The sequence below is a fragment of the Schistocerca piceifrons genome, chromosome X, assembly GCF_021461385.2.
Source record: "Schistocerca piceifrons isolate TAMUIC-IGC-003096 chromosome X, iqSchPice1.1, whole genome shotgun sequence".
In the NCBI taxonomy this organism is placed as follows: Eukaryota; Metazoa; Arthropoda; class Insecta; order Orthoptera; family Acrididae; genus Schistocerca; species Schistocerca piceifrons.
The window spans coordinates 692,841,575-693,129,932 of NC_060149.1; the positions used below are offsets into that span (position 1 = coordinate 692,841,575).

General features: G+C 42.2%; 1 pseudogene; it reads left to right on the forward strand.

Annotated features, from left to right (window-relative positions):
- The first annotated feature begins 162,102 nt into the window (after positions 1 to 162,102).
- Positions 162,103 to 162,220, forward strand: LOC124723363 (annotated as a pseudogene).
- Positions 162,221 to 288,358: the final 126,138 nt, after the last annotated feature.

Consider the following 288,358-nt stretch of genomic DNA (forward strand, 5'->3'; position numbering starts at 1 on the left):
AACACCCCCCCCCCCCCCCCAACAACAAGAGTATTCTTCCGTTATAACTAATACGGCTCCGAGTCAGTCTTATAGGTGTAAACGCAACGAAAAAGATTGACAAAGTAATAGATGTAGGTCACACGTCGGTTTCCAACCTGTCAGTACATGATGTAGTATTTCTGGTCCGTTTTTCAGAGCTCCCAAATCTCAAATCGTATGACAGAGCCTGTAGGAACACTATCAAATAATCAGATCGCCCACAAGTGATAGCAAGATTCACGATACTATGAAAATCAGGCGGCTCTTTAGGACAATCACACTCAATGCGTATAGTCTATGAAAGAATACCTGCTGTTTTCTGGCTGGCTGTTGACGTACGTGGTATGATGAACAACAGGGATACTACTCAAAGACGTTTCAAGGCCATTCAGAAACCAAAATATTACTCAGGGTACAGAATGCTGCGAAACAGGTAAATCATTTAGTTTGCAGTATCAAATTCATGTACACTTGTTCCCGTGTATGCAGTGATTGAACACCCACGATTCTGTTGAAGAATATCCGTCTCCTATGTGTAAGTAATATAAAATCAGAAACTGTTTTTCTGTTCTTAGCTGACGAGTTAAGTGAATTTTTCTCAGCACCATTCAGCTGCTCTCAGTAAAGAACTGTCACCCTCAAGAATCCTTCGACTACGCAACTAATCCCGACACTTTCTGATAAAACTCATTAACATAAACACAAAATTAAAAGCAGTAATGATAATCTCTTCTTAAGGGCCCATTCTCCTCAGCAAACCTGTGATATAAGCTACTTGTACGAGTTTTTTGGAAAACTAATGAAACAATCAACGTACATCTGTTTGAGCGTTATTTATTGATTGTTGGACGTCATTTTATGATTAATTTAAAAGAAATTCAGTCATCATTAATCATCTTATCCGAGGAGTGGAGTTACTATGTCCGAGATGAGGTGCCGATGATGGAAGTCCTGTAGTCCACACATATTATCTAAAATAAAATAACAAACAATTTTCGTAATCTATAGGAAATTAAGCAGGGAGTACTAGCAAAGTTCTCTGGAATTTCAGAAAATAATAAAACAGTGGAACAAAGAACTAGTTTTACCATGTGTTTTAGTCACGTTTTTTGAAATGACTAACTAGCAAACAAAAAAAAAATAGCGTATAACTCTTTGCAGATATGCCTTAGGAGTAATTCAGCCACATTTTAGAAAGATATTTTTATTAGTGTGCTCACAATCCATTGCGTGAGCTTCAGATAGTGTATTTCGAAATAGTTTATATGAAGATCACAAGCGATGTTTTGACCCATGTTGATTAAAAGCCCTGTAACTACAAGGCGCAATACAGTTAGTCACTTTTTTTGAAACCACATCATTTTCCTCCATTGCGCTGCACAAGTTTTAAATTTGGTTTATAGGTGCCCAAAAGATTCCTCCGAAATGATGCAAAAGTGTGGCACCCTGCGACGTCACCCTATGGATCGTTGTCATTTCAGATAACAAAATGTGATAGATATGAAAAAAAGTCCAGAGCTCAGAAGTTTATGTGAGGTACATGTCAGTCAATGATGTCACATTGGCACCAAATTTCACCACAGTTCTGCACAACGCCACCGCCACCGTGCATGTGTCACATGATGGGGAAGTCGTAACCGCCTGCCCCCTTAAGAAAACTTGACTCCTTCTGTTTATGCCTCTACAATGGAGGTCGGAACTCCGGCGACCAGTGTTGAAACCACTTCGTTTTCTATGGGTGGCCGAGGTAGGCATTTCAGTCACACTGCCACTCAAAATCGACACAAAAAGACCTCAGGGCATGGCATAAAGGGCATCAATGAAACCACCCCATCCCTTGCAGCGTTCATTTACACACGTTTAACGGTCGAAGCGATAGATTGAAGTGCTATGTGGAACTGAAAGATATTCTTGACAACATTTGCCACAGGTGTCACCCTCTGGACGATTCAACCCTTCTATGAGGACATCGTGGGTCTGCAACCACACTGAATGTTATCTGAATCGTTTGGAGTGTAGCACAACTGCAGTTTTTAAACTCGTATATGGAGTGGAACGACCGGGGACTGTTCAAAACCATTTGGCTAAATCTCAGCAAGTGGCTTTTATACTTTTTCAGTCCTCCTGTTCTGTGTCCTCTTGTGGCTTAATCATGGAGGGTGGTAGGGGGGGAGGGGTGGATGAGTGCGGTGAGTTCAGCACATGAGTGACTATAACGGAAAAGGGACCCTTTAAGAATCTCCAGTTTGACAACACCCTTAAGTGCCACCCACACACCTCTGTTGAGCACTTTAAAGATGTACCTGTACAGAGACAACCCTGCGAGTAGGCAAGCCCGTAATACACCACTACTCTAGCACCTGCTTGTGGCATGTGGAATCTGAGTGGTGTCATAGGGGTTGCCTGCCCACAGGCGCCTAGGTATCCATCACGTTTTCTCTCTCTACAGCTACACACTTAAAATGCTCACCAGAAGTGTGGATGTGGCGCTAAGGGTGTTGCTGATTTGGGGTTTCTTAGAAGGACCTTTTCCCATTTTATTCACTCAGGTTTCAATGTGCTGTCACCTCCCATGATGATACCACAAGAGGGCGTGAAACAAGATGTCTTAAAAAGCATAAATACCATTTGCTGTATCATGTTCAAATTTCGTTGAATGGTTTGAACCGTCCCTTGTGCTCCCACCCTGTACACCACAGCAAGAAATGTTGTCACACTCTACTCCAAAGCGGAGAGATCACATTTAGTGTCGTTGCAGTCCCACAGTGTCCTCAGAGAAGGATTGGATGATCTGGAGGGTGTCATCAGTGGCAAATGTTGTCAGGAACGTCTTTCTGTTGCACATCACACTACAAACTATCATTTTCGACCACGAAATGCGTGTGAATGAATGGCCCAAGAGACCGGGTGGTTTCATTGACACAGTTAGTAAACAACCTCCAGAGGCCTTTATGCATCAATTCTGAAACGCTTTCCTCGCTCACCCATAAGGAAATCACATGATTTCAATGGTGGGCGTCACAGTTCTGATCGCCATCGCAGAGGCACGAAGAAATGGATGGAGGGTCAGGGGCGACAACCTCCCTTCGCATGACACGTCCCCGGTGGTGCTGGGCAAATTTTTGTCGAAATTTGGTGACAGTGTAACATCATTTACACACCTTACATTTCACTTGACCTTCTGAGTTCTTTTTTTTTTTTTTTTTCGAATGTGTCGACACCACGCTGTTTCAGGTATTGACGATTTCGAGGGTGACGTCGCAGATCGCCACGCTTTGGCACAACTATGGAAGTAGATTATAGGCACTTTTGAGCCAAATTTAAAACTTCTGTGTCGCAGCGAGGGAAAATGAAGGGTATTAAAAAAGTGACCTTTTAATTGTTTTGCACATTGTACTTTCAGAAAAGGCTCCGAAATCCGACAAGTGGACTTGGGAATGTTCACCGCTAACAGTTCAATACACTGCCTCCACCTGGCTACTAGCAACTCGGTTCAGTATTCATCACAACAACAAAACATGACTTCAGTTAAAATTTATTACAGGAAAGTCGCACAGAAACACCACCCTCAAATTTTATGCAATCATATATAATTTACTGACACCCATTAAACCACGCCAAGTACGTTTGATTCACAAAACCCCCACTGGCGAACTAGCTAATGGGTCCTAACTAATTTGAGTTCCCTCCTTCTTGAGCGTCTGGCATTCTCTAAACGACAACACTCACCTAGAGAACCGAAATGGCTTAAACCGAAATTAACGTCCCCTCAAGTGAAAGCGTTTTTAGATTCCCTCTGGTTTTCCTACTACAAGAAACAACTAGGCTGGCCACAAAAGATCATCTTCTTGGGATATCAGAAATACACTATTGAAACACTATTTCCATACCAGAGTGACCACGAGGGCTCCCCACTGACTCAATCCTAGATTTCACGAGTTCCCAAAGCGCTGCACGAAAATATTAAATCTTTATACATTTGAAGCAATCAGAATAAGGAGCAGAATGTGGGTGTTTTCATTCTCTGTTTTCTGCTTTCGCTGATAGAGCTTGTGTAAAGTGCCGCTTTCTGGCAAGAAATTAGAAATTTCTCCACAACAACAGTGGGAAAATAACAGAAATCATGGGAAATCATAAACAATAAGCCAAAACCCATTTTTGAGGACTAGGGGAAGACCACCCTATCTTCTCCAGGCTGGATAATATCTCCTTCCCCTGGATAATGGCTCTCGCAGACACAGTAGCCACCTGCTGAGGTAGTAATCGAAGACGCGCTGACAGCTCCGAACCACCTGCAACCCTTCATGCTTGATATATTCCCCGACGGTGATGTCTTTCAGCAGTAAAACTGTCCGTGTCTCGGAGTCTGACCCGTGCTACTGTGATTTGGGGAGCATTATATCTACTGTAAATCATGTGGAACCCATCTGGGTCGCTATCAGGCGCCATCATCGAATACGCAAATCAGCCTTCCGTTATTTGTGCGAATTACGTGACCTGTGCGTACTCATCTAATGCCACATACCTCCACAAATCAACCAACGGACTGTCAGATCCATGATACACAGAATGAGTGATGTATTTTGTTCCAAAGACGGAAGGACAAGCTATTAAGCAGGTGGTCATAATATTTTGGCTCATCAGTGTACGTCCAGGATCTTCAGTGGATATATAACTCTCTGACAGTCTTAGCTGGACAGCATTCTGTGTTGTCGGCAAAGGAGAAGATACACTCAAGGACAAAAAAAAGGACGCACAACGAAGGATTTATCCAAATAGGGTGGAGATTGGTACATGATGCGATGTACATGTGCAGACAAACAGCAACGTACTGCTGTGCCTTAAGGATGCCTCAGATGACAACCAAAGGTGTCCTAGTATGAAATGAAATAGCACCCCAGACCATCACTCCTCGTCGAACTGTCAGGTTGGTATTCCACCACTCTCTGAGGCGCCTCCAGACACGTCTTCTGTATTCATCAGGGGTCAGTTCGAAGTGGAACTCATTACTGAAGACAATTCTACTCCAATAAATGTTCCAGGCCGAAGATGTGTCTGGAGATGTGATACAAGCCAGACTCCGCCTGCCATTCGGCCTGACAGCCAGATGGCCTGGTAACCCAATTCATTTTAGAGCAGGACCCCTTTGGTTGTCATCCACAACACCCTTACAGCAAAGCGATACGTTCGGTACGTTGGCGATATTCTACGCCCTGAATTGTTGTCCTTCATGACAAAGCATCCTGGGCTTACATTTCCGCAAGATAATCCATAATCCCCGCCTATCTCCCCCCCAACCCCTCCCCACGCACGGCAAGAGATTGTACTGCTTGTCACCAAACCCTACCTTGGTCAGCAAGATTGCCGAATCTCTCCCCAGTGGAGAACTTTGGAAGTATTTTGGGCAGGGCCCTCCAACGATGTTGAGATTTTTATGCTCTAAGGCTCCAAATGGACAGAATTTGGAACGATATCCCCCAGAACGACACCCAAAAACTCTGTCAATCAATGGCAAGTCGAATAACTGCTTGCATTAGAGTCATAGGTGGACCAACGCTTTATTGACTTGCTCAGTTTGTGGAGTTGTTTCCCTTGAACAAATGACCAGTTTTTCTCAATAATTGTACACATTTGCTCGTCTGTACTTGTACATAATATCTACCGATTTTTCTCCCATCCTGAAATTTCGTCCATGTTAGATCTTTTTTGTCTTAGAGTGTATAAATGAGTGTCATAATTATTAGTTGGTCATGGAATTAGATCTTGTACGGCTCAGTAAGCATAAAGCTGTATTTAAGAAAGCTAGCTGATACTGCAATGGTGTCCACTTCTAGCACAGTCCATGTGTTGTAGTCTACACGAGGGTTATCTTTGACAGGTAGTATTGTGTGGTTACAGAAGTTTCTGGGGATGGACATTTGGAAGAAGAGGAAGAAGTATAATTTGTAGATACTCTGACGGTGTTGGGTTCCTGTATCACAGTTGGATCTCAAAGAAAGCAACCCACATCTGGTGGGGTATCCAATAACAACGCAAATATTCTTGTAGAAAATCTTTATTAATTTACGTGTACACTTACACACAGAATATGGAAAACATCTTGATACGAATGAGGAATACAAGATATCTGCGTTCACTGTATATGCTAATGTAAATTGGCCGTACATTGGTGTTCTTACAGAATACTGACATATTCAAGGATTTTTACTACATTATGGAATATACAAAGTACTGTTTATAAACGCCTCTTACCATTTGGATATACTTAAAACAGAGTGGTTATAGTGTAGCAACGTGTGGTGGACTGGCATCGTGCATACTGCTACTCCACAGATATTACGAAAAAAAACCAGTGTATCTAACAGACTACGGCCGATTCCTATTAAAGAAATTAAGCTCTTATGTGCATTTAAAGTGTAAAACTTTTCCAACGAGGCTTACTTCAAAGGGAATATATGGAAAAATATGGATACAAATGAGGATACAAGATACCTGCATCTACTGTAAATGTTAGTGGAGTATGATCACATATCAGTGGTCTTGTGAAAAATGATGGTGTTTACTACTACATTAGGCGATACACGAAAGATCTGTTTATAAGCCTTCAGTTCCATTTGGATCAGCTTAAGAAAATGGTCATATTGTGTCAGAATGTAATGGACTGGATAATGCGCTTCCTGTTATGCCACGGGACTTAACAAGAAACACCATAAACTGCTCCTGTTGCCCACAATATCTGTTATTCCATGTGAAATTAGAAGACTTTCTTGGTTATTCCGAATACTTTATACTGCTTTAGAGTTACACAGTCACACATCCTACATCAGAGTTAGCAAGAAGTACTCTATAATTATATATGCCCAAAGTATATAGCGGGTTTTGATAAAATAATATACAGCACTTGAGCATTCTGTATCGAGACAAATAATACCTAGATAGGTCACCTCTCAATATGACAACTATAATTACATCCTGATCTTAACGTTTTCTTCAGAAACACTGACGAGCATTAAGTAATCATCATTTTAGAGCCAAAATTAGAAATGACAGACTGTGCCACTGTTTGTTGACAAAGGCAGTCTGCTATAGGGTTAAAATAATTTTATTCCCTGCACAGTATTATTGCTAAGAACTGTACTACACAGTTCCATATTATCTGGCAATAAGTGCTCTGCGATGTGGAAACAGCACGTCAGAGGCAGGCTGTACTACTCCAGTAGTGACCGGTGGTTGCAGCAGGGAGTTTGTCATGGACAATAGCCCATTCAGTTACATTACAATAAGTTATAATTCGTTTCCTACATCAAAATATGGGTCTACACCACACATGTCTGTACAATCTGCTAACAAGTGCTTTGAAATGTGAGAATAGAACTCCAGAGGCAACGTGTGCATTCCACTAGGCTGGTAAGGACTTGATACTCTATATTTCGTGGAAAAACATCTGATTCCGTCACTACACAAACCATTCATAATGTATCAGTTATTTTTGGTTTCCTACCCCCTTATGTCATATTACTTTAGTAATATTACATCGATTTTGAAGATGCACTTAGAAAAGGCATTGCACAGTGGACGAAATCTCGATGTGTGGCAAAAGCTGTGAGCACTAAATATATTAGAGACAGATAACATCACACATCTATGCTTTAATAGATGAAGGACGATACATTCCAGAGGCATGATATCAAGACGAAACTATCAGTTCTCTCACATGGCAGCAATTTTGTGGCAGCAAGAGGCATGTTGAAAAAAACTGACAGAGGGAGCATTGGGAACCATTTCGAGGAAATATACTTTTAAGCTGCTGTTTGTAACTATGGAATGGACTGTTTCTGTTTGACCCTGTATATGTTTTAAATGGTAGTGACAGAGGAGTCCTAACATATTTTTTTATCCAGAAAATTTTTCGCTACAATTACGTTTTGAATTTGGATTTTCTCCTACAAGTAATGTTTTCTGTAGGTCTTAAGAAAAAGAACCAATATGTCAAACAGACTTAAACCATTCGCTATTAAAGGTCTCAAGTATAAAACATATGTACGTAGAGTTAGTGTTGTAAGTTAATTGTTTTATAGCATTAGTAAAATACATGTGACTAACATATTGATAATACTGGAGTACTGGGAGTCTACTTGCATACAGTGTTACCACGTCTAATTTGTCTGTATTATTTTTGAAAAAAGAACTCGTCTCATTTGTGTTAAAACCTATATAAATGGAATCCATACATTATAGTGACCACCATGCTACGGTAACTTCCGATATGAATAGCTGACTGGAATTACCTTGTGTTTCACTTCAGTTGTTGTATACAAATGCTGGGTGAAGCGTGGCGTTCACTTGAGAGGGATGTCGCGAATTAAAAAGACACCAAAGTTGATACTCTATGCATTAAATTTCATTCCTAAATATGTGTTTTGGGTTGTAGAGTAACACTATGCATACAAAAGGCATATGAATGTTGTGGCTCTTATCGGTCTTACTAAAGACCCTGATGATCCTCTTCCTAACTAAAGATTATGGATTTAAGCTGTTATTTATAACTCAGTGGTGGCTCTAGACATTGTTTATACTAATAAATAGTATTTTTTTACAGTTTACCCCATCCCATATAAAAATCTATACTTAAATGATCTCTTAAGTGAAGAGAAGAAAAAGTTTTAGGTGAAACACCTTGAAACACTCTCTTAGTTAACCACTGTTATTGACTGGGGGATTATATCCTAACAGTTTAGAATAGTTTGACCGTGTGCAACTTATAACGGGTGAGCAGTTACTATTTTCATGGGAGTTGTTTCATATCAAATCTAACAAAGCTAAATAGGATGTCAGGTAGCAATAATCGGTAGATATTTGTTGTTAGTGTTTTATATCTATTGTCTAGACAGCATGAATGAGGCAGTTACTTCCTTTGTCTGACAATGTAATAATGGTTAGCTCATCACTGGTCGCCTATTAATATTATCATACTCCAATATTCTTCATGTGGCACTAAAAGCACTATCCTCACTGTAATCCAAACCATGGGTGCCCTGCGCGGTCGTCGAGTAATCATGATGCACAAATGAACACTTAAACACATAACAAATCACTCAATTAATGCCATTTACGTATTTGCTGGAGGTCAGGCCCACCACATTGGGTGACACACACAGCCGTAAAACACTTGTAAATGCGGTTGGCCGTCTTGCCGAAATCCGCCCTGTTCGTTTAGCATTCAACATCTTACTTTCGCTGAGTCTCAACACTGACTACTTTCTGGGGCACTCAGCGCTCGACTATCGATAGTACCTACTGCGACCTGTGTGAGGCAAAGATATATCGTACTAATATGTAAGGAGCGGTTGACCCCTTACATCCCCCCCCCCCCCCCAAAAGAACTTCTTTGAAAACGGAGGTGGAAAAGAATGTAGACAGAGTTCACAGTGATAGAAAGAGAATAAACGTATAAATACAAGTAAAATGACATCTTCAAACTGAATGGTAAATCCTCTGACTCTGGTCGTACACTGCCTCTACAAAACAGATTACATCTAAATTGCAAACTATCCTTAACCCAAAATTGTAATTTGTTGAAACAATACTATCGCATATAGATTATAACAAAATTCCTCTCTACCGCAATTGATGAACTATACAACTCTGGATATCTATTGAATCATATTTAAGGAACTAGTTTCATTTTGTTCACCTCAGCGAAGTTTGCCATCCAGAACACAAACAAAATCCTACAATATTAGCACCACACATCACAGAACATAACTGTCTCTAATTAGACTAATACCTACTTAGCCTAATACATCAGTGACCAGAAGTATAGTACATAACAAATAAAAATAAATACAAATGCAGATAATGAGAGTAATTTACTCTCTACACAATAATGCATATATAAATCTACTGTCAGTATGGTCAATACAAGATCAATCTCTACAGAAATGTCTTTCTCATTGGTTATAAATTGTGTTTCCTGCTTTTTAGTGTCTATTATTAACACAATTCACAGAATGGTCCATATGTAGGTCATATATATACAGACACTACAATATTCTAAATGCTAATACTTCTCACACTATAAAGGATAACTGTATGCCAGTTCTTATATGTAATTCATCCCTTAATATGTTTAAGTTTTTTTTCATCATGTAAACCCATAATCCTGAGCAGATACAAATATAGTAACTAAAAGACAACAGTTGACACTTGAACACCAGTTCTCATGATCTTTACTCTCCAAATACACATAATAACCAAAAAACATCCATACACATTTATGTTTATGCCTGGCTAGGCCCTACTTCATCGTCTCGATTACTTCTCTCCTCTGAGTTGCCCAATCTTCACGCGGATAGTATCTCTTTATATTTTCAACATGTTCCTTGTCATGCACACGATTGGTTTGTGCATGTTATAGCTCCACAGTATTGCATTGTTCGATATTGTTAATTCTATATGGTCCTCTGTATACATGGTTAAATTCATGTATTTGAGAATCTATCTTCTTTGACTTAGCATGCACTTTCACCAACACTAGTCTCCTACTCTGTAGGTTATAGGTTTCAGTCTTTCCTGTCTCCTTTTCGCCTTCTCCCTGATGCTCATTTCTACTAGTTCAAGTTTCCTCCCCCAAGTCAGGTTATCTCCTCGCGGATATTCTACCAACTCACAAAAGACACTGTTAGATTCCTGATTAATTAGGATTTCGCATGGTGCAAATTCTGTTGAATCATGTGGTAGGTGGTTCCAAATATGGTCGAATTCTTCTAGGTATCCCTTCTAAGTACCAAGTTTCCTGTGACAACAGGTTCGACACAAACGATTTAATTCCATCATTATCCGTTGGGCCGGGTTCCAGGCCAGTCTGTATCTACAGATGACGATATGTTCTATTTGACGCCTATTCAACTTTTCTTGGGTCGGAATTGGGATCCATCGTCACTTAGGATTCGTTTCGGTTCACATAAATTGCTGAAGTAATCTTTTTCAAACCTATTAAAGATGGATTTGCTGGTCGCTTCCTTTAATGGATAAAACTTCACAAATTTAGATACTAGTTCCTCTTCAACTAGAATTTGGGAGTAAATTCCTTTTGCTGCAGGCAAGGGGCTGAACAGGTTCACTGGCACGAAGTCTCTAATTGATTCGGGCATGACCAGATGCAGGTAACCTTTATACTGAACAGTGGTAGTTTTAGTTTTCTGACAGGTATCACAAGTGCTCAGCGACTTAGGTATATGCCTTCCCATGCTGTTGAAGATGCAGTCCAATTTAAATTTCGCAAGGCATTTCTTAGGTCCATAATGAGTATTGCTATAATATCTATACCAGATTAACTTGTCTATTATATGTTCTGGTAAACATAATCTCCAGTTCTCTTCATCCTCTCTTCTTCTATTGTACAGTATTGCCTGGTGGATATAATAGTACATTCTAATCTTTTCTCTGCCTACACATCTATACTTACTCTTGGTTAATTTCAGTTTTTCGTCCTGGTTCTGCTCTCTACGTATGTTCCTCAAGAACCTCATCACAAAATCTTCCTGCTGTACTCCCTTCTCCTCCGTCTGGTCCACTCACAGTTGTTCCTCAAGAATTGAGTGGCAGCCTTGATAATGCATCACGTATGGTATGTGATTTACCAGGCTTGTATATCACTTAATAGTAATAATCTTGCAACGCCAATGCCCATCTTATCAAGCGGCTGTGTCTCAGTTTACTTGTAATTAAGAATGTTAGAGATTTGTGATCCATGACCACCTTTATATTTTATCTGGGATTTACCAAATTCTGACTTATCCAAGTTTCTGTCACACCAGCTTCCTCAAACGCCTGCAAGACTCCCTCACGTGTCTTTAAATGTTCTTCTCATGTCTCACTTGTAGTTGATATATCATCCACATAATCAGTATCCTCCTTAAGTAATTATTCAGCCAAAATCTCGTCTAATGAATTCCGAGACTGACACGTTAAGCCCAAATGGCAACACTCTAAAATGATAACTTCTGCCAACATACGTGAAGGCAGTATACGTATGTGACTCAGGGACCATAGGTATCTGCCAGCACCTGTCAGTCAGTCAATGCTACTAAGTGTCTTTGCACCCCAAAACCTTTGAATTAATTCCTCTGTCGTTTCTGGCTTCTCTCGCTCTGGTTCAGTGATTTTATTTACCGTACATACATTCAAAACTATTCTCACCTTCCCATCTTTCTTGTCTACCACAAATAATGGACTATTATACTTGCTCTTAATTCTCTCAACAACCCCAAGGTCAACAATTCTTTGTATTTCCTCTTCTATGGCTTGCCTTTTAGCCTGATGGATGGAGTATTGTTTAAAATTGAAAGGCTTGTGTTCCTTAATTTTCAATTTACATTCTACCCCTTTCATGATTCCTGGCTGCTGACATAAGACTTTGCTGTGCTTAGGTAAGATCTCTGCTAGCCTCTTCCGAATCTCTTCACCCAAATGTGTCATATCTTCTAGTTTCTTGCCTATAGCATCTTTACTAGGTTGATCCGCCTGTGCTAATCTCTCATAGAATATCAGTACTTCCTCATCATCCGGTTGTTCTTCTGTAGCCCCCTCCTAATAACACAAATTCACCTGTTGGAACTCTTCTTCGTCTTCTGACTTCTTACTTTCTACCAAGGTCAGTTCTCTCCTTTCTTCCTCATGTCCTTTTACACTCACTGTGCCTTCATCGAAATTCATGATTGCTTCTACTTCGTTCAACCAGTCAATTTCCAAAATAAATGCCATGTTAAGACTTGGCACCACCGAAAATGTTGCTTCATATACTTTTCCCTCTACTTCAAATCCAGTCATTGTTTGTTCCTTAATGGGTTTAATTTTGGCACCTACAGCACTTGCAACTCAGACATCATTCACAGGAAAACTAGGTAAGCTGGCGTTAGTATTCAGTATCTATTCGTATAGCTTTTGAGATATAGCATACGCTTCACTCCCAGTGTCAACTAGGGCATCAACATCAAAACAACACATGGTTTTCCTGACTATAGGTAATCTCGGTTCTTTGGAACTCCGTTCCTTTCCTTCATGAGGGTCTTCTCTCAGATTACCATCATCATGCCTAATCAGATTTATATGGGTCGTCCTTTGTCCCACTCCCAACTGGACCTTGTTAGGAGCATCGTTTAGTTTACTGAATTCCTTTCCTCCTGATCCTGGGCCTCACAATTTCCTTGCCAGCCACCTTGTCTCTCATATTGCCTTGTTCGAGGTGCTATCCAAAATTTTCGGAACTGGTGCTGCCATCTGTTGAAAATCTTAACTTTGGACTAATGGTTACCATCACCCTCAAAGTAACTCCCATCCGCACATACAGACCGGTCCCAGCGCTTCTGCCACTGCTCAAACGTTTTCTGGAAGTCCTGTTCTGTGAGGATGTTTATCACTGCCAGCAGTGCTTCTTGAATCCTCTCTAGAGTATCGAACCGACGATCTTTCAACTTGAATTTCAGTTTTGGGAATAGCTTGAAGTCGCATGGTGCCAAATATGGCGAGTACGATGGGTGGGGTACAACCACCACATTGTTTTTTGCCAAAAAGGTTCTGGTGAGCAAGGTTGTGTGACAGGGTGCGCTGTCGTGATGCAGCAGCCAGTTCCATTGACGCCAAAGTTCGGGCCGTCATCGCTGCATGTTTTCACAGAGCTGTCGCAAAATGTCACAGTAGTGCATGGAATTCACTGTTTGGTACGGTGGGACGAATTCTTTGTGCACAATTCCCTTGGTATCAAAGAAAATGATGATAATGCTCTTCACTTTGCACGTCACCTGTCTCGCTTTTTTGGGTCTTTGAGAGCCTGGGCTCTTGCACTGGGATTGTTGCTTTGTCTCTGGGTCATAACCATAAATCCAGCTTTCGTCGCCGGTGATAACCCATGACAAGAAGGTTGGACCATCAGAAACAGTCTGATGAAGGTCCGTGCACACTTCAACACGCCTTGTCTTCTGATCGGCAGTCAAAATCCTTGGCACAAACTTTGTGGCGACATGGTGCATGCCCAATTCATCAGTTAACATTCGTTGACATATCCCATAACCAATACCCACTTCACCCACAAGGTCTTGAATGGTTCGTCGTCGATCCGCGCAAACCAATGTTGATGTTTGGCAACAATGTCTGGCATAGTGCGGCTAACGGGTCTTCCAGTGTGAGCATCGTCTTCGACGTCTGTACGGCTGGCCCTGAACCGAGCATGCCACTCAAACACACGTGTACGGCTCATGCACTGTCCCCCAAACACTTGTTGAATCATTGCAAGGGTCTCCGTAGCACTTTTCCCGAGATTCGTACAGAATTTGATACACATGTTCTGTTCTGTTTGCGGATCCATTGTAAAATCACAACACACCAAACACAGCGTATTACAGAAATCACTGTGGACATGCAACACGTCCTTCCATCTGAACGCCATTCCACACACTGACTCATCAGTAATGCAGCTCTTGCCACCTATCGGTGCAAAGATTTACTACTCCTACTTTCCAGATGGCACCACCAGTCCCAAAAATTTTGGATTCCACCTCATATTTTCATCTCTTCTAGAATCGTCTGGGAGACGACGTCCATTTCCACAGCCCCTGCCCCCATGATAGTCTCCTCTTCCTCGGTTGAACGATTGATTATTAAAGTGATTCCGTTGGTAATTGTCTTCCCTTTGGCCCTGCTCACCTGCTTGACTATTCTCTTGCCCACGTGTGAACTCCAGTTGCTCCAGTATCTCCACTTGGGCTTCTCAATCTTTAATCAGACTTCCGGACACGGTTTCTTCCATCCTATGACTTAATCTTTTCTTGATTGCAGAAATCATTATCTCATCATTTAGGGTGGCTCTTAAGTTTCATTCAGTTCCCATAAATGCTCAGCAAATTCTCTCAAGGTACCTCTCTAGTTGTTAAGAAACTTGCGATGGAGCAAGTTTTCCAATGTTGCACATTGATGGCTCTTTGACCAGTACTTTAGAAATTCTCCTTCAAACTGCTCATAAATATTAACTTCGTCTTTCTTCTTCACTCCCGATGCAAAAGCATCATCTTCCATTCTATCTATCGCAAACTGAACTTTGTCTTTGTCTCGAAAATGTGTCGGAAAAATGCCTCTCAGCCATTTCATAAAAATCGTCAGGTGCAGTGCTCCCTTTGGCTTATATTTTTGTTCCACATGACCTTGTGGATGCCTACTATCACCACTCATTAATGCTATTACTTTACCTCCCCCTATAGCTAGTGTTACGTTATCAATCTTCCTGTCAATCTCCTCAGTTTTCGTTTCAAATTGTTTAATTTCGCCTTGTAAATGTTGCATATCCTGTGCAGGCTTCCTATTATCTTCTTCCTTCTGCACTGCTATTGCGTTTTGTATATTTCCAGCTAATTCAGTCTGTTTGTTGCTTAGTACTTTAATAGCTACTTAACATTGTTGTTGCATCTGCATTATCTCTCTGATCCTTCCCACTAATTCTTTCTTAACTTCTTGAACCTCCTCATGGGCTTTCTCAGTTAGCTCCCCTCCCCTCTTCTTCGTATCTTCTCGGAGCAGGTTTATGCTCTGCTGGAATCTGCCTTCTCTCTCCTCACAGTCTTTCCTCACCTTTTCCTTATAATTGTATAATTCTCTCTTCAAATTTTCTTGTTCTCGTAATGTCATCTGAAACTTCTCATTGACGGAGTTAAGCTTTTCTTGGGTTATTCTATTGGTTTTCTCGATTTTCTGATTGGTGGCATCAATTTCGGCTTCAATATTTTCTTGGGTTGTTTTATTGTCTTCCTTGATTTCCTGCTTAGTGGCTCTGATTTCCTTATTGATGGCTTCAAGTTTTTTCTAATATCACCAATAACATGTCTTGCTGTCCTCCCTCTACAATGTTTCATCTACTACTCCCAGGTTTAATTGGTGTCCCGAGGTAATTGGTGGAATGTGCTAATGGGCTTTCTATTGACAGTCCACAGTCACTGATTCCTGAATCACCACCTTCCCTCTGTCCTATCTCCTTCTTCTCAACCGGCTCTATCTCCTGCTGTGGCACCTGAGGCAACAACAACCCTGGCTGCTAACTGATTACTTAAATGGGCATTATCAGCTGTTAATTGAGCTAACGTTTCCAATAAAATCCGCACTGTCTCAGCTTACGACACTCCTTGCGTCTCTAACTATACCATTGTGCTGCTTCCACCCTTCCGCATCCCAAATCAGAAACCGCACAACTACAAAAATAAAAACTCTAACGTCTCGTCATGCCACTACTCCTGACACTTATCGCAGTAAACCATCCAAATACAAGGCAGAATAAAGCAGCCTTAATTCCTCCGTCTTAGCACTTCGACTCAAAACACTGATTCGCATTCGACCGAAACAACGACAAATATAAAAAGTGCCGCGTCACAGTACAAGCCGCAGGACGGCTCACAAATTACGCTGGCTACATATTACAGACACCAAAGAATCATGATTCCTACACCCATGAGACTGTGAAACAACAACGGGTTTCTTATACTTGAAATATCACTAAGGTTCACAAGAAAACAATACTCAAATGCTTCTCGGCATCCTTCCTTGGAAATTTGTGGTAAGTCCTATGGGACCCAACTGCTGAGGTAATCGGTCCCTATGCTTAAACACTACTTAATCTAACTTAAACTAACTTAAGCTAAGGACAACAAACACATCCATGGCCGAGGGAGGACTCGAACCTCTGACGGGGGGAGCCGCGCGAACCGTGGCAAAGCGCCCTAGACCGCGCTGCTACCCCGCGCGGTAACACCCTCCTTAACAAACAACACACCACTTAGAAAAAAAATCATGTATGTAACTCTTCATTTCCCATGCTTCCTACTCATACACTTTCCAAAACAAGACTGTTCACTCACCACACCTTTCGACTGCTGTATCCGATGGGCTTTTGAAGATTATGTAGGCTGAGGATCCCAACGCCGTACTGCAGATGAGACCCGCTACTGTGACACCAGATGAAATAGCCAGAGGCATAGGGATGCTGGAGTGGAGACTGTGGGGTGGAGCACAGGGCACCTCACAGCTGCAGAGAGACGCTGTAGCAATCTGCAAATACTTTATTTTCCTTTGCCTCAGGCGGTACAAGTCTCTGTCGCCCCGCTTGCGTCGAATTACGCTCACTCGGTGGTTTGGTTCATCTGCGTAGCTGACGACGCAGCCCCCTTTCCAGTGGTGCAGTTGTGACAGCCACGGCGAGGCACCCTACCTCAGCAGCGAACTCTTCGATGACAGGTGCGCGCCGGCCTCCGGTCACAAGTGGCACTCGCGCCAGGCTGACCCGCTCCTCTCGACGGCGGAAGGCTGATGCTGATGGGTGGATGTTGCCTGCACCAGCCGGGATGCGATTTCCCTGCCTCTGGGTAGGAGTCGACTGTGCTGCTGGAAGGCCTGGTCTGGCCCTTTGCTGGCTGGCTCCGAGACCCTTGCGAGCTCAGAGGGTCGAAGCGTGGTCGCGCCACAGACTGGAATTGTGGTCCTCCGTCGCAAGCTTCAGGTGGCCACGTTTGAAGCACAGCACCGTCGTGCGAGATAACTGTGAGACTAAAGATACTTGACTGTCCCCTATTTATACTCGGCAGTGCGCATATGTTTTGCGAATGCATCTTTTCGAGTCACGTACTGATACTCATTAGATTAGCGGCAGTGCGCTGGTTTCGCTGGCGGTTTGCAGCAATTCGCAATCCCACTGAGGACGCGCCGTTTTGGCAGCTCCTGCACTCATGTCGGCCCGACGTACTTTGCTGCTTCATGGTGTAAAAAGTTACTATCAAGAAGCCCGAGCCTGACATCTCGGTACGGCAGAATTATTTAGCCTATCAGCATACCATAGCTCGCTCATGTTCTATTAATTATTCTTAAATGAAGTACTGTAAGCGCTGGGGCCAGTCAGTCTGGATTTTCTATATCATCGCTGATAACAACAGTGTACTTGCTTGTACACCGTTGTTTCCTGCGCCGCCCCGCGCCTCCACACCTACGGAGTGGCCCTCTACTCAGCCGTGGTTGCCATTCCTCCCATGTGTCTGCCCGGCGGCCGACAGTGTAAGTACAGTGTTTATTCTTGGTTTCTGTTTCGTTCGTCCCACCTGCCCGGACTTTACATTTTTAGGTCAGTTTGATTATTAGACCCTCTACTTTTTCTACTTCCACCAACATGCAGTGATTTGGAGCAGTGATTTGGAACTCTTGCACTGACTGGCTCGACCAGTTGTTATGTGTTACCAAATAAAATAGGTAAGTCGCCTTGTTTTGGTTGTCTGCTCCTTTGGTATTTATAACATATGTTGCATTACATTTCTCCCCTCCTCTCCTTTGTATGTTGTAGTTTTATACGCCTGAATATGAGATTTTAAAATCCCCAAACTGGTTGAGTAGCGCATACTGATAGATCTTACATGTTGTGCAGTTTGAAATAAGTAATTAATGTATAGTATTCAAAACAGCATACGTAGTGATAAATTTTTACCTTACGTGTACGGTTATTCATATAAATAACGCTCTCTTTATGTACTGCACATCATATGTAAAACGCTGCATAATGAATGGCAGTTAAATATTGCAAAGACTGGAGTTAAGTCATTTACAGTTGATTGCAAAATACCAAACAAGGTGAATTTCAAATGATACCTCCTGTATTTACCATCAGATTCAATAAACTGACGTAACGAAAGTCAGCTTCAGTTAGTGTGCTGTAAATGCGATTAAAATGACAACAAAGTTAATTGTTGTGGTAATTATATTAAATCCCTAAATATTTCTAAAACTAATCGTACCGTCTCAAATGAAATAAGAGTCTCCACTTAGGTTCTATATTTTACGATAAGTTTCATAATCATGTCACTGCAACACTTCGTTGTTCTGAATTTCACTGACCTGAACCCATAGGTGTTGCACTCTGCTTCAGGTGCAATTATGTGGGCTTCACTGTACAAATTAATGATTGACGGTCGTATGGCGTTAAGGTCCTGTCACACAGATGTCAAAACTAATGTTTGCCAGTTACTTGTATTGTCTCAAAGGGCACATAAATTGAGACAATGGATTACAGTTACGTCTGACTTTTATTTTGAGACAACTTAAATCCGTTTTGTCTCGAAAAGCAAAAAAAGAACGAGTGGGGTCTGACAGACAACAATACTACATTTCTATCCGCTTCTGCTAAAATGAGGAAATTACACTTCCAGCCATAAGATGACAACGGATGTGCCCCCCCCCCCGCCCCCCCCCCCCCCCCAATTATTACTTGGTAGCAACATGTCTACAGTAATTGGCACGTTAGTGTTTATTTTTCACTGTTTTTTCTCTGTTAGTTCACACTCTATGGACTTTTACAATAGTATATGCTATTTTTCAGATTCATTTCTGTTTGTGGCACACTTCGGAAGCACTAGATCTACACTGTATATCCGTTATTGGAACGAAATACATCACTGATTCTGCGTATCACGGATTTGACAGTTTGTTGGTAGATTTGCAGATGTATGTGGCATTAGATGTCTGCACACAGATCATGTAATTCATATAAATAACGGGCAACTGATTTGCATTCGCAGTGATGGCGTCCGATGGTGACCCAGACGGTTTCCATAGAATTTACATCATGTGGTTCAAAAATGGTTCAAATGGCTCTGAGCACTATGGGACTTGACATATGATGTTATCAGTCCCCTATAACTTAGAACTACTTAAACCTAACTAACCTAAGGACATCACACACATCCATACTCGAGGCAGGATTCGAACCTACTACCGTAGCGGTCGCGCGGTTCCAGACTGAAGCGCCTAGAACCGCTCGGCCACACCAGCCGGTTTACATCATGTGAATTTGGTCCGAGCGACATTAACGTGAGTTCACTATAATGCTCCTCAAACCACTGTAGCACGGTTTTGGCTCCGAGACAAGGACAGTTATACAGCTGAAAGACGTCATCGGCGTCGGGGAAGACGTCAAGAATGAAGGGATGTAGCTGGTTCACAGCTGTCAGCGTGTCTTCGGTTACTATCACAGGGCCCATGCAAGAGCAGGAGAATGTCTCCCATGGCATAATACTGCTTCTACCAACCTGTGTCCATGGTGCGCTGCACATTTCAAGCCGCCATTCACCTCGATGGAGGCGTTTTTGGAAACGACCATCGACCTAGTATTGGAAAAATGTAATTTACCGAAGAGACGACAGATCATCATTAATCGATGGTCGAACCCCGATGCTCCAGTGCCCACTGCAATCGTAACTGACGATGCCGTTGGGTCAAAATGTGAACGTGTTGGGGTGGTCAGCTGTGGAGCTCCATGTTCAACAATTACGATGAATGGTGTGCTCCGAAACACTTGTGCGTACACCACCACTGTAGCTGCCTGAGGTGGCTGAGCGGTTCTAGGCTCTACAGTCTGGAACCGCGCGACCGCTACGGTCACAGGTTCGAATCCTGCCTCGGGCATGGATGTGTGTGATGTCCTTAGGTTAGTTAGGTTTCAGTAGTTCTAAGTTCTAGGGGACTGATGACCTTAGAAGTTAAGTCCCATAGTGCTCAGAGCCATTTGAACCATTTGAACCACCACTGTGCTACTCGACAAATATGCCACAGATCATCATCTATCCTCCTTTACACAGCAGACGAGCCACCGAGCTCCATGTTCTGTGAAGAGTCGTGGTCGTCCAACCATTTAGCGCCTAGTAGTTTGACTGTCCTCCGTCCTTCAATCTCTTTCTGTAGATGCTCACGACAGTACCATGTGAACATTCGACCAGCTCACCGTTTTCGAAATACTCGTTGACAGACTCTGCGTAACAAAGGGACTGATGACCTTGCTGTTTGGTCCCTTCAACCCCAACCAACCAACCAATCTGCGTAACAATAATCTGCCCCTTGTCAAAGTCGCTTATCTCAATGGATTTTCCCATATACAGCCCATATCTTCGCTAGGGTGATCCCCGTCCGCGTCTGCTGCACTTACATACTTTCGTTACCGCGTCACGCGCCCGCAACGCTACCAGGCGGCATCCATCGTCGCGTCGCCGTAATGTTGGCATCTGGTGGTCCAATGGTCCTGCAAGGTTTGGGTAGCTGAACTAGACTGAGAGTTTGGGAGCTGTACAAAAATGTGTTCCTGCTGTGGAAAGGCTGTGACTGAGACTTGGAAACATCGCGGAAAGTGTTTGGCAGTTCTGTGATGGACGACTCACCTTCGGGACTGCGGCTGAATTACTATTCAAAATTCGCTGAATATTTCCTTCTAATTTAGATGAAATATTCTGAACAGTTCTTACATAACAAGTGACAATGACCACGACATGATACTAGATAATTACAATAATATCTTTCATCTTTCACATTATGAGAACCTGCCATTTTTTCTGCCATAGTTACTACTACGGCATTGACGCCTCACAAGCTCTGTGATATAGGGCTCATTTCCTGATGCGAATTTAACGGTTGCCAAAGGGCCGAATACAAATGAAAAGCAATATCTGTTAAGTCAGTAGTTTTTACCCCTTCTCTAATGCAACCGAAAAGGACCAGAATAAAGATCAGTAACGGATTGTTTAGAAAATTTATACGCTTGTACAGCAATTTTTGTGTATCCTGAACAGTCAACTTGCAATAATAATCAGCTGACTCATGAAATGGGTAAAACATAATTAATTATTACTATAGTCAGTCATTACTATTGTCATTTATGCGTTCTTAGAAGCCGTTATGTTGCTTGCTTTTAGTATTTTTAGATGGTGTAGTTAGAAAGATGGAACTACTGGATGTTCACCACACGCAATACCTTCCTCTACCTCTGCTGTTTATCTAATTTCAGACTAAAAACCGAAAAACCTGTCTGATAAGTTGCTAACAGGAAGCTGGTAATGTTGGCATAAATCTACAATCATTCCTAAAGAGTTATCTCAGTATCGACAAAGAAATTCAGTCAGAGAATGTTATCCAAGTATTGAAAGATTAATATGCACTACAACTAACAGAAAGCCTCGAATGTGTGGTTTTGAGTAGCCAAGAATGGTCTTCTGTTGTTTCAACTGTTGGCTCTGCTGAATTAACTGAAAATAACAGAAAATCTTTCATGACACTATGATTCTGATATATTTTTGACGAGGTATTAAAAGGTTGACATATTGAGTATTTTCTACTTTTGCGTCAGAATCTCAGAGTTATCGGTTGATAATGACTCGTGTGGCGTATAACACCGAAAAGAAATTCGTGAGTCCCGTTGCAAACATAATTCGAAAAACTTTCTGAGTAGTCGTAGTTCACTGCTTCAGGAGCACCAAGCTATTGCGTAAAATTTCGTCTATTACCATATAGGAACGAATTGGTAGAGGAGGAATTTTTCTCGTTCAATTTGTTATTCGTAGGTGAAAAGTGATTTGTGTTAGCATCGGGACGAGCTGCAAAAGCATTAGCGAATTTAACGAGCCAGGAGTTGAGAAGATTTAAGCTGGATGTTTCCAATGTGAGGGTTTTCCATGACATCAAGAGAACTATTCCAATATTTAGAGCGAGGAAGTTACTTAAGTTCTGTAGTTTAGTACTTTTATGAGCAAAGGCCGTGGGTGATACATGAAGCCAAATAAAACTGTACCTACAGCGTCGACTGGCGAGAAAATGCAAAGATCATAAATAAATTAAGGAGCTGTTTTGAACACGTTGAATCAAAGAGTCGATGGGTATTCGTCGTCGCAGGTAGAAGGTAGTTTCTAGCGGTCAGAAGGACGCAGGACATGGTAATTATTTTCAGTAGTACGCCAGTTTCATAATAAAGATATTTAGGGTTCACAGGGAACGGCGAAGGTAATTTCGAGTACGGCTTTGTGTAGCATCTTAATTTATGACAAATCCACAATAGAGGTGGGGGATGGGTGGGAGAGGGGAGGGGGTGGGAGTATAAGGTGAATGATGGTGTGATTGTCTGTTACTCTTGTTAATCGCTTCTATGCTAGTCCATCACAGCATTACGTCCTATGCCTACACCTTTCTCTAGACTATTTAATTTCTTCTCAGCAGACAGTCATTATCCAGAAATTAATTTTGGGTTATAATCTGGCTGACAATGCCCACAGTTAAGGAGTAATGTTAGACTGACATAATAAATCAACGTCATATAGATAGTCTCCACTCATTTCAGCACACCTGACCATCTATAGCGCCGCATTCATATCCCCAGATGTTGTTGGGGGTCGCTGTATGTAAACGCCACTCCACATTACTTTCTTAATTTCTTTTTGTTTAAGGACATTCTGTCACTGAGCCCTTCATTAGAATGAACGCAAAGTTATTTTTATACTTACTCTTAACGTAGCAGACTATTCTAACCATCATTCCTCAATAATTCTCATATGAATATTATGATAACGTAGAGATAAAAACGCAAATAAAATAATGGCAGCTATGACGAGGAGGGCTATACAGTTAATTTCTCCTACTCATGTTGTTGTTATTGTGGTCTTCAGTCCTGAGACTGGTTTGATGCAGCTCTCCACGGTACTCTATCCTGTGCAAGCTTCTTCATCTCCCAGTACCTTCTGCAACCTACATCCTTCTGAATCTGCTTGGTGCATTCATCTCTTGGTCTCCCTCTACGATTTTTGCCCTCCACGCTGCCCTCAAATACTAAATTGGTGATCCCTTGATGCCTCAGAACATGTCCTACCAACCGATCCCTTCTTCTAGTCAAGTTGTGCCACAAACTTCTCTTCTCCCCAATCCTATTCAATACCTACTCATTAGTTATGTGATCTACCCATCTAATCTTCAGCATTCTTCTGTAGCACCACATTTCTAAAGCTTCTATTCTCTTCTTGTCTAAACTGTTTATCGTCCATGTTTCACTTCCATACATGGCTACACTCCATACAAATACTTTCAGAAACGACTCCCTGACACTTAAATCTATACTCGATGTTAACAAATTTCTCCTCTTCAGAAAGGCCTTCCTTGCCATTGCCAGTCTAGATTTTATATCCTCTCTACTTCGACCATCATCAGTTATTTGCTCCCCAAATAGCAAAACTCCTTTACTACTTTAAGTGGCTCATTTCCTAATCTAATTCCCTCAGCATCACCCGACTTAATTCGATTACATTCCATTATCCCCGTTTTGCTTTTGTTGATGTTCATCTTATATCCTCCCTTCAAGACACTATCCATTCCGTTCAAGAGCTCTTCCAAGTCCTTTGCTGTCTCTGACAGAATTACAATGTCATCGGCGAACCTCAAAGTTTTTATTTCTTCTCCATAGATTTTAATTCCTACTCCGAATTTTTCTTTTGTTTCCTTCACTGGTTGCTCAATATACAGATTGAATAACATCAGGGAGAGGCTACAACCCTGTCTCACTCCCTTCCCAACCACTGTTTCCCTTTCATGTCCCTCGACTCTTATAACTGGCATATTTCGGTTGAGTTATACACATTTGCTTACATTTCTCGTATTTTAGGCATTTATCAATTTGGCGGCTGTTTCTGCTACGCCTTTGAATTGTAAGATTTATTTCTGAATCGTTAGATCACTCGAGAAACACTTTGACTGTGGAAAAGTACATTACCAACTGCGCGTATGATTGGGACTTATCAACATTTCAGAATACCGTCTCGCAATCCAGTGGCAATCGAGCTACTTCCTGGAGTCATACAAAATTACGCTCCTAAATTATGTTGATATTTTCTAGGCATTTCAACTAAATATTCTGAATGATTTTCACCTATGGTGTCACCTACATATAAGATGTATGCTTTTTTACAGCAGGAATATCGTTCCATGTAGAAATACAACTAATTTCGTCTTTTACATTCCAAATTGCCAGGCCCTTAAGTGTGATTTGTAGGGTATACATGCAGATGTAAATGAAATCCTCTCACTTAGTTACCACTAGGGTAATGAAGGAGCTCTGAACCTCCCAGTTGATCACTAGCTCTGTGGACATGTTATTGTACTCTAAAGCAAAGTTTGCGTCAATCTCGTTCCTATGTTGGGGGAGCCCATAGCGGAACTACAATCAGTCATATTGAAAATCAGTACGGAAATCTTAAGCAAATTTTTCGATCATAAAACTATCTACATCCGGTAAGATCTAAAGGTAAGAATTGCGTGATTTTGCAGAATTCTCATTCAGTTTGGCGTACCACCATTACGAGAAATAAATGATCTAGTGACATGTAGAGTTCAGTGAGATGGTGGATTGACGCTAGGTTAGTACGCTTAGTGGCTTGGAGTCGATCACCACTGGAAATGACCGTTTTTAATAGACATAAAAAGATCTTATTCACTACTGATGACATCAAGTACGGAATGTAGGACTGAATCATGGTTCCGGATTATTATTAAACAATCTGTCCCTTTGCTACCGACTAGAGACTAAATTGAGCCATGACAGATGCGTAAGTTCCGGCAGATAGAAACTCTGTCATCAGTGAGCTTTATTACACCAGTAGTTTTATTTCCGTTAATTAACCAATCGCCATTTAAGATCACTGGGCACTTATTCCATATTTTACTTTAACTTGAAATGTTGAAAATATTGGTAAAGGGTTGAGATTCGAACTTAGATTTTCCTTCTCGCGGGATTTGACACCTTTATGGTGTTGCAGTTCGATCAATAATTTTTTGCTCAAGATTCCAAAATTCTGTAAGGTCGCCAGGTGAAGGGCGTGTCTGGGTCCCACATTTTGAATCTCTAGCGTATGCACACCTTTCTGCTGATTTAAAAATACTTTTGACATTTAACGTCCCTTCGTGTGTTGTCGAAAATAACAATAAGTAACGTTTTCAACTTCCAGTCAGACACGGAACTTTCAGTCACACCATTTCAAGTTCAAAATATGGCACTCCTAGCTACTGGTGAAAAAGAATTTGGCTGTTAACGTCTTATCGTATGTAGTCAACGACGATATGTGCAGGGTTTGATTCACAGTCAGCAGCGAGCTCTCACTACTGGCGGATGAAACATGTTTTTAACATCCATTCGTGGATAGTAGCTGCTGGGGTCGAGCCCTGGGAAGGCAAGAATTATTCTTTCGTCTCTCCATTTCGCTAGGATTGACATCCGAGCTTTGATTGTGCTTAGTCGCCAATCCAGTTACGCTCTGGGTTCCAATCTCTGTCCATCATGAAACTTGACGTGCCGTTATTTCAAGTTAGTTACTAGTCATACATAATTAACGTCTTTTGTGGTTAGTTAATTGGGACATTAGCTGTTGGACAGAAGTCCCAGTGTGGCACAAAATTTTTCGTCATGTAATTTCAAGTTCAAATTTGCTACTAGTACTGGCTGAAATTAGAACTTTCGTGTTTCTTTGTGCCAGGTCAGCAATGATGATCAGAGTCTTGTCGAGCCTCTGTTGGCCACGGAAGCCTTGCTTACTTAGTATTTGCTATAGGTGCTGGGTTTAAATACATATTCAGAACAAAAGAGTTTGTCACGTAATTAAGGTTAAGACACATGCACAACTATCTGCTCATTAATAACTTAGATCTTTAATGCCACATTGTGTTAGATAGAGGTGATAGATGACTTTCGAACTGCACACAGATCTATGTGCCATCATGAGTACAGAAAGTTACAAATGAAATGCTGTTGGTGGTGATGCTTCCTTAGAATCCTTGTCGCTGCTAATCGCGGTTGTTCTTACTGGTTATTTCATTTAACAGTTTTTGTAAAATCACCCATCAAATGAACGGCGGTTAACAGGTGATTGGCAAACCTTTTAAAGAGCAAGAATACTTCGAATTACCATAGAACTTCGGAAGCCCGGATATTCTTGCAAAATATCTTATTCACAAAAAGAAAAGAAATCGTTTTGAGTTAGGATTACGGAAAGACTTATGTGGTAGAATTACGAGCATCGGCTACCACAGATAACAACGTGAGCGGTAACGTTTTAGAAATATCTCTTCTTGTAAAAAAATTGATTTTACTTGCTTTAAGGATTGTCTCATCTCTAATAACATTTTTCCTGATATTTGCAGTGTCGTGGCATTAATTTGCATTTGGACTTATTCCCATACAGAACGGTGTTCTCTAGTGGTCACTTGTAGCAACTATTTCGTGCAGTCAAATGACGGTGTCGAAAAGAGCTAATAGGCCCCGGAAGAAAGTCACGTTATGTGGCTGCACGTAAATTAGGCAGAACACAGTTCAGGTCGCTGGGATACTTTTGAACATGATAGTAGATTTGTATATGCACACAGTGCGTAATGGTGTAAATTTACGAGAATGTGAGACGCATTTGGAATTTGCAAACAGCCGAAATCAGCTGATCATAGTATAAATGACAGTATTTTATAACAACCAGTATAGCTATGGAGGGAAGGCGTGAAGACTGGAGCAAAAGGAATCAGCACAAAGATGAGCCCAAACATCATGCTTTCATGGCGCAAAGAAAAATAATAGCGAGCATCATCCGCAAAACCAAGAGGAACTACAACAGATCTCTAATACTACAGGTAGAAGGAGACTTCAAGAAAATAATTAAAGAGATCTCTACAAGTGACTCAAGAAACAGACTACTTCATACATGGCTCCAACCCTACATCTCAGAGGTCCAGATGGGAAACTCCAAATGAATAACAGGGACTGCATAAAAACCTTTACAGGATATTTCGAGAAACTCCTCAACGCAGAGCAACCGAAACAGAGACTGGCTTTCGCCGTGCCAGCTGTCAGGAACCAGGACTCTATACCACCCAACAGGGAAGAAATAGAGAAGATTGTCAAACACCATAAGAACAACAAGGCCCCAGGCGAAGATGGCATAGCTGCAGAAATGTGGAAGCACGCAGATGACCAGTTCCTGCACAGTATCAGCCAGATCATTCAGGACATTTGAAGGTCAGAGTTCTTGCCAGAGGGATGGACCTCAGCCGTGATCCATCCACTACACAAGAAAGGAAGTAAGACTGACCTCAACAACTACAGAGGCATCGCCTTGTTGCTTATACCCTACAAGATCTTCTCTAAAGCCCTGCAGAACAGTCACCAAACAGCTAGACTCCCAACTAGGTGAATACCAGGCTGGTTTCCGTGCAAGTAGGTCCTGCACAGAACAGATTCAAAACCTCAAGACCATCCTCACATATAGGAGATGAAGGGGACACCCCTAGGTAGTCATTATTGTAGACTTCCAAAAGGTATATGACTCAGTTGATCGAGAGACTCTCTTCTCTACCCCGTGGGAACTAGGCCTAGATGGGAAGACTACCGGACTGGTCCAAGTTACCCTGAAGAAGTTCAGGTGTGAACTCTCGGCCAACTTTCCCATCCAGACAGGAGTCAGGCAGGGGGATGGCCTCTCTTGCATCCTCTTCAACTGTGTTCTGGAGACAATCGTCAGAGAATGGACTTCCACATTGTCACCAGATGCAGGACTGAAGCTTGTGTACAAGAAAGACAAGGTCGATGTACCCTGCCTAGCCTTTGCTGATGATCTCACCCTACTGACCAACAACATGGAGGAGGCTACTCACGAACCACAGATCCTCTACGGTACTGTGGCAAAAACCGGCTTGAGGGTCAACATACAGAGGACTGAGTTCATCACCAATATCAAGCAGGCTTCTTCTACAGTCCCACTAGGAAACAATACTATCTGTAAAGTTCCTGTAGTCAAGTACTTGGGAGAATGGATGTCAGCAAGTGAGAGCGAAACCTTGACCATAGACGCCTGGTGCACCAAGTTAGAGAGGGCCTATCATTCCTATAAGAACATCTATATCTCCAAGTACCTATCCTAGAACATAAAGCTGAAGCACTACAACTCGGTAGTAAAACCCTCTGCACTCTATGCCTCTGAGTGCCTCTTGATGAATCTAAAGGGCCCACTCTGGAAACTAGAACTTAAAGAGAGGAAGATCCTGAGGAGAATACTAGGACCCATAATAGAGGAAAACGGTAGCTACAGAGTCAGGCACAATAACGAGTTCCACGAACATCAGGAAGATGTAGCCACATGTATGAGGAAAATACGACTGACATTCTATGGGCACATGATCCGCCTGAATCACTCCAGGCTCACCAACAGGATCCTCCCAGTGACAAGTAGGAGAAAGGCGTCCAAAGCCAAGTGGATCAACCCTGTTAAGTCAGACTTACAGGAGCCACAAATCCCATTAAAGGCAACCGAGAACTGAACTCAATACCAACAGCCATCCTACAGGGAGTGTTCCCACTGTCTCTCACAAGCAAGAAGTGTACAGACACCACCAGACCTAAGTGGACGGATGAGAGGAAGCAGGCTCACAGCCAGACGATGAAGGCATACTGGGCTAAGAAAAAGCAGAAGACCATAGCTGGGAGTTAAGACGAGCCCGATGGTCCCTAGTAGGGCGAAACGAAAAAGAAAAAAAAAACAGTAGGAAAGTGGAATTCTTCTTATATGACGTCTTCCGAAAGAGAATTAGACATCTGTTGTGTGGAGCCATAGTGCAACCGTATCATCATTTCAGTACGGATATTGCAACGCACCAGTAGTTCAAATGCGTAATTTATATAGTTTAAAAGCACAAAATGGTCTGAAAAATCATGATCTCATTAACGAGTTTTATAAGGAAAACACAAATCATTACTTCGCATTATTTCACATACTGACATCCATGTAATTGAAATCTGCCTGTATTGTCCATGTAATATTATGTGCGATATTTTAAAATTATTATGCCACTAGCCACAGTCAAAAATGGAAAAGCAGCAAATATGCAGTGTCAAAAATATAACAGTCTCCGTTTCAAATATGTAACGTTCGTAATTAATCGTGGTGCTTACCACTCTTACAGAGCTCTGTTCACTGACTAATGAAAGACAGCTGCCAATCACCTATAAAAAATTGTCGTATCTTGTTACGTATACACCAGGGCCACCAACGATGCAGCAATAGTTTCAAAGACATTTGATATCTACATGTCTCTGTCAGATCAAAACCTAAAACCAATCTAAAACCTCAGAACAAATTATTACGAAAGAGATTAGGTTTGTCACTGCGTTTCACAAGAACATCGCTAACGTGGGTCTACAAGTGCCCATTGGACACCTCTGTCTTTTCGTTTAACAGTTAATATGTTCGGCCGGCCGCGGTGGTCTTGCGGTTCTAGGCGCTGCAGTCCGGCACCGCGGGAATGCTACGGTTGCAGGTTCGAATCCTGCCTGGGGCATGGATGTGTGTGATGTCCTTAGGTTAGTTAGGTTTAAGTAGTTCTAGGTTCTAGGGGACTGATGACCTCAGATGTTAAGTCCCATAGTGCTCAGAGCCATTTTTAGTTAATATGTTCATCGCTTAATGCAAAGCCCCCCATGAACCATGGACTTTGCCGTTGGTGGGGAGGCTTGCGTGCCTCAGCGATACAGATAGCCGTGCCGTAGGTCCAACCACAACGGAGGTGTATCTGTTGAGAGGCCAGACAAACGTATGGTTCCTGAAGAGGGGCAGCAGCCTTTTCAGTAGTTGCGGGGGCAGCAGACTGGATGATTGACTGATCTGGCCTTGTAACACTAACTAAAACGGCCTTGCTGTGCTGGTACTGCGAACGGCTAAAAGCAAGGGGAAGCTACAGCCGTAATTTTTCCTGAGGGCATGCAGCTTTACTGTATGGTTACCTCTTGGGTAAAATATTCCGAGGGTACAATAGTCACCCATTCGGATCTCCGGGCGGGGACTATTCAAGAGGACGTTATCAGGAGAAAGAAAACTGGCGTTCTACGGACCGGAGCGTGGAATGTCAGATCATTTAATCGGGCAGGTAGGTTAAAAAACTTAAAAAGGGAAATGGATAGGTTAAAGTTAGATATAGTGAGAATTAGTGAAGTTCGGCGGCAGGAGGAATAAGACTTTTGGCCAGGCGAATACAGGGTTATAAATACAAAATCAAATAGGGGTAATTCAGGAGTAGGTTTAATAATGAATAAAAAAATAGGAGTGCGGGTAAGCTACTACAAACAGCATAGTGAACGCATTATTGTGGCCAAGATAGACACAAAGCCCACGCCTACTACAGTAGTACAAGTTTATATGACAACCAGCTCTGCAGATGACGAAGAAATTGAAGAAATGTATGCTGAAATAAAACAATTTATTCAGATAGTGAAGGGAGACGAAAATTTAAATCACTGGTGACTGGAACTCAATAGTAGGAAAAGGGAGAGAAGGAAACGTAGTAGGTGAATATGGATTGGGGGTAAGAAATGAAAGAGGAAGCCGCCTGGTATAATTTTGCACAGAACACAACTTAATCATAGCTAACACTTGGTTCAAGAATCATAAAAGAAGGTTGTCTACATGGAAGAATCCTGGAGATACTTCAAATTCAAATGGCTCTGAGCACTATGCGACTTAACTTCTGAGGTCATCAGTCGCCTAGAACTTAGAACTAATTAAACCTAAGGACATCACACACATCCATGCCCGAGGCAGGACTCGAACCTGCGACCGTAGCGGTCACGCGGTTCCAGACTGAAGCGCCTTTAACCGCACGGCCACACCGGCCGGCTGGAGATACTGACAGGTTTCATATAGATTATATAATGGTAAGACAGAGATTTAGAAACCAGGTTTTGTAAGACATTTCCAGGGGCAGATGTGGATTCTGACCACAATCTATTGGTTATGAACTGTAGATTAAAACTGCACAAACTGCAAAAAGGTGGGAATTTAAGAAGATGGGACCTGGATAAACTGAAAGAACCAGAGGCTGTACGGAGCTCAGGGAGAGCATAAGGGAACAATTGGTAGGAATGGGGGAAAGAAATACAGTAGAAGAAGAATGGGTAGCTTTGAGGGATGAAGTAGTGAAGGCAGCAGAGGATCAAGTAGGTAAAAAGACGAGGGCTAGTATAAATCCTTGAGTAACAGAAGAAATATTGAATTTAATTGATGGAAGGAGAAAATATAAAAATGCAGTAAATGAAGCAGACAAAAAGGAATACAAACGTCTCAAAAATGAGATCGACAGGAAGTGCAAAATGGCTAAGCAGGGATGGCTAGAGGACAAATGTAAGGATGTAGAGGCTTATCTCACTAGGGGTAAGATAGATACTGCCTACAGGAAAATTAAAGAGACCTTTGGAGAGAAGAGAACCACTTGTATGAATATCAAGAGCTCAGATGGAAACCCAGTTCTAAGCAAAGAAGGGAAAGCAGAAAGGTGGAAGGAGTATATAGAGGGTCTATACAAGGGCGATGTACTTGAGGACAATATTATGGAAATGGAAGAGGATGTAGATGAAGATAAAATAGGAGATATGATACTGCGTGAAGAGTTTGACAGAGCTCTGAAAGATCTAAGTCGAAATAAGGCCCCAGGAGTAGACAACATTCCATTAGAACTACTAACAGCCTCGGGAGAGCCAGTCATGACAAAACTCTACCATCTGGTGAGCAAGATGTATGAGACAGGCGAAATACCCTCAGACTTCAAGAAGAATATAATAATTCCAATCCCAAAGAAAGCAGGTGTTGACAGATGTGAAAAACCGAACTATCAGTTTAATAAGTCACATCTGCAGAATACTAACGCGAATTCTTTACAGACGAATGGAAAAACTGGTAGAAGCCAACGTCGGGGAAGATCGTTTTGGATTCCGTAGAAATATTGGAACACGTGAGGCAATACTGACCCTACGACTTATCTTAGAAACTAGATTAAGGAAAGGCAAACCTACATTTCTAGCATTTGTAGACTTAGTGAAAGCTCTTTCAAATTCTGAAGATGGCAGGGGTAAAATACAGGGAGCGAAAGGCTATTAGTATTTGTACAAACACCAGATGGCAGTTATAAGAGGCGAGGGCATGAAAGGGAAACAGTGGTTGGGAGGGGAGTGAGACAGGGTTATTCAATCTGTATATTGAGCAAGCAGTGAAGGAAACGAAAGAAAAATTCGGAGTAGGTATTAAAATCTATGGAGAAGAAATAAATCTTTGAGGTTCGCCGATGACATTGTATTTCTGTCAGAGACAACAAAGGACTTGGAAGAGCAGTTGAACGGAATGGATAGTGTCTTGAAAGTAGGATATAAGATGAACATCAATAAAAGCAAAACGAGGATAATGGAATGTAGTCGAATTAAGTCGGGTGATGCTGAGGGAATTATATTAGGTAATGAGACACTTAAAGTAGTAAATAACTGATGATGGTCGAAGTAGAGATGATATAAAATGTAGACTGACAATGGCAAGGAAAGCGTTTCTAAAGAAGAGAAATTTGTTAACATCAAGTATAGATTTAAGTGTCAGGAAATTGTTTCTGAAAGTATTTGTATGGAGCGTAGCCATGTATGGAAGTGAAACATGGACGATAAATAGTTTGGACAAGAAGAGAATAGAAGCTTTCGAAATGTGGTGCTACAGAAGAATGCTGAAGATTAGATGGGTAGATCACATAACTAATGAGGAGGTATTGAACAGATTTGGGGAGAAGAGGAGTTTGTGGCACAACTTGACTAGAAGAAGGGTTCGGTTGGTAGGACATGTTCTGAGGTATCAAGGGATCACCAATTTAGTACTGGAGGGCAGCGTGGAGGGTAAAAATCGTAGAGAGAGATGAAGAGATGAATACACCAAGCAGATTCAGACGGATGTAGGCTTCAGTAGGTACTGGGAGATGAAGAAGCTTGCACAGGTTAGAGTAGCATGGAGAGCCGCATCAAACCAGTCTCAGGACTGAAGATCACAACAACAACAACTTAATGCGAAAAATAACATTTTCCCTCTGAATGCTAAATAAAGGATTAAAACTGTCCGTGACGCTTCTTAAAGAGTTCTGCTCATTGTTAAGGTACTTTGCTACCGCTGGTGCACCATTTTCTTTGTTATTATGTTCATTGAACCTTAAAATTCCTTCTCGTACGACCCACATTCTTCAGCTTACAATTTTGATATTTTATTTCGTATACCCCTGCTTTCCATATCCAATTTTCACGTGTGCTAAACTTTTGTTTCATTCCTTTCTCAAATTTGTTATCCGTCTGAAACGCAATTTTAAATTTTTTGTTGTTGAATAACCTCGCCAGTTTATACTCATATGTGATGATTTCCCAAAATCTGATGAACCTGTTCTTAATCTCGTTTTGTTGGTTTCCGTGTCCTACCGTTGCGCTAATCCTGTATAATGATTTGTTTTTCCTCTATTTATAGAACCTGATAACGGGATCAAGTCTTCTGGAAACACGTTGTATTTTTTAACTGAAATAACTCACACTTTGGGCAATTGCTACGTTATAAATTCAGTAGTAGAAGGTGGGGTAAAGTAGCCACCCTAAGTAAAATTAATTTTCACCAAACCATAGTAATCGACAGCATTTTTGCTACTCTCACACTCAGAATCTTCATGTTGTAAAGTATCCCACCAAATAATTTGTCTGAAAAAGAAAATAATATATAAGAACAATATGCATTTTTCTGGCCACATAGTCACCACTTTTCCCTATCTAGGTGGTAATGTGGCAAGAATCATTGCAACAGCATCTTAGGTTTTTCTGTTCTGGTTTCCGGACATATTTTCTGGGCATCTTGATGTTTAAGTATTTGTAACAATACCATATGGCCTGAGCAGACCGTTTTCAAGCAGATTCTGGCCACACATAGCAGAACAGACACGGTTTATAAGGAACTTAATTAATTTATTAAAAACCATCGCAAAGGGATAGAATGGCGGATGGTAGCTTTTCATATAAAAGAATTTCGAAGTCAGTGTGATTTGTAGAATTATACGTGATATATGGAAGTAACTAAATGTTACTGTGGTAAATAGTTTGGCTTCTTTTTCCGACGAGGAGTGTGACCACTTTTCCCAATCGGACGCAATGTCGATATTAGTGCTTCATAGACTGAACTATCAGACCAAAAGAAATTAAAAGCACTGCATTTGTAGGCCAAAATACATCTTTAAACAGTGATATGGTGAAAAAGTATTACTCTGCGTGTAAGTGAGGTATCAAAAATAATGTAAATGACGTTCCTCACATCGGACGACTGAAAATCGGAAAAGATTTTACTAAAAATAACGGAACAAGCTTCCTCCTTCAAACTCACCGACAACAATGATGGTGTATGTTGCAACCAGTCTGGCCACTTCTCGGCAGGCGGCACCACTGTTTAGTGCAAAAATTACGAAATTGGTCCACTTTTCCCGTCCTGGCCACTTTAAACCACCTTCCTCTACTGGTAATCAGATACACTCCTGGAAATGGAAAAAAGAACACATTGACACCGGTGTGTCAGACCCACCATACTTGCTCCGGACACTGCGAGAGGGCTGTACAAGCAATGATCACACGCACGGCACAGCGGACACACCAGGAACCGCGGTGTTGGCCGTCGAATGGCGCTAGCTGCGCAGCATTTGTGCACCGCCGCCGTCAGTGTCAGCCAGTTTGCCGTGGCATACGGAGCTCCATCGCAGTCTTTAACACTGGGAGCATGCCGCGACAGCGTGGACGTGAACCGTATGTGCAGTTGACGGACTTTGAGCGAGGGCGTATAGTGGGCATGCGGGAGGCCGGGTGGACGTACCGCCGAATTGCTCAACACGTGGGGCGTGAGGTCTCCACAGTACATCGATGTTGTCGCCAGTGGTCGGCGGAAGGTGCACGTGCCCGTCGACCTGGGACCGGACCGCAGCGACGCACGGATGCACGCCAAGACCGTAGGATCCTACGCAGTGCCGTAGGGGACCGCACCGCCACTTCCCACCAAATTAGGGACACTGTTGCTCCTGGGGTATCGGCGAGGACCATTCGCAACCGTCTCCATGAAGCTGGGCTACGGTCCCGCACACCGTTAAGCCGTCTTCCGCTCACGCCCCAACATCGTGCAGCCCGCCTCCAGTGGTGTCGCGACAGGCGTGAATGGAGGGACGAATGGAGACGTGTCGTCTTCAGCGATGAGAGTCGCTTCTGCCTTGGTGCCAATGATGGTCGTATGCGTGTTTGGCGCCGTGCAGGTGAACGCCACAATCAGGACTGCATACGACCGAGGCACACAGGGCCAACACCCGGCATCATGGTGTGGGGAGCGATCTCCTACACTGGCCGTACACCACTGGTGATCGTCGAGGGGACACTGAATAGTGCACGGTACATCCAAACCGTCATCGAACCCATCGTTCTACCATTCCTAGACCGGCAAGGGAACTTGCTGTTCCAACAGGACAATGCACGTCCGCATGTATCCCGTGCCACCCAACGTGCTCTAGAAGGTGTAAGTCAACTACCCTGGCCAGCAAGATCTCCGGATCTGTCCCCCATTGAGCATGTTTGGGACTGGATGAAGCGTCGTCTCACGCGGTCTGCACGTCCAGCACGAACGCTGGTCCAACTGAGGCGCCAGGTGGAAATGGCATGGCAAGCCGTTCCACAGGACTACATCCAGCATCTCTACGATCGTCTCCATGGGAGAATAGCAGCCTGCATTGCTGCGAAAGGTGGATATACACTGTACTAGTGCCGACATTGTGCATGCTCTGTTGCCTGTGTCTATGTGCCTGTGGTTCTGTCAGTGTGATCATGTGATGTATCTGACCCCAGGAATGTGTCAATAAAGTTTCCCCTTCCTGGGACAATGAATTCACGGTGTTCTTATTTCAATTTCCAGGAGTGTAGTTTAATCTAAGTACCTCAGCATGGTTGCATCCTCGTCCATAGCAATATGACCTTTTAACCCGCAGTGATCCACTGACGAGTGTATCCATGATCTAAGCTTAGTCGGGGGATAGGGTAAGGGACTAAAGTTTGTTTCGCGGTAAATGAGGAAATAGTTTTGACATTTCACACAAATGGGTTTATCTGCGTCTAGCCAACATCCGCTACAATTTACCTGAAAATGCTGTGCGACGCTTCAACAAATTTCAGACGTCTTGACCACAATTTTTGTTATTTCCAAAATCTCCTTACGTGTTTTGGCATTCCGTCATTTTCTAAGGCTATGAATTAAAATATCAAACTGGTATCAAATGATGCGAAATATGTTAAATTTCTACCACTGAAGAGAGACATAGTATATATTGAGTAGAATATGATTCTTTTAGCTTACCAAATGCTGTGTCATAATGTGAATCACAGAAAATTATTAAATGGATAAATTGTGTCTCGCCAATATTCTTAACCAAGAGGCAAGTGAAAACTGCTATCAAGGAACAAGATTGAAATCAAGTGGACTAAAGCAGTAAGCTGCGCTACCTAAATTGTACACAGTGCATTTGTTTATTGACAACTAAGTTTTTCATCATTGTACCGTACAAACAGTTCCCGTCGGTAAAGAAATCATGAAAATTATCTTTACAAGTACGAAAAACTTAGTTGTGAATAAACAAACACATTGTGTACCACGTATCCAGCGCCGCCTACTGGTTTAGTCCACTTGGTTTCAATCTTGTTCCTTGATAGCAGTTTGCACATGCCTCTTGGTTAAAGAATGTTGACGAGACAGAATGAATTCATTCGACGATTTTCTATTACTTACATTATTATATAGCATTCGGTATGCTAAAAAATAATATTCTATTCACGAGACTAATTCTCTAATCAATGATGAAAGTATAACATATTTCGTATATTTTAATACCAGTTTTATATTATATTTCATAGCCTTCGAAAACGACGGAATGTCGAAACTCGTAAGGTGATTTTGGATAAAACAAAAAGTGCTTTCTTCAAATTGATGCTGAACTGACACGCATGTCCGTGTAACAGAACAATATGCGAGAAACTGCACTTCTTCCGTCCTTGGCTCCATATAATACGAGTGTGTTCGCTCTTTCTCCGCTGATCACGAAATAAGTGTGAGCAGTCGGTGCGTTGGGTTTCCAAGCGTTGAGTGCGAGAGGAGCAAGGCCTGAGGTACCGGCTGTGGCGGCGAATGTGGTGAGGAGCGCCTCATATACTGCCCAAGGTCGCGCGAGGACAACGAGTGGGCAGTATGGAATGCTGCGAGTGATTAACGGACTCCTGCGTTAATGACCGCCGCTCAATATCGTGACCCTATCCGAAAATTTATAACCGCCGTAGTCAATAGCGAGAAAACAAAATGCCCGATGTTATTCAGTTATGCAAATCGAGCAGCACTTTGAATTCCTCGGCTCAGTGTGGCTTCATTGATTACGGTATAAAATGCCTGTGACGTCCCGCATTAGGTAAGGCTTGTGCAGTTACAGATGAATAATTCAATTATCTATTCTTGTCTTGGAATGGTAATGGACAAGGCAACGAAAATCCATTTTATGATGGATTATAATTGTAATACTCTGTTAGACGGTATTATCATTTAAGAAACTGTTACAGTAGTTCCCTCGAAAATAATAACAACAAGAAGATACTGAGTTTCGCTGTAGCATAATATGCACCTGCTGAAACATTTATACGGCTATTGTATTATTCATCGGGAAGCAGTTTTGCTTAAATAGGTGTCTCGCCCTCCAGTGAAAGTTCATGACCGACCTGTGTCCAGTACCACTGTCTAATCGCAATTATGTTTTGTTGGTTCCTTATGCACAAATAAGCCGTTGACGACGACAGTAAATTCTGAGTTATGAGGTACTTTTTTCGTCTATATATGTGTAGTGCCTGCCCTGTCTGACAAGTGAAAAGTGAAAATTTGTGCCTGACCTGGACTCAAACCTGGATTTCCCGCTTTTAGTGAGTGGTCGCCTTAACCGCATCGGCCACCCAGACTTTCTATTCGACCCAAATTCTGAACTTGTCGAAGGCTAGTAGCGCCCAGTGTCCATTAACCCCTTTGCTCACAGCTTTTTCTGTTATGTTAGACATGTCAGATTGACTACTATAAAAATTTTAACTTTTTATTTTGCCAGCCTCGATTGTGTAGGTGTTCGACTGTTATTGCTTCCGGTTGAAGCAGAGCTCGTGAGTTCCAGTCCGAGCTCGGGTGGGACTTTGCCATTACTGGGGTTAGTGTCTATAAGTCTACGCACATCTCGTAAGTTACGGGCTGGTGGTTTGTGGTTATGGGGCTGGCACTCAATAGCATCCGACATGTGTTCCTTAGAATTCAGATCAGGCGAACATGTTTTTCAATACATCAGCGTGAGTTCACCATCATGCTGCTCAAACCACTGTCACACGGGTAGTTATCCTACGGGAATATTTCATCGCCACTGTGGAAGATATCAAGCATGAAAACTGCTCACGTTTCTTCGATTACTACCACAGGTCCAGATCAATGTCCCAAGTAACATAACACTGCTCCAAGCAGCCTGTGTCCGTGGTATAGTGCATGTTTTGTGCAGCCGTTCGTCTGGATGACAGAACTGCACCGAAAAACTTTCAGAGGTTGTTCACTGCTACCTTCTGAGTATTTTGGCATAAAGGACCCATGGTCTACGGTGGCTCGACACAGAGTTATTGCATTTCGTTTGATTTCTTGCCCCAATTACCTTCGTATTCATATTGCACTGAAAACAGTGCATAATAATGCAAATATCGACATTTTGCGCTGCTTGTCTAGTTTAGAAACAAACTTTTTCCATTCATACATGGTACTTGCTGTTCTCAACAGTAATATGCTCAAACGACTCTTCACCCTCAGGCTTGCATTCAACAGTGCTCAGTATTTTTTTTTCCTTTTCTTTTTTTTTGCTGTGTTCGTTGTATGTCAACCATGATTCAGAGCAGTATCGATAGATTTATTAAGTGTTGGCCTATACGCACCTCGCGCGAGGGTTCACCGAATGCAGCGGGAGAGCAGCACAGTAACGCTACTCTGAACTATTCCCGAAGCGACGACAGCCACATCACAGTACTTTTGCATCTTTGTGAGGTTTACTGCATTACTCTGTGTTGCCTTTTGTACGCAGGGCCGATTTAAGGTCCAACCGACACAAACCGCCGCTTGGCACGCCAACCTGAGATTGGGGGCCAAAATGCAAAATTCATGTAAACATGCGTATCGCATTTAGTCTCAAAAACTGACACACGTGAAACAATACGAGGGAAAAGTGGGGAGGGGAGCGGTCGCCAAAAGATAGGTCGCTTGTGTGCAAAGATGTTCTCGAGCTGGTCCTGGTTCTACGTTTTGATTATCGCATATTACTGTGCAGACTACAGGCTTCTTCAGCCACTGTTGTGTAGGTATTTCCACAGATAGAATAGTGATTGCGGCAGTAAACTGAATAAAGCATTATTCCGTTAACTATTTTATCCTTCTTCAGCAACTGTAGTTATACAGCAGTGGAAATCAGCATAAAGGCATGGATATTCACAGGAAAATTAACATTATCGGTTGGAACAGTTGTGCACAACGTATATGCAATAGCATGAAATCCAGTATATCGACAAATGCAGTCAAATGATATCGCATTTGATGTCAGTAGCTCAGTATATAACATGTCATCAACGCTTCAGGTGATATGGGGTGGAGCTTGGTATGAAGGCAGTCGGCTCGATGTGGGGTTCGTGAGTGCGTACGTGCGTTTACTGTTGATAAGACACAGTTCAGTGAACGTTGCGTACATAAACCACGACTGTGATAATGACACGTGGAAGACAAAAATCATTTGATGAAAAAGCAAAAATCAGAACCAACAAGGAAATGGAACTGTCTAATCGTTAAATTGTCAGGAAGATGAACTGTTCAGGTACAGAGACTGATAATTTCGTTGGACTCGGCACACAGTGTTGACAGAACGGAAAGTATGGACAAAGTAGAAAATTATCTGAGTCATAGAAAGGGTTATTTTTGCGCAAAGCTTGAGCCAAAAACTATTATTCTTCTCATCTTGTTGCTGATTTACAGTCGCTAATAACTGCCAGATGTGCACGAAAAATTTTGTCACAAACATGTTGCATTCTACAAATGACTGCAGAAATCCGCAATAACACCCAAACAGAAACAGGCTAGATTGGCATATCGTGGATTTCAGAATGGGATAAAGTGATCTTTAGTGATGAGAAGATGTTTAATTTAGATGTGCAGGATGGATTTCGGTATTAGTGGCCTATTGTGAGAACAGAGCAGCAGGTAAGAATGAAGAGAAGTTTTGGTGCAGGAAGTGTTATGATTTGGACAGCCCTCTGTGCTAAAGATAAATCACGCATTTCTTGGTTGAACACTAGAATGAATTCTAGGTACATTCAGATGCTAGAAACAGAATTGATTAGAATGTATGAGGACCTCGAGGACCAAAATCTAATGTTTCAACAAGATAATGCATCTATGTATGGTTCTGCTAGAACAAAAATGCGGTTTGAAGACAAAGATATCGTGTATTGCCCTGGCCTTCACGTAGCCCGGATATGACTCCGTGGAAAACCTTTGTGGAATACTTCCAAGATGTGTTCATCGCAACGGAAGGCGATTTGTGGCCGTATGTGAGTTGAATAGAGTGATACGAGAAGAGTGGGCAACATTTTCACTCCAAGAACTACAAACCCTAACAAAATCAATGACGCAGAGAATTTCTGAGATAGTTAAAAATGCAGTAACACAACAGGGCAGTGAGTGCCGTTATACCAGTCTCCATCCAGCAAATAAAAACTGCTTATTTGTTACTATTGTTATGTAAGAAACTTTGTAATTCCGTCATGACTGTTTATGTCTTATATGGATCTACTACATTCATAGCAAATTCGATACATGTATGATTCAGATATAGTACTAACACTTTCGTGGGACCCTGTCTTTGTACTTAATTCGACTACAGTATATATCGAAATAATCAGCAACTAGCAGTACAAAAGAAACGTCGTAAAACATATATGTTGCTTCTTGGGGTGTCTTTGTAGCTATTCTGAATCAATTGAAGATTATTTTCTACCTAAACGAGTGGTATAGTCTAATGTAGATGAAGACATCTGACTAATATAGGTGTTCGGGACGACGACTTTCCCTCCTTTGACCTAGTGTGTTAAAAATGGCATATGATCCATTTATGAAACTTCGCAAGTTTGCAGTCAGAGTCGATATATTATCACAGCACTTTATCAAAGTACGATGCTACTTTCAAACGATAGAAAATGTTACTCGCGTTGTGTAAGATATACGCTACTAGAGACACATCAATATGGCAACCCGCTATGCCAGACAGGAACGACACAGAATGTCCTCGGTGAGATATTCCCACTGCATTTTGTGCGACGAACCATATGTACAACCATACCAGGTAAGTGCCTTCGATAACTTCTTGCGCAGTTGAAGGCAGCGGTTGTGTTGAGTTTGAAATGAAAGGAATGTAGTAAATAAAGCCCAGTGACGGTAAATAATTCGCTATCCACGAAAAGAATGAAGAGACACCCAACTACAAGTCACCATCTAATAAACAAATTCCCCTCTTATACTTTTGCGCTACAGAATATTGTACAAAAATCTGAGCTTTCATCCAGGATATTCATATACAGTGTGATTATCAGGAACGGTATGTCGACAAGTGACCTCGCCGTGACTGCTTAAGTTCATTCACCAGCAGTACTGAGACTGGCCACGTCTAAATCTACGTTGCGCAAACTACATCATGGTTTGTGGCCCAAGGTACTTTTGGCTATCGCTCTCACTTCCGCCCTTTCCTGTCACAGTCACGGATAGCGTACAGGAGAATAAAAATGGTGTAAGCCTCCATGTGAACTCGGATCTCCGTAATTTTACCTTTCTCTCATGGTCGTGAGCTATAAATAGCAGGAAGCAATGTATTTATTGACTTGTCTAGGAATGTACATTGTGTGAACTTCAATAGTAAACGATACCGCGATTCACAACGCCTCTCAGGTAGCGTCTGCCACTGAGTTTCGTGAACATCTCAGTAACGGTTACACGGTCACAAAATGAACCTGTGACGAAAAGTGCTGCTCTTCTTTGGATCCTCTCTATTTCCTAAACCAATTCTAACTATCTCAGATAGATAAGCAATATTAAAGTACCCAGCGTACGAGGGATTTGTTAAGTACTGGTTTGGACTCAGGCGTGTCACTAAAATTTAATTCCGTGGCTAGCACAGGATCCGGTATACGACTGTGATCTGTGACTCTCTTCTAAATCTACATCTACATCTACATGGATGCTCTGTAAATCACATTCAGGTGCCTGGCAGAGGGTTCACCGAACCACCTTCACCATTCTCTATTTTCCAATCTCGTATAGCGCGCGGAAAGAATGAACACCTATATCTTTCCGTACGAGCTCTGGTTTCCCTTATTTTATCGTGGTGATCGTTCCTCCCTATGTGGGTCGGTGTCAACAAAATATTTTCGCATTCGGAGGAGAAAGTTGGTGATTGGAAGTTCGTGAGAAGATTCCGTCGCAACGAAAAACGCCTTTCTTTCAATGATTTCCAGCCCAAATCCTGTATCATTTCTGACACTCTCTCCCATATTTCGCGACAATACATACTAGGTACATACTTAAAAAACATTCAAAAGCATTCAAAACAGGTTTATCGTTTGGACAAACCCTAATGTTAAGTAGCCGACCGGAGTGACCGAGCGGTTCTAGGCACTATAGTGTGGAACCGCGCGACCGTTACGGTCGCAAGTTCGAATCCTGCCTCGGGCATGGATGTGTGTGATGTCCTTATGTTAGTTAGGTTTAAGTAGTTCTAAGTTCTAGGGGACTGATGACCTCAGAAGTTAAGTCCCATAGTGCTCAGAACCATTTGAACATAATGTTAAGTAAAATCATGAAAAGTACTCTAAGATATAGCATCCAGTTGACGACGAGGTTATTACAGATGGGTATTAGCTTGATTTGGAGACGTATAGGGGAGGAAATCGTTCATGGTCTTGTAATAGGATCCGTCCTCACAGTCTCCCCATCACATTTAAAGAAAACTTGGATCTGGATGGCCACACGTGGATTTGATCCCAGCTCTTCCCCATTACTCCGTCTTACTCTGTCTGGACACGTACAGGCGTTGTTCTCGCAGTAACGTAAATACTGTAGTTTTTACGCAACAACACTGTTATCTGGACACAAGAATGCTGATTCTTTTGAACATCGCCGTTGAAGAAGAATGTTAATTACTGGAAGCGTGCCAAAAATTTTAAGTTAATGGAAATATTGATGTCACTAGAGAGTCAAATCACAAATTAGCGACTATCATACTGTATTATGGGCAGAAACGGTGGTATGAATTAGAGGAGAGATAAAATTCGTACTATTTTAACGGTCGGAAATGGAAATCTCCCCCCAGCCTAGTTACGCCTTTTATGTGTTTATAATTTATAATTCCATGTAGCTGAATACTAGGCTATAACTGTCTCTACAGATCAGTGACAACTGATTGTCGCCTGGACAATATGAAACCGAATTCCAAGACCCACGATCTTGCGCGACTAGAAGGGACAATCAAATGAAAATGATACAGGGGAAGAAAAAGGAAGTAAACTGTTTATTATTTGAAAAGTAGTCACTACAACTGTTTATACATGTATCCCACTGTGATACAAGACGGTCAATACCTTTATGGAAACATGTTTGCGGTTGCCTACGGAAAGATTGTTGTATACAGGCGTGCACCTCTTCTTCCCAAGTAATTCGACGGCTACAAATGTCTTTCTTTAGGGCTCGAGAAATATGGAACTCGCATGGAGGGAGATCGGGACTCTACGGAGAATGTGTAGGGACGTTCTAGCGAAGCTTCTGCAGCATAGTCGAAACATCCTTGCAAACATGTGGACGGGCAGTATGCTGCAAACGAATGGTGTCGTTCGCCAGCAATCCAGGGAGCTTGGACTCGATGGCGCGCTTCAGTTTTTGCAAAGTGTCCAAGTACCGCTATGCGCTAATTAGGGCTCGGTGTTACAGAAAGTCAATGAAAAGCGGGCTCTTGCAGTCATACGAAAAGGTCAAAACGAATTTTCCAGAGCTGGCGTCCCTGTTGTTTCGACTACGCTGCAGAATTTGTAATATTAGAAGCTTGATGTGAAATACTTTATTTCTTGACCAGTTTCGACAAAAACTAGTTGTCATTTCAGAAATGAGATCATAACCATAAGAACAATTGAATAAAATACTATTATAGTTGAGTTATTGGTTAAAATTACTTAATGTCTTTATAAGAGATTTACAACGCTGCAGGCCCACGACAAATAAAAATATTTTACTATAGAGGAATAGAACTTACAGAGGAAGTACGAATAACTCTGATGTGTTTAATTTTGAGATGGAGTGATTTTAGTTTTTATTTTAAGTTCGAAGTAGTGAAGACAAGAGTGTAATCACTGCCTTGAAGGGGAAGAATAGAGTAAAGGATGCGTTTTGTCTCAGAGCACGGAACAAGCTGAGGCTCAGTTCCTAGGGGCGGCTATAAGCGTCCGAAGAAGCTCTCCAGAGCGACCTTGTCCGTTCCGTAATGTGACAGCGAAGAACGCGGTGTTCCTCTGGCTTTTGATAGCTTTGATGTGTGTCTGAGCGCATGAAAAGCGTCCATTCATCTGCGCAGACGCAGCTTGTATACACAATGCAGGGACCACCCAGGGCCGAGCGTGGCCGCAAATGCTATCAGCGATAGATAAACATCAGCTGTCAGGAGCGTGATGCACCACTCTCATGCTCCACAAAACTTTCCTTCCGACGGTGAGTCCACTGCTGCTGCTTTAGTAACAGAAACCTCATACTACGACAGAGCATCACGTCCATTAAAGCGACCTTACGAGATTTCAACAAAGTGGAGTTAAATTAATAGCAATTTCCCGATATTTGCCGGAATGAGATAGCTCTACCCAAATAAAGAGCCAGATAGACTGGGGGGTCCTATGGTAACGCAAGAAGTAAGCCTGAGAAATGTGGTAATCCTACATCTGCATCTACATGGAGGTTTACCTCATTTGTATAAGAAAGTACACCCATTTACATCTACATATTCCGCAAGCGAACTCACCGTGAGTGGTGGAGAGTAGATTTGGCATCCGTAACACTCTGCCCTTTCCTGGCCCATTTGCAAATAATGCAAAGGAAGAAACTAGCCCTCTTATGAGCCCCATTCTCCGATTTATTCGTCGTGGTTATTTTGCGAGATGTTTCTGGGAGAAAACATGGTGTTTTATAGAACGTATAATATGTTCCTACAGGAGGAAAAAATGGTTCAAATGGTCCTAAGCACTATGGAGCTTAAAATCTGAGGTCATGAGTCCCCTAGGCTTAGAACTAATTAAACCTAACTAACCTAAAGATATCACACACATCCATGCCCGAGGCAGGATTCGAATCTGCGACCGTAGCAGCAGCGCGGTTCCGGACTGAAGCGCCTAGAACCGCTCGGTCACAGCGGCCGGCTACAGGAGGAAATTTGGAAATTTGTGGTAAGGACTATGGGACCAAATTGCTGAGGTCATCGGTACTTAGACTTACGCACTACTTAATCTACCTTAAACTAACTTCCGCTAAGGACAACACACACACCCGTACCCGAGTGAGGTCTCGAACCTCCGACGGGGGAAGCCACGCGAACCGCGACAAGGCGCCTAACACCGCACGGCTACCCCGCGCCCAACAGGAGGTAATATTGGTAGCAACTAGAAGAAAAGTCACGATAATTATACGTTCGGAAACCGACACATGTTGATAAATGAGTTGTTTCAGGTGTGACGAATAGTACTACGTAGTATTCAGTGGTATAGGCCATCGTACTGTTGCAGTTCACTACGCATGTCTTTATAACTGTAATTTGCTGTACACCCATGGTGACCCTGATACCAGTTATAGCAACAATCTGCCACATCAGTCAGTTGAGGCTGTGCAGCCAGAGCAGTACGTTATCGCAACAAGATATGTAATTCCGTTATGGGTAGGTCGAGGAGGTCCGGTAACATTGTCTTCTCCATTCACCGGACCTACATCATTGGACATGGGGACGTTTATAGGCACTGGTGTAATCACAGCCCATCGTCAATGTGCAGACGTTACGTGTGAAGCAATCCGAATGAAGCCAGATGTATTTGAAAGAGTGCGTGATTCACTTCGAAGAGGGACTTAAGGACGTGCTCGGATGTGTGGTAACCATATGCAGCTCTGCCTATAGTGTTTACTTCTACCTAAGAGAAAGAGGGGGCAGAGAGAATAGATTGATCCTTATCTGAGCCGGTATTGGTTTCCAGATATATCATTGTAGGAAATTTTATTATAGCTGTAGGAATATGTGACACTTTTTAAACGCCCTGTGTAGGAGATATTTCACTTACGGCGCAAACGTTATCTCTGGCGTTGCGCGGCAACCAATACCTAGCAGGCAGGCATCGATTGCAACATACGATCGAGCTCATTCCTCTGACTCTGGAGAGTGACGTATTGTCTTTACCCGCACTGAAAGCGTTAAGAACGGCCTTCGAAAGATCTCAGATTAAGCCGTTCCTCCATTTATCAGTTTAGACTGGTGTGTCACTAGCAACGATTCACACCACTTTGATGAAACTTAAACTGAAACTTTACAAAGTAGCGGTGGTGCACCGACTGATCGATGGGATACTGGTGCAAGACGTCAGTACTCCAACTGGACATTGGAAGTAAATAATAGAGAGACTGATCCTGAAATGCTACTTTTTTCTGATGAATCATTTATCGGGTACATGAAATCTAGTAACAATCGACGACTTAGTTCTGCACTATTGTATTATCAAAAAACCTAGTAATATTATCATAGGCACATTGGAGGTATGTGTGCTTAAGATTTACTGCATGAAATGACCGTAGGTCTTTTAAAATAGCAGCCAGTTAGAGACACGTGTGGGTTTTCTTTTCAGACAGGTGATGTACCGAAGTAATAAGATTACTAATGAGAATACACTTCTAGTCCCCATCCTGACAACCGATTTTAAGCTCGTGTAGATTCCTCCACATAAGACCTCTGGATATCAAGATACTTTTACGGCCACTCACTTTTAGATTTCCATTCCATCAACTTATTTTTCCTGGCCTGTATCCCGTATACTTGCGCGGTCGGCTTGTTAATTACTGGATTTGCCAAAATTTTAGTGGTAGAGGGTGGCCGGATGCCCTTTTTTTTTTTTTTTTTTTTTTCGGAAACGGTTCCCCACTTCTGCGGGACGGAATCTGTAGACTCCAACCGTCTGCGACTAGTGTTATCCCACGTGAGAGTGTGCTAACGTTGTCTAATGCACCGGCCGGATTCGATCCGTGGCTATCACATCTCCTCGTATCCCGGAAGCGGAGCATTAACGTGCGCTCCTATCCGGCCGGGTATTTCCTTTTCAACAACAATCCAACTCAGTTGTTTTCTGGGAATGCTCATGCTTAGGCCAGTACAATCACATAGAAAAATATATGTCACTAACTTTTAAAACAATAAGGATAGGTAACATTTCTGAAATAACAATAATTCCATCGCATTTTCAGTGTACCGTTCATAACAAACACCTATAAAATTCAGAAAAAGGCATGCAACTTGAAACGTAGAAAGGTAAACAAGATAAAGGCTAGAGAAATACACTGCATGTCACTGCGCAGGGAACCTAGCCAGTCTAGGGTGTAGTACGATTTTTTACTGTTATTTCAATTTTTTGCACTTAACTTTTCACCTTCAGTGTTTGAGTAAGTGCCGAATAGGATCGTAGTTTCAGGGAACCTAGCCAGTCTAGGGTGTAGTACGATTTTTTACTGTTATTTCAATTTTTTGCACTTAACTTTTCAACTTCAGTGTTTGAGTAAGTGCCGAATAGGAACGTAGTTTCAGCAGAGATTGTTCCCATGAAACGTGCTGAGCGCTTCGAACAACCAGTAGGGAGCGTGCCACAGAAATTATGAGTTGGCTACTGGTCGTTGATGGAAAATGGACGCTCTCCCTGGCACCATTTTCAGCCTAGTATGATGTGAACAATCTTGTCTCTCTCCTTATTTTTCGAAATTTGTGGCGTCCCTCATAGCTAATATCCTTGTGACCACCTCGACTGGCTGACGGCCTCACAGGCGGCTCGGGCGGGCCGAATGTATTTCGTCTAAAAAAATTTAGTGGATTGGTTTCTAATCAACTATTTTAATCAAATAACTCCCTTCAGGTACCCACATATCTATGTAACCTGGCCAGGAGCCACTCTGACGACCAACATAACGTTTCAGGCTAAGTAAGAATAAGTTCGGTAGTAATTACATTCGTCGAATGGTTGCCTTAAGCACCCATCCCTCTGCAACTTCTTGGAAAAGCTGTACAGAGTGGAAACTGGACCAGGAAAATCCCATCGTGGCCGGCCGGTGTGGCCGAGCGGTTCTAGGCGCTTCAGTCTGGAACCGCGCGACCGCTACGGTCGCAGGTTTGAATCCTGCCTCGGGCATGGATGTGTGTGATGTCCTTAGGTTAGTTACGTTTAAGTAGTTCTATGTTCTAGGGGACTGATGACCTCAATGGTTAAGACCCATAGTGCTCAGAGCCATTTGAACCAATCCCATCGTGCTGAATCTCGTTACTGAATGTTGACCATGTTCAGCAGGTATCTGCTTTATTATGGATAGGAGACTAGCACAGGTGAATAAGGACACTAGAAGAATTTTGCTATGGCCTGTTTGGGTGATCACCCATAATTCACTTGAAACGAAATCGCAGTAAGTTGACTCCTCTTCCAGAAATCTATCTTAGATCGCTGGAACAACAGGGTTTTCCATGTTATTGGAAAAAGGTGCAGGTCGTTCCAGTCTTCAAAATGGGTCGAACAGAGATGCGCAGAACTACAGACCTAACATGGTGTTAGTTTATTGCAGATTTAACAAAAGTATTTTGCACTCGCGTTGGATGACTTATTTGGAGACAGAATAACTCCTTTGTAGGAATAAACCCACTCTCCGGAAACAGTGTTCGTTCAACATATAGCTTTCTCTGTTCGTCCACCACATTCAGTAGTCTCAAGGCAGTGGAGCCAAGGTTGTCGTCGCGTTTCTTGACTGTCGGGAATCCGTCAATACAGTTCCGCTCCGTCACCTAGAAAATAAAGTACAGGCTTACGGAGTATTGAAGCGAATATGCAACTGGATTAAGGTTTTCCTAGTGAGCAGAACCCATGCGTCATACTTAAAGGGAAGACTTCGACAGAAGAGGATGTGGTGTACTGTGTACTTCGAGAAAGTGAGATAGTACCGTTACTGCGAAGTTTTAGTACGTCGTGTTCTTCTTCTTCTTTTTCTCAGCGATCACAGGCCCTGTAGACCACGCGCTGCCTCAACGATCTGCATTCATGGCCTTCAATCTCTCGCAGTCTCTCTCCACTCTGCGGAAATTCCTAATGCTGCGATGTCCTTCTCTATATCATCTTTCCGCCTTGTACGAGGTCGGCTCAATGGTCTTGTTACCTGGAGAGTTCCTTCACATGCTTTCTTGGTGATTTTGTTGTTTTCCATTCTAGCCGCATGTCCAACCCATTGCAGTAATCCTACTTTTTAATTTCTGGATGATAGTGGGTTGCTTCATTAACTGATAAATTTCATTGTTCTTTCGAATTCTCCATACGCCATTCTCCAGTACGGGTCCAAAGATTTTTCTCATTACTTTTCTTTCGAAAACATTCTATACCTACTGGCTCACATCAACGTCGAGTTCAGCACCTATAATATGTTTTTGGAAAGACATATTACCACAGTTGCTCTTTATTGTCTATACACTAAAGCGTCAAGCAGAGTGGTATAGGCACGCGTGTTCAAATACAGAGATATGTAAACAGGCAGAATACGGCGCTGCGATCGACAACGCCTATTTAAGACAACACGTGTCTGGCGCAGTTGTCAGATTGGTTATTGCTGCTACAATGGAAGGTTATCAAGATTTACGTGAGTTTGAACGTGATGTTATAGTCGGCGCACAAGCGACGGGACACAGCACCTCCGACGTAACAATGAAGTGGGTATTTTCCCGTACGACCATTTCACGAGTGTACCGTGAATATCAGGATTCCGGCAAAACATCAAATCTGCAACATTGCTGCGGACGGAAAAAGATCCTGCAACAACGGGACCAACGACGACTACCCTTCCGCAAATTGCTGCAGATTTCAATGCAGCGCAATCAAGTGTCAGCGTGCGAACCATTCCACGAGGAATCATCGATATGGGCTTTCGGAGCCGAAGGCCCGCTCGTGTACTCTTGATGACTGTTCGACACATTGCTTTACTCCTCGCCTGGGCCCGTCGACACCGACGTTGGCTGTTGGTGACTAGAAACACGTTGCCTGGTCGGACGAGTCTCGTTTTAAATTGTATCGAGCGGATGTACGTGTACGGGTATAGAGAAAACCTCATGAATCCATTGACCTTTCATATCAGCAGGGGATCTTCAAGCTGGCGGAGGCTCTGTAATGGTGTGGGGCGTGTGCAGTTGGTGCGGTATGAGACCCCTGATGCGTCTAGATATGAATCTGACAGCTGACATGTACGTAAGCATCCTATCTCAACACATGCATCCATTCATGTCCATTGTGTATTCCGACGGACTTGGGCAATTTCAGCAGGACAATGCGACTTCCCAAACGTTCAGAACTGCTACAGAGTGGCTCCAGGAACACTTTTGTGAGTTTAAACACTTCGCTGACCACCAATCTCCGGAGACATGAACATTACTGAGCATATCTGGGACGCCTTGCAACGTGCTGTTCAGAAGAGATTTCCAACACCCTGTGCTCTTACGGATATATGGACAGCCCTGCAGGATTCATGGTGTCAGTTCCCTCCAGCACTACTTTAGACAGTAGTCGAGTCCATGTCACGTCGTGTTGCGGCATGTCTGCGTGCTCGCGGGGGATCTATACGATATTAGGCAGGTGTACTAGTTTCTTTGGGTCCTCAGTGTATATACGGTCACGTTTCGAGCTTGGTCCATATCATACGGCAACCCGAAAAAAAAGACTTCATATACGAATGACAAAATATAAACAGGAAAAGCAAAGCATTATATAAGACCGTGGCTGTTTATGCTATACGTCAGTGACTTAGTGAATTGAACTAGATGCAATATTAAACTTTTCGAAGATTATGCAGTCAATTATGAGGTAATTTGTCCGCTAAAAAACGTAATAATACTCACTTAGATGCCGCCAAAATATCATCTAGCTGTAATGACTAGCAGCTACCTAAAGATGTAAAGAAATCCAAAGAAAAGGAATTCGTGCAAGTTAAAAGCGTCGTAGATTTGAGTTATGGATCAGTAAGCTACAACTACACTGGTGTCTAAAATTAAACCAACAAACCGTTTTTTTCCCGTCCTGTGTCAAATTCACGATATAATCACACAAACTGTCACCAGATGTCGTTACGATCGTGTTCTGCGCGGAAGATGGCATTCCAGGCAAAGGATAAACATGCCGGCAATGACGTCAGGGCATCTATCAAACGGGGTAGTGTTTTCAGGGTCGTCCCACGTCCACAATCGCTGTGTAAACACTCACAGATGTTGCAGTATGCCACAGTGAAGACTCCTACAGATTCTGCCGTGGAGGGCCATAGCAAGAATGGAAGCAGAAGAGTCTCAAACTGATGTGGCCCGCTGGCTTAGTGTGAATCGTTGTGTTGTTTCTCGGATGAAACGACAGTTTATAGAGATGGAAACTGTATCCCAGAGACTAGGGCAGGGCCGCCCACGTGTGACATCAGAAAGAGTGGACCGCTATTTGGCTGTAAGGGCACGACGGTAGCGCCTTACTACTGTACTACAACTGGCTTCTGATCTCGCAGCATCCCCTGGACGTGTCGTATCGAGGCAAACGATGCACGGAAGGCTTCAGCAGAGTAGCATTTACTGTTGGAGACCTGCTGTCTGTTTACCTCTGGCGTGTCTTCTGAGAAGAGAACGTTTAGAGTGGAGCTGCCAACATGCCACCAGCACGGTCGAACGGAGGGCCAATTTTCCTTTCACAAATAAGTCCCGATTTGGTCTGGAGAGTGATTTTCAACGTGTTCGCGTCTGGAGGGTACGTGGAACAGGATTTCGGGACCCAAACATTGTGTAAAGAGACCGATATCGAGAAGGATCCCTAATGGTGCGGGCAGGAATTATGTTGACCACTCGAATACCTTTTCATGAAATTGTGTGGGTGAATCAGCAAGGTTTAACTGCTGTCCGGTACCGTGAGCAGATCTTGGGATCTCATGCGCGATTGTTGCGAGATACTGTGGGCCCAGACTTCGTATTGATGGACGATAATGCTCGACCTTATAGAGCACGAGTGGTTGATTTTTTTTTAACGGAAGATACTGCACGCATGGCGTGGCCTGCTCGCTTTCCCGATTAGAAACCCATTGAGCTTGTCTGAGCTGCACTAGGGAGACGGGTTGCATCGCGTCAGCACCAGCCAGCCACTCTCCAAGGCTTGTGAGCAGCTCTGCAGGAGCAATGGGCGTTATTGCTTCAACATGAGATTGACAATATTATTTACAGCATGCCCTTTCGTTTTTGTCTACCGTTATGCATGTTGCAGTTGATGGCGTTCTGCATTCTTTACAGTCTTTCTACTTTACAGTCACTTGTTTATACCGTTGTGTGACAAATTAAACGCAACTTTGCAAAATTTCACTTTGTTGGTTTAATTTTGGACACCAGTGTAGATTCTATCGTGTTGTGCAGGTGTTTTGGAGTAACAATGTGAGCAAAGCAAACGGCAGTCTCTTGTTCGTTGGCAGTATACAGGGAAACTCGAGTTTTCTACAAAAGAGAAGTAATAAAAAGCATTTGTGCGAGCTGTACTTGAATACAGCTTCAACTATACTAGTTTCTATTGAGAGAGGCCATGGAGCGTATATTTACTTATTCATTCACTTATTATTTGTTTATTACAGCCTATTATCTGAAAATCTGAAATAGGGTATACAAACTACATTTGCTTGGATAGTAATAAATTATGTACTAACTATTTATTCCTGGTAATTAATTTATCAAATACTACAACTACTTCCACTATTACAAAGCTACAATAAAAGCCTTTGCGAGTTACCCAATTGCTAATACTGCTATAAGCAATACAGAATCTGTTCTGTTTGTTCCTTTATTTTGGTGCCTTTAACTTGTAGATGGTTGTTTCCGCCACTGGATCCGGCCATCAAGCATATATAAAGAAGGACGTGCGAGTGGTTATACGTATGTTCGATTGTGAGACGGTTAACAGAAACGTTGAAAAATCTAACCTGGCAGACACCAGACGACAAACAATGTAGATCTCATGCCGACTTCAAGAACCGTCTTTCAGGGAACAAGATACGAATACCGCGCGTACAGGGGCGTACAAGTAGCCATTCTTTGCACTCTCCATCTGTGAATAAAACGGGAAGGAAGTTTGATATGCGCTACAATAAAAATTGTCCTGGGTCATGCAATTCACAGATATTTGCTGAGTATAGATGTTCATATAAACATCGCGAATGATCAAAGCCACTTATACATAAAAGCTAGGTTTATACGTATCTATTTTGAATTACCGGAAATGTAAGTTTTCCCATCGCAGAGACACAGGAGTCTGATAATATCAAATATATCAAATGAACCTCCACGTCACTTAGGTACAGTGTGTAGTTATGTCTACCGCAGTATACGAATGTTGATTAAGGACATGAAATTTTATGTATACGAAACCTTAATACTGGATAGGACCACTCATGGAAAGCATGTGTAGAGCTGTACTGAATAAGTTTATGGTTATTACCAATTGACAGTTTTGCTACAAGGCAAGTGATTTATGATACTGTTTAAAATGGGACATTAGTACCTACATCTGCAAGGTGAACCCGACCTCCAGCGAGAGTAGTTCGATACAATGAAGCAGCGGCCAATTCGCTTGATTTTACCGTATTTATCTTTGTATGCGTATTTGCACTTAAAATATCTTCATAACATTCAAAAGCCAGCGGTGTACGCCTTGCGTCTTGTTTGGAAAGAAACTTGTTGGATTTACTCACGGTACTTGCTGTTGAAAATAGTAATGCACACTTTTGTCTTCACCCTGAAGCTTGCCTCGAGTACTTCTCGTGTTTATTTTTCCGGCAGTATCAGTTGTACGTTACTAGTGATACACAGCAGTATGAATACATGTAGTAATGAAGAGTTGTTCCAAATGTACCTCGTGTATGGGATCACTGAATGCAATGGAAGTGCAGCGCAACGACGCTATGCTGTGCTGTTTCTGCAGCGAAGGCAAGTTCTGCAGTATCTGAGGATTATTCCATTACTTTGTGTTTTGTGTTGTGTGTTTTGGTGATTGCACAACGCAGGATATTTCACTGTTGCGGAGGAATTTTCACAGAGACATAGGTAACTGGGGTGACTAACCGGATAAAGCATAATTTAGTTATAAGGGGCAATCAGAAAGTCTCTGCAGCGTAATTGCAAACCAGCGCGACTTCGATGCGGGTATATAGCACCAGTTTGTAGGCATGGGGTTAGTGTGGCCTTCATCCGGAAAGTGTTTCATCACCCTTATACTATATGAGTCACCAGAGACCATGGGTCACTCATATTGAAATACTAAAATCATATCCCTGAATAACATCCGAAATTTTGTAGGCAGGGATTGGATTCACCCTATATACTCTGAAAACCACAGTGAACTGCATGGCAGAGGTCCTTCCCATTGTAAACATTAGCATTTCTTCCTGTTCCATCCGCGTATGGAGTGCGGGTACCATCATTGCTTAAAAGTCTCTCTGCACTTTGTAATCCGTCTAATATTGTTTTCACGGTCCTTATAGGAGCAATACGTAGGGACTGTAGTGTATTTCTGGTCACCTCGCTTACTACTGGTTCATAAAGCTTCCTAAGTAGGCTTTTACGGAAATACGGCGTCCGTATTCAAGTGTGCACCAGTTGAGGTTCTTCGGTATTTCTGTGGCCCTTTCCCATACATCGAACAAACCTGTGAGCTGTAATGAGATACTTGTCGGGTCTGCAGCTGGACCAGACAATAATGTTGACACAATATTTCAGCAGCCCATCTGTCCGCCATCTTCAGGTGAGGTCGCTGTCCACTAAATCTCGCCGGAACTGGTCGACCCCTTTACGAGGGACGTTCCGATAGTGAGATTCGTCATTGTTTTTCACATAGGAACTTTATTGCCAAAAACAAATACACCATGACATCATGAACTATACATCTTGCATTATTTTTCGACACAGTCGCCACCGACATTGAGACATTTGTCGTAGCGTGCAATCAGTTTGAAGAAACCACTCTGGTAAAACTCGGTGTGCTGCGATGCAAGGAATTGTCACACAGCTTGCTCCACCTCAACATTGGTTTGGAAGTGACGTCCCGAGAGTGGCTTTCAATGCAGGGAACAAGTAAAGATGGGGCAATATTGGGGCCGTAGGCCAGATGGTCCAGTCTCTTCCTTCCGAAGCGGCGCATCTGATTCTTTGTGAGGCTTGCTGCGTGCGATTTTTTGCGTTGTTGTCCGAGAGCACAACACCTTCATTCAAGAGCCCTGGTCTCTTTCGTCGAATGGTGGGCTTGTGTTTGGCGAGGGTGGCGCAGTAGCGTGCCACACTGATTGCACCTTGCTGGAGGAATTCAAGGAGAATCACATCTTTTGCGTCGAACACTGTGACCATAATCTTTTCTGCGGAGGATGACACTTTGAATTTGTTCCTCCATGGTGAACTAGGATACTTCCTCGTCACGGAGGCGGACTTGGATTCTGGGGCAAAGTGGTGCAGCCATATCTCATCGCCTGTGATGGTTCCCTCTCACGCTTACCCCATCACGTGATCGAGGCTGATTCCCTTGATCCGGGGTCAGGTTTCTCGGCACCCATTTTGCAGACGCTCTTCGATAATCCGACACATTATGGGTCATGTGATACGTCTGAGCACAGCTAGTACGCGGTCTGGACGCCACGTCTGACGCCGTTATGCTCTTGTCCGCTAACGCCATGTCCTGTAATCTAGCAGTATTTCTTTCATTTATGGGTGTGGAGGGATACCTACTTCGACATTCACCCTCCACACTTTGTATTCCTTCGCTGGACATGCAACACCAGCGACCAACCATTTGACGAGACATGACCTCTTCGCCATACACGGTCTGTAGGCGTTAACTGATGACGGACACACTAGTCCCACATGCCTATTCATACCGATAACAGCTCGCACTTCCATTGTCAGTAAAGTTTCGTCTGCCATCGTGATGTGTATTCGAATAACCTCGGGTATGCCGGTCTCTTCCTACTCTCACTTCTTTGGCGTTCTGCGAATGCGTCATTTCTCCTCTGCTGACCCCCCCTTCCGTCGTTGAACCTGTAACGGATGTGGTTTCATAAGGCGTTTGTTTGTGTCACCTAGTATACCATCTTTTCTTTCAAAAAGGATGACGAAACTTACTTTTGGAGCGTCCCGGGTATATGCCACGGAGAATTGAAACTGCCTTACCGAGAAATCGTCGCTGCTACCCCATAACACGAAGTGAAGGCACGCCGCCTCAATGGTGAAAGCTGATTATAGTGTCAATAGAACTGTAAGATCCGACTGCAAATCTGACACTAATATTGTCACTTAATACGCCGTGGAAGTTTACGCATCGCTCTTTTACAGCAGCACGAATCTATACTAACTTTTGCCTGTCCTCATTCTCCCGATCTTTCTTGTACCGCGAGTGCAACTGCCTTTGCTTCGTGAGCATTCTCCGAATTGCGCTGTTAAACCACGGTGGGTCTTTTCCGCCCGTAACCCACTTTTTCGGCACATACTTGTCCAATGCGTGATTTACAATGTGTTTTAAATTTGCCCACAATTCTTCCACGTCTTTCGTACCGGAAGTAAATGAAGTCGATTCATTTACTAAGTAGGATGCTAACAACTGCTTAACTGCTCTTTCTAGTAAGAATACTCTCCTAGCCTTCTTGACCGACTTTTTAACTTTCGTAACCATAGTCGTAATGACAACATCATGATCACTAATCCCTGTCTCAACACTGACACCGTCGATGAGGTCTGGTCTGTTCGAGGGTACCAGATCTAAAATATTTCCATTACGCGTTGGCTGTCGATTTAGCTGCTCAAGACAGTTTTCGGATAATGTGTTCAAAAGTAATTCACACGACGGCTTGTCTGTACCACCTGTAATTAATCCATAGACATCCCAGTCTATACTAGGTAGGTTGAAGTCGGCTCCGACTAATATAGCATGATCCGGGTACTTCTGCAATACAGAATGTAGACTCCCTTTGAATGATTCTAGAACTGTCACGGTGGAACCTGCTGGCCGGTAATAACAACCCACAAGTAAATTTATTTCCTCTAGCCCTGTTAAACGTGTCCAGATAACTTCACAATCACACTCTACTTCGACCTCAGTAGACACAATATTTTTGTCAACTGCAATGAAGACACCACCTCCTACGGTGTCTATTCTGTTTTTCCGATACACGTTCCACCCCTCACTAAATATTTCAGAAGTTCCTATCTCAGGGTTCAGCCAGGTCTCAGTCCCGAGAATAATTTGCGCGCCACACGCTTCCTGGAGGGCAGTAAATTCAGGAACTTTATTCCGAACACTCTGAAAATTTACTGCTAATATCTTGATAGCTGAAGTGTCTTTATACTGAGCGCGTCCTGATTTCCCTGCCTGCACGTCGACTGGTGAGTGTTCATCAGGACACCTCGCACTACTGCCTAGCCTAAAAATAGCCATGTGCACGCCACAAGTGCTCTGCTACCCGAGTTGTCGCTTCCTTTGTGTAGTGCACCCCTGACCTATCTAGGGGCGTCCTACAATTCCCCACCCAGTAGCGCAAGTCTAGAAATCTGCAGCCAAGACCGTCACAGAGTCGACGAAGCCTCTGGTTGAAACCCTCCACTCGGAGACCAAAGGACCCCGATCCACTCTGGGAACGATGCTGCAAATAGAGAGCTCTGCTTGCACCCCGAGTGCGAGGCCAGCGGTCTTCACCAAATCCGCCAGCCGCCTGTACGCTATTTGCAGTACGTTTCACTTCCAGCCACTTTTGTTTCGGACTTTTTTTTTCTATAAGTGATTGTAACACTATTAACTGGTACCCTTTTATCGTGGCTTACATTGTATCATCGAGAATTTAGGCCATGATAAAAATTTAGTGTGTTCCACAGCGATCTTTTCACTGACGGTCGTTATTTTCGATAAGCTTAAGTACAGAAGACTTATTGTAATAGCGCGAGATTAGCCGAGCGGTCTCAGGCGCTGCAGTCATGGACTGTGCGGCTGGTCCTGGCGGAGGTTCGAGTCCTCCCTCGGGCATGGGTGTGTGTGTTTGTCCTTAGGATAATTTAGGTTAAGTAGTGTGTAAGCTTAGGGACTGATGACCTTAGCAGCTAAGTCCCATAAGATTTCACACACATTTTTGAACTTATTGTAATAACACGAAATAGTCCTTTGGGGCCGGCCGGAGTGGCCGAGCGATTCTAGGTGCTACAGTCTGGAACCGCGCGACCGCTACGGTCGCAGGTTCGGAGGAGGAGATTAGTGTTTAACGTCCCGTCGACAACGAGGTCATTAGAGACGGAGCGCAAGCTCGGGTGAGGGAAGGATGGGGAAGGAAATCGGCCGTGCCCTTTCAAAGGAACCATCCCGGTATTTGCCTGAAGCGATTTAGCGCAGGTTCGAATCCTGCCTCGGGCATGGATGTCTGTGATGTCCTTAGGTTAGTTAGGTTTAAGTAGTTCTAAGTTCTAGGGGACTGATGACCTCAGAAGTTAAGTTCCATAGTGCTCAGAGCCATTTGAACAATTAATCCTTTGGGACATCACTATTCGATACCAATAAACATATGAATTAGTGGCTTCAGTGGACGTTGTACATTGCTTTCCACTAAATTTACAGCACTTACAAGAATAGAAAAATAACTAAATATTACTTAACGTTTGTATACAGAGCAGTAGAACGAATATAACTAAATATGTAGGTGATTTAGAGGTATAGAGCGTGCGACATCTTGTACACAGAGCTACCACATCTGTCAAGAACAGTGTCTCTAACTAGGCTGGTCACTGAGTAGAAAAAGCTTGTGTAAAAAATACGGGTACGTCATTCCGTATTGCTTCAACTGTGTGACAGAGTCAATCAATTGTAGTTTCTGGTGAGTGGCTTCTTGCCAGTCTCTCGGAAACCCTTGATCAGATGCGTTCAATAGGTGAGAGATCTGGAAAAACTAGATGGTCATGGAAACAATCGAACACCCCTGCGTATCGACGTAGATCGGGACAGAACGGGAAAAATGCGATCTTGCGTTATCTCGCAAAATAACGCCACGGAGACGTCAGAAATACAACGGCTGCTCACCAAATAAGCGACTACGCGAACCAGACGTGTTCGAGCCGTCTACCAAATGGCGTATCATACTACGTTGCTTAGTCACATTGATGTGACCACCTGTCAAAAGCCTTTTGCAGAGTGGGCCGTTGCGAGACTTGCAGGAAGAGATTCACTGAGATGCTGGAAGATACCGACGGGAATGTGAAACTATGCCCACTCTAGTACCGTGGCCAGTTGAGGTAGGTTTCTCAGTTGAAGATTCACGGCACAAACAGTCCGATCGAGAAGGTCCCACGGATTTTCGATTGGGGTTAAATCTGGGGAGTTTGGTGACCAGGGGAGTACGGTTAACGCCTCCTGGTGCTATTGGAATCACGCACGTGGACGGCGAGCTGTGTGACACGTTGCATTGTTCTGCTGGTAAATGCTATCATGCCAAAGAATAGCAGACTGCATGTAGGGATGCACAGGATCTCCAAGGGTAGATGCATACTTGTCTTGACCTATTGACCTTTCCAGAATGACGAGATCACCCAAGGAATGTTCGCTGAACAGTCATTGAGGAGACGCTGTTGGTAGGCCCTTGATTGATCTGGACGGTCAACTGCTCAACAGCTGCACGTCTATTCGCCAGCACTCATATCCACAGCCGTCGTTCATACCTGTCATCTGTGGCCCATCATGCATCACAGTTGCCTCGGCGACGGTTTTGGATAGCGCCATTTGGTCATGCACAGTATGCTTTATCCACGGCGGCACGCGAACAGTTTGTAAATTTAGCCGTTTCGAAAATGTTTCCACCCTTGGCCCGAAAGCCAATGATCATGCCTTTTTGGACGTCAGATAATCACTCCTTTTCCGCATGACGATAACTACTGCTCTGTTTTCTACGTTCCCTCGGCACGCTTTATACACCCTCCACTGCTATAGCTGCCACCTGCCATCTGTGCGTGGTTAATGCAAGTTGACGTCGAACATGGAGGATGATCACATTCATGTGACTGGACCATGTGTTGCGCCAGGTTCGGGGCTCGTATGGCGATGATGACTGGAATCTGGCAACGTTAATTAGCCTATCCTTGGAACCTCCGCACACAGATACGTCGATCGTGGTGCTGTACGCAGAAGCGGGGCTTGTTTGAGGAGACGACGAGGTGCTGTCCAGAGTTGTCATTGGACGAACCGCTGTCGGTGCGTCTTAGTCTTCTGCTGCTGCACCAATGGTCACATCGCTGACAGTCAGTGGTGCTCCAGACGTCGTCGCACTGTCCTTGTGGAAACTTCTCTTGCTGCCTCGAGGTACATGACGAGGCAGTGCGATTCTGAGGGCCGAGCGAACAATGTGTGTGTCCAAAACTGGTTCAAATGGCTCTGAGCACTATGGGACTTAGTATCTGAGGTCATTAGTCCCCTAGACTTAGAACTACTTAAACCTAACTAACCTAAGGACAGCACACACATCAATGCCCGAGGCAGGATTCGAACCTGCGACCGTAGCGGCGGCGCGTTTCCGGACTGAATGGCCTAGAACTGCTTGTCTGTGTGTGTACACTCGAGCGTAAGTCGCTTGGGGCCATAGAGTCTCTGCACGGGATTCAGTATGGTCCTCCTGAACCAATCGATTCCATATTCGCACGGGAGTCGTAAAATCCCGACCAACGTCGACAGCACTACCGTGGGACGGAATGCACTGTCACGATAGGCCACTGCCGAATTCCGACAGGTGCTGGTGGACGTTACGGCTTCTCACACGGGGCAGAACATGATCTTCTTACAATTAACCAAAATTCAAATTCGATGTCTGAATGAGAAATCTGCTGTGTAATCTTTCTTAGACATCAAATGTACACGGCATTATTCCCACCTATTTGTGAAGTTGCGTTGAAATGCTGATCATCTGAATTTCGAAGCCTGCAATGCACTTTATGCCACTTACACCTTTGTTGCCCACCGCCCTCTTGGTGTTACAACTTTAATGGCCAGCAGAGTAGTTTCTCTTAGATGAGTGACTATACTCAGAGTGGCCACGGAAATCGTGTATCTCGCGTCAGCCATTTGGTCGTAGTTTAAATGGCACCTCGGAAATTTCCATAAACGATGCTGTCTGTGCGAGGAGGAGGCTGAGCAGCGAGGCAGCGTCCGGACACCCACGCGGCTGCAGCGCTCAAGGTCAGCGGAGCGCGAGGAATATGGAATCGACCGCTCCGCGAGCAGCCCCACACTCCACACTTAATCACGGTCTCCAGGAAGAGGCGTTAATAGCTCTCGCTCTTGCGGAACGTCTCGTGTCGCTGCGAGTTTATGCCTCACCTTTAGCAATAAATCAGGCCAACACCTCAACATTACCCGTTTTCAGGCACTCCCGTAATTTGTTACTAACACTCGTTTCCTGTTTTCTAAGCACAGTTCAAATACATTGAGAAGCAGTGCACATGCAGATGCGTTACAAAGATCGACGAGCACTAGTGCTACATTACACAAAACCCTTTTACGCAGTTTCTGCAGTCATAAAAACTATTTTGGAGCTCGTACGCTTTTCATCGATACGGTGTGTATAATATTAATATATTAATAGATGACACTAACACGTGTGAAACTGTAATAGACACAAAAATATTGGCTCTGAGCACCATGGGACCTAACTTCTGAGGTCATCAGTCCCCTAGAACTTCAAACTAGTTAAACCTAACTAACCTAAGGACATCACATACATCCATGCCCGAGGCGGGATTCGAACCTGCGACCGTAGCAGTCGCGCGGTTCCAGACTGTAACGCCTAGAACCGCTCGGCCAACTCGGCCGGCGCAAAAATATTCCAATAAACATGGGTCTGCAAGAAAAGTGTTCGCGAGATAGTTGAGAATGTGCTGTTACAGTTTTGCCATAATGTGATTACGCGCTGGCCGCTGTGGCCGAGCGGTTCTAGGCGCTTTAGTCCGGAACCGCGCGCCTACTACGGTCCCAGGTTCGAATCCTGTCTCGGGCATGGATATGTGTGATGTCCTTATGTTAGTTAGGTTGAAATAGTTTCTAAGTCTAGGGGACTGATGACCTCAGATGTTAAGTCGCATAGTGCTTAGAGCCATTTTTTGTGATTTCGCTGTAAACAATGAAATTAACAAAACACGTGTAATTTAAATTAAAAATTATATAGTCTCCTATTATATATGTATTAAGAGCCCCTGATACCATCCTTCCATGAGTATGACATCTTAATGAAAGCGCTCATCTTGTTCTTCAATGACATCAAACACATTTTCAGGCAAAACACCAAGGTGAGTGATGAAACAGTGTATCATGAGGCCTTACAAACAACCTATCTTCTTGAACATCTTCAACAGAAATATACGAGGCGTGCTCAAAAAGCAACGAAAATTTTCTAATTTGGCCCATTGTACGCCATTTGATCAAAAGTATCCGAATACCCCTATACAATGGAGAAATTGAGCACTAGATGTCAGCAGTATGAAAGGAGCCGAGGCAGGTATCATTGTGTTGTAAGTAGAGAGTCAGCGGCAGCAAAACATGTCGGTCAGGAGAGCTCAGTTCAAATCAAATGGCTCTGAGCACTATGGGACTTAACTTCCGAAGTCATCAGTCCCCTAGAACTTAGAACTACCTAAACCTAACTAACCTAAGGACATCACACACATCCATGCCCGAGGCAGGATTCGAACCTGCGAGCGTAGCGGTCGCGCGGTTCCAGACTGTAGCGCCTAGAACCGCTCGGCCACTTCGGCCGGCGGAGAGCTCAGTGATTTCGAACGTGGGCTAGTCATTGGATGTCATCTGAGCAACAAATCTGTGTTGTCACCGCCAGACACCACACTTGCTAGGTGGTAGCCTTTAAATCGGCCGCGGTCCGTTAGTATACGTCGGACCCGCGTGTCGCCACTGTCAGTGATTGCAGACCGAGCGCCGCCACACGGCAGGTCTCGAGAGACTTCCTAGCACTCGCCCCAGTTGTTCAGACGACTTTGCTAGCGATGCTATGCTGACAAACTACGCTCTCATTTGCCGAGACGATAGTTAGCACAGCCTTCAGCTACGTCATTTGCTACGACCTAGCAAGGCGCCATTACCAGTTAATATTGAGATTGTAAAACATGTACCGTCAAGAGTGATGTACACCAATTATGGATTAAAGTTAAGTATTCCAGAAGCTATGTACTATTTTTGGCTACTATAATTCCTTGTCATTTTCCAGACCTCATGCCAGCCTGCGTGAGCTTAAACGCGTGCATTTCGGCTTCCTCCAAACTCCATGAATTGGCTCCTGCCAATTCAGAACATTGGCGACGAGCTAAATCGCGTTTGTACCAATTGATACCCTAATTTACTTGTGTCATGGCTTCGCCGCAATCTCCAGATGTACTGTCCGAATTTTATTACTTACAGAATCAGCAGACGCAGGCCTTATTGGATGCCCTTGGACGGCTCGTCCAGGGTCAACGTGCAATGCAAATGATGTGGCCGCCGCCGCTCCACCGCTACCGCAGCCACAACATGAAGTTGCACCACCTTTTCGTCCTTTTGATGCGGCGCTGGAAAGCTGGACGGAGTGGTCACGCCAATTTGGATTCCATCTCGCCGCCTACAGAATTCAAGGTATTAAGCGGCAGCCTTTTTTGCTTTCTTGTGTAGGAGTGTCCACCTACCGTGTGATAGTGAAATTGTTTCCCCGACGCGACGTAGCAACTCTGTCCTACGACGAAATTTTGTCGGCATTAGATGCCTATTTCAAAGACTCAGTCAATGTAGTTGCAAAAAGGTATACCTTCTTTCATACAAAACGTATGGCTGGTCAGACTAATCGGGAGTGGGTTGCAACCTTGCATGGCCTTACTAGGGATTGTGCTTTTGAGTGTGAATGTGGACTCCCTTATTCAGATACTATGGTACGTGATGCAATTGCACAGAACGTTTCTGATGTTCGTATGAGGGAACAGATTTTGAAACTAGTCAGTCCCTCCCTTCACCAAGTGATAGACATATTGGATCGACAGGACACACTTGACTTTGCTCAGGAATCCTTTGAATCTTCGCCAGCTGTGTGTCACGTTAACCGGCCCGCCGGGCGAGCTGCGCGGTACAGTAAACAGCCCTCGCGCCCGTCCGCGCAGCTGCCGCCAAGATCTCCGCTACGTGTGCCACGCAAGCAAGCAAATGCAGTGCTAAAATCATGCCCGCGGTGTGCTACTAGACATTGCGTGAGAATTGCCCGTCCCGTCAAGCTATTTGCTTTTTCTGTAATAAGAAAGGACATGTTCAAAGTGTTTGCCGGAAAAAGCTCAGAACGGACTCTCACAACCATTCCAGGCCCTTTGCTTCGCGCCGGAATCGGAATCGAACCAAGAATACTCAGGCTCGTGAACCTTCGCCCATGGACATTCATGTAGTTTATTCCACTCCGCCCAGTGCCACTCTCTCTAACAGTGACTATGTTCGTCCCACAAATAGTGTGCGTCGACATCGACGGAAATCCCGTCAAGTCGCAAGTGCTTCTGTACCAGTGTCAGTTCATGTTGCACGAGACAGTCGCTCTTGTCGTCAGCAGGACAATAAACTTTTTGTAGATTTGGACATTCATGGCACCATGATACCATTCCAGCTCGATACGGGAGCTGCAGTTTCATTGATTAATAAGGACACGTACAAACAACTGGGCACAACTCCGTTGCATGCCGCAAATGTTACGTTAAATAGTTATTCAGGACAAGCTATCCCTGTGTTAGGCCAGTGCAGCCTTCTTGCAACATACAAGGGACAAACAAAACTTGTGTTTGTTTACGTCCTTCGTTCTTCTTCTGCAGTGAACTTGTTTGGTTTAGATTTATTTCAGTTGTTTAACTTGTCTATAGTCAATCAGGTCCCATCAGTGAACCAGACTGTGCCTTCAGCCAGTTTTTCTCGTCTATGTGAATAATTTGCGGACATTTTTGCACCGGGCCTTGGTTGCGCTAAGAACTATAAAGCACATTTGGTACTGAAAGTAAACGCGCAACCGAAAGTTTTCAGAGCGCGCAATGTTCCCCACGCATTGCGTGATGAGGTCGCAAGAACATTACACGATTTGGAATCACAAGGTGTAATTGAACGTGTGCAGGCTTCTCTCTGGGCCTTACCCTTAGTAATTTTGCCAAAACCTTCCGTAAAATTGAGACTTTGTGTGGACTTCAAAGCTACAGTGAATCCACAACTAGTGATTGCAACTTTTCCTTTACCCTGCCCAGAAGATCTTTTTGACAAACTGTGCCCGGGTAAATATTTTTCGAAGTTGGACCTAGCAGATGCGTACTTGCAAATACCGGTGGACGAAGAATCCCAGCGCGTTTTGGTGGTTAACATGCATCTTGGTTTGTATCGATTCAAAAGACTGCCATTCGGGTGTGCATCCGCCCCTGCATTGTTTCAGCAATATCTGCAAACTGTTTGTGCCTCGGTCCCTACTGCAGCAAACTATTTGGACGATATTGTGATCTCCGGAAAGACGGTTGAAGAACGTTTAGCTAATCTCAGAACATTATTTCAGGTCTTGCGACAAAATGGTCTTCGTTTGGGGAAGGACAAATGTGTGTTTTTTGCTCGGGACTTACCGTACCTGGGCCATGTACTCAATGCCCAAGACATACATCCGAGTCCAGAGCACCTCCGTGCCATACAGGACTTGCCTTCGCTGCAGAATTTGAAGCAGCTACAGAGTGTGCTGGGAAAAATCAATTACTATAACAGATATGTGCGCCACGACTCTTCCATTTCAGCTCCGCTTCATCGCTTACGCCGTAAAGGTGTTCCGTTCGTCTGGACGACGGAATGCGAACGCGCCTTTCGCCAGTTGAAATCGGCGTTGCTTTCCAATACTTGCCTTACGCCATTCGATCCCCAGAAACCCCTTTTGTTGATGGTAGATGCATCGGATTTCGGGATCGGTGCTGTGCTTGCGCACAAAGATGGATCGCATGATCGCCCTATTGCCTTTGCGTCCAAATTGCTCTCGTCTGCGCATAGAAATTATTCACAGATCGAGCAAGAAGCTTTGGCTCTCGTCTTTGGTGTTACTAAGTTTCATGATTTCTTGTATGGTCGTCACTTTACCATCATCACCGACCACAAACCTTTGACGTCGCTTTTTCATCCGAACAAGCCTGTACCTCCACGTACAGCGCAGAAATTTATTCGCTGGTCTATTTTCCTCTCGCAGTACCGCTACGATATCTTGTATCGGTCCACTGCTAAGCACGGAAACGCCGATGCGTTGTCCCGTTTGCCTGTTGCTGAGGATAGAGCATTCAATTCTTCCGAACTTGCTTGCATGTTCATTGATGCGTAAACCGATGACGTGGTCGAATCGTTTCCGATTGATTTTCGTCGTGTAGCTACAGCCACAGCTGCTGACCCTGTCCTTGCTACCGTTTTGCGTTTTGTTACTACGCAATGGCCCTTGTCAAAGTCACGGATCGAGGATCCGTTGGTTCGCCGATTTTCTGCTCACAAGGAGAGACTTTTTGTACGACGTGGTGTTTTGCTGTTGCGTTCTGATAATGATCAGTCCAGGGTCGTGGTCCCACGTTCGTTACAGTCCTCTGTCTTACGGCTTCTCCACCAAGGACATTGGGGTATAGTGCGCACGAAACAACTTGCTCGTCAGCACTGTACATGGTTCGGAATCGATGCTGCGATTACGAATATGTGCTCTTCTTGCATGGCGTGTGCCGAACAACAATCCGCACCGCCGCGGAAATTCTTTGCATGGCCAAACGCCACTTCCCCTTGGCAACGCTTACACATAGATTTTGCTGGTCCATTCTGGAATGCTCGGTGGTTGGTTGTGGTAAATTCATTCAGTAATTTTCCTTTTGTTGTCCGGATGTCTTCCACGACGTCATCTGCCACCATCCAAGCGTTATCCGCTATCTTTTGTATTGAAGGTCTTCCACAGATTATTGTTTCCGACAATGGCCCACAATTCACGTCCGCAGAATTTCAGTCATTCTGCAAGGCCAATGGTATTCAACATCTGACGTCCGCGCCGTTTTCGCCTCAGTCAAACGGTGCCGCTGAACGATTGGTCCGCACTTTCAAGTCACAGATGTTGAAGCTGAAAGAGTCGCATTCTCGGGAGGACGCGTTATTGCTCTTCTTGTCCTCGTATCGCTCTCAGCCCATAGATGGTCACTCGCCGGCTGAGTTGCTCCACGGTCGTCCTCCTCGAACCTTGATGTCTTTGTTACATCCGCCGCATCAGGTTCCTGTGCAGCGGCAGACGCCTGCTTTTGCTCCAGGCGACGTTGTATACTATCGCAACTATCGAGGTTCACGGCGTTGGCTCGCAGGGCGCATTCTTCGCTGCCTCGGCCGCGCTATCTATCTGGTTTTGGGGGCCTCTGGTGAGGTGCGTCGGCATCTCAATCAGCTGCGCCTCTGTCGTCGCACGGGTTCTGCCGCTCCCCGTCTGCTTTCAGCGACGGTGCCGTCCGGTCAGTGCCCTGGGGACCCATCTACTGGCTCGCCTCATCCCCAGGTGTTACCGACGCTGCCTTCCATTTTGCCCCATGGCGACGCGCTGCCGCCGCCGCCGCCTGTTCTCCCGCCGGTGACGCCCGGAGTAGACGCTTCGCTGCAGCCGCCAAGCGCCTCCCTGGGTCACGCGCCGCCGATCGCTTCCCGTGACCAGCTGTCCTCCGACATGGACCTCTTGCCCGCTCCGGACCAGATGTCGTCTTCGCCCGTCGGGTGCCCCGTTCTGATGGAGGTCGACCCTTCGGCCCCTCCTGTCTCTCTGCGGGCGCATACACCGCATGTTGGCGTGCACCCTGGACTAGGTTTTCAGGCGTTTCCTAGCTCCCCTCGGACCGAATGGCAGGGTGCGGGTGGCACAGCCTCGCCTGTTGTTAGGCTCCCCACCTCGTCGCATACGTCAACATGGGGTCCTCCCCACGGCGGGCGGAAGCCTTATAATTCAACCGTACGCCGATTTGCGGGAGAGGAATGTGGTGTCACCGCCAGACACCACACTTGCTAGGTGGTAGCCTTTAAATCGGCCGCGGTCCGTTAGTATACGTCGGACCCGCGTGTCGCCACTGTCAGTGATTGCAGACCGAGCGCCGCCACACGGCAGGTCTAGAGAGACTTCCTAGCACTCGCCCCAGTTGTACAGACGACTTTGCTAGCGATGCTATACTGACAAACTATGCTCTCATTTGCCGAGACGATAGTTAGCATAGCCTTCAGCTACGTCATTTGCTACGACCTAGCAAGGCGCCATTACCAGTAAATATTGAGATTGTAAAACATGTACCGTCAAGAGCGATGTACACCAATTATGGATTAAAGTTAAGTATTCCAGAAGCTATGTACTACTTTTGGCTTCTATAATTCCTTGTCATTTTCCAGACCTCACGCCAGCCTGCGTGAGCTTAAACGCGTGCATTTCGGCTTCCTCCAAACTCCGTGAATTGACTCCTGCCAATTCACAACAAAATCCATCAGGGGCATTTCAGCTCTCCTAAAGGTGTCCAAGTCGAGTGTTGATGATATGACTGTAATGCGGAATCGTGAAGGAATAACCATAGCTGAACCGTGTCCGGCAGACCTCACGAACTGACGGACATGGACCGTAAAGCGTTGCGGAAGGTGGATGTTAAAAAAATGCTCGAAATCAGCAGAAGGAATCTCTCGTGAGTTCTAAAGTGCTACCAGAAGTCCAGCTACCACAATGACCGTGCGTAGGAAGTTAAAAGTACTCGTAATAGAGTACAACAGTCGAGCACCTCCTTATAAGCCACACGTTCTCGTAGTGAATGCTAAGCGAAGCTTAAGGTTGTGTAAAGAGCTACACCACTGGACGTTGGATGACTGGAAGCGAATGATTTGGGGTGGCGAATAACGTTATATCCTGTGAAGATACGGTGAAAGGGTTTGGGCTTGCCGAATACGTGGAGAATGTTACCTGCCATCATGTATAGTACCAACAGTGAAGTGCAGAGTAGGTGTTCTTAGGGTATGGAGATGTTTTTCGTGGTTAGGTTGTGGTTTTGTTATTACCCGCCAGGTTAGCCGAGAGCGCTAATGCGCTACTTCCTGGACTCGGGTAGGCGCGCCGGCCCCGGTTCGAATCCGCCCGGCGGCTTAACGATGGAGGCTGGTGTGCCGGCCAGCCTGGATGTGGTTTTTAGGCGGTTTTCCACATACCACTAGGTGAATACCGGGCTGGTCCCCGCGTCTCTCTCGCTTCCCGCGCCCGGGTTCCCGGGTTCGACTCCTGGCGGGGTCAGGGATTTACTCTGCCTCGTGATGACTGGGTGTTGTGTGATGTCCTTAGGTTAGTTAGGTTTAAGTAGTTCTAAGTTCTAGGGGACTGATGACCATAGATGTTAAGTCCCATAGTGCTCAGAGCCATTTAAACCATTTCAACCCCACATCTCGCCTCAGTTACACGGCTCGCAGACATCATCTGAACACATTTGCACTATTCCATGGATTACACTAGACACAGACAGTTGGGGTACAGTAATGCCGTCCCGGGGCGGGGGGGGGGGGGGGGGGGGGGGTACGGGGTGGCGGCAGGAAGGGCATCCGGCTACCCCTTAAGTTAACCTTGCCAAATCCGATTAACCATGCCAACCCTGAGTCATAGCGGGAAGAAGGCACAAGTAAAAGAAAAGAAAGCTGTGGTTTCCTTATTCCGCTTAAGATAACGCTAAGCGCGGGAAGATATGAACCATTTTACAGCATAGTGTACTGCGTACAGTAGAGGAACAGTTCAGAGACGCCATAAAACAGCGTACATGAGGCAACGATTTGTGGAAAATAACATTCCTGAAATGGAATGGCCTGCCTGGCGTCCCGTCCTGAACTCAATGGTACGATCTCTGGGCTGAGTTAGAAGGTCAACTTCGCTCCGGACCCCAGTATCCAAAGGCATTGGCATCTCTGGTTTCGGATGTTGGGGGAGAACGGTCTGCCTTTCTTCAACATACTGTGCACATAGGGTCTGCCTGTAACATCATAAAACTTATGGGCAGAAAATATGACTCTGAGATCGTCTATTAATTTTTTCCACAATGTATGAGTGCGTTCTTACTAGTGATCTTCTTAGCAATTAGACCACACAATAATGTAATGTCTTTCATTGAGCCCCAGCCCCTCTCCCCGACCCTAGTGGCGTAGTTTGAGGGGAAGGTGGGGGGGAGAAGGGAGGGAGGAGCGCTCGTGATGCGCCTGAGGAGTGACAAAACTTGCCACTTTCTGTGGCACGAGCTGTAAAAATAACTTTTATTCGTCGGTTCACTTCTGGTATTTATCGGCTAGGGTGAGCAATTAGAGAGCTTATGGACTGTGCCTTACCCTTTCGCATCCTTACGCACATTTTGCCGCTAAAACATGGAGAGAACAAAAATTATTCTCGCACAGTGCTTGAGACAGTGAGATCAATGATCTTAGATTGACGGAGGCATTGTTTAAGCTAGCTTGTCAGTCAATAAACTGTTTTTGCAATTTGGTTATGCTATTAAGGTTTTGGTGTTATTATAATTTTAAGTAGAGGTTTGGAGTTTTAAAATAAAGAAAATCGATCCTTTATTAGGGAAGACACTGAGATCGTAAAAAAATTAAGTATCGTAAAAAAATTAAGCTTATGCATGGCTTAGGGTCTCCTTAATTTAAAAATGTGTTTCTCCGCAAAATGTCTAGCTGAATATATGCACCAATGTAGGTGTATTAAATTATAGTTTTCTTAAACATGACGTTCCATAGCTGGCCCTATGTGTTTACAACAAAGACACAGCTGTTATGTTTGTTAAGCCATGTAACTGCGGTAGCACATTCTTGGATGCGGCACTGTTTACGGACCCGTTTTCAATTATGTAATGCAGATAAATACTCGTGTCGGATCAAAATGACCTGGGAGAATTTCCTTTTCCTTGTCATGAAAGTATCTACTGCAATATATATATATATATATATATATATATATATATATATATATGTCTGGAATAGTGTAATGGCAGTAATTATTGCTGTTATTGTTTAGTGTTAAACTATCATTATTGTCACTCTGCCCCTAAACTAGTGTTGGCATTTTTCTACTATCGCACGTGATCAGACGCAAGTGAGTGTTTTATGCCGCAGGATATACTGTCGTTTACAGAATATCGATTAAATATTTATTCATTTGTATGTAAGTAAATGGAATTATTTACGAATATTTTTGTATATAAATTTTTCTTCCCTTACAAGGAAAGTATTTCCGTTCGAACGAACATGCCCATATGAAATTTTGGTTACAGGACCATTGCATACCTCTTAGTGTGCTCGTAAGTGTCGTTTTTCTGCAAGACTCTGAGAACATGTTTTAGATGTCACTGCAGATATCACTGTAGAAGCAAAACGCAAAGCAAATATCTGAACTATAAATGAAAGTACGGACTTTCAATAAAATGCTGAAAGAAGTATCAATGAGTACAAAACACACAGTGAAGAAAAACAGGTTGATCAAGTGCCTTAGCTGCACATTCTCTATCTGTGATGAACACCACGTCAGTGACACTTTTGAAGTTGTCCCCAGGTTTCTCAGTAACGTAGCCAGCGTTCTTCCACTCGTAAAGAAGCGTTTGTCTATAGTTAGGCACTTCGTCAGATAATTGACTGTAAATGACAGAATGCGTTTTCATGATAAACAATCTGTCATTCCGTTTTGGCTGCATGTTCCTGGGATACAGTTTAAGAAACTCTGTTATTCCATTGGCATATACTTCATACTGTCTGAAAAATACGCTTCGAGAGGGTGTGAATATTTTGTAGTTTAAGGTGGAGTGACTTTTAAAACTACATCTTTTAGTGACGTTGTCGGCAAATGTGAACTGAAAATTGACAGAAAAAAAATCTTCAGATGTTCTGTTGTCTTCTTCCCGCTCACACTTGCACATACGAAAACATTTGGAGGGCACCGTCTTTCTTATTTCCTTTGGAACACGGGGTACAAATTTCACATTTGTTGTTTTAAAGTACGTGTAGAGTTTGCCTGTGTACCTCCTGTCCGTTGATACAGCAACATCAATCGTGTAGCTGTGTGTTGCACTGTTAACTGATTGCAACGTCGAGACAGTGTCTCTCCTCTTTCATGGAGAGCGTTCTTTCGGAAGAAAGTTCATAGTTGAACTGACTCTGATCATGGTCCATACAGAACCTATTAAGATGTTTTCTGTTGTGATATATGCTTTGACTTCAGCAACAAATATTTGAATCCTTTGAATCGTCTCTTCTCCATCGTCCGTATCTTTTCGTGCTTGGAACATAGGTATACGACGTGACGTTACTCTAAATTTCTTTTTCAAATACGTAATAAATCCCAGTGACGCTGCAAAGTTTGTACATCCGAGATTACTGGCTACGTCCGGTTCACATTATTGAAAATGATAATAATGAACGGAAGAACCGTATTCTCACGTTTCATCGAACTTAGCCATTACACACTGCTTCATATTCAACTGCAGCATACAATTTCCTTTGAAAACTGTATCGCCGTCTGTTTTCTTAGCCACATAGTCTAGTACGTTTTTAATATTGCTTTTAGCCTTCAGTTTAGAATGTCTTTTCAGGAGCTTGTCATTTGCGTTGAAACCTCTGACACGATGATCATCGTATATGTCATCTCTAGCATGTTGTCATCGAACACCGTGATGGCATTTTTGACTTTACACTTCTTATCAGGAGAAGGTTGGAATTCAGTTTCACTGCTTCCATTGCCTCTTCTCGAACTTGCCTTGTCACTACCGCTTGCAGTGAAGTGTTCGTCACTATCATCATTTGCATCATACCGAGCGAGCTGGCGCAGTGATTAGTACAATGGACTCTCATTCGGGAGGACGGCGGTTCAAATCCGCGTCCGGTCATCCTGGTTTAAGTTTTCCCCGATTTCCCTAAATCACTCCAGGCAAATGCCGGGACAGTTTCTTTGAAAGCGCACGGTCGATTTCCTTCCCCATCCTTCTCTAATCCGATGTTACCGATGACCTCGCTGTTTAGGCTCCTCCTACAAACCGACAAATCACTACCATCATAATTATATGTTAGTATTACAACAGTATCCGTTTCTAACCGGTGAAAATATTTTTGTACTGCAATGTATACCAGGAACAATGTGAAAGATTCGTCTTCTACACCAGTGCTATTTTCACGAAGAAGAGTTCGTCGCATCTTCATCTCAGTCAATCGCAGTAGATTAGCAGGTTTTATTACCAATCGTCGACCCATCTGACGCCTCAGTACACAAATAACTTCACAGAATGCAACTTAACAGACACACTACACCGTCTCTACTGCTCTCGACTGGCATAACTGCAGACAAAGGTCGAATTCAGCATGGTATACTCAGCGGCCTAGAAAGGACAATTGCAGAGGTTTACCGATAAAGGAATATCTCCAGTGAAATAGGGGAAATGATCCCTCACGGGACTGTGGTGTAAATGTTTGTTCGAGCCCAAATACTTTCCTTGTTAGTCGTAAGGAAGGTGAGAAGGGGTATCTTTTCATGATGCAGAATCCGTGAAAATCTCAGCGGAATTACTTTGCGCCGAAGATGATGATGAATTGGTGAGATATTTCTCTGAGCTCTAATACTATAAGTGTTGTGACTTGGCAAGACAGCCAAGTCACAATGAGAGGAAGCCGGAATGCACGCGTTTAATTACACGCTGACTGGCGCGAGGTCTGGAACAGTTACGGGAATTAATAGTAGCAAATAAAGTACGTAGTTGATATAATACTTAACTTTAATCCACAATTGTAGAACACCTCTCTTGACGGTACATGTTATAACCACAATATAAAATAATATCAAATGCTATGGCGCCTTGCTAGGTCGTAGCAATTGACGTAGCTGAAGGCTATGCTAACTATCGTCTCGGCAAATGAGAGCGTAGTGTCAGTGATCCATCTCTGGCTAAGTCGGCTGTACAACTGGGGCGAGTGCTAGTAAGTCTCTCTTATATCTGCCGTGTGGTGGCGCTCGGTCTGCCATCACTGACAGTGGCGACACGCGGGTCCGACTTGTACTAGCGGACCGCGGCCGATTTAAAGGCTACCACCTAGCAAGTGTGGTGTCTGGCGGTGACACCACAATAAGTTTCAAAAAAGTGAATTCGATACTTAGTCACATATAACTATCATTTGTGATTTTGAAATGATCACTGTAAATAATGGCTACTTTTTCTGATCTGAACCAACGGAAACTAGCAGCTATTTAGCCAAAAGAGCTCTGCTATAAAACACAATATTGCTATCGCTGTCCGCAGCTCGTGGTCGTGTGGTAGCGTTCTCGCTTCCCACGCCCGGGTTCCCGGGTTCGATTCCCGGTGGGGTCAGGGATTTTCTCTGCCTCGTGATGACTGGGTGTTGTGTGATGTCCTTAGGTTAGTTAGGTTTAAGTAGTTCTAAGTTCTAGGGGACTGATGACCATAGATGTTAAGTCCCATAGTGCTCAGAGCCATTTTTTTTTGCTATCACTGTTTACCTCGGGGTATGGTGACAAAATGCTTATATGTGAACAGCAAGACGCAACCGTTAAACTAGTATAACATAAAACCAGAGATATTTTTCGCCGTAGCTGCCATTGTGGTACGTTGCATTTTATAGTGTAGCAACAAGACATTGAAAATTACAAGAAAATACGATTTGGGTAGGTTAGTAAGTGCAACTGTGCGGCCAAAGAGTGGTTTCACTCGGTATTTACGTATTACGAATGTGTTAATGAGATGAAGAAATCGTCCATTGTTTGCTATTCTTGAGTTCTTGACACATGCAAGAGAAAAAATACGCGAAAGCATCTCTCCTTATATATAAAATTCTCGTGTCACAATGTTAGTCGCCATACTCCTCCGAAACGGCTCGATCGATTCTGATGAAATTTTACATGTATATTCGGTTGGTCTGAGAATCGGTCGTAATCTATTTTTCATACCCCTAAGTGATAAGAGTGGTACACCCCAAAACTTTTTTCATATTTTTTTGGACAGAACTTTTTGTTTTTATTTTTTTATGATGTGGGATTACAAAATACACGCAACCTAAATTTTCACCCTTCTACCACCAACCCGTATTTTTTAATACCGATTTTAGTAATTTAATAATTTTCAACCCCGGTCGATAACTGATCAATTATCCCCTCCAGGTGTCTAGCGGTGATAGTCTTTCACTATTCGACAGATAGGTAATTGAAGAAAACGCACCAAAAGCAGCGACTCGAATATCCCTCTTTGACTCGACGTAACTAGACCGAGAAGTTTAACTAGGTAGCACGCGTCATTCGCCAAACCAACATTTAGGCCTAGCGCACACGCATCGATTTTTACCGTAAGGATATATGTCGTACGATCAAATTCTTTTAGTGGAACAAAGAAGTTCCTGTGCTCTCCTTTTTTCCTCTAAAAGAATTTAATAGTACAATATTTTTACATACGATAAAAATCGATGCGTGTGCGTTTCGCCTTATTCATAATGCTGGAGAACACGTTTCGACACGAAATTGCCGCTATGTTTGTATGCTCATGGACGAGCCGTGTATCGGCTGCAATTGTTAAATCCGCGCGATCTACCGTAGAAACGCTAGAAGTAATAGTGGCTGATACTGCCGGACTTCCCCCTAAGCCTTTTATCACTCCCTACACAGTTTTTGGCCATTAGTATTGTTTATGTCACGAGCTCCCGCCAACAACGGCTATTGTGTTACACGTATAAATGGTTCAAATGGCTCTGAACACTATGGGACTTAAATTCTGAGGTTATCAGTCCCCTAGAACTACTTAAACCTAACTAACCTAAGGACATCACACACATCCATGACCGAGTCAGGATTCGAACCTGCGACCGTAGCGGTTGCGCGGTTCCGGACTGAAGCGCCTAGAACCGCTCGGCCACTACGGCCGGCTTACACGTATACATTGTGTTACACGTATACATTATTCTTATAGGCTAGAGATAATTTATATGGAAAAACAACGTTTCCCGGGTCAGCTATAACATATAAAGATTTTCAGAGGCAAAACGAAGTTCGCCGGGTGTAACTAGTCTCTATAGAGTATCTGACGATTAATGGTGTGCAAAACTTAAGGACGACTGTAACTTTGGCAAGATGTCACTGTCAAATAAAATAGCTTAGTGAAACTGGAACTACACATAGAAAGTTCTGCTAAAATACAGCACAGAAGGTAACTGAAAAAATGCGCTACGAGATGAAGAGAAATGACACTTTTATTCAAAAACACAAATTACTCTGGAGTGACAGTGATTCACGATCGTCCCCTGGACATTACTAACGGTGGGACATGGTTCTTAAGAAGGTTTGTCATCCCCACGGAAGGCAATACGTGCTCTGTAACTACTCGCATGCTGACCCCAAGGGTTGTTAAGGATTTCTTGTGGTAGGGCGTTCCATTCCTGCATCAGCAAGGTTGACAACTGCTGAGTGGTCGTTGGTGCATGTGAATGTGATGCAGTACGGCTTCCCAACGCATCCCAAATGTGCTCGGTGGTATTTAGGTGAGTGGAACGGGAAGGCCAGTCCATTCGCCGAAAATCAACTCGTTCCAAGAGCTCCTCCACCTGCATTGTTCGATGCTGGCCCGGACTGTCATCCATAAAAATGAAGTCAGGTCCGAATGCACTCCTGAAAAGATTTGACATGGGGAAGGAGTACAGTGTCACATTAACGTTCACCAGGGGCGTACCGTGTTCAAAAATATGGAGGTCAGTACGCCCATACAACATTATACATTCTCACACCACAACACCTTGATCACCAAAACGATCATATTCGGCAAAGTTCGTGGATGCGTTGCGTGTTGCCACCTACCGTCATATGAGTGTACGTTCAAAATCACAACTCAGACTGAATATGTTTTCATCTGAGAAGAAAACGAGGCCCCACTAATCGTCGGTTCAGTCCCTACACTGTTGTTACCATCGCAAACGGTGCCGCCGATGTGTGGGCGTCAACGGAAGACAACGTACTAGTCGTCAGGCAAAGAGACCACCCCCAAACAATCAACGTGCCACTGTGGAATGTGAGATTGCGTGCCTTTCAGTCCTGTTAAATGTGGTTGCAATTGCAACCGCTGTTGGACATGGGCCCCATCTTGCCTGTTGCACTATGTAGCGGTCATCTGCTGCTGCTGTAGTTGATCGTGATCGACCACTTCGTCTCCTTCGGGCAGTGATGCCTGTGGTTCACAACGCCATTCGTGCACATAAAACATTGCTGTGAGCAACATCAAACTCCAGGGCTACACTCGTCACACTTCGTCCTTCTTCCAGTTTTCCGATGATTCTTCTCCATGTAAAGTCATCCAAATATTGTCTCCAGCCATGTTGTAACGAAGAAACCACCACAGTGCACCGTAACTGCTCTATGACTGACACCCTAGCTTTTCCCATTCCTTCAACTGCCTCGTGTTACCGGGTCACCATCGTTTGACTCTATAGTCACGCTGTCCTCACGCTATGTGACGTCCAGCTTCCTATGCACAACTGGAAGACCTCTGGCAACAAGCTCTCGTACTTTCACTCATTTCCACAGACCTGTTAATATATTATCTTACTTTATCTATCTTGCCCTTATGTTTTACAGATCAGTGTAATTATATTTTTGGGGCCTTGCTCAATGAAGCAGTATTTGCCTAGAAATTTGAAATAAAAAGTGATTGCTGCAGCAGAATATACGAGGGCTATTCGGAAAGTAAGGAACGATAGGTCGCGAAATGGAAACCACAGTGAAAATCAAAACTGTTTTATTTGCAACAGTTAGCTACGCCTTCCAGCTACTTCTTTACACAACGCCGCTCAGACTTAGACATCTGTCATAGCGTTGTACCAACTTCTCAATTCCCTCGTTATAGAAGACAGCCGCCAGTGCTTTTCGACAATTTTGTACTTCGGACTGCAGCTCGTTGTATGTGTCAAAATATTGTCTTCATAGCCAGCGGTTCATTTGAGCAGAGACGAGCCTCAGGGGTAGCCAATTACTGGCTGTACTGTGGGTGATCAAACACTTCCCATCGAAAACGCTGCAGGACCATCTTCAGTGCCCCTGCAGAGTGCGACCGAGAATTGTCGTGTAGAACGAACTGCATGACAGTTATGTTATGTGGATTGCATAGCTTCAGGCGAAATCTTTCGCCAGGCCCTCATACTTGGCGGGAGACGCTAGTTTCTAGCCGTCTTTACGTTCTTACTGTGAGCTCAGAACTGAAAAGAGCGACATGATGCGATCGATGGGCGTACTAGACACAGTGCCCAACGCATCTGTTCAAAGCTTCATCAGATTTTCACTGTATTTTCAATTTCGTGACCGAACGATCCTTACTCTCCGAATAACCCTCGTAGAAATTTCTTTTGTCACACGTTTGATGCGTATGCAGGAATGCAGTCTAACCGTTCGTTCAGGCAGTCTAATCGTATATATATTACATAAAAACAAATGTGAAATTGTTGCTGAACACCTGCCAAATAAACACAGAGGCGTTGAGTTCAAGTTTGCTTTGTATGATGTTTTATGTTTCTGAGGAAGCCTCACTGTTTAGTTCTAATATATACAATGCAAAGTGATGCTAACATCAATGAAGGTAGAGGTGGCTGTAAAAAAAGAAAAAAGTAGCTTTCTACAACTGCACTAAGGGATGACTGGACACATACGAACATCTGTGCAACAAGTATAGTGTTGGTCGCAAAACAAGCACAAGGCTCCTTGCTGTATTCTAATTTTTAAACGTCTACGCGTTAAACTCTGTCATTTACAAAATGAGCACCAATGAAAAGACAAAAAGAAAAGTGTTTCTGAAGAAACTTAAAACTGACATATCTTGGTAAGCATTGTCAAAAAATTGGGAACAACCATACATCCCATATTACCAGAGGGCATGAAGCTGTTTCTAATGCATAGATGAATAGAAGTACAAACTCATCAACAGTGGAAGGAACAACAAAAATAAGAGAAGACACTAGCTGGGCCAACATTGCAGAAAATGAAGAGACATCACATCTGCCTAACCACAATAGTGCAAAATGTTTTCCAAAGCTGCATTGTCGAAATGTTTGGCGAATCGAAGTATGACAACGCTACAAAAAGTGTTTTTAAAAGATTATCGCTGCCTGTGAGGAAACTACCTAATTCTGCGGAACTTAAAGAAAACAAAGAAACTACACAATCTATGTCACCTGCATTTCTCGGTTTTGTGATATTTGTGATTACGGTGTATTCCCTTACAAAAAGGCAGCCACGGCCAAAAGAATTTACTAGTTCTTGTAATCAGCTTCAAAATACGTAATAAAAGATGAGAAGTCTAAAGATCTGTTTAAGAGACGAGAGAAGTTATCTTGTTAACGAAGTATTACCATTTGCGAAGGGCAAATGTGACACGATGGGCGTTCCTGCGGAAAAAGTAGAAGTATCTGATAAAAGAAAATGATACCTGCGGAGAAGACTGCAGACGAGACACTTATTTTGGACTAGGAACTGAGAAAGTCTATGTTGTAGTGTATCGACATTCTTCTACAAGAAATCGATACACGTTGCAAAACCATGAAAGGTATATCAACTCATTGTGCTGTTTTAAAACACATCAGTATGATTAAACTCTCAGAAACCTCCCACGTCTATAAAATGTTTAGCTGACAATTATGGCCGGCCACTGTGTCCGAGCGGTTCTAGGCGCTTCAGTCCGGAACCGCGCTGCTGCTACGGTCACAGGTTCGAATCCTGCCTCTGGCATGGATATGTGTGATGTCTTTAAGTTAGTTAGGTTTAAGTAGTTCTAAGTCTAGGGGACTGATGACCTCAGATGTTAAGTCCCATAGTGCTTAGAGCCATTTGAACCATTTTTGACAATTATGATGTGGTTTCTGAAGAAGGTCTCCTTTCATAAATCCCAAGTCTAAGAAGATCTCTGCAAGCTGCCAGCGTTTCAGAGGAAGAGTTTCTTGATTGGACAACTTTAAGATCCTTACAGTTTTTGGCTGAATATGAATTTTCCGAACCTCTTCTCAACCTCATTTTAAGATTTTACTAAACTTTGTGTGTTTCGGTTCCGCCATATGAGTGGAATTTCTCGAAACACGTACTGGTTGAAATGGCTCTGAGCACTATGGGACTTAACATCTGAGGTCATCAGTCCCCTAGAACTTAGAACTACCTAAACCTAACTAACCTAAGGACGTCACACACATCCATGCCCAAGGCAGGATTCGAACCTGCGACCGTAGCAGTCGCGCGGTTCCAGACTGAAGCGCCTAGAACCGCTCTGCCACACCGGCCGGCGAAACACGTACTCCTTAACAAATACCTTAGCTCCATTACATCTACATTTACATGCATCTACAACTGTATGGCTACCCTGCAAATTACGAGTGCGTTTAAGAGCCTGGCAGAGGACTGATCGAACTATCCTCGCAATAATTCTCTCTTATTCCTCTCTTGAAGAGTGCGCGGAAAAAAACTAACACCTGTATCTTTACGCACGAGCTCTTATTTCCATTATTTTATTATGATAATTGTTCCTCCCTATGTAGGTCTGTGTCAATAAAATGTTTTCGCGTTCTGTGGCCATGACTCTCTAGTTTGTCAGATTTGTCAATCGAAAATAGGGTATCTAAAGGTATTGATTTTAATTACATAACTTCGAAATTTGTAGCAGAAAAGGTTAGAAGAAATGAGATCTAATCTATGTCTTAAAAATAATCAGTTCTGTGTTATTTGTGTTTCTCTTCATAAAAACTGTTTACAAAATAGTTAACATTGTACTTTGCTTACTTAACCCTTTGTATCAAAAAATTATTTCCCAAAATAGTATTATGCGATTTTTTTTTGCGAGGTTGGTGGGAGATGGATGGGGGGGGAGGGAGAAGGAGAAAAATGTTAAAACACCATATCGAGTGGCAAACTTTTATTTACGGCACTGCCACCCCCCGCCCCCACCCACTCCCCTCCCCCCCCTTCCCCATCCGCACGCAAAGAACCACTGGCGTTGCCGCAGTGGGGTGGCTTGCGTGCCTCTATGGTACAGACAGCCATACATTAGACACAACCACATCTGAGTGGTATTTGTGGAGAGGCCAGACAAATACATGATTCGCAAAACAGGAGAAGTAGCTTCTTCAGTAGTTGCTGGGGCACCTGTCAGGATGATTGACTACTCTGACCTTAACCCTGAATTCGGTGTGGGTCGGCGGTGGGGTGAATGGACTGCTGTAGCCTGTTGTGGGATGGTGAACCACTGAGGGCTACGGCGGGGACGAAGCATCTATGTCGTTTCTAGGTCCCCAGTTCAATACAATACAATACTCTGACCTTGCTATGTTGGAAGTGCAAAAGGCTGAAAGTGAGAGAAAACTACAGTCCTTATAATTCCCGAAGAAAGGAATCTCTTCTGTATGGCTTAATGGTGACAGCATCGTCCTGGGTAAAATATTTCGGAGATAAAATATGCCACCATTTGGATGTCTGCGCGAGGACTGTTCAAGAGGATGCTGTCTTCAGCAGCAGAAGTAAATGGTTTATAAGATGAATATCAACAAAAGTAAAACAAAAGGAATGGAATGTAATCTAATTAAATCAGATGATGCCGAAAGAATCAGATTACTAAATGAGCCACTAGGAGTAGTCGATGTGTTACGCTATTTAGGCAGAAAAATAACTCTCATCGGCTAAAGCAGAGAGGACAGAAACTGCAGACCAGCAATAACAGCAAAATCATTTCTGAAATAGAGAAATTTATTAACATTGAAAATAAATTTAAGTGCTAGGAAGTCTTTCCTAAAGGTATTTGTATTTACACTGAGATAACAAAATTCATGGGATACCTCCTAACATCGTATTGGACCTCCTTTTGCCCCGTGTAGTGCAGCAGCTCGAAGTGGTATGGACTCAACAAGTCGTTGGCGGTCGCCTGCAGAAATATTGAGCCATGCTGCCTCTATAGCCGTCCACAATTGTAGAAGTGTTGTCAGTGCAGGATTTTGTGCACGAACTGAGCTATCGATGATGTCCCATAAATATTCGACGGAATTCATGTCGGGTGATCTAGGTGGCCAAATCATTTGCTTGAATTGCCTACAATATTCTTCAAACCGATCAAGAGAAACTATGGCTCGGTGACATGGTGCATTGTCATCCACAAAAATTCCATCGTTGAATGGCTACAAATGGTCTCCAGGTAGCCGAACATAAACATTTACAGTCAGTCATCGGTTCATCTGGACCAAACGACGCAGTACACTCCACGTAAACAAAGACAACACCATTGTGGAACCACCACCAGCTTGCATAGTGCCTTGTTGACAACTTACGTCCGTTGCTTCGTGGGGTCTGCACCACACTCGAACCCTACCATCAGCTCATCTGACCAAGCTACTGTTTTCCACTTTTCTACTGCCACCCGATACAATCACGAGCCCAGGAGAGGCGCTGTAGGCGATTTTGTGCTGTTAGCAAAGGCACTCGCGTCGGTCATCTGTTGCCGTAGCACATAACGCCAAATTTCGCCACACAGTCATAATCGATACTTTAGACGTATGTCCGCGATTGATTTCTACGGTTATTCACGTAGTGTCGCTTGTATGTTATCACTGACAATAGCAAACGCCACTGCTCTCGGTCCTGAAGTGAAGGCCGTCGCTGTTGCGTTGTCCGTGGTGAGAGGTAATGCCTGAAATTTGGTATTTTTTGCGCACTCTTGAGACTGTGGGTTTCAGAATATTGAATTCCCTAACGATTTCTGAAATCGAATGTCCCATGCGTCTAGCTCTCACTACCGTGCGGTCATAATCAAGGCGGAAACCATTTGACATAAATCCCCCTAGTACAAATGACAGAGCAGCCAATGCACTGCTCTTTTATACTTTGTGTACGCGATACTAGCGCCATCTGTGTATGTGCATATTGCCGTCCCATGATTTTTGTCACCTGAGTGTAGTATAGTCTTGTCGGGAAGTCAAGCCGAGAAGACAAGAATTTTGAATGTGGTGCTACAGAAGAATACTGAATATCAGACGAGTAGATCGAATAACTAATGAGTTGGTACCGAACCAAATCGAGGACTGTAGAAATTTATGGCACAATTTGACTAAAAGAAAGAATCAGTAGCTAGGACACATCCTGAGGCACCAACGAATCGTCAGTTATGTAATGGAAAGATTTGTGGAGGACGAAAATAGTTAAGGGAGACAAACACATGAATGTAGTAAGTAAATTCAGATGCATGTAGGTTGAAGTACTTAAGAAGAAATGCAGAAGCTTGCACAGGATACACTAACGTGGAGAGCTACATCAAACCATTCTTCACACTGAAGATCGCAACAACAAATTGTTTGATTTGCACTGTTTCTAAATTAAAAGTCTACTTAGATTAAAAGAAATTCTATAAGCGTTGTTGCTGTCACATACTCTCTTGCAATAATTAAAAAAAATATCTGTGTGGATACTGTGAGTGGCTGGAGATAAAAAGACGTGAATAACCTGACACTATAATGAATCATGCGCGCTCACATTTTCATTGAAGTCTCTGCCAACTTGTCACGGGATATTTAATCGAAACAATAATAAATGAGGATTCTGGATTTTACAGATGAACGCGGAATATAAAACGCAGCAGAGGTGACTGGCTGGTTCGTCGAGGGAAGTTGAAACTTGCCTGCTCGATGATTACTTTCATTTCTTCCCATTATATTTTGTTTATGGTAGATCGCGATATTTATCTCTGCAATACTTTACGCGAGCCCGTTATAATCAGTTTCGATTAGTCGATTCAAGTCCTGTAGCAATCTCTTTACTTGCTTGCTGAAGCTATTTTATGCCCTTGTGCAGTACGTTCATTTTTGACCAGTAGGAGTAAAAAAAAAATGGTTCAAATGGCTCTGAGCACTATGGGATTTAACATCTGAGGTCATCAGTCCCATAGAACTTAGAACTACCTAAACTTAACTAACCTAAGCACATCACACATATCCATGCCCAAGGCAGGATAAGAACCTGCAACCGTAGCGGTCGAGCGGTTCCAGACTGAAGCGCCTAGAACCGCTCGGCCACAGCGGCCGGATCAGTGGGAATCGTTCGCGGGTTGAAGGCCATGAGGTCCTTTTCCTTTGAAAGCGAATTCGTCAGTAAGTGATGCTTCAAATCTAGTTCACGTGTTGTTCCATGTTCGGTTGGATGATTGTTGGTGGAGCTGTGTTTGGAGAGAAGACTGCCTTTGCCTCGTGAAGTTCCCTGCCGTTATGGAGATTTACTGATGATTGAAGAATTTGGTGAGACAATTTTAATCTGTTACTATGGTGGATCTTAGTTATTGAGACGCGATTAATTGGTATTGCTTAATTTCGAACACTCCGTGGGTAGGCATCGGGCCGTGTAATTGCACATAGTAAAATGGAAGCTCCTAAAGTTGCATATACTTAGAGGAATGTAAGATGGTTACATCGCCTAAGCAACCTGGCCGCCGCAGAGACTTAGTCCGAGCCACTCACTTCAGGCACCAATAAAACCGGTTGCCTCTCTGAATTCTAAGTCCGGCCATTTGGACGATCTCGCGATAATGTAAGCTGCAGACGTTTCTGAAGGAAAATGTTGTCTGCCACTCGAACTGTACGTGCTCGTGGATTAGTGGTAAACGTTGCTAAATGGAGACACAAAGTGGCGAGTTCGAATCCAGTCAGCGCTTTCCTTTTTTTTTAAGCCGCCTTTCGGCTGTTTGCTAATAGACAGATGGAATCTCAAAGAGAACTTGCTGCACTTTCTCACCTACTAGTAATAATAAAAACTTCCAGAACATTTCCAAGAAATAAATCGTGACTGCATCAAGATTTTTTCCGTTTATGTTTGGGAATTTCCCCGCCCTTCAACAGCCATCGGCCACCTGACGCAAGCGTTGTCCGACCATGTCATTGCGTCACGTCACCCTTCTCGCACTTTTCTGCTCTCACATTAGTAAGCACAAAATTGTTTATTACTATAGTCCGATTTCCCTCATGAAATACCTTCGATAAACCGAATAAATACCGAGCAGTAACAACACGTGTAGGTTTTTGTGAGAGTATTTATCAATCTTCATTTTCTTATTTGAAGGTCTAGCCGCGCGGGATTAGCCGAGCGGTCTCGGGCACTGTAGTCATGGACTGTGCGGCTGGTCCCGGCGGAGGTTCGAGTCCTCCCTCGGGCATGGGTGTGTGTGTGTTTGTCCTTAGAATAATTTAAGTTAAGTAGTGTGTAAGCTTAGGGACTGATGACCTTAGCAGTTAAGTCCCATAAGATTTCACACACATTCGAACATTTGAAGGTATAGTATCTGTCTTGCAGTTGCGTATTGAATTTGAAACCTATGAATGTTGTTTACGCATTATAAATATTTCATGAAAATAACTGCTTCCAGTGAATGTTTTGAAATCGTGTAATCATGGAATAATGGATCTTTCTATGTATGCGAAATAGGTTATACACTGAAGCGCCAAAGATACTGGTATAGCTACGGTCGCAGGTTCGAATCCTGCCTCGGGCATGGATGTGTGTGATGTCCTTAGGTTAGTTCGGTTTAAGTAGTTCTAAGTTCTAGGAGACAGATGACCTTAGAAGTTAAGTCCCATAGTGCTCAGAGCCATTTGAACCATTTGATACTGGTATAGGCATGCGTATTCAAATACAGAGATATGTAAACAGGCAGAATACGGCGCTACGGTCGGCAACGCCTATATAAGACAAGTGTCTGGCGCAGTTGTTAGTTCGGTTACTGCTGCAACAATGGCAGGTTATGAAGAATTAAGTCAGTTTGAACGTGGTGTTACAATCGGCGCAGTAGTGATGGGACACACCATCTCCGAGGTAGCGATGAAGTAGGGATTTTTCCGTACGACCATGTCACGAGTGTATCGTGGGTATCAGTAATCCGGTGAAACAACATATCTTCTCCATCGCTGCGGCCGGAAAAAGATTCTGCAAGAACGGGACCAGCGACGACTGAAGAGAATCATTCAACGTGGCAGAAGTGCAACCCTTCTACAAATTGCTGCAGGTTTCAGTACTGGGCCATCAAAAAGTGTCAGCGTGCGAATCATTCAATGAAACATCATTGAATGGGCTTTCGGAGCCAAAGGCCCACTCGTCTACCCTTGAAGAGTGCATGACACAAAGCTTTACGCCTCGCCTGGGTCCGTCAACACCGACATTGGTCTGTTGCCGACTAGTAACATGTCGCCTGGTCGGACGAGTATCATTTCAAATTGTATCGAGCGGATGGACGTGTACGGGTATGAATCAATGGGCCCTGGATGTTAGCAGGGGACTTTTCAAGCTGGTGTAGGTGCTGTAATGGTGTGGGGCGTGTGCAGTTGGAGTGATATGGGATCCCTGATACTTCTAGATGCGACTTTGACAGGTGACACGTACGTAAGTACCCTGTCTGACCACCTGCATCCATTCATGTCCATTGTGCATTCCAACGGACTTGGGAAATTACAGTAGGATAATGCAACACCCCATACGTCCAGAATTGCTACAGAGTGGCTCCAGGAACACTCTTCCAACACTTCCGATGGCAACCAAACTCTCCAGATATGAACATCATTGAACGTATCTGGGATGCCTTGCAAAGTGCTACTAGAAGAGATCTCCACCCCTTCGTACTCTTACGAATTTATGGACAGCCCTGCAGGATTCATGGTGTCAATTCCGTCCAGTACTACTTCAGACAATAGTCGAGTCCATACTACGTCGTGTTGCCACACTTCTGAGTGCTCGCGGTGGCCCTACACGATATTACGCAGGTGTACCAGTTTCTTTGGCTATTCAGTGTATTTGTTTACTCGTTTATTGAGGGTCAATTTTCATACCCTGAATCGAGTGTCTTTCTTCCTGCATTTCGCTACAATTTCCTAGCGTTGCGGCTTATGTGTGCCAACAGCATCATGCGCTGAAAACCTCACGGAATCTCCGACGTTATCTAATAGGATATATATTGTGAAAAGTAATGGTCCTGTAACACTCACCTGGGGCCCGTTCGAAGTTACTTTTTCGTCTGAAGACTTCTCTTCGTTCAGAATTACGTACATTGCTCTGTTTCCTAGAAATTCTTCTATCCAATGACACAGTTGCTCCGATATTCCTTACTTTCGTATTTTGTTGATTAGGTGGCAGTAGGGAACAGTGTCGAATACCCTCCGGAAGTCAAGGACCATGGCATCTACGTGGGCGCCTGTACTCGCCTCTACTGCTCTCTAGTTCCCGTGGCCGAACACAGCGAGCTTGATTTCACAGGATAGTTGTTTTCGGAGTCTATGTCGGCTCCTACAGAGGAAGTTTTTGGTCTTCAGAAATGTTATAATACGCGAGCATGAAAAATGCCCCAAATTCTTCAACAGACAGACGTCAGAGCTATGGGTCTGAGTTTTGTGTGCCTATAAGACGACCCTTTTTCAAAAAGCTAATGACACATGCTTTTCTCCAATCATTGGGCACGCTTGGCTTCTGCAGAGACCAACGGTACATTGCTGCTATAAGTGGGGCAACTCCTTTAGCGTAATCTATGTATAATCTAATTCATATAAACGAATTGTTAACCCCTGAGGTCCAGTGGCCTTTTCTCTAAGGAGCGATTTTAGTTGCTTTTCTCTCCCTTGGTCTCCTATTACGGTGTCTGTCATTTTGTCGATCGTGCAGTGACTTATAGGGGGAAATTACATTGTGATCGTCCTCTGTGAAACAGTTTTGGAAAAAGACATTTGGTATTTCGGTCTTTTCTGTCCCATCCCCCGTTTCAATACCTCTGTGGTTACAGTGTCTGGACAGTTAGCTTGGCTCTGTTTACTAATCCTGTCTAAACTACTATATAAAGACAAATGGTTATTTTACGTTGTTACCAAGAATCTCTAAAAGTTCTTAACCGATTTACTTCAAATTTTTACACGTAACTGACATTCAGATGCAGTTGCTCAGGAGGAATGTCAAATAATTTTTAAGGTGCTTCTGCATGTGAAAATAAACCGAAAGAGTCCTTCTGAGTATGTGTCCAATTTTCGATCGTTAAAGAACTGTAGCAGGTTGAAGACTACACACAAACATGAATGACTATAAAGACGATAGCGAATATTACTTACCAAAATGCTGTTAGGTGCTGTGATGGACGGAATAATGGTGGGACAGCTGACTGATCCATATTACAAGAAGTGTGGTGGATCTCCAACAGATGGCAGCACTACGACGTCGTACTGAGGCAACAGCTGCAAGTGTACCCAAGCGTGCAGTCGTGAGTTGGATCAGTGAGCAGTCGTGAGGCCATGAGCGTGTCGTGCCTGAATGTTGTTTAATTGAGCAAGTCCATCGTGTTTGTGAATATCAGTATGCTGAATAAGTTCACCTGTGCAGAATACACGAACATGTTGTTTGTGTACAGGTACTATAATGGCAGCGCCTTTGTGGCTGTGACAGAATACCAGAGAGGTTTCGCTGATCGACGAACCCCTTGTTCCAGGTTGGCTCCTAGGGCGTTTCAAACATTACGTGAATCTACAACACTACCCAGTGTACATGTAACATCAGACTGGGAGGCCGTCCAGTCAACTAAGGAAAGTGAAGACATTATTGCAATATTACAACGGTGACTCCAAACCATTACAGGGCGCATTAGGTTTCAGCTCAATATTCCACAAATGCGAGTGTGGCATACGTTACACTCCATAGACTTGTTCTCATTCCATGTGCAGCGTCTACAACATCTACATCCAGGTGACTCAGTAATAAGACAATAATTTTGTGAATGGTACACACAGACGTCATGCAATACACTTTATTTACAGATGAGGCTATATTTACAAACAATGATATCATGAACTCCAGTAATTGTCATACAAGAGCGATGGAGAACCCATATGACACTAAGGAAACAAGTTAGGCTCTCAGTGAACTTCTGGCGCGGTATGAATGATAAACTGGTCATAGGGCATGCGTGAATGTCAAATTGCATGACAGCCATAGTATCCGCACATTTCGTGAAAGAAGTCCTACCTACACTTCTGGAAGACATGATATTAGGTCAAATATGGCAAATGTTCCCGCAACATTATGGATCACTGATTAGCTGTACCGAAAAAGTATCTCAGTATCTGAATAACACATATCCTGAACGATGGACTGGCCATGACGGCCCCATTAACTGGCCTGTCGGATCACCAGACCTCTAACCCCATTAGACTTCTGCTTATGAGGCTGGTTAAAGGCTGGACACAGGTGACAAACTTGTCGCTCGCATCACCGACGTTATTGCCGCATTATAGCCTGCTGAGATGATGTTCGATGTGCGACGTGACACAACACATCCCCCAACGCATTGACAAGTGAACTGAGATGGGTGGGGAACTTTTTTATACCTCTTGTAGGATGGATCAGTCATCTGTCACCCCATTATTCTGTCCACCACAGCGCTTACGCGGCATTTCGGTAAGTAATATTCACTCTTGTCTTCGTAATTGTTCACGGGTATGTATATTCGTCAACCCGCTCCAGTTCCGTAACGATCGAGAACTTGACACATGTTCTTAGGAATTTGTCGTTTTATTTTCACATGTACAATAATCTCACAAATTATGTGACATTCCTCTTGAATCTCTCTGTATAAACGGGAAATGCTGTTACCAAGAATCTTAAAATCTTCTTGATCGATTTACTTGAATTAACTGCTACACGTTACTTTAATAAAACTTCGAACAGACATAGCTATATATTTTTATTGTGAATGATATAAGAAAACTTTGTCTGCAAAAATCTCAAAAACTTCTTGACCAATTTACTTCAAATTTACACGAAGATTTAATAAACGCTCAGACGAACGTAAGCCATATGTTTTTAAAACAACAATGTACATGTTTTCTTTTAAAACCAAATCCGAGAAAGAAAATGTTGTGCTGTGCTCTACTGTGAAAATTTGCGATTTTGTTTTCTTTCTAATAGTCAGTATCAATACAATAGCAAGACATTTAAACCATTAGAGAAACTGTTCCTTCCATATATACTCCTTACCATTACATACGTTTTTAAACTAAAATTGAATACACAGCTATGAGCAGTTTTGTTTTATTCTCCACAGTCGGTTTTCGTAGAAAACTGGCAAGTTATATTTATGGCTTATCACATTATGATTAGAATACTATCACAGAATCTCAATTTGCAATAACAATAAACAAGGTTCAAGGTGAGAGAGAGTGGAGGAAGAGAAGATGGCCAGAGATGAGGGGCAGGGAAAGAAATGGACATACAGGCGGGGAAAGAGGAGATGAACAGAGAACGGAGGAAGGAAATTTTTGGAAATTTGTGGTAAATTCTTATTGGACCAAATTGCTGAGGTCATCGGTCCCTAGGCTTACACCCTATCTAATCTAACTTAAACTAATTTATGCTAAGGACAGCACACACACCCATGTCCGAGGGAGGACTCGGACCTCCGACGGGGGGGAGCCGCATGGACCGTGACGACCGCGCGGCTACCCCGCGTGGCCGGAGGGAGGAGGTGATGGACCGAGAGAAGGGAGAGGAGGAGGTGGTGGACAAAGACAGGGAGAGGAGGTGATGGACAGAGAGAGATGGGAGAAGGAGATTAGGACTTACATCCAATTTCCATACATTTTAGCAATTGCGAAGAACTGATACGTTGGCTGATATAAGACAAACTTCTTAGAATTTTCTGTCTTGTTGGTAAATAAAATTGTAGTTTCTAATTAGTTGAACATTTAACGCATGGCACTCCTGATGTTAATTTTGTCTTAGTTTGGTTATCGTTTGTCTGTGAGTCGTTGGCTATGTTTAAATTTGCTGTGAAACTCTCTAACTTACATAGCGGTTCTCCAGCACTGTTGTCTAACCAAGGCGGGTCTTTTCCATCCCTCAGAACTCTTCTCGGCACATACCAGTCTCAAGCGGATTGTACAGTGCTCTTGCACTTTCTCCATTGATACTCAATGTTGTTACTGCTGGAGAGGAAATGTTCATGCTGACAGGTCAGGTAATCTGAAATCTGTTTCTTGTGGCTCTTGCTAAGCAGGAAGAACTTCCTAACGTCCCTTGTATTGCTAGTTACAGCCCTGTTCAGTGATGCTATAACGGCATTATGATCACTGATTCTCTTTTCTACGCTACGTTGAAACGTTCGGGGCTGTTTGTCACCAGCAGATCTATTATGTTACCTTCATGGGTCGATTCTCTGATTAACTGCTCAAGGTAATTTTCGAATAAGGCATTTAAAAAAATGTCTCGTAATACCCGGCTGTACTACCCGCCCTAATCACTCGAGCCCCCAGTCTACAGGTTGTAATTTGAAATATTCACCTAAAGCTATAATATGACCAGGAAATTATCGTGTATTATTGTACAGTTTCCTCTCAAATGTTCTGCCATCACTCCTGCTGAGGTAGGAGGTCCATAAAAGCATCCGATGACAATGTTTGATGCACCCTTAACACTTATCTTTAACCAACTTATTTAGAATTCTGGACCTGTATTAATCTCATTAGATACTATCGCATGTTTTTTGTCTATAAACACGACTCGAGCACCAGCTTTCAGTCTATCTGTGCACTATATATTCCAGTGGGAGTTCAGAATTTCGTTTTCATTGTCATTTGTTTACAGCCTGCTTTCTGTCTTCAGTACTAAAAAATGGTTCAAATGGCTCTTAGCACTATTGGACTTAACATCTGACGTCATCAGTCCCCTATAACTTAGAACTACTTAAACCTAACTAACCTAAGGACATAACACACATCCATGCCCGAGGTAGGATTCGAACCTGCGGCCGTAGCGGTCGGGCGGTTCCGGACTGAAGCGCCTAGAACCGTTCGCCCACAACGGCCGGCTCTTCAGCACTATACGGACATTGTTACCATATATAAGCGAGACTAGCTCTAGGACCTTTCCAAAGATGCTCCTGCAATTAAGTAACCCGATCTACTGTGACACGCGCTAGCCTGTCTGGAAACAGAAGACATATTATCGGGAACGTGGAGGGATTTCTGTATCCTAAAAAACCAACATGTAGACGGCACATGTTCTCCATTTCCATAGTAGCCACTTTCTGAGTGTAGCTCACATATTACTTAACGAAAAGGTCCTGTATTTCTCCACCTGCTAGCCTAGGTCTCCAAATCCGCATCCAAAATTGTCACAAATCGTCTGAGCCTTTGAGTTAAGCCTTCCACTCGGCTCCAAACCAGAGTACTGAAAGAGGTTCTGGGAAGATGTAACAAAACGTGTGTGTGTGTGTTTATGGTAGCTCTGCTTCCATCTCACTGGTCGAGTCTGCCTGTCTGAATCAAATTAGCCAGCCATTTGCAGGAACCAAGCATAGCCTCTGAACACAGGCAGTAGACGTCATTCGTGCTGACGTGAACCGCAGTTTGCAGCCGAATGCACCATGGGTGCTGAATTACTACCGGCAGAGCTTCCTCTACACCTATGAAGAGAGCCCCGGGAGGCTTGGACACTGGCCTTCTTGCCCGACCTGCTCGCTATCTCCCTGAGGGGTTCCATCACCCATCTAACTTTGGAGCTCCGAACAACAAGCATCCTCATGCTTTTCCCGACCCCTCAGGCAGATTGGCCACTGTCTCAGCAGCTGTGGCAACCCATGATGACGCAGGCTTTCGGCAGTGGGCAATACTTCGGCAGTGGGCAATACCTCAAACCCAATTTTAAATAGTAAGAGGACAGTAGTTCTGCTGATAAGCACTTTTACCTTCCACCCACAGGTTCGCCATCATGCCATTTTTTGCCAATTACCGTCAGGTAAGTGTCCACTGACTGGGTCGTGCGAATCGGAAGGCGCATCAGAATCACGGATTCCGAACGACGCTATTGGCACCAGTGGTACCAGAGCACTTGTATCAGTTGTTCCAACGATACTGTAGCACAGGGCACCACTCTGAAGCCTTTCAACCGTGGTCAAAAGAGCTTCCAGCAGTTTACGGACAGTAGCCAGTTCCTCCTGCACCCATACACAGCCTGCATAGTCCCTAACAACCTTTGATGAATTTTTGTCTGTGCCACAAGTAATGTAACATCAACCCAAGAAGTCGCTGGGTGTAATCTAAGTTCTGTTGCTACGCTACTTCTAGTTTATACTACACTCCAAGTCTGCTTTCATAAAGATAATGCACTAAAAATTCACACAAAAAGTGAGTAAATTAGTAACAATAAAACACAAAGCAACAACAAAACACACAGGTACAATTCATTTCTTCCCAACAGTATGTGAAAACAGACTAAACTAAATTACTGTGCTTGGAACAGAAACTGCTACAGCTTCAGGCGCATAGGATCGGCTCCGCGACAGCAATGCGATTGTCCTGACGTGAACGATTTTTCATGTTCAGGAAGTCTCGATAATTACTGACGTATGTGATGAACTGCGGTCATTTAACCTTAATGCGACATTACGCTCAATGGGCAAGGTTCAGAAATCGGGTGTAAGACTACTACATGCTCTAGTTCAAAGTAACAAAAATCGAGGAGATGACTATTACTGCATTTTTGCTTGAACGTCTGAGTTTGCTCATTGACTATTCCTCTCCAGTATTGTTACTCGTGACGAGGTATAGCGACTTTATTGGAACTTCTTAAGAAGAAATTAATGGCTGAGCCCTAACACATGAAATGTACTACAGCAAAGTGCACTATGAACATAATATTTTACATATGGGGGCAAAAAATGGTTTTGTGCGCTACTATCTCCTTCCCAGGGCTTTCCCCAACGCAGGTGGTATGTGTTGCCAACAACTGAGACAACTTACGGTCACAGGTAAGAAAAATAACCAACAAATAGCATCTTGTGTTCTCATCCGAATGCGTAAATATTTTGTTGGCACCCACCTACGTAGGGAGAAATGATCATCATAATAAAATAAGAGGTATTAGAGCTCGAACTGAAACATTTAGGTGTTCCTTTTTCCCACGCGCAATTCGAGAGTGGAATGGTAGAGAAGCAGTATGAAAATGGTTCGATGAACCCTCTGCCAGGCACTTAAGTGTGAATTGCAGAGTAACCATGTAGATGTAGATGTCCTACATAATAACACACTCTGCTGATTTCACAAACAGAACTATTCAGGAGTCTGTTTGGGAAGTCAACCTTCACGCACTTATTATTATGATCACGCACTCTCAGTTGTGTACCTTTCCCTCTCCTAAACTACTTTAAAGAAAATTCCTTCCTGGGCGAAAATGCACATCAGACCTGATTGGTCGACATCCTTTACTCAGAACCAGTAAGTTTGTATAACTGTGGAATCGGAGGACTGACTGAGTAGTGTGAGACTATTTACACAATGTGAAGAGAAGACGTAGTTGATGATTAATTTTATTAACATAATGTGAAGAGAATATGTAGTTGATGGTTAAGTTCTCTTATGTTTATTGTTGTGTTCAATGAACTAATGGAAAAATGCTATGAAAATATGCACTATGCTAATACAAATGAATTACAACCCACAACAATAACCTTGCAACAAAAGTTCATTTTAATAAAACAAATACACGAATATGTCTTGAATCAGCACAATTTAGTAAGATATTACGCACTTGGACTTCGGAACAGTCTGCGTTTATTTGCTGTCCTGTGTCATGTTCAAGTAGTACGGCAATGTGGCATTTCATAAATAAAATTGTATATTCAGATAAATCAAAATTATGTTGGCAGCAGTAGAAGAAAAGTCGGTACTAACTGTGCAATGTCATAAGTTTTTCACCCTTACTCTATGGGGTGTTGGAAGTCGGGAGAAGACTTATGATAGAGAAGTTGTCACAAGAATTTCTGATTAATTTTCGATCCGGTTGCTGGTAGCTATGTCACAGAACAAGTAAAAATATGGCGTCCAGCGAGTCTGGAACTGAGAAGCTTCATGCCCGTCTGTGTGTACGGTGCGACCAGAGGTGATGGCAATCGCGGGGGGGGGGGGGGGAGGGGGAGGCAAAGGGGAGAGGGGAGGAGGGCAATCAGAGCTATAGCTGCCACCCCCCCCCCCCCCCAATGGAGTATCATATTACACTGGATAAAATGGCTTCAGAAATAAGCGAATATATTACTTCAACAGATTCAGAAGGAGAGCTCAAATTGCGGAAGAAAAAGTGGTTGATGAAAGTAAAAGATCTGAAACAGCAACTGAAGATTTAAAGAACTGTGACAAACAGTTTTTCCCAAATGTATATGTTCTACTTCAAATAATTGGGACTATTCCTGTCACCGAAAGCACTCCTGAACGAAGCTTCTCAACTATGAGACGAATATAGACTTATTTGCGTAACAAAATGGGGAAGGCGAGACTAAATGGATTGTCTCTTGAAAATCTCCATAAAGAAAGAGGTAAGGACATTGAAAATATCATTGACATATTCAGTAAAAAGAAACAGAGACGAATGAACATGACAAATTGGGGAGAAGACGGAAATAACCAATGAATTTTGTTACAGATTTTTTTTTATGTTCAAGTCAAGTTCAAGTTTTTATATTCATGTCATCTTCTGTATCCAGAAAGTTAATGAAAACGTATTTGTTGTAAGTTGATCCTTTTTATGGTTTATGTAGTTTATAAAATCTCCCACGTTAAAATAAGTTTTTTTTTAACCTGAACTCCAAAACAGTTACCAAAAACTACTGTAAGCAACACCAAATTTTACCAATTTGTCTGTGAAGGACTCTCCTTTTGTTAAGCGATATTTCATTCCCCGAAACCCCCTCCTCCCATTAGCCCCCCCCCCCTCTTGACCGACTTGTAGAATCGCCTCTGGGTACGAGCCCTTTACCTCAGAGCTAGCAAAGAACTGCGACATTAATCTCATCCCTATTACTCCAGTGATCGCTAGGACAGATAAATCGCAACATGAAAGACTAGATTAATTGACATTTCCTTGTGGAATGACCTCCCTGGACCTAAAACTACAAACTAATAACCTCATGTCACACCTTAAGTGATCGTCTCTGAAATTGTTATATGGAAATGACGAGAAAATATCAAGTAAATTTAGCAGGTTAATTCCGTGCCATACTGGAAGAAATTTGGCGATCACAGAGTTGCCATACATATTCTGAATTTTTGCCAGTTTTCAGTTATACGAGTACTACCTGCAGGAAGAATGTTTCTACAGCCAATATGTTTCACGAGCGGGTTCGGAAATGAGTAACAGATCGCATCAAAACGACATGACTGCTAAGGGAAAGAATAGCAAAGTATAATCCAATGAGTTTTATTCTTATTTCTGCAACTATTTTTAGGGACTAGACCGTAGTTCCTAACTGTGGTCAGATATACCAGCTGTAAACTAAACTACATCAGTCAATAACTGACACTGTTATTTTTGTTTCTCTCTCTTAAGCGCACTGGAAATTTAAAACCTCATTCACCAGATGTGATTAACATTTTTGGAGCAACTGCAATGGTTGTACTGTAAATATTATGAGTAGGCAACACGTATGTTGATAATTAGAGACAATTATAGACTTAAAAAAAGTTTTTCTGAAGATCGCTGCCATTGGCAGTATCCATAAAACAGTGGACCACAAATCAAAACTGAGCACAGCACTGAATGCTAAATGTGGACATTCACAGAGTAACTTTGTAAGCTACACATCACATGAATTTCCAAACCAAGAAACCGTACTGTGCAAGGGAAACCATAGAACGTGGAACAAAGCACACAAAATGTAGACAGTAATGTCTAGAATTAGTCATCCCCAAGCAAAACTATCACTCAGTCTATAAATACTGAAAGAGTGACAAGTATCAACTACTCAAAATTACTACAATACAATCATTCCTGGTGATTTGTCAGTAAAGAGGAAATGATTTCAACGAGCTGGTTATTTAACCAACTGTAATATAAAGACCGTATGTAGTGACTGTCATGCCAGTTGCGTAGTAGACTGTAATATTTTTCAAGGAAGGTCGTTCCACAAGGAAGCTGCAAATAATTTATTGTTTTTATGAGGGTGAGAGGAATACCACAGCTCTTTGTTAGCTCTGAGGTTAAGGGGCCGTACTGTACAGTGAAGTCTGTGAAGGTTCTCGGTTCCAGACTCGCTGGATGCTACATTTTTACTTGTCATGTGACATAACTACAAGGAACCAGATCAAAAATTAATAAGGAATTCTTAAGAGAACTTCTTCATCACAAGTCTTCTCACTACTTTCAGAACCCCACAGTGTAAGGGCGAAAAGATTATGACAATGTTCACTGTACACTGTGGCTTTTTATGCCACTGCTGGCATAATTTTTGATTTTTATGAATACACAAGCCAGGTTTGACTGAATTTTCGTCCAGAACGCACACACACACACACACATAAACGAAGAGAGAGTAAGAGAGAGAGAGAGAGAGAGAGAGAGAGAATTTATTCTACATGAAGTAACTTTTTATTTGATCTTTAAAATCAGTATCATCATTTTAGCAAAAGCATATTTTATAATGCCCATGAAGTGTACGCAGTGTCTGTAACCGAATTTCTTTGCTACTCTAACTTTTTTGGAAATAATGTTTTTCTTTTCGCTACGGATGTGAAACTGAGTAACGTCTTGTGAATGTTGATCATAGCGTGTATTGTCATAAAATTTAAAATGTTGCTTGCAGACCGAATATTAGTATACTTTGCAGTACTAACAGAGTGCACACGCACAACAGTATCATTTAGAAAGGTAAAATAGAAATATTCGGCGAATGCATCAGTCAGGAACATACATCACGAATTTTCACCACGTTATATATTAACCAAGTTTAAGAGCATTTCACACACTATACTTCAAACTAAAAATGTTTTACATATTTCTACTGAATTTTAAACAAGAAAGTTTTTGTTTTTTTCTGAGAGCAACAAACAACTGACTCGCACAATGCGAGGCTTCAGTGTCAATTCTTTTAAGAGTCATCTGATGTTGGCTTTAAAAAAATTTGAAATGCGAATAAATTTTTTATACCATACATGTTGCTGGTTGTAGTGTTCAGCTTATAAGCTTTATAAATGTCATTCCTGTCGTCTTTTCTGATCGTGACCCAAGAACTGAGGAATTTCTGGGTCCCGTACTGTCACATTGCCCTTCTAGGAGAACCACTGAAGGAGCGTGTAATCAGTACTGCAAAATGTTTGAAAATGAGGAACTGTCACATATTGAACAATCATGCTCATTTCATTGGTATAATGCAAGCGAAACGCATATGTTATGAAAGGCCAATACTGTGTAAACATGTTGCAAATTTTGTACTACTTATTCGTTTTACCTTTGATTGGAGAAAGTAAACTGTACATTAGCTTTTGTTTTTCAAAGCTATAAATGCAATTACGTGAGAATATGAGGTGAAGTAGCTCGGTTATTATCTGTCGTTTTGGCTTCCACACGCGAGGAACTAACAAGGTCCGTTCACAGGTGTCACCTTTCACACTTACATCAAAATTGGTAGACGAACGTTTCCAGAGCCTAAGGACAGTACATCATCCGCAATAAGGCCTTCAAACCGACCGATAAGTATCGATACCAAATACACTTTTAAGCGGCTGATGATTTGTAGACACAGAAGCTGCGACAGGAGAACAAAATGGTTTCCCTTCTGAATGCACACCTCAGGCCAGCCCACTGCTTCAGCCAACGGCGGTCGAGGCGGATACTTCAATTATCGCACTCCAAACAAAAGCTGGGAGCTGTTACGTCTGCTTGATCTTCAAACAGATTTCAAGATGTTAAGTGTGAGAGATCAGCACGCAGATGAAATTTATTCACATCAGAGCTTATATGGAAATGACGCTTCACCTTTCTGATGTGAAAATAACTGTGATTACTGGCTTGCCGCTGTCCGGACTACAGAGATTAATCATGCTGTCACACAATATCCCTGGGTCTCGGAATTCTTCTACGGTACGAGGGCTGTGCGCTACTTGGTGCCGCTCTGTTATGCCTGTGAACACGAAATCTTGATTTACTTAAAAACAGAAATATACATGCGACAGACTGTTGCGAAGTGACGTCAGAACTCTCGCCACATTTCCATGAAAATAAATGGAGAAACACCATCTGGATCATAGTACCTTCAATTAATGACTACCGGTTTCTATCTGCCCTTCAGATCATATTCAGGTCTTGGTAGGAAAAGGAAAAAGACGTGATTACAGAACTGTAGTATTACAAACAATACCATCAAAGGTACAACAAATAACATCAAAACAACATGAAACCACACATACCTGGCGCAGAAAGTTCCAGTTTGTCAACAGTGGTATGAATGACTTAAAACTAAAGTAAAAAGACAAAAGATGCATCGAGAAAAAATTATACAGTCAGCCACGTGACATATGCACAAGTACACTGACATAGCGTAAAATAACGTCTTCCGCCATTAAATAAAAATAATTAATAAGATTGACAATTAAAAAAACACGTTAAACGATACAGTTAAGCATATATGATGTGTTATAAAGTAAAAGATAAAATACAAATGTAGGAAACAACCACACAATAAATTGTAGAGCGTAAATTTTGTTCATGTTTGCACATTTTGGTAAGAGGGTGGATTTGAGTCTTTAATTTTTTAAAACCATTTTAAGAATTTTCATTCATTTAATAAATACAAATAAAAATACTAAGGACTCTTATCTTTAAGAAACGGGAAAAGTGATGTGGTTACGAAAATAACTATAGCTTTTAACAAACAAATTACTTCATAATAAAATCCGCGTTGTGTGATACACGTGTGGTGAAATGAAGTGGGCGCCAAAGAGCACCACCTACCATAGCAGTCGAGTGACGAGCGATACATTAGTGTGTCTATGCATATCACAGGTCGCAGTCTGCGCCAGTCACCTTCCATCTATGGCCAACTAACGTAATAGACACATTCATGTTAACTAAACGAGGGAGAACATTAGGCATTGTAATCTCCTGGAGAGCGTCATTATAAACATTAAAATTATACACGAAAGGAAACAATTAGAATGGGACGTGCATCTTGAATGTACTTTGAAAATAATTTTAAGCTGGAACAGTGCCAGTTAGGAATATTTATCTGTCACATGTCCTTTCATTGGTTCTCTATTTTTCTCTGTCCTGTGCCTGTACCTTAAGGTGATGATAGCTTCATCCAATAATGGAGTCATCCAGGGTTCCAAGCCTTTCTTTCCCTCTCCCTACTGTAGCTCTTCGTTCCCAAATCGAGTGCGAGATACTGCAGCTGCCGTCTTCTCTTTACTTAGACATATCGTAGACAGGTAGGTTGTACGGTACTGCTAATTGGCAGAATGAATGGGTGGCATATAAAAAACCCATTCATGGTATATAATATTCTAAAAATGACTTATCATTATAGTACCAATCTTTAATTGCCCTATTAATTTTAAACTGCCAAAACAACTAAACTGTCCACCACTTCTATTTTTGTCCCCGTAAGTATGACAAAGATGGCACAGTTCTTTCCGTTAAGCGCATTGTTGCAAATAAGGGCTCGAAAGCAGCTTCGGAAGTCTTGATGCGGTGGAAAGGTCTCCACTAGTCACCCTTAGGCGGAGGGATACTAAGATTCCTAACAGCCTGGCACTAAAACTGCTTTCGGCACTATGTGGCCTCGTCCTAACACCTCTGTGAATGACTTGCCCTTGGACTGGGCAAGATAACAGTCGGTTACTTCAGGCCATGATTCACTGTATTTGTCGCATGTTGGGGTATAAAGTAGCACCAAAAATTTAAATACTTCTATCAGCCTCTTGATGCAAACTGGGTGACCTTCAGGAGATTTGTGGTGACAAATACCGTTAAGCAGTTAAAAATAAACTATGGATCTTCAAATGTAGGCAAAGAGGAACATTGTGAATATAAATACTGAGGAAACTACAGAGCCCTGCCCCCCACGCATGAATCACACACGTCACAGTGGATCGACTTATTTATTTATTTGCCATTTTCAAATGGTTCAAATGGATCTGAGCACTATGGGACTTAACATCTGACGTCATCAGTCCACTAGAACTTAGAACTACTTAAACCTAACTAACCTAAGGACATCACACACATCCATGCCCGAGGCAGGATTCGAACCTGCGACCGTAGCGGTCGCGCTGTTCCAGACTGAAGCGCCTAGAACCGGTCGGTCACCACGGCCGGTGCTATTTTCTTTTACTCTGTTATGACGATACAAGAACAGACCAAACGCTGCACTTAAATTGGCATGAATATACCGCATAATATTTTAACATAATTTCAAATGTGTTATGACTAAGCATTGTGATGGTTAAGGAAAAACTTTTGCATAATAAACTACATCGAAACAGAAAAAATTAAAAAAAAAGTCTAATACTCTATTTGGCCATCTTGCGCGCAGATAAATGTTCAGTCTTGACGCATAAGGCACATGCTACTGATCTAATACACTATGCTGCATTGCTGGATCACAAATTTTGTAATTTGTAATTCTGGACGACACTACTATAGAACACTACAATACACAGTACTGCAGTATACTACTGTACTTAGTATGAGAACCAAGCTATGTTCCTCATTTGTCTGGATTGTTAGACGTCGGCGTGCTGGGGTACCACTCAGGATTCACAGACGCTGTGCTCCTGTGCCACTCAAGATGTAGAGATTTGGAGATGGGTGACAGGGCATCAGGAAATCCCTTCTTGTCCTCGCCAAGGCTCACCTCCTCACTGCTTCGGAAGGTTGATGTAGGTGATGTTCTGCCGTCGTGAGCCTCGATGTCACGATGTATGGCTTCTTCTCGGTTGTGGGTTGGCTTGCGTGCCGCAACAATGGAGCTAGATATCCCGCATTGCAGTGTTATCTGCAGAGAAAGTAGACTAATATATGGTTCCTGAAGAGAAATAGCAGCGTTTTTCAGGGCAACAGTGTGGATAATTGACTGATCTGGCCTTTTAACACTAACCAACATGGCTTGATATGTTGGTCGTGTGACTAGGGCCTCCCGTCGGGTAGACCGTTCGCCGGGTGCAAGACTTTCGACTTGATGCCAGTTCGGTGACTTGCGCGTCGATGGGGATGAAATGATGATGATTAGGGCATCACAACACCCAGTCCCTGGGCGGAGAAAATCCCCGACCCAGCCGGGAATCGAACCCGGGCCCTTAGGATTGACATTCTGTCGCATTGACCACTAAGCTACCGGGGGCGGACGATATGTTAGTAACGCAGTACAACTGAAAGCAAGTGGAAACAAGATCCACTCTTACATCTAGACTCTACGAAATGCTGCGAAGTACACGTCAGAAGGTAATTCCTATTGAGTTTTCTTCCAGATCGATTTGATTATGTAATGCGGGAAGAATTACTGCTTACATGCCTCTGTGCGCTCTGTAATGAGTCATATTTTGTCTTCACGGTCGCTAGTGGAGCGCTACGTAGGAGGGTGTAATTTATTCTTGGATTCCTTACTTAATACTGCTTCTTAAAACCTTATATGCAGTTTTTTGCGGGCTTCTATCTGCAAGGTTTTATTTAGGATTGCGATACACCAAATTATTCCCCACTCTTTTGCCACAAAACCCTATTTTTCAACATAATCTCCTTTCAATACGACAGCCTTGCACCACTTAACTGGCAGGCCCTATATGCCAGCGTGTTACCACTCTGCTGGTCGACGTCGGAGCCAAAGTCTTGGTGCATCAATAACCTCCCTATCATCCACGTACTGCGTCCCTTGGAGTACATACTGACCAAACAGATGAAGTCGGAAGGTGTGAGATCCGGGCTGTAGGGGGAATGAGATAGAACAGTCCAATGTTGTTTCGATGATGACAGACACGTCGCCCGAGTCACCATGATTTTGTTCACCGCCAGGTCTCTGTAGACATTTTGTAAGTGCCTATGAATATCTACGCTGCTCTGGTTTTCCGCCAAAAGAATTTCAGTGACAGTCCTCTGCTTGAAATGGATCTCCGTTATAGATGCAATTTTGTTGGCTGCTTACAGCGCCGCCACCTATGGGTAAGTCATGAAACCAAGGGGGCAGAAGAGGGAATGTCCCACGATGTCCCTCAACCGAAGTTGACTGAGGAAAAAGTGTTGCATTACTTATTGAACATCCCTCGTGTTTTCCGAGGGCATGCACCGGTACTGTATAGTTTAATGGTGACGCCATTCCCCTGGGCTTTCATTCCGATGGTAAAATATTCGCCTAATCGGGTCTCTAAACGAAGACTATTCAAGAGGATATAGTTATAAAAAAATATTTGCATTATATGAGCCGGAGTGTGGATTGTTATATACTTTAATCGTACGGATACGTCAGAGAATTTGAAAAAATAAATAGGTAGTCTGAAGCTAAAAATACTGGTAATTAGGGTTGTGCCAGGCAGGAAGGACAGGATTTCTGGTCAAGTGAGTACTGGCGTGGATGAATGCGCTTGATAGACGAGCGTCATGTGTAAAGGCTGTTAGTGGTACTAAAGTTATTACGCACACACTCATGGATGAGATCGAAACTGAAATTGAAGGTAGCAAAGCAAAGGAACTCCAGTTTCAAATGTTCCTTTACAAAAGGGAAATCCAGGAAGATAACCCTCGCATGACTGCAAAGATAAATAATATGGATATTAGTAAAAGTGGTATCGAGGAACAACTGAAATCATTAAAATTGAACAAAGATTCAGAACCTGATGGAATCGCACCACCATCACCACTACCACCTAAAGAGCAGGCCGCAGCGCACTCATGTTTGACGTCATGCAGAACGGGCCAAGTTTGGCTGTGTGCTGCTCTCTCCTGAAATTGAAGGTAGCAAAGCAAAGGAAGAAATGCTGAACTCCATTTTCAAATGTTCCTTTACAAAGGGAAATCCAGGAAGTTAACCCTCGCATGACTGCAGAGATAAATATTATGGATATTAGTAAAAGTGGTATCGAGGAACAACTGAAATCATTAAAATCGAACAAAGATTCAGAACCTGATGGAATCGCACCGCCATCAACACTACCACCTAAAGAGCAGGCCGCAGCGCACTCTTGTTTGACGTCATGCAGAACGGGCCAAGTTTGGCTGTGTGCTGCTCTCTCAGAATCGTGGTGCACGTCCTGCAATCTTTCCCAAACGATTTTGCAAAATCTATGCCGCAAAAATAAAATTCATTTCATCTACATCTACATCATACTCTTGAAGCCACTTAATGTTGTGTGGCGGAGGGTGCTTTTTGTACGGCTAACTGAGCCCTCCAACCCTGTTCCACTCGCAAATAGTGTGTTGGAAGAATGATTGTCGGAAGCCTCGGTATTGGCTCTAATTTATCGAATTTTCTCCTCGTGGTTATTATGGGAGACGTATGTGGCGGGAAGTAATATGTTGTCCGACTTTTCCCGGATCGTGATCTCTCAAAATTTCAGTAGTAAACCTCTCCGTAATGCGCAACGCCTCTCTTGCAACGTCTGCCAATGGAATTTTTTGAGCATCTTCGTAACTTTTTTTGCGCCAGCTAAACCATGCCATGACGCACCACACGTCGTTGGATCTTCTCTATCTCTTCTATCAGTCCTTCCTGGACAGATGAGCAGTACTCAAGAATCGGTCGAACAAGCGCCTTATAAGCCACTTCCTTCGTGAATGAGTTACATTTCCTTACGATTATTCCTACAAATCTGAGTCTGGCATCTGCTTTTCCCGGTATTTGTTTTATATGGTCATTCCACTTAAGGTCGTTCTGGATAGTTACTCCTAGATATTTTACGGTAGATACTGTGTCCAGCTCTACGGTAGTGGATTTCTTTTCCTGTGTATCCTCAATATGTTATATTTATTTACGTTCAGTGTCAGCTGCCAGAGCCTCCAACATTCATCAATTCTTTGGAGGTCATTCTGAAGAATCGTTACTATCTTCTGTCGTTGCTACTTTGTTATAGACAACCGTATCAGGTCCGAACATCCTTAAAGAACATCCGACACTTTCTGCTAAAGAGCAACGGTCCTATCACTCATCCTTGGAATTTGAAGCCATTTGGACTATTTTTCGACCGTGACTGTCTCAAGAAATATTTAAAGGTGTTTTTAAATTACCGCTACCAGACACAGACTTTGTTAACTATTGTATTATTTATTTATTTGGCTACATGTTTCGAGGGAACACCTCATCTTCATGCTAAATGGGATAACAAAAACAATTTCACGATAAGATTATACTGATGTTGCATAGTCTTTTCATAAATGATGTGGTTATACTGTGGAAGAAGATGAAACTTAGTAAGAGGCGATGTCACTTTGGAAGCTGGACTGATGTTTGCATGAAAATGTTTTGTAATAGTCAGTCACTTTGTTCTTCTGGTGTGGCAGTCTCATTGTGATGAGCTGAGGTGTTTCCATTTCCGTGGCTCTCTTGGGGAACTCCGGAAAATTCAAGGAAGCCTCGAATCCAGTCGCAAATCTGCTCCGATGATCGATATGCTCGTATTTATTATTCACTAAACGGCATTGTGGGACGGTGTCAAACGCCTTCCTGAAACCAGGGAACACTGCATCGGCCTGAACGCTGTTGTTTGCGGCGCTGTGTATTTCGTGTAAAAACAGAGCGAGCTGAGTTTCGCTGGATCTATGTTTGCGGAATCGGTGTTGATTTTTGTAGAGGAGATTTTCATTCTCCAAAAATGTCATAATTTATGAACATTAAACATGTTCCATAATGCTACAACAGATTGACGTCAACGCTATAGGTCTATAATTGTGTGCATCTGTCCCTCAGCCCTTCTTAAAAACGGGAATGACCTGCGCTTTCTTCCAGTCGCTAGGTACCCTTCGTTGCTCAAGCGATCTACAATAAATTACTGTTGGAAGGGGAGCGAGTTGTTTAGCATAATCTTTGTACAATCGTATAGGTATCTCATCTGGTGCTGACACATTTCCACTACTAAGCGATTGTAGTTGTTTTTCTATTCCGGGAACGGTTAGCTCAATGTCTGCCATTCCGATTTTCGTACAACGATTTAAAGGAGAGACCGTGTTACGATCTTCCGCTGTAAGACAGTTTCGGAAGACTGAATTCAGTATATCGGTCTTCTCTCTGTTGCCGGCCGGGGTGGCCGAGCGGTTCTAGGCGCTACAGTCTGGAACCGCGCGACCGCTACGGTCTCAGGTTCGAATCCTGCCTCGGGCATGGGTGTGTGTGATGTCCTTAGGTTAGTTAGGTTTAAGTAGTTCTAAGTTCTAGGGGACTGATGACCACAGTAGTTAAGTCCCATAGTGCTCAGGGCCATTTTTTTTGTTAACGATATTCTGCAAGTTCTGTTTGAAGCATTTGCGACCGACCTTCGATACTTAACTTCATCCAGATTAATTCACCATCGGAATCCTTGATAACCTCGCTAGATTTTATCGAATTCTTTACTGCAATAACCCTACGGCCACCATTGGTGACTAACCTATTCTTACGATTAATATTCCAATCGGAACTTAGCATTTCGTTGTCATTAACGTCTGGTTTCAACCAGCTTTCTGTTCATAATACGATCTGTGCATTATAACTTTCAGTAAGTGATACTAATTCTGGGACCTTTCCCTGGATGCTCCTGTAGTTTACTAAAATCATATTAACCTTTTCTATCTCTGATCTGCGACAACGAACATTTTCTGCGGACGTTGTGGCTAATTTACCAGGCAAAATGTTCTTTGATCCCAAGCGAGGGTTTCTCTAACTTAAAAAAAAAAAAACCATGAGCGCGCCACATGTACTTCGCTACCCTTGAGGCCGCTTCCTGCTTGTAGTACACACTTGACCTATTGAGGGGAACCCTATAGCAGGGGTGGAGAAATTCGCATCCCATACAGTCGCAGAGTCGTCTGAGCCTCTGGTTTAGACCTTCCACTCTGCTCCAAACTAGAGGACGGCGATAAAAACTGGGTACGAGCTAGGAATAGTCAGCTTAGCCTGCACCCCGCATGTGATGCTAGTTGCCTTCAATAAATCAGCCATCAGCCAAAAGGGGCAGAGGATGCCCTCAGAACCCAAGGGGCAGGCGTTATGCGCGTCGACATGTGCCATTATATGCACCCGGTTGCACACATTGCCCTCGATAGCGGCCTGAAGGGCCTCCTCCACATCACGGACGAGACCCTCTGGCAAACATACCGTGTTCACACTGGAATTATTTCCCGCCTTGCCTGTTGTTTACCTGATGGGTTCCATGACCCGCCTAACGTTGGATCTCCGAATGAGAAGCACTTATCCAGAGTGGGCAGGAAAATCGGCCGCTGGCTCAACAGGAGAGACTTAGAGTCATCATCATCGCTGGGTAGCACCTTGTACCTGTTGCTAAGGCTTAAGGAGCCGGCCGCGCGACCTGCTCCATCTTCCGCCCAGTGACCCGCGAACCCACCATTGTCTGTCACCCACTCTCGAGTGAGGACGCACCGTTCAGATGTTGCGTATCAGAAGATACTGCGACACCCGAACTATCAGGAGATTCCAACGGCCCAAAGATGTCGCAGGTGTCGCCACCAGCGCCCCGATGTCGCCGCATCTTTGTGCATATTAGCCAGAAGCCTGTCGACGGTAACCAACGCAGCTTCCAGCTGTTTACAGACAGCAACCAGTTCTCTTTGTGTCCGCTCACAACAAGCACAGCCCATAGCAAGATTGTAGTGCGTAAAAATAGTTACAAGATTTCAAGTGGCGTTACTGAGTTTGGAATGTACGCAAAAAATGAGGAGAATAATAAAATACTAAAATCTGATCCGAAGATTTCTCACTGTATCCTGAGAAGCCAAGCTCTTAAACAGAAATAAATTTCTCTGCTGAAGTGGATGTGTCTATAGTTATCTGTTACTAGAAACTCTGCTTATCCAAAAGCTACTGCACAACATAAGTGTGAAAACTAGAATGCACTGATCTAAACTGTATGCTGTGTACTTGCACGAGATTTAAACTTATTGGAGTGGCGTGGAGCTTCTGGGGACGGGAAAATTACACTAGGAACCCACCTTACACAAGGATATACACCAAGATTTACACAAAAACAAAAACTTAATAGCCGGCCGCGGTGGCCGAGCGGTTCTAGTCGCTTCAGTCCGGAACCGCGTGACTGTTACGGTCGCAGGTTCGAATCCTGCCTCGGGCATGGTCGTGTGTGATGTCCTTAGGTTAGTTAGGTTTATGTAGTTCTAAGCTCTAGGGGACTAGTGACCTCAGGTATTAAGTTTCATAGTGCTCAGAGCCATTTGAACCAAAAACTTAATAATTTGCTAACCACTAGTTTATACAGTAAAATACATAGGTATAGTTCATTTCTTTGCTAAAGCACATGAAAAAAAAGAAAAATAAACAGAAATTGAACGAAGTTACTGTGTATCAGACAGCTGCCGCTGCTGCTATCGCTGCTGTCACGTTCGACCGGCTTGGCGTCTGCCGATACAAGTTACTTGTAGCTTTATGTGTCAGCTTCATGCTGAAGTGTCCATCATTTCGTTAACGGTGATAGCTTCCGTGAATTTCACCCATAAGTAACAAATTCGAAAACGTTGCAATGAAAAGTAGGGGTTGCTATGAATTTGAGTTTGGTGGGTATTAGACCATATGCTGCTGTGCATGAAATGTAGCTAACATTTTGAATTTTCTTTACTCTTGGGACAGTCACAAGAAAGTGGATTTTATGCGGCACGTTGACTTCCAGTCACACACGTGCGGGAATGAAGTATGCATAACATCATACTTATCTAATAAACCATTTGAGATAGCGAAACGAGGACCTGGCAAGTGATAGCGCATAAAGAGGAGAGTATTTGAGCATACGGTTAACATACAGAACTGACTTAGACCCTCTTTTAACACTAAAATACCGAAGATCTCACAAACCTGTACCAATTAGTTGGAAGAAAGCACTGACCACACCTACCTCCAAGAACGGTAGCAGAAGTTATCCGCAAAACTATCGTCGAATATCCTTGACATCCATTTGTTATAGACTCTAAGAACAAGTTCTGAGCACAAATGTAATAACTAATAAGGTGTCTCCAAAGCTATTACCATGGATTCTGAAAACATCGAACATGTGAAACCCAATAAGTTCAGGTATGTTTGTTGCCAGAACGTCTAAGACGTTACCCCCACGAGTTGGTTTTTTAACTATCTGCTCAAAGTAATTTTCGGACAAGACATCCAGAACAATGTCACACGAATCCCTGTCTCTGGCGCCAGTTTTGATAGCATGACAGTCCCAATCTATACGTGGCAAGTTGAAGTCACCCACTTTTACAACGGCATGATTAGGCAAACTGTTAACGATAGGCGCTACAGTCTGGAACCGCGTGACCGCTACGGTCGCAGGTTCGAATCCTGCCTCGGGCATGGATGTGTGTGATGTCCTTAGGTTAGTTAGGTTTAAGTAGTTCTAAGTTCTAGGGGACTGATGACCACGGTAGTTAAGTCCCTTAATGCTCAGGGCCATTTCTTTTGTTAACGATATTCTGCAAGTTCTGTTTGAAGCATTTGCGACCGACCTTCGATACTTAACTTCATCCAGATTAATTCACCATCGGAATCCTTGATAACCTCGCTAAATTTTATCGAATTCTTTACTGCAATAACCCTACGGCCACCATTGGTGACTAACCTATTCTTACGATTAATATTCCAATCGGAACATAGCATTTCGTTGTTATTAACGTCTGGTTTCAACCAGCTTTCTGTTCATAATACGATCTGTTCATTATAACTTTTCTCACATGACATCCTAAAGCCATGGGTCAAGGCAGTAAGGTGGATGCAGCATTTCTCGATCTGCGAAAATCATTTGGCTCTGTGTTGCATCTACGCTACTACGATCGTATGTGGTATCAAGTGAAATTTGTGACTAGACTGGGCATTTCTTGGTGGAGAGGGCGCAACATGTTTTTTGTATAGACGGATGTTGAAGTAACGTCAGGTGTGCCAAGGGAAGTGTATTGGAATCTTTGTAATTAATGTAGTCTAGTAATGACCTTGCAGACAATATTAATAAGAAATTTCATTTTTTTCGCAGATGATAAAGTTATTTATAATGAAGTACTGTGTCACAAAAGTTACACAAATATTTAGTCAGCTCTTGATAAGATTTCAAATTTTTACAGAGATTGGCAACTCTCTTTAAATGTTCAGAAACGTAAAACTGTGCACTTTTTGAAACTAGGAATCTTAGTGACCTATGATTACAAAATCAGCGAGTCACAGTTGGAACTGGTGAAGTTAAAAAAAAAAAACTGAACTGAAGACAGATGCCAACTATCCCGAGAAAGCCAACTTACAAAGTTTCAAGAAACTGCTTTGAATGAGAAATCTAGGAATACACTACAATCCCCTACGAATCAGCCCCATGGGGATTCGAGGACAAGGTTGTACTAATTACAGCTTGCAAAAAGCCATTTAAACAACTATTATTCCCGACATATGTGTGAAGCGGGAAGAAGGCGTAATAATTGATACAATGTGAAGTTCCCTGTGCCATACATGTCACAGTGGTTTGCAGAGTACGAATGTAGATGTAGATGGATAGCTCTACGTTCATTCGAGAAGCTTTTAAAATAATGTTTTACTATATCGATATTTTTGAAAATATTTTTATGGGTTCGTGATGTGTGTGTGAAGGAATCCTCATGAATGATGTCCCCGTAAACACGGATTATTCTTCATTTTTTCACAGACACCGTCATTAAATACCCTATACCAGAGTATAGCGCTACATGAAATTTATAGCATAATATTGACGGAACACAAAACTTTTCTTATGATAACCAAAATGACCGCTTTTATTGTCAATGAGCGTCATGGAACAAGTTATGTGCAGTCTTTGTTGTAGCCGACTCCACCTACATATCAAAAGAAACTAAACTCCGTTCGAATAGACTTCATAACGTTCAACAGTACTGATCGACCGCCGTGTCATCCTCAGCACAAAGGCGTCACTGGATACGGATGTGAAGGGTCATGTGGTCAGCACACTACTATCCCGATCGTTGTCAGCTTTCATGAGCGGAGCCTATCTTCCCCATGAAGTAGCTTTTTAGTTGTCTGACATGAGCTGAGTGCATCCCTAGTGCCATCATCGCTCGGCAGAGCCGGACGATCAACCATTCACGTGCCAGCCAAGCCCTGTAGTTCTCAACTTCGGTTATCTGACTGGAACCGGTGTTACCACTGCGATAAAGCCGTTAGCCAAATTTTTGTATATTTTGAGAAGCTATAGAGAAAAGAGCTCTGATGTCTTTTAGGAGACACACGATGAACATTTAGCTTTCGCCAGTGGACAGCTGTTATTTGCATTTAGTTTCCTTAAGGTGTCAGCTACCATGGATACTAAGATAATTTCTGCTGAGCAACGTTTTATGAAGTTTATGAGAAAATACATTCCTGCCAAAAAAGTAAAGCACCCAGAAGACAAAGTCGAATGTGAATATAACTTCGTACACATACACACCATCGGAGGGTATGTAAACAGAGTTGCACTTCTCTGTGACCGGTAGAATGGCCTCCAAAATACACTAGTGCTGTTCGTGTAAAGTGATGATACCAAGCCTCGCAGGATATTTCACAAGCGTGAACAGTGTCAGATTTTGAGGGAGCACTCTGAAGGACACGGAGATGCCGTATGCGATTCTGAGGCAGCGTTATCATCAGCTACAAAGTTTGACGGGTGCCTCATTGTGGGTCTCCATTTGTCCGGCAGGCCGAATCATGCAGTATCCGGATTTGTGGGGCATTCAGATGTGACCAAAGCCTTGATACACAGCGGCCATATAGGAACGTAGCGTTACTAACTCTTGGCGGTTTGTAATACGAAGCTTCAGTTCGCAGTATGTTGTGCTGAAAGTGTTTGCACTTGAAGGTGCACAGTATACAACTGCACGTCTTTTTCAAAGTATGGGATACAAATGCTGCGTTCCCTATTGCTGGGGAGATTAAAAATCCCAAAAACGAATGAAAGTGCAGTTGTTTCGATTTTTCAAATGCGAGAAGCTGAGAAATATCTGAATCGCTGCAATTTCCAGGAGGGTTTTGTACCTACAAATCATTCAAAGGTAAGTAAATGATGATAAATTCGTAACGTCTTCTTTGTTCCCAGTGTACTGCATTACCAATTGTTTTCAGAAGCAGTAACGTATAATGTACCAAGATCATTTTTTTCTTAATTAAACACACTTTCTGACAAGGTTGTTACAATACTAACTATGCAATGATTGTCATTAACATAGCTATATTCATAAAGGGTAGCTGTACTGATTTGTGTTGTGCTGTTACAGATCTGTCGTGAACATTTCCAGTTTGGAAGTATGGTTTGGACAGCAAGCAACTTTGACGAGAAAACAGAATCTATTTTAACTGCAAATCTTGAACGACAGATAATAAAAGAAGGATGTGTTCAATCAATATTTCCTGGTTTTCCATCCTATTTTTCATCGCAACTGGCGTCCTGGAATCGTCTGATGACAAAAGAGTGCATCTGGAAGCGGCACATCTTCATAGAACCGTAAAAGAAAGTGTGAATTTAAACGATCAATATGAATGAAAAATAAAATTTTAAGCATGTCTCAGTTAATAGGAGGTCATTAAAAACAACTTTTATTTCTTCTGGGCCATCATCAGAAAGACGGATAGTGTAATTTTTGTTAACAAATTCAAATGGTTCAAATGGCTCTGAGCACTATGGGACTTAACATCTGAGGTCATCAGTCCCCTAGAACTTAGGAGTATTTAAACCTAATTAACCTAAGAACATCACACACATCCATGGCCGAGGCAGGGTTCGAACCTGCGACCGTAGCAGTCGCGCGGTTCCAGACTGAAGCGCCTAGAACCGCTCGGCCACCGCGGCCGGCTTTTGTTAACATTGACACACCAGCATCTGTAACTTAGTTGTGTTATTCTGTAATAGTAAAGTGGAAATCAATAACGGTCTAAGTGACAATTTTTTTCCCTCTATAACCGATAAACCAAGCTAAGTGCCGTTGCCAACAACCTGAAACGCAGACTAATCGCTACGATCATGTCTAGTAGCGCACATAAGCCCCGAAAGATAACATAAGCAGTATGTGCTGGTCCACTGGTGAAGCGAGATAAGTGACACAAAGCTTTGTAATTGTTTGCAGCGTGTGATAGAGATTTTGCTCAGAATGAAAAACGTAAGATGTTGAAGGAATGTCAGTATATTCTAAAACTTATGGAGAATGCGACATCTAACAATCCATTTGTGGTTACTATGCTCCAGCCTGAAGGTATTTTATTATAAAATAGCAGTCGCTGTACGTATTAACACACTGAAAATAAATATTTCCGAATGTAGTCGGAATCAAGTGAAAAAATTACACCTTGTGTCGCCAAGATAGGAACAATGTTCAACAGACTTGAAAACCGGAACATCTACAACATTTTCAAGAAAGAAATTACCACTGACACAGTAAAGAACTTTGTTTTACCGTTACGACAATCTAAATACAACTTGTCAGCCGAAAATAAGAAAGATATGAACAGATGCTGCCATATTTGAAGGTAGCTAATTGAAAATTTTTCGAACAGTTAATCTACTGAAATTTCTTTGTGTTCTATAAAATTAAAACAAGGACTAAAAATAATTTAATCACAAGATAGTCGACCTGTAAAATGTTTATTATTAAAAAACTAATGAATGATTGAGATTTTTTTTCATTGGCACTCAGCTCGTTTCTGCCGATATTTTTTGGCATTTAGCGCGTTCTGTGTTTTTCAGAAGAAAATATTTATTTGCATTGATAAAAGGAAGGGACCTTAAAAAATTTTCTCACAGTTGTCTGACTTATAGTAGAAAATAAATAAAAAGTGTTGTTCATTTTATTTCATACAAATTTTTGTAAAAAAAGGCTGAGTAACTCGGAATTAATTTTTTGACCCTTATCCCGTTATTGATTTCCAGTCTACAGTTATTAATGAACAGCTGAGTGTCTTAGTCCTCTACAAAGGAATATTAGTAAATAACTTGCAGAACAGATACAAATTTCCAATGAAATATTTTCATTACGCTGAAAATATACTGAAGTGTTTTGAAAACTGTGCATCTTCAGATTTTGAAGACAAACAACATTTATTAGAGATAATGCAAGGTATTTTGAATATACTTCTTGAAGGCTATGATGCTGAAGAGCTTGTTTCAGTTTGTAAGGTCTCAAAACAGATCTTGTGACTATAAGACACAGAGTAAGACGCAAATCATAGGACTTATTTTTCTTTTCTCTTCCGGAAATTACGCTACTGAACAATAAAAATATTAAATAAATATTTTCAGCTGATTCTTACGCAATTTACAGATCAAAAAATTAAGTCATAAATGTTCATTCACCCACCAGTTATTTGTAATACTGAACAATAATTTTTATCGTGTTTATTAAGTTAGGGTGTTAAATGCATTGATTAAAATACTGTAATTTTATTTAATTGGGCCAACAGTTGACGTATTTACTTTAGGCGATTGTCATCTGTGACTTCAGGAATGAAAACAATGTTCAGCAATGAACTTTTCCTCGCAGTAATTGCTACTCGCTCAGACCAAGTTCCGCTCCAAGAAAAGTTGGAAAGTGTCCTTATTAGTTGCCAGAGGAGTAGAACCTTTATTTAATGACTGAAACTAATTCTGTGTGTTCTTCGGCTGTGAGCTGACAAATGTGGAGTCAGTTAATAGTGTTTTTTCTTAGGCACTGTGAATCAGAAGGATGAATATGTCTCACAATTGTGTAAAAGATTAATTCAATTTTTGATGTGTTGGTGATGAATTCACCTTAAAAGAGCAGAAGTGAAATTTTACTTCTCGAATTAAAAGCACTCGCGAGTGTTATTTTGACAATCAAATAGATCATAATAAGTTTAGGGCTCCAGAAATCAGTTGTGCCAAATCTATAATATTAACTGGCTGGTTCAGACAATCCCGTCATATCCCTCTCGCGGTTCCTATGATATGGCGAAACCTAAGGAACATGTAAGAGACTGCCACTTCTGCTTGACAAATATATCTGGAATTAGAAAGTCCAAACATACTGTTAAATAACCATCTTTAGAATCAGCAATTCTACCAGTGCCTCATTGATCACGCCTTCCCATACCAACTCCATCAGATGACACAAACGTGACGGAAGATTCTGAAAGTGTTGATGACATTAGTGCATAACAGTGACAAAGTGATCCAAATTTTGTGGAAGAAGTTATTATAAATTAACCTCACTTTACAACACAGAAGTATCTACATAACGTCGTTAGCGATCTAGAATTATCTGAAAGTAAAGGAGAGTTACTCGGTTCAATACTGAAAGGTTGACACTTCCTGGAGGATGGCATTGAAGTTAGTTTTTGCCGTCAACGCCAAAAGGAATTTCAGCATTTATGTTCTAAACTAGACTACCTAGTTTACTAACAGAGTGTTTATTTTTTGATGGAGTTACTGCGTGTTGACCATAAACCTGAAGACTGGCGGTTCTTCATTGACTCCTTGATAACCAGCTTGAAAGGCGTCTTACTATAAAGTGGAAACAAGTTTCTATCCATTCTTATAACTAACTGATGGTAAGAAAGAAAGTTAAATGAACATACATTCCTTTGTTTAGTCAAGTACTGCCACAAATATCTTTTTTCCACAATTCTACTCAGTACCTCCGTATTATTTACTCGACCCACTCATCTAATCTTCAGCATTCTTTTGTAGGACCGTATTTCAAAAGCTTTTAATCTATTCTTGTTTGAACTACTTATGATCCACGTTTCTCTTCTGTACGAGGCTAATCTCCAGACAAATACCGTCAGAAAAGACTACATAATACTTAATATTATATTCGATGTTAACAAATTTCTTTTCTTCAGAAAGGCTTTTGTTGTTATTGTTATTCTATTTTTTTATCTTTGCTGCTTCGACCATCATAAATTATTTTACTTCCCAAATAACAAAGCTTATCTATTAATTTCAGTAACTCCTTTCCTAATCCAGTTACCTCAGCATCATCTGATACAATCAGACTACATTCCATTAGCCTTGTTTTGCTGTTGTTTATGTACATTTTAAATTCTATTTTTAAGATACTTTCCACTCCGTTCAACTGCAGTTCTAAGTCCTTTAGTGTCTCTAACAGAATTACAATATCATAGACATCCCGCATAAATTTTTGTTTCTTCTTATTGAAGTTTAATTGCCTTTCCTAATTTCTACTTGCTTGTTTTCACGGCTTGCTTGATGTACAGATTAAATAACATTGTGGATAGGCTAATCCATGTTTCATTCGCTTCTCAACTACTGCTTCTCTTTCATGCCCCTCGACTCTCGTAACTGCCTTCTGGTTCCTGTAGAAAGTATAAATGGCTTTTCGCCCGCTGTATTTTACCACTCCTGCCTTTAAAGAGTGGATTCCAGTCAACATTGTCAAAAGTTTTCTCTACATCTACAAAATAAGCTATAAACATAGATTTGCGTTTCCTTAACCTACCTTCTAAGATAAGTCATAGGGTCAGAATTGCCTGGAGCGTTCCAGCATTTCTCTGGAACCCAGAATGATCTTTCCAGTGTCAGATTTTATCATTCTTGTCATTCTTCGGTAACCAATTCGTTTCAGTATTTTGCAACCATTACGTATTAAACTAACAGTTCGATAATATTCACACCTGTCGACAACTGCTTCCTCTAGAGTCGGAGTTATCACATTCTGATTGAAATATGAGGGTATTTCCCCTGTTACATCCATCATGCACCCCGGATGGAATAATTTTGGCATGGCTGGCTCTTCCTAGGATATCAGCAGTTCTGAGTGAATGTTGTCGTCTACTTCAGGGGCCTTGTTTCTATTTAGATCTTCCAGTACTCTCTCAAGTCCTCTAGCAGTATCGTATCTCCTATCTCATCCTTATCTAAGTCCTCTTATCGTTTCATAAGAATGATTTGAAGTACATTTCCCTTGTATAGCCCCTCTATATATTCATTTCACCTTTCAGCTTTCCCTTCTTCGTTTAGTAGTCGTTTTCGGATTGAGCTCTTGATATTCATACAGCTGGTACGTTTTTCTCCAGAGACCTTTTTCATTTTCCTGTAGGCGGTATATGTATTTCCCCTAACTGTACAAGCCTCTATGGTTTTTCCTTTGTCTCCGAGCCACTCCTGCTTAGCCGTTTCACACTTCCTGTTTATATCATTTTTAGACGGCTGTATTCCCTTTCGTCTGCTTCATTTGACACGGTTTTATATAATTTAATGTTATATATTTTAATCCTATTATCTCCATTGCATATCAAATTAGGTTTGATTACTGTTAAATCGATGGATCGTTTTGGGAGTGCATTTCTCTTCCTAAAAAGCAAGTTCCGAAATATCAGTGAAGGGAAACTGAAAGAGATATGATTTGTTGGCCATCGAATTAGGGAACTTACGAAAGATTCACAGTCTGAAAACCCACTATACATGCAAAAATCGTTTGCACGGTTCTCTTTCAAGAACGTTGTCATAAACTTTCCAGGAAACTACACGTATGTGTATTACAGGGAACTAATCATTTGAGTTGATAGAGTACTACAAAATCATTGGATTGAGCTTATCCAACTAGAACCAGTCACTTTTTTGAATAGTTATTTATTATTCCATGAACCGGTTTTCGAATCTTTTCAGGTTCATCGTCAGATATAATTTCCAGAAACCATCTAATAGAGTACGATCTGAAGATGGTTTCTGGAAACTACATCTAAAGATGAACCTGAAAAGGTTCGAAAACCAGTTCATGAAATAATAAATAACTATTCAAAAATGTGACTGGTTGCAGTGTTATGTAATTACGTGAAAGTTTATGGGATTATAACACTACCAGCCACTACTAAATTAACAATACACCGATAATGTTACTCCTGCAAAATGATACTTATTAGACCCTGATCGTGCATTTGGAAAGACATCGGACTCTTTATGGTTCTCTAATGAGCTGTATTGAAGGGAAACACTTACAGAAAAAACGGGGACCGAATCAAGGTTCTATTAGTAATGAAGTAAACTGCAATTAACCGAAAGGAAATGGTCACCAGCCTAATTAGGCAAATTTGTATCAAGTACTGGCACGGTACATAAAGAAGGTTGACTATCGTCATTGACTTCACTTGATACTGCACGTATGTCTTGCAAGTAAGATGCCAATTAGTAGCGCAATTTATGAATCAATATAACAATAGTTTGGCATGAACAGCACAGAAGGAATGTTAATCTCTTTTTTCAACGACTGTGTCTCAATACACTTTTATCTGTATATTAAAGCAGAAAGCTTATCAGTATAATTATTGGAAATTATTACCACTGAAATAATTTTCAAATGATTGTATCATTTGTGCTGATAATTGTTTTCTCAAGGAGCATTCACGTCCTTAAACTATTTAATTCAAGTGGGTCATGTGGCACCTAGATCTAGAGTAGTGTGAGTAGTTTTAGCTGTTTGTTTGCTACTGTACACACAAGTTATAAGAATGTAAACTGTGCTTCTTGAGTATTGTTACTGTAATACGATATTTAATTCTGGCTCGACTATTAGCATGGGGACCCATAATCTATTAATTGACTTAGATCAAGACTGAACATTTTAATCACAACACAATATGGGACAGACTATTAACTATATACACATGAAATTATAAAAACTGTTACTTTCAAACCAACACAGTAATTAATTCTTTTACGAAAAATACGTGGAGTACTTCAAAATTTATGATCGTTGAATAATTACGAAATTTACAACTACACAAAATTTATTAACTGTAGTGAAAGTTTGCTTAAATGACTTTTCAGCTCAATAAAATAGGATACTCGGAAATGTCATAGCACTTGGGATAGGACCCGGTCTAGGTAAATGAGCAAGGATAAATACGGTTACTCAATAGAAAGTTTAAGGAACACAAACTCATTTTTGAAGAAGATACTACATTACTGCTCCATGCAATTATACAGTACTTAACTGATTCTTTGAGATGAAGGTGGTGGCAGTGTCTATCCCTTGTGGCTATTCAAAAAACGCGGCAAAAGTATCCATGGCTGTTCTTTAGTAGCAAGCTACGAAAATTCTCTTCTTAGCATCGGATTTTCATAGTACAGAGTATTCGATGAATAATAAACCAAATTACTTCCACATCCAAGACTATATTATATAATATAGCAGTTATTCTCGCCTCGTTCATCTAACAAGATGCATACACTTTGCCTGCTAGCCACCGACTGACTCTTGCCACAAAGGAGCCATGCAGTTCGACTGCCAGACCCAACTTTTCTTTATTCATTTTTTATTTATTTACACGTCAAGTTCCGTAGGACCAAATTGAGGAGGAAATCTACAAGGTGATGGAACGTGTCAGTACATGAAATTACAACATAAATCTAATAACAGATATTTAAAAAATGTTTATGAACCCTAAAAAAGTCAATCCATGAGTTTACGTAAACGGAATCAACAATACAACAAGAATCTGCTTAATTTTTCAAGGAACTCCTCCACAGAATAGAAGGAGTAACCCATGAGGAAACTCTTCAGTTTCAATTTGAAAGCGCGTGGATTACTGCTAAGATGCTAAGATATAATACCATAGACATAAGCGAATGAAAATAAGCAAAGTAGACTAATTTTCGTGTCGAACGATCACTCACTCCAGAAACAATTCAAATAATAAAAATGGCAGCATTAAGCCTTTGAACACGATCCTGAATCTGGGTTTCCCACGACAGTTTACTATCTATCTGAACACCTACAGATCAGTACTGTTCAATTTCACTAACCATGTGCCAATTCTGTGTAATTAAAACGTCAGGTTTTGCTGAACTGTGTGTTAGAAACTGTAAAAACCGAGTGTTACTGTGATTTAGCGTTAGTTTGTTTTCTACAAGCCATGAAGTTATGTCACGAACTGCACTATTTGAAATCGAGCCAATGTTGCACACAACATCCTTTACTAACAAGCTGGTGTCACCAGCAAACACAAATATTTTAGAGTTACCCATAATACTACAGGGCATATCATTTATGTAAATAAGGAACAGGAGTGCCCCAACACTGATCCCTGGGGCACCTCGAACTTGACCATATCCCACTCAGACCCCACGTCACAGTCATTCTCAACATTGAATATAATGACCTTTTGCTGTCTGTTGCTAAAGTAAGAGGTGAACCAGTTGTGAGCTACTCCCCGTATACTGTAATAGTCCAACTTCTGGAGCAATATTTCGTAATCAACACAATCAAACGCCTTAGTTAGATAAAAAACTATGCCTAGCGTTCGAAACCTTTTGTTTAACCCATCCAGTACCTCACAGAGAAAATAGAATATAGCATTTTCAGTTGTTAAACGATTTCTAAAGCCGAAATGTACATTTGATAGCAAATCGTGTGACATAAAATGATCAATTATCCTTGCATATAAAGCCTTTTCAATAACTTTAGCAAACACTGATAGCATAGAAATAGTTCTAAAAGTGTCCAAATTATCTCTTTTTCCCTTTTTATAAAGCGGCTTTCCTACTGAGTACTGTAATCGTACAGGAAACTGACCATTTCTAAAGGAAAAATTACAAATATGGCTAAATACAGAGCTAACATGTGCAGCACAGTAGTTTAATAGCCTGGTAGGCTCTCCATCATATCCATGAGAGTCCTTAGTCTACAGTGATTTCATTATTGACGCAATCTCCCCCTTGTTTTTATCACAGAGGAGTATTTCAGACATCAAACTCGGAAAGGCATTTGCCAAGAAAGTTATATGATTCACTGTAACTAAATTTTTATGTAATTCACCAGCAATGCTAAGAAAATGATTGTTAAATACTGCACATGTATCTAATTTATCAGTAACAGAAATATTTTTACTACTAACCGACTTTATGTCGTCGACCTTGTGCTGCTGACCAGACACTTCCTTCACAACTGACCATATGGTTTTAATTTTATCCTGTGAATTAGCTATTCTATTTGCATACCATATACTCTTTGCCTTCCTAATAACATTTTTAAGCACCTTACAATACTGTTTGTAATGGGCTACTGTAACTTGATTGTGACTACTTCTAACATTTTGATATAATTCCCGCTTTGTTCTACATGATATCCTTATTCCACTAGTCAGCCATCTAGGCTGCCTATTACTTCTAGTACCCCATTTAGAACGTTCTAATGGAAAGCGACTCTCAAAGAGCATGATAAATGTGTTAAGGAAAGCATTATATTTATCATCTATGTTATTGGCACTACAAACATCCTGCCACTCATGTTCCTTGACAAGGTTTAAAAACCTCTCTATTGCTGTTGGATTAACTTTCCTACATAGTTAGTAGTTATATGTGAGATTTGTTTGAGTACAAAAGCCTTTCAGTGTTAAATTTTGTGCATCATGGTCTGAAAGGCCATTCAACCTTTTCCTAACAGAATACCCATATAGTAATGAAGAATGAATAAAAATATTGTCTACGGCTGTGCTACTGTTCCCCTGCACCCTAGCTGGAAAAAACACAGTCTGCATCAGATCATATGAATTTAGGAGATCTACCAACATCCTTTTTCTTGCACCATCATTGAAGTCACCACATATAACTAATTTCTGGTACTTCCTACAAAGTGAATCAAGAACCCTCTCTAGCTTGAGCAGAAGTGCTCTGAAGTCAGAGTTAGGGGACCTACAAACAACAAGAACTAGAAATTTAGTTTCACTAAATTCAACTGCCCCTGCAAAACATTCAAATATCTGTTCAGTGCAGTGCCGTTATACGTCTATGGACTCAAATGGAATACTGTTTATTACATACATAGCCACTCTTCCACTCCGCCAGGAACTCCTTGAAAAACAGCCAGCCAATCTGTATCATGGTAAAGGAAGCCTACGACTTGTCAAATTATTTAAGTGGTGCTCTGACATATCAGTAATTTCAGGGTCAACATCTATATGCAGTTCACTAACTTTATCTCTAATACCTCTTATATTTTGATAAAATATGCTAATTCCTTCTCTACTCGGAAACATGACGTCCTCTGAAGGTGAGCTCATAATTAGAGGAACATCCTTTAAGCAGGTATACCTATCAGCTAACTTTAATCTATAAAAGGTGCAGCTCTAACACCAACTACGACAGGAATTTTTCCATGAGTGATTCCACCACCACCCACTACACTGTCACCTATAAGCTTTGCCAGCCTCCCATTCTCATACCTATTGAGGTGTAGGCCATGCCTAGTGAAACCCAATGTACTGATAGACCCAACTGGCATCACTGAAATGTGACCCATGTCCTCTGCCATCAGTGCCTTCTCCTTACTGCGCGTAACAGCCGCGTTAAGGTAGGCCGATCATGACGCTGAAACAGCTGCACGAAATGCACATTAGTGCCACCAGTTTGAGTAGCTATCTTTGCCAGGTAACCACCCACATCATATTCCCGGTCCCTATCAAGACTGTTCGCTGCTCCACCCCCTATCACTACCTGATCCTCCTTCGCAAAATTCCTACGTGACTCCCCTATGCTGTCAGTTGCCTGAGCCAACCCTGCTCTAGGCTTCACAATGCTGGTGACCTGGTAGTCACTCCCCAACACTTCCTGCAACTGCTGGCCCACACATCCACCATGTGGACTACCTAGCAACAGAACATTCTTCTTTCTGTTAGACTCTGCAACTGACCTAGGCCTAACTGCAGAAGATTGCTTCATGTTCCCTACATCTACAGCTACAAGAGGCTCCTCTCCACTCAACTCTGACAGCTAATCAAATATACGCAAAGTATGACTGTCAGAATACCTCCTCCTCCTAGCTGCCTTCTTGCCAACTGCCAGTTCCCATTCCCCATCACCCTTCACCCTTCTCAACCTTTCTAGTTCCTCCTCTGCTCGTTCCTTTTCTATTTCCGCCTTACCAGTTTCGTTGTGGAGGGACTTCCCTCCAAGTTTTACATCACAAAATGTAATTTCCCTATGCATGAACCAGTATTACCATTAAATTTTTAGCTTTTACATTCTTTTGCAGCCCATTAGTTTTGAAATTACATTCATACGTTAATAACAATTATATAAATTATCATAAATAAAGAATAAAACATTTACATTGATATCACATCAAAGTGCATGTTTATACAGAAGTCACATTAAGTAAAAACAGATAAAGCAGTTAGATAAGACCATTATACGTTATATCGATAACTGAGTTACAAGCTGCAATATTGACACATTCGCGAATAAAAGGAAAAAGTGTTCCTCTAAGACCCCCCACTTTTTGTAAGCCACTGCTTTCGTGGATTAATTTTATTTCTCGAGGATTATTCCAATGAAAGATGTATGATTATAATTTGTATAAATAATGAATAAAACATTTACATAGATGTTAAATCAAAGAGCAAGGTTATACAGAAGTCACGTTAAATAAAAACAGACACAGAAGTTACATAAGGCAATTAGAGGTAACAACGATAACAGTGTTACAGGATGTAGTAATTCGTTGAAAATACACGTTCTGGGCTCCCATCTCTGTTTCTTTCGTAAGTACCTCGTCGCTGTCAGCGAGGAATCTGGCGAGCATTTCCACCAGGCTATCTCTTAAACGGAAAAACCCTAGCAGGGAAAATGGACTGTAACTATATCGGCAGACGTGTTGGACACTCGAGAGAGCTGTTCCTCAAGCAAAGTATAGTTGAAAATCTACCTTGCATACATCTTAGGTGGGTAAAATGTATTCTAGCAAAGGTTTTATATTTAATAAAACGTATAATTACGAGAATGTTATTTGTGTGATTATTTACAAAGTGCGAGTGAAGGAAAAGTTCTGCAAAAAGGTTTTAAACGAGGCCAAAAACTCAGTAAGACTCGCCCATTATGTTTCTTTTAAAACTTCTTTGAAACAAGTTTTGTCCGAAATATTTGAAACTGACTTTCTTTAGGAGCAGTTTGGAAAGTACAGGTAGTCGGAAGCGACACAGTACCATATTCAAATCAGATCACTTTTTGAAGTGGAGAAAAAAATGCGGTTTTCTACATTTTTAAGGTTTTAGTTAAAATATGAATTAAATGGACCCATGAAGGTGAATTATTTGTCTGTTTTAGAAATATATAAGGAATTAATGCGAAACATACATCTTTTTCAAACACCTTTGCTCCTCTCTCCACAGCAGATTCTGACATTACTGGTGTTAGCGGTTACTTTTCAGTAATAACATACCTTGGTAAATATATACAGTAACAAGACAACTGAATTGTGGTGTATGCAAGGATAGTTTGTTTTATATGAATCCATGCACCATGAGGAGTCCTTCAAGCTTATAAGAAACTTAGACTGAGGAGGCTTACGCTAACCACCTCCATTTGTTGTTATGCTGTCATATAGTGCTGTATCACTGTTTCTAAGCTTGTTAGACCTGAATATGGAAATCATATCCTGCAGGAACAAAACCATAGACAATTTGTTACAAATTTGATACCATATAATTTGTTGACAAATTTCGATAAGCTCGATTTATGTAGCAGTCATATGACTGACAACATTCTGAAAACGATTTTCTGGTTTGCCACAAATTCATTAGTAAAAAAACTACTATAATAAAAAATAAACACACTAGGTATCCAGTCAAAAGGTAGCAGGAAGAGAATGCTGAAAACATCGTTTAAAAATACAGAAAGTTCTTTTTAATCTACCTCTTCCAGTAGTTTTGCTATAGAAATGGCCCCTTTCAATAATGTTTCTACACACTTTGCTGTGATGAGAACACAGTGGTGTGGAAGAGTTGGTTTTACAGACTGTTTTTTTTGTAATGCTGTGTTTTTAGTAATTTCCCTTGTGTTTTATTTTACTGTTGTCTTTATTTACTGATACATCATGTGTCATAATTGTCATTCTGCTAAATAAGTCAAGATATACATTATCAGCCGGAAGGAGGCACTGCAGGCTCTTCCTGTTACATATGGCATTAACAAATCATTACAAGAGTAAAGCAGTTGCTCTGAAGAAAATCCACTGCATTTCCTTTTATAATATCCTAATTCTGTTTTTATCTACTACTTCATGCTGAGCATTTATGTGACTTTACTCATTTCAGAGAATGTTATCATCTGTTTGTACTCGGGAATAGTTCAAAACTGATTAACATGAGCATTAGCGTTAATCAGAAGTTGCATACCTGAGTCTAAATATTCTGATGAATTATGCTATACTTTGTTTGTTTTGAATACCTTTGGATTTCCGAGAATTTGTTAACTTTTTCTGTGTTTGCGCTGCACCTATCTCTGGACTGGTTTAAAGGCGAACTGTATTCATAGCATTGTAAGAATATCTTTCCAGAGAAAAGCTTAATTCTCATGTCCTTTGTGCCCTTAGTAAACTTCCTCCCAGTGTTCCTGTGTCGTGTGGGGATTTGCCAGTTACCTCCATCAGGCGCCTCCCCATTAGAATTTGGGAAAGCAAAGTTCTCTTGCTCTGCCGCCAGCAGAGTCGGGGGGTAATGAGGAAATAAAATACTCACCGTGAAAAACTAACTGGACTGGTGCTCCAGGTTGGGGGTTGGCCACTGGGCTAACAACCTGTCCCATTGGAAGTGGAACATTTGGATTTGGCAGCACCTGGAACTCTCAATATTCCGTCAGAAGAACTCGATAGTTATGACATGGATCTTGTCGCACTGCAAGAAATTAGATATCCAAGAACAGGAAAACTGGAAACGGACAGGCACATTGTATACTACAGTGGATCGGAAGATAGAAAGTTGCAGAAGGGAGTAGGTTTTATGGTCAGCAAACGTTTAGCAGCGGGAGTAATTGACTTCCAACCGACTGATGATAGAATAGCTATCATGAGACTAAAAGGCAGATTCACAAATATAACAATAGTTCCGCTATACGCTCAGACCGAGGAAGCGGAAGACGAACAGAAAGACCGTTTTCATGAAATTCTCGAAGAGGTAATCAGTAAGACACCAGAATATAATATGAAGCTCATTGTGGGAGATGCAAATGCTAAAGTTGGGAGGGAGATCATTTAGAAAGGAATAGCTGGAACTGAAAGCCTGCATGTTGAACGTAATGATAATGGAGTGAGGCTACTAAGCTGTGCAAGTGCAGCCAATCTAAGGTTTATGAGCACACACTTTCCTCGGAAGGACATTCACAAGGTAAATTGGGTATCACCAGATGGAAGAACGAGAAACCAAAAGACCATGTCCTGGTGGATGAAAGACATAAAAGCAGTATAATGAATGTGAAAACCGTAAGGGGAGCCGAGGCAGGCACATAGCATTATCTACTCGTAGCAGAGGTACGTCAAAGAAAATCTAAGGGGAGAGGAGGGAGGGGGAAGAGCGAAAAAGACCATAACATTGACATAGACAAATTGAAGGATAACGGCAAAGCACAGGAGTTTGTTATTAAGCTGCAAAACCAATTTGATGTTCTAACTATGGAAGACAACCTTAACATTGAAGACCATGGGAAATGATAGAAACAAATGTGGAAGAAGCGGCACTAGTAGTATACGAAAAAAGAAAAAGAAGGATGAAAAATCCATGGTTTTCAGAAGAATGAGAGCAAAAAGCGAAAGAAAGAAGATCAGCGAAGGAAAACTGTTTACAAGAGGATACCAACGAAAGGAAAGACGCATATGAAAATATTAACAGAGAAACAAAAAGTCTTCTCAGAAGGAAAAAGAGAAAATATGCGGACAGCTTTTCAAAGAAGTGGAGGAGGATAAAAGTGCAGGGAATGCCAGACGTTTTTGCAGATCAGTCAGATTTTTCAGAAGACGATATATACCACAGATATGTGGCATTATAGATGAAAGAGCCAATACCGTTCTGAAAAGATCCAAAGGTATGGAAATTTGGAGGGAATATTCTGAGGAGCTTCTAAATGTTGAACATAGAGTGTAGATCCTTTCGTGGAACCGTCGACAATGAAAGAGACAACAGACTCAACCAAAATACTAGAAAACAACAAAGCTCCAGGGATAGATGGCATAATAGCTCAACTGTTTAAGAAGGGGGGAATAAAAATTGCAAAACAAATACACAAACTTGTTACGAACATCTTGAATGGAGAAAGGATCCGAGAGGATTGGACGGAAGCGATTATAATACAAACACATAAAAAGGCGACAAACAACAGTGCAGGAACTACAGATGCATCTCACTAATTAGCACAGCCTATGAAGTGTTCTCCAAGATCCTCCAAAAAAAAATTGGAACCATATTTAAGAGATATAACAAATGAGAAACATACGGGATTTACGAAGTATCGTTCAACTACTGACCAGATATTCATACTGAAAGAAGACATATCCAAACACTGGAAGTATAACAAAACAATGGAAATACTATTGGTTGATTTTAAGAAAGCCTATGACAGTATATCCAGAGACAAGTTTTGGGAGAAAATGCAGAGATTCGGAATACCGAAGAAGATTATAAATCTTGTGAGAGTGACACTGAAAGGCTTGAAGGGGTAGTGAAAATGGATGGAGAATATTTCAAGGCGTTTGACGTAAAAACAGGAGTCAGGCAAGGAGACGGAATATTCACCCCTCTTGTTCAACATTGTAATACAGGAAGCGCTGGACGCAGCAAGTGAAGCAAAAGAGGGAAATAAAATAGGAACATAAATAAATGTACTAGACTTTGAAGATGACGTAGCACTAATCGCTGAAAATCCGGATAGCCTTAAAATACTGACAAAAAGACTCTTACAAAAATCAAAGGAAGCTGGATCAGAAGTAAATGAAGAGAAAACAAAATTCATGAGGATAGCAAGAAATTACAGAACAAAAAGACGAGAAACTCTACTGATCGATAAATACAAGTTCGAAGAAGTAGATGTGTTTTAATATCTGGAAGTAGTAGTAAACAATAAAGTCGATGAGAAGCAAGAAATAGAGGTAAGGATCAAAGCTGCATCCAGAGCATCATACACGCTCAACAAACTACAGTCATCTAAAATTTTTTCAAGAGAAAACAAAGCAAGAATATATATATACAACCGAAATCACACCAGTATTACTATATGAGGCAGAGATATGGAGACCAGATAACTACACGGAGAGAAAGATGAAAGTTTTTGAAAGTAAAATCCTGAGAAAGATATTTATACTAATCTATGAGGGAGGAGAATGGGAAGAAGAAAGAACAGGGAGCTCAGGGAGCTATTCAATGAACCAGATGTAGTTGCGGAAGCCAAGACAAGAAGACTAAGATGGACCGGCCACGTCTATAGAAGAGAGCTGGTATCTTTACTGAGAGAAATCTCAGAGGAAAAACCAGTAGGACGAAGACTTCTAGGCAGGATGAAAAATGAGATGGAGAGACCAGGTTGCCAAGCATCTCCAGGTATTGGGAGCAAGGAGAGAAGATGACGAAGACAGAATACTGAGGTAGAGGCTACTTGACGAGGCAAAAACCGACTGCGGTTTTTGTAGTTCCAGGAGAGTAAGTAAGTAAGCAGTGTTCGAGTAGTAGATTCACTCTGAATGGTGTGACTGAGCCAGCATTTTTGATTCTGAGAAACTGCACTTTCTCTTTTCTTCAGTTAAAGGTAGCTGGTGAAGATGCCTGCATATGACCATCACAGCAGGACAAACCATTTCATATCTCTTTCATTAAAGACAGCTTGATTTAGAAATAAGTCACCTATCACTGTTTGACTACGTTCTCCTTTCTTTAGCTGGGACTGTTACATTGGGAACAATACTAAATTTGGACATTAGTGCCCTGAATGCGAAGTGGGTTACTTTCAATGCAGTCAGCATTAGCCAAAACGTACAATGACTTCCTAGTTATTTCTGCTAGGTATTATTAGTACTCTAATTGCCTGGTGAAGTTCAACAAAATTCGGTTTCGTGTCTTTAAACTGTCAGAATTAAAATAAATATTAATAGCAGTACTCATTTATGACGGTGGCCTGGGACTTTTTCCCACTTTTTATGTATTTGGCCACTCATGCTCCCTTTATATTATGCCTGCTGCTATAAGTATAATCCAGTTCCTATGATTTCCAAATGATGCTTTGTTACACGTTATGTATCTGTGGATATATATTTTGGTTTTTCAATTTCCTATAGTTTAATGAAAAACCCATATTTCTTGTGCATCATGCTCATTATGTTTTGATGGAAAAATCCAAAGGTATACTGATAAGATGATCCACAAAGTTAGACCGAGTATAGTTTTATTTCAGTCAAATTTGTGTGCATAGCTGCCTTCAGCTAGCAACAGTCCTAATAATACAATGTATATGAAACTTTCTGAATAACTTACCTGTGTATATATACAACGTGGCTCATAGCTGAGTATGACAACAGTGCTTTTTATGTGATATACCTACGTTCTGTTCTAGTATCAGTGTATCTTTTAGGAGAGTTAAAAAATTTATGTAGTTATTACTTTTCTTAATTGATTGGGTATTGGTGATAAATTAAACTTTTTGCATCTTTTTGGACGTAAGATGAGCAATTTTTAACCGCATATGTATTTATTTCATTTATGAAATAAAATATTTAGTTTTTAGTTTAAATATGTTCTGATGAAAGGAAAAAGTTTTTTTTTTTTTTTTTTTTTTTTTACATTTAGACAGCTCCTGAGTATCTAGTAACATATTACGGTGTGTGTTATGTATCTATTGGATTTTTTGTAATGGTTTACTGATTCATATTGTTATACAACTTCAAAGAATAATTTTTCATTCACTCTGTAGCTCGAAAATGTTTAATATTTCTTATTATTCCTACCAGATTTATAATGTCCAGGATCTTTATTACGAAGAGCTAAAGAACAATTTGGGCAATTATACAAATATCTACAGAATGTTTTTGCTCAGTTATACAAATTAAACTGTTTAAGAAATAACTTTGACTTTAAATAAATTATCTGAGAAACTTGCTTTAGTGAATTCTGTATTTTACAGGTTAAGCAATGTTGAAAGAAGAATGATTTAAAGCTAAATGCTTTATGATGAAACCTACAGCATGCTCTGAAAATATTTTAATCAACAATATAAAAGATACATAAATTTTTAGTTTTTAGTATTCCTACTTGCCTGCAAAATCAGGGAAGTAAAAGATCTTTGTGGTGTTTTTATATTTGTTAAACAGTGTTTCAGGAGGTCCTTCATTATGTCGAATAATATGGGTTATGTATAAAGTTTACTGTGCAACCAGCAGATTTTGAAGGATAAGTGCAGAAGAAAGTTTATTAAACAGTCAGGGAAAATCAGCTCATATATTCCATGGGAACATTGTTTTTTGATTTCAAACAGGAAATGTGTGTTACTGGTTGCATATAACTAATTAGAGCCCCAAGGCGAGAAAGAGAGAACACATTTATGATTACACTTCGTTTCCAGGCCAACAGACATATGTTTACAGTCAAAGCCATTTTACATGCCCAGAGATGGTAGGCAGTTTTGTTCAGTTATTTTAGTTTAATTGCAAGGCTATGCAGGAGAAGAAATCCAGCAAATTCCGAGACAGTTCCAGCTCTAAAATTCTTATATGGTAGTCTGTAAAGTGTAGCTGCTGCGTGCACACAACACAGTTGCAATACAGATTAGGCCATTAGCATGTGATGTCACCAAGGTGTGTACAGGCCTGTAGTCAAGGTGGTGGTCATGTGACAGTGGCCTGATGCTGGAAACGTTAGATCAGGCATATTCGACGTAAACTCTGACAGTCGCAGCAGAGGATCACCGTATTGTGCATGAAATACATTGTAAACATTTCACATCTGTGCCTGCCATTCGATAGCAAATAATGGACTCCCTGCAGCACTCTGCCTCATCCAGCACCACTGATCAGAAACTGGCAGCAGCTAGTCTAAGCAGTACTGTCCCATGTGTAAGCAGCCATTAGAATCTGCTGTGTAACATGGTAAGAGGTAAACAGCAATATCACGAGAGGCTGCCACCACACAGGTACATGACTCGTCATGTGTGTTCTCAGCCGCCTCCGGATGGTGCACGCTAAATGGGACTATTTTCTGCTTCCGCTGCCATATCCACCAACACGTTACATTCATCTACCGATAGTGTTGAAATGAGCCAGAGAATGTGTTGCCAACAACGACTATTTCGGTTCCACCTAATACTGACGACGATAAAGATCCTCCTGCCGACAGGGACAAAAGACGATGTGCCACCGATATTCACTCATTTCCCGCACTTCACCTAGTTCCTACAGTGCAGCAGTTCCGGCAGTTACGTTACTGAACATAGTTGCTAAAGTTTCGTTCAGGAGACTATAGTTCCATCTTAGCACTCGCTGTTTACAGAGAAATAGGAATAGTCAACTATGAGACTCCTCATAGTACTTTCCATCTTAGTGACTGAATCATAGACTGCCTTGAGGCAGCAAAGTTATTTAGACTTTCAGTGTGTTAGGTATAGGGCCTTGAGTGCTAAACATCAGACTGCTATCAAAGTTAAGGACAACTGTATATCCTGACAACATATAAATGTTATTGGTTGTTGATTATTTTGTTGCCATATTTCTGTTCTAGTGTCGACCTGTCAAACAACTATAAAATTTAATATTATTAGTGTGCATAATACAGGAAATAACTTTTCCACTACTGCGGTTGTTTGAGCTGCATTGATAGCAGCATCCTGTTACAACAACCCAACACCACCACGATACAAACAGTTACATACGGAATAGTGTCGCGATCGGGAAGCATGAACTGCTTATAAATAGCGTCGCTTGGTGATCAGCAGTGAACTGCGATTCTGCACTGTATCAGATGACCATTGTTGGCGACTATGGTGGCGGCATGGAGAGAAGACTCATTCTTCTAACGTTTGGAGATACACAGTGGTGTCAACCCTGGTCTCATGGTGTGGGAAGCTATTGGATATGACATCAGATTATGGATAGTAGTCAATGAGGGAACACTAACGGCACAATGGTACATCAAAGACATCCTGCATCCCCATGTGGGACCACTTATGTGACCGTTTCATGGTACCACTTTTCAACAGGACAATGCTTGTTCAGACATTGCAAGTGTTTTGGTAAACTGCCTCCATGATTTTGAGTTAGTCCTATGGACTATCCCCAATGGAACATGTGTGAGACCAACTCAGGCATCAATTCTGTCCCACTACCACTATCCTAGATGTCAAGGATCAGTTTGAGCAGTTGTGGACCAGTATGTCTCAGGAGAGGATACAACGGTTTCATCACACCCTTGCCAACCAAGTCAGAGCATGCATCCAGGCCAGAGGGGGTACAGTGTCATAAGTGGGATCATACTACCAAGTTCTTTGTAAATTGAACTCAATTTTATAATCACTGATATAACATCACATAACCTGTCATCCTGTGACGTTTCATTTCATTTCCTCTTCCCCTTATGGTTTCTTCACTTATTTTGTGAGCCAGTGTATTTGTCGAATGACAGAGACAACTGAAAACACCACAAAGACAGATAGAATTGAGTTAGGCGGAGAAAATGCTGCTACGTGTAACACCCATGCAAACGGAGTGATCATTAAGTGGAAAATGGCATGAAACTGGAACGGACTTTTTGTCTTAGTACTGTAAGGTGGTAGATTAAATGAATGTCAATTTCGCACCTTACATGAGAGATTGTATGACTCATAACAAGTAGATGAATGTCACCTGACATATTTAGGTGATAGTGAGCAGATATGCCTACCAAAATATACAGTATGTAATTCAAAAGGATGACAATTTGACGGTATTTACTGAACCCAAATCCTGCATGTCAATAAGCAAAAGGTGAAAAAAGCTGCTGGAGGAAACGTTTTAGTTTGAGGGGCAGATGCGAGTTGCACCGTCACGGACTGAGTACAACGGAACGCTTCTAAAAAGTTGTTGGTGACCCACGGCGAGATGGACAACGTACGTGCTGGGAGATACATCGAGGAGAGCAGGTAGCGTGCCAGTTCTGCTTGCGATGGAGAAATTCTTTTTTAAACTGCGTTGGGGAATTTCCAGATGGATACAAACAGACCAATTACGCAGATGATCACGTGTAATGGTCATGGTATGCTCGTGATGTACGCGTGTAGCTTTTAGGCGCCAGGAGCGGGCACAAAATGACAGATTGGCTGAAATAAACTCAGGAGGAGTAGAAAGGGGCGATATTTCAACGCAATTTAAAGGTATGCGCTTTGAAATTGGCATAGGTAATTTCCACAAGATGAAAGGAACGCTCCAATTGGTCTGAGAAAGTCATGACGAGAAGCACGAAAGGACATAGGTTGGGGACAGTTTGCCACGAAAGACACAAGACCTAAAACTTCGGGGACTCTTCTCTGAACTAGCGTCAAGTGTAGAACAGGGCGCATAACGTTCTGCACGACGCCAAAAGAGGATTTTTGTGTGAACACTGTGTTCAATTTGGCCGACATTCAGCGAGATATTAACTGAAGAGTCATTGAGCTCTGATAGCAGGAGAAACGAAACAGCCACGTAGTTAATTGTTCTTGTGAGAACTGAGAGGACATTGAAGTATACTTGCTGCACAATCTATGCACGCGTATATCGTCATATTTTCCAGACTAGGGATGAGTGCAAGTTTTCTCACCTAATTAGAAACTTAGGACAGTTTCAGCTGATAAAATCAGTAAAGATTTTGATTAGGGGTGAGGGTGAGAGCAGCCATGTAGCCACAGCACATCGCAGCTAAAAGGTAATTGCCGCTGGCGAGGCGTAAACTTATTGGTTCACCAGCTTGCGTCCACGGTGAATTCCAGCAACCTTGAGTAATCCTTTGCTTATCTTGTCACAAAAACTAACCGTCCTCCATAGACTTGTCATCCTAAATATGCCGAACATAGAACCAGAATCGGATGATTTGTCGTAATACTGGCCAACTTCACAGTGTAGTAGTAAGAATAATCTTGTAGAGAACCTTCGATTTAAATCTGATATTGTTGTTTTCAGGGTTATTTCTACTAAACAGTTCGTAATGCGTTATACTGACAACTGTCCTGTAAGTGTCTTGTCACACTTTATGTAAATTCGTGTACTTCCCTCACAATAATTCTGAAATTAAACAAATTGTGTTCAGATAAACACCGATGTGCTCTGTCATAGAATAAGGCTCCACATCTAACCCCAATCATTTATTGTATAGACGCTAACGCACTCACAGGGTGTTTTTGCTGATGTCTGACGAATGTGAAAAGCAGTGGAGTGTCAGAGTACCGCAAGGAAAAAGAAGGCACCCCAATCTAAAGAAATTCCTTGAAAATGGAAACCTTCACCCTAAATTCTACATGGACATTATACACATACGTTGACATACACTGAAGCACCAAAGAAACTGGTATATGCATGCGTATTCAAATACAGAGATATGTAAACAGGCAGAATACGGCGCTGCGGTCGGCAACGCCTATATCAGATAACAAGTGTGTGCTGCATTTGTTACCCTGCTGCTACAATGCGAGGTAATCAAGATTTAAGTGAGTTTGAATGTGGTGTTCCGGTTGGCGCACGAGCGATGAGACCAGTGATCTCTATACAACCTGGATGTAGATGTATGGTCTCTTAGTATAGAACTGCAGCGTGTCTGCAAATACACGTGCTTTGCATCGTCCGCCATATTGTAGTTTGGCAAACAAATTTCCATCGGTCTGCATGTGACAAAGAATTGCAGAATGATTTATTGTTTTGAACTTTGTCAATATATGATATAATAGGCTGATGAGGGAGTGAAATTGAAAAGTATTTTCTTTTCATGTTCTAGTGACATTTCCTAGCAGCCATTTTGTAGTTTGGCAAGATACTAAATATGAGCATCTATGGCTGACACGATCAGATAGACGAAGTTCAACATCCAGGTAGTATAGAGATCACTGGATGAGACACAGCATCTCCGAGGTAGCGACGAAGTGGCGATTTTCCCGGTCTGCCATTTCACAAGTGTACCGTGAATATCAGGAATCCGGAAAAACATCAAATTTCCATCACCACGTCCGGAAAAAGATCCTTCAAGAGCGGGACCAACAACGACTGAAGAGAATCGTTCAACGTGGTAGAAGTGCAACCTTTCCGCAAACTGCTGCAGATTTCAATGCTGGACCATCAACAAGTGTCCGCGTACGAACCATTCAACGAAACATCATCGATATGGGCTTTCGGAGCCAAAGGCCCACTCGTATTACCTTGATGACTGCACGGCACAAAGCTTTACGTGTCGCCTGGGACCGTCAACACCGACATGGGATTGTTGATAACTGGAAGCGTGTTGGCTGGTCGTACGAGTCGTGTTTCAAATTGTATCAAGCGGATGCATGTGTACAGTAATCCATGGACTCTGCATGTCAACAGGGGACTGTTCAAGCTGGTGAAGGCTCCGTATGGGGTGAGGCGTGTGCAGTCGGAGAGATGTGGGAACCCTGGTACGTCTAGATACGACTCTGACAAGTGACACGTACGTAAGCATCCTGCCTGATCACTTGCATCCATTTATCTCCATTGCGCACTGGGCAATTCCAGCAGGACCATGCGACATCCTACATGTCCAGAATTGCTACAGAGTAACTCCAGGATCACTCTTCCGAGTTTAAACACTTCCGCTGGCCACCAAACTCCCCAGACATGAACGTTGAACGTGCTGTTCAGTAGAGATCACCACCCCGCCGTACTCTTGCGGATTTATGGACATACCTGCAGGATTTATGTTGTCAGTTCCGTCCAGCACTACTTCAAGCATCAGTCGAGTCCATGCCACGTCATGTTGCGGCACTTCTGCGTGCTCGCAGGGCCGCGACACGATATCAGGCAGATGTACCAGTTTCTTTGGCTATTACGTAACAAATTGATCGCTCTCTGCACATACCGTCTTGCTAAATGTGAAATCATGCCTGCGAGCAGGTAGATTCTGCCTCCTAGTTTTTAGAAAAACTTTTGAGTTCATTCCACGGAGCCTAGTGGTAGCAAGCATATGATTAGTCCTAAGTTAGTATATGGCTGATCCGAGGATCTCAGTATAAACAGTGCAAATAACACGCTCAGTGAGTGGTACTATAAAAAGCTAAAGGAAACGAACAAAATACCTTCACTCACCTTCGAAGTAATGGTCATTAGTAACAATACAGTTTTTTCAACGTTTAAAATCTACTGGAAACGGTTGCGAAGGCTTCTTTTGTAGCGTTAATGTCTCATGGATATCCTTTGAAATATGATTGTATCGTGAACATAATGGTTTCCAACGTTGCTCTGAATCGAGCTAGTGCCACCAAGACAACTTAAGTTTGCTGAAGGTTTGCTGAAAAGATGGGTTTCGACACACCGTGATGCATCACCGTCAAGGGATTTGCGATAGCACTTTTATGTTTAAACATCACGTAAAAACAAGGAGATAAAATTAACTATGCTAAAAATTAAATCCCGAAAACGTATTAGTTATTAAGTACGTTACTTTAAATATTAAATATTTGTATGTAGCCAAGCCGACCGAGAGATGGCGATAACGTAATGATGCCCCTCAGGAACAGAAGTACTTTTCTTCTCGTTTTGCGTCTCCATTCAGTTGGACTTCGAAGGAACAACACGCACTTCGGTGGCCTGTACAGTTTGAACTCTGGCAACACGGACCTACAGTTTAAGCGCCAGGGTGATAGAAGTATTTACGAAGTTCTGATATCTCAGATAAAGAGGGCAAGCAACTAATTCGATTAGCAGTTATTTCTTTCGTTTTATTACTCGCGGCTCGCGATACCCCATCTTCTACTTTAAGGATGACAGTACTGCCAAGCCTCGAGTTCCGTTACGCTACCATCTCAGATAACCGCCAACATGTTCTGTTACCGCTAAAATGTTACTCGTGAACATCCCTCTTTCGCTCGTCTAATTGTTTAATTTCTCTTCTTAGCAGTGGATTACTGTTATTCAGCTATCCGAGTATTTATTTTTGTATTTGTATATCTATATATGGCCATTAAAATTGCTACACCAAGAAGAAGTGCAGATGATGAACGGGTATGCATTGGACAAATATATTATACTATAACTGACATGTGAATACATTTTCACGCAATTTGGGTGTATAGATCCTGAGAAATCAGTACCCAGAACAACCACCTCTGGCCGTAACAACGGCCTTGATACGCCTGGGCATTGAGTCAAACAGAGTTTGGATAGCGTGTACAGGCACAGCTTCCCATGCAGCTTCAACACGATACCACAGTTCATCAAGAGTAGTGACTGGTGTATTGTGACGAGCCAGTTGCTCGGCCACCATTGACGAGACGTTTTCAATTGGTGAGAGATCTGGAGAATGTGCTGGCCAGGGCAGCAGTCGAACATATTCTGTATCCAGAAGGGCCCGTACAGGACCTGCAACATGCGGTCGTGTGTTATCCTGCTGAAATGTAGGGTTTCGCACGGATCGAATGAAGGGTAGAGCCACGGGTCGTAACACATCTGAAATGTAACGTCCATTGTTCAAAGTGCCGTCAATGCGAACAAGAGGTGACAGACGCGTGTAACCAGTGGCACCCCATACCATCACGCCGGGTGATGTACCAGTATGGCGATGACGAATACACGCTTCCAATCTGCGTTCACCGCGATGTCGCCAAACACGGATGCGACCATCATGATGCTGTAAACAGAACCTAGATTCATCCGAATAAATGACGTTTTGCCATTCGTGCACCCAGGTTCGTCGTTGAGTACACCATCGCAGGCGCTCCTGTCTGTGATGCAGCGTCAAGGGTAACTGCAGCCATGTCCCTCATCTGGCTCTCCCCAGGCAGGACAAAAGGGGGACCTTTTCTGTCAAAAGAAGTCAACATTGTTCGTAGAAGACTTTTAGGTGGGCAAGGAACCTTTTTCGAGGTGTTGCCTCCCAAAGAATAGCGTGAGAATCGTCGTTATCTCACGAGCGACTTTACAAAACAACGTTCAGTTTAAATTTTAGAATCCAGCATTGTGGTTGGTTATTACTGTTATTTTTCGTATAGCACACACTTCCTAGGCCTTGAATATGTATCAGCCATCTCATAGGTCCGTTTCGAAATTATACCAGAGAGTGGGAGAGATTTTGTGCCTGATTCCGTATCCCAACGCGCTATTGGTTGGAAATAGCTAAAATCAGAAAAAAGTAGGTGAGTGTTTAATATCTTTACTTGAATTTTACTGGATGGAACATGCAATACTTGCCACGATTGGCTGGCGAGATCCATGCTCTGACAAATAGCGAAGTCACAGAATTCAGTAAGAGAACACTTCACACTAGGCGACAAAAGAGTTCATCTCATGTTAAGAGTTGGCGGAGTTATGACTTCATGCTAGGTTGCTGAAGGCTGATGACTTGCCGTTTGGAGATCGTGGAGCAAAGACTTGTTGCTGTATGACTGATGAGTGGAGCCGTGCAGTTCCACAGAAGGGTTGCGCCTGACTATATATATGAGAGTATGGCATTGGTGGCCGGGAGACCCTCGCGGGACGGTTCGGCTGCCGCTCCATAAGTTCTTCAACGCCACTGCGGCGACTTGCGAGTGAATGAGGATGAAATGATGATGAAAGACACATAACACCCAGTCATCTCGAGGCAGAGAAAATCCCTGACCCCGCCGGGAATCGAACCCGGGACCCCGTGCGGGGGAAGCGAGAACGCTACCGCTAGACCACGAGCCGCGGACTGCGCGTGAGTATGGAGTACACATAGGGGCCTGAACTCAGAATATCGAGTCGCTATCCCCATTGCCTTCCGCATTACGCTACGAGGTTTGGTAAGATGGCCCATCGTTGCCATCACCGATTCCATAGAGACACAATGTTAGTTCGCGCCCTTAAGGAGCCAGTTATTCCGTTTTAATACTTCGCATCCTACTAGATTGCTTTCAGCATGCACATCAGCGATCTCACTGGTGCTCTAAACTATTTTCCGTGTTCTTCCTATAATTCACTAACCATGCTTACAGTCACTGGTCGTATTTGTGTATTATCCACATAACTTTACATTTATCATCTTCACCCATCTGTGACAAGGACAGAGGCCATCGTTGTTAATCTCAATGGGTAATTCAAGTGTTTTGTTTTCCGATAGTGAACTTTACTGTTATAGTAACTACTTGCTCCAGTTATAGATTGGATTATCCCTCCTTCCATCAGTTTGTCTGTGTGTGTTGTGCTACCTATATTGTCGGGCTTGATTTCGCCACACCTATTAAATATCGTTCAGTAAGACATTTCCGTTGCGTGACATTAACATTTCCTTTAATTCATTTGCATGATCATATGGGGTGCTTCCCTTCTGAGTAAGTTACCAGAGGTCGGACTTTAGCATCTAGGGTTATGCAAAACAGCACGATCGACACCCCTGATATGTTGTGAAATCTGCTCTGAAGTGTTGCGTAGTGAATGAACACAAAAACTGATTTCTTCCCGCCGACACTACCATGGATCAAGACACACACAGCAAGTTTGCTTGCAAAATAAATACGGAGTAAATGATGCTCCAATCACATCTCTACTTGAACAAATGGAAATAAATGTTATCTCTTTTAAGAATCTGTATCCACTCCTCCTGGCAATCCAGACAAGAGACGTGGATGAGAGCGACGTAATTGCACAGCGAAACGCTCAGTGCAAAACTTGCCTCATTCTAATCAACTGTCCTCTAACAGACGTACCGCTAAACGCTTCGTCAATCAGACAAAAAAAAATGGCACTGAGCACTATGGGACTTAACATCTATGGTCATCAGTCCCATAGAACTTAGAACTACTTAAACCTAACTAACCTAAGGACATCACACAACACCCAGGCAACAATCAGACAGTTTTCCTCAAGTCATAACATGTAGTTACATTGAGAGGACAAACGGCAAACTCTTCATCTATCTGCAGATTTGCAATCAGTCTGTGCTGTTTCAGTTAGATACTGGTGCTCAAGTAGCACTGACTAATGAAGTTACTTATGAGCAACTGGGCCACTGTCAGCTACAAAAATTACACCTATAACTCACTGCCTACAAGGGGGAAAGTAACTCTGTTCTTAGAATGCGCACTTTGCAAGCAGAGTATAGAAATACCGGGTGATCAAAAAGTCAGTATAAATTTGAAAACTGAATAAATCACGGAATAATGTAGATAGAGAGGTACAAATTGACACACATGCTTGGAATGACATGGGGTTTTATTAGAACCAAAAAAATACAAAAGTTCCAAAAATGTCTGACAGATGGCGCTTCATCTGATCAGATTAGCAATAATTAGCATAACAAAGTAAGACAAAGCAAAGATGAAGTTCTTTACAGGAAATGCTCAATATGTCCACCATCATTCCTCAACAATAGCTATAGTCGAGGAATAATGTTGTGAACAGCACTGTAAAGCATGTCCGGAGTTATGGTGAGGCATTGGCGTCGGATGTTGTCTTTCAGCATCCCTAGAGATGTCGGTCGATCACGATACACTTGCAACTTCAGGTAACCCCAAAGCCAATAATCGCACGGACTGAGGGCAAGGGACCTGGGAGGCCAAGCTTGACGAAAATGGCGGCTGAGCACACGATCATCACCAAACGACGCGCGCAAGAGATCTGTCGGAAATTTTGTGAACTTTTTTTTTGTTCTAATAAAACCCTATGCCATTCCAAGCATGTGTGTCAATTTTTACCTCCCTATCTACATTATTCCGTGGTTTAAGTTTTCAAATTTATACTGACTTTCCTGAAGAGGGGCAGCAGCCTTTTCAGTAGTTGCAGGGGCAACAGTCTGGATGATTGACTGATCTGGCCTTGTAGCATTAACCAAAACGGCCTTGCTGTGCTGGTACTGCGAACGGCTGAAAGCAAGGGGAAACTACAGCCGTAATTTTTCCCGAGGGCATGCAGCTTTACTGTATGATTAAATGATGATGTCGTCCTCTTGGGTAAAATATTCCGGAGGTAAAATAGTCCTCCATTCGGATCTCTGGGCGGGGACAACTCAAGACGACGTCGTTATCAGGAGAAGGAAAACTGGCGTTCTACGGGACGGAGAGTGGAATGTCAGATCCCTTAATCGGGCAGGTAGGTTAGAAAATTTAAAAAGGGAAATGGATAGGTTAAAGTTAGATATAGTGGGAATTAGTGAAGTTCGGTGGCAGGAGGAACAAGACTTTTGGTCAGGTGAATACAGGGTTATAAATACAAAATCAAATAGGGGTAATGCAGGAGTAGGTTTAATAATGAATAAAAAAATAGGAGTGCGGGTAAGCTACTACAAACAGCATAGTGAACGCATTATTGTGGCCAAGATAGACACAAAGCCCATGCCTACTGCAGTAGTACAAGTTTATATGCCAACTAGCTCTGCAGATGATGAAGAAATTGATGAAATGTATGATGAGATAAAAGATTTCATTCATGTAGTGAAGAGAGACGAAAATTTAATAGTCATGGGTGACTGGAATTCGAGAGTAGGAAAAGGAAGAGAAGGAAACATAGTAAGTGAATATGGATTGGGGGGAAGAAATGAAAGAGGAAGCCATCTGGTAGAATTTTGCACAGAGCATAACTTAATCATAGCTAACACTTGATTCAAGAATCATAAAAGAAGGTTGTATACATTGAAGAATCCCGGAGATACTAAAAGGTATCAGATAGATTATATAATGGTAAGACAGAGACTTAGGAACCAGGTTTTAAATTGTAAGACATTTCCAGGGGCAGATGTGGACTCTGACCACAATCTATTGGTTATGAACTGTAGATTAAAACTGAGGAAACTACAAAAAGGTGCTAATTTAAGGAGATGGGACCTGCATAAACTGACTAATCCAGAGGTTGTAGAGAGTTTCAGGGAGAGCATAAGGGAACAATTGACAGGAATGGGAGAAAGAAATACAGTAGAAGAAGAATGGGTAGCTCTGAGGGATGAAGTAGTGAAGGCAGCAGACGATCAAGTAGGCAAAAAGACGAGGGCTAATAGAAATCCTTGGGGAACAGAAGAAATATTGAATTTAACTGATGAAAGGAGAAAATATAAAGATGCAGTAAATGAAGCAGGCAAAAGGGAATACAAACGTCTCAAAAATGAGATCGACAGGAAGTGCAAAATGGCTAAGCAGGGATGGCTAGAGGACAAATGTAAGGATGTAGAGGCTTATCTCACGAGGGGTAAGATAGATACTGCCTACAGGAAAATTAAAGAGACCTCTCGAGAGAAGAGAACCACTTGTATGAATATGAAGAGCTCAGATGGAAACCCAGTTCCAATCAAAGAAGGGAAAGCAAAACGGTGGAAGGAGTATATAGAGGGTTTATACAAGGGCGATGTACTTGAGGACAATATTATGGAAATGGAAGAGGATGTAGATGAAGACGAAATGGGAGATATGATACTGCGTGAAGAGTTTGACAGAGCACTGAAAGACCTGAGTCGAAACAAGGCCCCGAGAGTAGACAACATTCCATTAGAACTACTGACGACCTTGGGAGAGCCAGTCATGACAAAACTCTACCATCTGGTGAGCAAGATGTATGAGACAGGCGAAATGCCCTCAGACTTCAAGAAGAATATAATAATTCCAATCCCAAAGAAAGCAGGTGTTGACGGATGTTAAAATTACCGAACTATCAGTTTAATAAGTCACAGCTGCAAAATACTAACGCGAATTCTGTACAGACGAATGGAAAAACTGGTAGAAGCAGACCTCGGGGAAGATCGTTTTGGATTCCGTAGAAATGTTGGAACACGTGAGGCAGTACTAAACTTACGACTTATCTTAGAAGAAAGATTAAGGAAAGGCAAATCTACGTTTCTAGCATTTGTAGACTTAGAGAAAGCTTTCGACAATGTTAACTGGAATACTCTCTTTCAATTTTTGAAGGTGGCAGGGGTAAAATACAGGGAGCGAAAGGCTATTTACAATTTGTACAAAAACCAGATGGCAGTTATAAGAGTCGAGGGGCATGAAAGGGAAGCAGTGGTTGGGAAGGGAGTGAGACAGGGTTGTAGCCTCTCCCAGATATTATTCAATCTGTATACTGAGGAAGCAGTAAAGGAAACAAAAGAAAAATTCGTAGTAGGTATTAAAATTCATGGAGAAGAAATAAAAACTTTGTGGTTCGCCGATGACATTGTAATTCTGTCAGAGACAGCAAAGGACGTGGAAGAGCACTTGAACGGAATGGACAGTGTCTTGAAAGGAGGATATAAGATGAACATCATCAAAAGCAAGACGAGGATAATGGAATGTAGTCAAATTAAATCGGGTGATGCTAAGGGTATTAGATTAGGGAATGAGACACTTAAAGTAGTAAAGGAGTTTTGCTATTTAGGGAGTAAAATTACTGATGATGGTCGAAGTAGAGAGGATATAAAATGTAGACTGGCAATGGCAAGGAAAGCGTTTCTGAAGAAGAGAACATCGAGTATAGATTTAAGTGTCAGGAAGACATTTCTGAAAGTATTTGTATGGAGTGTAGCCATGTATGGAAGCCATGTATGGAAGCGAAACGTGGACGATAAATAGTTTGGACAAGAAGAGAATAGAAGCTTTTGAAATGTGGTGCTACAGAAGAATGCTGAAGATTAGATGGGTAGATCACATAACTAATGAGGAGGTATTGAACAGAATTGGGGATAAGAGGAGTTGTGGCACAACTTGACAAAAAGAAGGGACCGGTAGATAGGACATGTTTCGAGGCATCAAGAGATCACAAATTTAGCATTGGTGGGCAGCGTGGAGGGTAAAAATCGTAGAGGGAGACCAAGAGATGAATACACTAAGCAGATTCAGAAGGATGTAGGTTGCAGTAAGTACTGGGAGATGAAGAAGCTTGCACAGGATAGAGTAGCATGGAGAGCTGCATCAAACCAGTCTCAGGACTGAAGACCACAAAAACAACAACAACAACAACTGGCTTTTTTATCACCCGGTGTATCAGTGCCTTTCACAGTATTTCAAACATGTTCTAGTCCCAGTTTTTGACGTAGATGGTTTTGATTTATTCCTATTGTCACGCCACTTTCCCAAGCTGTATTCATTAGTTGACAGAAAAAGATAGACATTTGTTCGACGGCACATTGGGATATGCGAAGAATATTCACGCACATATTATGCTCAAGGACACCGCAAAACCTCTATTTTACCACGTTCGTCCGGTACCCTGAGCCACTCTCCATGAAAGCTGAACTCAGCAGATTGTTAGACACCGGAGTTAAGAAACTCGTTTCTGCAAGTTAGTGCGCATTCCTCCTTTTGACCACAACAAAAGCGAATGAGATCAGACTTTGTGATGAGTGTAACGCTACAGTTAACTCTGAAACAGTAATTGATTCCATTCTGCTTCCACGTATTGAAGAGCTTATGGATCGCCTAGCAGGTCGACAATTTTTTCAAAAAGTGGTTTAGCTGATGCTTGTCTTCAGCTTACCCTGGATGGGGAAACAAACAAAGATGTTGGTTAACATGCACTTCTGTCTTTACAAATACCAGAGCCTTCTCGTTGGAAATGCCTATGCACCTGCGTTATTTGAATACTTTCTCAGACAAGTGACTTCGAAAGCTCTGTCCTGTTCAGATCATTACATCCAGCAAAACACCGGAACACCATCTCAAAAACTTGAAACCTCTTTTTCAAGTTTTGACTCATGCAGGGCTCTAGTGTAATTTACAGAAATGTTTATTTTTCAGTACTGGAATCGAATATTTGGGACACGTCATTGACAGCCACGGCACTCGTCCCACAACTGAGCATTTAGAGGCAATACGGTGGTTACCTTCTCCTATAAATGTACGGGAAGTCCAGACCGTTAGTGGCAAACAGACACACTACATCAAATTCAGTCCGAACGCAGTGCAAATTGCCATTTCTTTGCATCGTCTCTGACGTAAAAATGTTAATTTTAAATGGAGTGAAGAATGTGATAATCCTTTTCAGAAATTGAAACATTCATTGCTTAGTCGCTCATATCTTGAGCATTTTGATCCGCAGAAACCAGTAGTGCTGGCAGCTGATGCATCATCACATGGAATAAGCGCAGTTGTATCTCATAAAGTTGACAATACGGACCCCTCCCCCACCTAGCATTCGCGTCTAAGACGTTGAACAAGGCCCAAGCCAATTTCAGTCAGCAGGAAAAAGGAAGCCTTAGCCACAGTTTACGGTTTCACAGAATTTCATCAATATTCGCGAGGTAGAAATTTTGTTCTTCTGACTGTTCAGAGGCCGCTGACTGCTCTTTTTAATCCAGCGAAAGAAGTACCTGATCATACAGCACAGGAGCTGCAGTGTTGCTCAGCACTTCTTTCCAATTATCAATATGAAGTTCTTTATCGTTATGCGGCACAGCATGCAAACACGGACAGTCTGTGTCACTTACATATGGGAAATGACTAGAACTTTGACGCAACAGAAGTTTCTATTCTTCAAATTGATCACTGTGACTTGTAAGTACTATTCCCATTGATCCCTGGCGGATCGTTTAGTCTACTAAACATGAGCATTCATTAAGACTGCTCAAAGACGACGATCGGATGGGTTTGCCATAAAATCTGAAATAAATCTCAGATGCAGTAGTTCGTAAATACCATGCACAATGCAACAGCCCTACTCTTCAGAATGGTTTGTAATAATTTCAACATCTTTGCAACAAGATGTGTTGAAACGATTACGTAGAGGACATTGAGAATTTGTTAGAACTAAGCATCTAGCGCGACAGAATTGTACATGGCTCGGGATGGATAAACAAATAGAAGATACGACCGCGCTCTGCTGTGGACTCTTGGATAACCAGGGGCAGCAGTACACCAAGAATTTTGCAATTGGTCTCGAGCTGATCGTCCTTGCAAAGGTAAGTATCCACACTGATTTTTCTAGTCCTTTATGGAACGCAAGATGGCTCATTATCGTCGATGCATATAGCAAATATCCTTTTGTCATTCCAAGGAATTCGAATATTAACGCCAGCCCCATTAAAGCACTCGTTTCTGTTTTTTGCTTGGAAAGTTTACCACAAACAACTGTTTCGAACAAAGGACAACAAATTTTTTCGTCGGAATTCCGACAATTTTGACAAACAAAGAGGAATTCGACATATCTGAACGACACCGCTTTTTCCTCAATCGATCGGTGAAGCAGAACGTTTCGTTCACAGTTTCAAGGCCCAAATGTCCAAACTTCGTGCTTTGCTTCCGAGGGAAAATACTTTTCTGTTGTTCCTGAGCACTTATAACACTAAGTCTGCCCACAACGGTTCGACTACAGAACTCTTACATGGTCTTCACGATCACTTTCTGCTGCATCTCAGTGACCCTTCCACTGTTTCCAACTCTAACATCGTAACGAAGTTCCAAACGGAGGACAAAGTTTCCTATAGTGTCTCCAACAATCCTCACAACTGTGAATTTGGCGTAGTTATTCAGACGTATGGTCATGCTCATGGCTTATCGGGCACCCATCGACGGCACCAAAATAAATGTCATTTCGGCGATTGTAGCGATCTGCACCAGAATTTCGTTTTTCAGAAACGTTTTCTGCAGCTCAAGCTGCTTCCTCCGAGCAGCCCTAGGTGGTGTCTAATGCCCGGGAGCATTGGTCTTCCGACGACTCTGTCATGGAGATTCAACCCCTGATCGCCTCCGCAGCCGCTGCCACAGCTGCCACACCCACCGTCGTTCGCAACGACGACATTCACGAATATCGAGCGCGCAACAGCTGTACATCCTCTAGCGTTTACAGCATCACCAGTGGTGCATCCACATGTGCCGTGACTTGGACGACCTACCTCCCGTTTCTCGGCAGATGTTCTTGGTGGTTGCAAAGATGAAATTCGAAACGGAAGTTGGTTGGCACCATCTATCTTCGCGCCACAACCAACCCCATCAGCAGCACCACGGCACAGATCTGCCCCTAGTTGTCCCCCGTACCATTAACTGTGACGACGGTGCGCAAATCTGAGTAGGGGGAATGCGGTACGACGGTATCTTCGTCGATCACATCCGGCGCGCCACACAAAGTTACATGAGAGACGAAACATCTAAATATCCCGCCAGCGCGCCTCCGGACGACCTCTCTTTTTCATCGCACGCGGTCTCCGGCGGTGGGCGCCACACGTACATAACACCAGAAGATGCAGAATAGACATGACCCCACTGCTGCTACTCTGATTGTCCGGCGCATCTTTCTAAGCACCCTAGATTCAGTGCACCTATAGACTTATCAGCATAAGTGTGCACGACTGCAGGGGTGACAATACATAGAAGAAGCACGACGCTACTAAACGTTATTATATATCAGTGAGTTGTATAACTGTATCAGCATTCAACAGAATTTGTTAAATTCAAGAGCTTTACTCTCTTTGTACATAACTGAGCGCCATCCAAGGTCCTGCAGCACTCAAAGTTATTTTTAACTCAGTTATTGAGCGCAGCTTTTGTAAATGACCTTATTAATGTGTTAGCTTCTGATTGTGTTATTGTTCACCTGCACTACCGACACAACAGTTTTACAGCATTGAGTAACCTGTAAAGAAGAAGAACAGTTCAGAGATGATGACTGATTGTGTCAGCGCGACAGTGCATTTTGTCAAAGAGCAGCACATGTGCATTGGTCTGTAGACAATAACATTCCTGAAATTAACTTGTCCAACAAGAGTCCAGAATTGAACCCAGTCGAACTCTTTTGGGATAACGTCGACGTCCCTCTTCACTCCAGCGTCGAACATCACGACCTTTTCTGGTTTGGCTTTCGGGGAAGAATGGGTTGTCATTCCTCCACAGACTTCTAGACACCTCATTGAAAGGGTCCCCAGCAGAGTTTAAGCCTTCATAAAGGCGAAGGATGGGCACATCCTATATTAATGTCCACTAATAGGTTTCCCGATGCGTTTAATCAGATTGTGTATAAAATAAGCAAAATTGATTACGTGGCTCAAGTTCTGACACTACCTACAACAACGGCGAAAAGAATCATGTCTGCTACTAGATAGGTCGTAACCTGAGGTCGCATATTCAGAATCAGATATGATTTACTAGCAACTGCCAAACGGATGACTAAACCTCACTGATTTCGGCAGTAAACCCAAAGCTCTGTATGTGCGTAATATGTGTAGAGAATGGAAATAACACCACAAGCAGTCTAATGGCACACTTGGTAATTTTAAGCCTCCAACTAATGTCCAACACATAACTAATGAACTCTCCCATTGGAAAAACTTTCTACCCGAATGCAGCTCCAATGAACTCAGAAAACCAGGAAAGAATATGTCAAAGGCCAAAAAAGTATACAGAAAATTAATGGAATGTAGCAACAGAAATGAAATGATCATATGGCATTGTTGGTCAGGAGGCCCCGCCTGGGGAAGCTCGGCCCCCGAGTTGCAAGTCTTATTTCATGTGACACCACACTGGGCGACTTGCACGTCGATGATGATATGATGATGAGGACAACAGAGCACTCAGTCCATGGCGGAGTAAATATCCAATCCGGCCGGGAATCGAACTCCGGTCCGCAGCACGGGAGGCAAGCACCTCACCACTCAGCTAAGCAGGCGGACCTAACAACAGAAATGATGTTGAAATGAAATTCCCATGTAATCACTGGCCAGCGATATGGACAAATATCCGTAATCGAGACCTCACATCGACAATGAGATCCAGCATGATACATAGAAGTCAACACAAGAATACCTACAAATTCGCAAGATAATGTCAGCAGATTATCAATAAGACACACCCACAACATAAAAAATGGTTGGGTACACTGACTTGTGTTTAATAACCTATGGAACATTACAAGACAGAAATTTGCCACCATGACCAGAATTTTACCAAATGCTATAAAACATTCGGATATCCTAAACCCAGACGAAATACCGTACCCTAACACCAATAAAAATACATTTAACTGGATAAAAGGACAGACAATGCATCATATTTTAAAGAAAATGACGAGGGATGAAACATTATTGGATACATCTTAGAATGGAATATAACAGATTAGAAAATGTAATTTATTGCCACATCCATAAAAGAGTAATAGACGTGCAGTTTATATTCCATGGCAAGAAATAGCATACAGGGGTTGGAGAAAAATATGGAAGCGGTGGTATCACACATCGATACCATCCCACTGGTGTTCCGCAGTTGGTAACGGAATGGTAAGCTTTTGTTAGACGCCAATAGAGGACGTGCGGAATTCGGTGGACCCAATGGAGCAAGCCTGTTGAGCCACACCTCCAGCTTCTCTGGACTGGGGATGCCCTCCGCCGCCATGATACAGTATAACGTGGCCGGCGGCAGCCACTCAAAGCACTTGCGCTCGGAATCACTTCGCTCTGTGAAGCTACACAGACGCCGCCTAGTCGCAGCTCTGACACCAGTGTTCGTGTTAGAGTACAGTGAGCCTCATCCTAGTTGACATTGCGATAGCTGGACTCTGATACTTGCTGCATTATTTGTAATCAGTCTTCGTTCGCTTGGAGGACTATGAGTTAAGTAAATCTTCTGGTTGTTGTTTTAACTTGTCCAGTAATCACTTCTGCTCCCGTTCAGCTTTGCTACAATGGCAGCTTCCACATCACGCTGTAGCCTACTTCTAACCATTACGTACGAAGTCGTACACAACAAACAAACCGCGACAAATGCATGCTTGAACATAAATGTACAAGCTAACCAAGTCTGCAGGTTGCGTTGTTGTATTTGACCACGAATGGTACGTGTGCTGTCTCCTCAATACGTTACAAGTGTCAGGAGTGGTCATAATAGTGTTCTGTGTAGTTGTGAGTGTATTATGTTGGAGATAACTGATTTTGAACCTAAGGTAATTGTCTGTGCTCGTAAGGCAGGTACTTCCATAACCAAGTTAGCCGAAGTTTTTGGTATTTCAAGAGGCACCCTATCGAAGATTTACATCGCATACAGAAAAAAAAGTCCCAACGCAGAGGGCAGTGTATGCTTATGTTGGGTGAACGTGACAGAACGTCGTCGGATGAGCCTTGTTTCGCACTGTTTCCAAATTCTAACCGAATTTAAGTCTGTCGTACTTCGTCCCAAGCTTACGATGTTGCCAAGAGTGCAACAAAGAAGGGGTTCGTGGTATTCCATGGGCTCCATGGTTATTCTGCAAGATCGTATTACAGCGAAGGATTGTGTGAATATTTGGGCTCATAAAGTCTGTCCATGTTACAGTATTTGTTCCCCAATGGTAATTCTGTGCTCCAAGACGACAGAGCCCCTGTTCACGCAGCTCGTGCTGTCCAGAACTGGTTTTGTGAGCACGAGGATGAATTTTAGCATCTCACCTGTCCACCAAAGACATCAGATCTCAATAACAATGAGTCTTTGTGATTTACTTTGGAGATAAAGGTGTGTGATTGCTATCCATCTCAATCGTCGTTAACTGGACTTGATATTATTTTGCAGGAAGAATGGTATACGATTCCCTTGGAATCCGTACAGGACCTGTATTTATCCATTCCGAGACGACTGGAAACTGTTTTCAATACCAACAGTTTTCCTATAGCGTGTTAAGAATGGTAACGTGTTGCAGTTTTGGTGTTTCCATATTTTTGTCCATCCCTGTAGCTCCACTTAAAAATTCCAGTTACCGCAGCGCATTTTAGAGTATATCATTAAAATGAATTTCGGTAGCGTTGGATAATATTATTTTTGGAACCAAACAATATTTGGTGTCAGTGTACGTACTTGTGATACACAACCAGTCGATATTTGAATTTGTTCTTTTTTTAATACCATTAGCTACTTTTGATGCCACTGCTGGCACAGTATCAAGTGTAGGTGTTTATTGGATCTTTATTTTCTGGACAATGTGCAGCTAGACGTGGTGATTGCATTGCCTCTTCTGTCCGATAACGTCAATTTTATCCAAGTTATACACATAGAAATACGTTATATGGGTATATTTCGTTTTGCAGGAAACAGGCAATGTTTTTACTGAGGATTTCCTTGTAGATAGAACACAGTACGTATTTCATAACAGAGAGAGACTGCCAGATGTGAAAGTAACTAGAGGGTAGTTCTGCACGGCGGTTATTTCTCATGATGTAGTACATAACGTCAGGCTCTCCGTGAGGGTGTTCGTGGAGGATGCTGCTGTAGCTAGGGAAATCGTTACGCCATAACATTGTAGCGAAATGCCTGAAGACCTGCTTAGTTGAGGGAGTAGTAGCCTACCCACAACGTAAATGGATGTAGCTGGTGCGCATAAATAGACACAGAGACCGACATGGTACAGAATGACTGCATTTCGTTTTATTTCTTACCCACATTTATCTTTTGTATTGCAATGAAAATATCTATATGGCAGTGCAAATGTCAACGATATACGCTGGGTGACTTGTTTGGAAACAAACTTGTTATATTCAGTCATGGTACTTGCTGCTGACAACAGCAATGCCTACATTACATTTCGGCCGCAAGCTTACATTCCTTACTGCTCGATTCTGTATCAGGTTAGCTTTTCTGACAGTTTTAGTTGTACGTGTACAGCGGTACACAGCAGTATAGGTAAGGTTACTTATGTAGAGTTGGTCGATGTGCAGCTTGTGTATGGATTCACTGAATGCGATATTGGAAAGGCGGCACAACGACGATACGGTGAGCTGGTCCGCAGCGACAGCAACATTGTCACAGTTTCGTCTGAGAGTTATTGTGCTACTTTGTGTTTTGTATTGTACGTTTTGGTGACTGAATATTACAGGCTTATTCAATATATTGAATGTATTTTCGGAGTAAGAAAGGTAACTAAAGCAGTGGAATAAATTATTTTTACATTATTACTCATCCTCGAGGACATGCTGTCTAAACTTCACAAAAACAACATCTCATTTCTGCAAGACATTCCACTTTAATACAGAAATGTATTCCCAGTTGCGAAAACGAACAACCGTGAGCTATTTAACAGAGTGACGATAGTGAAAATTTGTGCCGAACCGGGATTCCAACCCGCATTTACCGTTTTACGTCAGCTGTAGTTTTAACAGCATTGGCTATCCGTGCACGACTCCCGGCTACAGCCAAACTTCAGTATGTCGTCGCTGTGTCACAATCTGTACTCGTGTACACATTATGTACTTCCTGTAGAGGGGAGTACGTACTAATTGAAAGTCGCTGATTGATACAATGATTATGATGATGATGAAGTCCCATACTGCTTGACAGAGCGTAGGGGAACGATGCGCCGTACTAGGCAAATTCCTAGTGGAGGTGGTTTACCATTGCCTTCCCCAGCCGGGAATCGAACCTGGGACCCCGTGCTCGGGTAGCGAGAACGCTACCGCGAGACCACGGGCTATGGACATTGATACAATATTGCAGATAAATACAATATTACAGTGCCTGTGTTGTTAAGAAGAACGACGCAGTGTTCCATCGGACATGCATTTGCATCGTGCCTCCTAACAATAATGTTCCAGACGTTCTCAGTCGGGGAGGGATCTGGTGATCTTGTTGACCAAGACAGCGTTTGGCAAGCAAGAAGATAAGCAGTAGACACTGGGTACGGGAGTGTTTAAATGTAAGCCCAGTATGGCTTGCTATAAGGAGCAACAAATCTGGGCGTAGAATATGATCGACGTACCGCTGTGGTGTAAGGGTGTCGCGGATAACAACCAAAGGGCTCGTGCTAAGAAATGAGATTCCCCCAGACCAACTCTCCTGATTTTAGGGGTGTTATGGCGGGCGACGTCAGGTCAGTATCCCACCCCTGTCTGGCGGGTCTCCAGATACGTCCTCGGCGGTTGTCGGGCTCAGTTCGAAGCAGAAATCACTGCCGAAGACAATTCCACTCTTGTCAGTGTGATTCCAGGCCGTAGACGGGTCTCGAGATGCCTCGGACAGTGCTAGGATACCAACCCGACTCTCATCCACCACACGGCCCGACAACCACGACTGACTGTCTGGGGTGCCATTTCTTTTCATAGCAGGACCCCTTTGATTGTTATCCGCGACGCCCTTACTGCACACGTTAAATCGAGGATATTCTAAGCTCCGTCATGTTCCCCTTTTATGGCAAGCCATTCTGGCTTTACATTTTAGCAAGATGATGCCCTCCAACACACGGCGAGAGTTTCTACTGCCTGTCTTCGTGCTTGCCAAACCCTACCTTGGTGAGCATGGTCTCCGAATCTCTCTCCAATGGAGAACAATTCGAGCATTATGGTCAGGATCCTGGTTATCAGCCAGAAATGTAATATAGTACCTTTCGGAGATTTTTGGAAGACGGGATTCACCCGTTCACATGCATGTACCATTTGCAACAAATCACGGATGAGTTAAGCGAGCTGTATTTCATACAAGTGGCTTTACACAATATTGTACTGATTCACCGAGAGAAGATTACTTCACCCACCGCATCCAGCAATTTCATAATATTCGATTTTAAGACTCACGGGTGAAGCAGATGCTTGCATTAAGTTTGCAATACGAGGAAGGACAGCGAATAACGAAATTTTACTTTTTATGAGTGCACAGTATTGTAAGAAGAATGTGTGATTAAACATATAGGTGATTTGGTGTATACAGGGTACGGAATTGGTAAAAGGCAAACACCCCCTGTATTGAAATATCTGAGGACTGCAAGGGCAACAGTCAGTCTCGCGTAATCTTGTTGAAGCATAACGGCACAGAGACTTCAAAAATAAGGCACAGACGCGCCATAAATTTAACACCTGCTGTAACGTCTCTCTACTCTGCCACGTCAAGGGGAAGCTCAACAATTATCGCCATTCTGACAGTCCATGGGCTCTAGACATCGTCGCTTTGTCTGTGTTGATGCTTGTGTTTCTGCAAAAAAAGAAAACATTTCCTGACTCAAAGAACCTGACGTGGCTGTACTGTTCTGCGTCTTCGTGCGAACAGTATGGCTGTCCCGAAGAGGTATATTATCAACATGGAGAGGCTAGTCTATGTTGTGATACAGTGCTCTGAGTGGTCGCTGTCTTTTGTAACGTCAGGCACACCGAAAATTTAAGTTGGGAAGACGCAACAGATGCTGGAAAATCATATATTTTGTGATCGAAATATAATTTAAAAGTACTTTCGTTGGTAATAAATCATGCCCATTGTATGTTCAACGTAAAACTATATTAATTGTAGTAATGAAACAGTTCGAATGCCGTTCCTTAGATAAGTGTCAGCATGTTTTCGCGTCTAACATTTCTTGTACGTAACTGTCGTATTTGCCAAACTATGACTGCATCGTGTTTTCTGAATCTTCATGGCATCTGGAATGTCAAGCAGACGATTTTATCAAAGTACACGTCTCTATTGCATTTTGTGGGACTCTGCGTATAGACGGCACATCTTTTTGTCCAAAATAAAATTACGTGTTAAACGATAACTACGGTAGACATGTGGGCTATGCATGTACGCGGGGTGAAAAAAAAATGGAAACATCAAAAACGTAACGTATTACCATATCTAACACGGAATAGGAAAACCGTTGGCATTAAAAACAGCTTTCACTCGTCTCGGAGTGGATAAATACAGGTCTTGTCTGGATTTTAAGGAAATCTCATACCATTCTTCCTGCAAAATAGTGGCAAATTCAGATAACGATGATAGAAGTGGGTAGCGATCACGTATCCTTCTCTCCAAAGTAATCCACAAAGGTTCAAAAATATGGGGATCTGATAACAATGTTGGCCAGGGGAGACGTGAAAATTCATCCTCGTGCTCAAGAAACCAGTTATGGACGGTGCAAACTTTGTGAACAGAGGCCCTGTTGTCGTGAAACACATTATCGGTATTGGGGAACTGTACCACGGGATGGAGCTTATCAGTCAAAATGGTCACATAATCCTTGGTAGTAATGTGATCTTGCAGAGTACCTATGAGGCCAATGGAATACCACGATGTGGCTGCCGAAATCATCACCGAACCCTCACCATGTTTCACTCTATGGACGTAAATTCAGCCTGACATTAGTAACAGTGTGCAGCAAGACTCATACGACTAAACGACCTTCTTCCATTGTTCTATAGTCTAGGCTTTATGGCTCCGGCAACATGTTTTCCTGTGACAAGCATTTGCATCACTGATGAATGGTGTTAGAATTCCAACTCGCCGTATAGTTCTCAGTTTATGCAACTCCCTTCTTGTGGTTCTGGTGCTGACAGGGTTCGCGATTGTGACATTCAGCTACGCAGTGACTTTTGTAGCTGTCTTTCTCTTATTTTTCGTCACAATCCTCTTCAACAACCATTTGATACGATCGCTCAAACACATACTTTCGTCCGCATTATGACTTAGCGGATGACTTTTTCATCTACATCTACATATCTGCATCTACATACATACTCCGCAATCCACCATACGGTGCGTGGCGGAGGGTACCTCGTACCACAACTAGCATCTTCTCTCCCTCTTCCACTCCCAAACAGAACGAGGGAAAAATGACTGCCTATATGCCTCTATACGAGCCCTAAACTCTCTTATCTTTGTGGTCTTTCCGAGAAATGTAAGTTGGTGGCAGTAAAATTGTACTGCAGTCAGCCTCAAATGCTGGTTCTCTAAATTTCCTCAGTAGCGATTCACGAAAAGAACTCCTCCTTTCCTCTAGATACTCCCACCCGAATTCCTGAAGCATTTCCGTAACACTCGCGTGATGATCAAACCTACCAGTAACAAATCTAGTAGCTCGCCTCTGAACTGCTTCTATGTCCTCCCTCAATCCGACCTGATAGGGATCCCACACTCTCGAGCAGTACTCAAGAATAGGTCGTATTAGTGTTTTATAAGCGGTCTCCTTTACCGATGAACCACATCTTCCCAAAATTCTACCAATGAACCGAAGACGACTCTCCGCCTTCCCCACAACTGCCATTACATGCTTGTCCCACTTCATATCGCTCTGCAATATGACGTCCAAATATTTAATTGACGTGACTGTGTCAAGCGCTACACTACTAATGGAGTATTCAAACATTACGCGATTCTTTTTCCTATTCATTTGCATTAATTTACATTTATCTATATTTAGAGTTAGCTGCCATTCTTTACACCAATCACAAATCCTGACCAAGTCATCTTGTATCCTCCTACAGTTACTCAACGACGACACCTTCCTGTACACCACAGCATCATCAGCAAACAGCCTCACATTGCTATCCACCCTATCCAAAAGATCATTTATGTAGATAGAAAACAACAGCGGACCTACCACACTTCCCTGGGGCACTCCAGATGATACCCTCACCTCCGATGAACACTTACCATCGAGGACAACGTACTGGGTTCTATTACTTAAGAAGTCTTCGAACCACTCACATATTTGGGAACCAATCCCATATGCTCGTACCTTAGTTAGGAGTCTGCAGTGGGGCACCGAGTCAAACGCTTTCCGGAAGTCAAGGAATATGGCATCCGATTGATACCCTTCATCCATGGTTCGCAAGATATCATGTGAAAAAAGGGCGAGTTGCGTTTCGCAGGAGCGATGCTTTCTAAAGCCGTGCTGATGCATGGACAGCAACTTCTCTGTCTCAAGGAAATTCATTATATTCGAACTGAGAATATGTTCGAAAATCCTGCAACAAACCGATGTTAAGGATACTGGTCTGTAATTTTGAGGATCCGTCCTTCTACCCTTCTTATATACAGGCGTCACCTGCGCTTTTTTCCAGTCGCTCGGGACTTTACGTTGGGCAAGAGATTCGCGATAAATGCAAGCTAAGAAAGGAGCCAATGCAGTAAAGTACTCTCTGTAAAACCGAATTGGTATCCCATCAGGACCTCGCGATTTATTTATTTTCAACCCATTCAGCTGCTTCACAACCCCAGGGATGTCTATCACTATGTCCTCCATACGGGAATCTGTACGAAACTCAAACGGCGGTATGTTGTACGAGCCTCCTGCGTGAAAGATTTCTCGAATGCTAAATTTAAAATTTCAGCTTTCGTTTTTCTGTCTTCCGTTGCCAGGCCAGATTTCCTGTATGCTGTATAAATCTTCGATACGGTGCCTCTTGATACACCAAACACTTCATCTGCCTTTTTCACGGAAGCACTATATAACTACCAAGAATTTGCCCAGGTTCAGATTCACTTAACTCTGAAATAATGCGTTCACAACTGCACACAACACTGTTCTGACCACAGCTGTTACTTGCTACATACTGAGGACATTGCACAGGTGCCGTTCGTGGTTACATACATCAGCGCAATCTGCATGATTGCCTAGAATCTACATTTTTGTTCAGAGATGCATTGCTCGCGGTGTTTGCATGTTTTTGTTAAAGTCTAATTGAAGTATCGTTTCCTTTTTCGTACATAATTCCCTTGAAAAACGAGAGTTAACCAACATAAAGTTGGACTTCCAAATGCAATTAAAATAACAATATAGAAAGCAGTATGACGGCTGATATGGCAAGTGGCGTCGTGTGTGCTGTTTCCACGCACGTCTGACAAAATTTTTGTGGCACCATTTCCAACACTGCGTCAACTGAAATTATTCGGACAGACATTTGTGCTGTCATTCAGGTCATGTCATTAGAATGGAACCAAGAGTCCACTAATAAGAAGCCAAAACACAAATGTGAGGGTTGGTAGTGAGTTTTGCGCAGAAATAACACAGGGCATCAAACACACTTATAAACGAAGTAGCAATCTTATACGAAAGTCCATTGGAGAACCACTTTCGAATAACAAGAGTAAATTTTGATTACTGGTTGAGCTGGTCATTGAGCTCTATTAAAAATTCCAATACCTACATTAGAGATGCAGTATTTGTTTGTGTGACTTTACAAGTAACTCTTCGATATTTGACATCTAGCAATTACCTGTCTTCTCTCCTATATACACCACGTTCGCAAAAGTACAGATTCAACGTTGTCGTATGATGCTTTGGATACTGAGCCCTAAAGGCTCATTTGGAAGCTAATATCTTCACTTCTGCACCTCACATTTCTTGAAACAAAGTCCGTCCAAAAAGTCCTTGAAAACCCAACGGTACTGACCGACTGTCGTGTCATCCTCAGCCCATTGGCGTCACTTGCTGCAGATATGGAAGGGGCATGTGGTCAGCACACCGCTGCCCCCGTCATTCTCAGTTTTCGTGACCGGAGTCGCTACTTCTCAATCAAACAGCTCTTCAATTGGGCTCAGAAGTGCTGAGTGCACCCCACTTGCCATTAGTGCTTGCCAGATCCGGACGATCACTCAGTTAAGTGCTAGCCAAACCTGAGAGCGCTTAATGTCGTTTATATAAAGAGGACCAGCATTACTACTGCGGCCACGCCGTTGATTCACATTACTTACTTAAGACGAAATGGTAATGCGTTTCTATACATAATTTTTAATTATTGTTTCTGGAAGTGCACCAAAAGACGCTATAACATAGTTGGTGACTGGATATTCATGTTCCTTTATTAAAAATTACAGTCGAGCTGAACTTATACTACCTTTAGAAACCTTATTTCTTTCTTTCTTAAATCCACTGAGCAGTTGTAACAGCATTTATGTCCCCAGTAGCAGTATCAGGCTATATTGCCAGTATTGCGTTGCGTTAATTTTCATTATTTGTGGAATTAAGTGAGCTGCTGTGAAATGCAAAATCACTTTTCACTAATTAGTCAATAATACTCGCTTACTCACGTACAGATTTTATCCACACATCATATAACAGGAAATATCATATACTTTCACCACATAAAATAACTGGTTTGTGCTGATATTTGCAATGGCAAAACCTTTAGCTAGCACCAACTTTAAGTATAAAAAGGTGATATTATATTGCTGTTAAAATACACACCATTTTGTCATGGACCTTGGCACATATTATTTAGAATATAAACAGGCACATCATGTTTCCAGAGTTGCTTCGTACCACATAGAATGAAATCTTACGCCACTTTATATTGTTGTTGTAGCTGTACGTTTATCATATAGCACAAAATTTTCACTTTTTTGTATTAGTGAAGCTCAGCAATATAAATATTTTCATACTACTTTCACAAATTATCTCAGGTGTATTTTAAGTAAAGTGCAGGATATTTTTCTAAACAAACATAAAAGGAAGTCTCTCTGGGTGCCGATGGCTCTGTAAATACAGCACTCTTATGAGATTTTAACACTTAGTCAGGTTTACTGACACGGGCATTTAGAATGCATATTTTAGCTTTTACAGTAAAAAAATCACAACTGGGGACGTGCTGCCACATACCATCCACAGTTTCAAGCCATATTCTTACTCACATATTTGTAACCCTTGTTTTTGTGTTAAAGTTAACAAGGTCGCTCCTCGTACAGCTCAATAAGCTATATAGTTGTTCCTATGTAACCACTTTAGACTTTTTAGCCACTGACAAACCCACTCACGGAAAAATTATCGACAAGAAAACCACAATATTGCAATGTTGCATCGAATTTCGGACGTGAGATGGCAATCAAAAGACTCGAATCTATGGTGCGAGAAGGAACGTGGCATCACAAAGTTAAAACGACTTTAACATCTGTGGCATCGCTAAAGGTGCCGTCACTGGAATGGTGCCACAGGAATTTGGTTATTAGCACACGCAACTTCGACGACGCCACTCGAGTGGCGGACAAGTGGGGTCACTTCTGTTGAATGTGGAAATCCGACTTAAGGTGCGAACAAGTGGCTCATTACTCAGTATAGTTGCACCAGAGCGTGCTGAAAACTAATGCTTTCAAAACTGTTACATAAGAACTCTTGAAGTTTTTCTTTAATGGAGAGACCAGTTTGTAGATACTGAAGTGTAGACTGTTTGACTATGTTGACGGAAACACAATCTCACCTCTACTTGTACTGTTTCATCACTATCAAAGTGAAACCCTCGAAGGTGTTCTTTAAGTTTTGGAAAAATATGAAAATCGGATGGGATCAAGTCGGGACTACATGGGGGGATGACCGATGACAGTGAATCTAAGGCGTCGGATTTTTGCATTTGTCGCAGCGCTCGTGTTTGTTCTGTCATTGTCATGCTGAAGAAGAGGGTACTCCATGTTTGGACGAACCCGTCAAATTCGAAACTCGATTACAATCCACTGTTTCTCAAGCGCCGGCATAATTACGTCACACACCATGTTATGCACTACAATACGGAACCCTCTAGAGGCAGAGGGCTTCAAATACGTAGACACGAAGAATAAAGGTGTAGAAGATTAATACTGTTTGTTTTATTTTAACCTTTAAGAATTTTCACATAAAAAATTCAGAGGGATCACTTTTGAGCACGTACTCGTATATGCTCTTCTCATCTTAGGGAGCCTGGTATTGCTATTTTCCAAAAAAGCTGAAAGCCACACACAAAACAACATGACGCTAGAACCAAAAACTCTAGGCTATCTATCTGGAACTGCCCTCAAAGGCCACGATAATGAAGCCATCAAATCAGGTATTTAATGTTTATTTACGTCTGCTATCGTTTGCTTTCTTTATAAATATCAATGTACTATATAAATAAATCTTTTTGGTAAATACGTAAGACAGTACTCCCTAGCTTGAAACCAGTTGTCAGTGGTCCTCGTACCGCTGTGTTGCTTAACAATTTGTTATAACCTCTTAACTGCACTGTTAGGCCTCTGAAATGTGTTAATACAGCTTAGGTAATGCTTGTTGCTACATTTCGCAAGGGGTAACGAGTATATCTCCACCCCTGTTCCAGTCGATATTTTACTAAATGCGTAACTTGTGCTTGGCGACTAGCGCCAATGTAGCAATGAGTTCTCATGTATGTGGCTGAGTTCAGCTGTATATCTGTGTCACACCTCTGCTGGGTATCACCTGTAGCTGTGCTAATTTGAACTTAAGAAAAATTGAATTTTTTTCTCGTTTACTGCACTGTGGCATAACAGTTCAATCATCATTGCCTTATCTCATGTTGTTTCACACATCTCTATATTTATGGATCTGTGTGTACTTACAGCTGAGTCCCAAGAGCAGACATACGGACAGATACACTGACGGAAATGGAAAGTGTTACACTATGAACACTTTGCCTGAACGTTACCAAATTAATTCTACAGTATCTTCTTACCTGTGAGATATGTTGATTGCCAACAGCCTTGCCGCAGTGGTAACACCAGTTCCCGTCAGATCACCGAAGTTATGCGCTGTCGGGCTGGGCCAGCACTTGGATGGGTGACCATCCAGTCTGCCGAGCGCTGTTGGCAAGCAGGGTGCGATCAGCTCTTGTGAGGCAAACTGAGGAGCTACTTGACTGAGACGTAGCGGCTTCGGACTCGTAAACTGACATACGCCCGGGGGAGCGGAGTGCTGACCCCCTGCCCCTCCAAATCTGCATCCAGTAACGCTTGCGGGCTGAGGACGACACGGCGGTCGATCGGTACCGTTGGGACTTCATGGCCTGTTCAGGCGGAGTGTATATGTTTTTTAGAGATGTATTGATTAAAATTATACCTTTATGTGAGTTTATTTTCAGTACAGAAAAAAGTCACAAATGAAGAATGGTGTGAGTAAATGGTGGCTATTGGGTGTCTCTACCTTACTGGAACTTTTCTCGTGCAGACCGCAACACAGCATAACCAGACGATGTGCATTTGCAACTTACCACCACTTTGAGAAATTTCGAATCACTGGCGGGTAGTGACCATGTATACTCAGGACAACAACATGGTAAGAGGAGTAGGCGCGGGTTCTTCCAGAAGGACTACTCCACCAGAAGATTGTAGGATAATAGTAGATACATGACAACTTCTGATTTCTGGGCAGAGTTAACAGATAGAGTTGAGTTCCTGTCAGGAAATGATTACTAAGCTTGGCTAAGATCCTAAGTTTCAATGTGCCATTTAGTGCTGGCGCCGTACGTGGTCAACGGATACTTGTATGGTACAGAGCCAGAGTCAACAGGGATACTGAGTGGCATTCTATGGTATTCAGTGACGAGTCTCACTTGTATTTGTGGTGATGCGATATATGCCAACGTGTCCCTAGAGTACCAAGTGAAAGGTCGCAGGAAACAGCGGTTCTTGAGCCCCAGACCTTTCAAATTCCTCGAATAACAGTGTGTGAATCTATTAGCCATGACAACAGGCCTGATTGAACTTGACAACCATGGTACCATATGGCATGTTCCAATAGGATAATGCAAGATCCACACGACATTTCATACCACAAACGTTTGAGGAATATAAGGAACCCCGACTGGCCTGCTGGGTTCCCTGACTGGTCAACCATAGAGCATATTTGGGATACGGTGCGGAAACATACTTTCCAACCAACCTACAGTGAGGAACCTCCCTGAAATTACACATAATGTGTTCCAGGCATGATAGGAAATTCCTCAAGATGGCATTCGGAAGCTGTTTGCTTCCATGTTACAACGAATACAGGCGTATACTCGTGCCTGTGGGTGTCACACTTTGTACTGGTGCTAACGATGGATATCAGTTCACAATGGAATGAAAGTTTGATAATATAATATCCGTTATGTGACAAACATGTCCAGAAAGTTTGATAAATATCGGTCTGCTAGGTCATGGCTAAACATTTTCCATTTTCATTAGTACAGTATCGTGTTTTCATTTTGGTAGCACGCAATCTGGCTCGACTCCAGCGTTATTTTCAGGTAAATCATAAAATATTGCTCTATGTGGAGAACTGTATTAGGATACGTCCACTTAAATGATAATATTGTATAGGTCCTAATTTGTTCTTAAAAAGTAATATAATTCATAGAAATTGCTGTTACAAGTATTCTGAAGCACATTTTCACAAAACTTGTGTGCAGGGTGAAAATATTCAGGTACATGGAAGTTCCGTTCAAAGGTTCTTAGTGGATTAGGATTGGGAAGTAAGAAGTCTAGATTCGGATTGTAAAGTTTCATGAGGTCTACGCTCACTTAGGTTTGGCACTTGGTAAGTAGTGTACCAGGGCTCCACATGTTCGCGCCAGAAGTCGAAACTTACAGTAATTTACTGTCAGTCGACAATCTTATAAACTTATCCGATCGCGATGTGTGTGTAATAAACTTAAAAAATTGCGCACAAGCCAACGAATATGTCCACGCTTTTCCAGTCGTCAATGCCAACTGACAAAGTGCGCCGTAGTGAGGAAGCATCTTTGCTGTGGCTGGCAATTACGCGCTCTTAGCGGGACTTGCACGAGTTTACTGCTAACGTTCTTTCGTTATGATGATTTTCTTTCAGTATCGTGTGTACTAATCGCTATTACACTTCTTCTATTTCCAACTGCAACTACCTTGAAACGTACATGTTAGGCAGGACTTTCAATTGCTCCCAGTATATTTTATCTTTTTGTGTATCGCGATGTTTATATTTGGTATCATTTATGAGATTTTGCTTTAACCAGTTTCAGTATATCGACATTAGATCTTCAGCGACATCTCTACTGCTCACTTAAGTCTTCGGCATGTCAGTTTTTCTCTCGACCAACAATATTCGTTCGCGGGTGATCTTGTTTGTTTGAAAGAAGTTCATCATTAAACGTGGTCGTTTCTTGTTTGGAACCGGTATGATAAAGACGATGAGGCACTTTGTAGTGTGTTTCTTGTGTTCAGAAGAAAGTGGCTTTTGTCTAGCAGAGGTCCACGCCATTGAGCATCAATGCAGGGTTGGGTGAAACCAACTCAAATTATTTTCCTGTAAGAAAGGTTAGTTTTTCGTAACGACATTAGTTTGGGAATGCTTGAGTGTGGTATTCTGCGCATAGGAAGCCAATCGCGTGGTTGCACACAGTGGAATAGGCGTGAAAAGGTTGCTATCATAAAATATGTGGAAGCTGGTTGTTGCTTTATGGAATACCATGCTACCATAAATTCATTGATATTAATTGAGTATAGAGTGTAAGATTAATTTTTGTTTTAAGGATTCAGAGTTAGACATTTATATGATGTCGCCTTGGTTTGTGAAGTTCAGAATAGCTTGGATTACTCTACAGTGTTTTCTGATGTCCTCAAAGTCAATGCATCCTTTGATAAACTCACGTATTATGAACTCTTTTGCCAGAACCATATTATCCTTTGTGCTTGATCTATGTGAAGGTGCCACACTGGTAGGCCACGTACTACGAAAGTCCAATTCACTAGTCACAGTCATTCTACCGAATTGCCACTCAGCAACAGAGCGGACACTGAGGATTACAAATAATAATAAGTAAAATCTCTCTGCATCTCAGTTAGGTTTCAGGTAATGATGAAAAAGATATTCGTTCTATGTTAGACTGCTGGCTGCTGAAACGAAACATCATGTTGTGTCGCCCCACTCACCTAATGCTATGATAAATACGAAGTGAACTAGAATTGCACGTGCTCTCACAAATAACTAACTGTTCTCTAGAATCCGAAAAGATGTGTACGCAACCGGGGAGACTGTCCAACTGACAGCTGGGAAAAGTAACACACGTTTAAAGTAATCTATTGCCTTCACGACTCCTATTGATCTACCTCCTAATGACATATCATAGATACGAAGACCCTCATTTCTTTACGTTGCTCTGAATTTATGAAAGTTTATTCTGTGTGACTATTTTACCACTTATTTTGGAATAAAACTGTGTTACTTAGGTTATTCTTTTGGGCTTTAGAAATTTATATTTTTCCTATATACATACATATGTATTGGTGATCACGGATCCTGAAGATCATGCTCCGACCTTACAATGTTCCCTCATAGATGGAGATCTTGTGCATTTTGGCTTCAGTTCTCATTGGCACTCAAGTCCTTTCGCAGTTCATTCGCCCACAGCATCCTCGGTCGTCTGATTAGACGAGATCTATCAGGTTTTCTCGTAAGCACAGCTTTGGGCCGGGAAGTATCTGACCTCCTGGCACCGTGCCTTGCCAGGCTTATTCTCTGCGCTTTCATTTTCTCTATGATTTTCGGTTATTTAATCAGTTCCAAAAATTCCTGCTTCTTTCCACGTCTCCAGGTGTTCTCTTTGCTGATTGGTCCTAATATCTTTCTTCTGGTTTCCCGGTCAAAGATCAAAGTCCTCTCTTTTGTGGTGCTTAGGGTTTCTGTCCCATATAACAACTGTGATACTATCATTGCATTACATGATTTATCTTTGGTCTTAACGGAGAGATTTTTTTTATGACATTATATGCGTCAGACCGAAATAAGTTTTAGACCAATTGACAATACAGTGATTAATTTCTTGTTTTAATTTGTTATGCCTTTTGAACCAGGTTCGCAGGTATTCAAAATTTCCCACTGTGGCTATGTTCCGTATTGCTACATGTGCTGGGGCAGTATTAGAAGCTTCTCTAAATACGTCTATCAACTGAGTCTTCTCCGTATTAATCCTCAGTCCAATTTTACCGGCATTGTTTCCTAAGTTTCTTATGGTTTCTGCCTTCTCTTTCTCTGACTTCAGTATAGGTGCAATGCCATCTGCATATCCCAATAACTGTGTGCCTCCATTTAGTTTCACACCCTTGCCTTCTCTTTTCACTTCCAGAATTGTTTTCTCCAAACTAAAAAGCAGTGGTAAAATGGCACCACCTTGTCTCACATCTGTTCTGATGCCGAATTTCTTGGGTGCCTCCCTGTGGCAGTTTACCTTGCCTTTTGTCTCTGCTGCGAACACCTTCGCCAGGTTAATTACATTCCGTGATATGCCAAGCTCCCTCATGATACTACACATACTTAATCTGGTTGTACTATCATAAGTCTTCGAGAAAGCTACATATATTATCAGAAACCGATGACTGAATTCCGAGCACTTCTCACAGATTGGCCTCTAGGTGAGTATGTGATCTACGGTTGATCTTCCTGGGCGAAATCCTACCTGGTACTTTCCAATAATATCTCAGTAGAAGGCTTCAGCTTTTCAAGAATTATTAATGATAAATCTTTGTATGTTACGTTAGCAGAGAAATACCTACTACAGTTCCATTTACTTTTCTTTTTGTGCAGGGGATAGTGGTAGCTAACTTCTGGATTTCCTCCTTCTTCCATATTTCACTGTTTCTCAAGAGTTTCACCTTCTGCATTCAACAGCTTTGCCCTTATGCTCTCTGCTTCTGGTGCCTTATTATTCGTTCCTTAATCTCTCTATCTACGTCCTAATGAGTCACTTCAGTTTCTTCTTCACCTACACTCTCTGCATACCTTACATGCATCAGAGCTTATTTGTCACGACCTACAGAGTAAGCTATGCTTCTTTGTGTGCACATAAGCCTTGCAGTCTATATGGGTTTTTACCATATTCAGAGATAAACAACTTTATAAACATGGTACTGGGTGGTTATAATTATAGTGCAGCTACTCACGGAGGTCCGTGTGGGCTGTAATTATCGCATGGTAACGAATGCGTTAGATATACTAATGCGTCAATGCGGAACCGATTTACATTGGAAAAAATTTAATTACAATTTTGGCCACCAGGCACAAATCTGGCGCTGTACAGCATCTCGTCGACGTCTCCGGTGTTCATATTAAACACATTATGTAAGCACTTGTTAATATTAAAATCAACATCATAACTTTCTCACTTGTTTAACCTTTTCTGCCCATGTCCCGTTCCTAATCCATTACATTTGCAAACATCTATACGTCTTCCTTGCATTCACAGAATCAGATTTGCACCTGGTGGCCAAAATTGGAATTAATTTTTTTCCAGTGTAAATCAGTTCTGCATTAACTCATTAGAATATCTACTAAGTTTCGCTGACATACAATAAACACAGCCCACATTGGGACGCTGTGAGTAGCTGGACTTTAATTACAAACACTCGGTATGACGTCGGGTGTTTAGTCGAGTTGTTTAATCCCTTTTCATGAGCAGTATTTCGACAACTTCCATAGCCGTGTTCTTCAGGTGATGCGATCTGCGTCATGCGTACTTGGACTCCAGCCAGATAGCGAAGATTTGTTGCGGTCGCGTCACTATTTATAACCGAGTTCGTCTCCCAGCACCCACTAAGCCTTTGGATATTCATTTTTTCCTCCAGAGACCGCATTGTTGTTCCGTAAAAAGCACATTTCTTTAGAGTTTCCAGTTCTAGTGGATGAGGCGGCTGGCAAGATCTTAATAAACTTGGTCCTGGAACCCAGGCATTGTTTGAATTGATACTTTCGTCCTAATTCATTGGGTTTTCGGCCGTCATTATTTCGACAGACTCCTTAATTACGCCGTCCCAGAAACTTGGTGTGTGCACCATGATACTGGTCTCGTTATATTTCATTTCATCGTTATACTCGAGGCAGTACTCGGCGACAGTTGATTTGATTAACGGTTTTTTAGCCGGGTGTTTCGCTGACGTTCTTTGCACCTCTTCTCGACTGTTAAATAAACTGCACCAAGTAATACAAGCTGGATTCACATGGAATGCTGTATGGAATCGCCTTTCGGAGACGTAGGTCGTCTTTAACATTACAGAAAACGCTTTTTATCTTTGTTTACTAGAGCGAAATACACTGGATAGCTTGTGAAGCGTACCCATCTGTAGTTCTTACAGTGACATACATAAGATGACCAAGAAGCTCGCTGTCAGAGATGTTGCGTGTTGTCGTGTTTGCTGACATTTCGTACTGTGTGGGAAGTGAGAATTGCTTTTTTCCGTTTACTGCCGCAGAACAGATTGTGCCTTGTTTAAGCAATGATATGTTTTTGGTAACAGCCTCATGTGTACCCGACTATTTAGCTGGTGTCAAATATGATGCGTCACCGTCGCCTGTGTGGGCAAAACGTTAAACACTCGCTCATTATGTTCTTGAAAGACAGGCCTGAACATGTAGTCCTAATTGGTTAGATGTCTGTGACACTGGACTTTACACCTGATGATGAGTAGTCTAGGTGAGATTACTAAGTTCTTCGTCCATTTTCGTGGAAGATTGTGCTAGCTGGTTTCAAGCGATAAGTTACCTTGTTTTCTTGCCGATATTCCTACACTGGTGGGCGACACATAAGAACGAAAGTAATTACGCATGATGTGTCACTGCCAGGAAACACAGCTCTTTGAAACGTGTACCATAGCTAGAAAGAACTATTACAGTACAGTACATTACAGTACAGAACGTAAATGAAACAAATACGTCCTGAGACGAACAGAAATGAAACTTACATTCAAAGACAATTTATTTATTTATTTAACCCGATCTGATTAGGACCATCAGGCCTTCATTTACAAATGGCTCTGAGCACTATGGGACTTAACATCGGAGGTCATCAGTCCCTTAGAACTTAGAACTACTTAAACCTAACTAACCTAATGACATCACACACATCCATGCCCGAGGCAGGATTCGAACCTGCGACCGTAGCAATCGCGCGGTTCCGGACTGAATCGGACCAGGGTTTCACACATACAGTACCTGTTTTTACATCACAATTGTCTAAGAGATAACAGTTTTAATATTAAAAAACGTATGAAAATGATTTGAGGGTCTATATTGATAACGTGAGTAAACAGTATTGACTATGAACTAATAAAGTTAATACTGGCAGTACTTCTATTATGGCTGCTGTTGCCACTAGTAGTGATAATATATGTCATTAAATGCCTTCTCAAGCTAGAGATGTTACTCTGTTGTCTTATACAATACGGAAGGTTATTTCAGGGTCAGATTCCTGCTACTGAGGAGGACTCGGAGAAAGTGGCCGAACGATGGGGTGGGACAGAAAGGATTTTCTCCGACAGGAAAGGGTGTTTCTGCCGTGTTGTCCAGACAATAGCGTTAAGGTCGAGGAGAGATATCAGGGACATTGTACTTCGACAAGATAGCAGAGCAGACAGGGGGTATGGAAATCTCTGGGCTTGTCTGCACGCAGCCAGGTTAACTGTGCATATGATGGTGAAATATGATCAAAGAGTCGAACATCACAGACACAACGGACACAAACATTCATAGCCAGTTCCAGGCACCATGAACATTCCCGAAAAGGACGTTGCGGGATAACATCGCTGTAAGAAATAAATGGAAGTATAAGTGTTTGTACAAGTTTCTTTTACAGGTCAAGAGGGATGAGCTTTTTATATTTTTTAGGACATTGAGCGATGTTGATTCCTTCTTGCATATTGTAGTTACGTGCTCCAACCAATTTAGATTTTCATCTACTACGTATTACACCTAGACTCCTTGTTGAGGGAGAGGAGAAAGAAGCTGACAAATAATTACACTGCTGTCACGGCGATTCATGAGGGTCCCTTGAACATTACAGAACGTGGGACATGGCCCTCAATAGGACGTGTGATCACCATGGATGACAGTGCATATTGTGCTGTGTGTTCCTATATCGTCCACAACGTTGGTAAGGTGTTAGTGTTAACTAACCAAAGGACATCACACACATCCATGCCCGAGGCAGGATTCGCACCTGCGACCGTAGCAGCAGCGCGGTTCCAGACTGAAGCGCCTAGAACCGCTCGGCCACAAAGCCAGCGGTGTTAGTGTGGTAGGGCGTTCCATTCCTCCACCAGTGCTGTTGAAAACTGCTGGATGGCGGTTGGTGCATGTGGACATGCTGCAATACGTCTGCCCACAAGGGCTCCTCTACTTGTGCAATTCGATGAGGTCGCGCGTTGTCATCCAGAAAAATGAGGGCAGGTCCGCGCGCACCATTGAAAAGACGCATATGTGGAAGGAGTACAGTGTTACAGTAACGCTGATCAGTGAGTGCACCGTTTTCAAAGTTTTGGAGGTCAGTACGCCCATTCAACATTATGCCTCCACTCATCAAAACACTTGGACCACCGCAAAGATCATGTTCTACAGTGTTCCTGGGTGCATTACGTGGTCCCACTTCTTGCCCTTTTCGGGTGCATCCAGCACTGTTTTTCATACCAGTGTAATTAGGTATAAATATGACGTACATATTCACAGGAACGTACACTGGACGACTTTCATTTTTTTTCACTCATGCAAGGACACTTGTAAAAATAGTAATGTCGTGAATATATGGTGAAAAGTGAATGAATTTTAGTACACCTATGACATGTAGTTACAAATGGACAGGGCATTAAGAAAAATGAAATTTTTTTGAAATTACTGAAATTAGATATGCGTCAATTGACACATTATTTGTGTTGCAGTACTGTGCAGGGTATCTGACTTCAGGGACTCATTGAGAAAAGCCTCATTCAGTAAGCAAAACTTCTACACTTCGTCACTTGGAATCACACTGCTACTATACTACTACGAAAAATACCTCAACACTGTCTGTATATAAGTTCACTAAGTAAAAACAATGGTGCCTCGAGGAAACGAATGCGACATTGACATTACTCCGAAGAAGTGCAATAGGACCTCTGATGCCCTCAATATACGTAAACGATTTATGAGCACTACCACATTCTCCGCTGACGTTGCTGTTATCTACAGGAAAATATCGTCGTTGGACGATAGCAAGGAAATTCAGAAAGACTGGGAAAAATTTCCAATATGGGACCGCACGGTTCGAGGCGCCATGTCACGGATGGCGAAGTTCGAGTGCTCACTCGGGCATGGGTGTATGCGTTGTTCTTAGCATAAGTTAGTTTAAGTAGTGTGCAAGTCTAGGGACGGATGACCGCAGCAGTTAGGTTCCTTAGGAATTCACACACACACATATAGCTCTATGGGAATGTAGGCTTTCTGAATTTTATTGATGAAATCTACTGGGATTATCAGGTGAGTCGTAATGTCGTGTTGTCACAGACGTCGCCTGAAAATGGCCAGTAGGGAACTCGTCGAAACATTGCGACAACATGACGCCACGACTGGTCTGATAACAAAAGAAGATTTCATAAATGCCAGCTCTCTTCAAATGATGATGTAAACTTGAGAATGGCTATAACAGAGAGAAAGAAGCCGATACTACCCGATTATAAGATTATCAGCTACAACTGTAGCACATCACATCGTTTAAATGTGTACGGGTAACACAAAGAAGCTGTGTGAAATTGGACAAACGCGCAAAATCAGTATTAGGGAGGGCGAATAGCATATTTAGATGTTGGAAGAGTTCTATGAAAATGCAGTGCATCTATAAAGGAAATCGTGTACGAGATGCTAGTGCGATCAACTCTAGAGTACTCATCCGGTGCTTCGAGTCTTCGTCAAGTTGGCCGGCCGGGGTGGCCGAGTGGTTCTATGAGCTACAGTCTGGAGCCGCGCCACCGCTACGGTTGCAGGTTAGAATCCTGCCTCGGGCATGGATGTGTGTGATGTCGTTAGGTTAGTTAGGTTTAAGTAGTTCTAAGTTCTAGGTGACTGATGACCTCAGATGTTAAGTCCCATAGTGCTCAGAGCCATTTTTGAACTTCATCAAGTTGACGTGAGAGGCAAGCTATAGTAGTACCACCAATGACTGCACTGCACACAGGAGTGCCACCACCTCGTCTTTTCCCGTGAATGATATATCCGTGTGTGGAGGTTCCGAGAAGATGAAATGTTGCCAAATTGCATTTGTCATTTTCGTACGGGCCCAACACCTGGCGTGATTTTATGTGATTTCATTGGGTGCCCAATACGATCACCCCTTCACATAGCCGAAAATTTGGTAAACAGGTATTACATTCCTGATGCGTTAATGCTGACGGCTGTGCCATATATTCGATGTGTCTGTGCTCTTATGTTTCAACAAGATAACGCAAGATCGACTGCTCCCACTTGGATGCAGAGTTAGTTAGTTAGCTAGTTAGTTACATGTGTCGATACGACAGTTTGTACGATAATGTTTAGGGAAACGATTTACAACAAACCAGTTTACAGGATATGTACAGATGATTACTGTTAACATTAATAAACGTACAATTTTTTAGTCCTACTCACGCAACTACAGAGATAAATTAATTTTTTTTAACAGTCTGACACTTTTTTTTATATAGAAAATTGCCCTAGTCAGCACGTTGTCCAGATCTCTTACCTAATCAAAACGTCTGGTTATGAGTTATCAAGAGACTGGCACGTCACCATTAGACAGCCTCTACGGTTGTTGATGATGTTTGGTTTGTGGGGCGCTCAACTGTGCAGTCATCAGCGCCCGTACAAAGTCCCAATTTTTTCACAATCCATTTTTTTCTCAGTCCAGTCTAGCCACTGTCACGAATGGTGAGGATGATGATGAAATGATAAGGACAACACAAACATCCAGTCCCCGGGCAGTGAAAATCCCCAACCCGGCCGGGAATCGAACCCGGGGCCCCGTGATCCAGAGGCAGCAACGCTAGCAACTAGACCACGAGCTGCGGACCCTACAGTTGATGATCGCTGGCATAGAGTTGAAACATTGTAGAATGACGTACATGTAGTTGTCATCCAAGCTCATTTCGATTTGATGCTCAGCCGAGCTAGAGCAATTGTTATTGACGAAGGTGGTAGTCTGTGTACGTTGGGGAAGGAAACGGCTGACACACTTAGAGAAACCATCCAGGAATTTACACTAACTAGGGGGAATGTCTCAAATATTCCCTACATGTATAATATTTTTGTATCGACAACCCGTATTCTGAAGTTAAGATGCACGTCATTTTTTATTTTATACGGTTAATTTCGATCTTTGGGGTGTAGTTAACATGGCGTTCGTAGCGCGTTCCTTATCAGCGATAGACAGTGATGTATGTGGAACATTCTGAGCTTATTATTCATTATTTTGATCTTCATTCCTATTAGAAAACAACCAAGTAAGTGCGACCCAAAATTTCTTCTGCTGGCATCATTTGAAAAGCCATATATATGGTGAATCCGACGGTATAATATTTTGCAAAAAGACTTCTCTTGACATTTGGTTCTTTCGGCGAGTGTACCATCTGAACTACGGCCACCAGCATGTGTGTAGTACTACCTATAGGATATATGAGCAATGTTCACATAGTAATTGATGTGTCTACTTGCCCTTCAATTTTGCATTATTTTATCTCAATTTTGTGATAATTCTGATCCCTTTCCGAAGCCCATTTTCCAGTCCGTTACTGTTTCCTTCACTTCACCACTTAAGAACATAAGACCAGTAACTTAATAGGAAAAAGGGATTCACAAATGGAATGACGAAAGGAAAATGGCTCTGAGCACTATGCGACTTAACTTCTGAGGTCATCAGACGCCTAGAACTTAGAACTAATTAAACCTTACTAGCCGGCTGGTGTGGCCGAGCGGTTCTAGGCGCTTCAGTCTGGAACCGCGCGACCGCTACGGTCGCAGGTTCGAATCCTGCTTCGGGCATGGATGTGTGTGATGTCCTTAGGTGAGTTAGGTTTAAGTAGTTCTAAGTTCTAGGGGACCGATGACGTCAGAAGTTAAGTCCCATAGTGCTCAGAGCCACTTGAACCACTTGAAACCTAACTAACCTAAGGACATCACACACATCCATGCCCAAGGCAGGATTCGAACCTGCGACCGGAGCGGTCGCTCGGCTCCAGACTTTAGCGCCTAGAACCGCACGGCCACTCCGGCCGGCATGACGAAAGGAAAGCAATATGAACCAGCTACTCGAGAAGAACGTGGAACATTTTCATGATCGTAAAAAGAAAAAAAAAGAAGATTCTACTCTCATCTCGACAGCTAATACTGCTTAAGACTATAAACGTGCTACCAAAAGCCTGAAGCAAGCGACAGGAAAACAGCAAAATTTCAAGCAGTGAAGATTCAACAAGCGAACTTTTTCTGTTGTGGCCGCTGACGCAATGGGCGTCGACTATGTGGCTTGTCACGAATACCATTTGGACGATTTTAGCGGGTAGACTGTCTACCAGCTTCAACTAGAACCATAAATTTTGTGATGTAGCCACAAATGAAAAATGTATGTTGTCGCTTCCCGCGCCTGGGTTCCCGGGTTCGATTCCTCGCGGGGTCAGGGATTTTCTCTGCCTCGTGATGACTGGGTGTTGTGTGATGTCCTTAGGTTAGTTAGGTTTATGTAGTTCGAAGTTCTAGGGGACTGATGGCCATAGATGTTAAGTTCCATAGTGCTCAGAGCTATTTGAACAATTTTTTTTAAAAATGTGTATTTGTTCTTGATGTTTAAATAATTCGCTATAGCTCATTTTCTTCAACAAGTTTCCTGTGATGTCTTTTCGTTTATACGAATACCCTGTAAGAAGCTATGAATATTATAACTGAAACTAATAAGCAATGATGCCTTGGTTCCCTTTTGGTTACAAAATGCCTTATGAAACATCAAATGATTTTCGATGGTCTCTAATAAAACTATTCAAACATACCTATGTTGACTATGGTCATAGTGGTGCAATTCACACTGCGTTAGTATCTCGTTCCTCATCAGTGATAATAAAGACAGTGATGGAAGTGGAAGATCTCTATTCCTGTTGGAAAACAACCACGTAAGTGCGACTTACGATGGTGCCGTGACTATTACGAATATATCATAGCACAGCTGTTTAGTGTTCAGTGCTTATAACATTATGTTGGAATTCTTCAATATATGAGGGGTATTCGGAAAATAAGGTCCGATCGGGCGCGAAATGGAAACGACAGTGAAAATCAGTTAAAGCTTTGCACAGATGTGTTGGGCAGTGTCTCTAGTATGTCCATCGATTGCGTCATGTCGTTCTTGTCAGTTCTGGGCGAACAGTGAGCACGTGAAGATGCCTAGAACAACAATGTCTCTCGCCTTCGACCTAGAGAAGTAGCTGGAAGATGTAGTTAACTGTTGCAAATAAGACATTTTTTATTTTCAAGTGATGGGCGTGGTTAGATATTTCGCCTGATGTCATGCAGCCCACATAACATAACTGCCATTCGTTTCCTTCTTCATGGTGATTCTCGGCCTCATTCCACAGGGGAAATGAAGATGCTTCTGCAGCGTTTCAGATGGCAGGTGTTTCATCACCCATAATACAGTCCGTAAATGGCTCCCCCTGAGTTTCATCTCTATGAGGAAAACATTTTGGCACAGGCAATAAGCTGTAGACCAGAGAAGGGAATTGGCAGAAAGCACAGGTGGCTGCCGTCTATGATGAGGGTATCGGGAAGTTTGTACAACAGTATGACAGATGTCTAAGTTGGAGCAGCGAATATGTAGAGAAGTAGCTGGAAGATGTAGCTAACTGTTGAAAGTAAGACATTTTTTATTTTCAAAGTGGTTTCCAATTCACGACACATTGGACCTTATTTTCCGAATAGCCATCCTAGTATAATAGTTATAATAGGAAATATGTGAAATTGAACCACTTCCCCCTCATCAACACAAACACACGCACGCACACACACACACACACACACACACACACACACACACACACACACCAAATACCCCATTTTCTCACAAGATGCGGCTGCGTCAAGATTATGTTAGACGTAATTTGTTAATTAACAAATAGTTAATTTTAGATTATTTGGTCGGCCGGTTTGGCCGAGCGGTTCTAGGCGCTTCAGTCTGGAACCACGCGACCCCTACGGTCACAGGTTCAAATCCTGCTTCGGGCATGGATGTGTGTGATGTCCTTAGGTTAGTTAGGTTTAAGTAATTCTAAGTTCTAGGGCACTGATGACCTCAGACGCTAAGTCCCATAGTGCTCAGAGCCATTTGAACCATTTTTTAGAGTATTTCATTAACACGTTTCATATTCAATAATTTTGAAAAAAGCCTGCTGGTGAACAAAACATACTTCAAATTCTTAACACTGAGTTACATTGAAACAATGTGTCTGGTAGCAGAAAGGAGAAAGAAATTTATCTATGTGTTTGTCTTCAAATCCAGTTCATACTACACAACATAATAAAACATCGGTTTTATTATTTTTATATCTGATATATGTGCGCCGAACTGGTAGCTCCTTAAACATATGCTTCTCATTTCGTCTAGTAAGTGACGTTAGGAACAGGAGTGCAGAATTAGGAGAAAGATTTCTAAGTTCCCATTTTCAATGGTTCAAATGGCTCTGAGCACTATGGGACTAAACATCTGTGGTCATCAGTCCCCTAGAACTTAGAACTAATTAAACCTAACTAACCTAAGGACATCACACACATCCATGCCCGAGGCAAGGTTCGAACCTGCGACCGTAGCAGTCGCGCGGTTCCGGACTGAGCGCCTAGAACCGCTAGGCCACCGCGGCCGGCCCCATTTTCAATGTTTTCCATAACTGCTGAATAATATCAGCCACGAAAGGATTAGAAGGAAACTGATTCCAGAAAACTAAAGTAGGATTCAACTGAAACATCAAGTTAACCTTTCCCAGAGTTCTAAATCTCCATCGTCAGCTGGATTAATGTTAAACAATACGAATGTACGTGTTGTATGTACAGCTTTAAGGTAACATGTGCCAACGTTTAGTAGCAGAAAGCAAAAACAAAGCACTATTTTAGAACGTGTCTTAGGGGTTTATGGAAGTCTTCCGATAGTAAACATGAACAAAAAGGTAAAAGTAAAAATACCTCCAGTGGTCCTGTCATGTTTACATCCCATACACTTTGTGAGCACGGAAATAAGCAGACATGGCGTGTAGAATTTAATAAGTCGAAAGAACTCACAAAATAGTAGTATCACCAATAATGGCGAAAAGAAAACACAATTTTTGTAGGAGAAGTCTCATCCCGACAGGAAAAGAAGTCTGTTACCACTGGAAGTATTTGGTTGGATTTGTTGGTTGGATTGTTTGGGGAAGGAGACCAGACAGCGAGGTCATCGGTCTCATCGGATTAGGGAAGGACGGGGAAGGAAGTCGGCCGTGCCCTTTCAAAGGAACCATTCTGGCATTTGCCTGGAGCGATTTAGGAAAATCACGGAGAACCTAAATCAGGATGGCCGGACGCGGGATTGAACCGTCGTCCTCCCGAATGCGAGTCCAGTGTGCTAGCCACTGCGTCACCTCGCTCGGTTGGAATTATTTCTACATCTATATTTTTGTTCAGCTTTGCAATCAAAGACATACACAAACCTTTAAGCAGTGTATTAAAAAAAGTATACGTCAGATAATGACATTATTATAAAGAAGGTCCAATGGTAAATAACACTATATTACAGCTAACAGTAAAATATGTGAGCATGCTATTTCTAGGAAAACTGTCTGTCACATGAAGTAGCAAACCTTTTCCGAGAAACAAATACAAGAATCAGCTTTCACACAAATAACAAGATAAACGACAATACCATCCATAATATTAAAAATAATAAGAAGCTGTGCAATCTATCTTGTATGTAAAAACTGCAGTTCCTATTCTAGGATATACAGAGTGATCAAAAAGAATCATCCGATTTAAAAAAAATCATAACTATTATGTTATCTGAGATATGGGGATCAACAACGTACTATAGGAAAGAGCAAACTCTCGAGTTTTACATGGTTCCTGCTAGGTAGCAGCAGTGTGCGTCCACTTCAGTCCTAACAAAAATGGTGTCGGAGCAACAGAAAGCTTTTTGTGTTCTACGTTTTGCACAGTGCGGGTCAGTGATAACTGTTAAGTGTGACGTTCGTACTAAGTATGATGTGGATCATCCTACAACACAGAGTATTTGACGATGGCATGGACAATTCCGAGAAACAGGTTATTTGTGTAAAGGCAAATCGCCGTGCTGTCCCCGAGTGTCTGACGCATCCGCCATAGTTTCACAAGGAGTACGCAGAAATCCGTTCGCCGCACAGCTCGACAGCTCAGCATGCCCCCGATGTCCGTTGGCGTGTGTTGCGCAAACGTTTACACATGAAACCATACAAAATTCAGCTACTGAAAGCTCTTCATGAAGGTGACAAACAACAACGTGTGGAAATCTGTAATTTCATTCTTTGCAAGATGGAGAATGGCAGTTTCCTTCCACGCTTAGTGTCTAGTGACGAAGCAACATTCCATTTAAACGGAAAGGTGAACCGTAATAATGTGAGAATATAGGATACGGAACAACCACCTAAAGTTGTACAAGATGAAAGAGAATCTTCAAAATTTAATGTGTTTTGTGCAGTCTCACGGGAAAAGCTGTACAGTCCATTTTTCTTTGAAGAGAAAATTGTTACAGGAAGCACATATATCGATATGCTTGAGACTGATTCCTACGACTTCATTTACCAACAGGATCAGGCACTGCCACACTAGCATTTTGGAGGTGGACTAATTTTTAAATCAAAGGATTACTGAACGATCAATCAGTCGCATTAGACAAGGGCGTAACAACTGGCCGGTTTTGAGCGCGAGTACTCGCGTCTGCTCAGGCACGTGCTCGCGAGCAGGTGCAAGGTCGAGGAGTAGGGAGGGAGGGGAGGGAGGGGAAATGCGCGCGCAAGCTTGAATAGGGCCGCAGCGTGCCTGTTGAATTCGCGCCGACTGTGTAACGTTTAAAGTACTACGATCAGCTCAGATAACAGTCACTTCGCTGGTTAAGAATCATGTCAAGTCGCCGTTGTGTAACCCCAAGCATGCTTTCGCAGTTCAACCCCCATTGGGATGAATTGTATCGGTTTACAGAAAAAGATGGTGTTGCAAAATGTTTAGTATGTCACAAAACGCTGAATTCTTTTAGGAAATTTAATTTGCAGCGACATTATATGTCGTACCACGCGAAAGACCACGGAAGTGGAAAATGTGATGGACCACATCGTGCACAGGAAGTTATTAAACTTAAAAGGAAGCTACCCGAAGAAGATCTGGACGACGAAGGAAAATCAACCGAGGCAGCTCTCAGAGTGAGTTACAAAATTGCTTTGCTTTTAGCAAAAGCCCTGCGCCCCTTCACTGATGGCGATTTAATAAAAGAATGTTTGGTACCTGCAGCGGAACATTTGTGTCCATCTCAAGTTGAACAGTTTCGGATTGTGCCATTATCTAACATGACCATTATGTGTCGCATACAGGACATGGCAGACGACGTCCAGAGCCAGCTTGCAAATATCTGTAAAAAATTTATGGCGTATTCTCTAGCTCTGGACGAAAGTGTTTATATCACTGGAACAGCACAGCTTGCCATATTTATTAGAGGTGTTAATAGAGATCTTCAGGTGAGGGAGGAGCTCCTCGATGTAGTAGCCATGTAGAACACTACAACCGGAGGTGATATTTTAAGTAGTGTTGAAGAAAGTGTTGAAAATATAGGATTGTCGTGGAATTCTTTAGTTTCAGTGTCTACAGACGGTACACCAGCGATGACAGGGAAAAAATCAGGTTTCGTTGCGCTGAAAGAGAAAATGCAAAAACTGACCGTGCCGAATGAAATAAGGGGCGTTCACTGTGTGATCCACCAGGAAAAATTATGTGCAAAGAGTATCGCTCTAAAAAATGTGATGAGTGTTGTTGTTCGTACAACCAATTATATAAGGAAGCATGGGCTACAACACAGGCAATTTAAAAGCTTTCTTGAGGATGTAGAAAGCCAGTATGGTAGCCTGCCTTAATACAGCGAGGTCCGCTGGCTTAGTCGTGGCGAATTATTAAATCGATTTTTTTGCCTATTGGATAAGATAAATATGTTCATGGAAATAAATAACATGTGTGTTCCTGAATTGAAAGAGCCTTCATGGAAGTGTGATCTCGCGTTCTTAGCAGATTTAACTAGCCATCTGAATGCTTTGAACATTTCACTACAAGTTAAAGATCTGCTAATTACTCATTTCATAGATCGAATACGAGCTTTTAAAATGAAATTGGCACTTTGGGTGAGTCAGCTGGAAACAGGAAATCTAGCTCATTTTCCTAAATTATTATCCATGCAAGATGTTCACAAAGACTGTGAACGTTATTCACATAGTTTAGTTGCCCTTAAGGAAGAATTTGATCAACGCTTTCAAGATCTGACAGCACTAGACAGTGATTTTGAACTGTTCTCCTCTCCATATTCGGCGAATATTGAAGAGACTCGTCCTGAGGTGCAACTAGAAATTATTGACCTGCAGTGTGACAGAGAATACAGAGACAAATTTCAGGACAAGGAAACATTTTGGAATTCTACAGACACTTCCCTCAGGATAGATTTCCTCGTTTGCACAAACTGGCGGCTACAATTATATCAATGTTCGGTTCCACGTATGTTTGTGAACAACTGTTCTCTGCAATGAAATGTAACAAGACGCACCTGAGAAACGCATTGTCTGATCGAAATTTAAACTGCACGCTGCGCCTACAATGCAAAAGAACAATTACTCCGAACGTAGATGCAATTGTAAAGGGCAAAAAGTACAAGATAACCGAGGATCCCACACTTCAGTGACACCTTTTTATTGTGTAACAGTTCACAAATTAATACGAATGTAGAGGCATACACTAAGCTAATAAAATTATGTGGCACGCGTACATTCTCCTTTATTTGTTTCATTTGTCGCAGTAATAATTCGTGAGTGATATCCCTGCAGGTGGCCGCGGATTTACATTGACTGGCGGCAGCTGTTGTGTGCCCCACGTGACTCTCCCCCCTCTCCGCTCTGCACCGGTAGTGAGGGTAGTGTGCTCGCGCTGCTCCGTGCTCGCGCCTTGCTGCTCACAGCTTGCTCCGCGAGCACGTATGTTGTGAAGCCCTGCATTAGACCATACGATTCAGCCATGTCTTACTGGCCGCGAGGGCACCGGACCTGACTGCATGTGATTATTTCTTGTGGAGGTTTATAGAAGACTGTTTATGTGCCTCCGTTACCAGTAACAATGAATGAAATGAGACATCGCATAACAGCAGCTGTGGAAGCTGAACTCAAGACATGCTCGCTGCAGTAGGTGAGCAATTTTAATACCGCATTGACATCTGCCGTGCATCTCAAGGGGGCTATTTGAACACCCATGAAAATGTATGAGAAAAAGCTGTAAAGCTTTTTGAGTTTCCCGATCATCGAAACATAAAATTCATTCTATATGTTTATTAGTTAATTATTAGACGTGCCAAATAGGATGACTCTTTTTGATACAACCTGTACATTTGACTAAACAGGAAAAAATGTCAGTATAACTTCCCGTGAACGCATGGATGCTCTTCGTTTAAAAATCTTAAACAAATCTATATTTGTCTTACATGTAGCTGAAGATGATCAGCCACAGCGCACAACTTACAAATACTTTAACTTGCAAACAAAGGTAAAGTATGAACCTAATCGAACAAATTGAAATTTATTCTAAAAAAATGTGCGTTTCCAAATGACATTCTAAATGACCAATCAGAGTTACGAAACAAAATGTTTCTAAGAAACTTCTATAATTTACTTATACATCAACACACCAACCACAATCGTGGAAAGAACATAATAGTAATAATAAATGAGAGATCACTTATTTCCATTGTCATTTTCAGCGTGAGGCCATCCGATTTATATTGCAACTCTGCATCATGTACGTCAGTCGTTCTGCCTTTATTCGTTGAAAACATCACTCCAGAATGTAAAATTTATTAACTATAGGTAAAACATGTAATTTTATTTGTTTTAAATAAAATATACTCTACTTTCGTAATATTTGATATAGTTTGGCTCACTAGTCACTACTGCCCTTAGTAAATGAACACGCAAAGCATTCAGTATATTGCATGTTGAACAATTTCAAATTTTTATTCACTCAGAAGCTTACATTAAACATATTTCATGTATGCAACCGAATTATTTTAGCAGTACTTTCAGAACTTTAAGCAAAATGGATCTTTGGACACAAACATCATTTTCTGATGTAAACAAACATATCAATCAACAACATGGCGGCAAATGGGCTTTTTTGTGCATTATGGAAAGAAACAAATGTTGTGCCACGTTTCAATGCGGGAAGTGGAGCAACAACTAGCATAATAGAAAATCAGTGCATCTAACGAGTTTTTTTAATAGTCCCATACTCTGGGAGTGAGTGTAGGGGGAGCAGATGCAGGAATCCTGCACCGCCTCTGAGGGCAAGGTCCTGGTGGATGTGGTTTGCTGCTGACTTCCTCTGACCTGTTATGAAGCGTCAAGTGTGTACCTGTGTCGTGAGGATAGCTGCGATGAGCGCGTGTGCAGTATGGTGTTGGGTTTGTGTTGTTATGAGTTAAAGGACAGGAGAGGGTGAAATGTATTGACAGCACATTGCCTTCTCGTGTCGAAAAGCAACAAGGGGCCCGTCGAGCTTAACGTCCCCATCCGACGGACGGATCGCCATTGACAGTGTCACATGCCCTCACTTCATGAGACAACGCGGAGGGATTTGGAATATAACCCAGGACATTAGTGCAAAAACTGGTGATCGGGAACCTTACGCCACGACCTTCCCTCACCTTGCTAGTCAAATACTGGTAGTGAAAATTTCATCCCAAACCAGGATTCGAACCGCCTTACCTCCGAGTTGAGCACCACCTTATGGGCGTGTGTTTATTGGAAATAAACATCTGGTGAAGTGTAGTAGATAAACAAAATTATTATTTTGCACAGGGCGGTTGAAGTTTTGAATGATGTACTACCTGACGATTTAAATGTCTATTACACCAACTGAAGATGGGTGAAAGCCAGAAACGCGCACTGGTATAAGTAAAAAATATATAAAGGGTGACTAGTTGTTGTATTTCCTAAAGTATTTTAAAAATAGTGTTTCGTTTTCCTTTTATGCTAATAAAAAGGAGCCCCAATTACTTAAAAGTTGTACACACAACACATAAATGTTGTAACAGTTCACACAGATCCACCTGATGATGGAGGTTTAAACCACTGAAACGCACAGGAAAAATGAAATTAATTGTGACAGGTAACAGTTAACGTGTAATTTCAGTTAATATCGACAACAGTCACGGTAAAGCTTAACATAAAATTTTTACATTTAAAAGTAAAGTAGGTTGTTACTGTAACATTTATTGAATTTCCAGCTTCATCTGTCGTCAGATAGTTAGGGTAAGGTTATATTTGGAAGGCTCACCCTAATACATGGCAGCAATAGTAAATATAACTGACGATGGACGGTCGAGGATTTGTACTCTACTCTTCGGAAACGAGCTTTTAGGATATTATCAGTACACACTCTGACTAGCCGCTTGTGTTAATACACTGTTTTTATGCTGAGCGGAGTTGTAATTTATCGGATACGTTGTAAAATATTTCGAAGAGAAACAATTCCACCGAGAGAGATATGTGAAAACTGTTGCAAGAAACATTCCTTAACGTGCAGAAAACACAAATACGGGTACTTATATCCACGAAGAAATTCTCAGAGTTTTGTTAGGGTCGTAACTGTCCACCGAGGACGATCTGCAAGTGCTTGCGAGCAGTCGTCAAACACGCCGCCTGCAAAGAGTACACTATAAAAAAAAAGAAAACAGTTCCCCAGAGGCAGTCTCCCGCGGAATGCAACACAGACAGCAGACTGCAAGACGACTTGGCGCTCGCACGGTTACGCCCTCAGATTGTTCGCCGCTTTATCTTTTCCCCACATGGTGACTCAGCGGCGAGTGTGTGTGGGTGTTAATGTGAAGGCGAACGCGTCGGCTGTCGGCAGATGCTGGGAGTTTCATGTAAACTTGGCACAGCTTTCACTTCTTCTGATATAAAATAAACTTGTATGCCGCACAATTATTGTAATTGCTTCACCTCGAGTGGGCGAGACCGTCGTTTCACGTAGAACAGAAGAAGGTAACGCTTAATTATCTGTAGCCTGAAAGTAAGACGCATTTCTGCAGAGGAGGTTTATCCATAAAGTACATGAAGCACACGCTATGAACCCGCAGTTTCGAAACAAGCCACTGCAACCACTGCCAGTTGTGTTTTATTCAGTTTTATGATTATTCGTAAAAGGCAAACTGAATAAGTGTTTCGACAATGCTAGTCCAGCTTGAAGTAGGGAAAAGTCGGATAGTATCACACAGCAGATGGTACCGGACAAGACCAGTTTCTAAACTACTGCGTTAATGGAACTATGGAGCAACACGACGGCATTCGCGATTCTGAATGAAAACAACAGTGCGCTTGAGAGTTTTCAGTCTAGTAATTTAAATCTGGACAGTTCTGTTTTGTTTACAAGTAAAAAAATACTGCATTTTTATAGCAGCTTTAGATGCAACTGAGATTATTCTCAGTGTTGTAGACTGTTACAGCGTCTATCGCAAATAATGTCCGCCAGCTTAACAGACTAGTAACTTGTTTGCCTACCATGCAGCGGCCACGGGTTCGATTCCCGGTGGGTCTGGAGATTTTCCCCGTTCGTGGACTGGGTGTTGTATCGTCCTTCTCATCATTTCATCATCACTGTCGCCCAATGTGCCGTCACCTGAAATAAGGCTTGCAACCCGGCGGCCGAACTTCCCCATATCGGGCCTCCAAGCCATCAATACCACACGATCATTTCGTTTCATATCGCAAGTAATAACAATAGGAATTTGTATTACCACAGCGGTACGTTCGGGTTCTATCAGGCAAAACATTATCCTAATAACAAAAAATAACATAAAAACTTAAATTTTGAGTTTTTTTCCTTTAAGGGGGAAATATGGAGTCACGACAGAAATGGGACGAAACTAACACGAAGAAAACTATGGAAAAAATTGACTTCTCGAAATGACAATCAGGGAAGCAGGTAAGAAATATTCAGTTCCAAAAAGTATGTTAGGTGACGGGAAAACTATGGAAAAAATTGACTTCTCTAAATGACAATCAGGGAAGCAGGTAAGAAATATTCAGTTCCAAAAAGTATGTTAGGTGACGGGAAAATCAATAGATGGCCGTGAAACGTATTTTAGGAAATGACAAGTTTACTCCTGGAGCATTTAGTAATGAACAGAAAACAATATGTTAGGATGAGTGAAACATTCGAAGAAGAATGGATTTAATGCGAAATTTGCGACGGTTGAGCCTATATGAACTCTGCCTATGTAGAGCTGAGTAGTCTTTGCTGTGTGTGTGATGAATGTTTCATTTAAGGTGAAACTTATATTTTGGCTGAGACATATTCTGCTCATAAGATTATCTTAATAGCTGTATTATTGTTTTCTTGCTCATGTGGTTCAATTTTTCCCCGACTTGAAAATTTAGTTATAAGGTGTATAGTTTTTACTTACTTTAGTTTAAGTTTGTAACCATGTACTGTCCATGAAAAACTTTTTTGTGACAAGAATGGCATTTTTACAAGTTATAAGTTCATGCCCAGCACGACCTGCCAAAAATATTAACGACCAAAATACAAAGGACGGAAAACATACAAAATCAACAAATATATATTTTTTTGAGTTTGATTTTTTTATAATTCTACTAAATAACGTATTATGATATTGTTTAGTTTGAAGAAGATACCAATAAAACCCTCAGAAAAAGTTAAATTTCCAAAAAAACTTGAGTGTCTGGTACTACCCGACTTTACTGTCATGTGAGCGAAAATTGTGGCTCTCTCCAACATTTACGGAAACATGGTTGTAAATACAGTGCTAAATATTTGCGATATCAACAGGTTGACTAAAACTACAAACAGGTGTATGACTGTTGAAATGACTCTGTGTATTAGTGAGCTATTGTATGCGTACATATTATTTCGTATTTTTCCTGTTTGTGTAAATAGTAACTAAAGCAGGAAGGTATATTCAACCTAATAGTGCCCATATGAGTGCAGGTAACCACCTGACCAGCAGAACGGATTCGTAATGACTAGGGGTCGAATCTGGACAGCACTAGCATCCACAGTCTGACACGTTACTACATAACCTCCATAGTGGGTTAACAGTTCTCTTATTTGAAGGAGACACAAAACACCGTTAGACGTTCAACAATGTACTTGACTAAATATAGGTTTTTATTTGCTAAGTCAACGGAAATAATAAAAATCATGTGTAACGAGTAATTTAGAATTATTCTTCTTTTACTTATGAGTCGATTTTTCTATGTTTCTTTCTTCATTTGTTTTTCATGGAAACCTTTAGAGTCCTGTAATTTCTTTGTGAATGACAGTGGTTCCTCACATTATTGTGACCAATCTGCAGTTCATCCATTTCCCTACCAATTTCTAATTTACCGAAATAAGTTGACAGCTACTTTTTATCAGTTTTTTGGGATCCATAAAATGGATGTGGCCGCAGAAAGCTGTCGCGCTTTGTGGCCGCGCGGCTTAAGGCGCCATGTTACAGATTGCGCGCACCCTCCCGCCGGAGGTTCGAGTCGTCCCTCGGGCATCTACGTGTGTTGTTCTTAGCATAAGTTAGTTTAAGTACTGTGAAAGTCTTGGGACCGATGACCTCAGCAGTTTGGTCCCTTATGAATTCACTCACATTTGAACGCAGAAAGCTACTCTTGTTTCCCCAATCACGTCTGTAGTTTTTTTCAGTATGCGAACAAAGTTCACTGTTATGACGCCTTCTGTATTCTGCTTTCTCTTTACTGATCCCAAAAGTTTCCTTAGTATTTTTCTTCCTGTGATCTCCAGTGCTTCCACCATTGCCTTTTCGTTCAGAACTAAACACTTCTGCTGCGTAAAGAGATTCTGCGCGAATTACTGTGGAGTAATGTGTAAGTTTAGCATTTGTGATTATCAATTTCTTGTTACTTACGCCGTTCGTGAAGTATATTGTTTCCATCTTTTTAGCTTTCCGTTTAATAGCTTCTTTCTCCGAATATCTTGTTTAATTACTGCTCCTAGATACCTGAACTTATTAGTTACCTCAGTTTTTCCATACTTTGTTTCATTATGTTCGAGACTGCCCTAATGTTTGACATAAATTTGGTTTCCTCAAAAGAGATTTGTAAGCCTGCTTTTTCAGCTTGTACTTTAAGCAATTCTATTTATCTAGTTGCTGTATCCACTGAGTCTGAAAAAAATTGCAACGTCATCCGCAAATGCTAAATAGTCTATTTGTAGGTTGTCCCTTTTGTAACCTAATCTAATTCATTCGTTGATTTGGCTTTCTCCCAATAACATTCTCCATTCCCTTATGACTTTTCTAGAGTACAATTGAGGACGCCGGGGAGAGACCATCTCCCTGCCTCACTCCAGTTTTTATCTCAAAAGTTCTAAAAATTTCACTTTAGAACTCGTGTTTGTTAGAGTTTGCGTAATTAGAGCTGTGGATTCACTAACTAAACCGATTTCAAACAGTGACTTTCTATCAATTATGTCATAGGCTTACCTGAAGTTAACAAAAGTTGTTAAGAAATTTTTAGATCTGCTCTTCAGATACATTATTATTGACTTTAAGTGGAGAATCTGCTCTGAAAATGGGCTTTCCATGAGAGCTTACTACCAGATGATGGTTGAAACATCGTAGCGCACATGTTTTGGGGCTGAAATTAGTGATATAAAGTTTTATCGAAAGTTACCTTCACGTATTATTGAGAAATGAAATAATAAATTTTAAAAAAATGCAAATGCATGTTGCTGAGTACATCTTGTTGATGGCTGTTACGGCCCGCAGCTCAAAACCTTCAAAAGAGCTTGGTTACTTTGTTCACACTAAGCAGATGTTTTGAAGATCTACATCTACATCTACATGATTACTCTGCAATTCACATTTAAGTGCTTGGCAGAGGGTTCATCGAACCACAATCATACTATCTCTCTACCATTCCACTCCCGAACAGCGCGCGGGAAAAACGAACACCTAAACCTTTCTTTTCGAGCTCTGATTTCTCTTATTTTATTTTGATGATCATTCCTACCTATGTAGTTTGGGCCCAACAAAATATTTTCGCATTCGGAAGAGAAAGTTGGTGACTGAAATTTCGTAAATAGATCTCGCCGCGACGAAAAACGTCTTTGCTTTAATGATGTCCATCCCAACTCGCGTATCATATCTGCCACACTCTCTCCCCTATTAAGTGATAATACAAAACGAGCAGCCCTTTTTTGCACCCTTTCGATGTCCTCCGTCAATCCCACCTGGTAAGGATCCCACACCGCGCAGCAATATTCTAACAGAGGACGAATGAGTGTCTCTTTAGTGGACTTGTTGCATCTTCTAAGTGTCTTGCCAATGAAACGCAACTTTTGGATCGCCTTCCCCACAATATTATCTATGTGGTCTTTCCAACAGAAGTTGTTCGTAATTTTAACACCCAGGTACTTAGTTGAATTGACAGCCTTGAGAATTGTACTATTTATCGAGTAATCGAATTCCAACGGATTTCTTTTGGAACTCATGTGGATCACCTCACACTTTTCGTTATTTAGCGTCAACTGGCACCTGCCACACCATACAGCAATCTTTTCTAAATCGCTTTGCAACTGATTCTGGTCTTCGGATGACCTTACTAGACGGTAAATTACAACATCATCTGCGAACAACCTAATAGAACTGCTCAGATTGTCACCCAGGTCATTTATATAGATCAGGAACAGTAGAGGTCCCAGGACGCTTCCCTGGGGAACACTTAATATCACTTCAGTTTTACTCGATGATTTGCCGTCTATTACTACGAACTGCGACCTTCCTGACAGGAAATCACGAATCCAGTCGCACAACTGAGACGATACCGCATAGGCCCGCAGCTTGATTAGAAGTCGCTTGTGAGGAACGGTGTCAAAAGCTTTCCGGAAATCTAGAAATACGGAATCAACTTGAGATCCCCTGTCGATAGCGCCATTACTTCGTGCGAATAAAGAGCTAGCTGCGTTGCACAAGAAAGATGTTTTCTGAAACCATGCTGATTATGTATCAATAGATCGTTCCCTTCGAGGTGATTCATAATGTTTGAATACAGTATATGTTCCAAAACCCTACTGCAAACCGACGTCAGTGATATAGGTCTGTAGTTCGATGGATTACTTCTACTACCCTTCTTAAACACTGGTGCGACCTGCGCAGTTTTCTAATCTGTAGGTACAGATCTATCGGTGAGCGAGCGGTTGTAAGTGATTGCTAAGTAGGGAGCTTTTGTATCAGCGTAATCTGAAAGGAACCTAAACGGTATACAATCTGGACCTGAAGACTTGCCCGTATCAAGCGATTTGAGTTGCTTCGCAACCCCTAAGGGATCTACTTTTAAGAAACACATGCTAGCAGCTGTTCGTGTTTCAAATTATGGAATATTCCATTCGTCTTCCCTGGTGAAGGAATTTCAGAAAACTGCGTTCAATAACTCGGCTTTAGCGGCACAGTCGTCGGTAACAGTACCATCGGCACTGCGCAGTGAAGGGATTGACTGCGTCTTGCCACTATTGTACTTTACATACGACCAGAATTTCTTCGGATTTTCTACCAAATTTCGAGACAATGTTTCGTTGTGGAACCTATTAAAGGCATCTCGCATTGAAGTCCGTGCCAAATTTCGCGCGTCTGAAAATTTTAGCCAATCTTCGGGATTTCGCCTTCTTCTGAACTTCGCATGCTTTTTCCGTTGCCTCTGCAACAGCGTTCGGACCTGTTTTGTGTACCATGGGGGATCAGTTCCATCTCTTACCAATTTATGAGGTATGAATCTCTCAATTGCTGTTGCTACTACATCTTTGAATTTGAGCCACATCTCGTCTACATTTGCATAGTCAGTTCGGAAGGAATGGAGATTGTCTCTTAGGAAGGCTTCTAGTGACACTTTATCCGCTTTTTTAAATAAAATTATTTTGCGTTTGTTTCTGGTGGATTTGGAAGAAACGGTATTGAGCCTAGCTACAACGACCTTGTGATCACTAATCCCTGTATCAGTCACGATGCCCTCTATTAGCTCTGGATTGTTTGTGGCTAAGAGGTCAAGTGTGTTTTCGCAACCATTTACAATTCGCGTGGGTTCGTGGACTAACTGCTCGAAATAACTTTCGGAGAAAGCATTTAGGACAATCTCGGAAGATGTTTTCTGCCTACCACCGGTTTTGAACAAGTATTTTTGCCAACATTTCGAAGGAAGGTTGAAGTCCCCACCAACTATAACCGTATGAGTGGGGTATTTATTTATTACTAGACTCAAATTTTCTCTGAACTGTTCAGCAACTATATCATCGGAGTCTGGGGGTCGGTAGAAGGAGCCAATTATTAACTTAGTTCGGGTGTTAAGTATAACCTCCACCCGTACCAATTCGCACGGAGTATCTACTTCGACTTCACTACAAGATAAACCACTACTGACAGACACAAACACTCCACCACCAATTCTGCCTAATCTGTCTTTCCTGAACACCGTCTGAGACTTCGTAAAATTTTCTGCAGAACTTATTTCAGGCTTTAGCCAGCTTTCTGTACCTATAACGATTTCAGCTTCTGTGCTTTCTATTAGCGCCTGAAGCTCAGGGTATTTCCCAGCACAACTACAACAATTTACAACTATAATTCCGACTGTTCCTTGATCTAAGCACGTCCTGTATTTGTCATGCACCGTTTGAGATTGCAGCCCACCCCGTACTTTCCCGAGGCCTTCTAACCTAAAAAACCGCCCAGTCCACGCCACACAGCCTCCGCTACCCGTTTAGCTACCAGCTGAGTGTAGTGAACTCCTGACATATTCAGCAGAACCCGAAACCCCACCACCCTATGGTGCAAGTCGCAAAACCGTCTGAGCCTATGATTCAGACCCTCCACCCGGCTCTGCACCACAGGTCTGCAGTCGGTTCTGTCAACGACGCTGCAGATGGTGAGCTCTGCCTTCATCTCGTAAGCAAGACCGGCAGCCTTCACCAAATCAGATAGTGGCTGGAATCCAGAGAGAATTTCCTCAGATCCAAAGCGGCACACGTCATTACTGCCGACATGTACCACCACCTGCAGCTGGCTGCACCCTGTGCTCTTCATGGCATCCGGAAGGACCCTTTCTACATCAGGAATGATTCCACCCGGAATGCACACGGAGTGCACACTGGATTTCTTCCCCTCCTTAGCCGCCATATCCCTAAGGGGCCCCATTACGCGCCTAACATTGGAGCTCCCAACTAACCGGACCTTGAAGGCTGAGAATCATCCTCTGAAACAGGGCAGGCAGCTGCATCTGGCTCAGCCAGAGACAGTACCTGAAACCTGTTTGTCAGACGCACCGGGGAGGCTTTCTGGTCAGCCTCCGGGGACGTCTTTCGCTGCCTGCCACGCCTTGGAACGACCTCCCAATCAACCACAGGCGAGGGCTCAGTCCCTCTGCGGGCAGCAACCGGGGCAACCACAGCGGCAGACCGATCTGGGGACAGACGGGACGAGGTTGACATCCCCATGATACCCAAGTCCGGCTCCCCACAGTGGTGCCCATTGGCAACAGCCTCAAGCTGCGCGACCGAAATCAGCGCCGCCTGCAGCTGTGAGCGAGGGGAAGCCAACTCAGCCCTCATCCGAACACAGAAATCACTGTTCCTGTCCATTCTAATCGATGTTGAACAATAGTTACTGAAACACGAGTCCCTGCCTAGATAACGCAAGGTAAACACGCAAAGAATGTATGAACTAACCTGTACAAATGCCTAACGACTGCGCTACAACCTGCCTGAATTTACGATTACAGTAACTCGAAATTACACCTCCTATACGAAACTCATACGCAATGTAAGTAAGAATCTACGAAGTAAACGCAGAAAAAAAGCTATATACGTATCTTTCTGCGCTGTCGATGTGCACCAACTGGGAGCTCAGGTCACACTAATAAAAGAATTCCTGATTTACGGTATGCTTCAAAAACTCTCTTCGCATTCAAAAAGAGAAAGAGAAAGGAAGACAGACGTAGACTAGGAAAGATAAGGTAGCACAAGAAAATAGTTGATGCTCCAGTACAGAATAACGTTTGATACAACGACCACATTCATTTGTCGAAGTCACTTGCAACACTGTAAAAAAGCTGTTATGCGTGTAAAAGAAATGCAATGAAAGACGATTGTCTGGCTTTTACTCGGTGGTTACTATTGTTCTCTTTAATCTTATCTGCCGCGGCCGATCAGACTTTTATGACAGACTCTGCGAAATACAGGTTATCCTAGCCTATGTAACGGTATGCCGCTGTTATGTTGTAAGGTTTAATGTGCTGTTGACGACGAGATCATTAGAAACGGAGCAGAAACTCGGAATGGGTAAGGGAGTAGCAGGAACTATCCTGCCGTGCTTTGCGGAAACCATGAGAAAAACTAAATGACAAAATCCCAACGGATTTCCAGCTTCGTTCTGCACCTCCGTGTATACTTGGCAAGCTACTGTACAGTGCAGGGTGAAGTGTACTCCGCAACACTATTAATACTCTCTACCTTATTCCATTCGCAGTTCGGGAAATAGAACAACAAAGTTTTTGTATCTTGGGAAGCGCCCTAATCCCATCTCCGTGACATATACACGAGATTATGCAACAGGGATGAAGGAATTATAGCACAGTATACCTCGAATTCTAAATTTACCGAACAGATTTTTGCGAGAACTACGTTGCCTCTCATGCCTAAACCCCATTTAAGTTTCCGAAGACTGTCCTTTACTCTTTCCTAAAGGGTACAGAAACCAGTCTCAGTCGTAGCAGTCTTTCTCTGCATTAGCTCGACGTCTACTGTTAAACATACTAAACATACATCATAAGGACTCTCAACGCAGGAACATCCCTCTACAATTTGTTACGCTAGCGTCTTGTCTGCAGATGCTTTCAGTGGTTTACCAAATTTTACTTGGGTATTATGAATAAGCCTTGGCGTTCTATTCGCCTTCCCACTAATAATTTCTCTTATTCGTCCAACTACCCATTTCTGCGAAGTATTACTCGAAGACTACGTGACAAAATCCAAAATACTGTTTCATTGTTTCTCTTTGTTATATGTTTTATTGTGCGTTTATCTATATTTGAAGGGAACTGTCATTCGGTATATAATGCAGAATGAAATGATCGTATGGCATTATCGAACGGGAGTCCCTGTCTGCTGTTGTTCGACCAACTGGCTCAAGTCCTTGTATTGGATGCTACTTCGGCGACTTGCTCGTCTTTGTGATGAAGATGAGATGGAAGGATTAGATTAACACAAACACCTTGTCCCCGAGAGAAGAAAATCTCCGACCCGTCCGGTAATCGATCCCGTTGCCCCTCGATCAGAGGTAGCTACGTTAACGACTGGAGCACGAGGTGCTGAAATATTGCCTTTCTGCATTTCCTTACAGTCAGCTAGCAACGATGTATTCAAATGATCCGCGGCGTTGACACTATCACATTTTGCAATGTACGTTTGGTGTAAGAATGACGGTGGCAAAATTAGAGATGTATGAGCTTTTATAGACAAGTACGGACAATATTTCCTCCAGTTTAGCAATTGCTAATACAGCAGGAAAGCGGGGAGTGGTAGGGGGTGACGTGACTCTGCTACAATATGTAAGCACCGCCACACACAGCACACGGTAGCTTGCGGAGTACAGGTATACATGTTGATAACTTCCTCCCACAATTCCTCAAACGAAAAATGGGGCCATCGTGAACAGCCATCCTTCCGAAGTCGTTGTAGATTACAGGAAGGTCGGATAGTACCGGACAGCGGATTGTATCGTGTAAGAGCCGTTTCTAAACTATAGCGCTAGTGGCGCCACGTGTCGCGCAACTGCAGTATGAACTATGGAGGAGTGTGTGATTATTTCGACTTATCAGAAAGATGTCAATTAACCTTAGAGGCCTCTTTCTTTAACTATGTGTTATTATGCATGTCAGCGAAATTTATGCTTTAAATTCTCCTGAAGTTGTAGAAAAGACAGGTTCATGGCTTCAGAGTATAGGCAGCACTGTAAGTACGAAATCACTGCATTGGTGTACCCAGTGGCCACTAATGAAAAACTACGGACGAACAATCCCACTCACCTGATTTTAAACCAAAACAATAGCGCTTTTCGGAGTTGCACCAAGTTACGTGTTCCTGGTGCACTTTTCGGAGCTCGAAAGTAAAATTAAAGTACGACTTTTAAGTGCCTGTGTTATTCCGAATTACGATGCAATGTTCCTTTGGACATACATGCGTGTCCAAAGCAACAGGCACTGTAGCGATTACAGCCGTTATGAAATACACGGAATGTATTCACAATTGCGATGATGGGCAACCATCAGCTGTATAATGGAATGACGACAGTGAAAATTTCTGTCGGTCCGGGACTGGAACCCGGATTTCTCGCTTCTCGCGAGCGGTCGCCTTGCCTAGACACATGGTTGACGACGTATGGAAGTTTGGGTCTGGCCGTGAGTCGTGCTCAGGTAGCCAAATGGTTGTTAAGTCATATACCTTGAAATGGCAATCAGGTAGGCGTGTGAGAAATATTCAGTTTTAAGAAGTGTATTTGGTTGTAAATTTAAAGCTTCATGTAAGAAACGAGAAGGTAGCCATGGTTCAAAAATGGTTCAAATGGCTCTGAGCACTATGGGACTTAACTTCTAAGGTCATCAGTCCCCTAGAACTAACTAACCTAAGGACATCACACACATCCATGCCCGAGGCAGGATTCGAACCTGCGACGGTAGCGGTCGCGCGGTTCCAGACTGTAGCGCCTAGAACCGTACGGCCATCCCGTCCGGCAAGGTAGCCATGAAACTTGTTTCAGGACATAACATGTTTTTCGGGAAATATGCAGCGATGAACAGGAAATAGTATTGTAGGATCATGTTAAATATTTATATAGCGAGGTTATACCTTTGAGTGAAGATGAGTGCTTAAATTTAGTTACGCAAAGCTACTGCAAACAAAGCAACGGTTCAGTAAGTCACAAACCAAAGCGAGTAAAGGTTTTTACTATGATTTTATAAAAAGTCACGAAGACTTAACGCTGAGGACAGCTGAATCCACGAGTCTGCAAAGAGCAGCAGGTTTCAGCGGGGAAAAAGTTAAGTTTATAATCACTTCAGATCTAATTAAATTTTATTTGACACAATAATGAGTATTATTTGCAATAGTAATGACTTTTCGCCCCATTACGTTTTTACGTTCGATACAAGCTTCTAAAAATTTAAACGAACAAAAAGCAAAGGGGGAATAAAATTAAAAATCAACACATGTTGTGGCATCCAGTTTTATAATTATATTATGTAACGTATCCTAGTATTGTTTAGGCAGAACAATATTCCAGTACAACGAGCAGAAAATACACTCTAAGGGACAAAACAAGACGCTCCACGAAGGAATTATCCGAATGGGATGCAAATCAGTAGATGTGATGTACATATACAGACAAATGATTACAATTTAAAAAAAACTGAGTAATTTTTTCAAGAAAAGAGCTTCACAGATTGAGCAAGTCAATAACGCATTGGCCCACCTCTGGCCCTTTCGCTAGCAGTTATTCGGCTTGACATTGATTGATAGAGTTGTTGGCTGGCCTGAGGGATATCGTGCCAAATTCTGTCCAATTAGTGCGTTAAATCGTCAAAATATGTAGCTGACTGAATGACCATGTGCATAATGCTCCAAAAGTTCTTAACTGGGGAAAGATCCGGCGCTCTTGTTGTTCAAGGTAGGGGTTGGTAAGCACGAAGAAAAGCAGTAGAAACTTTCGCCGTGTGCGGGCGGGCATTATCTTGCCGAAATGTAAGCTCAGGAACCCCGCGACTGCAACGGTCGCAGGTTCGAACCCTGCCTAAGGCATGGATGTGTGTGATGCCCTAGTAGTTAGGTTTAAGTAGTTCTAAGTTCTAGGGGACTGATGACCTCAGAAGTTAAGTCCCATAGTGCTCAGAGCCATTTGAACCATTTTTGTAAGCTCAGGATGGCTTTCCATGTAGGGCAACACGTTATTGTCTTGCTCAGTTTGTGAAGCTCTTTCTCTTGAATAAATAATTGTTTTTCTGAGATTGTAATCATCTGTTTGTCTGTACATATACATCACGTCTATCGCTTTCCGTCCCATTCGGATAATTCCTTTGTGATGCGTCGTGTTTTTGTCTTAGCATGCCTTATAATTTCGAAAAGCTTACGTGTATGATACTAGCTGACCTTGCCCTTATTCTTTTTAGGCCTACATAAGAAGTATTACCGACTTTTAGTGACAGATTCTATCATCACGTTCGGCCAAACAGGCTCTGCCACTTTCAACGTTTGTAAGGTTTACAGAACCATCACGAAGGATCAGAAGGCATCGATGTAATGCAGACCTACCTAGCGTCTAACTACAGTATTCTCACTTTTCTCACTCTTTACTTGAATGAATAACAGCTGTATCCACTTTCCGTTAAAGCCATCGCAGCCCGCTGTTATTAAAACTAAAAACTACGAGTCAGTGACTGTGGAGTGCGTATGTAACCTTAGAAAACTATACGATAAAAGGTTCTTTGACCGCATATACGTATTCCGATATCACAGTGGGGAACGTGATAGCTCCAGAATGTTCGAAGCTTTATCAAAGGGCACCGCCTGTAGCCGAGATGCGACAAATGGTAAAACGAATATAATTTACATTCTTCGTGGAAGCCGCCACCATGTCGTTGTTATCTGATGGAAATCTTATCTAAAAATCTCGTTAATTTGCGTAAGACGCGCTATGGTGTCTGATATCGGGGACAGGCCCGGGTAACGAGCAGTGTTTGTGACGTGCGTTTTAATATCTGTATCAGCGCTGACGCCGACCTGCATACTGATCGTATCGCGGCCGGTGATGTGTGCGCAATCAATTTGCCTCATAACCGGGCCGCTTTTTATGTACAGAACAATTATTGTGAATTGTACTTTTACGGCGAGCGGGCCGGCGGCAGCGCCAGAATACTAAAACGCTGAATTATGAAGCATTATAACGCGATCAAAAACAGAACGCGGCCAGCTTCCGGAATGAAGGCTCTCGATGCCGAGTCGGTCGCAGTCTTGTCATTATGAACGGCTGATGTAATACGCGAGAAAATGAATATAACTGGAGTAATGGCGTAGTAATATGAATAAATAGACTCTAAATCGGTCAGATCTTCTCACCGAAAAGGAATTCCTTTTTTATAATTGGGGCTTTCTTTTAATAAGCACCGGACTTTCCACGCATTTCTCGGTAAAATTGCTAAGATAAAGCCATTTTATTAAAATCACCGCGTTCGGCAGCCAGTCTGCTTGTGCCGTAACCTCTTCCTTAAAGAGACGACCGCTACGTGAATATCATTACATTTCCAGTGGTAATGACGCACTTTATTCGGAGGTAAGCTGTGTTAATTATCGGTAGGTGTGTAGCACGTGGTGAGAGAGTTTAGTATTCTCGGCAGTGGCGGCGTAATATCTGGAAATAATTGTCGTTACATTCTAAAGATGCTGATAAATGCATGATCCTGCGCTACTGGGAGAACCCAACTATAAGACATTAGAGAAGAAAATAAGTTCTAAGTTCAGTCCACCAACCTTGAATTAGGATCGGTGGCTTCTCTAACACACTCCAGGTGGTTGCAGCGACCGTTAACTAAACAAAGCAAATGCTGAATTTTTTTCTTATATTTCTCTATCACACATTTCCGTAATCAATGCTTTCAAAAGAACCGACCGAGAAGTGTAGTAAGATGTTCAAAGGTACCCGTACGATAGTTTGTAGATTGGCGTGGTGGGGGGGGGGGAGGGAGGGGAAGATCTGGGGTACGGAGTGTTTTTAATGCTTTGAAAGATAAACGGCGACTTGTAAGTTCTGATAAAAACTTGCGTCATACTGATTTTTCTATTACTTACTTGAAAGAAAAGCTCCCGACTGTACCATATTCTTTCCTTACCCTGTGAGCAGGGGAAGGGGGGGGGGGGGGAGGGGGCGCCTTTGAAGATGTCCACATGACTATCTGCAAATACTCGTGATAAATAGTGCTCTGCTTTTTAAAGTTAACTAAATAACTACGTACACATATTGAAACACACTGCACCCCCGTTGGAGATAGACATCCTTGTTTCAGGAGCATGTACTGATATTAAAATTTGCCTTTCGTGTAGAAAGTGAAGATATACGTTGTAGTAGCGCACAGTCGGAAGGCTGGTTGGATGGAAGTGTCCATGCTAGGCAATTCTGCGCAAGTCTGCTCATCTCTGCATAGGTGCTATCTTTTGCTGAGAAGAATACCCGAATGCAGAATCGAGGAGGGAATAGTGACGTACTCTGGAGCAGAGTAGAATGAGCTGTTTTGAAAACATTTCCAATACTGTATTTTGTTAACGCTATAACTCTAACGGACCTGATCAAGCAGAGGACCGTGAATATATCAAACTGCCTCACGTCCTCAGTGCACTGTTACTTTCGGAATAATATCGGCCAAATTATTCTTTAATTATTGCTGTACAAATAGTTTATTAATCCTTGTAGTACGAAATACGTTTTTCGCCACGATAGCGATTTCGTTTTACGCAACTAGAACATCGCCGGTTGTAGGGCTTTTTCGTTCGTTTCTTTCTTACAATGGGGATGTAATTTTTTCATGAAAATTTCACTAGAATTTGTCCTTTGCAACTTGTGTTGCATATAAAAAATAGAAGAAAATGGCAGATGAAAAACGTAGAACACGGAAATGCAACAATACTGGGAATAAAGTCTAGCAGTAAGGAAGTATTTTTCGGATGTCAATGAGCAGCGGCTGGGAGGAAGCAAGCGAGAGAAGGAGAATGATGATTTCCTCGCCCCCTGTCTCACCCACCTGAATACTGTGTTTATGTCTTGCTTCCTCTCTACAATACCCCCCCCCCCTACCACGCACACACACAAATAAACACATACACACTTTTAGCATTTCTTTCTATTACCAATTCAGCTATTCATTTATACCTCAGAACGTGTAATAGGTCCTATTAGCGTATACCTTCTTTTAGCCAACTTGAATAATAAAGATCTTTTCTTTTCAATTCGATTCAGTATTTTATCATTGGTTATCTAATCTACGAATTAAATTGTCAGCATTCTTCAGTGGCACTGAGATCTAGCTGTACTCCCCGTAAGTACACTCTCAGATCCACAACTCCTATGGATATGGCATGTAGTAATTCCATGGAAACGTCTACGGATATCTTTCTTCAGGTTTGTTTCCATGAACAACAGTGTGCTCCACGACCGGATTACGAGATCCAAGATAGGAGGAAGGGCAGCATCGGTCGTAAATCTTTGATTTGTATATGCCAGGTCGATTACAGCTATTGTGTAGCTATCTTCATAGCATTATATCCAAGTCATGGTGACTCATCGTAAATACAGGGTGTCCATAATTGAAGCTCCAGTTCCAAAACGCTGTAGGAAGAGCTACAGCTGTTTGAAAACATGTTTGCTGGGTAGGTATGTAACAGGGTAGTCATGGTGAGGGGCTATAATGTCGGATCGGCTGATATCGTATGACGTCTGTCCTACCTCCCTGACCTGGTTCGAGCGTCATTCACATGTCTGCAAGTGTTAGAGCAACATGGTTGTGTACAAGTTTGCAGAATAGACCGACATGATCCTTCTGAATGGCGAAGCTCGCGGTAATACCCTTTTCGTCATAATCAGGGAACAGCTTCGAGAAACGGTATCTTCACCGTCAGGAGGCGTGACAGTGGTGCTTCAAGGAGACGCCGCACACCCAAACCGGTCGAGGCCGTACTGCATCACGTAGAAGAGAACCCGTCAACAGGTACACGAGCTATTTCTTTGGCTATTAATCAATGGAACTGTAGAGCAAGTGCGTACTTGTAAAAGTCGTCGCGTTACTAACATATTTTCAAGTGGTTGTAGTACGAAAACGATACGTTTCTGAACACAGGTTCCAAATCAATATGTTATCTACCGATCGTATGGCACTGTTGGCCCGGAGGCCCCAGTCGGGGAAATTCGGCCGCCAAGTGCAAGTCTTATTCCAGTCGACGCCACACTGGGCAACTTGCGTGCCGGTGACGAAGATGAAATGATGATGAGCACAACACAACACCCAGTGCACGAGCGGAGAAAATCTACAACCCGGCCGGCCGGCCGGCATGGGAGGCAAGCACGTTACTACTCAGCTTAACTGTCGGACTGTTATCTACTAACTCCTCTCTCTAGGTCCTAGAAGATTGTAACACGAATTTCCGAACACCCTCTATACGGTTTAATAATATGGAAAATATGCTGCAACCACGTCTCATTCTCTTATCATTTACAGCCTCCCTTTCATGTCCTTCGATCGTTTAACTGATTTCGTTTCTGTGCAAATTGTAAATAATCTTTCGCTTTCTGTGTTTATACCTAATCAAAAAAATGGCTCTGAGCACTATGGGACTTAACATCTGAGGTCATCAGTCCCCTAGAACTTAGAACTACTTAAACCTAACTAACCTAAGGACATCACACATATCAATGCCCGAGGCAGGATTCGAACCTGCGACCGTAGCGGTCTAGCGTTTCCAGACTGAAGCGCCTAGAATCGCTCGGACACTCCGGACGGCTTATACCTAATCACTTCAAAGTTTCAAAGAGTGCATAGCGTTCGAAAGTGTTGATGAAATCTGAAAAATCTATAAATCCCCATTTCTCTTTCTTTATCTTTCTAGAGAAGTGGTACGGACAATTCTGGCTCACAATTTCCTAGATTTCTCCAGAATCCTTCCTCCATGTCGACTTCAGCCAATCGCTTCATTCTTCTGTACTTAATTAATGATATTTCGGCAGTTTAAACAAAAAAAAATTGACCAGTATTCTTCTCTTTTAATAAGGTTAAATAAACCTGCGTCTTAAGTAATAGAAGAGTTTCTATCAGTATGCAAATATGCTGAGTCTTACTTGACAGCTTCAACATACGTACAATTAAAAAATGTCTATCTTTGTTCAGCTTGAAAAAAATGAAGCCGCAAGGTACCCTAGCTACACTGAAGAGCCAAAGAAACTGATACACCAGCCTAATATCGTGTAGAATCCCCGCGAGCACGCAGAAGTGACACAACACGGCATGGCATGGACTCGACTACTGTCTGAAGTAGTGCTGCGTGGAATTGACACTATGAATCCTGCAGGGCTGTCCATAAATCCATAAGAGTACGAGGAGACAGAGATCTCTTCTGAACAGCACGTTGCCGGCCGGTGTGGCCGTGCGGTTCTAGGCGCTTCAGTCTGGAACCACGTGACCGCTACGGTCGCAGGTTCGAATCCTGCCTCGGGCATGGATGTGTGTGATGTCCTTAGGTTAGTTAGGTTTAAGTAGTTCTACGTTCTAGGGGACTGATGACATCAGAAGTTAAGTCCCATAGTGCTCAGAGCCATTTGAACTATTTGAACAGCACGTTGCAAGGCATCCCAGAAATGCTCAATCATGCTCATGTCTGCACACGCCCCACACAATTACTGAGCTTCTAGCAGCTGGAACAGACGCCTGCTGGCATGCAGGGTCCATGGATTCATGAGGTTGTCTCCATACCCGTACATGTCCACCCGCTCGTTACAATTTGAAACGAGACTCGTCCGACCAGGCAACATGTTTCCAGTCATCAACAGTCCAATGTCGTTGTTGACGGGCCCGGGCTAGTTGTAAAGCTTTGTGTCGTGCAGTCATCAAGGGTACACGAGTGGGCCTTCGGCTCCGAAAGACCCTATCGATGATGTTTCGTTGAATGGTTCGCACGTTGACACTTGTTGATGGCCCAGTACTGAAATCTGCAGCAATTTGCGGAAGGGTTGCATTTCTGTCACATTGAACGATTCTGTTCAGTCGTTGTAGGTCCCGTTCTTGCAGGATCTCTTTCCGGCAGCAGCGGTGTCGGAGATCTGATGTTTGACTGGATTCCTGATATTCATGATGCACTTGTGAAATGGTCGTACGGGAAATTCCCGACTTCACCGCTATCTCAGAGATGCTGTTTCCCGTCGATCGTGCGCTGACTATAACACCTCTTTCAAACTCACTTAAATCTTGAAAACTTGCCAGTGTAGCAGCAGTAACCGATCTAACAACTGCGCCAGACAGTTGCTGTCTTGTATCGGCGTTGCCGGCCACAACGCCGTAATATTCCTGTTTACTTATCACTGTAGTTGAACACGCATGCCTATACCAGTGCCTGTGGCGCTTCAGTGTGTAATGGTACAAGCTCGTCGCCCATTTAGAAGGATAACAGATTTAGTATTGGAATGGGCTGCGACCTCTGTTGTGGCTGACGTTTAGTAGCCACGGTGAGATATGCGAAGGTTTACTGTCAATACAGTTATACTCGCTAGAGCTAACTTTACATTTATGGCACTGAGAAGTACAGCATGATTATAATTAAAGCTGAACTTTCAGAACGCTGTAGAAATAACACCACTGGCCAGAATGACATCAAATTGCAATGGAATATTGTCGGAGAAGGAGGAAAACGTATGGCAGAAGAAAAAAAATAGTGTGAAAATTGATGGCGCTGTATGTGTCAGAATACGTAAATGAAAACACCTGCCATGCGCACGACCCATTGAAGTCGGTATAAAAACGTCAGGTAGACGACTTTTTCTCTTTTCGCGTCTGTGACGATCGCCTTGACCGTCTCAATGCATGAGCGCTCTCTTCTTGTAATGCTGTATTACAAGAATGATGACTGTGCACGCGTCGCTCTGCGGAAGTTCCGGACACTGAAGGGTTTGAAAAAAGGCGTTGGTCGTGCTGATCTGCCAGCAAGAGAGACCTTTGTTTTATAACTTCTTGCTCGCATGGAAGTGGACAATGATTGACTGTGGAAGATTTTGCGGACAGACGAAGCCCAACTCCATCTGACAGGATATGTCAATACACAGAATTGTGGAATATGGGCAACAGAAAATCCACACGCAAATCAACCAGTACCACTTCATCCTGAAAAGGTCACTGCGTGGTGCGGGTTTACGGCATCATTTATCATAGGGCCATATATTTTCGAAGAGACAGGTGCTTCCGGTCCTGTTACCTGTACCATCATTGGTAAGCGCAATGAGAGTGTTTTGCGCAACCACGTCATTCCAGCTCTCCAACAGCGTGGATGTGTGGTATCATTTTTATGCAAGGTGGCGCACCTTCGCACATTGCAAATCCAGTTAAGCAGCTGCTGAAGCGCCATTTCGGAAATGCTAGAATTATCAGCCGCCATTTCCCTACAGCCTGGCCGTCCCATCCCCTGATTTTAATCCTTGTGACTTCTGGCTGTGGGGCTATCTGAAAGATGTTGTGTTCAGTGTTCCGATTGCAAACTTAGCTGCACTGAAGGCACGCATTGCGCAACACATTCTGAACGTGACCCCGGAAACACTTCGATAAGTTGCTCGATTGCATCTTGTTGCAGCAAACGGTGGTCAGCATATTGAACATGTTTTGCGCCAGTCACACGGAAATTAATAATCCGATTTGATTTTGATTGATGCTTTTTATGTGGTTTTTGGCCTCAGGATAATTAAAAACCGATGTGATTGATGCTTTTTATGCGGTTTTTAGCCTCAGGACAGTTAAAAACCGATTTTTCCAATCCGATGTCATATGACCTTGCCGTGATGGGTGGGCTTCCGTAACTAATAGTATCACTCCTCTACACTCATGGACACTGAGTAGTACAGTTTGTTTAACGTCGAACGTACACCATAGACATTGTTGTATGATTCATTTGTCATTTGTAATCGACCACAATTAAATTATGATGCTTACAGCGCTATCTATAGCTAGATTTTGTAACCATTTATTTTTCTTCTGCCATGCGGTTTCCCCTTTCTCCGATAATATTCCGTTGCAATGTGACGTCTTTCGGACCAGTGGTGTTATTTCTACAGCAGTTTAAAAGTTTAACTTTAATTATAATCACCCTGTACATTCAAGCATTAGTCATCATCCGTGAGAAGGTTCATTAATTTGATTATTACTCTTATTATATGTTATGGCGTTAGTTCCTACTGCGAATCATTAATATCCACTATTTAACTTCAATTTTGACAGCTCATTGTGGACCTGTTCAATAATTTTATTTCCTTAACTGAAGTTTTTAAGTAATTGTTTATTGACGTTCACTATTGCATAAATCAGTTCATTGTTGTTGATTTCTGAGCGAGGTATATTGTTAAATCTGTAAGCTCTAAATAAATGTTTCATTATGTTTCCTTTGGAATTCTTATCTAATAACTGTACAGCGTCACTCCTAATCCAGTTCCTAAAGCAGAAGTGGACGAGTTACACATCTGATTTGATACTGTCGTAGAACGGAAACGGTATGTTACTGGGCATCGGTTCCCATTCAAAATGTTACGTACTCACCCCTCTCTACAAATCCCAGAAATATCTGAACATCCTCTATTAATAAACGATTAAACTGATAATGTAAGTAGCAATGTGTGACTATTTGCTGGAAAGTGTAGGAGGATACAGAATGGCTTGGACGGAATTTCAGTTTGGTGCAATGAATGGTAGTGGTGTGTCCCAATCGATTTTGCTTGGACACGATCGATTCCAGCTACATCGCTGATAGTTGACTTGTGGACAAATCCCACGTGGCGGGGTTTTGTCTTAAGCAGCGCCCTACACAAAATGTAGAGGTTGGCGAACGAGGCTCGAAGTGGCGCGGGAGACTGTGGTGCCGGCAGTGGGTCTGTGGCAGTGCGGAGTAAGCGCGACGTACGGACACCAGAGACGCCTTGTTTTCGCGAGATGGAGTGTGCGGACGTGGTTGTGAGATGCGGGGCATTGCGTAGCAGCTGTGGACAACAGCTGAGATGGTGAGCTGAAACACTGAACTGTGGAGGACTGTGATGGGGTTGCGGCTCATTATAAACGTTATACAGTGCCTTCGCTGCAGCCGTTGAGTTTTGAATTTTTGTTCTTCTCGGCATTCCAAGGTTCTACTTGAAACTGTTAATCTCACCTTACGGCAGGTTCAAGTGGTCAAGGATACATCTCTTCCATCAGTTTTGAAATTCAGGAAGAAGCAGTTTTGGCAGCGTGGACTTAATTTAGCTGCCAAGTTTAAATTTGCAAAAAGGGCTACAAGGCTGTTCTAGTTCCTTGCGTTGTTGTCCACTGGGCACATTGCAATCGATAATAAGTGCACTTATGGAAGTGTATGTCACTTCAGTTAACTGATTCCACTTCTCTGTTTGCTGCAGAAGCCTGGTTACACTCTGTGCATTGATTCCTGTACTAGCACGGGATTGTTTATAATTGCAAGCGGCCTGGCGCGGGTTTGGCTACTCTTGCACAAGCTATGGAATCGTGCATTTTCGGGCTGCAATTCTGTAATGGTGGTGGTTCAAATGGCTTTGAGCACTATGGGACTGAACATCTATGGTCATCAGTCCCCTAGAACTTAGAACTACTTAAACCTAACTAACCTAAGGACATCACACAACGCCCAGTCATCACGAGGCAGAGAAAATCCCTGACCCCGCCGGGAATCGAACCCGGGAACCCGGGCGCGGGAAGCGAGAACGCTACCGCACGACCACGAGCAGCGGGCTTAGTGGTGGTACCTGAATTTTTCGTCATTAAAATTTCTAGAAAGATTTTTTTTCTGATTTACTTTTTTTAATGTTATTGTAACAATTTGTGAATGATTAGAAGTTTTGATTACTATCAGTTCTGATTACTATTAGTATCAGTAGACTGCTATTTATGTGTTTTCTAAACTCTAATTTAAGGTCTTACTTAAAAGATGATTGAAGCTTATCTCGCAAGCTGGTCTGTGGATGTTTGTTGACGATAAGAATTTTGGGTCAACAGCTTGAATTTCTGGCAGTAATTTCATATTACGGACAGATGTTCCATGAAAGTTGTTTAATGTTAAGATGTCTTTATGTGGTTTGATGTACAAGCAGTTGCCCGAAATTGTCATCTTTTATTAAGAAAAGCGGAAAATGTAGCCTTAGGCTAATAGTTTCCTTTGATTATTTTATTGCTTTTTTCATTGTTCTTAATATTACTGTGATTTTATTCATTGTTTTCTTTAAATGAATGTTTTATTGAGCTGAAGTTTTACTAAAGTGTGTCTTAAGTACCAAGCAATGAAAGCTTTATTGTAGTAAGTGTTGTGTTAACAGATCTTATATCTCTAGAGAAGGTTCCAGCAGCATTCAATTAAGGAATCCTGTTTCCTGACCAACCTGCTCAATTGGCCCAGAGGTTTTTACGGAGTTTCTGTTTCAGGTAGCTTGCTCTAAATTGGAAAAAAAGTAAGTTAATGCAGATGATTCGAAAAATAATCCTGTAATGTTCGAATGCAGTTTTGTAGCTAGACATTGTCACATCGATTAAATTAATATCTTGGCGTAACGTTACAAAGCGAAATGAAATAGAACAAGCACTTAAGGCCCGTTGCAAGGAAAGTGAATGGTGGACTTTGGTTTTTGGATGAATTCTCATCTATAAAGGAGACCGCATATATAACATTGGTGTGGTCCATTCTTTAGTACTATTAGAATGTTTGGGAGCCCCACCGGGGCTGATTAAAGTGAGACATCGTAGCAATTCAAGAGCGTGCTTCTAGTTTTGTAACCCTTAGGTTCCATCCACACGCGACTGTTACAGAAATTCTCCATAAACAACTCAGATGGGAATCCTTGCAGGGCAGAAGACTATATTTTTGAGAAACACTATTGATAAACTTTAGAGGACCCGTGTTTAAGGTAGACTGATGAACGATTCTATTACTACCAACATGAGTCTAGCGTAGAGACCTCTAAGATAAAATAAATCAGGGTTCGTCTGAAAGTATATAGACAGTTGGTTTTTCCTCTCTAATATTACAAGAAAGAGAATGACCAGCAGTGGTACAAGGTACCTCCCCCTTCCTCCCCCGCCATGCACCAAATGGTGGCCGATTAAATTACCTGGAAAGAAATGAAACTCTGGTTCTACCTAAGATCTGTTCAGATTTTTGAAGAAGAGGCAAACACATCTACATGTACATCTACATCGATACTCTGCAAATCACATTTAAGTGCCTGGCAGAGGATTCATCAAACCACCTTCACAATTCTCTATCATTCCAATCTCGTATAGCGAGCGGAAAGAACGTACAACTACACTCCTGGAAATTGAAATATGAACACCGTGAATTCATTGTCCCAGGAAGGGGAAACTTTATTGACACATTCCTGGGGTCAGGTACATCGCATGATCACAGTGACAGAACCACAGGCACATAGACACAGGCAACAGAGCATGCACAATGTCGGCACTAGTACAGTGTATATCCACCTTTCGCAGCAATGCAGGCTGCTATTCTCCCATGGAGACGATCGTAGAGATGCTGGATGTAATCCTGTGGAACGGCTTGCCATGCCATTTCCACCTGGCGCCTCAGTTGGACCAGCGTTCGTGCTGGACGTGCAGACCGCGTGAGACGACGCTTCATCCAGTCCCAAACATGCTCAATGGGGGACAGATCCGGAGATCTTGCTGGCCAGGGTAGTTGACTTACACCTTCTAGAGCACGTTGGGTGGCACGGGATACATGCGGACGTGCATTGTCCTGTTGGAACAGCAAGTTCCCTTGCCGGTCTAGGAATGGTAGAACGATGGGTTCGATGACGGTTTGGATGTACCGTGCACTATTCAGTGTCTCCTCGACGATCACCAGTGGTGTACGGCCAGTGTAGGAGATCGCTCCCCACACCATGATGCTGGGTGTTGGCCCTGTGTGCCTCGGTCGTATGCAGTCCTGATTGTGGCGCTCACCCGCACAGCGCCAAACACGCATACGACCATCATTGGCACCAAGGCAGAAGCGACTCTCATCGCTGAAGACGACACGTCTCCATTCGTCCCTCCATTCACGCCTGTCGCGACACCACTGGAGGCGGGCTGCACGATGTTGGGGCGTGAGCGGAAGACGGCCTAACGGTGTGCGGGACCGTAGCCCAGCTTCATGGAGACGGTTGCGAATGGTCCTCGCCGATACCCCAGGAGCAACAGTGTCCCTAATTTGCTGGGAAGTGACGGTGCGGTCCCCTATGGCACTGCGTAGGATCCTACGGTCTTGGCGTGCATCCGTGCGTCGCTGCGGTCCGGTCCCAGGTCGACGGGCACGTGCACCTTCCGCCGACCACTGGCGACAACATCGATGTACTGTGGAGACCTCACGCCCCACGTGTTGAGCAATTCGGCGGTACGTCCACCCGGCCTCCCGCATGCCCACTATACGCCCTCGCTCAAAGTCCGTCAACTGCACATACGGTTCACGTCCACGCTGTCGCGGCATGCTACCAGTGTTAAAGACTGCGATGGAGCTCCGTATGCCACGGCAAACTGGCTGACACTGACGGCGGCGGTGCACAAATGCTGCGCAGCTAGCGCCATTCGACGGCCAACACCGCGGTTCCTGGTGTGTCCGCTGTGCCGTGCGTGTGATCATTGCTTGTACAGCCCTCTCGCAGTGTCCGAAGCAAGTATGGTGGGTCTGACACACCGGTGTCAAAGTGTTCTTTTTTCCATTTCCAGGAGTGTATATCTTTCCGTACGAGCTCTGATTTCCCTTATTTTATCTTGGTGATCGTTTCTCCCTATGTAAGTCGGTGTCAACAAAATATTATCGCATTCGGAGGAGAAAGTTGGTGATTGTGATTTCGTGAGATTCAATCGCAACGAAAAACGCCTTTCTTTTAATGATGTCCAGCCCAAATCCTGCATCATTTCAGTGACGCTATCTCTCATATTTCGCGATAATAAAAAACGTGCTGTCCTTCTTTGAACTTTTTCGATGTAGTCCGTCAGTCCTATCTGGTAATAATCCCACACCGCGCAGCAGTATTCTAAAAGAGGACGGACAAGCGTAGTGTAGGCTGTCTCCTTTGTAGATCTGTTAAATTTTCTAAGTGTCCTGCCAATAAAACTCAATCTTTGGTTAGCCTTCCCCATAACATTTTCTATGAGTTCCTGGCAATTTAAGTTGTTCCTAATTGTAATTCCTAGGTATTCCGTTGAATTTACGGCCTTTAGATTTGACTGGTTTATAGTGTAACCGAAGTTAAACGAATTCCCTTTAGTACTCATGTGGATGACCTCACACTTTCCGTTATTTAGGGTCAACTGCCAGTTTTCGCACTATTCAGATATCTTTTCTAAATCGTTTTGCAATTTGTTTTGATCTTCTGGTGAATTTATTAGTCGATAAACGACAGCGTCCTCTGCAAACAACCTAAGACGGCTGCTCAGATTGTCCCCCAAATCGTTTACTCGTATATAGATAAGGAACAGCAAAGGGCCTATAACACCATCTTGGGGAACGCCAGAAATCACTTCTCTTTCACTCGATGACTTTCCGTCAATTACTACGAACTGTGACCTCTCTGACAGGAAATCATAAATCCAGTCACATAACTGAGACGATATTCCATAAGCACGCAATTTCACTACAAGCCGCTTGTGTGGTACAATGTCAAAAGCCTCCCAGAAATCCGGAAATAAGGAATCGATATGAAATCCCTTGTCAATAGCACTCAACACTTCATGCGAATAAAGAGCTAGTTGTGTTTCACGAGAACGATGTTTTCTAAACCCATGTTGACTGTGTATTAATAGACCGTTTTCTTCGAGGTAATTCATAATGTCCGAACACAATATATGTTCCGTAATCCTGCTACATACTGACGTTAGTGATGTGGGACTGTAATTAAGTGGATTGCTCCTATTACCTTTCTTGAATATTGGTGTGACCTGTGCAACTTTCCAGTCTTTGGGTACGGATCTTTCGCCGAGCGAACGGTTGTATATGATTGTTAAGTAAGGAGCTAATACATCAGCATACTCTGAAAGGAACCTAATTGGTATACAGTTTGGACTAGAAGACTTGCTTTTATTAAGTGATTTAAGTTGCTTCACTATTCCGAGGATATTTACTACTACGTTTCTCATGTTGACAGCTGTTCTTGATCAGAATTCTGGAATATTTACTTCGTCCTCTTTTGTGAAGGCATTTCGGAAGACTGCGTTCAGTAGTTCTGCTTTGGCAGCGCTGTCTTCGATAGTATCTCCATTGCTATATCACAGAGAAGGCATTGATTGTTTCTTGCCCCTAACATACTTCACATGCGACCAGAATTTCTTTGGATTTTCTGCCAGGTTTCGAGACAAAGTTCCGTTGTTGAAACTGTTATAAGCATCTCGTATTGAAGTCCGAGCTAAATCTCGCGCTTCTGTGAAAGATCGCCAATCTTGGGAATTTTGCCTCTGTTTAAATTTGGCATGTTTGTTTCGTTGTTTCTGCAAGAGTGTCCTGACCCGTTTTGTGTACCAAGGAGGATCAGTTACGTCGTTTGTTTATTTATTTGGTATAAATCTCTCAATTTCTGCCGATACTACAGCTACGTCTGGTCTACACTTATATCATTAATTTGGAAGGAGTGCAGATTGTCTCTCAGGAAGGCGTCAGGTGTATAGAAGTTTCTAGTGGTTAGGATGATTTGTTACTTATTAATTTATGGCCCTGAAAATTTGTTACTACTTGCATTGAAGACTTACATAACAGTTCAAACTAAGAAACAAATGTTTGAACTTCAAAAAACAGTAATGAAATTAATGTATTTAACGGGAGACAAACTATTACTTATTCATATAACTTGACGAGATAGGAAACGCTTCTGTATGGCCATCTAGAACAGTGCCTCCCAAGCTCAGAAAATTACCTCCTTGGGGGTAAAATGTAATTTTTATGATGCGTTGGATACAAAAGAGATTTCGAATATGTTTCAGTCCCAACTCTAAATTTTTTGTAAGCAATTACCTCTATTATAGTTCCTTACTTCGACTCTTTTATTTTTATAACATCACATCCGAAGATCACATAGATGAAGACCCCTTCTAGACTTTCTCGTGGTGTGGTCTTCAGCGATACGCATCCAAGCTGCTCCTGGATGTCTGTAATGTCTTCCAGCCAAAATCCATTAGGCTGTCGTCTCAGTCTAATTTATTATTCAGTTCTTGGGTCATAAGTCCTGTGACTGGTTACATCCAGCGCACCACAACTTCAATTCCTATTCAGAGCCTTCCAACTACGAGTAGAGGTAACACCTAACAGTCAGGAATGATTGTTGTATAAATTACTATTTCCGTCTTCCTCTATACTTGTTTCTTGTAAAACTTCCTCTAACTCCCATGGAGTTAATCCTCGATGTCTTAACACATGTCCTGTCTCCCTGTGCCTTCTCTTTGTCAGTATTATACACAGTCCACGATTCACATATATACACTACTGGTCATAAAAATTGCTACACCAAGAAGAAATGCAGATGATAAGTGGGTATTCATTGGACAAATATATTATACTAGAATTGAAATGTTATTATATTTTCACGCAATTTGGGTGCATAGATCCTGAGAAATCAGTGCCCAGAACAACCACCTCTGGCCGTAATAACGGCCTTAATACGCCGGGGCATTGTGTCAAACAGAGCTTGGATGGCGTGTACAGGTACAGCTGCCCATGTAGCTTCAACACGATACCATAGTTCATCAAGAGTAGTGACTGGCGTATTGTGATGAGCCAGTTGCTCGGTCACCAATGACGAGACGTTTTCAATTGATGAGAGATCTGGAGATAGTGTTGGCCAGGGCAGCAGTCGAACATTTTCTGTATCCAGAAAGGCCCAAACAGGACCTGCAACATGCGGTCGTGCATTATCCTGCTGAAATGTAGGGTTTCGCAGGGATCGAATGAAGGGTAGAAAAATGGTTCAAATGGCTCTGAGCACTAGGGGACTTAACTTCTGAGGTCATCAGTCGCCTAGAACTTAGAACTAATTAAACCTAACTAACCTAAGGACATCACACACATCCATGCCCGAGGCAGGATTCGAACCTGCGACCGTAGCGGTCACGCGGTTCCAGACTGAAGCGCCTTTAACCGCACGGTCACACCGGCCGGCATGAAAGGTAGAGCCACGGGTCGTAACACATCTGAAATGTAACGTCCACTGTTCAAAGTGTCGTCAATGCGAACAAGAGGTGACCGAGACGTGTAACCAATGGCACTCCATACCATCACGCCGGGTGATATGCAAGTATGGCGACGACGAATACATGCATCTAATGTATGTTCACCGCGATGTCGCCAAACACGGATGCGACCATCATGATGCTATAAACAGAACCTAAATTCATCCGAAAAAATGACGTTTTGCCATTCGTGCACCCAGGTTCGTCGTTGAGTACACCATCGCAGGCGCTCCTGTCTGTGATGCGGCGTCAAGGGTAACCGCAGCCATGGTCTCCGAGCTGATAGTCCATGCTGCTGCAAACGTCATCGAACTGTCCGTGCAGATGGTTGTTGTCTTGCAAACGTCCCCATCTGTTGACTCAGGGATCGAGACGTGGCTGCACGATCCGTTACAGCCATGCGGATAAGATGCCTGTCATCTCGACTGCTAGTGATACGACGCCGCTGGGATCCAGCACGGCGTTCCGTATTACCATCGTGAAACCACCGATTCCATATTCTTCTAACAGTCATTGGATCTCGACCAACGCGAGCAGCAATGTCGCAATACGATAAACCGCAATTGTGATAAGCTACAATACGACCTTTATCAAAGTCGGGAACGTGATGGTTCGCATTTCTCCTCCTTACACGAGGCATCACAAATCACAACAACGTTTCTCCAGGCAACGCTGGTCAACTGCTGTTTGTGTATGAGAAATCGGTTGGAAACTTTCCTCATGTCAGCACGTTGTAGGTGTCGCTACCGGCGCCAACCTTGTGTGAATGCTCTGAAAAGCTAATCATTTGCATATCACAGCAACTTCTTCCTGTCGGTTAAATTTCGCGTCTGTAGCACGTCATCTTCGTGGTGCAGCAATTTTAATTGTCAGTAGTGTACTTTATTTTATACACTAAAGAGCCAAAGAAACTGACACACTTGCCTATTACCATGTTGGGCACCCGCAAGCACGCAGAGGTGTCGCAATATGACGTGACATGGACTTGACTAATGTCTGAAGTAGTTCTGGAGGGAATTGACACCATGAATCTTGCAGGACTGTCCATAAATCCGTAAGAGCACGAAGGAGTGGAGGTCTCTTCTGAACAGCACGTACAAGGCATCCCAGATATGCTCAATAATGTTCATGTCTGGGGCGTTTGGTGGCCAGCAGAATGTTTATACTCAGGAGAGTGTTCCTGGAGCCACTCTGCAGTAATTCTGGACTTGTGGGGTTTCGCATAGTCCCGCTAGAATTCCTCAAGTCCGTCGGAATGAAAAACAGTCATGAATGAATGCAGGTGATCAGACTGGATGCTTACGAACGTGTCACCTGTCAGAGTGTTATCTAGATGTATCAGTAGTCCAATATGACTCCAACTACACACGCCCCACACCATTCCTGAGCCTCCACCAGCTTGAAGAGTCGCCTGCTGACATGCAGGGTCCAGGGATTGATGAGGTTGTCTCCATACCCGTACACGTCCATCGGCTCGATGCAATCTGAAACGACATTCGTCCGACCAGGCAACATGTTTCTAGTCATCAACAGTCCAATGTCGGTGTTGACGGGCGCAGGCGAGGCGTAAAGGCGTAAAGCTTTGTGATGTGCAGTCATCAACGATACACGAGTGGGCCTTAGGCTCCAAAAGCCCATATCGATGATGTTTCGTTGAATGGTTCGCACGCTGACACTTGTTGATGGCCCAGCATTGAAATCTGCAGCAATTTGCGGAATGTTTGCACTTCTGTCACGTAGAGCGATTCTGTTCAGTCGTCGTTGGTCCCGATCTTGCAGTATCTTTTTCCGGCTGCAGCGATGGAGGAGGTCTGATGTTTTACCGGATTTATGATATTCACGGTACACTAGTGAAATGGTTGTACAATAAAGTCCCCACTTCATCGCTATCTCGGAGATGCTGTGTCCCATCGATCGTGCGCTGACCATAACACCACGTTCAAACTCACTTAAATCTTGATAATCCGCCATTGTAGCAGCAGTAACCGATGCAAAAACTGCGTCAGACACTTTTTGGCTTATGCAGGCGTTGCCGACAGCAGCTCCATATTCTACCTGTTTACATATCCCTGTATTTGAATACGCATGCCTATACCAGTTTCTTTGGCGCTTTAATGTATAATATATTAATAGTCTTTTTATTTATTAGACAACAGAGTAATAACACAGGTATGTGTAAAACACAAAAGGTATTCGGGAAGTAAATTCCGATAGTCCTTGAAATGGAAACCACTGTGAAAATCAAAAATGACTTGTTTGCAACAGTTACCTACAAGTTCCAGCTACCTATTACATAGTCGCCGCTCTGATTTATACATCTGTCGTAGCGTTCTCCAAACTTTCGAATACCCTGGTCATAGTAGGCAGATGCCAATGCTTCCTGCCAATTCTCTACGCTGGTTTGCAGCTTATAGTCTGTGCCAAAATGTTCTGTTCATAGCCAGCAGTTCATGTGAGCAGAGATGAAACTCAGAGGGAGCATATTACGGGCTGTATTGTCGGTGATCAATCACTCTTAATCGAAAACGCTACAGGAGCATCTTCATTGTCCCTGCAGAATGCAACTGAGAATTGTCTGAAGAAGGAGGCGTATGGCAGTTACGTTATGTTGGTCGCATAGCTTCAGGTGAAATTTCGTACCAGGCCCTCGTACTTGGCGGGAGACATTACTTATAGGCATTTTGACGTGCTCAGTGTGCGCTCTGAACTGAAAAGAGCGACGTGACGCGATCGACTGGCGTACTAGAGACACTACCCAACACATGAGTGCAAAGCTTCATCAGATTTTCACAGTGGTTTCCATTTCGCAACCGATCAGAATTTACTTTCCGAATAGCCCTCATATATCAAGTTTTCAGTATACGTGACAGAGCAAACTACACAATTTTTTGTAGCTACTAAACTTTGCTGCTCGTTACAATGGAAAGATAAACTTGGAGTTATTAGTTATTCACAAAGTCGACACAGTGTTTTTGGAATGCAGTGTTCATCACGTACTGGTGTTTTACATTTCTTACGACTTTTTCTTGTTTTTACTTTTCCTTGACAGAGATTTGCATACAAAGCAGTTACCAACGATTTTCAGCCGTCCAGAAGCATCTCGTTTTGACTGAGCCTCCACTTGTTCAGGAACCAGAATTAGAGGTCCTCCTATCATGCAATCAATACCCAATTTCGTGGAAAATTTTCTCAAGCAATTAGGATTTAATGATCTAGAGATAATGGAAGGCATTGCCAAATATTTTCCCAGATCCAGTCGAAACAGTCTGCGTCTGTGAGACACATTTTTTCCTCGAGGATTGTTTTCTGTGTAAATAATGTATGCCGCAAAGTATGTAACATTCAGAATGCTATAAAAGAATACTAGCAGCCATCTCTTTGTCCTCCTTTTTACAATGTAATGAGAACACAACTTGTCCTTATTATCAATGCCGCCTTTTGTGCTGTTATAACAACGATAACATCTGGCTCTGAAAGAGTTCAGAAGTGGATGCATCATAATGCATTGTGAATAGCATTAGAATTGCTTTCTTCTTCCTTGGATCATATGAACACCGAGAAACGTTATTCTTACTGAATCCAAATATAGACTGCCGTTCTTGGCGTGAAGAGGAAGATTACATTTTTCGCAGTATATAGGGCCTGTTTCTTTTCACGGTACCAAATATGGACAAATCTAAAGTCATTTATAGCCTTTCTAATGATAAAGTTGTGAAAAAATTGTCAGGGGCTATATTTTTACCAGCACCTTTGAAATGGTAACATAAATCGTTTACTACACTCTCCCCTTAATTAGTTTCTCTTCCGTATGGAGATTTACCTGTATGAATTCAGCCAGTTATTGGATAAGAATTTCGCGAAACATAAATCCACCAAAGCTTCAAGACATATTTGGCTGCCTTTGAGGGCTTGAATTGATTAAATCTTGCCTTTCCTTCGTAAGGAAAAATCTCATCAACAGTCAGGCAATCAGAAGGCACAGAGTTTTTTTTTCGAAGATTTGAATTTAGTATTTCAAATATGTCAGATATTGTACCCGCTTTGTCACTTTTCAAACGCTCAGCCCTAGTGTTCACATTGTCAGATCTTATATATCTGCTTATCTGACAAACCTAGTTGAGGGATAAGCTTGCACAATACAATGGGAATGCATTTGTTTTCCACATGTCCTCTGTGTGTTCAGTGTTGGAGAACCTTATTCCGGCTGTAATCAGTATACCAAGATATGCATCAAATTCTTCATTTGTCAATGGCTTCCACACTCTCGCTACTCCTTCTGAATTGGTGTTAAAGTTTGAATACTCGATTTGCCTTCCTGTTGGTTTCAGGTACTATTATATATATATAATACATTTCTTCTGTAAATATACCCTTGAAGGTGTCTTTTATAGGAAGAAGTTTTGTTGTACCTGTTCAAGAGCCATTTCCCACAAAATATTATGCTTCAGCAACTTGATTGTCCCAAAAGATTCCTTATGCCATTTAGTTCCATCTTTATCACGTATAATGTCTACAGAAGATACAATCGCTTTACTGTTTTCGTCAGCTGTGTCAATACCTTCGCTATTTCTATCACTTGTCTCTCTTTCAACTTCATTATAATTACAAGCACCAATAACATCTTGAATATCTGAAGTATCATCATCTTCCTTACTGAATCCATTCGTCTTTAGAATCTTTGTCGCTGAAATCTACAGCGTCATCCTCTTCTGTATAAACAGTAGACAATAATTTCCTAATATAATCTTCTTTCGCTTCGTAGCTTAATCTGCTGTTTCCAGATGTAGAGAGTTCAGTTTATCATAAACGAGAATCCAGAGTTGAGGTTCCCAGTAGCAAAGCTTACACAGTAATTAACAGTCCATAATGTTATGAAACAGTAGCAAAAATAGACAGCAATAATTGGACTGCCTTGTTGCAACGATTTCGTATATACCCAGAGCAGAGTGCTACCAATCGTGAGTGTTTGGCAATAAATGTATTGGGTTACCCAAGTAATATGGTTACAGAAATATGTGTAATTTTTTGAATGTGAGCACAAGGGTTTAGTTTGGCTTTCATTATCAAACATAACTTCAGGACTTCTTTAGTTTTACGTTACATCTCTGCATCCTGAAAAGTACACCCTTAGTCTATCTACAGCCCATCAGCCTGCATCGTGCCCCACCCATCTCCATTTCCTTTTGGTTACGCTCATAGTTACGTCTTCTAGCCCATTTTTTTTTATGAGCCTCTCCATTGCTCACTGATCGCCCCCAAGTTTTTGAAGGTTTCCATTAAAAGGCAGTGTATAACTGCCGTAACTCAAAACTGGTTGTACCCACTGATTTTGAACTTCCTTTTTAAAAGAAATTGGAAGTTTAGATTTGAAAACCCAAATTACTGTACCAAAAGCATTCCAGGAATATTTAGCTGTTATGTTATTCTTTTTTCTGTCCATTCAGTCGTCAGTTCTTGATATGGCCCAGTTTCCTTTCCATACCTAACAGTTTCCAAGTATACAGCACTCCACCAAAAGATCCGCCATCTTTTTTCCATCCCTATGTCCCTAGAAGACTGTGATCGGGAACTTATTATAATAAAAAGAAAACATAAGAGGCAAGCCGGATCCCAATTTTATCCAGTGAACAACGCAGACAGATCAAACAGGAAACTGTACAAATTGCCTTTTATACGACTAGGTAAAATTTTTAACAGAGTAAGTATCATTTGGAAGGCAAAGGGTTTGAATGTGTTTTTCTATGTCCTGTAGACATTAGCTGGATGATACTTCAATGTTGATACGTATACACATCTGCTTGAATGCCTTCTTTGGAATTGGTTGCATACTGGGAAATGTGTTTACAACTAGAAAGTCGCACAGAAATCAAATGTTGCGAAGCAACGCAAAAGTGATTCACTTAGTTATAAAATTAATGTAACAGCCATTTTCCTTATTTGGTATACGGAAAAGTAAATGGCCAATTTCTAAGACAATTTCCATAGGGTAAGCGACGACAACACATTGAAAACATATTTTGATAAAAATTGAAGTGACAACATTTTGACGAATGGTTAGTGAATCTTAAGAATAACAATTCCATTCGCAGGAGTGATAATAGATGTTCGATTACGATACGAATTACAAATAAAAGAGTGGAAGTAAATGAATTCAGGGTATCACTTACGACGAGAATTGGCCGACATTCAACGAAATATACAAAAGATGATTAGAAATAAGCTATAGTAACCGCTTCATCGACTCATTGTTTCTGGGTTTCATACAAAAGCTACAAAATCAGATGAGTTTCAAAAACATGACTGTTGCTTTACTCAGTGTAAATTTTAGTTGGATATTGAACTTTGTTGGGAGGATATGCTAATATCTATTTTCGTCCTGGGGTTAGGGTTTCAGAAATTTTGGGAACCACTGCGCTTTCCCATAGCCATGGAAATTTGACGTCTTTGGCAGCTATTTATCTGTGTAGCATACCTTGCTGCTTGGAATTCATCTTCGAACTGCGTAATTCCGTCGCGCAATGCACTTCAAGTATTCAAAGGCATGACACGGAAATGTAGCGTACGTAATCCCTCAGGATAAATGACACAGTATTTTCCTAGAGGGTTAATCCTGCCATGTACCGCATTGTGGAATGATGAACATGAAGCAAGATAGGCGGAATTTGTCTCAGATGCTGGCGATTAAGCTTCTCAGACGCCTATCTGAGGCCGCATCTTGAGAAATGCGCCGCGGTAAACTTGCCGCAGCAAACGGATGTTAATAAGCTTACTAAACACAAGAGCTCTTCTTGAATATGGAAGGATCGGCGTGCCTACAGCTTAGAGGGTGTTCAACCCAATGGCGTACCTACAAGGTCGTATAGCAACACTTCGAAATCCTTGCTAATTATCTTAGTACATTGAAATGTAAGAGACGATACTGATGTGGCTTGCGTTGTTTCTATTTGCTTCTATCGATCACGCTTTGTTATAAGAATAGCAAGTGGTACTCAGTATGTGATTCTCTGTTCCATATCCTGCAATGTTGCTAGGACCTCTTGTTTGTCGATAGCTATCTTTCTTTTCCCATTTGTACTCACTTATTCCCTGTTTCTATCTATGAAGCTCTGGAATCGTGTTTTTGCTCTTTTTCCGTATCGGGTTCACTCTTTCTCTTGCGTCTTGTATAGATTCTGGCAGCATTCTTCCAGCCTCGCCGCATGACCACATTGTGATATCCACAAACGTAGCAGAATTTAACGTAACTTGTTGTACAATATTACCGAATATTTATCAGCGTGCCAGGTAGTTTTTGTTTCCTTTTGTATTTTGCGTTTTAAATGTTTCTTAATTGGATACCTGAGATGGAAATCGCGAGGCGATCCCCAATTCACCTAAATAGCCTTTTTAAGAATCTGTGAACGTAATGGCGAGTTTGCACACCATGTATAGTATCCAGAAATCATCCAGTCGAGCGTTAACTCCTTCATTTGTCATGTAACTTCGGGTTAAAGCACTAAGCCAACAGTCAACCTAGTTCTCGATTTATAAAATTTTTCTACCACATCACAGTAAGAGTTAAATTTTTGATCACAGATTGTGATAACCTTTGCCGAAATGTTTAATTCATATGAAACTTGATTTTTAACATTAAGTGTTCACTTTCTGCCCATAGCGAGTAGAAGGAGTATAATCTCGGTTTTGAGCATTACTGCGGAAATATCATCAATGACCTTTCTGAGGGAAACATTCGTTCATTCACGTGACTCAGTTTACCCATGTGGATTTACTACTACATTTTTAAAGAACATTCGTTTCAGTATCACATCCATATAAACTACACGCATAAATTACCACGCAGTTTCTCGTATTCACTTGGAGCTACTACTTCCCTTTGATGAAAACATACGTTGAATTATGCAAAACTGACCAGGAGGAGAAGAGGGGAGGGACATTTGGAAAATGAAACAAGCAAGAAGCACAAGCTGAGATAGGGCAAAGATGGGGAAGGGGATCGGCCGCGTCCTTTTCAAAAAGGAATCGTCCCAGCATTCGACTAAGAAGGTTTAGGAAGACCACGGAAAACCTAAATGTGAATGGCGGGATGGGAACTGAACCACACTCCTCCCGAATTCGCCTCCAGTGTGGGCAGCCTTCTCGGAAGGGGATGGAAGCTGAAATATGAGATAGGGCTAAATTGGTTTTCTCTGTACTAATTTCCTGACAGATAACACCTGTGCCTTCAGACTACTCACCATAGTAGCCAAGGTCACGAATGCTTAATGGAGGATGAAATTTTCATCGCCCTAATTAAGGTAACAATGGGAGGTGGTAGCATACAGTGCAGTCTGAAGTATACCAGATGTCTCTGCAATTTCTCAATGAGTGACGCTGTTGTTGTTGATTTGTCCATCAGACGGTGTCCTTATACTCGGCAGTTCCTTTTTTGCTACCCATAATCGAATGTGTCGACGGAATGAAATCTGCGCCCAGTGAAATATATGAAATTTGCACTCAGTATTTATGGAAACTACCTGTTCACTAATTCAAGGCCTACCTGCACCTCCACATTCATCTTCCACCTGAAACGCTCCCTATGAGACACTGGTACCTGCATTTCGAAAGTCCTTGTCGATCCCAGTGGATGACCGCTTGGTACGACTGCAACGTTCGTAATGTTCAGTTCGTGCGCGTTGTGTGCTTGTGTTCTTATAGATTCGACACAGAAGTGTCGACAAGTTAAGCAATAAGCCATGTGTCCACTATGCATCCACTCGTACATCGTAAAGGAAACCACTGTGATTTGGTGTAGTTTAAAACTGAAATTAACGTATTGTCGAAGAATGCTTAAGACCAAAGGTTTTAAGATGCTGTTTTCAAACGAGTAGCGTTGTAGACATCTGGATGGTGCTCACTTATAAGTACATTATACTCTGACTCAGACAAAGAAGAGGGCATAAGGGGAAGAAACATCTATTTCTAAAATATATTTCGAAGAGTAAGATGACATGCACAATGTAAGGTACGATTTACTGAAGCAGCATAACATCAAGCAATGAAGAGTACGTTACACAATCACAGGTACAAATAATACGAAAATAATAAAAAACGTGATTGCGTTAAACAGAAAATGAGACAAAATTTTGTGGTCACAGTTCATGTTCGAGCGTCTCCAGTCCTATTAATGAGGTTCATTAAAACGTAAAGCACCACGGAGGAGCCCTCAGCTCTTCTACACACAGGGCTATTTGCGGAAATCTGACAGGAGGATTATAGGAAATTCCATTGACCTTTTATGAACAAAAATTTCACTGGACTCAAATTTCACTGCTCGAAATTTACTAGCAATCTTTCCGACACTGGGGTGAATCCTCTCTCTTCTTTTCATGTCCACAATCATCCATAACAACACTGCACTGTGTACGAAACCACTGCAGTCACCTACGCTTTAAGGACGCACACAGGACACACAACGTTGAGGAAAGAAAACGAACCCTATCCCAGACTCTTTGTATGTTGCACGAACACCTATGAAAGGGGGTAAAAATCCTTGATCTCAAGCCAACGGCTATACAGACTTGCTACACACATTTACAAAAGATTGATTTGTACAAGGGAAAATGCTGTTGGAAGAAAGTTTCACAAACATTCAGGACGCCTTTGATAAGATGGTATACGAACTGGCCCTGACTGAAAATGTATGACAATGTAAAATTTTGCGCTACAATAAACGTCAATACATTTAACAGTTTTGGATAATTAATCCATACTATAGTGAGTAATCTCATACGAAGAACGATGGACAAGACGTAGGCACAGGAAAAAAAAAACAACCACATTAACTGACTTGCATGTAGAATTAGCGGAATTCTTCCTCCTGTTACGAGACTACGTCATCACGTTACGAAAAAAATATCTTACGAGTGCAGTTCTCCCTGTTTGAGACTGTTATCTCAAGGTTTATTTTTCGTTCCAAACACTTATAAAACTTAACAATACTTGTTTAGATTCATTACATATGCGCAAAACTGTCTGTAAAGTCCGTTACGAAGCACATAGGTTCCGATTACGTCAACCAATGATTGCGTTGGCTTCTCGTTAGGTCAAATACCATGAAACTGAAAGTCTTGTTAGCTGCTTAAGTGTAAGTTTGTAGTTACGAAATGCAAGTTAACCAATAAAAGTCAAGATATAAGCTATGATATTCGACTTTTGTTTACAGGCTGAATATCTCATAAGTGTCCTGTCTCATGTTGGCACGAATACACTCTGTACTGAAAGTTACAACTCGCTATGTATGTTGAAAACATGTAGCTGTGCATTTCATGAAACGTTACGAAATATTAGAGACTTGCAGATGATCCGTGATGGTGCAAAGACTGGAAAATGCAAAGCGCCTAATCTGTCGAAAAGATCCGATGTAGTTTGACTTGGCGAACGGCAGTCACTCACTGGAATCAGTCACAAGCTGCAAGTATCGTAGTGTTTCTGTCACGAGCAAGTCGAAGTGGAGCGACCACATAAATCATGCCGCGGGGAAATCAGGTAACGGACTCGAATTTATGGAAGAAACATAAGGAAGTTTAATTCACATAGAAATAAGACGCTTGCAAAACCCTCAACGACTAATTCCTGACTTTTTCTGCGGTCTGGGACCAGCACCATATTGAACTAACGGAGAAGACAGAAAATACTCATAGAAGAGATGCACTATTCGTCACGAGTTTATTAGTTGAGCATGAGGTTACCATAGAAATGCTCGACGAAGTGTTGTAGCAGACGTTACAAGAAAAACGCTGCGCATGGTGGAATGTCTTACAAAATTCAGAGAACGCACGCCCTAAAATAAGTCACGATTAACTCTAGTAGCTTCAGAATTCATCTAATGCATTGATCATGATCGTAGAAATAGAGAACTTCGGAATTATACAATAGAGTACCGACCATATTTCTTCCTGAAATCCTACTGCGAATGGAAGACTGAAAATGACACTATCTTGCCTCCACCACACACCATACAGTGACTAGTGGAGCAAAGTTGTAGATGTAAATATTAAAGGATTGCGAACTGTTTCTACTACAGAAGTTCAAGTGCGTCAGTCAAGTGGTGGACTGACGTATCTCATACACCGCTGTCAGTGATTCAGTTTCTCATAATCTGCATCATGTATCAACAGACTGATGAATATCCGATGCTAATAATATGGGTGGTATAGGTAACCGAACCACTAACACGTGTTTTAATTGCTGTGTGTCTGTGTAGTCCCATATTTGTGTGATGTACAAATCTGATGGAGTATTGGGGCACACGGTATGAGGGTGTGAGGGGCTGCTGGCGATCAGCCTCCAGAGCTCATTTGGGAGAATGGGCGAATCTAAAGATGAAGTCGGCTGAGCCGGCCGCGGTGGTCTAGCGGTTCTAGGCGCTCAGTCCGGCACCGCGGCACTGCTACGGTCGCAGGTTCGAATCCTGCCTCGGGCATGGATGTGTGTGATGTCCTTAGGCTAGTTAGGTTTAAGTAGTTCTAAGTTCTAGGGGACTGATGACCACAGATGTTAAGTCCCATAGTGCTCAGAGCCATTTGAACCATTTTTTGAAGTCGGCTGGAGCAGGGGACCCTCACTGTCAGGTAGGCAATACAAGTCCTCTACTGAAACTTTCTTGCAGAATGAAACTGTATGTGAGCCGAAACTCCAAAGAAGTCGGGAACATAGCCTTTCGCAGGCAAGTGCTATACCATACCGGCTGAGCTATTCAGGCATGACTCACGACCCGTCCCCATAGCTTTACTTCCACCAGTACGTCGTCTCCTACCTTAATCCGTCAGGAAATTTCATATCAGCGCACACTCCACTGCAGAGTGAAAATTTCATTTTGGAAACCACCCCAGGCTGTGGCTAAGCCATGTTTCCGCATTATCCTTTCTTCCAAGAAGGCTAGTCGTACAAGTTTCTCAGGAGAGTTTCTGTGAAGTTTGGAATGTAGGAGACGAGTTACTTGCGGAAGTAAAGCTGTGGCAACAGGTTCTGAGTCGTGCTTGGGTAGCGCAGTCAGCAGACCACTCAGGTCTCGAGTTCGAATCTCGGTCCGCACACAGTTTTAATCAGCCAGAAAGTTTGGTATTAACGCACACTCTGCTGTGGAGAAACGGATGCTCTGGAATAAAGATGCGGAACAGAACACGCAGACTTTGGAGAAGTGCAGAAGGCGGTGTTGCATTTTTGAAGGCCAGCCCGTCACACAGCAGCTGATCTACATGTACATCTACATCTACATCCATACTCCGCAAGCCACCTGACGGTGTGTGGCGGAGGGTACCTTGAGTACCTCTATCGGTTCTCCCTTCTATTCCAATCTCGTATTGTTCGTGAGCCAGAACATCCAGTAAGAAACAGTTGTACAAAACTTTCAATAAAAGTTATCTTATGTAAAAATGCTGTTTCATTCTACCTCATACCCGAGCCAAGGAAGAACCCACCCTGCCCACATGTTGTTAAGAGAGAAAAATTAATTTATTTAGTATTTTCACCCTGACATAATACTTTAGAATCAAATGCCCTTTACAGTAATGCTCGTCCTGACACTTGCCTAGCATCAAAAGAGAAAACCCAGTTACATTTAGTAGCAGAAGTGTTACATTTAGTGTCAGAACTGTTACATTTGATGAGTAGAAGTTGGTAGCAGGCCCAGCTATATGCAGGACTCGACTCGTCAACTATGTTGAGAATACAGGCTATCCAGAAAGGAGAGCATTTAGGTGTGTTCCGGTACATTGCGATTAAACTTGGTTAGATCCCGTACCGAGGGCTTATCCATGATGGAGCAGGCTTTTTCATTTTAACGTGGATTTCCTACATCTTTCTAGTATGGATGGGGCAAATAGTGTGCACTCATCCATGGTTATGCTATACTGAGAATGACTCTTCCATCTAATTTGCTCCTTGCGAGTTTTGTCAGATCAAACTAGTTCTACTTTAAATTTGTTTCAATGTTAACAATTGACTGTTAGTTTCACTATGTATTTTATTAATCACATTAATGTGTAATTATTGCTTTCTTGTTTATGTATGTGCTCACAAGGAGTAGTTATATAAATAGGGTTAAAATTAGGACAACATTTTTAATTTACTAGTTAGATGAGACCCCTCATAATCCTAGAACCTTTAATGCGTTTTGTAAGAACATGCACCCATGACTCATTTATATGGGCCATCCATTCATATTGTTCAGTCCGTTGCGCGACAGATTCATTTGCATACACATATGTATGGAGCGATCTGTCTATCGGTCAGTCCAACCGGTGCAGATTACTATAGCAGCGAAAAGGGTTGTTCACTTGGTTGGCATGTTACAAAGTTCAAGCATCGTTGATAATGTATGCCAACTAACTCGCTCTAAAATCTCGCAATCCGTGTTAAAATTAATATGTCAGTAACAGTCACATGTATTTATTTATCGTAGTATAATATATTTTTAAATTTGACGGAATGAATCTCGGGTGAACAGCCTGGTATGAGTGTGCATAGGACACAACATTTTGGCAATCGACCACGTTGCCATCATCAGGTGCGCTACAGTACATCCGCTTACCTGATGATGGCAACGTGGTCGATTTCTGAAATATTGTGTCCTACGCACACTCATATCAGGCTGTTCAGTCGAGATTTATTCCGTCATAAAAAACGCCTGGAGAAATTGGAGAATCACGTTTTTAAATTTATTGATTAGTTAATGATTAAGATGTGGAGAAACTCTGCCAAAGACTTCAAAATATGGAACGCCAGCAGTTTTGCACACAAAATATAAACTGCCTGAAAAAAGAGAAACGCCCCGAAGGGGAGGAGGAAACAAAATGAAATTTCACGTGTTGGGAGGATATCTGATGTTATTTTTTATCTCAATGACTAAAAAATCGAGTCAAAGAACACGACAGTACCCATGAAACCACTTCACAGTATAGCGTTTTACCTCCTCTGCCCTGGATGCATACGCTAATTCGGTAGGGAAGAGTGTCATAAAGCCTCTCCTGAGGCAATGTGGCCACGGCTGTTGTAAGAGCTCCTCGATATTCTGGGTGCTAGCACTGAGACAGAGTTGACGACCGAGCTGATCCTACGCAGGTTCTGTCGGGGACAGATCTGGGCGTCTTGCTGGCCACGGACAAGCATTGCCCTGTTGAAAACTGGCACCACGAAACTGTCGCATGAGTGGATACCGGATCCCCATGACATACCTTTGTGCCGTCAGAGTGTTCTCAATCATTGCCAGCCGTGACATGAAGTCATATCCAATGACTTTCCCACCATGGTGCCAGAAGTAGCACCGCGGTGTCTCTCCAAATCAGTGGAGTATGAGACCTCTCCTCAGGACGCCTTGATACTACTCGACAATGGCCATCTGGGATAGTGCAGAACCACGATTCATCGTTGAACACAATGTCATGCCATCATCTGTGGCCCATGCTCCACAGTAAGGACCTCACTCCAAACGCAACTGTTTCTCTTGTTGTGTTAACGGCAGTCTGCGCATTTGACAGTAATTTCGTAGTCCGACTACTGGCAGTCTGTGATCGGTGGTGCAGGATGACACAGAATGTAGTATGGACCGTATTTTGGATGGCAAGAGCAGATGTGAAGGGGTTACAATGTGCTTCGTACACGATATGACGATCCTCCCTTGTATTGGTTAGAGGTGGTCGACCGGAACTTTGACGACGAGTATACCTGCCATCTCCTACTTATGCAGTCCAAACACCGGGCCACAGTTCTGTGTATTGCCAGCTGGTCAAGTGGAGACATACAATGAGACACCTTTCAAACTCTGTGAAATGCTGATGACGCTGACTCACGCGAGTACGCGGCATCTTCGTATCTGTCACTGTAATCACTCAACATCCGACTCTATTCACACCCCTTATATACTGTACCAGTTCAACATCTTTAAACACGAACGACAGTGATGCAGTCTGGTGGCCGTTCTACCTCTCACAGAAAACTGCAACTGTAATCGTTTACGAGGACATTCACACCGATCGTAGTGTACGTGCAAGAAGTTACACAGAACATCCGATCATCTCTTCTGCATGCTTCACTCTCTTGTCGATAGCTGAATTTTCTTATTTCAGCAGCAATGGCTGAACATATACATTTCGCAGTTGAAAGTACCTGTCATTGTCATACATCCATGGAATAAAATAATACGTCAAAGATCCGCTTCAGTTGCGAAAAGTTATTGGTCTTTACCCAGGTTTCAGCTAGAGTAATCTAGCCTTCTTCAGAAGCATAAAATAAACTAATACCTGGCAGAATAAGGCACGGTGAAACATAGATGCTAAAGTTGGAACAACGCAGCGTCCGCTGCTAACCGATCGCTTTCCATGAAGTGGGGCCGGGGCTGTTCCTCAGCTAAGTAACGTAGCTCGACATGGTGCAACGGTACTTTAGCTTTTTATGTTTGACCGTGCCTTATTCTGGCATGTATTAGTTTATTTTATGCTTCTGAAGAAGGCTACATTACCCTAACTGAAACCTGAGAAAAGACCAGTAACTTTTCGCAGTTGAGGCGGATATTTGACGTATTAATTTATCACAGTTGCTGACAGGGCTGCATGATGTTAAAAATTCTTGTAGAATAAAATATGTGTTGTGACATAAGATGATCTTCCGTAAGTAGTATATAAATTGTGCAGTATGTAATTTGCAGTAAATAGCTCTTTGTTTATGCAGCACTATCTGATTGTTTGTTTTACAATTTCACAGTTGTAAAATCTTGATTACTGAGGACATAAAACCTTCGACCACCGCTAAAATCAATATTTCTAGCCTGTCACAAAAGATGGCAAGCAGGAACTTGGTTTGTGCAACTGTAGCAAGTCAAAAAATGGTTCTAAGCACTATGGGACTTAACATCTGAGGCCATCAGTCCCCTAGACTTAGAACTAATTAAACCTCACTAACCTAAGGACATCACGCACATCCATGCCCGAGGCAGGATTCGAACCTGGGGTCGTAGCAGCCGCATGGTTCCGGACTGAAGCGCCTAGAACCACTAGGCCACCGTGGCCGGCTGTAGCAAGTCAGATGTATGATAAATACACTACCCGAAGCAGACAGTTACATTTCTCGGGGCTCCAAATACATAAGAGCGGCTATCGTCAAGTGATTTTCGGAGCTGAAGAACTAAATGGCATTGTTGGTGACGAAGAGCTGTGTCATGAAGAAGAAGCAGAAGGTAATTCAATGGAAAGTGTCGAGACTAGTGAATCTGAAAAAAGCTCGTAACATTATGAACCTGTAACTAAGCGATCGAACTACGGAGCTATACCCGTCGAAGCAAAAGTAAAAGTGGTAGCGTTAGCCATGAAGCATCTAAACTGAAACCTGCAAACATTGCAAAAGAATGGAGCAATAACGGTTCTGAACACGAAGAAGGATTTAACACTGTGGGAAAGTTAAAGAAGGATTAAAATACGACAAATACTAGCCGACAAATAAATGGACAGTAGATCAATTTGTCCAATTTTGTCGTCTAAGCGAGAACGTGACAACAAGAATGCCCCAACAGTAGGCTGCAGGTGCAGCGCTTCAGTAGGACCAACACGGATTTTACATTTGCTGCATCATTACCTAGGGAGAGGAACTTAAAATCGGAGAACAAAATTCGGCAGCGGCAAGAAATGAACACTTCTCACGCAAGAGTTGGAAATATCAAAGATGTACAGAAATTGATGGGACATTTCAGCACGCAGGCGGCATCGCTCATTACAGGTGTTAAACGTGTTTATGTAATCAATATCGATCAAACAGGATTCGGGTATCGCACAAACATATGATGCTCGTCAATAAAATAAGGGAGAAAAACGAACCCTTGTTGAAGCTGGTAGTATACATAAAATAACCCATTCGTAAGAAGGCACAATAATCCATCACAGTGTCTGGAATACTGTTGCCTGAAGTTTTCCTGTGCTTACAAGAAACTAATGTTAATTTAGGTACTCAGGCTGTAGAAGAGCTGAATAGTTTAAGAGACTCTTTAACAAAGTGATTATGTCACTTCCTCTAAGTCCGGGAAATTGACGAATTCAATTTACAAATCATGACTTTAGAAAGTTTTAAAACCACACGATACTGATAACATATATTGTATGATTCCTGGGGTGAGAAACTAATATCTTACTGTATGACATCATGTTTACCGCCGATGAGGGTCAACCAGCTCTGACGCTAAAAGTAATACCGCCAAACTGCACACGCGTTTGCCAGTAGTGTGATACTTAGTTTTATCACCTAGTTAAAAATTTTAATTCGAGGCTTCAGAATTTTATTGTGCTTCTGGAAAACCAGTGGTAAATATACGTGTATCCGGCTTTTGCCATATAATGATACGACCAGCACTCCCGAACAGGGTTCTTTTGGTGGTCCAGATGTTATGGTTGGGGGAGGCATAATGTTTCATCGTCGTACTGACCTCCAAATCGTTGAACACGGTTCAACGTTATTATGACACTGTACTCTTCCCACACGTGCGTGTTTTCAGGTGCGTAATAGGCCCTGACTTCATTTTCGTGGATGACAATGCGCGACCGCATCGAAACGCACAGGTAGAGGAGCTCTTGGAACGAGAGGATATTCAGCGAATTGACTGGCCTGCCCGTTCCTCCGGCTGAAATCCTATCGAGCTCGTGTGGGATGCATTGGGAGACGTACTGCAACACGTCCACATGCACCAGCGACCGTCCACCAGTTGTCAACCGCGCTGCTGGAGGAATAGAGCCACCTACCCTATGAACTCCTTATCAACGACGTGTTCAGCATGAGAGCATGTTATTGTGCAGACCATGCACTGCTGTCAGTGTTAATCACACATCCTATTTAGAACCATGTCTCGACTTTTATAATATCCGAGGGACCACCATGAATTGCGATGACTTCACTACAATAGTTTTTTTTTTTTTTTTTTTGAATAGAAGTGGGATACAGTAACTTGTTCATGATCGTATGCAGATAGATTTTTCATTTTCACAGAGTTAAATATTGTCGTATGACGGTTCACTCATCTGGACTGCTCATATAGCAGGAAAACTGGTTTCTTTTGGGTTTAACTATTTTGTGTCTGTGATTCTTGCCGTTCAAAGGGCTTGTGAGAAAGTAGACCTTAACATTCTCATTTCATATATTCCGTTGCGTAACACTCATGTCCAGAGAATTTTAACCTAAAATATATTTCTATTTCAAGTGTGGGCTAAATAGTGATTATAGCCAACGAATCACGAATTGGTAACCTCAACCTTTTGAGTTCAAAAATGGTTCAAATGGCTCTGAGCACTATGGGACTTAACATCTGTGGTCATCAGTCCCCTAGAACTTAGAACTACTTAAACCTAACCAACCTAAGGACATCACACACATCCATGCCCGAGGCAGGATTCGAACCTGCGACCGTAGCAGTTGCGCGGTTCCGGACTGCGCGCCTAGAACCGCTAGACCACCGCGGCCGGCACCTTTTGAGTTGAGAGGTCTTAGTCGAAGCATAAATCTATTCATTGTCGTATCGTCCCTGTCTGCGGGGGATATCTTCATACACAAAACACTAGCAAAACACTAACAACACTAGCACTCCGTGGGTCCCAAACGTACAGAGGCACTATGAACTGTGTAAAGGGAACCACATCAGCATGTTATAAATAACGCATATGATTATCTTTGAGAGGTGATATGATTATCGGTTTCAGGTAATCAGTCGGGTCCACATGCGTAGGTTGTTTCGCTGCAGAAGTTTCACTAGAAAGCCCTTACACATCCTCCATACAGTCCCAAACTCTTTCCATGCGATTTACATATTTTTGGAGTCCTGAAGAAAGACATTCGTGGCCGTCGATTTCCTTCGGATGAAAACCTGCATACCTGGGTACAATCATGGTTCCGTAGGCAGCGGCAAACGTTTTTCATGATGACTCTGAGCGTCTTTTCTCACAGTGGAATAAATGTATTAAGAGTTAGGGCGGTTAATTTTGAAATAATAGTTTACTTAGTTTTTCCCATCAGTCTCGTTTTCACTAGTCTGCCGCTTCCACAGGGTGGTCAGAAGGAGTCTGAAAAGTTAGAAAGGTGTTGCACGGTAGGTTATGCTGAGAAATAATTGTTAAGAAAAAAATTCGATGGGTTGTGCCTTTTACGAGTTAATTAACACTGAAGTTAGCCAATCAGACTGTTGCGCGCACAAATTCGAGCGACTCGCCAGACACGGATTTTCAAGACGGGTTCTTCGTCTGGTTTCCTGAAACTGAACAAGAGAGCGATACTCGATTGTACATGGGACAGTAGTAATGATAGGACCCGAGTCAAAGGCTGAGCAGTCTTGTGTGCTATCGTCTACGCTATGAGAACAACTGACATAATTGTATGTGGCAGGCCACGTGAACTTGCGCGCGCAACAACTTGATTCGTAAAATTCAATGATTATTCACTCGGAACCGGCGCAACACATCGAAGTTTTTTCTTAACAATTATTCTTGAGCGCAACCTACCCTACAACACACTTACAAGCTTTTCAGAGCGTTTCTGACCACCCATGACAGTATGTAGAGTAATGAATATGTGAAATTTAAGAAATGACAGTCTTATTAAAATTAAGCAATTATCTCATTAAGTTCTTGTCGAATGTGAGTGGTGACATCTAACAGGAACATATGACAACAGTGCAGAAGAAATCAATGTGGAGGAGGAGTTGACTGATCAGAACAATAGCGAAAAATGATAGGATATGATTAACAAATGAGATAGAAGAAAGAAAACAGAAATTTATTTATTTATTTATTGCCAATTTATAGACCTGTTACCTGATGTTTAAAACAGGTCGTACATCTTACAATTATCGTTTTTCATATTTTTACAGTTTTCTTTCCTTTTGTTTTACCTACAAAATTTACAAAGAATAACACTTTTCAAAATAACAATAATTTAAGGTTGAAATATAAATAAAAATTTTGTTGTTTTTTAAGAAGAATATAGAAAGAAGATAGGATAGATGAGAGATTTGTTAGTACCATCACTGATGTGTCTGACGGTGAATACCTCGGAATGGTTTCTTCGAGCCGTTGACCGCCAGTCACACACACACACACACACACACACACACACACACACACACACACACAAATGGTTATTAATAGAGAAATAATGTTGCTTATCCTATTTGTTACTAATCCTATGTATTAACTACTTTAGGTGCGCATCCATGTACAGCAAAAGAAAACAGAAATGGAAAGAGATGAGGTCATAGATAGTTTACAGTGTAACAGAGATACTGCTTCCCTGTTAGACAGGTAGAAAACAGTTGTGGTATGGCGAGAGGGAGGCTACACCGTTGGTAACAGACAGAGCTGTAATATCCTCGTGAATGCAGAGTGGTTTTTGGATAACACGCAAATTAGCAGGATAATTTGTTCCACAGCTGTTTGGCTGAAACGCAGAAGGAGATGTAAAAAGGGACAGTGTTATGTAAAGGTACAGCCAAGTTGCTGGACGTATCCAATCTCCTAACGCAGTTCTGGAATGATGAGAGGCATCTGATACATGAAGAGAGATACTGAGGACAGCAGTGACTAAGAAACCGATGAAGCAAACTGAGTGTGTGGAAATCACGCCGCCTGTCCGGTCGCATGCAACGTAAGTGAGTATAGGAATGGCTGATACGATCAAACAACGGAATATTGCGCGCACAAAAGCTTTCATAGCTGTCACGTGTCATCTGGACTTTTCACTTTTTGAACTAATAACAGAAATAAAGACTTGGCAGGAATATAGACTAGGCTAATTTTTGTTTACTTCGAGGTCAAATAATCTTCCTAAAGTTTGGATTGCACGTAGGCAGGAGAGAGATTTCGTGCATGCTGCAACAGTTTGTTGTTCCCAGTTCAGATGCTTGAGACGTTTATTAATATTAATTCTGGAAATCTGGACGTTATGGACAGGGAGCCGTGCATATGCGAAAGCCGACGAGGGAGGAGAGCAACAGGTAGCCGGTGGGGTGGCTGGCGGCTCATCACAGTAATTCATTGGGCGCGAGACGGTCCGGCTTAATATGAATAGGCGGCCAGCGGGGCGCCCCAGCTACCGCCAGCGCCTGCTTTACATCTAAATAGAATAGATTCTCTCACTTGATATCGCGACAGGCTCTCTACACTTTATGATTGCGTCGTAGCCCGGTGCGCACCGCGGGACAATTATTGGCCGAGCGCGGCATTTTTAGGGGAGCCGCCGTTATCGGGTCGCGTCCATCCCGCCTAAGGCCGCCTCCGACGGCGATTGAAATTTCCGCCGCTAGGAAGCTGCGCAGCCCACAATTACAGATACACCGCCTAGCACTGCCTAGCTCAGCTTTCCCCGTGCGGCATTACACGAGATAAACCTCAGTTCTGTCCGAGTAATATATGACGCTACTGCGCTCTCTGTCTCTCCATCTCTCTCTCTTTCTCTCACTTGCTCACTCGTTCACACACACACACACACACACACACACACACACACACACACAGACACAGACACACACACACACACACACACACACATCCGTGTGTACGCAAGAAACGGAAAGCTTCCATGTCCCATATAAGACGGTAATCCGAAGATAACAACATCATTTTTATGTTCAGATTAAAATCCCGAAAATATTTCTCCCAAGTAAACAACTTGTACACTCAGTTCCTGAGAAAGAAGTTCTCAAAGCAGCGTCCTTTCCACTTTGTTACCTAACGATTTACGATCCACCGTGGTGTAATACCGATCGATATAGCCTACGTGATAATGCTGCTCCATGTCAATACTGGCACTCCGACTGAACGTGTGTAGCTTTCTACTGTATTAAGCCTCAAGGGCATCACAAACAAGATTAGGGACGAGGCATTTTTCCGAGGTCAACGAACATGTACGGCCTTATGCTCACAATACTGAATTGTCCTATTTTAGTCAGCGCTTATGCCAATGCGAAATTCGATTTTTAGTTGTACCGCAACGGTCACAGGTTCGAACCCTGCCTCGGGCATGGGTGTGTGTGATGTCCTTAGGTTAGTTAGGTTTAAGTTGTTCTAAGTTGTAGGGGACTGATGACCTCAGAAGTTAAGTCCCATAGCGCTCAGAGCCATTTGAACCATTTTTTTAGTGTACTTAGTCCACATGTGGGTCACAGCGGGCATCATATGAAGGATACGAACGATTTTATCACCCGAATTAATATCTGTGTCTTTAAGGTGGTGACATTGTGGTCAGACCTGATGTGGTGTTCCTACCAAAGACTCGATAGACCTGCCTTCCCAATTCATTGATAGCACTGTGGTGGCTGTGCTCAAGCATACCCTGACGTCGTCTTCATATTTTTGTATAGCGGTGAGTATTTCTATCAGACGGATGGTGTTGGGTGTTGGCCGTTAGCTGTAACCGTAGCTAAATTGTCCGTGAAGATATTTGTGGATGTCGCTTTGGACGTGGCTGCCACAAAATAGAATTGTTTGTACCGCTTTGTCAAAGACATATTCGTTGTCTGGTTACACGGGCGTGAAAAACTAGAAGTGTCCTGCGAACAGCTCAGTAACATCTATGACCACGTTAGATTCACGGTGAAGGTTGAAAACGAATAGTTCATTGCCTTTTCTTGACATCCTGGTCTGCCGAAAACCCAGTGGCTGTCTCAGCCACTTTGTACAGAGAAACCAGTTCATACGGACAGATATCTGCACGCTGCTACCGCGACCACCGCCACCTCCTGGTAAACAATCGCGCTTCTTTAAGAACATTTTTTATCGACTGGAAGCCATCTCTGGTGCACAAAACACGCCACAAGAACTAAACTACCTATGAAAAATTTTCTGTGACAATGACTGCAATAAGCAAATATACCTCAAGCAAGTTAGAGGTGGTATTCACAAGCAGAACATTGGCGATGAAGAGAGTAAAAAGCTTTCTCTTTTGTCATATTGTGTTTCAACCGATTCCTGAAGAGATATGATGTCAAACAAATCTTCAGGTCTCCAGGTAAAATAAGTAATCTCATGAGGTCAGTGAATGATAACGCAGTTCTCATATCTCCCGTGTGAGTGCGGATAATATTACATCGGACAGACCGTGCCCACCATTAAACAACGCCGGGCCGAAAATGAGCGGTGTCTGCTGCGACCACGATATTCCAGAGAAAGTGGCGGCAGCTTAACATTCAGTGACGTAAAACTGCATCGACGACACTTCTATTACCATGAAGTCTAACAGTTTCTGGGATAGCATACTTAAGAAATCAACTGCTGTACAGATCAAAATATCTAATAAAACCACCAATAAACGTTTGTTTACAGAGTTAAAACAGGCTAACCTGAGATTCAATCGGGACTAAACCGTCTTATACGGCGATGGACTGAGTGCCGGTAACGGCACAGCTAGTACCTTTGCTACATAAGGATGAGGTCAGCAATCACACGGGATACCCACCTTACATACGAGTACTCATTCACAACACACAGGAAAATAAAGTTTTCAGGAGGTTTGCTTTGGTTGTAACAGGAACTGGTGGTTCCTTTCCTTTTATTCCCCACTGGGCCACTCTGCCTCACAGCCAGCTTACCTGGTATTCGCCTTAAAAAAATCAAGACACTCTTCTAGGTTGCATATCATAAAGACCGCTCTACGCCGTGAGGAAAGGAAACTTCTTCTTTTTTTTTTTTTTAAAAAAAAGAAACAAAACAAAAGAAGGAGAAAGAAGTAATCATAACAAGAGATTCGATATCGCGTGAAAAACGACGACACAGGCATTGCATCCGATTCTGAAGCCTGTGTGTCCAGAAACATTCAGTACACCGAAAGATCAGGTTGAAAATTCTTGCCATTTACGAAACGACATAGTTCAGTGTTTCAGTCAACAGTTACATTAAAAGCGAACTAATGAATGATTGACTATCTGATATACATACTGCAAATCAGGCCCGGAGGTCTTAGAAGTATCTATATTACGGCTGTTCATTTTATATCTCAGGTATACATCCCAGGTGCTGTCTACACGACCTTTCAACATTCGTCAGTAGCGAGAAATTACAGTTCATGCGGAATCATTCTTGCCCCATTTCATCCGTGGATAAAACAGGAAAAGAGGATAAAAGATAGTGGCACAAGACATACGCTCCACCTGACACCGTAAGGTGGCTTACGGAATATAAGTGTAGCATATGACTACCTCAATCTCAGTGTGCATAGACCTAATACCTCGCATGGCAGATCAATTATCTCACAATCTCATCATAATCGCAACACAAGGCCTCACTTACCTAACATCCTAGCTGTGCTCATCACTAAATAATAATAATAATAATAATAATAGTAATAACAACAATTGGAATTACTTTCTCTGTCACTGCTATCTGCCTCTAGAGTCAGCTACCTTGGATTCCACGCGCAATTCAGTACCATCTTGAATTTAAGAACAAGCTGAAGTAATTCCTTTTGACGACCTCAGAACTTTTCCCCTGGAAATCAGTACATTTGACCAGTTCATATCTGTCAAACAGTAAAGCATTCAAACCGGCGACCGACATCCAGATTTAGATTTTCCATGATTTCCCTGAATCACTCCAGGCAAATGCCAGGATGGTTCCTTTGAAAGTGCACTGCCGATTTCTTTCCCCATTCTTGACAAAATCAGACCTTGTGCTCCGTCTGTAACGATCTCGATATATATGGGATGTTAAACCTAATCCCCCTCCCTTCCTTCAAACAGTAAAGCAAATTATTTCATCTTCTCACAGTTTTAGTTATTTCTCTTTTCGGTTCTCAATTAGCCACGCCCCTTTCTTCCCCTCCCCCTTCCCCCGTTTTCATTATTTGTTAGCCTCTTTCTGTCCCTATCCTCCTTCATCACGCCCGTTCTTACGGATGACCTCAGTTTAAGTCGATCTGCCTGTAATTTCTTTCTGTTGTTTCACTTTTCATGAACTGATACCAACTGTGTTTTTCTCTACTATAACTATTTCTATTCACACTATTTATGTTAAAGTTACTTCTAAGTGCTGTATCCCATATTATAGACACAATCTGACCAAACGTATCTGGATACTGGCATGTAATACGGAACTGACCACTAGATGTCACGATAGGTGGACCCTCAAGTAAAAAAGGAAGCAGGGAATGCTGTGTTGTAAGTAGAGATACAGTAATACCAATTTGTGTTGGCCATTATAAATCAGTGACTTTGAAAGTGGACTAGTCGTCGGATGTTATCTGAGTAAGAAGTCCATCAGCAAAATTTCAGTCGTTATAAAGCTATCCAAGGCTGTTGGTGCTGTGATAGTGCCGTGGAAACACGAAGGAACAACTACAGTTAAAACAAGACGTGGCAGACCTCATGTACACACGGACAGGGACCGTCTGGCACTGGCGAGGGTGTTTGTAAAACATCGTAAGACAGTAGATCACCTGTGGATCTCAAAGTGCTAGCAACAGCCCAGCTAGCACAATGTCTATGCATAGGGAGTTAAAATAAATGGGGTACAATGGTCAATAAGTTCCTCATAAGCTTGAAGTAGCACAAACAGTGAAGCCACTGAACAGTGGATGACTAGAAAATTGTATTTTGGAGTGATGAATCACGCTATAAACTATGGGAATCGGATGGGGGAGGGGGGAGGAGGGGGGTTAGGTTTGGTGACTGCCTGGAGAACGTTACCTGTCATCGTGTGTAGTGCTAATAGTGAAGTACGATCAGGTGGTGTTACGTTATAGGGGTATTTTTCATGGCTATGGTGCGGTCCTCTTAGAGAACTTAAGACAACACTGAATGCGGAAGGTTGCAAACACATTTTTATAGCATTGTCTATTGCGTAGAGTAGATGTTCGGAGGCCTGTCCTTATGGACAGCGTGGATGTACAGAGGGATATTAGTGATCGTGATGTCGTCAAAGCAACGATGATTCCTAAAGTTAATAAACACATCAAGGAGGTTAGGAACATATTTTTTCTAGGAAGAGGAGATAAAAATTTAATGATATTCCACATCGTTTAGTTCGAATATGATGTTCGGAGAGGAACTATGGGCAATGTTTGAACTGATTATAAATCGCATTCTGGAGAATATGTGCTGAGTAGGTCTATTAAAGGCAGAAAAGATCCACCGTGGCTTAATAAAAAATACTTCGAAAAGAAGCCGTGTAAACGTTGACAAGCAGAACCTAGAAATTCGTACGTCTGTAAAAAGGTCGAGGCGCGAAGCATACATTAACTTCTACCATCGTTCTTAGAGAAAGATATTGCCGAGAACCCGAGAAAATTACAGTCCTACGAAAAACCATTAACCGGGCCGAAGGCTTCTAGCCAGTCACTTGGTGACCAATATGGAGTGGCAATGGAAAACGGCAAAAGAAGAAACTGAAAGAATAGAAAACAAATAAGTCCCAGGTCGGTTTTACAGAGAGTACGTGAGTGCACTTCGGCAATGACCCCTTACTTACCATGCATTTATGGCTAATTCGTCACCTAGTGCAAAGTCCGAAACGACTGGAAGAAAGCTCTGGTGACTCCTGTATATAAGGAAGGTAAACGAACGGACCCCCAAAATTACAGAAAAATACCATTAACGTGACTTTACTGCAGAATGGCCGAACATGTTCTGAGTTCGGATATAATAAAATTCCTTAAGACCGAAAAGCTTCTGTCCATAGATAAGCACGGATTTAGAAAACATTGCTCTTGCAAAACTCAGCTTGTCCTTTTCTGACATGATATACTGCTAACCATCGATGAAGGGTAGCAGGCAGATTTTATATTGCTAGATTTTCGGAACGCGGTTCACACGGTGCCCCACTGCAGACTGTTTAAGAAGGTCCAAACGCACAGAATAGGTTCTCAGATATGTGAGTGGCTCGTAAGTTTCTTGAGTAATAGAACCCAACACGTTGTCCTCGACGCGGTGGCAAGTGTACGTTAAAAATACGGACATCGTGAGGAGTGCCTCAAGAAAGCGTGATAGGGCCACTCTTGTTCTCCACATTCATAAATGACCGAAGTGCAGTATGACAGCAATCTGCGGCAGTTTTCTGGTGATGCTTTGGTGTACGGAAATGTGTCGTCGATGAGTGCCTGCAGGAGCATGGAAGATGACTTACAGTAGTTTCTAGCTGGTGTGATGATTGGCATCTTGCACTAAGTGTAGAAGAAATGTGAGCTACTGCAGATGAGTAGGAGGAAAAACACTGTCATGTTAGTATACAGTATTAGCAATGTTTAATGACACAGTGACGGCGATTAAAGGTCTAAACGTAACGTTGCAAAGCCATGTAAAATGGAACGAGCACGTAAGATCGGCTATAGGGAAGACGAGTGGTTGACTTCGGTCTACTTGGAGAATTATACAAAAGTGTACCTCATCTAAGAAGGAGACCGCGTGTAGAACTCTACTGTAACCCATTATTGAGTAGCCCGCAGCTCGTTGTCTCGCAGTTGCGTTCTCGCTTTCCAACCACGGGGTCCCGGGTTCGATTCCCGGCGGCGTCAGGGATTTTCACCTGCCTCAAGATGACTGGGTGTTTGTGTTGTCCTCATCATTCCTTCATCATTCATGTAAGTGGAAGATTGGACTGAGAAACGGTTGGGAATTTGTACGGGAGCTGATAACCGCGCAGTTGAGCGCCCCACAATCCAATCATCATCAACATCATTATTGAGTACGTGTCGAGTTTTTGGGATTCCCATGGCGTCATATGAAAGGCCGTATTCGAAGCAATTCAGAGGCGTATACTGCTGCTTTTATTACCGGTATGTTCGGTCAGCACGTAAATATTACGGAGATGTGTTGTTAAACTCAAATGGGTATCCTTGGAGGATAGGCTTTTTTTCGCGGAACTCTATTGCGAAAATCTAGAGATGCTGCATTTGATGTTGGCTGCAGAACGATTCTGCTGCCGCTGACGTACATTGCTTGTAGCGCCAACGAAGATGAGAAAAGAGAAATTAATGTTCACACGGAGGCAGACAAACGGTCGTTTTTCCCTCGCACCATTTGGCCGTGTAACAGGAAAGGCATTGACTAGTAATGGTACAACATATCCTCTGCCATGCCGCCTACGGTGGCTTGCGGAGTAGGTACGTAGATATCGATGTAAATTGATTTGATTTGGCTTGATTTGAAAAAGGAGATAAAAACAATATGTGTCGTAGCTCACTATTGCCCGCACGCAAATAGGATCAATTGTGGGTTTTCACGCCCTGTGGTTCCAGCAAAGCCAGCCAGTACCCTTAAAGAGTAGTAGGAGGCCATTTACTATTTCTTTATTACACACAATTTCTGCAGGGTTTGATGATCTGAATATTCTGTGTCTTTTGACTCCAACGCTTCACTTTGGAAGTTTAGGTGTGGTGCGATTTCATCACGCTCACCACACAGCCTACACAAGGTTTTCCATACCAGTCGTGAGTAGGTGTTTCTTACAGATCCCACGACCTGTCATTAGTTCTACGATGAGTGTAGTCTGTCTCAATTCCAAGCCCAGGACTACAGAAGTTCTATTAAAACAAGGCTTTGGCGTCATTAGCATGCCAGGTTCTTGTTTTTGGATCAGAGTCCAATATTCTACATGCTACCTTCTGATTCAGTTTCAGAGTTTTGACTCAGCCATCGCCTTAGTGAAGGTAGGATAGGTTGAAGTCCAATAAATAGAGTGGTCGCGGCTGTCCTGGCTAACTTATCAACTTGTTCATTGCCATTGATTCCTGAGCGACCTGGGACCCACAGCTGGTTCATCCTATTGCTTTCCCATAACTCACCAGACCATTCTGGCATACTGCAACGATCTCTGGGCTGACAGAGGTTTCAGAGTTGTCTGGCCCTCTGACTAAATGTAGCACCTAGGCAAATTCTCCTCCACGCACACCCGGGTCGCGGATATTTCCGCCTGGAATACCGTGGCCAGCTGCCCTAGAGAGATTACGCTCTCTAGTCTAGACTGTACCCAGTGTACCATGGTCCCAGTACCTTCGTGTGTTTTTGACCCGTCAGTAAACCAGACTATGCCTTCAGTATGGTGTCATGGTTCAGTCTTCCACTGATCTCTACTTCCAACTGTTACAATGAAAGGCTTACTGAACCTGCAAGGAGTTATTGTATAGTCAGCCGGCATTTTCCCGACAGTTCCTATTCTTGATCCATTTCCTATATTGGTGTGGGATTCAGGATATCGTAAAAGTGTCCAGTGATTTCCAGATTTTAGTCTGTATGCCCTTGCCGCTGAATCCATGTTAAACCCACAGGTCTAATGGGGGCATATACAGCGTGGTTTTCAGCCTAGCAGTAGGTGTGCTGCTAATTTCATCTGTTATGACTAAGCAGGCCAGTCTCTGCACCTTTCCAAGCTCTTTAGCAGCCACCTTGTCTTCTACTTTGTTCCACCACACTGTATCACCATAGATTGTCATTGGTCTTATTATAACGCTGTATAGCAAGTACATGCTCTATGGGTTTAGACTCCAGTTTTTTCCACAGGCTCTTCTAGTGACCACAAAATTAGCTTTCGCCTTGGAACATATACTCTTTATGTGAGTGGTCCATGATAGTTTCACATTCAGTGTTATCCGTAGATGCTTCACTACCCACACTAGAAGTAGAGTTTCATCGAGAAGAAAATTCCAGAACGTGTGCTGGATATACTTCCTCGTAAATGGTACAAAAACAGTTTTCTTAGGCCTGGCCCTTAGATCATGTTTCCTGCACCTCTTTAGCACAATGTTCAACGCACATTGCGCTACATTTCTAACAGTACTACCAAATTTTCCAAGTATTACTGCGATCAAATAGTCTACATATTTTTGGCAAAAGTAGCCTTTGATGTTTAGCTCTCCAGTGAGTTCATTCACCAGTACACAGTATGTGACGGTTCGAGTCTGGCGCCAGGCGCCACCACTTTGAACTCCCGCCGAGTGGCGCCGCCGGGTTCGCAATGACTAAAGAGAGCGCTCCGGGATCGGTCGCGCCCCCTGCTGCTGGCAGCCTACGGGCAGAACATTCCGAAGGTGGACGACGTAAACCTCTCCCTGCGGCAGAGACGGCTTATGAACAGTGGCTGCAGTCTTTGCTCTGGTGATCCGTTGGAATGGTCGGGGTACATAGTCGGTCAACCGGAGGCTTCAAGCCATTGTTGGATCGAATGGGCATGAAGAGATTTGTGAAGGGGCCCGGTGGAACTGCTGCATACTGCCATTCGCCGAATTGTGGACTCTGAACGACGTTAAACAGCCATATAAAAGAAACATGATGTTGGTCGAGATGGCCGTTTGCAACTGTTTAGTGGCAGTTACAACTTGTTAAGGTGTATTCACCGCTCAGACGATTGAATAACTTAGTTGGCTGTAGTGAAGTACGTTATTGGTGCACATCATAGTTATTGTACTGAGTTCATGTGGTACTTGACGTGCGTGCTTGCCTTGACAAGAATCATATTTATTACATTATGTGCTATTCAGTCTAGTACGACGTATCCTATTATTCATTTGATTATTATTGAAAAATGCGTCGTCCACATTTTGGAAGGAGGACTTTATCTGTGTATTGTTAACGTGTGAGCTGTCAATTCAATGTAGTAATGGACTTGCTTATTGTGTAAGGATTACCTTTGACTATTTTAATGTTATTTATTCTGAAATACAGGACGGTGAACGCAGTGCGTAAATTTAAATCTTTCTTGTTAATTGCTAGTGAGATCTGTGCGACTTCTGTATGCCATGTTAGTTAATGGGATTTGTTCTGTAGGTAAAGATTATCCGTGGGCGCTTTAAAATTGTTTATTCTAAATCCAGGAAGGTGAACCCTGTACATAATTTGAAAGTTATTTTGGTTGATTCCAAGAACGCTTAAGTCACGCTCGTTTCCTGTTAACTGCTAGTGAAATTTGTGCGATTTCTGTCTGCCATGTTAGTTGACTGGATTTGTTTTTTATGTAAGGATTTTCTGTAGGGCCTTTTAAAATTGCTTATTCTAAATGCAGGAAGGTCAACCCACTACATAATTTGGAAGTCGTGTTGGTTGATTCCAAGTATGTTTATGTCACGCTGGTTCATTAGCTGCTGTATCAGTATTAGTTGTTTCTTAAAAGTAAAGGGAAACGAAAGTTAAAATTCAAATTTTCCCTTCGCATTGATCTTAAAAGTTGTATTAAGGAAAAGAAAGACATTGTGTGATAAAATTGTTTTATCAGTTATCTTGTGAAGTTGACTAGGTGTTCGCCTCTTGAGTTTTCTGTTTAAATGTTTGTGTGTAAGAAAAGCATGAAATCTTGTTCATTGGAGTGTCATTACGTATGCCTGTAAACCCCAGCACCACCGCTCCACTGCTGCGTTTCATAATAGTGACGATGTTTTAGCTCACCAATGTAGACTGAATAAATTTTAATAATTTGCATTACAGATAAGTATCTTCCCATTGTGAGCATATTTTAGAAGCGAGATTAAAGGACAGATTTTCTCCTCTTTGACTTGGTGGCCGTTAGTAGCAGGTCTTGTAAAACCACCAACAAACATTCAGTATACCACGTGGCGTGAAAGAATTATTCCATTCGTCATGGAGACATTAGTAATCACTCTGCAAAGCGACAGCTGTGTTTAATTCATTGCATACGAGTGTCAGAGCCCTGGTATTCGCATGTCGATATGTATATGGATAGGCGATAACATGTGAGATAATTGCGAGTGTGTCCCTTTGAGGTTAGGGACACTGTTTTATCGTCTCATTAAGCCATAAATTCATAAAAGGAAATTTGATGATCGAGGGTACCTTCGTTTTCTGCGATGGGATGCTGCAGCGTATCTTGCGGATTTCCCATCTTCGAAATGCTGGGGAACACGGTAAACGCGTGGAGGGGAACAGTCATATTTTGCTGGTGATACAGTGTGTCTAACTCGGCAATACAGTCCAAGGCGGACAAATTTGGCAGGATCTGTATCGTGTTTCCAAAATCATCTGAGCTCAGTCCTCTGGATTTTTATGTCTGGGGTCATCTCAAAAACGAATGTGTACAGGATTATCGATTGTACAGTTGAAGAAATTGAGCAGCGAATTGTACAGTCTTGTGAAGCTTTGCGAGATGGTCGGGAGGTATCTGAAGTAATCTGCAGCTCACTGATCAGGGGTGTGCAACGATACACTGTTCTGTCATATTAGTGTAACCACCTGTCAAAAGCGTGCATACGGTCCACAAGGATTGAAGCATACTAGTCTGTTGATCCATTGTGCCTTCCAGAATGACGAGATCACCCATGGAATGCCATGAAAACATTACCTTCCGACGACTGTTGCAGGGTGTTTGCTCTCAGGCGTTTCATGCCGTACATGTATTGGCGCGCAAATTCGTCTCCGTTGCTGATGAGCAGTAGTAAGCCGCGCGGAGTGACCGCGCGGTTTGAGGCGCCGTGTCACAGACTGCGAGGCCCCTCCCACCGGAGGTTCGTATCCTCCCTCGGGAATGAGTGTGTGTGTTGTTCTTAGCATAAGTTAGTTTAAGTAGTGTATAAGTCCAGCGACTGATGATCTCAGCAGATTGGTCCCTTAGGGATTCACCCACATTTGAACATTTTGAACTGTAGTAAGCTTGGGTGCTTGACCCACGCCCCTGCTGTGGAGGCTCATATGCAGCAACGTTCGCGGAACAGTCGTTGAGGGGACACCGTTGGTAGCCCCTGGTTCATCTGGGAGGTCAGTTGCCCAATAATTGCACGTCTACTAGCCCCTACACATCTCCTCAGCTGTCGAACGACGCGTGGAACGTCTCCTTTAACAGGTACGAGTGTACAGGAAATTGTAACTTGACACGTGCTGAAGTAGTATTGTATTCATAACATGTAAGCTTTCACGGCCGGCGTCTTCATTAATTAAAACTTCCGGGCTGAATTGCCGTGGTCCATATATAAAACTTCTTCTCCTTCCTGACTAGCCAGAGATAGTTTTAAAGTCGAAAGCACGTGTCGAGTGGTGGCGCCATCTAAGCGCTCTATATAAACGGGACCTCCAGCGCCTAGCAGCCATTCGCTGACTCAACTCGGAAGATGTTGTCCGCAGTAGGCAACGAAACGTCAGGAAGGAGAAAAAGTTTTATATATGGACACGGCAATTCAGCCCAGAAGTTTTGATTAATGATAGTATTGTATTCTTTGTTAAAGTAGGCCATGGGTGAAATTTGAGCCCAATTGAACAGGGCCTTAATCGCAGCCTTTGCATTTAAAATACATTAGACCTAAAAGAAGAAAATTTCACACTAAAGTCGTCGTGGCCCGTAACCACACATTCGTAATTATTGCTCAAACGATTAGTTTGCCGAGCAGTGTTTACGAGAACGTTTTTGCTTCTGTTATCGTATAGCTTCACCCGTATTAGTTTTTATTTATTAATTATGATACGTGCTCAGTCATCGTGGAGCTGTTGAAGATTCCTCCGTTTTAGCGACGCACGTCAGCTGACGCATTTGGTAGAGACAGTCCTCCAATATTTTGGGTTACCAGGTGCAATTAATTATATACGAGGGCGTGCTGAAAACTAATTCCTCCGAGTTCTTTACATGAAAACTCTTAAGGATTTTTAACTAAAGCAAATCATGAACTATATACGAGGGCTATTCGGGAATTAAGGAACGATAGGTCGCGAAATGGAAACCACAGTGAAAATGAAAACTGTTTTATTTGCAACGGTTAGCTACTCCTTCCAGCTACTTCCCTACACACTCGCCGCTCAGACTTAGACATCTGTCGTAGCGTTGTACCAACTTTTCAATTCCCTCGTTATAGAAGACAGCCAGCAGTGATTTTCGACAATTTTCTACTCTGGACTGCAGCTCGTTGTCTCTGTCAAAATATTGTCTTCATAGCCAGCGGTTCATCTGAGCAGAGATGAACCTCAGGGGTAGCCAATTACGGGCTTTATTGTGGGTGATCAAACACTTCCCATCGAAAACGCTGCAGGAGCGTGTAGAACGAACTGCATGACAGTTATGTCATGTGGATTGCATAGCTTAAGGCGAAATCTTTCGCCAGGCCCTCATACTTGGCGGGAGACTCTAGTTTCTAGCCATCTTTACGTTCTCACTGTGAGCTCAGAACTGAAAAGAGCGACATGATGCTATCGACAGGCGTACTAGACACAGTGCCCAATGCATCTGTGCAAAGCTTCATCAGATTTTCACTGTATTTTCCATTTCGCGACCGATCGTTCCTTACTTTCCGAATAACCCTCGTATATCTTTATTCTTCATGTCTGCGTGTTTATTTCTCAACATAGTCACCCAAGCAAGAAACACATTTCTCCCAACGAGAGACCAGTTAGTTGATAATGTCATTGTAGAATATTTGACTCTGTTGACGGAGCCACAACACTTCCTCTTGTACCGCTTCATCACTATGAAAGTGAAGTCCTCGAAACTGTTCTTTTAATTTTTGGAAGGAGATGAAAATCGGATAGGGCCATGTCGAGACAGTATGGAGTACGATCGATGACAGTGCACCCAAGGCGTCAGATTGTTGCAGGTAAGGATGCCACATTTCAAGAAACCTTGAGCTACACAACTTCTCGGTCATACGGAACGAAAAAAATATCATAAATAATGTAACCAATTACTTGTCCTACAATTTCTAAATATATAAAAAATTTTCTTTAACATTGTGTTAACAAAAAAATAAAAAGAAAGTTTTCTACTTTTTATTCTTATTTGAAATATATGGATTTGCCATTTAAACATGAAATGAATTTTTAAATGATCATTTACAGGCACTCCCGTAGGTTCCATTCAAAGCTCAGATAAAAAACAGAGATAAAAAGTCTTGAAGAAAATATTCTACAATAACGGGATCACTGTCTTGTATTTCTGAAAGTGTATTTTGCGTTGCTCTTCGCTGTTTTCAGTAGTCCTTCACTGTCCCTCCCTCTCTCTTTCAGAAAATTCCAGAATTCATTATAACGTTCAGAGAAGTTCACTTTTATTTGACGTTATATTTTCACAATGGCCACATACACCAGATTTCTGTCTTCTCACCACTGTTTCTTCATCATACTGAAAATTATTTCAGCAAATGAGTTAGTTAGTGGTAGGAACTGAAAGTATGTATGAATTAAGCCTAAGAAATTGGGAATGGGTGTTGTCAATTGCGGTCTGCTGATTAAAGAAATCTGTCCGAATCTGGCCTTCTGATTTATTTTCATATCGCCCAACACATGAATTTTGGAAATCACAGAATTAATTGTGTAACTGATCTTCACCCAGTTTGTGATTCAATTTCTTGGTAACCTTTGAAATTGTTGAAAACCATTCAAAATCCAAGACCACTGAAAATAAGTTTTATTCAAGAAAACTAGTTTCAATAGCCTTAGCTGTCATCTTCAGGTCTTAAACTTTTTTTGCGGCAAAACATGTTCATTTTACTTCAACAAAATGCTGAAGACATGAAAAGACATCTAAGATTCTAGAAACAGGTTGTGTTTAAAAAAAATTGTGGTCTAGGCTGTTTGAATGTTTTTAACAATTAAAACAGATCGCCGTTCAATACTCTCATAATGACAAAATTCTATAACCTTTATGACATACTACTACTGCAGACGAAAATCTTACTGTTCTTCAGGTGAAAAACGTGTAAGCAGACTCGAAGACATTGTTCTCAGAAAAGTCATAGTTCTGGGACAAATAATCAAAGCAACATGACAAAGAAAGATTTGCATCATTCTGGAAACTCAACCTCTGAGATTTTGGTATTTCTTCCATGATTTCATGAGCTTTCTTTCCTAAGAATTTATCTTGTTTCTTTTTTTCTATTTTGCTCTTAAGGTCTAATATTATTCTGTCCAATTCAGCAGAAATAACTGAGCTGTTTCCAAGTTTTCTAAGAGAAATTTCAAACAGGGACAAAATACTCTGCATAAAACGCAGGATATCATTAAGGAAGTGAATATTCAGTCGCTTCTTCGTCGTGCTTCCCATTTGATATTATAAACTGCCAAATCAATCTTGAAGAGTCTTCTTTGCCTTTTGAAACAAAATATGAATTTATAACAGGCCAGCAGCATACAATTCTACCAATTGTTGGAAACAGCGAGATCCATCTTGAACGTACGTGTCGTAATATTTCCTTAAACCCTATTTCCACAAACTCAGAAAATTCTTTCAGTGACTGAGCATTTGATGTATAGGAACCAAGTTCACTCTACATTTTGAGAACTAATGCCTCTACATCGTAATGAAATGTTTTAAAACCATTTTTACAGCATTATTTATGACATGGCAGTTGCAGTTGTCTCTCAAAATGGATGGATTTTCGTTTTTCTGTAAGACAAAAATAGAATTGGTTTTTCCATAATTCACTAGAGCATTGTCAGGACTGTATGTGCTTATTTGATTCATATGGAAGGCATTAGAGCCTTTAATGTTATTTATTGCTTGGAAACTGTCTTTGTGGGTTGCTTTCGAATCTTCAGAAAGAATAGTCAGTCTGTTTCGCATCCCGTGGTTAATATCAAAGCACTGAACTACATACGGAAATGTTTTATATTTCCATGATTTGAAGCGTCTGAGGACACACAAAAATTAAAGGCTCTATAAAGCTCGTTTATATCTTGATTGTATGCGCCAAAAACATTTTACGAGGAAGCCAATTCATGGCTCTTGCATCACGATAACGCACCCGCATATTCATCCTTATTGCTGTGAGACTATTGCACAAAAAACGAAATCACTGTGCTGCCTCATCCTTCGTACCCTCCAGGCCTGGCCCTTTCGGGCTTTTTTTCATTTACAAAGCTGAAAACGCCGTTGAAAGGACGAAGATTTGCAACGATAGACGAGATAAAAGCAAATTAGCAGACGGCGCTTCTCGCGATGCAGCAAGAGGCGCACCAAGACTGCTTCCGGAAATGGAAGCGGTGTTGGGAACAGTGTATCAACTGTGGAGGAGTGTATCTCGAAGGAGACCATACACAGTAAGTAAAAAGTAAGCGCAGAAAAATTTTGTAGACAAAGTTCCGGAATTTTTTTAACAGACCTCGTACGTATATGTGAAAAATGAAGATGTAGAATGTTAAAAAAGTTTGTTTTATTTAAAATGATGTAAGAGTGTCCAAAACTGGGCCGGCTGGTGTGGCCGAGCGGTTCTAGGCTCTTCAGTCTGGAACCGCGCGACCGCTACGGTCGCAGGTTCGAATCCTGCCTCGGGCATGGATGTGTGTGATGTCCTTAGGTTAGTTAGGATTAAGTAGTTCTAAGTTCTAGGGGACTGATGACCTCAGATGTTAAGTCTCATAATGCTCAAAGCCATTTGAACCAAAAACTGGAGTCACTACTTTTCAACTGCCCTCATATATTTTTCTTTATCCTGTTTTAATATTATCTTCTTCTTTGGCGACAGGAAGGGAATCCGGCCACCTCTTAAAATTAACCTTGCCAATTCCGACCGTAACCATGCCGACCCTTCGAAAATGCTGGACAAAGGTGCCAGAAAAAGAAGAATATTGTCTTCTTCTTCTTCTTCTTCTTCTTCTTCGTACTTGCCTTTTCCCGTACTCTCTACGGGATCCGTGCTGTTTTCTGGCTTAGTGCCAGTGTTAATGACGTGACTGGCCTGATGCTCTCTCTGACGTCACCCCTTTTCCCGCTGGGGACGGACACTGTGTACACCATCTGCCTGCGTATAGACAAATCTCATATTCGAGAGTGAGACCGTTTTATACATATTTCCTTAACGTATATCTGAGTTGGTACTAGGATACCTAGTTGGTTGTGGGAAACCACCTAAAAACCACATCCTGACTGGCCGGTTCACCAGCCCTCAACGTTAATCAGCGGGCCGGCTGTTGGCAGTCGGGGGCGTTCTGTTTTTAATCTGCTGATCGTCTAATTAAACCAATAATTACAGTTAAACGAAGGAAGATCTACATTATTTTGTTTAGAAGAGTTGTGTTGTCCAATGTGCTTCAGCTTGCATTGAACTTATTATTGGCTAGCTGTTAATGAGATGTGCGCGGTTTTTTGTCTGTAGATATGACAAATTAGTCGCTAGAGATCAGACTATCATCATTCCAGAGGTAAGTGAAAAATTAACTCAGTTTTCCGTCGGTGCTTGACAGAATATGATAACAACATTAAAAACGAAAGTAGTTCCTAATTTTCTGAAAAATATTTATTTTGTCACGAATTTGCTTTCGGTTTCTTAGGCCATCTTCAGGCGACATGTGTGTCCCAAACACAAATGTATGTCATGTGCGACTTAGATACTATTTGTACATAAGACACGAGGATGACAGAGTGTTTTAGTAGGAAAACATTACATTTTTTGTCGCACAGAAATAATTTCGTTAACTAAAAAAAGGGGAGAAAAAAGTTTTATGTCGAGATACACTGAACAGCTGATGAGAAATAAGATGAATTTACAATCCGAATCTAGTATTTGTAACGAAAACTTAATTCAAGAAAGGGGAAACAGGAAATTGAGCCTGATCATCTAATACGAAGGTGACTTCTTGCGTCATGTGTTTTTTGATTTCCAGTAGTTCCAGTAGGACTGTGTTTCTGTTTTCCTTAACAGAATGTAAAACTTCACATTCCCCATCCTATGAATGGTTTTCTGTTGAAAGACGATCAGCAAAAGTTGAATCTTTCTTATTTAATCTCGAACTTGTTTCATGTCCAGATAGCTTAACTGCTACAGCTCGGCCTGACTGATCAATGTATACGTACTTTTTCACTCTCCTAGAATCTGATTTTACACACACCACTCTATCCTAAGGGTTGTAGTTTGTCTTCCCTATTTCTTAAAAATTTTAAGACTCTATTGGTGTAATTAAATGCCGATCTGCAGTTGCGAGACTAATTTTTTTTGAGCGGTTGTTCAGAATCGTTCAAATGGCTCTGAGCACTATGGGACTTAACTTCTGAGGTCATCGGTCCCCTAGAACTTAGAACTACTTAAACCTAACTAACCTAAGGACATCCACACAACCATGCCCGAGGCAGGATTCGAACCTGCTACCATAGCGGTCACGCGGTTCCAGACTGTAGCGCCTAGAACCGCTCGGCCACCCTGGCCGGCTTGAGCGGTTGTCTTAAATGTTTTCGCCATATGGGATTCTACACTAGGCACTTTAACTATTGACTGATTGCTGTTGGCCAGCGAACAGAAATTGTGTAAGTTTACGCATTTTCTTGTTTTAATGCACACATACCACATAAAATCGTATCTTGAGGCTCAACCAGGTACCTTACTGGTAAATTCGACTGTATAAGATAAAGTAACTCGTTTCTACAAGCTGGCCAGTAGACATCAATAGGAAAGATTTGCTAATATGGGTAATGCTTGGAAAATAGAGATATGACAGATCAACTATCAGAAATAAAAACACGCAGTTGTTTCATTTGATTAAAAGAAACGGAACCGAGAAACTGCTGTCATTGGTCGTGAGGGGCGGTTGAGAAATGTTGGCTGCTGCGGCCCACGCACGCCGGGGCGGTGCGGGTGATGAATTACGGCGAGGAAGCGCAGGGGGGCGTGACCTGCCATGTTCCGGCTGCGTGGGCGGACGAGCAACGGTCAAAAGCCAGAATAAAAGCACGTCTGCTTAAGACGTTAAGAGGAACGGCTAATAAGGTGTGATTAATTATGCAGGGACGCTCAAAAGTGCGGCAGCCGCCTCGGCGGTGGGTGGCCGGCGCTCGGTACCGTCTGAAAGAGATCTCAACCCACCTGGCGCGCGTCTCGTGTCGGGCTGCACTCAGATAAGCAGCATCAACAAGACAATCTTTAGTCACAAGACAGCAGTCACCGAAACTTACAGGCTAGATCCTTGGTGATGACTCAGTCTTGAAGGAATAATGGATAAAAGAAAACGTAGCAGTTAAGACAGGACACTCAGCTTCCAAGAGACTGATTTGCTCGAATATTCATATAGTTCACGATTTTTCATGTTCTGTGGCCAATCTATAATAATACTGTGAACATGTAAGTGGCCCGGAAGGTATAATTATAACTGTTTTGTATGATATTACACTGCACTTCGATAGGTTATCCCTCCCTCTGGCATATGTGTATTAGTTTAAGTAGTGTGCAAGTCTAGGGACCGATGACCTCAGCAGTTTGGCCCCTTATGAATTCACACAAATCTGAACATTTTTGTGATAGGTTATTGGAAAGTTAGTGTCACCACTGTGGCCTGTACTACCAACGTCAAGTTTCAGCCCAGGTTGTTCTTTTCTCTGCACCACTGTCGTTAGCAGGTACGTTGAAACTTGTCAACACGATATACAGGTAGATACTGAGGGAATGTGTGTTTTTATAGCGATTAAGGTAACGCATTTCTGGTGTTGCCAACTATATACTAAAATTTGTTCTTTCTCAGGGCTGCACGGTTCACGCGCTATTGTCATACATAAATTTGGATCACTTACGCAGTCAAAATACACAGGTCTACCAATAGCATTCTCGTGTGCATTAGCACGATCTTCCTGGTTCATTCAAAGGAACGTGATAGATGTGTGCGAAAACAAGTTTATGTAAAACGTACGAATTGGATTGAACTGTGCACTGAGCACAGTAGACCCGTGCTCACACCGCCAAATAATTACCTTTTACTGCTTAAATAAACATTACAAATATTCAGAAAAAAATGCGCCGTTTTAAAACATATATCAGAAAAACATGCTTGTCGTTCAAATGGTTCAAATGGTTCTGAGCATTATGGGACTTAAGTTCTGAGGTCATCAGTTTCCTAGAAATTAGAACTACTTAAACCTAACTAACCGAAGGACACCACACACATCCATGCCCGAGCCAGGATTCGAACGTGCGACCGTAACGGTCGCACGGTTCTGGACTGTAGCGCCTAGAACCGCTCGGCCACTCCTGCCAGCATGCTTGTCGTCTTAGAAACTGTACGTGAAGTGGTAGTTCAAGTTATTTTAGGTTAGTAAACTGAAAATTACCGTTTCTCAGGCAAAAAATGAGGAAATAGATTTATTGAGTACCACAATAATTAAAGCTTCAAACACCCATAATTCTTCTGAGGTACATTTCTTCTGTGATTTCTACGAGCATTAATCAAGAAAATGTCCTATGAACTTCGTTTGGCCATGACGCTAAAATATCTTTTGTGACAAAACATTTGGATCTAACACATGACATTTATAATAAATTCAGAAACCACATCGTTGGATACCTGTTTTATGGATCGGTATAAATGCACAATGATTAGTAGGTTTCCAGTATGAATGGAAATTAATGGCTCTGAGCACTATGGGACTCAACTGCTGAGGTCATTAGTCCCCTAGAACTTAGAACTAGTTAAACCTAACTAACCTAAGGACATCACAAACATCCATGCCCGAGGCAGGATTCGAACCTGCGACCGTAGCGGCCTTGCGGTTCCAGACTGCAGCGCCTTCAACCGCACGGGCACTTCGGCCGGCTGGAAATTAATGCTTTTTTTATTGTAATACAAATGTCTACTTTCTCTATAGCTATTGAATACTGTAAAAAAGAGTGGAAATTTGAGTATACAATTAGGGATAATTTCTCGTGTGCCTGGTTTATACAGACACCATTGATGATACAAACTTCGACAGACGATGGAGAAGGGGGAATGTATCAGCTGTAGACAGAAACCCTCGCCCGAAAACATTTGAGTTGAAAACTATAAGCCAAAGTTGGAAAATTTCAAGTCTGTCTGTTGGTCTGCCAACGGCGATAAAGTCTGAATAGTTAGACAATTTCTGCATTATTAAAATTAATTGAGATTTCTTCAATACAGAGCTTGTTCCTGTAATATAGCAATGGCTCAAAACTTTTAATATATTAACATAGGAGTATTCAACACTTTCTCTTAAAGATGTTTCTCAATGTGTTTAGATCATTTATATCCTCTTCTTCCGCACTAAGCCTTCTTACTATCACCATTACATTTTGCATTTTAGAGGCAGGTAGTCATGGATCGTCCCTTCTCCTTACTTCTTTGGTTTCCCACCCCAGTACAAGCTTTGGTATTCTTGTACCCTCTACTGTTCTTTCATATCCATATTATTGCAGTTCCCTTCAGTCCAACGCATCACATACTCTTTCTTTGACTTCTGTTCTCTTTAACACTTTATTCTACATATCTTTTGTTTTCTTCAAGTTATTACTGATCTCCTCCGATTGGCCATTTCTAATATTTTCACATTATTGATATGTTTCTGATTAGTTGTCCACGTCTTTGCTCCATAAAATATAACATCGACTAGAATATAAATCTTTTAATTCTACTCTTCCCACCTCTGCTACATAAGATTGAGTAGAACATTCCTGTGATCTTTAGGCCGTTATTAATCGCTTTATTAAATTCAGCGTCTGATCTTCCCTCTTTTTCTATAACAAATCTCAGTCGGCATAAATTATTGATCTTTTTTTAATTTTTTCCCACCAATGTAGGGTTCATCTTGATAATTGATTAGGTTTTCTCTTTTTGATAATTAATCATCAGGGTTCATTTTAATTATTCTGTTGCTAAATGCTTACAATATGTAATCTTCTCCAGCTTGTGTCACTACAAATAAATGACGTAGATATATTCCACCAATAATTTCTCATCCCCTTCTCCTAGATTTCACAGTCCATGCTCTAAGACTAATATCTACATAAACTTTAAATAATGTCGGTGACGCATCCTTGTAACGGACCCATGCTAGTGGTAATTTCTGTGTATTAACAGTTCCAACTTGGCAAGTGTTATATTTATACACTCACAAGTAAAAAGAACGACTCACCACCAAGGAATTTTTGAATGGGATGCAAATCGGTAGGTGTGATGTACATGTATAGACAAACAAATGATTAAAATTTCAGAAAAATTAGGTGATTTATTCAAGAGAAAGAGCTTCATAAATTGAGAAAGTCAGTAACGCGGTGGTCTACCTCCGGCCCTCGTGCGAGCAGCTATTCGCTGGTCATCGGGGCTCAGTTCGAAGAGGGACTCATCACTGAAGACAAGTCTGCTCCAGTCAATAAGATTCCAGGCCCAGACACTCCGAACAGCGCTGGGTTACCAATCTGTCGGTCGCCCGCCATACGGCCCGACAACCAGGAGTGAGGGTGGAGTGCCATCTCTTTTCGTGGCAGAACCCCTTTGGTTTTCATCCACCGCACCCTTACCGCACAACGGTACAACGATGATGTTCCTCGCCCCGTTTTGGAAAGCTATCCTGGGCTTACATTTCAGCATGACAACGCACGGCCGCACACGGCGAGAGTTTATACTGATTGTCTTCGTGCTTGTCACATCCTGGTTGCCAGATTTCGCCCCAACTGTGAAAGTTTGGACCATTATGGGCAGGACCCTCCAACCAGCAGTTGGACAGAATTTGGCACAATATCTCTCAGCAGTACACCCAGCAACTCTGTTAATCAATGCCAATCTGAATAACTGCTTGTGTAAGGCCCTGAGATGGAACAACGCGTTACTGATCTGCTCAATTTGTGTAGCTCCTTCTCTTAAATAAATCATCCGTTTTTTTCTGAAATTTTAATCATCTGTTTGTCTCTACGTATGCATGACAACTACCGGTTTCCATTCCATTCGGCTAATTTCTTCGTGGTGCGTTTTTTTTATCCTAGAGTGTATATTTATTATATTATTTTAATTTAGGGGTGTTCTATACTTTCCAAGTATAATGCCTTCCAGAATGGATTCTTTGGAACAGTGTCACACACGTTTTCTAGGTCAATGAAAACCAATCCAGTATTTTATGATATTCCTGTGCAATAACTTTACTTATGTACACAAGATTCTGCATATACAACAACTGTTCAAAGTTCCATTCCCCAGCTCTTATGAAGCGACGACATCATCACACAAAAGACTGCATATACAACAACTGTTCAAAGTTCCATTCCCCAGCTCTTATGAACGGACGACATCATCACACAAAAGAATCTATCATACCTTTTCAAACGTAACCATTGTTGTTCCAACAGTGTCAAGGCAGCGAGAATTATTACACGCGACACGTCTCGTGACTGCGATGTGCTAGTGACATGCTATGTAAAAGTAATCTGACATAATAATTTGAACTGAGGGAAAACGTAATTCATTATATAATAGGCCGTAAAATATGAGATTCAGATTTTGAATTTTTTTCGTGAAACCCGCATTTCAATACGGTCTTAGGTTTGAATATTACGTGATTCTTAATGGAGCAGAGTATCGAAATTCAGGGAGATGAGTGGCAGCCAGTTTCAGAGACAGGGAGCGACCGTGGAAAACGCAAGTCCGCTAAAGTAGTCGGAAGCTGGGTCCAAGAGAGGGGATAATGACTCCGTTCAATGCAACGGCCTTACGCCATCTTACTGGGAGGGTCTGTATGCCCGCATGGAACCATTCTACTGGTCGACGTCGCAGCCAACGTCTTGCTGCATCAATAACCTCCTCATCCTCCGCGCACTGCATCCCGCAGAGTGCAGATGGTTCGATGAACCCTGTGCCAGGCACTTAAATGTGATTTGCAGAGTATCCCTGTAGATATAGGCAACAGCCTTGCCGCAGTGGATAAACCCGTCAGATCACCGCAGTTAAGCGCTATCGGGCGAGGTCGGCACTTGGATGGGTGACCATCCTGGACGCCATGAGCTGTTGCCATTTATAGGGGTGCACTCAGCCACGTGATGCCAACTGATGAGCTACTCGACCGAGTAGAAGCGGCTCCGGTCGAAGAAAACAATCATAACGACCGGCAGAGTGGTGTACTGACCACACACCCCTCCTATCCGCATCCTCAGGTCAGGATGACACGGCGGTCGGATGGCCCCGATAAGCTACTTGTGGCCTGAAGACGGAGTGCTTGCTTGCATGTAGATATAGATGTAGATTGGGACAACCAGATGGAAGTCGCAAGGTGCGAGGTCCCAGCTGTAGTGTGGATGATGAAGAATAGTCCAAAGTTCTGTAAGTTCCTCTCGGGTGTGCAGACTTACGTGAGGCCTTCCGTTGTCATGGGGGAGGAGAAGTTCGTTTGTACATTTGTAGCGACGAACACGATGAAGTAGTTTCTTCAATTTCCTGAGAGTAGCGCAATACGCATCAGAGTTCATAGTTGCACCGTGAGCGAGGACATCAAACACAATATCCCTATCAGAGACTTTGAAGACCCTCGCCATGGCTTTACCAGCTGAGGGAATAGTTTTGAAATGTTTCTTCGGAGGAGAGATGGTGTGGCTCCACTTCGTGGATTGCCATTTTGTTTCCGGTTCGAAGTGATGAATCCATGTTTCATCACTCGTGACGATGTTCGACAAAAAATTGTCACGATCAGCTTCGTAACTAGCAAGCAATTCCGTACACATGAACCTTCGTTGGTGAACCTTCGTTGGTCTTTGTTGTTCTGCTAGGCGGCGAGGAATCCAGCTGGCACACATTTTTGAGTGCCCCAATTGGTGGGCGGGTGTGTCAACACTACCAACTGAGACTTCCAGTTCAGCAGCGAGTTTTTTATAGTGGTCCATTGATCACCTCGAATGAGTCACAGCTGTGTGCAGCTGGCCGGAACGCGGGAGATCGGACAGGTTTGCGCGAACTTGTTACGGTGACGATAGATGCCTCGCCCAACGACTCGCTGTGCTTTTTTTCACTGTCAAGTCTCCGTAGACGTTCTGTAAGCGCCTTCAATGCTGTGATTTTCCGCCAAAAGAAAATCAATGACAGCTCTCTGCTTGGAATGCACCTCCGTTACAAAGGCCATTTTGAAGGCTAAGTAAAGTGCCATCACCTATCGTAACTTCATGAAACTATAGTGGCTGAAACAGTAATATTCCACGATATTCCACAGCAAATGCTGCGTTTTTAAACCGAAACTGGCCGACAAAAAGATGTGTTGCGTTACTAACTGAACCTCCCTCACACTGATGTAAACCAACTTAACTGGAGGACACAGGGAATCTGGAATATAGTCTATTTCTGCCAGAGACGTTGGTTGCATATCTTCTGGCGGACGAACCTCTTCCCCGGCCCTCATTTCATACAGTCTTTGCATGTGCCATCAGCAGAAGGGCAACGTTACAACTTGTCCGTTAAGGTAACGCAGGTGAGGGTACAGGTTGCTACATCGCTGAAGTGGGCCGGCTAGCAGCAGCAGACAGATAGGTCAGTGTTGTCGGTGGATTTGTGCGCACCTGGAACTTAACCTGCGGCCGCTGCAGTGACTTCCTGTTGGTAGAGACGCTGTAAAAGTTATGCTTATCACCTAACTTGAGCTCGTCAATGGATTATTCAGAGCTAGGCGAATAAGTTGAAAACCCAGCCAACGACTAACACCGTTTTTAATTTTAACAGTCCACCATCCCAGCGATATGGAGAATGGCTCTGAGAGTGGAGAAATATAAATTGTACGTTACATCTTCGGCAGTTGCAAGCATAGGAGTCATGAGAACACTATGTATTATGATGACGTCAGCTCTTTACTGAAAATACACTAGCTGATAAAAAGTATCTAAACATTTAATGTCGAACTGAGCAGTACATGTCATGAGTGTCAGATTTGCATTTATAAAAAGGCAAGGAGCATATTGTTCTCAACAGAGAAGCAGTAACTGCACAATGGGTCCCTTAGATGAGTTCAATGAATTCCACTGTGTACAGAGTACTGAATGTCATCTGGGTAACAGATTCGTCAGGGACATTTAAACCCTTCTAAAGCTTCCCTAGTCAACTGTTGGTGACGTGTTGGTGGAGGGTAAATGTGAAGCAACAACCGCACCTAAACCAAGACAAGGCAGATCACAAAAACTGACGGACAGGGACCATCGAGCAATGCGGAAGGTAATCGTAAAAAATCACATGAAATCAGCTGAAAAAATCACTCGTGAATTCCAAAGTGCTACCAGCAGTCCAGCTAGCACAGCGACTGTGCTTAGGGAGCTAGAAAGAAGGAGTAGAATGGTTCAGCGGTTCCTCATAAGTCATACATTTCTGTAAGCAGTGCTAAGCGACTCTTGATACAGTGTGAAGAGCGACGTCACTGGATGGTGGATGAGTGGAAATGAGTGATTTGGAGTGACGAATCACACATTCTCCGTGGCAATCCGACGGAAGGGTCTGGGTTTGGCGAACTCCTGGAGAACGATACTGCTATCAATAAGTGAAGTACAATCAATAAGGGAACTACACCATAACCACGATAAACACTCAAATATTGTAACACCACATCCTCTGTACCTCACTGTTGGCACTTTACATTATCATGTGAAGTACAGAGGATGTGGTGTTACGATATTTGGGTGTTTATCGTGGTTGGCGTGTAGTTCCCTTATTGATCTTAAGAAAACGCTAATTGCGGAAGGATATGAAGATATTTTATAGCACTGTATGCTGCGCACAGTAGAGGAACAGTTGGGAGACCATGACTGTTTGCGTCATCCTGACAATGCACCCTGTCGTAAACAGCATCTGTGAGCCAATGATCTGTGGGCAATAAAATTTCCGATGTATACTAGCCTGTCCAGAGTCCTGACCTGAACCCAGAAGAACACGTTTGGGATAAGTTAGAACGTCGTATCGCTCCATTCCCCAGCGTCCAACACCACTACCTCCTCTGGCTTCGGCTCTTGTGGAAGAATGGGCTGCCGTCCCTCAGCAGACATTTAGACAACTCACTGAGAGTTCAAGCCGTCATAAGGGCGATGGGTGGACAGGCGTTATATTAAATAAGTATGAATAATAACGCCTTTGGTAATTTTTTTCCATGCTTTAATGAATCACATGATGTATTTCAACCTTGTCGGTTCATCGTCACGTGCAAATCGTCTTAGAAAATTATTTAATTCTACTCTTGAGTGAGGTAACGCTAAGTTATGTTCCAGTTCTGAGAAGATGGATGTTAGGTTTTGTATTTTACGAATCAAATGACGGAAAATATGATGAGAAACAGTGAAAAACAATGAAAATCTTACTGAAAAAGAACATTTTTAACGTTTTAATCCCAGCAGGTGTTGGTTTATCCATTCAGCAGTAACACAAGACGTCACTTATAATGCGCACACTGGTTTATACGTTTCAAAATACTTCACAGACGTCGTTTGATATGGCATGACCGTCTCACCCACAGCGTCTGAAATGCATAGTGCGATTCAGTAAAACACGAAAAAATCGTGACCGACGGCGTCATTATTCGTACTTGCTGTGTATTGAATACAGTCATGTTCACAGCACCAAAATATGGATAAATTAAACTAGAATCCCTGTTAATGTTCATCATACAGCCGGGTACATTTGATCAGACGGTGTAAATAACGGTGTTTCGTGGCTCGCTCCACCAGTTCATATTTCATTATTGAAGCCACAGTGACGCCGACTCTCGAATAACCTCGCTTTTTGAAGCTGGACTAATTTTGGAACTCTGGTGGAATGTGTGACGATGTGTCTGACGATCCAGGATTTCGTTCATTGGTCATTGCCTGACGTTGCAAATATGATCCATTTATTTTCAAGAAAACATACACTATAAATCATATCAGGTAGGATTTCAATAAACTTTTGTTTTCAAAGGCTTTTAAATGATTATGCAGAAAAGAAAACATGTTCCATTAAACAAACGTTGCTAAGTATTTTAGGGGAGAAAAGTTTTAAAAGCGCTGAAGATGCTGTAAAATATACAGTGCTTTGTGTAAGATAATATGCTGTAAACTCTGTTTCAATATATTCAATGCTTCAGATAGTATTTGGTGGGTGGGGGGAAGGGGAGAGGTGTGTAATTGTAGCCCTTTGTGAGCGTGGTCGTAAAGCTTCTATAATGTTGCTTGTGTAAAAGATATAGGATGAAGATTGCTAGACAAGTAGCTAATTCAACTCAAGGCCGCAAATTATGATGTTAGGACTAGATTACAGTCACCTCAACTGCATGGTAGTGAAGTGCTGTAGAGCCTTCTCTAGAGTATTGACCCAAGGACGTAGCATTGCAGGCAGACCATTGTTCTAATTCTACACAGTCGCGCTGTGCAGTCAAGGCGCATATTTATACACCAACACCAATAAACGCCCTTAGTTACTCGATCTTAAGAATTTCCTACTGCCAGTTGAACGGAGTAAGCCACACCTCTTTCCATTAATTCTGGAGTCTTATTTCTGGCATGTATCCAAGATGTGATCGGTAGTTTACACACCTTCAAGAACAGAGATCGTTTTCTCCGTGAAGCAGGTTGCCCTATTTCTTTGTATATGAACACATAGGGTCCAACGTGTTTACAAGGAATGGTGTGCCACTCACAGCCATATCACATGGTGTACAAAGAGTGGTCGTAAAAAGATCACAACCGACAGGGACCAGAGACGAGTGTCACGCCTTGTCAAAGACATTCTGTTTCAAAAATGACAGTACTTACTGCTGTCGGTGATTGATAGTCCATCGCGACCAGTTTCCGATCGAACATTGCGAAGGGAAGACATCAAATGCTGACGAATCACGATTGCCCCTTCTCAAGTGATGCAAGTGCTCTATATGTCTCTAAATTCCTCTGAATTTCTCCTGTGTATCTTGCTCTTCTAGTGCGGCTGGGAGAAACGATGTCGCAGAGTATGACCTAGCCGCACCCTATAGTTTATTGCCGAAGTGAATCATTAAACCTAACATCCGACACTCGAGTGTACACTGTAAAAGTGCCTAAGCTGGCGGTACATAGGAGAGCTCCTGTGGAGTTTGGAATGTGGAAGAATGCGTGCTGAGAGCTTGAAGCTGTGCCATGAGCCGCGAGGCCTTCACTTCTGCGATTTTATTTTCATTTTGTGTCAACATGTTAGTAAGTTTGATCCCTAAATAAAGGCGTATTTTCTATAAATTTTGAATAACAATCCTGTGAATGGTTTGAAAAGAAATGAAGTACAAAAATAAGCAAAAATAAAAAATAGAAACAAAAAAGGAGAGAGAAAGAGTGGAAAGTCGTTCCGCTAAGACCGTGGTTTCAGTTTTTCTACGGGCCAAATACTTTCCCTACACATCCCATGCTTCCGTTAAATTATTGTTCGACAGTGATGTTAAAACAGAGAGCAGGAGAAGAAACAGAGACCGATGATGTAAAGTAAAGATGATGTCAGATTCTCACATGTGCTGAAAAGATGCCGTTAAGAGGGTCAAGTAGACAACACTGAAAAGGCTCAAAAAACTTGTGAAACGCTGGGCTACATTTTTTCTGAAGTTAGGGTTTACTGCAAGAAATCACAGTTGTACTAAAGGGGAAGGAACCTCAGGTAGTGGGAAAAAAAGTAGATACTAGTATGCCATCATCTAAGAGTGACAGTGAAGATTCCTTTCTAATAACTCCCGCTAATTCATAACTTTTTTCTTGCGTACTTCAGCTATGTTAAATATAAGCTCATAATTTATGAATGCTGTATTTCTAACTAAAATTAGTAGTGTAAATATATACTTTTTCTCACTATAAGCGACGCATATTTTTGTCTGCCCCAGGAACTAGAAAATTCTTTTGTTGTTCTCTTATGTAAAATTTTTATGTGATATTATTGATTTAATACCGTATAAACAGTTACACAAAAAGAATAAATCTGATATAAAGCAAAGTGCTTATAAAATGACAGTTAAGCTTAAAATGTATTGTACATAGTATTAAAAGACCCATCTCGATTCTTTGTACCAAGTACAGTTTTAATTTATCAGGAATTTAGAGAATTATAACGACTCTTCTGCATAATGAGAGAAGCATTTTGTACTTGGCATACTAATCCTTATCAATTCAATAGCAAAGTCTGTAAAAGCTCCTACGGCACAAAATGTTCATTTTGTTCTAGTAATAATGTGCCACCTGCTTACCCGATTATGTGCTAATTGTAGATTAGTATTGAAACAGTTTGATAAACCGGAGTTAAAATTTTCACAAACAATATTATACGAACATCAATCAGCCACAAACAAATGGGAAAGAGGGGGAATCATGTGTACTAAAGCAAAAATTAATATTTTGACAAATTAATAATAAGCTACATATTATTAACTGTGTATAAGATTGCTGCAGTTTCTTTACGTCTACTGGATTAAATCAATTTAAATTAAAAATGAGTACAGTAAAGTCTAGCTGCGAATATCACAAAAATGCGATTGTACCCGGATCCCCACTCCGCGAGGTAATCATCTGCAGTGGTTTTGGAATTGTACGCTGGAGAAGAGCTCATATTAAATATACACGAGTGAAAATATACCTTCCAAATTCTGTTAAGAAATTAGATTACTGAAACTTATTTAAAGAGCCACAAGGTTGTGAAATCTTTTAGGATATTAGTTTCAAGGATAAGCAGTCATCACAAATATAGTCTTCTCCAATTCATGCACCTTGATTACAAGCATACCAGTAGCGCTCAAAACACCTGTACCACAATTATTTGCCTTCATCTGCATCTCCACAGATGCAACAGGACTCATTACCTTCTTCACTACGTGCTGGCGGTTTCAATGCGCCAGTAAACTGGCTATCGTAATCATTGTGACTGTTACCAGCACAAATATCCGATACCTATGATGACTCATATGTTTCCTCCTTATTTCTGGTTTTCTTTTTCTTTTTTCCTGGCTGCTCAGTAAAGCACCAAGATACAGATTTCCCGTTGTTGTTCTTCAGTCCAGTCTACCATTAATTACTAATGTGATCACATTCTCTAAGCTAAATTCATATATTTAGAAAGTAAATCCATTCAGTTATACAATGAGTTACAGGTTTTAATTACGTATTCAGATAACAGTAAATCAGTTAATACAACTGTAAATTTACATTATTGTTTTCTGTCTGCTGAAAATAAAAAAAACTGGCCTGTTTTATTTGCCTCACAAGCACAGGTTCCACAACTCGAATGTCGCGTGGCTTCTTTAAAAAAAATGGTTCAAATGGCTCTGAGCACTATGGGACTTAACATCTAAGGTCATCAGTCCCCTACAACTTAGAACTTTTAAACCTAACTAACCTAAGGACATCACACACATCCATTCCCGAGGCAGGATTCGAACCTGCGACTGTAGCGGTCGCGCGGTTCCAGACTGAAGCGCCTAGAACCGCTCGGCCAATCCGGCATGGCTTCATTTTCCTACCTGTTAGTTACAGGAATCAGAAGAGAGTAGTCGGAAATAGTAATGTTTATTGCAAACTTCAGATACCGAGTGTGTACGATGACTCGCTGCACGCAATTACCGAACTCTCCCTTACACCCATATACTCGTTTTTATATGACCTCTGGTGTTGCGTACATTCCACAGTGCAATTCTGGTTAAAAATACATCGAAATGGCCAAGAAACTTTGAATTATTTTTAAGAGACTGACTTTATCGAGCAAGGCAAAAGACTCGGGCGAAGAAAGAGAAACGCTAGTCCTTTGAAAATGGACGATACTGTGAGATTTGCACGCTATTTACATATCGGAATCTGGAATGCAAATGGTAGTGCGCTGCAGTGTGCTGCAGTTTGGGCCAGCGGCTGAGTTACGCGGCGCGGGGTGGCAGTGGCTGCTCGTATATCCGTCGCTCTGCCTTGTCTCAGTGCGGCCATCTTTAATACCGACCGCAGCTGTGCAACGTAAGGTGGAAGCGCTTTTATACTCCTACAGATTTATACATTACGGTCACGGGGCAATAAAGATGGCGAGCGACGCGTGTCGATATGGTTTACTGCGCTCTGCAGACGCGCCGGCGCTGGTGCCGTAGCTACTGCGCTCTCTCTTCTGATTCGACTGAACTCGAAAAAATTAAGAAATAGTACTATGCCAAGTGAAGTTACGCATCTGACTGTTCCCAACACCCAATATCGCTTCTGTCCTAACTACTCCATAGATGACCAACACCTTCAAGTCACCTACCTTATCTCCCATCAAATAAATAACCCCAAGAATTTTTTTCCCGTCCAAAATCCCTTCGATCAGGAAGGGAATTGTGGTACACTCTTACAAATATACGCTCTGCCAGAATGAGATTTTCACTCTGCAGCGGAGTGTGCGCTGATATGAAACTTCCTGGCAGATTAAAACTGTGTGCCCGACCGAGACTCGAACTCGGGACCTTTGCCTTTCGCGGGCAAGTGCTTTACCAACTGAGCTACCGAAGCACGACTCACGCCCGCTACTCATAGCTTTACTTCTGCCAGTACCTCGTCTCCTACCTTCCAAACTTCACAGAAGCTCTCCTGCGAACCTTGCAGAACTAGCACTCCTGAAAGAAAGGATATTGCGGAGACATGGCTTAGCCACAGCCTGGGGGATGTTTCCAGAATGAGATTTTCACTCTGCAGCGGAGTGTGTGCTGATATGAAACTTCCTGGTAGATTAAAACTGTGTGCCCGACCGAGACTCGAACGCTCTGCCGGTTAACAATTTAAGGCTAACAGGGCGCTTCCTTCATCGGCCCCCCACCCCCCCACCCCCTCCACAAACACACACAAACACACACAAACACACACACACACACACACACACACACACCACACACAAATGAACCAAAGCATTATGACCACTGGCCACCCAGAGACTGAATCCAGCGTTATGGTTTTGCGCAAACATGCTGCTGAAAGGAAAGCATATAATCGAACCAGAGAGGAATGGAGCAATGATTCTAGCGTCGGTACGGACAGCAAGTGGAGACAAAGGGCAGATTGTTTTGGCCAGGCGCCTGGGAACGAGTATCTCGGAAACGTTGGAGCTGGTCGGCTGATGGCTTACTACTGTCTTGAGCCGCTATGGAAAGTGTCTGAAGGGCGGTGATACAACCAGTAGCCGATAAGGTGATGAATGTCCACCCCTCATCAATGAACGTGGAAGTCAGAGGCATGCCCAATTTATAAAGCCAGAGAGGCTGCTATCTATAGATTTGACGATATAATGGAGAGGTTGGTGCAGAAACAAGTATTTCGGAGCACACCGTTCAGCGCACATTATGGGACACGGACTCCCCTACGTGTTCCCATACTAGATCTTACGTTACTACTGCACTGGGCAGGAGATCACCGATACTGGATCGTGGATCAATTGGAAACTATGGCTTGGTTGGATAAATCACGTTTATTGTCATATCAGGTACGGCGATCCTACAATCTTAATTGACTGTTTTAAGAGTATCATCAATGTGATTCCCTTCCCTGTGCTCACACAGATGGTACATAACTGTTTCCGCTGGTATTGGAGTAGCGTTACATTTAAGTGGCCTAGTTCTATTATTCCACCTAAAAACAAAACAAAATTTATAATACGGTTACTAACCTGGCGCTTTCAACTGATATTATTGTTCAATCTCAGAGGTAGCAGGTAGATCCTGAGTCTGCTGCAAAGCTGTGAGGCTTTAATGAAACTACCAAGAAACACGTCATGGCTCTCTTTTACTGAAATAATCAGTTTTGTAGTTTATAGGTACGCTAACTATTTTCTTATTCGGCGTGCCTATGGAATAGCGTCTCAGATGTGCGACTGGATTCGTGATTCCCTGTCAGAAAGTAGTAACTAACGGAAAGACATCGAGTAAAAACATAAATTAAATTTGGCGTTCCGCAAGGAAGTGTTATAGACCCTCTACTGTTTCTAATGTATGTAAACTATTTAGGAGACCGGCCGAAGTGGTCGTGCGGTTCTAGGCGCTGCAGTCTGGAAGCGCGAGACCGCTACGGTCACAGGTTCGAATCCTGCCTCGGGCATGGATGTGAGTGATGTCCTTAGGTTAGTTAGGTTTAATTAGTTCTAAGTTCTAGGGGACTAATGACCTCAGAAGTTGTCCCATAGTGCTCAGAGCCATTTGAACTATTTAGGAGACAACCGGAGCATCACTCTTAGAGTGTCTGCAAATGATACTGTCGTTTACCGTTTAGTAAAGTCATCAGAAGATCAAAACCAATCGAAAAATGATATCGCCAAGATACCTGTATGGTGCTAAAAGTGTCGATTGATTCTAAACAATTAAAAATTTTGGGTCATCCACATCAGTACTATAATAATACGTTAAATTTCAGTTACACCATAAATCACACAACTCTAAAAACTGTCAATTCAACTAAATGCATAGGGATGACAATTATGAACAACTTAATCTGGAATGATTACATAGAATACATTATGGGGAAGGCAAACAAAAGACTTTGTTTTATTGTCAGAATCCTCTTAAGGTGCAGTAGATCTATAAAGAGACTGCCTACACTATGCCTGTCTGTCCTGTTTTGGAATACTGTTGTACAGTATGGGATCTTTTCCAGATAGGATTGATGGATGCTATCGAAAAACCTACGGGCAGATCGTTCCGTACTATCGCGAAATAGGGCGGAGAGTGTCATGCTGTGGCAATCATTAAAACAGAGGTGCTTTTTATTACGGTGAGACCTCCTCATGAAATTTGAGTCACTAAGTTTCCCCCATGAATGTGAAAATATTTTGACCACCTATATAGGGAGAAATGGTAACTGTTGTAAAATAATAGAAATCAGAGCTCCCACGGAAAGACTTAAGTTTTAGCTTTTCCCGCGCAGTGTTCGATAGTGAAACGGTAGAGAAATGATTTGAGAGTGGTTCTATGGATCCTCTGCCAAACAAATAAGTGTGAATCGTAGAGTAGTCATGTCGATGTAGATAAAACAACAAACTGAACAATAATGCTGCGTTCACACACAAAGTTACTATTCATTCTTATTGGTCAAAATATAATTCCTTCTCTAATTGAGTAGATGATGTAATTTGTCTTGCGAAATGTTAATAACACTTTCTTAGAATCAATAATAATCTGTACTGCTTGTAGAATCCAGGTCTTAGACGCATACCGCAATCCCACAAGCATAGCATGTGATCCATACCCTCTGCGGCTTAACACTGAACTGCTTGGAGCGACCCACCTCGTTAGTCAGTCATTTGGCGTGAAACTGATGACACACAAAGTAATTCGGTTCTTTGTAGTCGTTCAGATTTCATCTAATAATTGATAATAAAACAATGTTTAGATTATAGCGAGATAGCAACGTAATAAGACGTTCTTCCATATATTATGAATTAAATCTAAATGTTGATTTAGAAACAGTTATTAATTAAAAATAAGGGTTTTGGTGTGTACGACTGAAGGTAAACCCTCCATATTGTATTACAGCTGCCAATCAGAACACAGTTCTATTTAGTTAGTGCAATTCCTCACGATTTCTGAATCCGGGTAGCAGCGTCCGTCGCTCCTGCCTTGGTCCACCCTAGGACGTCAAGCGTCAGCTACTATATATTCAGTCAACTCAGATGTGATACATGGGAGGAAGACTATGGCTTTGAGAGTCAGAAATCATACAATACACAGCTCAATGGTCGTGTTCGGACATGTCATCATCCAGGTGAACGGTTAGCCCTTCATGCTTGATGTGTTGCCCAACGGTGATGGCATCTTCCAGCAGGATAAATATCCACATTACAAGGCCTGAATCGTTCTGTAGTGGTTTTAGGTGCATGATAGTGAACTCATTGATTTCTTGACCACCAAATTCGCCTTGTCTTAACATGATGGACGCTATCGGGCACCAGCTCCGAGAACACAAACTACTAGTTCGTAATTTAGGGGACTTGCATGACCAGTGCGTAAACATGTGGTGCCACACAACTCCGGAAACCTACCAAGGACTTGTCGAATCCATGTCGGGCAGGATCGCTACTATATTTCCTTCCAAAGATGAGTCAACACGCTTTAAAAAATGGTCGTAATGTTTTGGTTCACCAGCGTATGCCAAAACCAATCAAACCTTGAAAGGAGTACGACTTTGGCCCCCTTTCACAATTTATGATTTTCTGCATTGTTAATTTCGCAAAGTCGTTGCTTTTGGAGTCTATCTGAGCATGTGCTAATAATTGGGAAAAGAATACAATGGAGCGCTTCTCTTTTGTTTATTTTGATATAGGCTTCTTCCCTTGCCAGGCTCTGAATGTCTGTACGATATGGATGCTTGGGCGAATGATTTCAAAGGGACCAGAGCAGGTCGGAGAAGAATCTTCCCCCCAGAACGTAGCAGTACCAACCCTCCCGTTTCCGCTTGCATAGATATCCAGTAAGAACCACGGACCTTTCCGTTGGTGGGGAGGCTTGCGTGCCTCAGCGATACAGATGGTCGTACCGTAGGTGCAACCACAACGAAGGGGTATCTGTTGAGAGGCCAGACAAACATGTGGTTCCTGAAGAGGGGCAACAGCCTTTTCAGTAGTTGCAGGGGCAACAGTCTGTATGATTGACTGATCTGGCCTTGTAACACTAACCAAAACGGCCTTGCTGTGCTGGTGCTGCAAACGGCTGGAAGCAAGGGGAAACTACAGCCGTAATTTTTCCCGAGGGCATGCAGCTTTACTGTACGGTTAAATGATGATGGCGTCCTCTTGGGTAAAATATTCCGGAGGTAAAATAGTCCCCCATTCGGATCCCCGGGCGGGGACTACTCAGGAGGACGTCGTTATCAGGAGAAAGAAAACTGGCGTTCTACGGATAGGAGCGTGGAATGACAGATCCATTAATCGGGCAGGTAGGTTAGAAAATTTAAAATGGGAAATGGATAGGTTAAAGTTAGATATAGTGGGAATTAGTGAAGTTCGGTGGCAGGAGGAACAAGACTTTTGGTCAGGTGAATACAGGGTTACAAATACAAAATCAAATAGGGCTAATGCAGGAGTAGGTTTAAAATGAATAAAACAATAGGAGTGCGGGTAAGCTACTACAAACAGCATAGTGAACGCATTATTGTGGCCAAGATAGACACAGAGCTCATGCCTACTACAGTAGTACAAGTTTATATGCCAACTGGCTCTGCAAATGATGAAGAAACTGATGAAATGTATGATGAGATTATAGAAATTATTCAGGTAGTGAAGGGAGACTAAAATTTAATAGTCACAGGGTGACTGGAATTCCAGAGTAGGAAAAGCGAGAGAAGGAAACATAGTAGGTGAATATTGATTGGGGGTAAGAAATGAAAGAGGAAGCCGTCTGGTAGAATTTTTCACAGAGCATAACTTAATCATAGTTAACACTTGGTTCAAGAATCATAAAAGAAGGTTGTATACATGGAAGAAACCTGGAGATACTAGAAGGTATCAGATTATATAATGGTAAGGCAGAGATTTAGGAACCAGGTTTTAAATTGTAAGAAATTTCGAGGGCAGATGTGGACTCTGACCACAATCTATTGGTTATGAACTGTAGATTAAAACTGAAGAAACTGCAAAAAGGTGGGAATTTGAGGAGATGGAACCTGGATAAACTGACTAAACCAGAGGTTGTACAAAGTTTCAGGGAGAGCATAAGGGAACAATTGACAGGAATGGGGGAAAGAAATACAGTAGAAGAAGACTGGGTAGCTCTGAGGGATGAAGTAGTGAAGGCAGCAGACGATCAAGTAGGTAAAAAGACAAGAGCCAGTAGAAATCCTTGGGTAACAGAAGAAATATTGACTTTAATTGATGAAAGGAGAAAATATAAAAATGTAGTAAATGAAGCAGGCAAAAAGGAATACAAACGTCTCAAAAATGAGATCGACAGGAAGTGCAAAATGGCTAAGCAGGGATAGCTAGAGGACAAATGTAAGGATGTAGAGGCTTATCTCACGAGGGGTAAGATAGATACTGCCTACAGGAAAATTAAAGAGACCTCTGGAGAGAAGAGAACCACTTGTATGAATATCAAGAGCTCAGATGGAAACCCAGTTCTAACGAAAGAAGGGAAAGCAGAACGGTGGAAGGAGTATATAGAGGGTTTATACAAGGGCGATGTACATGAGGACAATATTATGGAAGTGGAAGAGGATGTAGATGAAGACGAAATGGGAGATATGATACTGCGTGAAGAGTTTGACAGAGCACTGAAAGACCTGAGTCGAAACAAGGCCCCGGGAGTAGACAACATTCCATTAGAACTACTGAAGGCCTTGGGGAGAACCAGTCCTGACAAAACTCTACCATCTGGTGAGCAAGATGTATGAGACAGGCGAAATACCCTCAGACTTCAAGAAGAATATAATAACTCCAATCCCAAAGAAAGCAGGTGTTGACAGATGTGAAAATTACCGAACTATCAGTTTAATAAGTCACAGCTGCAAAATACTAATTCGAATTCTTTACAGACGAATGGAAAAACTGGTAGAAGCGGACGTCGGGGAAGATCAGTTTGGATTCCGGAGAAATGTTGGAACACGTGAGGCAATACTGCCCCTACGACTTATCTTAGAAGAAAGATTAAGGAAAGGCAAACCTACGTTTCTAGCATTTGTAGACTTAGAGAAAGCTTTTGACAATGTTGACTGGAATACTCTCTTTCAAATTCTAAAGGTGGCAGGGGTAAAATACAGGGAGCGAACGGCTACTTACAATTTGTACGGAAACCAGATGGCAGTTATAACAGTCGAGGGGCATGAAAGGGAAGCAGTGGTTGGGTAGAGAGTGAGACAGGGTTGTAGCCTCTGCCCGATTTTATTCAATCTGTATATTGAGCAATCAGTAAAAGAAACAAAAGGAAAATTCGGAGTAGGTATTAAAATCCACGGAGAAGAAATAAAAACTTTGAGGTTCGCCGATGACATTGTAATTCTGTCAGAGACAGCAAAGGACTTGGAAGAGCAGTTGAACGGAATGGACAGTGTCTTGAAAGGAGGATATAAGGTGAACATCAACAAAAGCAAAACGAGGATAATGGAATGTAGTCGAATTAAGTAGGGTGATGCTGAGGGAATTAGATTAGGAAATTAGACATTTAAAGCAGTAAAGGAGTTTTGCTATTTGGGGAGCAAAGTAACTGATGATGGTTGAAGTAGAGAGGATATAAAATGTAGACTGGCATTGGCAAGAAAAGCGTTTCTGAAGAAGAGAAATTTGTTAACATCGAGTATAGATTGAAGTGTCAGGAAGTCGTTTCTGAAAGTATTTGTATGGAGTGTAGCCATGTATGGAAGTGAAACATGGGCGATAAATAGTTTAGACAAGAAGAGAATAGAAACTTTCGAAATGTGGTGCTACAGAAGAATGCTGAAGATTGGATGGGTAGATCACATTACTAATGATGAGGTATTGAATAGAATTGGGGAGAAGAGGAGTTTGTGGCACAACTTGACAAGAAGAAGGGACCGGCTATTAGGACATATTCTGAGGCATCAAGGGATCACAAATTTGGTATTGGAGGGCAGCGTGGAGGGTAAAAATCGTAGAGGGAGACCAAGAGATGAATACACTAAGCGGAAAAATGGTTCAAATGGCTCTGAGCACTATGGGAGTTAACATCTGAGGTCATCCTAGAACATATAACTACTTAAACCTAACTAACCTAAGGACATCACACACATCCATGCCCCAGACAGGATTCGAACCTGCGACCGTAGCGGTTACAATGTTCCAGACTGAAGCGCCTAGAACCACACGGCCACAGCGGCCGGCCACTAAGCAGATTCAGAAGGATGTAGGTTGCAGTAGGTACTGGGAGATGAAGAAGCTTGCACAGGATAGAGTAGAATGGAGAGCTGCATCAAACCAGTCTCAGGACTGAAGACCACAACAACAACAAAACAGCATGCTGCAAATCCAGAGGATTACCGTTTTTTTCGTGTTCGCTCCATTGGCTAGCCGAACATTGCTCTCCCCCTCCAGGCAAAAAACAGGCTCTGTTTCCAACAGACGGCTGGAGACTGCTTTTTTGTGACACCTGCGGTAGACTCGAAGGTGTGAATGTGTCTGTTCCACTGGAACATGGGTTAGTCTATGTTGGATTGTTTTGTGTTGGTTGGAATGTTGTATTTGTACTTTAATGGCCAGTTAGAAATTACAATGTTTTTTTAGTGACGCTCGCGTCTTAATCTAAGTGAATTCGAGTTTATGGCTAGATCTTGTGGTCGTGCTTTGTTCTCAGGCAGTATGCGCTTATCTGCTGAATTCAGTGTTTTATGTCTAGCTATGATTGTTTAAAACCATTGGTATCGTGGAGTGTTAATTTGACGTGTATTCATCGTCAATGAACTTTTCCAGTGTAACGGACTTTTGAATAACAAGAGTGATTGTAAACCATGTTGTTTCCCTGTAGTTTAAATTCCACTTCTTATTCGTGCATGTAATCGCCTTAAGTGATCTTCTCTGTTGTCATTTAATAATGGTCCGTTTTTTTTCCATGTTGTATGTCCGATAGGTTGAACCTGTCCTTTGTGTGGCACTGACTAACACGTGATTTCAAATCTGTGTTTCACGGTTAGAAATCCTTTCTATTAGAGAGAACTTAATTCATCGAGTATAATGAATTCCTGTACGCATTAATTAATTAATTAAAAATGTACTAGAAAGTATGATAGTAACCAATAAAGCTTTTACTTACACCTGAAAAGCCATAATCACAAAGCAGAGGAAATCTAGAATGCTTTGCAAATATTACACAAAATAACTATAGGTCATGCTATGAACATTTTAGAAGAAATGGAAGTTTACACACATACAAAAAGATATCCGAACAACATCCTTAAGGAACAGACAGATCTGAAATATACAAACTAATTGAAAAACTTTATTGAAATAATATAAAAATAAAAGGATGAATATGACATGACACATAAAAAACTATAGACAACCTGAAGCTTTTCATGGTTAAGAGGTTACAGTCTCTAAAACTCAAACACCATCTCTGAACTTACATGATACAATTTAGGGATAAAAAATCCAAGAGATTGAGGGAGCGGATGTCGCTCGTACCAAACATTTTCCAGTCTTCTTTTTAACCTAACCTTCACCTCTCAACAATGTGAGGAGCCTTCATTTGGATTCCACGGAGGGTCCCCCACCCCAGTTGGGTCACTAGGGCATCCTACTGACGCGCAAGTCGCCGAGGTTCATCTGAAAGATTTTTTGGGGTGATCAAGTATTATCCTTTTCTCTCTAATACCAAAGATTCATATACAATGTCCTTCCAAGAGATGATCCTTGTTGTTTAACCTAGTCAACTAGATAAATATTTCGTGTCTATAACGGACTAAACTGAACTAATGTTTGTTCGTGAAATAGTAATTGTTTTTCTCTGTGGAATGGTAGTTCTGTGTAATAAATGTGGATTTTACTAGAGCTAATCTACAGTTTCTACGCTCGACACCTGTTAGTATTTCATATGCCTTTAATAATCACAAGGTTCCACCATCAAAGAGACATTCTTATAGTAAGAGCATCTGTGCGGTATTTTCAGTTTGGATATGAGTAACGAATCCATAATCAGTCACCACCGTACGGTTGTACAGAATCCCAAGCGTTCTTTTCCTTTGCGCACAATAATATTTCAATTATCGGTCCGAATAGGACTTCATATATCACTTTTATGTTGGTTCAATACGACCTTTCTCGTACGGTGACCGTAGATGCTATTTAAGTAATAGTAATAGAAGTAAGGTATTTAATCACGATTGGCTGAGTAATTTCAGTAATAAAAAAATGCATTTTATATGTTGAAAGTGAAGTCTCCCTGGGACTGGAGGTCGAATATTACAGATGATTAGGTGGCAACCTCAGCTATCCTGATGATAGGTACATGCAAGTGAAATTTCGTAGGGATCGTGTTTCTCTTCACATTCATTAGTGATATCCACTTCGAAAAGTAACGGACGTCTTTTAACCTGCTCCCGAATCTTTCACCCTACTGCTAGAGTACCTTAGGCACATGTCCCATCCCCTCTCCATTCCATTGTATACACTGCCGATCTCACCCAAAATGTCGGCGACTTCACTTACCTAGTTACCCACAAAATTCTACATCTCTCACATGCCTCCCTCTAACGTTACCACATTAACACTGGCAGAGCAGTGTAAGAAATGGAAACTCCATCTAAATCCGCATTAAATCGAAGCCATCATCCTTGGTCGCACCACTGGGTGACTCTGTCGTCCCGATTTCCACCTCTCCATTTACAACCAGCCCGACCCACTTACTAACGCAATAATGTACTCAGGACTTACCTTGGATAGAAAATTAAGATGAAATGCGCACTATCCGAGACAAAATTCGAAGCCAACTGAAAGTACTAAAGTTGCGAGTACTAACAAGCTGCACCTGCGGGTGTACATCCCTCTACTATTACCCTTACTCAGAAATCCCTCACTTTCCCATCTTAACCCATCTTCGGCTTGCTTAGACAACCGGCCATCCCAAATCCTTTCATTTTGTTGAGTGACATGTACACTATATCGCTTTCCACATCCGTCTACCTTCTGAACTCGCCTACTGTACCAACTCAGGCAGCTCCCACAAAATCTTCTCTTTGTAGGTGACCTTCAAACTCAGTATGTAAACTGGAAAATAAAATCTCATAGTTCACCCTCTTACCTACGACCCAAGTACCTCGCTGCACTATTACACACATATCCCTTCTCTCATGCACCTTTATGTTTTGTTCATCGCCCCCTGCCGGAACTACGTCCAACTCACACTTCCCAACTATGAATCCGTGTCCCCGAAATATATTTGTCCTACCGCCAGAGCCTAAAGCGGTCCATTCCAGCCCTTAGGTATCATACGGTTTGTACTTCATTTACCTTCCATGCCCCCCTTTCTCTGTCTCCTACAGTTTTTCATGTAATTATTACTGTAAAATCCTATTACATCTACTGTGAATGTCATTGTTTACATTGCATCACGAGAGCGCTATTGTATCATACCAACACCACCTTAATCTTTATCTGTTTTTAAAAATTATATACAGCGCCTATCTATTATAGAGGGCCGGAGCCGTGGCCTCTACCATTCTCAGGATCTCGTGGTGTTGACGCCGGGGGTTAGGATTTGTCGGACGTCCGAAGGTGCTAGAAGGACATCGTTAACAGAATACACATTTACTTTTTGTATACACACAGTTGCCCAACATAAATTGCTAAGCTCTTTGGAGCAGGCGTGTGTGTTTACTCAGTGCGCTCGTAAATATAGGTGTTTTCTCGTGGAAAAACAATTTCTTAAGGCAATATTATAGCTTAAATAAGTAAATTAGTACCTATTGCGATCTATATATTGAAGGCGTCGCTTTTACTTGCGTAGTTCTCGTGAAAAGTTAACTGTTCTAAAGTGCAAGCCTTTGGCGTGGGTTTGTTTTCGTTACTTACCACAGTAAGTTATGTGATTTTTCAGTAATTTCCGTGTAGTGTCTGTGTAGCTTTATTGTGAAGAGTATCGTACGTGTATAGTTTGCATTCGGTTCGTGTTTTCTGTGTTTCTATACTTCCGTACAGTCAATTTTCCATATTGTGCACTAAAGTCGTTAAGTGGTCTTTGTTTCCACTAGAGTATTTATACATAACTCAGTGATAGCGCGTGTTCAAATTTGCCGTTAGAAAATATCGAGCTCTTCAGTTTCTTACTCGTTTCGTGATTTCCGCCACTATAACCTTCGCCAACAGTAACTTTGCGCTGTTTACATTCGCCTGCTGCTACATTCTCCTGGCGTCCAGAAGTTCTCTGCTCATCTCACCGCAAGCTAAGTTACTTTCTTCTAATTATTAATTGGTGTAGGGGAATTGTTTGTAGTGTAGTTTGCATGGTTTGTATTTGTGTTTGTTTGTAGTGTAATTTGTATTGTTTAATCTGCCGTCATGTGTGACAAATGTGGATGTTGTCGTAGATTAGTGCGCACGGGAGTGAAATGTCACGATTGTGGGTTGGTGTGTCACTGGAGAGATTGTAGCGGGGAAGCTGTTATAGTGCCAGATGAGGCTCGCCAATGAAGTTGTAGATTATGTAGCCGTGACAAGAAAATCGTGGAACAGAGAAAAAAGATTTGTGCCCTTCAGGCTGAACTAGAAATGGTGTACTTTGAATTAGACAGGTTGAAGGGGGAAAGAGACAATGGGAGCTGTGAACAGGTAACAAGTCGTAGTCAGAAGGAGAAAACCTCAGAAATCACTTTTCAGATTCCAGTGAGCAAGCTATTTTATCTGTTACCTGAAGTAGAAGAGCCTCAAACAGTTTTTGAGCAAAGTAGGGTGCAGCAGACTCGTAGTACAATTGTAATGCTAGGTCGGGAGTAAAGTCAAGCAGAAAGAAAAGAGTCCTTATGTTAGGTAACAGTCACGGGAGAGATGTAGGCCAGTTGCTACAAGATGGGCTAGGAGTCCAGTACCAGATCACAAGCATTGTGAAACCTAGTGCTAAGCTCAGCCATGTTACAGAAAACCTAGGGGCCTTGTGCAAGGATTTTGATGGTGTGGACAACGTTCTTATAGTAGGAGGAGCAGGAAACAGCCTGGCTAGCAATTTGGAGTATAGTATTAGGTGTGACCTGGATGTAATAGGTGCAGCAACAGCTCACACTCGTGTGGGATTTGTAGATGTTTTGCAGCGCCATGACCAGATGACAAGCCCTGGGTTAATACGGCTGTCAACGGTGTTAACAGAGAACTGGGGGGGGGGGGGGTTACTGTTGGCAGAAACTAAATCTCACATCTGTGCTGTCCCTGTTGATACAATTGGGAGGTGGGGTTACACTAGGCATGGCCTGCACCTGAATAGGAGGGGGAAGGCTAGATTAGTTTATCTTGCAGAAAATGTAAGGGGGTCACATGCACACAAGACAAAATACCTGTGATTACTGGAGTCAGAGGGGCACATTTTTTAGGTTAGTCAGGTTACAGAAAGAGAGTATTAAAAGAGATTTAAACAGAACGGTGCCATAATGTCTGTAACTGTATCTAAAGAAATAAAATTTGTGTGTTTCATCAGAACATTAGAGGACTGAAAAATAAGGTAGATGAGCTTCTTGTACGACTAGAAAATGGGGTAAATTCTGAAGGTATAGATGATTTGCGTCTCACTGAACACCATTTAACCACAGGAATGGAGAAGTTAAATTTAAGGGATTACAGATTAGCATATTATTCATGTAGAGTCAACATGAAAAAAGGAGGAGTTGCTACTTATATAAAAACTGGACACAAAGTCAAAAATATTGAAACAAATAGTTTTCGTGTAGATCAGATCCTTAAAGCATGTGCTTGTGAGTTGCTACTGCAATATACTTCTGTAGTAATTGTAACAATCTACAGATCCCCTCAAGGTAACTTTCAGCTATTCGTGAAAAATCTCGAGGCATTATTGAGCTACCTGTCAGACAAAAAGAAGCCGTTAGTGGTTTGTGGTGCTTTTACTGTAGATTTCATAAAAGATGCGGATAGGAAAAATTAGCTAGAATCTTTGTTTGGTTGTTTCAATCTAGTATCTGTTGTAAATTTTCCAACTCGTGTGCAGCAGTATAGTAGGTCACTTATCGATAACATTTTTATAGACACTGCTCAGGCAGAAACAATTAATGTGTACGCAGTTGTTAGTGGGCTATCTGATCATGATGCACAGTTAATGGAAATAACACATATATCACATTACAGGATTTAGGCAGGTTCATACAAGGCAGGAAGGCTTATTAATTCGAACAGGATATTTTTAGTGCAGCCTAGAAGAGGTAAGATGGGATGAAGTATACACAAAAAATGATGCTGATGCCAAATTCAGTCTATTCCACCGTATATTTGTCTCAATATTTGAGAGTTACTTCCCTGAAGCGTTATCCGAAAAAGCCATTACAAAGTCACGTAAGCGATGGACTACTAAGGGAATTAACATATAGTGTAAGAGGAAGAGGGAAATATATGGACAGGCCAGAATAAGTCAGGATCTGACGTTACTTGCTTACTACAAAAGATACTGCAATATTTTAAGGAAAGTCATTAAGAAGTCGAGAAGCTTATGTGTTCTGACAGAAATTAATAATACGGATAATAAGATTAAAACTATATGGAATATTGTCAAACGGGAGACGGGGTAGCCTGACAGTGCACCGCATACCATAGCAATAAAGCTAAATGATGATGATGTGAGTGACAATTCACAAGTAGCAAGTATTTTTAACAATCACATTCTGAATGTAGCAGCAAAAATAGGGTTAAAGCGTTCAGCTGAAGAAGCAACAAAGTATGTTAAAAATGTCATTCCCCAGGACTTTAGGCCTTCAGAAATAGCACCAACATCTCCCACTGAAATTAAGGGAATTATAAATATACTGAAAAACAAGAGCTCGTGTGGTGTTGATGGAGTCTCTAACAGAATTTTGGAGTGTTATTCTCATTTAATAAGTGGAGTCTTTAGCGATGTATGTAATGCTTCGCTGGCACAGGGAATTTTTTCAGACAGATTGAAATACGCAATTGTCAAACCTCTTCATAAGAAAGGGGATAAGAGTGACTTAAATAATTATAGACCAATCTCATTGCTGAGTTCATTTTCTAAAATATTCTAAAAGTTATGTATTCAAGAGTACTCTCACATTTAAGTGAAAATAATTCACTCAGCATGTCACAGTTCGGATTCCAGGAGGGTTACTTGAGTGAGAATGCTATCTGAATACTTACCCATCAAATAGTACAAGCCCTAAATAACAAATTATCGCCATTTGGTAATTTTTTGTGATCTGTCCAAGGCATTTGACTGTGTGGATCATGTCACACTCTTAGAAAAACTCAGGTTTTATGGAACTGAAGGCTATATACACCGCTGGTTTGAATCATACTTAATGAACAGAAAGCAAAAAGTTGTGCTGAATAGCAAAAATAATTATGGGAAGGTGGTAAATTCTAGTGACTGGGGAGTTATCACAAAGGGAGTCCCACAGGGTTCAATTTTAGGTCCTCTGCCGTTTCTTATTCATGTGAATGACCTTCCACTTAACGTTCAGCAAGCGGAACTAGTACTTTTTGCAGATGACATGAATGTTATAATAAATCCCATCCCAGAAAAAGCAGCTGAAGATATCCTAAGGATGTCTTTCAAAGAATTATTAAGTGGTTTTTCAGAAAATAGACTCTCCCTTAATTTTGAAAAAAAAAAAACCTCACTAGATCCAGTACTGTACATCGAATAGAGTCATATCGACAATTGATGTAGCATATGAACAGGGCTGAGTTAACAGGGTAGATTTCTCCAAATTTTTGGGTGTTCACATTGACGACAACTTGAACTGGAAGAAGCATATTACTGAGCTTCCCAAACAACTAAGCTCAGCTTCTATCGCTCTTCGTAAAATCGCTAGTCTTGGTAATAAGCAGATCAGCCTCCTAACGTACTTTGCATATTTACACTCAATAATGTATTATGGAATAGTTTTCTGGGGTAATTCACCACTTGGACATAAAGTATTGATTGCACAAAAGAGAGCAGCGAGAATAAATAGTGGTCTTCACCCAAGGACGTCATGTAGGCACATTTTCAAAGAGTTGGGTACTGTAACTGCACCATCAGACTATATATATTCGCTAATGAAATTCGTTACAAATAATCCATCTCAATTTGCGAAGAACAGTGATGTTTATACGTACAACACTAGAGAGAAAAATGACCTTTCATATCCGTTATTGAAGCTGTCAGTTGCTCAAAAAGGAGTATATTATTCAGCAACAAAAATCTTTGATCATTTGTCCAACAACATAAAGTGTCTAGCAGGTAGCAGCTCAAGTTTTAAATCTACCTTAAAATCATTTCTTTTGGGCAACTCCTTCTACTCCATGGACGAGTTTCTGTTTCATAAATGGCAAAAAATTGTACCTCTAAATATAGTTGCAAGTGTAGAACTAAAAATTTCAGTAATATTAATATTAACACTATTCATGTGTATATATATAACTCGTAACCTGACTTGTTCCACATCATATCGATAAAATAATCGGAAAAATGATCTACGGAACATGGCATAACTAAAACTAAGGTTGCCTGTAGCCAGGTGAGCAGGTGAAGTTGACGCAAGGCCAGTAGTTACAGATACCTGCGCGCCTCGCAGTCTTGTCCACCTCAGCGACGGAGCTGCTTATGCAGCGGGCAGCTACGTGACAGGAGGTTGCTGACAGGATGCACTACAGGCGTTGCCTGTGTGATCCTGGTGGCAGTGACTAGAGGCTGACCAGTGCACACTCGTTGACGTCATACACAGTGACCTAGGATAGACACGCAACAGCTCTACATGAAGTGGCTGTAATCGTGATGTTACACCATGGCCTCCCAGCGAGAGAATGGCCAGAGATGCCAGAGTCTGCTTGTAGATGTAGGCCAGGGATCGGCAGCTACTACATCCAGCCAGGACGATGGTAGTGTGGCAGCTCACCAGGTACCGCCATCTAGGCTTCCAGGGGGTCTGGTGGGTGGAGGCACAAGTCTTCTCATCACCGAATGCGAAGACGAGGTGGCGGTAGCCCACAGCAGTCGGTTCCTTCAGGCTGGGCTAGATGTTGCATCGTACATCAAAGTTAGCTGGGAGGGACCGTGGATGGAGCATCATAAGTCCCATCTCAAGACTTTTTACCTGTGAACTGGGCATTGGAAGTCAGAGTTTTTGTACCGGTCAGTCTATGACAATGACGTTCTTATTTTGCAGGAATTATAGAATGTGTATTAGTTTCCTGAACCACGCTGTGGGGTGACAACTCAACTCTTCCGTTGAGGCTTTCAGTGTGGTTATATCTGCAGTATGTATGTGCTGTAAATCCACTCTTGCGGACGACGTACACTTTGTTACTTCACTGTGCATGGCCAACAGAATGACGTTATGTTCTGTTCTCTGTGAGGTCACTCTGCTGCATCGGCCCCTTGATCATCCAGCTCAGGTGGTGTGTAGCAGTTGACTCGGTGGTGTTCCCATTCTACATACAAATCGGCTGTTTCTTATTGTTTGAATTCCAGTGTAAATAAAATGTCGTGTGACTAGGGCCTCCCGTCGGGTAGACCGTTCGCCGGGTGCAACTATTTCGATTTGACGCCACTTCGGCGACTTGCGCGTCGTTGGAGATGAAATGATGAGGATTAAGACAACACAACACCCAGTCCCTGAGCGGAGAAAAATCTCCGACCCGGTCCCTTAGGATTGACAATCTATCGCGCTGACCACTCGGCTACCGGGGGCGGACAGTTTGAATCTAGATACCGTGCACTAACCTGCTTTGCCTTCAGCTCTGGCGCTGGAGCCAGCCAGGGAAAACTTAAACAATTTTTCACATCTGCATGGAATGTCATCCCTAGGCCCAAAATTGTGTTGAAAATTCGTCAAACTATCACTTGCGTATAGTTTTTAAAACCAAAATTATCGCCTTAGCTTTTTATATTGGACAGATTTGTAAAATATATAACACTTAGTCTGAAGAGCAGTTTATTTGCTGCCAGTCCACCTCTTCGTGAGGAACTGAAATAACAATAAACGACAAGAAAGCTAAGTACAGATGAGCGACAGGCGTATGGTATCTAACCTACACCCCTGATAATAGGCCACAACATTCAGATTGAAGCCAATTAGTAGACACATGCAAGCGACATTGCAGCATTAGTCAATGCACGAGTCGAACCCTGCAACGGCGTCTTTATGTTCAGCATTAAAAGTATAAAGGAAATACATGCTAGCAGGAAACTCACTGCTTCTATTTTTAAGTAGTGTTCAAATGATAAACATTACCATGAAAAATAAAAATCCACAGCTAATCTAAAAAACGTTGTGTTCACAGAGTCAAGCTGCTGACTCAACAAAAATCAATTCTCTGCCATTAAGTTTCCTTTCCGGTTGTTATGTAGGCTACCTGATGATTATCTGAACGATCGAAACTGGCAGACAACAAAATTATTTGCACAATAAGCAGCTTATTTAGTTGAATATGACGTTCTTTAAGTATTTACAAGCAGTGGATCGCTGCCTCATCAGTATCCTTGAAAGAGCAAAGGGAACGAGCACTATTACTGACAGTTAGGATTCCCTCTCAACTTGGAAATTTGGTTTCAGTTTAGGAAATACGTAGGTGCGCTACAAACTGGTAGATCCGGCACTGTCGTAAGAAGCGATGACAAAATGGTGGAAGCGTTCGTTTGATGAAATACAGCGAATGGGCTGTCACAATGAATGTTCGAGTATACTCTACAGGGCACACACAGCAGTGTTTTCCCTAACAATACCGTTGCTATAGTAATCGAAAAGAAAGTGGATTTAGTTACGTCAGAGCAAGAGTAGATACGCCAGAGTATCCTTTTTAATAAAAAGTAGAAGACCGAAAATTAGTTCCATTATAACTGGAAATGACTATCATTTATAAGTTACTTCAGTTTAAGTGATATTATTTTTACTGTTGTTGTTATTGCTGTCTTCCGTCCGAAGACTGGTTCGATGCAGCTCTCCATGCTAGTCTATCCTGAACGAACCCCTTTCGCAACCTAAACCTATTTGAAGCAGCTTACTGTACGCAAGCCATGGTCTCCCTCTCCAATTTTTGGTCCCCTCTCTTCCATTCATTAACAAAATGACGATTACCTGATGCCTCAAAAATGTGTCTTATCAATCAATCCCTTCTTTTAGTCAAGTTATGCTATTAATTTATTTTCCCCCATTTCTTTTCAGTGCCTCCTTATTTTTTATTCGATTCACCCGTATAATCTTCAGCAATCTTCTGTAGCGCCATATTTCAAAAGCTTCTATTCTCTTCTTGTTTGAACTTCTTACTGTCCACGTTTCACGTTCATATAAGACTACATTACAGAAAACTACCCTCAAAAAAGACCCCCTAAAATTTAAACTGACATTAGATGTTAAACAGATTTCTTTTACAGAAATGATTTTCTTGCTATTGTCACACTGCATTTTATATCCTCTCTACTTCGGCTATTATCATTTCACTGTCTTAATAGCTAAACTCATCTACTACCGTTGGAGACATAATTCATACTCCAGTTCCCACAGCATTGCCTGATTTAATTCGACTACACTCTATTATCCTTGATTTCCTTTTGTTGATGTTCGTCTTATGATCTCTTTTCAAGACACTATCCATTCCGCTCAACGGTTCTTTCGAACTATTTGCAGTCTCTGACAAGATTATGATACCACTGGCAAATCTGTAAGTTTTATTTTTTTCTCCCTGAACGTTAATTCCCTTTCGAAATTTATCCTTAGTTTCCTTTACTGCTTGCTCAGTGTACAGACTGAATAACATCGGAAACATGCTACAGCTTTCTCTCTCCCCCTTCTCACCTATAGCTTTCCTTTCATGTTGTTTGAATCTCATACACTATGTGATCAAAAGTATCCGGATATCTGGCTGAGAATGACTTATAAGTTCGAAGCGCCCTCCATCGGTAATTCTGGAATTCAGTATGGTGTTGGTCCACCCTCAGCCTTGATGACAGCTTCCAATCTCGCAGGCACACGTTCAACCAGGTGCTGGGAGATTTCTTGGGGAATGGCAGCCCATTCTTCACGGAGTGCTGCACTGAGGAGAGGTACCGATGTCGGTCGGTGACGCCTGGCACGAAGTCGGCGCTCCAAAACATCCCAAAGGTGTTCTGTAGGATTCATGTCAGGACTCTGTGCAGTCTAGTCTATTGCAGGGATGTTAATGTCGTGTAACCACTTCGCCACAGACCGTGCATTATGAACAGGTGCGCGATCGTGTTGAAAGATGCAATCTACATCCCCGAACTGCTCTTCAACAGTGGGAAGCAAGAAGGTGCTTAAAACATCAGTACAGTCCTATACTGTGATATTATCATGCAAAACGACAAGGGATGCAAGCCACCTCCATGAAAAACACGACCACACCATAACACCCCCGCCTCTGAATTTTACTGTTGGCGCTACAAACGCTGGCAGATAACGTTCACCGGGCATTCGCCATATCCACACTCTACCAATCGGATCGCCGCATTGTGTACCGTGAATCGTCACTCTACACATAGTTTTTCCACTGTTCAATCGTCCATTGTTTACGCTCCTTACACCAAGAGAGGCGTCGTTTGACATTTACCGGCGTGATGTGTGGCTTATGAGCAGCCGCTCGACCATGAAATCCAAGTTTTCTCACCTCCCGCCTAACTAGCATAGTACTTACAGTGGATCCTGACGCAGGCTGGAATTACTGTGTGATGGTCTGGATAGATGTCTGCCTACTACACATTACGACCCTCTTCAACTGTCGGCGGTCTCAGTCAGTCAATAGACGAGGTCGCCCTGTACGCTTTTGTGCTGTACGTGTCCCTTCACGTTTCCACTTCACTGTTGTTGTTGTTGTTGTTGTTGTTGTTGTTGTGGTCTTCAGCCCTGAGGCTGATTTGATGCAGCTCTCCATGCTACTCTATCTTGTGCAAGCTTCTTCATCTCCCAGTACCTACTGCAACCTACATCCTTCTGAATCTGCTTGGTGTATTCATCTCTTGGTCTCCCTCTACGATTTTTACCCTCCACGCTGCCCTCCAGTACTAAATTGGTGATCCCTTGATGCCTCAGAACATGTCCTACCAACCGATCCCTTCTTCTAGTCAAGTTGTGCCACAAACTCCTCTTCTCACCAATCCTATTCAATACCTCCTTATTAGTTATGTGATCTACCCATCTAATCTTCAGCATTCTTCTGTAGCACCACATTTCGAAAGCTTCTATTCTCTTCTTGTCTAAACTATTTATCGTCAAAGCATGGCTACACTCCATACAAATACTTTCAGAAACGACTTCCTGACACTTAAATCAATATTCGATGTTAGCAAATTTCTTTCTTCAGAAACGCTTTCCTTCCCATTGCCAGTCTACATTTTATATCCTCTCTACTTCGACCACCATCAATTATTTTGCTCCCCAAATAGCTAAACTCCTTTACTACTTTAAGTGTCTCATTTCCTAATCTAATTCACTCAGCATCACCCGACTTAATTCGACTACATTCCATTATCCTCGTTTTGCTTTTGTTGATGTTCACCTTATATCCTCCTTTCAAGACACTGTCCATTCCGTTCAACTGCTCTTCCAAGTCCTTTGCTGTCTCTGACAGAATTACAATGTCATCGGCGAACCTTATTACTTCTCCATGGATTTTAATACCTACTCCGAACTTTTCTTTTGTTTCCTTTACTGCTTGCTCAATATACAGATTGAATAGCATCGTGGAGAGGCTACAACCCTGTCTCACTCCCTTCCCAACCACTGCTTCCCTTTCATGTGCCTCGACTCTTATAACTGTCATCTGGTTTCTGTACAAACTGTAAATAGCCTTTCGCTCCCTGTATTTTACCCCTGCCACCTTCAGAATTTGAAAGAGAGTTTCCTTAATCTTTCTTCTAAGATAAGTCGTAGGGGCAGTATTGCCTCACGTGTTCCAACATTTCTACGGAATCCAAACTGATCTTCCCCGAGGTCGACTTCGACCAGTTTTTCAATTCGTCTGTAAAGAATTCGCGTTAGTATTTTGCAGCTGTGACTAATTAAACTGATAGTTTGGTAATTTTCACATCTGTCAAGATCTGCTTTCTTTGGGATTGGAATTATTGTATTCCTCTTGAAGTCTGAAGGAAATTTGCCTCTCGCATACATCTTGCTCACCAGATGGTAGAGTTTTGTCAGGACTGGCTATCCTAAGGCTGTCAGTAGTTCTAATGGAATGTTGTCTACTCCCGGGGCCTTGTTTCGACTTAGGTGTTTCAGTGCTCTGACAAACTCTTCACGCAGTATCGTATCTCCCATTTCATCTTCATCTACCTCCTCTTCCATTTCCATAATATTGTCCTCAAGAACATCGCCCCTGTATAGACTCTCTGTATACTCCTTCCACATTTCTGCTTTCCCTTCTTAGCTTAGAACTTGGTTTCCATCTGAGCTCTTGATATTCATGCAAGTGGTTCTCTTTTCTCCAAATGTCTCTTTAATTTTCCTGTAGGCAGTTCCTATTTTACCCCTCGTGAGATAAGCCTCTACATCCTTACATTTGTCCTCCAGCCATCCCTGCTTAGCCATTTTGCACTTCCTGACGATCTCATTTTTGAGACGTTTTTTATTCCTGATTGCCTGCTTCACTTGTTGGATTTTTGTATTTTCTCCTTTCATCAATGAAATTCAGCATGTTTAGTTGTGTGGAAATCTCGCGTGACACCCAGTCACGCGATCACGTTCTTAGTCCGTGAGCTCTCCATCCTGCTCTCTCACGATGTCTAATGACTACTGAGGTCGCTGATATTGTGTACCTGGCAGTAAGTGGCAGCAAATGCATCTAATACGAAAATCGTGTGTTTTTGGGGGTGTCCGGATACTTTTTATCACGTAGTGTAACTCATTATCATTTGATTATCTGCCTTGAAGCAGTGTTAGATTTCATAGCCCTCCATGCTTCTCTGTCCTCTGCATTCCTCTTCATTCTTTGGATCACTCCTTGCGGTGTACTGACGTCATCGTGCAGTTTACGACTCATATAACATAAACTGAACTGTCCGTCATGTTTTACCCAAAGTATAGGATATTCATACTTGTTTACATACGAATCACAAAATGTAGGAAAGAAAATTAGCTAGCAACGTGGAGTCCAGTTGAAGAAGGTAGATGGACGATATCGGTCACAGCCTTCGTGAAGAAATCATGTTTAGATTTTCTGGAAGTGATTCAAACGACGGAAATATAGACGAGAATGACAGGGTAGGGACTTGAAATTCACTCTTCCAGAGCACGAGTCCATCGTTTTATAAGAGAACGTTGGCGATTGTGGGATACACATCTATATAACAGCTTTATCATTCTCCCACTTGAGCGGTTCGCTGACTACTTGCAGTGAATTCGATTTCGGAGATGCAGAAACCTTCTTTGGGGGTTTTCTCAAATTTTCGCTTCTTGAGAGGGCTCCCATGAAAATCGAGAGATCTTAGGTCAATGAAACTTTGTGTAAACATTTGTAAGGCCATTTTATTTATTTCGTATGGCTTTAAATATAGCATCAGATTGCATCAGTAATACAGCATCAAATTACATCTGGTACATTTTGAGATAAAAGATATATGTACAGTACATACTGATTATAAAATAATATACTGATAACGACAAATGTATATAATAAGAAGTTACATAGAATAAAATAATAAGTGATGTACAATTCCATAAGCAGACCATGATGTTGGCATT